The sequence below is a fragment of the Anastrepha ludens genome, chromosome 5 (assembly GCF_028408465.1).
Source record: "Anastrepha ludens isolate Willacy chromosome 5, idAnaLude1.1, whole genome shotgun sequence".
Classification (NCBI taxonomy): domain Eukaryota; kingdom Metazoa; phylum Arthropoda; class Insecta; order Diptera; family Tephritidae; genus Anastrepha; species Anastrepha ludens.
Window position 1 is genome coordinate 112,074,001 of NC_071501.1, and position 235,256 is coordinate 112,309,256.

Sequence of the window (235,256 nt, forward strand, 5' to 3'; positions counted from 1 at the left end):
AAGTGCCCATTGCTATCCGCCTTCTCCAAGCAAGACAGGCACATCGGGTCCGCAATGATCCCAATGGTGGCCATAAGCTGCCCCCTTGGGTTGTGTCCTGTAATAATACCGACCATCAACCGAACGGCTTTCCTTCAAAATTTTAGTAGAAAGTTTGACAGGTTTCTGTTCGGACTTGTCACAAAACACTTTGCAGTTCTGCAACGTTCTAGACCGAACCATTGCTCTTTATGTAAATTACATACATAGTCGCTGATCCAATTCATGATTCCTGCGGAATTGATGCCGATTATTGGTTCTTGAGGAGGAATCGGAATCTTTTATCCACTGTTGGCCAATTCATCGGCAATTTCGTTTCCTTGAACACCGTAACGGCCTGGAACCCATATAAGTACAAGCCTTTTCTGTCTTGTGACAGAATTAAGCTTCTTTTTACATTTTTTAATTATCTTTGAGGTTTACTTCGCGTTCTTCAGGGCTTTCAGTGCAGCCTGACTGTCACTAAAAACTCCAATCTATTTCCCGCTCCATCTCCTCTCGATTATCCATTCGGCTACTTTCAAAATGGCAAACATTTCCGTTTGGAAAACAGTTGCCATTTCCTCCATAGCATACTGATACTTATTACTATCGTTTAAGTACCATCCGGTTCCTAACAACTTAATATGAGAACGATTGCTCCTATTTTGCAACTATTTTTTCATCCAAATACATTTTTTCTTTTTTCTTTCTTCTCTTAATGTACCAAGAGCAATCGCAACATCCGCTTTTTTGTTTGGCTTTTAACAGTTCGACGATCGCAACGAAATGATGATTTATGGATTTGTGTACAGTGTGTCTGGTAGGGACTAGGCACAAATCGCTGCGAATTGTGCCCTCTATGTGAACAGCTTAAGCAAAGTTTGTTGTTGCAAATAGAAAACAAATTTTATATGGCATTTATTTTAGTTTACTACTATTCTACTCACTCATTACTGATAGCAATGCCAGCTGAAAGAGTCCCTTTACTTCACGCTCTCTCTCTCTCCAACTGAAAGGAGAGAGTATTTTCATTTTAGTGATAAGAAAATGTTCTTGCACACGATCTGTGATAACGGCAGCTGGTCAGCGCAGTAAATAAATAGATTACCCCCGGCGACTCAGAATTACTAGCAATTCAGTTCCAGATCAATACTCGAGCGGATTGGGTTAATTTAACGAAACGGATGGTGTGAAAATATTAAATTGAAAATACAAAATACGGGTGCAAACGAATTTCGAACAAAAAATGTATAATATAACTTTTGTTTCATAAGTGAAAGAGAAAAATGATTTAGAAAAAAATATAAAATATATTTATTGCATATAAAATATATATAATTTTCAAAACCGTGCATAAGTTTAGAAAAAAAATATATAAAAAAAATTCAATTATTTAGTGCAAAGTGTGTGATTGCAGTGATAATCACCCAAATTGGTGATGTGAAAAATGGAAAAGTAAAGTATTGCAAATTGCAATTAAATAGCAAATCACCTAACGGTGCTCGAAAATTTCTTAAATTTTACATTGATTTTTTTGTTTTAGAATACTGCATCAAGTGAAGTCGTTTTTCAAAGCGTTAATATGTTTCCTTATTGCCTGCTGCCTCTTGCCGATGGTGTTTTTGTCATTTGTATGTAAGTATGGTGATCATGTGGGCGATTAACTACCGGGCATGATCATCATTTACAATACTTGTAAATGGTAGCAAAATAAAAATACGAAAGAAAATAATTTATTACAAAAAAAAAAAAAAAATTTCATTAGTAAATAGTAAAAATACGAAATAAATAAAATAATTCATTAGTAGAAAACATTTTTATAAATAATTAGAACGTATGTATCGGGTGTTTTTAGCTGCATGAGAACTATCGATATCAATAACTATGGTCTGACACCTGAGAATGGCAAACTGCGTGACATTTCTGTTTGGCAAGTCTTCAAGAATTGTTTAACGCCAGAACAATGTTTGAAAATTAGGGAAGTTTGCTTTGGGAAAAAAAAATAAATCTTTTCGCGAAGTTCATAGAGCTCTTCGCCCATTTTACGTACGGCTTCCAAGCTGGCGTCTTCATAGACCCTTATTTCTGTCGAAATGAGGGAGGTAAATGGCGAGCGCTATCGAGCCATGCTGACTGAATGTTTGTTTCCGAAACTTAATCAGCTAAACACTGACGATATTTGGTTCCAACAATAACGCACAATTTGCCACACAGCGCGCTTAATAATCGGTTTATTGCAATATTCAAGCCACCACTGACGTCATACGGCCTGATTTATTAAAAACAGTAATCAAAAATTGGACTGATCGGTGCCATGATGTTATGATTTTATGAAATTATATACCGGATTATAATAAAACTAAGTCCCAACAGTATTTTTCATTTTATCATTTTAAGTTCTCAATCTCCTAAAAAAACACCCGATATATGTATGCATGTCTTTATATAGCTAAGTAGACTGCATTTCGAAGGTGCTTACTTATCAAATATATAACCACATACACACGTCTACACGTACATATGTATGCACGAGTGTGTGTGTGTATGTATGTATGTTAATGAAGTTGGCTTTCACAAAAAACGAACCAGAATTCCAGTTTTAGTATGTTCTACTATATACATACACACGAACATATGTACATGCACACTGTCATTAGGAATAAAAATGCATAACCGCATAAATAAAGGGTGGTCCAAATACAAGTATATTTCCCTTATAAAATAGAAGGCATACGTGACCTGGGCAGAAATAAGTTTAATATTCATTTTATTACATTTTCATGTTGTTGTTGTTGTAGCAGTATAAACATTCTCTCGTTTCTATATATACGCGGAATTTTTGGCCTGATATAAGTCCGGGTCGTTCCGATTATGTCGAACCGAATGTCGTGGGAGCGCGAATATTTTCATTATTATTGCGTAGTTTCATCTTTGTTTTCTTCTTCACCTTTGATTCTCATTTGTCGCCAGTTGACACTCTAACCAAAATATTTCCCTAGTTGCTTCTATCCACTTAGAAAGTACGCCAGTTCTTCAATCCCAAGCGCGGACAGCGCAAATTTTACTTCATCCTTCGATTGCGTTCGCATGTGCGCTAGCATTCGTTGTCCACCCGAAGCGTCACCCAGAGGGAACGCTCATTAGTATTGCTATACCGGTATAGCAATATACACGACTTGTAGCCTCAAAGCTACACCTACATACGTACAGCACACATCTCCATAATCTACCGCTCTCTCCGCGGTACTGCCAAAACAGGTATTACATCACAGGGTTGGTTAGCTCATAGGCTGGTAGTTATTACGTCTACGAACCTCCGCGCGCCTTAAATAATCGTCTTAAGTCATAGTGGATATGTTTTGCATGCGCGCAGATTCGCTTCCAATCGCTCACCTGATTTCAGCATAAATCTATACGATTTTCTCGGTTTAATATGTTTAAGATTTCGGGTGCATTGGAAGAAGCCCTCTCCGTGCAGATTGAACAGTTTGGGGAACTGTCGTGGCTGAATCTATCGAATTATTTTCGAAATTCACCGTGCCCTGAAAGTAATTGGGTTAGGTAGTCGTTTTTCCCCCATGGTTTCTTTCTTATCATGTCGCAAAGATGGGCATTAACTCATACGTCCCTCCACCCTCTGCCGTCGTGTTCAGATAGCCTGATACACCCTCTCCGGATTTCTTTTGCCAAAAAGTCTACCGGCACTAGTTTTGCAATAACGAAGGAAGCGTCATTCGAAATTGTACGGAAGCCGCAGATAGTACGCAAACCGTTTAGCCGATAAACGGCTATGACCGTGACAACACATCCACTTTGATACTAGCAAAGATCTTGGGCAATCAGGTTTTTGTATAGCATGCCCAAGCGAACGCAGCTCATACAGTTGAACACTTCAATTTCTGTGCCACCAACAAAGTTCTAGAATAAAATCTTTTCTCGAAGTTTCGTACCTTCTTCGCATTTTTGCTTGAACCCATGTGTCTGCGTTAGTTTTTAAATAAAACAAAGTAGCGAAGCCTATCAAGCCAATGCTCTAGTACTTTGTTGTTAGTATCTATGTCGATCTCATAAATAGTTCAAACGATTGTCGTTTTAATGTTCTGCATCATTTCTCGACTAAATTGCACTCACAACATGGCTCACTCTGGGCATATCACACAATAATTTGATTATAGACCGCGATCAAATTGCGCTCTATGATAGCCCATTAAATCACCAAAAAGACCGTCTAAGCTTATGCTCTCAACTTACAATCCTCATGAGCACAAAAATCTTAGTCTCACCATTAATTAAAATAGCTTTTTCAGCAGCATTCGAAAAATTAAAACGCCTCAAATTCTATGATACTTATCTGCGCACCAACTGGATATTCGACAGCCGCTTGCGGGTTTACCGATTCCCAGATATGGCCATTTTCTTTATTGCAATAGCATAGCCGACGAAATTAAATATGCCTTGCAAGTAAAGGCAATGTCATAGCCGAATGGGTTGGTGCGTGACTACCATTTCGGGAGTGCGTAGGTTCGAATCTCCGTGCATGAACATCAAGGAAAAGTTGAAAAAGTTTTCTCTAATAGCGGTCGCCCCTCGGCAGGCAATGGCAGGCCTCCGTGCGTATCTCTGTGATGAAAAAGCTGATCCTGCCGTTTGGCGTCAGCCTAAAACTGTAGGTCCCTCCATTTGTGGAGCAACATCAAGACGCACACCACATATAGGAGGAGGAGTTCGGCCAAACACCAAACAGAAGTGTACGCGCCAATTTTTTTATTTTTTTTGAGTAAAGAAACTAAAGATAATTTTCGGCTAAATTTTGCTTAGAATTCAAGCTGCTGTGAGGCCGCAAACTGAGATCAGACTGAAATGGGCGATGTAAGCAAAAAATTCAATATATTTATGGAAATTACGATCAGGCCAGTTTGTGAACAATTTAATGTTCATGGTGAGGCGATGTTCTTGGATGTAAGTATTTACAAATTTCCGCCAAACAGCAGTCACATTTTCGCTAGTACGCACTGTACGTTAACGTCGACGGCGAGTACTGATGTTTTTATTGTTTATTTATTCTTTATTCCATCAAATTTGCTTTTTTTTGACAAAAAAGCACTCACTTTAGAAAAAGGGTCACAATGTCTACCAAAATTATTCCAATGTAAAGCAAAACAATGCCATTATACGCCAATGCTGTTATGAGGGGAAATGCGATAAGCATCAATCAAACAATCTGTGATTGAAAAATGAACCTGTATTTTGTTCACGCCGTATATACCTATGTAGTATGAATCTTTGGGCGTTAAGAAGAAACTTTGCACCTTTGAAGATTAAAAAATGCCATTAGAAAAACTACAAACCCATGCAAATATCTATTAGATGTGTGCATGTATGTACAAGCACATACAAATGTATAAAAACATAAATTCTAATACATATGAAATATTAATTATACACACAGTAAATACGCAGCTATGTACAATGCAAACACACACACACACACACATACATAGACGCATTCGAAATTTCTAACAATTCTATGCATGAAACAGCATTCACTTAATCTTTAGTGCCTGCACATTTTCGTGGTTTTCTAATAACCTGATAACGTCGCACACAACAGTGCATACATATATACCTACATACCTATATACATACATACATGCATGCATGCAAACATGCAGACCTTATAAATAAATTTAAATCATTTTTATTGAGCATTGCGATTACAGTAGCACGCGGCTCCAGACAAGACTTGAACAGTTGCAATACAAATAAATTTCAGTTTGCTTTTTTTATTTTTAAGAACTTATGAAAATGAATTTCAGATTTTAAGTTCAAGGCCAACTGCAGGTAAATACAGTAAACATTCGCTCCCACAACAGTCGGTTTTACGTAACCGGAACGACCCGGATACAGGCCAACGAATGTCACTTCAGCAGCATTCCTCATAAATATATGGGGAATGTTTATGCTGGTACAACAACACAAAACAGTGATAGGCATCTAATAGCCTAGACAGCCGGCGCGTTAATCCGGATTATCGAGACATTTCATCTGATTAAAATTAAAGTGTGACAAACAGCTGGTAGGCGGATTAGTGAACAGCTGATTAGTTCATTGCATTGTTTAGTCAGTAAAAGGCAGGACCGCAGGCAACAAATACGGGTATTAGCTGCCCTAATACTAAAAAAATCATTTCTTATTAGGTCCGCAACTAAGTTCTCGCTGTTTTTTTATGAAAATACAACTTTATTCTGAAAAAATGGTTACAAGTGAATCATTGAAAGTATTGTCCATCGCTGGCTATTACTTTTCCCCATCTTTCTGGTAAATCTAGTATACCGTCGCTGTAAAACTGTTCATCTTTTGAGTCTATCCACGGATCAAGCCGGTTTTTGATGTCTTCATATGAATGGAACTGCTGGTCAGCTAGACCATGTGCCATCGATCGGAACAGATGATAATCGGACGGCGCAATACCTGAAGAATATGGCGGGTGGCGTAGAATTTCCCATTTCAGTGTTTCCAGGTAGGTTTTAACGGGTTTGGCAACGTGAGGCCGAGCGTTGTCATGCTGTAGAATCACTTTTTCATGCCTCTCCGCGTATTGCGACCGCTTCTCGCGCAGTGCTCGGCTCAATAGCATCTATTGAAGTCGAGGCGACGATGTAGAAGCATGACCTTTGGACTTTGGATTGCTGTAATGAATCCATTTCTCATCACCTGTCACGAGGCGATGAAGAAAACCCTTCCTTTTTTGCCGCTGGAGCAGTTGTTCATAGGCGAAAAAACGACGTTCAACATCCCTTGGTTTTAACTCATAAGGAACCCAAGTCCCCTGTTTCTGAATCATTCCCAAAGCATGTAATCGCTTTGAAATGGATTGGCGGGTAACTCCTAATACTGAAGCACACTCTTCTTGCGTTTGACACGGGTCCTCATTGAGCAATGCCACCAATTTAGCGTCTTCGAAGATTTTTGGGCTTCCTTCACGCGGACGGTCGTCAATATTAAAATCGCCGTCTTTGAAGCGACGGAACCAATCTCGGCACGTTGTTTCGCTTAAACCAGCATCTCCATAAATTTTTTGTAGCTCTCGAAGTGCTTCAGCCGCCATTTTTTCGAATGAAAGAGGAAAATCAATACTTCCCGCAAATGACTATTATTCGGCACAAAATCAGACATTTTCACAAAACCAAAAGTGTATGATACCAAAACAAAATCACTAATGTGTCGAAGCAGTTTGTTTACCATATGTCTAAGCTAGGTTAATGACGTTTAGGTTATGTTGAAACGACTAGCACACACTGCTGGCGGCATCTGTTGACAAACAGCGTGAACTTAGTTGCGCACCTAATAAAAAAAACACTTATTAAAAGGAAACATTTATTAAACAAAATTATTCCTTAAAAAAGTTTCAATTTCTCAAACTGCTCCGAAATATCAAAATAATTAATGTATTGGGTTGGAGGGAAAGTTCTGTCGTATTTTAAATAGGCAGGCAATTTTTCTTGTAAATAAATAAAAACCATCTGGCTAGTGAGTCATTGGGATTTTTTTTTTGTTTTTTTTACCTGCTGTATAATATAAAAGGAGTTCTTTCCTGTCAAAGATGGTTTAGCAAATTTCGATCCGGATATATATCCGATATACATATATCCGAGCCTCCAAGAAAGTTATCGTTCTGGACGACCATTCAAGTTCGAAAATGATGTTTTTCGATCCATGTCAGAAAATAATTCACATCTAACAAGTCGAGAAATTACAGAAGAGTTTGGCATTCAAACAACTGTTAGAGATCACATTAAATCTCTTGGGTTTGTGGACCGTTTCGGTTCCGCTTGAATTAAAATACGACAGAAGTGTTAGTGCAAACTAGCAGTGAATCCAGTCTTTCTTCTTCTTCTCTTTAAAAGTTTGATTATTTTTCATTCACAATAGATATTAACTATCATTTTTCGGCAATGTTGCCACCGAAAATTTTGCTAAGGCGCTAAAATTATGCGAATTAAGTATAGTTGACAATCCGCATTAGTTGCACTTAATTCCTGAGATAATTCAGAATTTATTCGTTAATCCCGATTAACGCCACCGTCTATGCTAAAACACAAATTTCTATAGTGGAGCCTAAAAAGTTCGGCAGCAAATGGTTGATGTGCGGTTTAAATTCGCAACATTTGTATTAGTTCGACTATAAAGGATCGGCTTATTTCGCTTTACAAATTCTATAAAAAATAAGAGTCTATATTTTTCCTATAATTTTTACTTTATTAGTAAGAGTAAGCCTAGCAAATAATTTTGGTATACAACTACAATCCAATATCTGCTTCTATATGTTTTCAGACTAGATGAGATAAGATACTTTTCTTTATTATGAAAATATACATAAATATCTTGAAAACTATTTATAAAAAAATATACAACAATGAAACACACAATTATGCTGACTGTGAAAACCAAATTTGTTACAAATAAGATGCGCAAAGCTTAATTATAACTGCCTATAATTTAAAGCACCAGTGACCAACCAACTAAACTATTCTATCCGCCTATACCAATTCCCTTCAATCAATTATTAACTTCATCTTGGCCTAACGTACCGACATCTGATTTGTTTCAAAATAGGGCACCTTCCTAAGAAGTATGTCATGTTTTCTAATTCGTTTAGCTTACAAAGAGAGCAGTTTAAATTTGTGTGACCTCTGAGGGAATTAAGATCGCATTTGGCTTTCAAAATTCAAGAGATTTTATAATTTTGAATGGTACCGTTGAAATAGCTTTTCTAATATTATCATCTAGGTCCTTGTAGTATGAGACCCAAATATATAACTTTTTCCGTTGGTATACAAGTTTTCCACGCTAGAGTTATAACACATGGACTGAAAAGTCCCGGACCTAACAAAGAAAACACGCTTTTTTTTGGCCAAAATTAGCTGCATTCAACAAAGTAATTTTCATCAAGATTAACGCAATCATTCCAGCTCTATCATTTGAATACCTTTTTTGTAGAACGATTTATCTTTGCCTCAAAATCCTCAAATGACTCAGTTTCAACGGTAACCTCTTCATTCATTCGAGCGAAATTGCTTACCGGCAGGCATTTTTTCAGGTTTGCGAATAGCCAGTAGTCGCTGGGAGCCAAATTTGGTGAATACAGTGAAGCGATTAGGTCAACTCATGTAGTTTTGCTATTGTTTTGATTGACTTGTGTCTGACTTGTTTTTGGCCAACAGTCAGCAAACGCGGCACCCGCATTAAACAGAGCTTTCTCGTAGTCAACTGCCATGCAATATAAAGCCAACTCTGTCTTTTGATATCTTTACGATGTCAGCTAACTCACGCAACTTCACTTTTCGTTTATTCAAAACGATTTTGTGATTTTTTTGATGTTTTCTGGTGTTACCGCCTCATTTAGACGTCCACTGCGTTGTGCATCATCGGTGTCTCTACAACCAAGTTGCAAGTCAGCAAACCATCGCTTTATTGTTGTTTCTGATGGAGCGAAGTCCCCATAACACTTTTCAAGCCATTGCTTCGCTTGAACGCTATTTTTTTCCTATCAAAAAGCAGTGTAAAATTAAAACACGAAATTCTTTTTGGTCTATTGTTTTGAAAATAACAAAAGTAGCGTCACTCTTAGCACAACAACTCACGCACTAATGAATAGAATATCATGAGATTTTAGCAGTTGTCTTTTTAAGATTAGTACTCACTGAAAAAGAGGTGAATGCAATAAAACTGGTGCCATCTATGTGTTAGACTCGGCACTTTTCAGCCCATGTGTTATGCATTTCCGATAGCGGATGCTTTATGTCTTCTGGTAAAAAGTCATGGAAAAAATAAATAAACAAATAAGTAATACACATTAACTGAATACGAAATAAGCTTCATACTCGTATCCATTTGTTAGTCACTAGCGTCATCAAGCACAAGCAGAAAAGTAAGTCACAGCGAACTTTGCCTCTTCCTATTACTTATTAATCAGCTTTTCTTTGTGATGATAAGCGATAAGCCGCACAAAACGAAAATTTGTAAGCAGGCACAATCGTACACAATTGTATACATATACATATGTATGTATGAATGTACTTGTATGTGTGTTGGCACTTAAGCGAATGCTTGGAATGGACTATTAATTCATTATAAAAAATATATAAATAAATAAATGAAAATATAAAACACATATGCATGTATATGTAAATACGTGTATTTGTAATATAGTAGGAAGTTTATTAGCGTTAGGCGGCCGCGGTAGCCGAATGCGTTGGTGCGTGGCTACCATTCGCAATTCACAGAGAGATCGTAGGTTCGAATCTCGATGAAACACCAAAATTAAGAAAAACACTTTTCTAATAGCGGTCGCCCCTCGGCAGGCAATGGCAAACCTCCGAGTGTATTTCTACCATGAAAAAGCTCCTCCATTTGCCGTTCGGAGTGCGCTTAAAACTGTAGGTACTTCTATTTGAGGAGAGCTCTGTCACACACCTAGCAGAAGTGTACTCGCCAATTATTTATTTTCCATTTTTTTATACATCAAGAAGCATTTTTATCAACTGACTAGATGACTAATATCGGGCAAAAAATATAAATTCAAATGTATATTATCTCACTGAAAATTTACACAGTGATAGTGAAAAAATTAGCATTAGTAGAGGTTTAGTGATAATACAAATTTTTTTTTACTATCACTAAACTTTTAAAAATAATGGATTTTTTTTAATTATCACTGAATAGGTAGTGATGCTAAATAGATTTCCCTACAGGGTTATATGTGAAATTTAGACGCTAAGGCGCTTACAGATAAACCCACACTTAAGTACGAATATATGTATGTACGAGTACATATATTTGAATATAACAAATTCGCATCTAAACTAAAATTCACTTATATTGCATTACTGATTAAGAGGGGATAAATTCATTAATTACTTATTTTGATACTCGCACTTATAGATTTATGTACATTCTTAACTTGAAACCCTTCTTAAATCACGTTTCAGGTGTCCACTACAGTGATGAGCTGGTTAATTATGTGCTTAGCATCAAATACCCAACGCTCACCATCTCCAAATCGAAAAAAATTCGTACTCTTATCGATACACCACGCAATGCGGGAGTATTTCACTTTCTTCTTCAAATTAAAGGTCAGTGTGACTTTGAACAAATAAAACGTTACTACGCAGACAATTTGACGGATGCGCGTGACAAAGCTGGGTATTTGTCTTTTCCCAAATTACGCCAGAAGCTGGTGACCTGTTGGGGTCACTATGCTTGGGTGAATGATAACAGGTGAGTAGAAATTTGTAAGTTTGCTTTCTGAAATACTGTGTTGAACTCAAGGCTAGAAACTAACAAGTTACTGAACAAATAAATAAAATGTAGGTATATGTCGATAAATGTGGAAGAAAACTTTTAACTGTTTTGTTTTTTGGGGCGGTCAAAACTTTAATCGTTCTTATGTAGTTTTAGGTATTTAGTATAAGAAATATCGAAAACAATTGGTTTATGAGGTTATAAATTTAGTTAAAGATCCGATTGGTTACAGTGGTTCAGGTTCCCAAAGCAATTTATGGATTTGTGGATGACGAACGGTGACTAATTTGCGGTTATGGTAGCCACTTCATGCTGCTGATGAAGTTCATCCAATTTTTGATCATATCAGCAGACGTAGGAAAGAAGTGAAAACCAAGAAGCTTAAATCTTAGTCCCGCGAGAGCGAGGCAGCTAAGGGCAAGAGTGAAACAAGTTACAATACTTTAGGTGTGAGCTCAAATTTCATGTTTAGGTGCTAAGATGATTCCATCTCATCTTCCATACATTAGATTAGATTAGATTCTGACGAGGTTCGCACTTGGAACTCATGGTATTGTGTACCCTCCACTCAACATGCAGTTCCCTTATTAAACTCAATATAAAGCTGGGTTGGATTGAGCGTATGTGCCTTTCTTCTGGCTACAGCTGGCCAAGATGTCTCAAACTTCTCCGCGCTATAGCGGTGCATTCCTGTAGAAGGAGTATTGGAGTCTCCTGGGACTGGTCGCAGAAACGACAGGAGTCAATAAACCATATCCCGATCATTTTCAGATGGCTTCGCACTCTGCAGTGGCCTGTGAGAATACCCGTGAGCAGAATTTCGCTGGGGTAGCCACATAGTTTGGTGCCTGCTAACCTCCCTTAACCTTAGCTCTTCACTCTACAACTTTTCCTTGATGGCGTGTTGTCCCATAGGAAGAATACAATCATTGTTAGGCTCGTGCACCTTCTCTAAGCCGAACTCTTTCCCCACCATCTGCTCCAATAATGCTAATTTTTCTGTCATTTGAAAACACAACTATTTCTCAATCAAATGATATCCGATTTGCCCTGTTTTTGCAGCATTCTATTCTTTTAAGGGGCTAGTAAAGTTTTTTGCAGGTCAACTTGACTCTACCTTCAATTCCGTTAGCCTCATTTGAATCAGAAAGATGTTGTCAATCACCGTCATTAAGAAATGTAAGTTTCAGATGGAACTCATCTTGCCCATTCAATAAGCGTAATTTTCCTGGTTATGTCCGGCCTATGATTCTTCTAGTAGTGCGGATTACTCCGTGCTGCCCAAACAATTAACGACCTCCCTTTCTTGTTATTTTTTACGCCATAGACAAAGCCGCAAAAACGAGAAGACTAATGAATGGACTTACCTTCAGAAAACTTTACTATTTTTGCTGTTAGTCAAGAAGCAAGGCACTGGCCTCTGCGCACATCAATTCAAGATGTGTTAAAGAAGGTCGCTCTCGCTTATCCAACAACACAACACCACACTTTGTTGGGTCTCCGGCCAGTCTGGAGTAGAGTGAAATTAAAGAACGGATGAGTGTGCAAGGAAAGGCTCTGAGCTTGACCTTCAGCAAGTGGTAGAGGACATAAGCATTCCTCTAAACGAACTGCATACTTCGATTGACTTCTGCGTGATCGCGGGAACCAGTAGAAGGTGGTATCTAACTACTAACTGCAGGGTCTCCAAAGCGCTCTGGCCAAAACTGAATCTTAAAAGGACAATATGTCTGCTTGGATTCAACTGATCAACTACCAGCATCCTCACAGGTGTACGGGTCACTGCACTTTTGGCACCCTAGTCAGTAGAATGGGTGTACCTCACAATAAGTGTACTTGCAGCAGCTGTGCAGATGAAGAAGAAATTGAGTCGGTACAACACCTCATCTGTGAATGTCCTGCACTTCAAAGAAGCCGTGCCAAATATCTTCGCTATTATTATTACAATTTGAAGACCTGGGAAATTTGCAAATTGTCTGACTACACGGACTAGTTACCTTCTTAAAAAGATCTTAATGGCTTAAGCAAGGGGATGGAAATCAAATGCAGATATCACAGTGGGTCTCATAGCCACTGAGTGTCTTGTCTTAGACAAGCAACCCAGCTAATCTTTTTTTTTTGCAGAGGAGGTTAAAATCGAAAATGTTAGAAACATCATCAAAGTTTCCGTCACACCAGTGGTATGTGGGGCTTTCTTCTTATCCATTCATCTAGTTTGGGGATCAACTTATGCGTCAATCGTCCTTTGGAGGAATGATCCCATCATTTTGGCACTTTGCTATCGTACGTTCGTGAGTGATACAGTCGCTTAAGTTGTTCTGCTCGTATATCGAGGGGAACTTTACTCCCTATAACGCAGATGGCATCATTAGATACTGTTCTGTATGCACATGCTACTCTGAGCGCGCTAAGTCTGTTAGCTTGCAGCACCTCCTTTGAACGTCTCGTTCGTCCTCCTGACCATCATACTGGGGCGGCGTAAAGGAGAATAGAGTTAGTAACCATTGAACGAATCTGTCTTCTACTTTCTTGGGGTCCTCCAACATTTGATAGCATACGCATGATTGCGTTATTCTCCCTCATTGCCTTGTTACTGGTTATTTTTTGATGCTCCTTGAATGTTAGCTTCTCATCGATGTGTACTCCAAGATACTTTACCCATGTTTGGGATGCAATGTCATGTTCTCTTACTCTTATAGAATCTAATGTGGTTTACCTTTTGCTTTATCATTTGGTCTTTCCAGCTCCTTTAATATTAACAATCACGTTGTACTCAGCGCACGCACTTATCGCGGACGTCCGGTCAACGATAGTAATATACAAGACTTCGTAAGCGAATTGGCTACCAAATATATACCATCCGACTTGCCACAATGGCAGGTGATCGTCATACCAACCGCATCAACTACTTCGAATGCAACAAATACACTACCAGAGGCTTTAACCGAAAATACATCACTGCCACAAACCATGGTTTTTTTTTTTTTAGTAGTTTTTTTTTTTTTTGTACTAATTTTCTCAATTCCCTAGGGTGATCACTACTATGTGTTGGTCAAGGTACATCATCTCATCATAGCCGAAGAGGACGATCTGCATATAAGCGAAATATTGATGTTGCAAGAAAATGGTCGCAAACCTGTAATCGATATTGATCGACTAGAGGGCGCCATGAAACCACAACCCCTATCCTATTTCGTGCGCGAACCCATACACATACGTCGGCTAATCAACCACATAGGCGCCCAGATAGTGAACTACTGGAATGCTTTCATCTATGAGTTTGAGTCACTAGAGACACCCGATGGTTATAGGCCGGTGCATATTACCAATATTACGCAACTGCTGTCGGTGCTGTTGATCGTCGCCGTCAATGTATGCCTCGATTATAGACGCACGATGCAAATGCGCCTAAAGTTGCGACGCCGCTACAATGTTCAAAAAGATAACTACGGACGTGTGAAGATATTCAGTATGCTGTTGTTGAAAGAAATTGATCGACGCAATCTCTCACTGCCCGCCGCTTGGATGGCCATTTGCACATCTTGGCATCCGGCGAATGTTGCAAAGACATGGACCAAATTCCTGTGGCGTGTCAACATCAACAATACAGTGTTGCTGCCCTATCGCATCTACTGTGAACTAATGGCGCTACGCGACATCGTCTTCAAAGGCCAAACACATCTGACGCATACGCACATCGGACGCATATCCATCTATTTGCCCATGATACTTTATGCGCAAATTGAGTTCTTTAAAATCGGCTATGAAATTTTCAAAGCACCAGTGAATATCTACGAAGAGCTTTTCGTCAATCCCTCCAAGGAAGCGAATATTTTACAAATGAAATCGTATTCCGGACGCAAAATTGTCTCCTTCTCCAAGTCCATTAATGCGACTGAACTACGACAACGGCTCAATTTTGGCGCGGAGGTACGAGAATCTGATTTCATACTATCCTGTCTGGCCGGTGCTTTGCGCGACTACTTCGCTATGCATAGTAACGTGGCACCAGTTCCGAAGGTGCTCAACACCACTTGTCGCACGATTGCGAAAGGTTACTTCACCGAAAAGGCGGGCAATAAAGCGCAAAATATCGGCGGCGTAGTCTTTTTACAATTACCCCTGCAGGCGCCGGGGCGTGAACATGCGCGTAAAATGCATACCATCGTTGAAAATATACGCTCCAGGCAGATTATGATCTATTTGGCGTCAATGGGTCAGACGCGCTTCGATCTTTTGACTGCATTAGTGCCGCGTGTTCTGACCAAAGTTTGCCTGAACTTCTTTTCGCACAACTTTCCCGTCACTATAACGGAGATACATGGCGCTTCGTCGGAGTTTCAAACAATCTGGGGACATGTGGTGGAAGATGTGCTACTCTTCAGACCGCCGCAATCAAAAACTTGTAGGATTTGAAATTTTATATTTTTGTGTAGAAAACATACAGAAAATGCATGGATTTATTTTCTTTTTGTGTTTACAGGTTTATCACTGAATATTCACCGTTTTGGCGATCGATATCGTTTGGCTATAATGGCCGACACGCAATTGGGGCCGGATCATGCCCAGATATCCCGTGCATTTGAGAATTATATAGAAACTGTGTCAATTTGAAATGGTTTTAATTTATTAATGAATTTCTGTGATTAAGTAATTTTGTAATAAATATAATTTGGCGAAGTGAAGAACTAAAAATTTCGAAATATAATTAAATTTTTTGAAAAAATGTTTAAGCGATTTTCGCCTGCCAACTTAAGTGAGTCTGTTATCGCTTTTTTGCATTCTGCTGGCACTCCCCAGCACATCCGTTAGATCGGAAATAAAAAAATCGAAAATAGAGTAAACTCGCATTTAAATAGATAAAAGATTTACTAAGTTGTTTATTTTTTAATAGAGGTACTTGCAGTAAGGAGGCGTCTGTGCTTTGTGGAAAGCTGTTAAGAATTGCATTGATAATTGAAGCAAGCCGAATTTTAGGAAAATTACTCAAGGTGAAAAGAACAAGCTTTTGGCACCAGTGAAAGAGTGTAAAATTCGGAAAATAGTAAAATTTGTTAAGTTCGCAGTCGGTAATTTCTTGAAGAATTTTTAGAGGAAAAGGTGTTTGAGGAAACGAGCTGACCTTGACCGTATTAGACAGAGCATTTTGAGTAAGGAACGCTCGAATTTTCTAAATATGCCTTTAAATTTAGAAAGGCCCAATTAAGTGAGATCATCTATCAAAACCTTAAAAAGCCTAGCATAACCAGAGTTTTTGTAAAGAGTGATGAAATAAAACGGCGGAAGTTCAAATTGATTGGGCAATCTTTTTTTTTAATTTTGTGTAGAACCCTTCATGGAATTTATTTCAAAGATTATCCCTTTCAAATGTCGGCCGCTACTGTGCCGTAATTCAGCCACCCCTAAACACCAGTTTTGAATGACTCGCTGGAGAACTTCGGTCTGAATAGCTTTAGTAATGATGGCGTCCAATGCCTCAATCGAAGCTGGCTTATCCACAAAGCATTTAGACTTTACATACAAAAGTGTGATATCACAGAATCCTGGTGGCTAATCCACTGCTCCGAGCCGAGAGACAAATAACTCACCGAAACGGCGACGTAGTAAATCCATTGTCTCATGGGGTGTATGACAAGTAGCGTCGTCTTGTTGGAACCAAATGTTGTGAAAATCTCGAAAGAATACTGCCATCCCGCAAATACATACAGATACTCCCACCTCTGCGACGACGAACCCGAAGCGAATGGCAATCAGTTCGGCTGTCTCTGAGAGCTGTAAGAAAGCCAGGGCAAATGGATCCACAGGAAACAAAAAACGACCCCCCGAGAAAACAGATGAAGTCTAGCAGACAGTTACTAAGAGGGGCAACCAAAAAAAGCCGAAGGATAGGCTAGCCGAGCCAAACAAAAGGAGCAAGCCGCGAACACAGCACGTAAAACCAGAAGCTTTTGTGATAAAACCCGCAGTAGACCATAGCTATGCAGATGTGCTGAAGGACTTGCGCACGAAGATTACGACTGATGAGTCAGTCAAAGTAAGCTCCGTCAAGAAAACGAAGGCTGGGGCCATACTTTTGGATTTTGGTAGGGGTGAGAAAGTCCCGCCAGAGTTCGTGCATCAGCTGAAAAGCACTGTGCAGGACACGGCTTCCATCGCCGGGTGAAAGCCAAGCACCACTATTGAGATATGAGATCTCGACTCCTTGACGGCCAAGGCGGAGGTAGAAACAGCAGTTCGGAAACTGCTCACCAACAAAGAGGAACAGATACAGACGAGGATAACGGCGCCGAATGCACGGGAGCAAGTACGTGTTTTCCTCACGCTATCTGCAGAAGGGGCCGCGAAGCTCATCGAGATCGGCAATATAAAAATCGGCTGCATCCGAGCAAAGATGCGACCATGCGAACAAATTAGGAGATGATATCGCTGCCTCATGATAGGGCACACACAAGCAAACTGCAGTGGCCCTGATAGAAAGGATACGTGCATCAGATGCGGGAAACGAGGTCCCAAAATAAAAGACTGCAAAGCAGCTCCCAAATGAATTCACTACGTAGGCGCGAAACGCGACCGCATTTACTACCTGCCCTCTAGCTAAGAAGTGATGAGAGTACTCCAGGCAATCTAATCACCCTTATAATACATACATACATTTTTTTTTTTTTTTCAGTTAAAAAATTATTTGTTAGTAATACAGATTTCGACAACGGACTAGTTTGGTTATAATGCCCAACTTCCAATATTATGAGAACCATTGGTATTTGAAATCGTTCAAAAAACTCGATTCTTGGGTCATTAAATAGCATCGACGGCAACTGATAAGCTCCCATGACAACAACAATATCATCACCATCCATCAGCATTACAGCTCGAGGTGAGCTTGAGCTTCCTCAATGATCCACTTCCATTTAATTCGATCAAGAGCTACCGGGCACATTTCAATAAAATTAATATGGGCTGGTTTTTTTTTTAATCAAACAGACTCGGATAATAAGAGTTATAAATAGCTTCCAACAGCAGCTAAATAGCTTCGGACAGACAGATATTTTGTATTAGCGCATAAAAAATGTTAAAATACCCGTTTTTATGTTGGAGTTAGAAAAGAGTGGTAAAGATTTCCAGTTTATTTGTCACCGCAGAAACGACACCAATTTTGAAAAATACCTTTGAAATATTCATAGACGTCGTCTACGTATTTTGAATGCCCAACCGGTTTCATACTGTCAAATCTGAATTTGGTAAGCCTGCAGAACTAATAGGCTGGAACAAAAACTAGGCACAGGTAGCTGCCACGGATGGATGCTAATGTAACGTAACGCTGAAATCTGCAAGCTATTCGGCACATCGGCCGAGTATGGGCAAATTTTCGGCACATACCCCCCGAGAGAAAACCGATTGGCGTGAAAAAAAATCATTTAAAACCATTTAGGCTGTCATTAAACCAAAAAATGCAGAAAAAATAAAGAATGACATCTGCGATAGGAAGTGAATTTCCAAATATAATACAAGGCCATTGGCATAGTTAAATTATTTGTATGATTGTAGATACAAAATGAAACTAGGAATTCTACTCTTCAGACAGTCTCCACTTTAAAAAAGAATATTCAGACGCACACTGCGAGCTATTACATAAACGGCTCGAAAACTGCAGGAATATGGAAGGCCGGATCCTGGATCCCAGAACAAAACTGTCAATGTGGAATATCTTTCGCGCCATAAATCTAATACAAAATCCTTATTAGTCCTTTCCAACGGTTAACGAATATGCTGGAATTCGACACTTTGTAGGCCTCTCTAAAAAAAAAATTGCGAATACTGACAGGAATCTGACATATGACAACAATGACTTCTGACATCTGACGTCCTAGGATTTCTGAGCAGTTGCTACTTTGTTGCGTGAACGAACGAAAATGTTTAATCAAAATCTTGATGCAAGGAATTCAGGTGTCGCCATGATCAGACCGTTAGCCGGCTCTCAGCGAATTTGAAAGAATCGCCTGATTGACTAACGTCATCGGTGTTGCGGCAGCATTTTGTTTACAAAAAACTGAGATTGTGTGGTTGGTTGGTTAGAGTGGTGATTCATCCATAATCCAACTAGCGCTTCCGCACCATTTTGTTGCCACACCCTCGTTACGAACTTGTTTAATAGTTACTTACAGCAATACTATATCCAGTCTGTTAGGAACCTTATTAGGCTGTTGACGTCTATGCCAGACAGTTGCTCGAAAAAATGTGAAACGCTTCACGATTTTGCGTGTCATCCTTCCGCAGGGCCATGCTAATCTTCTATGTATCGTTCCAATTTTAGTATATGTTCTGCCGAAGCACAATTTTATTTTTCATCATAGTTATTGGCCTAGTAATTTATCATCCTTGGCAGAATTCTGCTGTGAATCCCCGATAACGTGGCAGCCCATGGTGAAAAGATTTTAAAGATGGGTTCTTTAACATACCGTTATTCCGCTCTGAGCGAATTTGACAGAACCAGCTGATAGACTGACGTCACTTCAGGTGTGTTTACAAGAAAGCTGAGATAGTGTTGGTGATATACGAAAAAATCAACCTGTCTGAACGACTGATTGGATCCAGCACATGGCATATTCGATTTCTTAGTTAAAGATGGGCTTAGACAAAGAAATGTGTCTTATTTTTTGTCGCAATTTGTAGGTCAAAACAGTATTTATATATCTAAATAGTTATTAGTAAATTTTTAAAAATTCAAATGCAAGTACAAAACTCATTTTTTTGATTATCAAATCAAAAGGACATTGGCAGTAAAATAACAGCTTATAACTAAAATACAACTTTTCCTATACTTTACTTAACTTTTCATACTGTCTACTAACTTTAAATTTAAATATTAAATTCAATTTAATATTAACAATTTAAAGGCTATCAATTTCCACACAAGATTCACTTCACTCAAGTACTCATTCATATTGATCCAGGATATAGAGAATACAGAGGTGGTTCTATCGTTCTTGACATTAATCCAATCCAACTTTGTTTGCCCGATTCGACTGCTTTGCCGAAAATTGATATTTTTACATGAGATTCACAAGTCAAAAAGGACAGACATTTTTGAAAGTTAAAAAACAATTTCAAATATACATAAATTATATTTTTTTTTACACTTCGTTCCGTTTCGAATATATTTTGTAAAGCATTTTAAAATTTGCAACTTGCAATGGATGCTATAGACGAGGAGGATTATCGCTCGAAATTGCGAAACCATTTCATTGGTCAAATGAAAACTTCGAAATTACAAGTAAGTGCCAATAGTAAGTCAAGTGAAATGTAAGTTTTACAAATTGACTGACAGTTCGATATTTTCACAAATTCCAGCAATGTGCGACTCAGCACTATAAGGAACAAGTGCTTCGCTCACAAAAAATGCCCGATTACGAAAGCTGCCATCAGCAGCGTAGACAAGTATCGCGTTCCAGTGGTGGTGATGCGGACCGCGCGCTCTACGACGCGCATTGTGCTGGGCACAGCAGTCAAGCCGAAAGCTATCGTGGTAGCACCTATAACGAAAGCAGTAATTTCAATCGCCATTGTCAACCCAAGTCAAAGCCAATGCCGATGCTGCCATTGCCAAATAGTGTCAATCAACACAAATTCCATACCGATGACGCCAATGCTTTTATGTATGAAACTGACTCGAATATTGGCGGTGGTGGGCCGGGTTCGGAAGAAAGTAACAAATCCCTCAAGTCATCGAAAACAGTGGTGAGCAAGAAAAGCTCACAGGACTTGCGGAAAATGGTTAAGTCACAATGTAAATTGCACGAGATGATTGACGAGACTTTAAAAACAATGTGTTCCACGGAACCTGACCCAATATCTGAGGTTACCAATTGCCGCTCGAAAGATCAGAGCGCTCAAATGGGTTTACAGAAAATGCCGACTTCATGCAAACGTTGCACTGATAAGATATTTACGCGTTCAAGCCAAAGAGACGTGATGACTGAAATTCCCAAGGGTGACTTTCTTGAATGCCGCTCGGGTGAAACACTCACGATCTCTGTGGACGATGTTGTCAACTCAAAAGTAATCAATCCGATGATACGAAAACTACAACGCATGTATCTTAATAATTTGCGTGAGGAAATGTCTCTGATGGAAGATCTGGAACGTTTGCCGCATAAAGTAAACGAGGTATACAAAGCGACCATATTCAAGCAGAAAGAGTGAGCTTACCGGTTACACAGCTTTTCAGGAACTAGTTTAACAATAGTCTGCGTGATGTATACTCTCTACTCATTTATTCTTTGTAAAACCGTTACTGCGCCTCATTTTTTTCGATTAAAGGATATTAAATTTTTGAATTAAATGTACTTGCGGTCCTTAAATTATCGTCTTATAAGTTAAACTTAACATTTGACAAAAAAAAAATTAACCACTTCTATACAGTTCTTTGCAGTTGTTCAGGAATTCAACCATCATATTGTAGGCGTCCACATCGAGGCCGGGCTCATCTTCAGCAAACAAAATTGCCTAGAATTTATTAAATAAGCAGGGTGCTCAGAAAGAAATATGTCATAAGAGTTTTACCTCTTTAGCATCAATCGCATCACTGCCAACTGGTTTGCCAATGATCTCTACCCAGCTACCTTTGCGTCCACCTGTCGAATCTTGCATCTTCACGCGGATTTTGTGATTGTCTGTTGACATGGCTATAAGGTTCGTACCGGCTTCCTCTTCGATACGCAAAAATATGCTCACATATTGCCCATTAAATTTGCGCAACATACCGCCATTAACAAACGTACGTGATTCAAACGCTGGAGCCATTTTTAAGCTTATAAATTATAAACTATTGTGAAATGCAATCGAAAATTTGCGAATGCCGCCAAACAAGCGTATACCGGTGTGCAATAAAATCAGCTGTAGGCAGTGTTGTTTAGCAGTGTTAGTTTTGCAAAGGAAGTATTCGTAATGTCACGATTGCATTGCGTCAGAAGAAGAAATATAAGTTTTACAAAAAACACACCTGAAAGGCAAGAAATATCAAATTTCAAAGCATATATGCAAATAACGATTTAAAGATAAGAACTTTAGTAAATGTATTTTAAAATCTGGCAATGTTTGTGAATGAATTTTAGTGTAGTCCAAAAAATTGGCTTAATGTACCAATAATAAATAAGACTGATAATGGACAAATTATGTCAGTATGACTTTCTGTTGATATGTGTATCTCAATTCTGGCAGAAACATTCGTGTAGTGCATAACAGGGTAATGTAAGAAAGAGACTTTGCGGTTATTTTCGTAGGTCTGATTTGAAGTAACCACCGAAAGTCTTTATATTGAGCTTCTACTCCGAGGGCATTTAGCGGCGTCATCGTTAAAAGTCCGCAAGCGGTGCTAAGACATTTACTTATCGCCGTATGGGTATGGTCATAATATTTTCTTTTTTTCGACTACATTTTTACATCAACGAAAAGACAGCACATTCAAACAAATCTTTTATTACTTTTTAAAGTTATTTTGAAGTTGGGGTATTTTTGTTGTATTGCAAATTTATTTATGTTTTTAGTCAACACAACAACCACAGGTATGTTCATAATGAAAATATAATAATTTTTTTCACCAATACTTTTGAGAATCATGCCAAGAAAATTTAGGCTTAACAAGAGGAAAGCTTTTGCCAGAGCAGAAGAAACTGAATTACAGGGCACACAGCAAGCACAAGAAGATCGTATAAATTTGAATTGTGCTGCATTTAATTATGTACGTCAAGTGGATTATAGTTTAGCTAAATCAGTGGCCATTGGCCTTATGAAAAGTGTTTGATGAATATTAAGGCGCTCAAATTCAATCCTTAAACACTAGGAGTATACTGCGCAAATGGAAAAATCTAGTCCACCGGAATCATACATTCCTTGGTTTCTGGAATGCCACCAAGAATCAAAGCAATTCTTGAAAAGTATTGAAAAAATTTTAAATTTGCAAATATTTTCAGAGATAATTTCATGCCAAGTGTTGAAGTGTACTTTTCCTTTTACTTCTTCCCGTTGGCAGACTGAAAGCGAATAATGCAAAACATTTATGGTATATTGAAAATTATGGATAATTATTACAATTACAGTCTATGTAACTCAGAATTCTATAATTCATTTAAATAATGTAAAACATATTTCAGATAAAAATCATCCTCGCATATTCCCAACTGCTCCCCTATGGGTCGTAGGTAACAACCAGTTATGGAAGGTCACAATGCAGAAAAAACTCCTAATATAAAAGCAGAATTTAGAATTGAATAAGTTGGATGAAATTAAGAGAGCGAATAGGACCTCAGCCAAGTCTGGAGTTAACCGGAAGAGTTTTTGGAACTCCCCTGAAGCCAAACAGAAAGCATTCTCCACATGCCGGAGCAAACTTTGATGCACTCTTTGATGGATCAGCACCTCCTCTCCGCGCGATAAGTCATTAGGTAAAGACCTATTGTCGCTTTTTTAATAATTAGCCACACCAACATTTGTGTCGCTTAATTTGCGATTATAGATTAGCTGACTAAAGCAAGTGATTTGTTTATAGATTTTTGTTATGAAACGGGCTACCAAATAGCAAAGTTGTTAAAATTGTGGTGAGGGGGAAAAACATTCGAATATCGTTGAAATATGTTAGTGAATTCCACTACTTGCGCAATAAATTCATACGTTTCATTACTGTGGCAACGGTTTGCTATCAATCAGCAATTTATGCTATTCGAATAGCAACCCTGATACCGCAATTCAGTAGCGCGACAACCCGGTAGAAGGTACAAAAATCAATCGAGACAAATCAAATTCTGCTACTGCTGCCAAAAATTTCAATTTTGAAAAAATTCTAAATAAAAATTTCTTCACCAATTTAGCATATCTTTCAAATTAAATTCTTTGTAAAACATGTCAAAATTTTGCAGAATCAAGACGAGTTGTTAAATGAAAAATCGTATTAATTGAGCAGGACGAAAAACAGTTATAGAAAAAAGTGTGAAAAAACCGTCGTGTCGCGCTTATGTTCATTTTTTCACCGCCCTCCCACCAGCAGCAGTAGTAATTCACCTTGTTACAATTATTAAAATCGCCAATGCCTTTCTCTGCACAGACAACACAGAGCCAACGAAAAAACTGAAGAATTTAATTTTCTTCATACACACGCCGACAATTGATTTTTCGCAGTTGTTGCGGGAAAAACTGAAGGAATTTGCAACGCATCGAATAAGCAGCCGCTAAAATGAGTACGTTATTTTTTTTTAGCAAGGATCTTATACAATTTTTTTTTACTTTATTTCATTAATAACTCGATATGTGAAAGTGCTTACTTGGTATACAATTCTCTTTAAGCTTCAAGGACAAAAATGCGTGTCATCATGATGGTTAGGAACGATTTGTTTTGACTGTAGTCCTACTTGTTTTTAGGCCGTTTCCATTAATTTTTACCTATCCACCTCTGTCTGTGCAGCGATGTCGTCATCGCCGACAGAACCGCAGGCGCACAACAACAAAAGGGGGTGCATATATGAAAGCACGGTTGTATAAGTGTGTGGGGGTGATGAAGAGTAGTGCCGTTGAGCCGACTGTTTTATTTATAAAATTCTTATGCATATTTGAAAATATATTGATTGTAGCCGATTTGATTTATATTTACTCTTAACTGAACGTTTGATATCCTGCTATTCAGAAAACGGAGGTGATATTTTACTTAACGGGAAAATTTAATTTTCAAGCCATTATAAACAGGGGTGCAACTAGTGATAAAACCTTAAAAATTAGAATTCTTAATAAACAAATTTGTATGTTATTGTACTCTGTTTTAAATAATTTAGCCTCTATTTTGAAAAATAAGTTGGAAGAAATAAATTAAACGAAGTAATCGTTCTAGCGACAGTCGCGTTTCCGCCTACGGGTTTCCGGCTAATATCCGGTGGTATTGCACTAAAATTTATTGAGAATATTTTAGGCTGTTACAAGAAAAGAAAGAAAGATAACTATTAAGTATTAACAAAAACAACAAAAAAATTATTTACAAGTATATTCGTTTACTTGCAGGTGAAGAGGAGAACGATAAAACTACCTTAGATCTCTCGCGAAAGCAATTGAAAAAAGTGCCAAAACAAGAGGATGCACAAAATGTGCGTGTACTAAAACTAGACGAGAACGAGTTGCAGAAGATCGACAACATCGACTCTTACCTAAAAATTGAAGTGGTAAGTGTAAAGAAAAATACCGAAAAAAACTAAATACAGTAAAAACTGCTTCACATTTTTCAGCTATCGCTTAGCAAAAATCAGCTTCTTCGTATGTACGGTGTATGTCGTTTACACTGTCTGCGCGAACTGAATCTTTCATTCAATGGCATACTCTCAATTGAAGGGCTAAAGGATTGCATACATTTGCGGCACCTGAATTTGGAAGGCAACAACATTAAAACAATTGAGCATTTAAATAATAATATTAAATTAGAATATCTAAATTTGGCTGAGAATAGTATAGGCAGTATATCAGATATATCGTTTTTGAAGAACTTAAAGGTGAGAGTAGAAAAAACCTAAAACAAAGGTCAATAGCAAAAATAATCAAATTTGTACACTCCACAGGAACTATATTTGCACGGCAACCGCTTAACGCATCTTCGCCAATGTGACAAATATCTGCCATCCTCTTTGGAAGTTTTAACGCTGGCAAAGAATATCATTAACGATTTAAATGAGATTTGCACGCTCTTAAACTTGTCTAATTTACACAGTCTCACGCTGAGTGAAAACCCCTGCATCATGATGACAGGCAACGCAGAGTAATATCCGTGAAAAATGTAAATTGATGTCAGTTTAATTCGTATATTTTTTTTCAGTGGCTTTGACCATCGCCCCTTCGTTTTGAACTGGTGCATGAGCTTGAAAGTGATTGATGGATTTGTGGTTGATCCCATTGAAAGGTGCCTTTCTCACATACATTTGGTTGCGTATATTTATCAATTTACCTTGCCATTTTTATTTTTTTGCAGCCTCAAAGCAGAGTGGCTTTATAGTCAGGGACGTGGTCGACAATTTCGAATTGGCGAACAATCTGCGTTGGCTAAATACTTAAGTTCTGTTTGCCCACTAATTGGCAAAGCATTGGAGAATGAGAACGAACGCAAGCTGCGTTTAATATTGAGCAAAGCGCAACAGCATCAGCGGCAACTGCAAGAGGAAATTTCTGAGAACTCAAATGCGTCGAGCAATAATTCGCCCTCGACGGGTAGACGAAAGACCAGCAGTCGCATACAATCACCGAGATGTAAGAAAATATTTTTATAAGCACTGTTTTACAAATTTTTATGATGGTGAAATTTACTTTGTAATGCCCCATTTAGTTTCTCGCCTAAGTGGACGACAGGGTTCACCCGATTCAATGGTCAATAGCTATCACGGCAACACATCCAGCGACACAAGTAAGTATTTTGTGCCCAATTATTTATGTTGTTCTTTGTAATCAATAATTTCCACTCTTAGTTTCGAACAATGTAAATCACACTGCGCCGATGACTACATCTCTGATTGAGAATATCAAACATGATGCCTTGCTTATGTCACAAAGTTTTGATGGTTCGTCGACGGGCGTTGGTAGCACTATTAATACGCGCACGAATAATTCACAGGAATCAACACCTCGCACGATAACGCCTAACCCCTATAATGGTAAGATTGATGGGTGTGAAAATATTTCGCTAGTTAGCTTCGGTATGGACGTGAATAGTTGTTGCAACGAACCTATGGTTACCCTTCTAAAATAAATTGTCCTGGAACCAGAAAGGCGTAATTTCAGAGAGATAAACTAGATAACCTAAATTCAAATCGCGTGGGGGTTATGTTCTTGGATGCTCAGCTGATATTAGAGGTGGTTGTGGCGCAACCAACCTTCATCGTATCCTTTTTCGAACTCTAACTGTACACTCAGGATATGGTATGTTGAAACAACAACAAAAACGAACTCCTTGAAACTATCATTAAGAGCCAGTTTCATTTAATCCGAGCGATTCCGATTTATATCAACTTAAGGACTTTTAAATACAAATAAATAATTGGCACGCAATTTTCAGTCAGATGTTTGACCGAACTCCTCCTATTTGTGGCGTGCATCTTGATGCTGCTCCACAAAAGAAGCGACCTACAGTTTTAAGCCGATTCCGAACGACAAATAGTTTTCTATGAGTTTTTTCATGCCAGAAATACCCTCGGAGGCTTGCCATTGCCTGCCAAGCGGCGTCTGCTATTACAAAAAAATTTACAATTAAAATAGGTTTAAAAAACTCATAACTCCCCCAAGGATAAACTGAAAATGATCACGGTATTTTTCAAAGGCCACTGCGGACTGCAAAGCTCTCTGCACATGATCGGGATTCGGTCTACTGGCTCTTGTTGTTTTTGCGACCCATCTCAAGAGATTACAATGCACCTTCTCCGGGATTGCAGCGCTAAAGGGCGGATAAGTTTGCTACATCTTGGCCAACTGCAGTAAGAAGAAAGGCATATACGCTCAATCCAACCTAGCTCCATTCTGAGTTTAATAAGGGAACTTGGTCTGGATCGAGGTACTCTGATGCGTAGAGGGCACAAAAGGACATGAGGTCGAAGTGCAATCCTCATAAAGAATTTAATCTAATCTAGAAAAAAACTGTCCCGAATGGCAGTCACGCACCAACCCATCCATTCGGTTGCAGCAGCCGCTTTTTTTTTTAACCCCACCACGTACTTTTACTTCCTCATGTAAATGGCTAATATTTTATACAGTTCAAATAGATGCAACAATAATCAAATGTAAAACTCTGTAAGGAAGTCATTCACGTCATTCACATTTTATTTCGTGAAACTTGTTTTCGCCGGACGACTACTTAAGCTAGAATCTAATTATTCTATTTCATCTATCAAAAATTGTTTTCCACATTGCAGATCAAAACTTTCCAAATGTGCCCGTCAATGTCGGTGGACCCTTGGCGGCTGCCTCCAAAATGGTGCCCGTGCCCGAGGCGCTTATGAGTCCAGATGTTTGTCCCGCCGTTGTGGCACAACGTGTCACCGTAAACGCAATCAATACACAAATGCAAAATTCGAAAACTCACAAAAACAAAGGTGAGTTGCTCTTAAATGTCATTTTCTTTCATTTAACCTATTCGAAATTGTAGAGCATTGTAAAATTTGTTTTTCAAATCTCCTTTATTGTTTTTAAATATGCGAGTCATTGACATCGAAATCGAAATCGTTTTAGATAACAAACTGAATTCGCCGAAGATGCGCAGCCCCCACTTGAAACGCAATGCGGAACGTTGCAGTCCTAATATGAGTCCGAGGCGTGGCAGCAGCACGTCGAATATGATGCAACCGCATAACAATATTTCAAATTTAAATCGAGCTGTGGCCGCGCATGCGCAAGCGCAGGCCGATAACCAAATGAAATCGCGCTTAGCGGGCAATTCGATGCACGTCGTCGCGCCAGATAGCGGTTCGTGCGGCATCAGTTCAGACGATGACAGCGATCACATAAATATAGACAAGCTGAAGACGATACGAAACAAGGCGGCACAACGGTAAGCATCATCAATTCCTAGAGTTCCAAGTTGAAGCCCAGAGCCACAGCTTAGTCGTTTGTTTTTATTTCACAATTAAAATTAAATACATTTTCTTTGTGTATTCAACCACAGCTCACAACAACAACAAAAGGAGGCTATGATCGCTACGAATATTCAACTAGCACAAAATCTTGCCACCGAATCTTCGGCGGTAGTCATCCAAAAGATTTGGCGCGGCTATCGCACACGCAAGAAAACCAAGGACATTGCCGAAAAGCTGCTCAAGATACGCACACATGAATATATTGAGTAAGCCTGGAATTTGCACTTTATACATTGTGACTTCTTCTAATCAACGTTGTTTTTTGATTCGCAGCAAGCTTACCAAAGACATGGAGTTGACCAAAGCGCAGCTGGAGAACGAACGAAAAATACAGCAGCTGCAAATGCAGGCTATTAACGCGCTCTGGAAGAAGGTGTCGACCATGCAGGGTGGCGCAACGGCTATGAATGCAGCGAGTGGTGTGAGTGATGGCGGCGCTGCTGTTACGGAAGGGCATGCCAGTACGTCGGCGGACAGTGGACGCCCAATCTCACTGGATACCAGCTCGACTGCAGCCGTACATGACTTGGCTAAAACGTGCGCTATGCTAACCAATCAGGTAAAGTGGTTACCAGATTTCCAGAGTAGTTAAAATTATAAAAGTGCAATCTTCACCTTCTTCCACAACAGGTGCAACAGTTGCAAGGCTCTATGCGTGATATACTCAACTGCCTGACGTTGTTCTGCAATTTGCCACAAGAGAATGTCAAGAAACTGCTGTCAGCCGGTGTTGCCGATGCTCTGTCAAATGAGAAATGTGACTGCGCTGCAACACAAACCGAAATTATTGCCGTGCATACGCCACAAATTGAAAATCATACCAATTTCCCATTTTCCAAAATACGCCCATCATCGTTGCCGTTGGACAAGCAAAAGAGTAAAAGTCAGCAGCAATTAGTCAGCGCCACTGGCACGATATGTGCACTTGGCGATGCTGGTTGCGATGACAAAGCGCCAGCGCATGACCAGCAACATTACGCAAACTTACTACAGCAAGAGGGTATCGCTGAAGATTGCGAACAGGACGAACACTTCAACGAGAGCGGCATACAGCGTGTAGATGTATGCAGCTTGGAAAGAGCGACCGATTCGTTTGTTGAAAAATGCGATGGTGGCAAGGAGTAGTGGCAGTTATTTTAGTTTTTCATGTAACGTAATGAATAATGCGAACATTGCTAGACGGCAGTATGTTTCTGTGCGTTTGTGAAAGAAGTGGAAACTTTGTCACAAATCAATTTTGTGCTCGTATACATTATTTGCGCGGCGCACCCATACAAACATGCAACGGATGTTGTAAGGCGCGCAGCAAAAAGGATCTCATTTTATGAAATGTTATCTTCTATTTTCTAAGTGCTATGCTTAATTTAACTTTAGAGTCCACATGCAGAGAAGAGTGAAGTTTTTAAATTGAACTTTTTGGCTAATTTGTGATATTTATTTGGTTTAAGCGAAATTTCTTATTTTACGTACCTAATTTTTATGCCAGTAATTTGTTAAGAAATTTTCCGAAAATATGTCTAAATAATACAAAGAGAAAGTTATTTGTGAAAAAATGCGCTGTACTCTTTCCACAATTTGCTGTTTCGAAACTTTGAATGTTGGAACCATAAAATATGCTGGACTGTATGCGATTCGAGGCGGATAGGGGCTGCGTACCACGCGATTTCGAAATCGTAAAAAGGGGTATCTACTTTCCTCTGGCTTTTGCAATGGATAGCTGAAATTTTAATAGATATAAAAAATAATTGTTTCGTTTAAAGTAAAGCGCACGCACTTTTTGAATGCTTGGCATGCAAATTGAAAAACGTTGCAAGAATTTTATTTATGTAAAAAATTTCTAAAAGCAGTATTTTTTCTGCAAACAAATTAACACAATGAAGTGTTAGCTCAATAGTATTTGTTTTCCATTCTTTGCCTAGTTTAGTGGTCATTTGCATATTGTTTAAAGAGCTGAGCTTCAGTTTTATGCATTTCTGTTCATAAGTGCATTAATTTTATTCATTTACATTAAGTAAGCGAGTTAATTTTTATGTTTATATATACTTATTTTTAATAATTTTTTTTTTTATAATTTTTTTTATAATTTCTTTTTTTTTGTAATTTTTTTATATAATTTTTATTTGGAATTTGATTTTATAATTTGTTTTATTTTTTTTTATTTGTTTTTTGTTTTTATTATTTTTTTTATAATTAATTAATTTTTATATATTTAAAACAAACAATTTGAATTTTTTTTATAATTTCTTTTTTTTCAATTTTAAATAAAAACAAAAAAAAATAAAAAAAATCGTTTTTTTATATAATTTTTGTTTATTCTGTTTTTTAATAACTTTTTTTAAACATTTTTTTATAATTGTTTTTTGTAATTTATTTTTTATAATTTTTTTATATAATTTTGCTTTTTATAATTTGATTTTATAATTTTTTTTTATAATTTCTTTTTTTTTGTAATTTTTTTATATAATTTTTATTTGGAATTTGATTTTATAATTTGTTTTATTTTTTTTTATTTGTTTTTTGTTTTTATTATTTTTTTTATAATTAATTAATTTTTATATATTTAAAACAAACAATTTGAATTTTTTTTATAATTTCTTTTTTTTCAATTTTAAATAAAAACAAAAAAAAAATAAATAAAAATCTTTTTTTTATATCATTTTTGTTTATTCTGTTTTTTAATAACTTTTTTTAAACATTTTTTTATAATTGTTTTTTGTAATTTATTTTTTATAATTTTTTTATATAATTTTGCTTTTTATAATTTGATTTTATAATTTTTTTTTATAATTTCTTTTTTTTTGTAATTTTTTTATATAATTTTTATTTGGAATTTGATTTTATAATTTGTTTTATTTTTTTTTATTTGTTTTTTGTTTTTATTATTTTTTTTATAATTAATTAATTTTTATATATTTAAAACAAACAATTTGAATTTTTTTTATAATTTCTTTTTTTTTCAATTTTAAATAAAAACAAAAAAAAGAAAAAAAAATCTTTTTTTTATATCATTTTTGTTTATTCTGTTTTTTAATAACTTTTTTTAAACATTTTTTTATAATTGTTTTTTGTAATTTATTTTTTATAATTTATTTATATAATTTTGCTTTTTATAATTTGATTTTATAATTTTTTTTATAATTTCTTTTTTTTTGTAATTTTTTTATATAATTTTTATTTGGAATTTGTTTTTTATAATTTGTTTTATTTTTTTTTATTGGTTTTTTGTTTTTATTATTTTTTTTATAATTCATTAATTTTTATATTTTTATATATTTAAAAAAAACAATTTGAATTTTTTTTATAATTTCTTTTTTTTCAATTTTAAATAAAAACAAAAAAAAAAAGAAAAAAAAATCTTTTTTTTATATAATTTTTGTTTATTCTTTTTTTTTAATAATTTTTTTTAAACATTTTTTTATAATTTTTTTTTATAATTGTTTGTAATTTATTTTTTATAATTTTTTTATATAATTTTGCTTTTTATAATTTGATTTTATAATTTTTTTATAATCTCTTTTTTTTTTAATTTTTTTATATAATTTTTATTTGGAATTTGTTTTTTATAATTTGTTTTATTTCTTTTCTATTTTTTTTTTTAGTTTATGTTATTTTCTTTTTTATAATTTTTTGTAGTTTTTTAATTTTTATTTTATAATTTTTTGTAGTTTTTTTTTATTTTTGTTTTTTTTTTATAATTATAATTTTTTGTTTGTTTTTACAATTGTTTTTTATAATTTTTTTATAATTGGTTTTATGATTTCTTTTTATATTTTTTATAATTTTTTTATATAATTTTTGTTTTTATAATTTTTTATATAATTTTTTTTATAATTGTGTTTTACAATTTTGTTTTTATACAATTTTTATTTACTGTTTTTTTTTATATAATTTTTATTTATAATTTTTTGTTTATATTTTTGTTGTATATTTTGTATTTTTTTTTATTATTTTTTTTTGTAGTTTTTCTTTTATTTTTTTTTTGTAATTTTTTTATCATTTTTTTACAATTTCTTTTTATAACATTTTTTATATAGCTTTTGTTATTATAATTGTTTTTATACTTTCTTTTTTTTGTAATTTTTTTTATATATATATAGTTTTATTTATAATTTGTTTTTTATAATTTTTTTGTAGCGTTTTTTTATAATTGTTTTGCTTTTTTTTATAATTGTTTTTTATAATTTTTTTTTTTTTTTTCATAATTTTTAAGTATTAGTTCCTTATTGATTGTTTACATTCCTCCTCAATTAAGTTGCGTAGTTCATAAGAGCAAACACCAAAGTTTTAGCAGTTAAATAAGTCACGCTAGGCCAGCAGCAATACGAATAAACGTAGTTCAATTGGTTCGATGCCACACTGTGAGCTGCTTACGCCGACGCCCATTTAAGAGCACTTAAAATGCTTAATAATATTTAAGAATTACAACAAACAAAGAGAAGCTTTCATATAAAAAATACTCATTAAAACACAAAGTCAGTGCTATGCTTACGAAAATAAAACTATAAAAATAAAATAAAAAATGTATGTGAAATTTTGAGCTTTTGCACTTTTTACTCATTTTACACTCTAAGTATTTGCATTTTAAACATTGCAGTAAACTCAAAGAACACAGAATGCAAATAAAAGCGAAATTATGACAAAACCATGTTGATGAGTTTAAAATTTATTTGAGACAATGCCCTAGAAAGCAGATACATTTCTTGATTGGCATGATAGCTGCGCTCCGGTGAACGAAAGCCATCTACTGCTTCAAAATTACAACTTTTTATCTTCGGTTTAGAAAGGACCGAAATAATAGAGCGGTTTGATGCCAATCGATGGTTGTTGTTGTTACTGTAGTAGCAAAAATATTTCCCATACTTGTACGGGGAGTGCAAGTCGTGGAGTGACAGTTCTTGGCCGAATATATAGTAAATCCGGGTCGTTCCGATAACGTAGAACCGACTGTCGGGGGGAACGGCTTATCGATGGTCGAACTGTTTCCAGTAACAGAAGCAGAAAATTCGTTAGAGCAGAATATGTTGTCATGAATTTTAAAACATGTTTTCCATTACATCACATTATAGATTTCTATCCACGCAAGGAATAGGACTCGCACAGCATCGATCACACGACTGTCGGTTCTACGTAACCGGAGCGACCGGATTTATATGCGGCCAAGGACTGTCACTTCAGCAGCGTTTCCCGTATACTCGTATATATGTGCAAAGTTTATGCTGCTACAACAGTAACTCGCACAGCATTATCAATTCGTTAGAGAAATATTCTATACTATTAACCCAGGATATACAAATATCGCGCAAGATGACGATTTGTTTAAATAACTTTCACTTTCTCTTTTGAAATAACTAACCCAAATTGTGTTCGAAACTATTTTAATCTGATAGAATACATATGCAGATACGAAAAATCAAATTTTGAGCGGAACGTAATTAAGTATAAGTTGTTGTTGTTGTAGCAGTTCCTAGGCCCTGCCAGTGCAGCGCAGTCACCGATCGTCATCGAAGGGTAGTGCCAGTAGTTTCTTTTTACACTTTTTTCTGGAAACAATCATTTATTTATTTATTTTTAATGAAGTTATATTTCTAAGCCATTGCTTAACTTATCTTACAGCTAACATGAAACATCACATAACAATAAGTCTAAATACAAAAAGTTATACCTAAAATTAAAGATAAGGCTCATAATAAATAAGCATTTCTTGACAATGTGGAAATTTAGGAAAATTATGCCTACAATACTTAGTTAATTTTAAGCCGGCACAATTAAAATTGTGAACTTCTGAAACCGCAAGATGCTACCTGTCATTTCGGTTCCTGCCCATGCGTTGCCATCGATTGCCAGAATTAATTCTTATCACTTGCATCTTCGTCATCATCTTCCGTATCAATTGCAGTTTCGTCATCATCTTCCTCGTCATCAGTAGAATCATCCTCCGATAATGTTGGCCTATTGGGATTTCTCACTATTAATTCATCACCATTCGTTTCTCCATCACTTTCTATATCGAATTGGTCGGGTTCATGCTTTTTACTAAACTGTTCAGGCCATACACCAGCCCTACTGTATTCTTTTATATGCTGTGGAGTGAGGATTTTACATATTTCCACCTTTACTTTATTACCCTCTTCGATTGGTTCCACCAGCACATAGTCACCACGCCCGATCCATACATTCCGACGAAACTTATTTGGCATGGATGCCAAGATATTCTCAGAGTCCGGCGTTCCACGTTCAACTTCGTGCAGATTGTTCCCGCGACATTTAACCACACGCATTATTTGTTGTTTCTCTGTGGGCAAATCGAAATTGTCCTCCATCATTTCCTTCAGCACGTGCTTGCGGCGTAATTCGATTGACATTTTTGATTGATTGCTGGAAGGAGAGAAAATATTATTGTACACTAATCCGATGCAGTGCGGCCAAGAAGCCCTAATACCTTGTATTCAAAATTCCAACTTGATCCTATTTCTTGATTGTTGATTTTCTATGAAATGTTTTTCTTTTGCGTGTACTTTGGCGAAATCCAGCGAAAACTAAAGCATAAATAAAAGGCGAATTGAGTATTGGTTTTGACAGCTGATTTTGCGGGCGTTGCCACAGCAAGAAAAAAATCGTTGAGAAAAAAGGAAGATGCTAGAATACAAGGCTGTGCCTTCCGAATAGGGGAATTAATTTTTTATGAAGTGGAAGAACACGCGAAAATAATGGAAACAACCAAACACAAGAAATTTTACACACACACAACCATTTTCTTGCCACGGCGTTTTCCGCATAAAAAGGCAAACAAACTGCATTTGGAGGCTTTATATTAATTTTTACTTCACAATTTAATACATGGCATTTCGTTTTCATTATTTTGGTAAGTTAAAATCTCACAAAATCACAATATTACTAAGCCATTCACTGAATTTTCACAAACATGTAATTTTTCCTCATTTTTTTGCTTTGTATTGCAAAGGGAGCTGACGACAGACTTGTCAAAATCGCGAAAAGTAAAGTAACTATTTTGGCAAGACGCCACCTGTGGTACTCAATTCGCCTCGAACAAGGTTTTGCATAATGTTCAAAACAAAATTGCAGCGGACAGCGGGTTACGGTTTGACAGATGATGAGCAGCTGATTTAAGTCAGTCGGATAATTCGGTTGGTTAAACACAATTATGTCGGGACGGCTTACAGCTGACCAAAGCGCATTCATTAAATGTGGTGGTACTAGACCACCAACAATTTTTTTTTACGTTTGATTGCTAAAGAAAAGTATTGGCAATGTAGAAAACAAAGAATGAATTCGGCTGGTTTCATTCTGGGCTGACAGCACATGGACACGGCGAAAGAAACAAGAAATCAGCTTTATTTGTGAAGCAAAAATCGTGTGCTATATTTGTGAAGCAACTCGTTGAATCTTATTTTTAGCAAAAAAAAAAAAAAAAACAACTCCTTTTTTAAACTATTGATCATTTGCAGATTTTCTTTCACAAACCGCATATAGTTTTCATGTTATTTGCTTGTTAACAAATAAATATTCATCAAGTAATCAGAAAAGCAGCCTTGAGTCTTCAACTCGGCAGAGAAAATAGAAATTAATCTAACCGATGAACATGATTCAATAATAAAAGGTTTGCTCATAAGCAGCCAAGGTGGATTTAATAAGGTGACAGCATTCACCCAGCTGAATTTTTCGCCGTAGGTATGGCTTACGTCAAAATGATATGCTTTGTTTGTATGTATTGGTATGTTTACATTCGTATGTTTACATTTGCTTACTGATTTTGACATGATGCTTGCACCAAACGCAACAACAAATACATGTAGGGTTTTACTTATATGTGTTTGCTGTCACCTGTAATAAATTCGCCTTGTAAGCAGCTTTCTAGGTTCCTCTTGACAAATCGGCTCCCTTAGCAAGACACTGGGTTGCTAACTCTAGAAATTTAGAGTAAAAGTGGAGGAAAAGTAAAATATGTGCTTATGAGCAAGAACTTGCTCGGTATGTCCAGGACCAATATGGACCACGATATGGAGTACATCCGGAGATACCGCTTAAATCAGATTATCATAGAGGGGGCTATGAGTGTAAAAGATGAACATTTTGACAACCTGAGGCCGATGCCTTTCAAATATAGGCTGCGAAAGTACTCACTAGATTGTTTTAAGAATATAAAACTTACTAACAAGAGTTCATTTTATAATATAATATGTAATTACTCACAGCCTCCGAACGACATATGGTTTTCTATGAAGAACTTTTTCATGACAGAAATACACTCAGAGGTTTATTATTGCCTATCGAGGGGCGATAGCTAACAATAATTTTTATCATTTGGTAATTCGTGCCCGGGGTTTCAAATTCGTGCACCTCCGAATGAAATAATCATGACTTGGCGGTCAAGACTCCAAACTTGCGTGGGCAAAGCATATTGAAATAAGGCATAAAGTTTGTTTTTAGTCAACAAAATTTATGATAAATCCATTTCTTCCATGAAAGTATTCATTAGGGTCATAATGCTTAGGTAACAAATTAACGTCATCCGCGAACAGTTTTCAGTTTAAAAATTAATTCATAAAATATAATTCTGGGACTATTTTTATTTATAATTTTTACCAAAAAGGTATTTAATTTTTCCACTTTCTTCGCCGTTCTTAAATGCGACCTTTTGTAAGGGAGTGCCAGAATTCTAATGTCACAAGTGAGCAAACCTTTAATAATTGAATCATGCCGATGACGAGAGAACCGTCCCCGCCACCATAGATGACCCCGCCATAATTCTGCGCAACGTGTTAGAACTTTGACAGCGGGTGCAGGCAGCCAGTTACCCGTTGTCCATTGCTATTATGTTAAGCACATACGCGTTTTAAAAAGTTCTTTGCAGATATGCAATATTATTTTCTTATGTGCTACAATTTATATTTCGGATCATGGCCGTATCTAGAGCTTCAAGCATAAACTGCTTAGCAATCAAATTGTAAGGCAATTCCTATACTGCCTCCTGCACCAAAAGCTCTCATTAAACACCCATATATGTATGTTCGCAAAAGTCTTCCAAGCTATCTGTGAACGAAAATACTGAATAAATATTGATTCTCTATCGACACTCACTAAACAAGCATAACATTGCCGGACAAGAGGACCCAAGTTAGATGATTAAGGGAAAGCTCAGTTGAAATCGTAGCTTTCGCATACTGAGACGTGTGGTTGGCTAATCTGCTTCCCTCTGAATCTGATGCAGCTATGTCACAATAGCTCTTGATACGATGACTAAGTGCAGCGCGTATCATCAAAATGCTCCATCACGTCAGGATTTTTGGTAAATGAAGCCTAAAAGGTCAAAAAATGGCCATTTTAGCCATTTTTGATAATTTTTTTTGGGTTAGAAATTTTTTTTTTTCAATTTTCGACGAAAAGGTTGCGTAGTACAACTCTTTAGCTTTAAAACCCATTTTTTTAAATTATTGTACGATTTTAAAAAAAAAAGTTATGACATTTTGAAATTAACAGTTTCAGTTACGCCAATAGACGTTATACCCAACGTATACGTCCCATTATGTAAGGACAATTAACGCAGCCGATGCTTTACGTTAGATACACAACTTGAAAAACAATGAAACAGTCTCGAATCTGAAATTCCTCGGAACAGCTCAATATGCTAAGGATAGGTTAGCCTATTAAAATTAATTAATATTACATAATTAAATATACCCAATGTTTTCTCCATGCATACTTACAATACACATTAATTGTACACATACACAAAAACGTGTTTTGAATCCGCTATACAACCATACTTTATAGGGTTACACCCACATACAGTGAAAAATAAAAAGTAACACAGGTTGAATTTTAATGTACAGAATAAAATTCATTTAATTTTTATTTTATATTTTATTTACTTATAAATAACACTAATTATTTTATACTAATTACTTTTATACTAATTATTTTATATACTTGTAAAGCGTAACATGTAAATTTAGTCTATTTAAATGTTGATTTGAACAAGTCTATGTATGTCCATTTCTTTCACCAGGCATCCGATAAGGTACTGTGGCAATCACAATCACGACCCGTCTCCACAATGCTTTAATACGTTTATACTGCAAGTGTAGCGTACACTTTGCTGCCAACAACAAATCAACGTTCAGCTTGTAGTCTCACATTCGCTCGGTACTGCCACAATTGCCAGTCGGTTCGCAAAGTCTCGTGTTTGCCACAATATCTTTATAGTATTTATGCATGGCGAAATCTATCATCCTTGGTCCTTATGTAGGTAACTATTGTTCCGATCGTCTTTGCAGGTTTTTATGCTGGAAATGATGTTCCCGGTGCCAATTTTGTTTGTTTTGTTTAGAACGCGCATTCTCATTATATGTCCATGTTTCCCAGCTGCGCATTTAGCACATCCTCATCGTCAACGATAATATTGTCATATGTGGTCTGCGTACAAACGTCTTTTCGCACATCCTCATCCTCAGCGTCAACGGTAATGTTGTCATATGTGGTCTGCGTACAAACGTCTTTTCGCACATCCTCATCCTCAGCGTCAACGGTAATGTTGTCATATGTGGTCTGCGTACAAACGTCTTTTCGCACATCCTCATCCTCAGCGTCAACGGTAATGTTGTCATATGTGGTCTGCGACCAAACGTCAACCATCATAGGGTTTCCACTGTAGTTTTCCAGTCGGTCCTTCGCCAATTCATACCAAGCATTTAAATCGTAAGGGGTATTGTCGTCCAAGTCAAGAAAGTTTTTTGCATACTCGTATAGAGTCTGCGGATAGACTGATGCAATGGGCTAGGGAGTAGAGAGATGAATTATCAGTTAAAAATTAAATGTTGCACTCAGATTCTTATATTTATGCAGTTTTTTAGAATTCACTTGATCAGGTGTATGGGTATAACTTTATAACAAGAAGTTTTTCAGTAATCACAGTTTCTTAAATTTTATTCTTAAGTTAAGTACATTGAAAAACTATTTTTTTTCTAAACTTACCGTTTCATTATTATCCATTCTTTGAGGATGACTGCGTACTAGAGAAAATAAATTTTAAAATTGATATTGCGAGCCGGTTGCACTTCGTTTGCCCTGAGCGAACGTTCTGTCAGAAATAGATCTTGTTCAGCGGTTAATTTATATGTATTTGTAAGGATGTTTTTCGTACTCTTAAATAAGGGTAGGTAAAAATTAATATAATTCTAATGCGCTGCGACCTTCTCCTATTGCCACCGCATATGTATGCATATGCATACATACATACATAAATGTACGGATGTCGCCAAACCCTCTCTGAACATCAGCTGGATTATATGACTGAACAGCGTACGGTAAATGTACGTACGTATGTATGTAGAATGGATATGTAAATACATACTCAAAGGAAGGCAGCAACTCAAAATATCCTTCCTTGAGTTGGTATAACCGGTTTGAGTTGAGCCATTGAGTAAGTAGTAGTGTTGAAAATGAAAGACATCTACTATTGTGAATGGGAACTTGGGAAATGCAGCAACAAAGTACTCAAGGTGGATTTAATAAGGTGACAGCATTCACCCAGCTGAATTTTTCGCCGTAGGTATGGCTTACGTCAAAATGATATGCTTTGTTTGTATGTATTGGTATGTTTACATTCGTATGTTTACATTTGCTTGCTGATTTTGACATGATGCTTGCACCAAACGCAACAACAAATACATGTAGGGTTTTACTTATATGTGTTTGCTGTCACCTGTAATAAATTCGCCTTGAAAGTACTGTTTCGGACTCACAACAACCCTGCACTGTATTTGCAACTTCCGCAAATACCACTACAGGTAGGTAGGTAGCGTGGTTGTCATAAAGACACACTTAGACCTTTCGCAGGTCCATTGTGATACCACTGGAGCTTATCCTTACCCTACGTGTTCCTTTTCAAACCATCCGGTAGCTTTAATAAACGAGCAGAGCTTCGTTAGTTTTAGATGGGCTATGTCCGCTATATCGGTTAAAAATGCTGTATCAAGAGTGCGCAGCCTTCTCATAGCTAAGCCTTCACACTCACATAAAAGGTGTCTGACTGTTTCCTCTTCTTCTGCATTAAGACAGCTTCTACAGAAATCGAGGTACGGGAGTCCTAACCTTCTAGCGTGGCTGCCTATTCAACAATGACCAGTTAATACACCTATCATTTTTCTTATAGCTTCTCTGTTAAATCTTAGCAAGATCTTCGATCGACCGCTGTTCCAGTTCGGCCATGTCTGTCTGCTTAGTTCGCATGTTGTGAGGTTTTGCCAGATTGTATTTACCTTTTTGATGGTTTCCCTGTCTATAAGTAATTTACAAGTGGCTATAGGCATGGGTATCAGCGCCTTATCCGGTTCGAGATCGAGCGTTGTAACGGTTCGTGCAAGTTCATCCGCCTTGCAGTTTCCTGCTATATTCCTGTGGCCTGGCACCCAGATAAGGTGCACTTTGTAGCACTTAGATACGTCATTTAGTAGTTTAAAACATTCTAGAACTGTTTTTGACGAGCGCGTTTTTGATTCAAGCGGTTTTATTGCCGCTTGACTGTCCGAGTAAATGAAGACTTCATTTGTGGATAATACTCTCGTTTTTATTTCTGTAAGTCCCTCTTTTATGGCAGTGACTTCCGCCTGGAATACACTGCAATGGTCAGGTAGGCGAAATGATTGGCATACTCCGAGTTTATCGGAGTAAACCCCTTCACCTACTTTGTTGTCCAGTTTTTAGCCATCTGTGTAGATGTTTAAATTATTTTTCTTAACAATAAGCCCGTTATCCCATTCCTCTTTGGAAGGAAATACTGTGACAAAGCATTTATTTAAATTGATGTTCTTGGTCTCACAGAAATCCGTTGTGCCAGGAATGCAGGGGAGTTTTTCTAAAATTGAAGAGTGCCCTTTGATTCGTTCGGAGTAGGCCGATTTCTCTTAGTCTGAGAGCTGCTTTGGCAGCTGTTTGCTTACCGAATTGCTCTATTGGTAAAATATTAAGCATAATATTTAGTGCATCTGTGGGTGTGGTCCTAAGGGCAGATGCAAAGACTGGCCATTCTTTGTACATGTACCATGGTGCTTTTAATGTATGACTTATCTAAAGCCGGCCACCATACTAATATGCCGTATGTTAGGATTGGTCTGACAATTGCTGTGTAAAGCCAATGCACGATAGATGGAGAGAGACCCCAACTTAGTCCTATCAGCTGTTTACAAGAGTAGAGTGCTATTGTCGCCTTTTTTACTCTATCTTCGACATTTGCCTTCCAAGTTAGTTTTCGGTCTAGTATTAGACCTAAGTAGCGGGCCTCATCACTAAATGACAGTGCCGTTCCACCTAGAGTCGGGGGAGCTATATTTGGAATTTTATGTTTCCTGGTGAATAGGATGAGTTCAGTTTTATTGGGGTTGACGCTTAGCCCATTTGCTTTTGACCAGTTTTCAACCATGTTTAGTAAATCTTGCATGACTTCTCTAAGTGTATTGGGAAATTTCCTTCTTACTACCATTGCAACATCGTCCGCATATGCTACGACGTGTTGTCCTCTCCCCTCTAGGCTCTTTAGCAAGGAGTTTAGTGCCAGCACCCATAGGAGAGGGGACAGCACACCGCCTTGAGGTGTTCCTCTGCTAACTTTTTTCTTGATCTCTGAGGTCCCTAGGGTTGCGATCACAAATCTGCTCAAGATCATCATGATGAACTCAACCAGAGCGCCAGAGATCCCGAAATCCGTCAGTGCCTTTATTATGATATCCGGTAGGATGTTGTTGAACGCGCCCTCGATATCAAGGAAGGCTACCAGTGTGAATTCTTTATTATAAATTGAAATTGAAATTGAACAACAAGTGTTAATATATGTATGTATATGAGGGCAGACCAATTAGTTCTTGAAAAATATAACCAATTTTTTTATTTTTTTATTTTACGGGTAATTCGGAAAAAAGGTCCATGAAAGTAAAGCTCTAAAATGGAGTTCGAGCCTTCTTATTTTTCATTTTACAAACAATTGTTTCTTTTTTGCGATAATTATTTGGAAAAAAATAAGTAGACAATTCCGCCCCCGAAACTAATTCGCTTATATTTATTAAGAAAAAGTCCATCCGCCCTACTATACACTCATGATTGTTTTGTGTTTGTAATACTCATAAGCATTCATGTTCCGAAACTATTGTTCGCCTATGCTCACTCACTTCTATAGAATTACAAAAACCGTTTTTGAACAGATACAACACAGCAGTTGTTGTTGTAGCAGCATACACAATCCCGATACATATACTGGGAATGCTGCTGAAATGACAGTCCTTGGCCGGAATAAATACGGGTCGTTCCGGTTACGCAGACTGTCGTGGGAAGTCATAACTATTGCCATAGCTGTTGCCGTATCTGTATGAATTCTCTCGCTTTTGTGCTACAAGATGTCCACACATGTTGTTCAGGTCGAGTTCTTACTGCGTTGCTGCGATTTCAATGAAACATGTACAGGAGAACACACACATATACAAATTTCTTCAAAGAGCATGTTAACAACAAAGCGGCAACAAAAAAGCAGAGCACTTTGACAATCAAGGCGCACAATCGCAAAATCAGCTGCTCTGACACTGGTCTAGAGATGTGAAGCAGCAACCAAATACACGCCAATGTTGTTTTGACCTGCTATTCTATAGTATACCTGGTTATGTGGCTTGGGCCTTAACAATTCAGATTAAAGAGCGGGGCTATTATATTGAAAACACATGCAAGCCGTGATAGAGTCCCAGTCCTTTTTCAAATAAATTTTTCCACACTTCCTCCTCCTCCCTCATTCTTTGGAATTGAAAGAAATGGTACCTGTCCCAGCCACGGGTTTTTTGCAAAAGTAACAAAGTTTTCTGTGCGCTTTGCTTGGCTTTTGTTTTTAAATAAAATTGTTTTTGAAATATTGAGAGGTTTAATTTTCAGAGAGGGTAGACAAAAAAATTCACACCTTATCTTTTGTGCCAGGAACAAAATAGGCTGCCATGCGAGTCTGGCATTCTTTATAAATTCGCTTTAGTGAGGGGCTGGACAAGTCACTCAGTCAGTAGACCATTGTACTACACCCGGATAGATATCAGTAGAAAGAATAGAGATAGGAAAGATAAAAGGTGGATGGTAAAAACGGATAAATTAGTTTGAGGTCAGTCTTCCACAAATCTCTTGGATTCATTGATGAATTTTAAGAGTCCGGAAGAGGAAGAGTATTAACTCTGTCCATACTCAGTGTATCGCTACCCAATATCCTAAGTCTGATTCCGGAAAATGCAGGACAGCTACAGAGAAAATGCTCTGCAGTGTCGTCATTCTCAAGACAGGATAGGCATATCGGGCTGTCCACGATCCCCATGGTAGTCATATGCTGACCACAGACTTTGTGCCCTGTGATTACACCCACCAGTACTCTCAGGTCCTTCCTGCTGAGTTTTAGGGAAAGGTCGCTGTTTTCCTGTTTGGTTCTTTCACAAAGCACTTGGCTACTCTGCACGAGTTCAACTCAGACCAACGACCTCTGTGGGTAGACCTCATGAAGTCCTCAATCCATAGTTGAATCGATGCGGAATTGACACCTAGGCCTAGTGGCATACTTGCAGAGCCTTTATTTGCCAATTTATCAGTTAACTCGCTCCCTGCAATACCACAATGTCCAGGCACCCAAATAAGACTAACTTTGTTCTGCTTGCAACACTATTCAGTTTTGTCTTATATTCACCGACTAACTTCGAAGAGAAGCGTGGGTTAGCAAGGCTGTCAGTGCAGCTTGACTGTCACTATAAATTCCAATACTGTTGCCCCGCCACTTTTTCTCAATTTGCCAGTACGCCACATTCAAGATGGCATAGACTTCCGTAAGGAATACCGTGGCCATCTGTCCTATGGCATAGGAGTACTTAGTGTCTTCATCTAAGTACCATCCAGATCCGCTTCCTTCACTGGTTTTGTATCCGTCGGTGTAGAAAGTCTTCTGATATCCCGTTAATAGATTCTCTGGACTTAACCATTGATCTCTATCTGGGATCAAAACATCATACTTCCTACCGAAGCTAACGACAGGCACCTGATTGTCCACCGGCATTGAGAACAGTGTGCACCGCTCTCACAACTGGTGGTATATCTGACAGTGGCCAGTGCTTACTTCATTTTCCCATCCTCCGTTTAACTGTACGCCGCCTTCATTGCTTCCTTTCGAATTTGAAGGTCTAGAGATTGGCACTCATGGCACCTGTGATACCCAAGCACACACTTCTCTGTAGCCTGTTTAGAGGTTTTACTCTGGAATTAACCATTGTGGCTTTCCACCATACTACAGAGGCGTATGTGATAATGGGTCTAATCAGGGAGATGTATAGCCAGTGTACTATCTCTTACACTGCCAGAAGACTTTTAGTGTTCGAGAGACCTTCTGCTCGACGTGCTTCTTCCAGGTAAGCTTACTGTCTAGGATTACACCTAAATATTAAACCTCAGAAGACAGTTGCAGTGTTACCCCTTTGCGTTTCCTAGTGAAAAGCACTAAGATTCTTTTTGTAGGATTCAAAAAAAATCACGCACCAACCCATTCGGCTACGGCGGCCGCAGCACTACTCAATCTTATTTAGAGTTACCTGCATTTTAGCATATAACCGCTCACACACGGCACTCCCTTTATGCCTTTACATGCGTATGTTTCCACAGCTAAAATTCTAAACTTAGCGACTATAGAAACAAAATACAGTCATAGACGCAGTCGCAGCGGTCATGATTCTTTTAGTAGCGGCGGTACTGAACAGTTGCACATATTGTGTAGCACAACAAAAACAAATTCATTCTATATTCGAGCTCATATTTCTAGGAGCAAAGTACTTTCATTCATTACACAAACGCACTGGGTACGCTTGAGTCGCCCTTATGCCAATTTTTTTCAACAATGACAAAAATCTATGTACATACATATGTACAATACCCAATCCGAGTGATATTTTTTATTTGCTTATTTTATCATCTAAGGAATTTCTGAGGAATTCAATTCTACCCTATCCATTCTACAGATCCATAAGTTGGTTGTCAAAAAATGCCCGAACTGCATAATCTGATTCCAAGACGCTCTTTTATGTAACATTGTTGCATAAAAAATGATTAAATTTCATAGAAAACCATATCAAAAAGTCTAAGAAACTACATAAAAATACAGATATTTTTCAAAATATAAAGCAAAAGTATACTTAGTCCTGCCATAAGTTATGTTACAAGTTATAGATATAAAATTATAGTACTTTTTAATTTAATCGAGTAAATTAGAAAAGAAAAAATTTTAAATTTCATTTGAAATGATCATCATTTGCTTTTCCACAAGCCTTCAATTTATTAGGCCACTCAGCTACTGTAGCACTCACGGTTTCCATGGATATTGACGTAGCTGCTCGGACCAAAGATTGTTTGAGACTCTCCAAATCTCTGTGAGGTCTTCGCTAGCCCATGTTCTCAAACTCAGACCACAAACTGCAGTACAATGGATTCAGATTTACACTTCCAGTCGGCCAATCGTCTGCGGTTATGAGCCCTGGGATATTGCTTCACCATGCCTTCTAAGACATCCTTCTGGTACACTTTTTCCTCGGTCTTAACCACTTTTTCGCAGAAATGAAGATCTTCTACGCCTTTACAAGACGCTCCCCACCAAACCACTACGTACCAAACCATTGAACCCTTGGAACAAGATTTTTTGTGTCTTTAGAAGATAGATTTATAGATTTTGTCGTTTTGCTTATTAAAATCGCCTTCAACAGTGAAAGTTTTCTCATCTCTGAAAAGAATAATTTCATGACCATTGACCGCGTGCCACCGAAGAAGCTGCTTGCATCAGCCGAGTCTAATTTTCTTCGAGCGCGTTGTCAAAAGATGACCAGTTGCGCAACGAAAGGTTTTCATGTGGAGATCATCTCTAATTAGTCTTGACATGGATCTGACCGATACATTCAATTCCCTGGATATGATTTTCTGCTTTCTAAGACGTTTTCTGCGAATTTTTTTCAAACGGCTTTTGAGGATACACTGGTGCGAGCCACTCGTGGACGACCACTTCTTTTTCAGTCTGTCACTTCAGACGTTTGGGATAAACGATTGATCGTGCGGCAAACAAAGTAAGTTTTTTCAGCAATTCGTTAATTTCACTTGCACTTTTACCACACTTTTGTAATCCAATCACTGCAATGCGATTTTCCTTAGCTCCCCACTCCATTATTAACAAGCGAAATTTGCCTCGAAACTGAGTATAATTTATGAGTAGACAATGCATACGAACAAAAGCAAAAATAAAGGAACTTTTTTCTGTGACATTGTTCTCTCCGTACGCACTGAAAGATTTGTCACAGAATTTATGGTAAGATTAAGTCCAAATGTACTTTCTTAGCAAAAGTGTTATCATTTTTTGTGAGTGTTAATTTACCGAAATTAGGGTGGTTCGTTATTTTTGGCCAAAAAATTAAGTTCAAATTTAAAATTTTATTTTTCCGGCTAACTTCACTTTTATTTCTGGCCCTTTATTTTGCAAAAATTAGGCTGGTACGTTATTTTTTACAAACAAAAAAAATTAAAGTTAAAAAAAAAAATTAAAATTCTAATTTAATTTTTTAGTATTTTTTTTAATAAAAATTTTAACTTTTATTTTTCCGGTTAACTGAATTTTTATTTTAGGCTTTTTATTTTGCTGACATTAGGGTGGTAAGTTATTTTTGACCGAAAAAATTAAGTTGAAATTTGAAATTTTATTTTTCCGTTCAACTAAATTTTTATTTTGACCGCAAAATTTTAAATTCAAAATCAAATTTTAACTTTTATTTTTCCGGCCAACGTAACTTTTATTTTAATGGCATTAGGGTGGTACGTTACATTTGACCGAAAATTTGGTTAAAGTTTAATATTTAATTTTTCTGCTCAACTTAACTTTCATTTTAGGCTTTTTCTTTTGCTGGAATTAGGGTGGCGCGATATATTTGACCGACAATTAAGTTCAAATTTAAAAATTTAATTTTTCTTAACTTTTGTTTTTGACTGAAAAGAACTACGGAAAAGCTGACATTAGGGCGACGTGTTATTTTTGACAAAAAAAATTAAATTAACTTTATTTTCCTAGTTAACTTAGCTTTTATTTTTAACCGAAAAAATAACACTCAAATTTTAAATTTTTTTAGGCCTTTTGTTCACTGACATTATGGTGGTATGTTAAATTTAAATCTTATTTTTCCACTCAACTTAACTTTTATTTCGAAAATTTTAAATTCAAGATCATATTTTAAAATTTTAATAATTTTCCGGTCAACTTAACTTATACGAGTATTTTTGGCCTTTTATTTTACTGACATTAGGGCGGCACGTTACATGTGATCGAAAATTAGGTTAAAATTTAAGATTTTATTTTGCCGCTCAACTTAACTTTCGTTGTACGCTTTTTCTTTTGCTGACATTAGGGTGATACATTATTTTTTTTTTACCGAAAAAATAAAATTCAAGCTTTAACTTTTATTTTTCTGGTCAACTTAACTTTTATTTTTGACTGAAAAAACAACTGAAAAACTGACGTTAGGGTGTTATTTTTGGCAAAAAAACAAATCAAATTAACTCTTATTTTCCCGGTTAACTTAACATCTATTTTTGACCGATAAAATAACATTCAAATCTTAACTTTTATTTTTGGCCTTATACAAAAGATAAAATTTGAATTTTAATTTTTTATTGAAGAATATCGGTAAGAAAAAAGTTGATTGCTGACTTTTTTGAAAAAAGCCAAAAAATGCAAATCTTATAAGACAAATATGGTTCGGCCGAGCTCCTATTTCTATTTGTGGCGTGCGTATTGATGTTGTTGTTCCAGAAATGGAGGGACCTACAGTTTTAAGCCGACTCGAAGGGCAGATATTTTTTTATGAGGAGCTTATTCGTGGCAGAGCACTATTAGAAAAAACCTTTTCTATGATTTTCGTGTTTCATGCGCAGAGATTCGAACCTAAGCACTTCTGAATGGTAGTCACGCACCAACCGCCGTTCTATATAAAGGGTGGTTAAGTTTCAAGGGCCGGTGTTGATTTTGAATAAAATACAACTTTTTTTAGGAAATTATTGTCATTTCTCTTTATTATGATAATATTAGTATGGCTCAATTATATGGTATATGGAACAAAATATCGGCCAAATGGCTGCCCCGGCCTTGGCGGCACACCTCCATCCGATGGTCCAAATTTTCGATGACGCTGACGCATTATTGAGGTTCTATGCCGTTAATATGGCGAATTATCTTATCCTTTAGCTCTTGAATTGTTGCTGGCTTATCGACGTACACCTTTTCTTTCAAATAACCTCAAAGAAAGAAGTCCAACGGTGTCAAATCACATGATCTTGGCGGCCAATTGACATCGCCGTGACGTGAGATTATTCGGCCATCAAATTTTTCGCGCAAAAGAGCCATTGTTTCGTTAGCTGTGTGACAAGTGGCACCGTCCTGCTGAAACCACACATCGTACACATCCATATCTTCCAATTCGGGCCATAAAAAGTTCGTTATCATCTCACGATAGCGAACACTATTCAGAGTAACCGGCCTCATTTTGGAAAAAATTCGGCCCTATGATGCCGCCGGCCCATAAACCGCACCAAACAGTCACTCTTTGTGAGTGCATTGGTACGAGCTGTACGAGCATGCACTAACGTCTCCTACAGACCCGGTTTGTTCAAACTTTTGCACAATTTTTCCGATTGTACGCACATTTGGACGATTAAATTTACCGAAAAAAATACGAAGTGCGCGATATGCATTTTGGTTTGAACGGCCGTTTTCATAATAAGGCTGAATAACTTTAATGCGTTGCTCGATTGTGTATCTTTCCATGGTTCAAATTTAATTAGTCTGAAATTGAGAAATGTCAAATGAAATGCAAAAAAAACCTTGAAGTTTAGGTGTGGCTCACATTCAACATCGGCTCTTGAAATTTAATCACCCTTTACAAATGTTAAATAGGCAGATTCTCTCCCTCTGACTTTTTAAATTGAAATTTCTAATACTCGTATAACTATTATTTTAAATCCCTGTTCTAATGTAGTTCATAATTCGTTTGTGTTCTTTCTCCATAAAAATGATTTTGATTCGATTTAAATTTTTCAAATTTTTAATAATTTTTTAACTTGTTTATTTAACAATTTCAAATTAAATATAGTTGCAGTTTCTTTAAAAAAATTAAAATTAATAATGCTTCGTATACAAAATTAAATTAGTATAATCGCTAAATGTAATATAAGGCTACTTTCTATTGTATCTGTGTGTGTGTGTGTGTGTGTGTGTATATGTGCATATTTACGGGCATTCGCTTGTATTTGCAAATAATTTAATACTCAATTAGCTAGTCACTAAAGCAACAAATATAATGCCTAAAACATTTCCATCTACTTTCAAAATAATGCTTTAAGCTACATAATAAATATTACATTTATTTTAAATCTTTTTTGTCGATTAAAAATTTCACTGCTACGCGCATTTATTTTTTGCTCAATCGCAAGATACGTTCCTTAAGGCCACCTGGCTTCAGTTTTGTAGTTTTTACATTTTTTCGTGATTGTGTTTGAATTTGCTTGGACTTGCGTAACCTAAAAATTAAAAAACAAAAAAAACCCAATTTAAAAATCAAAATTTCATTCAGTCACTGGAATTTTTTGCGTTCTTTGCACTTACAAGTCGTCATACAACGTGGCAATCTCCTTTTTCCAAATATCCTTAAAGTCATTGGTGAAATTCGTCCAATACTCAAAGAACTGATCAGGTGTGCATTGCTCCAGCGCACGAGATTTGGGTGTGAAGTGATAGAAACGCATTGTTTCGATGAACGTCTCACGCGACTCATCCAAGTCTTTATAAAGCTTATCAATAGTTTTTGTTGCGCTCTCTATGAATTCTTCCATTTTCGATTTGAATGGCTCCAAACTGTCTGGAGTCGAGGCTAGCACCACACGCTCCGTTGTCTTTTTATTGGCTGCAATGAAATGAAAAATCCATACCAATTTTGATTACATTTAACTTCGATAGATCGCATGGAACCTAAGCTATCATCCTCGTTATTGTTCTTCTCGGAACTCACCTTTTAACTTCTTATGAAGTTCCATTACTTGGAGTTTGACCTCATCAAAATCCACTTGTGCTGCTCGCTCCACATCCGAGGGCTCTGGTATGGGCAATGCCATCTCCAGCAATTGTACTCCCTCTTTTCGTCGCCTACTAATATAGGTGCGTACGATAAAGTGCAGCAGCGTCGTCTGCGACTCTTTGGATTTGACATCTTTGAGTTTCCCTAAAATCTCTAGTGTAAAACCATCCGCTTGACCACGTTGTCGATTTCCGCCATTCATATAATTTCCCAGCGTGAGTATTATGGTGAACACCAGTTTCAGGTCTTCGCTCTCGATCAAGTACTGTGAAAGCTGTGTAACAACTTCCAGTTTTCGCGAAACTACCGTTGCGGCTTCCTCGAACTCGGCTTGAAAGACAATACAGGAAATACGTTCCGTAGACATTGAGATCTGTGAGATTTTTAGCAGAAATTGCTCTGGATAGTCGAGTGGTATGTCGCTTTGTGCCGCCTCCTTTATCAATTCCAGTTCCTCGTTTGTTGCTTTAATGTTAATTATTTGTTGTAATGTCTCTAAACTTACAACCGATGTGTCCACATGGTAGATAGCGTGTTTGATCTCACAAAAGTCGACGTGCAAACTACGCGAAACAATACCGACATTCTGGGAACGCTTGCTATCCAAAACTTTCATTGTCTTCACACGCACCTCCTTTTTCTCTTTTGGTTTGCTAACGGGAACGATAGCCTGTCTTGAGAAAAGCTCAGTGAATTCGTCGATGTTATCGAGATTTGTCTCTTCGATTTCCTGCCAGATTTCCTTTGGCGCAGCTGCGTCTGGAACGTCTTCTGGCGAGCTGCCACTGGAGTCTGTGTTCGATTGTGGAGGTGTAGGTCTAGGTGGTGGCGCAGTTGTAACTATGCGAGTCCAGTAAAGTGGTTTCATAGGCTTAGGCGGGTTAACGGCAGTCTTTCGAAGAGCTGATATAGAAAAACAAAATTTCATGTTAAATGAGGTGCTGACAGTTGTGGGCGCATTAATTTTATATCTAGCAAAATGAGGTTACTTACTATTTGTGGTATGAAACCACGCTCCCTCAGTTGGATTTGGCAGTGGCGCTGGTGTTGAGGATGAAGGTGGCTTTGGTGCTCCGGGTGGGGGAGGCGGCGGCACAGCTGAAGTATTGAGCGGAGGAAGCGCAGGTGGAGGAGGAGGTGGCACACCAGCTGTTGAGGAGAGCGGCGCTGGTGGTGGTGGTGGCGGTGGAGGTGCAGGCGCATTCATGCCAGGCGGTGGTGGTGGTGGTGGCGGTGCAGGTGCATTCATGCCAGGCGGAGGTGGTGGCGGTGGTGGTGCAGGCGGAGCTGGTGGAGGCGGTGGAGGTGGTGCTGTTATAGGAGTATTCGAAATGCTAGGATTATAAGGTGGTGGGGGCGGTGGAGGTGGCTTTGGCACACTAGTTGTCGCCTCAGCCTCCGTTTGTATGCCTTGATCACTGGTTTCTTTCATTTTTGGCAAGCATAACGGACACGTTGCTGTACCCGCCTCCAATGATATTTCTGTCTGTACACCTGTATCGAGTGCTTGTTGACTCCTCACTTCACCACTCGTTAAAGCTGATGTCGAGACAACCTTTTCATATTCGTAAACTGTTGCTTCGCTCGCATTTAGGAGTTCTGTTAATTCGATGCAACGCCTAGATGGGCGCCGTGTCATTTCGCTTGAAGTGAGCAACTCATTTACTACATTGTGTACTTCGGTTAGGTTGCCGCAGGCAAGCAAACGCTTGCGGAGATTCTGTTGAAATGCGATGTCTGCTGTGGTGTCCACTTGCACACCCTTCGGTATGCGCGACACTGTGCTAGGTGTGCTGCAATGCGGCCACACCGCTACTGTGTCTAGTCTGCCGGGTGTAAGCGGCACAGATGTGGTTGGCGCTTCCGTATGCGTCCATTGGTACATATAAAAGGGCTGGAGTGAAAAGGAGTAAGGGATTTAAAATAAGAATGTTGAAAGCTTTTGTAAACGTATTTGTGTATTATTGTAGTTAGGTTACAACAGGTAGGGGTGAGGTTTTTACGGTTTTAAACCGAGGTTGAGGATGTTTCTAGTCAAATGGCCTTTCTAGATGAAGGTACATGAATGACAGATACATCTTATTCAGGAAGCGCTATTTTATAAAAATAGAATAAAAACTAAATAGTAAACTTTCTTGAAAAGAAGTATTTTAGATGGGTCGCTGACTACTTAAATTTTTTTGTCGGGACAAACTAGCAAGTAAATCACTCAGTCAACATTAAGTCCATTGTACTGCACTCGGGTTCACTTTTCATTTAGTTGGCACGTCCTTTTTGTTCGGAGTTCATTATAATGGCTCTTTAAAAGAACACGCGTATATAAAGTGAAACCACACTTGTGCGGAGCCTCACCGTCAACCACCTTTTGTCCGCTCAAAAGAAGGTAATTTCTTCCGATACCTAAGAAAATTATATTTAGTAAGTGTAGGAAAAATGTACCGCCCAAGGGAAGTATCCGTCTAATGGAGGCCTCCGTTAGAAGAGCTTACACTGCATTTCGTGGGCCTACTTCAATACCCTTAGCTAGGCTTAAAACAACACACACAATTATGCTCTGAATTGTCTTCTCAGTGCAGCTAAGTTCATTTGCTTCCTCTGCCTAGGATACATTATTCTTCACCTAACACCATTTGAATGGAGCTTTGATATTGTCAGTAGTTGAGTCCTAGATGAGATGGCACAGTAATCGCGCAATCGGCTTCGTTCAAGTTTAACAAAGCGCGTCAGTCTCGTAAAAAAACACCAACTGAAGCCAAGCTATTCTCCACTTGGCCTTTCCTACTCATAGGCGTTTTCTTTCTCAGGCATAACAAAGAGGAGCGAAGTGTAACTCCAGATCTAACGAAATGAAGTCTCTCACCTATCACTACCAATCTCCCTAGTTTCGCCTTCACGTGGTGATGCTGCTAACCCCGACCGGAGAAAGAAAAAGAGAAACTTCAGTGGAAAGAAGGGGAACACAAGATACCAGGGTGAGAATTCCCGAAAGGGAGCTAGGCTTCAGGCTAGCAACCTCATCTCAGTATAAATACTGATTCTACGAATCCAACAACAATTAGGCTTTGGATAAACAACTGTAAAAGACCGGTCAATGAATTTAAGTATCTTGGAGTTATGCTGAGCGCACAGAAAGATACATCTATTGCCATACAGACAGGATAAAATCTGCAAATAAGTCTTACTTCGCATAGATATATAAAGTTGATGAAGTCGAGATTACTTTTTAGAAACCCGAAACTACGAGTATACAACACTGTTATAAGACCTACACTCACATATGGGTGCGAAGTCTGCGTGCTGAAATCCAAAGAAACTGAAAAGTTAAATTGTTTTGAAGGAAAGATTCTAAGAAAAATATATGGATATAAAATATACGACTTGAAGACGGTACTAACCACATTCGATACAACGACGAGTTAGACACATTTATCAGGGCTGCAAATGTTATCAGGGACGTCAAAGCACAAAAGATTAGATCTTAGAAAAGGATCTTCGAAACAAATCCACCAGGCGACAGAAGAAGAGGCCGGCCGAGAAAACGATGGACAGATGACGACGAAGGCGACTTTGGAGCAATGGGCATATCTGATATCAAATGAAAAACTGATGACCGAGTGACGTGCAGGCGTATTGTAATGAAAGCAATGGTTCACCCCGAACTTTGATGCTATGATGATCATGGTGATGAGGTGATTTTCTTTTCCTCGGCCACACAGCAGTTAGGTAAATAACATACCACTCTGGAGATCCTCAACGTCCCTGTTTATACGGCATATAATCCGACAGCTATGTTGAAAGTTGTAATTTTTGAAATTTATAAATTCCTCATCAAGAGCTAGCATAATGTCTCAATAGCCAAATCAATCCTAATTAGAACTTCTTGTCAAAAGAGACATTCTCCACTGAATTTTGAGGTAAATATTAATGGAAACAACGGCTCTAAATCGAGGCTGATAACATACATAAATATCGCTTTTAACAATTACACCTAAGCAATTCAGTTCTACGACTTGAACACTCTTTTAGCATCGGATCAAAGAAGTAGTGGCATCTAACGGCTCAGCGAGATATTTCCCAATTCTAACGAAGCTGGTGGTAGTATTCTTATTTCTCAACGTCACTTTACCCTGTCAACTTATTTGGACCAAATATGGTTTAAATATGCAGTCCTTGGAGTCTCAAAGGTGCGGAAAAAAGTTAGCAGAGGAATATCTTACGGTAGCGTGCTCTCCCCTCTTCTCTGGGTGCTGGCAATAAATGGTCTGGAGAAGAGTTGAGCGCGCAGCGTAACCTACGCGGATTGCTATTGGAAAGGAAAATTTCCTAATACGCTATGTGAAATTATGCACGGACTATTAAATTTGGTTGGAAAGTGGTCGAAAGCAAACCAGCTAAACGTCGACCCAAACAAAACTGAATTGGTTCGATTTACTGAGAAACAGAAAATTCCAGAACTAGTTCCTCCGGCTGAGCACTTTCTCTGTGAGTGTCTTGCCTTTGCTAGAGCAAGGCTACGAGTTAGGACTAACTACCTTTGTCTCTGTCTCTATTCTTTCCTATGTCTTTCTCTAATACTTTTCTCCTTTACTGCTTGACTATCTATTCTCTTTCCAGAGCTCTAAATACGATGGACTTTTTAGCCTGAGTGTTTCAGGAGCCACCAAATCTCTTGGTGCTCTTTTTGGGTCGACCTATTCAAATTTCAAATTTCAATTTTAGTTCCTTCGTCACTAAGGGGCACCGTATTCACGATTAGGGAGGAAATCCGCCACTTGGGATTTACACTAGACAGGTTAAGTAAGCTACTATAGCACTTTACTCCTATAGAAGATTAATCGGATCAACATGGGGGCTTTCCCCTTACACTGTCCATTAGCTTTGCACAGCTATTGCAATCCTAACTTACCGCGTACTGGTAATGTGGCCGGCTTTAGATACCCCCTATCTATCTCATCAATAAGACTATGGATCATATACAAAGGAGCCCTTAGAACTACACCTACAGGTGCATTAAGTATTACGCTAAACTTACTACCAATCGAACTATTTGGTGACAAGTAGCTGCTAAATCAGCTCTTAGAACTTAGCTCTTAAGAAATAAACTCATTCAGAACGACCCATAAGGAGTCATATTAGTGGTCGTTCAAAATGCTTGCTGAAACTCAACAGTGAGAATACAGGAATTTTGATAGATGTATTAACCGGCCATTACCTGCGAGTTCCATACTACGATTATTGTAGAAGCTGCTATAATACAGAAGATGAGGAAACTATAAGACACATTCTTTGTGAGTGTGAAGGATTACCTAGCAGAAGACTTTGCACGCTCTTTAGTGCATTTTTCACAGATGTAGTGGATATGACGTATCTTGAACTAGCGAAGTTAAACTCATTTATAAAAGCCGCAGGATGGTTTTAAAGGGATCCCATAGTGTAAGAAGAAGTTCCAGTGGTATCGCAATAGATCTTCGATAGGCCGAAGTGTGTCATATTGGCAGTCATCAGACCTACCTACCTACCTACCTACCAATGGTTTAAAGATAGCAGCAAGTCCATTGGGGAAAATGGTATCTGACGAGATGGCGAGATTTCAGCATTTAAGTATAGCCTACATTGACAGTATTTGAGTACAAATCTATACATTTTCTTCGTTGGTGTCTGATAAGATCCATGACATGAAAGCGACACTTAGTAGGTATTAGGGCTTCTTCTTCGCCTGCCAAGCTCATAGCATGCGAAACAGGAACGATGTACTTAGAAACTTAGAAAGAAGAGAATAAAAGGAGGTTTGCATTTCGATCTTAGAATCTTTGTGCTCTCTACTCATCATTTTATGATACTTCTTCATGCAAAACTATTTCCCTCAATAAGTCTAGGATGGAGCTGGGTTAAACTGGGCGTATGTGCCTGTCTTCTGGCCGTACTTTCTTGTCGCTATAGCATCGCATTCAAAAAGCCAGTATGTTTCCAGAGATGTAGAAAAAAACGACCGGAGTGCTTAGACCAAATTCCGGGCCTGTGGCGACTGCGCCGGTCTGCCATTAAGCATTCACAGTTTGACCGTAGAGAGGTTTATGAAATGCTTAAATCTTTTGATTTTACTCTCTCAGTAAGGACTTAGCCTGGCAGTTTGATGATTAATTAACTTTGATGGCCTGTTAAGAAGGCAACTACGACCAAATGACTTCGGAGTTCAGCCCTCTAAACGTTTGACAGCTGAGTTCTATGGGCAGCTGAGATCTATGGGTGCAAGCAGTACTTCCGCTGAAAATGGTCGTAATGTTTTGCGTTGTTAGCTATGAATGTTGCAAATTGCATCGATATAGCAAAAAAATCTCGCAAGCAAATTCTACGAAGCAAATAAAAATTTAATTTTCCAACTAAATAACTAATAAAACCACGATAAAGCAAACAGGGAATTCGCTGGAAAATCAATGATTTTTTTTACTCACTACAGTTATACAACATTTGGCACTTGTCAAAAAAGTGTAGAAGAATCTGTAATGTAAAAGCGTCAAGAGGAAAGGGCAAAGGTGGGGAGCAAAAAATTGTGAAAGAAAGAAGTAACGCCATAAAATTGCACAAAGAGCGCAACAAAGCAGCGAAACGAAATCAGAGGAAATGGAAGTTGCAGAAAAGGGGAGAACGGTAATGAAAGGGGATTGAGCGGCGTAGAGAAATTGCCAAGCCAAATTGTTCATGCCAGCGGGATTGAATATGCAATGGCAGAGGATATTGCGCGTTTAGGGATACATGGATGTAATGATGTTGGAAGCCTGTAGTGACGAGGTGAAGCATTCATATGCATATACAAATACACACACAGACATACATATATCCATACATACACACACACATCTATATGTGCGAACGTTTGCAAGTCGATGAAGTCATGAAATCTTTTACAAAGTTAAACATCAAATAGCGTTGATTGCCATAGCGAACTGGTGAAATGGCGAAGGGGATGCTTGCCTGATGAAAGGTGTAGTAACGGAAGGAAATTACTGTGGATTAAATAAGCTAATAGTTGCAGAGTTACAACGGTCCATATGCATGTAAATGCAAACGTTTGAGAAAGCGAATGCATGCAGGTGTGCTTCCCAATTATGAGTTTGCTAATAAAAATCACCATTTTCCTTTTCCTCCGAGCGGTGTGCAACCTTCCACATCTACATATATTTGTTTGTTTACCGTTTTTTGTGGCGCGATTTAGGTTTTGCAGGCGCTACAACACTTCGAATTGATATTTTTACACACATACACACACGCACACATGCATAAATAGCATGACTGCTGATATATGCGAATGTATGACCCTGCAGGGAAAAGCCAAACTAATCTGAAAACATTCTAGTAGAGATACTGGTATTTAATGGAAGAAATCATAGTAGTTCGTGGTTGACTACAATTATCCCTGTAGTAAAATTATTAATTTGTCTTCAACTTAGTTTTTTTTTGTAAATAGGAAAGTTTGAGACTCGTCTATGGAAGTACCAATGCATAGGGATGATTAGTGATGATCACATTCTCGCTGTCCAGTGGGAGTTTTTCGACAAATTTTGTTCACAAATTGGTAGAGTATCCAATTTTTCACCAATTTTAATGATTTTTCTAAATGCTTGTAAATGATTTTGAAAGAGATTATCTAAGCTTGAATGTGAATTATTTTTTTACAATATTATTCAAAATACATCCTTCAATGGAGGTATTTTCATGAAGAATTCAGAAAACCTCTAAAAAAAAAATTGTATTTATGTATTCAAATTCGGTTTGGTATTTTTTTATTGTAGTTGTAATCAACGGTAATACGCCACAGCAAGTAAACAAATTTCCACCCCCTTAAGGGAGAAATCATAAATAGCTAAAAGCATAAAAACTAAATTTTTCAAGGACAAACAAGAATATTAATCGCAAAAATTAAAAAAATTGAGATATACCTATGAAATGAGACTTTCCATAGATGTCGCCAGGAGTATTTTTAAACCTTCCCAAATGTCTTGTTTTTTTCGTCTGTCATCTGTCAACAATATTCAGTTCATTGTTTGTTACGTTTCATACAACAATGCATTTTTGTCGCTCTTAAAAATGTCGAATTTCGTGCCTTCAAACTACGATTTGCGGACATCGAAAAACCACTTGTGAAATGCTGCTCTCCCGGTTCAAAAGAAAGTCCTTTTTGCATCGAATCGTTACGGGTGGTGAAAAATGGGTGCATTTCTTCAATCCCAAGCGTAAACGATCGTGTGGTCCGCCCAGCCACAAGCCAAAAACAACAGCCAAACCAAATCCCTTCGGCCGCAAGGCAATGCTGTGTTTTCTGGTATCAGCGTGGTATGATTTGGTACGAGCTATTAAAAACAGGTGAAACAGTTGACGGTGCACGCTACCAACGACAATTGGCCGATTTTAACAGCGCTATACACCGAAAACGTCCAGAATATGCCGATCGGCGTCACAAAGTAATTTTTCTTGATGCCAGTGCACCGCCACATCGAACAAGAGCGACCCGGGAATCGGTGGAGACTTACGATTGGGAACCGCTGGTGCATTCGGCTTACTCACCAGGCTTATTATTATTTGTTTGCATCGATGGGCCACGCACTTTCCGAGCAGCGCTTCAATGCTCACGTAGAAGCCAAAAAATGGCTCGATGATTGGTTTGCGGCCAAAGACAGCCAATTTCTTTGGCGCGGCATCCACAAATTCCCTGAGCGATGGGAAAAATGTGTCGCTAGCGATCGCTATTATTTTGAAGATTAAATTTGTAACCATTTTTTGTTAATAAACGTTTGTAATTGAAAAAAAAAACTCAGTATATGTTTTTGGGGTTGCTGAGTCTGAATTCAGAAATTGCCTTCCTTGGGATTTCTGAACAAAATTTTTCGAAAAATTCCTAGCAAAAAATAATAACAGATTAAATCTTGTTTTCCTCTGAATCCTACAGAAGTTTAAATAATATGAAATAAAAGAGAGTGCCGTAAAACGGTGAGGGTATGTATCAGGTTTTACATTCTGTCTAAAAGGTACCGGGAATTGTTCAATAAAACGCAAAATAATGGTTTAATTATCAAACTTTTTTTTCGCCTTCAAAATAAGCTCCTTCGAAGCAATAAACATAAGCCAATGATTAGTCCAGTCACCAAAGCTCCTTTTAAACGCATTTGAAGAGATCTTCTTCACCTCCTTCAGCGAATTGTCCTCCTTAATGGCCTCTATCGACTCAAAGCGGCGTTCGCGGAGTGGCAATTCAAGTTTTGGGAAAAAGGCATAGGTGTCTAAATTCAGTGAATACAGTGGTTGTTCTATGATATTTGTTTAGTTTTTGGTCAAAAAAGTGTCCACAATATGAGCCTTGTGAGACGGTGCGTTATAATTGTGCAAGATCCATGAGTTTTACTTCCACGAATTGGGCCGTTTCCTACGCACATTCTCTCTCAAACGTCCCATAATTTTCTAATAATATTCTTTATTTACCGTATAATCATTTGGAATGAATTCCGAGTGCAAAACACCGTGATAATCAAAGAAAACGAGTAGCATGACTTTCACTTTTGACCGAGTTTAACGTGGTTTTTTGGGTTTCGGCGCATGTGAATAGCGCCATTCAGCCGCCTGTTGACTGGTTTGCACGTCAAACTCATATACCCACGTCTTATCACCTGTGATGATGCGCTGGATAAACTTTGGGTCCGAATTCACATGCTCAAGCTTGTCTTCAGCCACCTTCTTCCGATGAATGTTTTGAAAGAAATTCAACTCTCTTGGAACGAGTCGTGCAGTCACGCGTCTCACGCCTAATTGATGGTGTAATATGTTGCAAATTGAGCCGTGAGACACGCTAAGGTCACGAGCTACCTCCCTCAAACTTAAATGCTGGTTTTTCAGCACCATTTCCTTGACTTTGTCGACATTTTCATCCGTTGGTTGATGGGCGACCAGATCGGGACAAATCTTCCACGACTTTTCGGCCCTCTGCAAAAGTTTCATACTACCTGTAGACCTGTGTTTTTGATAAAGAACACTTGCCATAGGCCTTCGGCAACAGCGCATAAACGATTCGGCACGCGAAATGCCGTTCAAAACACAAAATTTAAGGCAAATTCTTTGTTCGATATTTTTATCCTTAGTGAAAATCGTAGAGCACACCTGCGGTTGACTGCTATTATTAAATGGCAAAAACAAGCTAATTGACAGATCGAGTTCAAACTTGTGCGACACTATAGAGGGCAGTTGTACCAACACTCCAGCAAAAAAAATTTAGACATACGCGCTTTTTAAATAAACATTTCCCCATATTTTTCTGACAAAATGTCTATAGCTTCCTTGTGCCAAGATTTTGTTTGAGGGAACACCTCGTGAAATTTTTGGGCAAATCAAAATGCCATTTTATTCGGACTGTTTAAAAAGGCTCCAAAACGACCCTCTCGCAAGAGAGCTAATAGGTTGAAATGTTCAAGTTGTAAAAAAACACTCGATACTATCTTCGATCACAAGAAAATACAGAGTGTGAAGTATTAAACTTATCGTTGATAGATTTCTGCAATATACATAGAATCTACTTCCGCATTCTAACAGCGAAAACCTTAAAAACGAGATCAACGGAAATAAGAGCCTCAAGCAAGATACACATTTCTATGAAGAAATCTTTGAATGAAAGAACTTTTTACTATTTTAATTAATGCATTTTGTTTCAGAATTTATCATAAGCTTTATCGGCGCCGTTGAATCAGAAATACAATTAAAAAAAGCACTTCAATTGAATAAAAAATGAATTTTCCAAAAATGGGCCAATGCAGAAAAATCTTCGCAGTAAACGGACACATAAAATAAGAATCGGAAATTCAGTTAGCATTAATTTTCGTTATGTTCTTATAGTGAATACCTTAAATTTTATTTCTTTATTATATTTTTATTATTTTAGGATTTAATTTTTCTAGGATTTACTTGCAGCGTGAGTTTGAATCAATTTTTGAATGCTTTACCAATTACTGCACCTGAAAGAAATTTTATTTCCTTTTAAGTAAAAACAAATTCTGTTAACATTTTTAATATAATATGAAATCGAATATTTTAAAACATAGTAATGAAATGAATGTTTTTCTTTTCCTATTTTAATTGGTTTAATACTGGTAAATTTAGAAATACATTGGACTAGGTTTTTTTCGGCTTGTATGAACTGGTATTTTAACTGCTATTTTGCTAATGCATTACCAGGCAATTCAAATTTCACAGGACATCGCCGTGTTAAAAACCCCACGGCAAGAAAATTCAACACGTTTTGGCTGAGCTGAAAAGTGAACTTTTAGTATTCTAAATCACAACCACTATTTTTCCCTGCAGGGTGCAAACGAGTGTACATACATACATATACACATATGCATGTGAGTGTGCTCTTGTTTGCAAAGTGCAAATTATCAGCAGTGTGTAAACACTCTTCAAAAATGGTGTGAAATGCGATTAAAGCTTCGTGTGATTTTTTCCATTCATACACTTTTTTCTCTACATACAAACATATTTACATGACCCTTTAAACTTGATTTGCATTTTTATGCGCGCCATTCACCAAATCTTTGGCCGTGTGGGTGTGCAAGTGTGTTTCAAAAGTGTTTAGCGGCTTTAAGTAGCTGAATGAAGAGTGTTTGCTGGAGTTATTGGAGGATGAGTAGTGGCTAACATATAAATACATTCATACACACAAGCATACTCCACTTGTACATGCAGCCACTTCTGTATCCTTCTGTAAATACATGCATGTTGAATGTATGTATGTATGTGCGTTTTCATGAGTGCAAAATTATATTCAAATGCTGTTAAAAATGTGGGTGTTTGATTCGTTGGAAAGTATGTACTTAAGAAAAATAGTTAATTAAAGTGTTGTTGCGGTAGGGATTTTAAGCTCGATTTACGCCTTTTCCTAGAAAAAAGTATCAATGTTTAATGATACCCAATTTTCTTCCGAAAGTTATAAAAAAATTTAAAAGAAAAAATGTGTAATAATAATGACTAACCCATATACATATTAAATACAATTTTACGGTCCTATCTTAAAGCTTGCCTATTTTTTGATGTTCAAAATCAGCGCCTGCCATATCTGTCTGGCTTTTGCAGACTTTTAGATTCGTTCTATAATCCAATATGCTTTGCATTTGTTTTTAGATGTTTCTTCTATAGCCTTCTTATCGGTAATACTTCACCGAATACTCTTAGTTGTTGTTGTCGTTGTTATTCTTGTAACTACAATACATAACAAATTTCGCGTACCTTTCTGAGAAATGATGCCGGTTATAAATCTGGCTCGTTCCAGTAACGTAGCACTTCTTCTTCCTCTTCTTAGCATCACGTCTTTGGTAAACCATTGCTTTATTCCCAACCTTCCGCTATCTGTCACCTCCACCGTAGCACATTTAGCTTTTTTAGATCAACTTCCACGTCTTCGAGCCATCTTTTTCTAAGGCGTCCTTTTCTTCGGTCTCCGACGTTGCACTGACTTTCGAGGACACTATTTCTACACTCTTGCCAACTCTGTGTTGCTCTTTTCATTTTTCTTTTGGATCGACCACTAACTTTAATTTACCTCGGACGAAATTCCTTATAAGTGGGTTTTTGACGTGATATACTGATATATATATATATGACGTCTTATAATTCGATTTAACAGGCTGCACGCATGAAAAAATTTGTCGTTACCTTGCTCATTAGTGTTACCTTGCTCATATGTCGTTACCTTGCTCATTTGTCGTTACCTTGCTCATTGCACTGAATGAACTGCAAGCGAAAGCGCGGAACGAACGACAAAGCAAACAAAGCAAACGAACGGCAACGTTCGACATCTTGCTCTCTCCTACTTAAGTGAGCGTATATACGTATGTATATGCGCATATGTACATATATAAATTCATGTATTTGTATTTGCATATGCCTTCTTATTGATTATTATTAATTTGATTCACTTGAAGAATTTAAAATAAAACCAAGTTTGTTAATAATACCTGTTGTTTTAATGTTATTATTATTAATTTTTTTATTATATATGAAGGAAAAAATGTATGGTAATATTTACCACATACCTTATAAGATATGTTGTATAGTAATATATGTATATAAACATGCATATGCATATACAATTTTGCGCAATTTTCAAAAAGAATAAACCTATATGTAAAGATGCATACAAATCATATGGACATATCAAATATACGAATCTATTCCGTAGGCAAGCAAATGTAAGCTAATGTGCTTGAACTGCAAGCGAGAGCGCGGAACGAACGACAAAGAGCACAATCGGCCCCCGCGTTCGGCAACGTTCGACATCTGGCTCTGTCCTACTTGAGTGAGCATATATATGTATGTATATGCGCATTTGTATATAAATTCACATACTTGTATTTGCATATGCCTTCCTCCTGTGTGCATGGTACTCGTAATGAACCATTTCTCTGTTGAGAATAAACGATGATAGGAAAAATAGGAAATGAAAGGGAGTGTTTCAAGTGTAATGTCTCTTGAGAAAGTCAAATCGATGATGGTGCCTCTTAGTGTTGTGGACTTATTAACGTCTGATGCACAATCGAAATTGAAGATATCTTTCATGAATTTGATAAATGTTTCGTCATTTTTCACGTTTGGGTAAATGTAACTTGACCTATTCCATTGCAATTCCATTTACCTCCTCCTCTATATCCATACAAAATATCTATCAAACAAATAAAATTAAAATTTTGTTTTGAAAATTGCAACCATTCCATCAACATTTTCTTAAGACGTTGTCACGTTAAACTATCGTCAGTAAACCGACTTTACAGACAACCTCTTTTTTATTTGTAAAATAGTTCGTCGTGACCTCCTCTCAGAAAAATGCAGCATTAAAGAAATATCGTTTGAATAGAGGGGAAGCAAGCAGTCTAACCATAGCAGCTCCAGATATTCTATTTTACTTCCTTTTAGTCAGATTAAAAATACTCTAGTAGGACAAAGGGTGACAGGCTTGCCTTTAGTTGACTTCCATGATGACATACATACATACTTTTTCTTGTATTCTTCGTGGGAAAATTTACCTCAGCCGCCTTTTGGATAGTTTTTGCTGCACCTTGTCAAGTGAGCTTAAATTTGATCAGGTTTTATGTTCTTGTTTCTCCGGCTCTCCTCTTCATTTCGTAATTCGACTCGTAGTTTCTTCAGCCAGCAGTGGTGAATAAAGTTTTGCTGTTTTTCTATTTCTGCTACGTGACGCTTAACGGTGATAAAACAAAAAGTCCGTTGAAAAGCTCATAGAACACGTTTTGGTAATTATTTTTGCAGATTCAATTGGCGTGAAGTCACCTGTCATTTGATTTATTAAGTTTATTGCATGACCACTCGATTAAGTTAGCGCAAAATGCGTTAAGAAGGCGGTAAGGCATTGAAAGAAAAACAATTTGTGTAGTTGTGGGAGTTGTAGAAGATTAGGAAAGTTTGAACTATGCATCTGAGTGAGAAATTTCTGATTTGCAACTAAATAAAATATGCTTTAATATGTAGTTGTTGACTTTTACTTGCGTAAGTAATTATGTGGACTCATCCTACTACTTATAAGTACTTTTGTAATTGAATTAATCTAACAATTAAGGATTTGTATTAGGGAATCACTTTTGTTATTGTTAAACTAGACTATTCACGCTCCATACGGAGACTTTTGATGAATTTAAGCATTACCTCAGGCTTCAAATGGATTAAAGGTCACCCCACCGGGGTGAATAAGTCTACGTTTAGCGGAAGCGGCGAAAAAACAAGGACTTAAGTACAGCAACGTCTAAAGAAGGTACACCTCACATATTGACAAGTTTCGACTATTTAGTTTTGAATTTCAATTACTTTCTTTATAAAAACACAGTTGATACTACAACAAAAATCATATAAAGTTAAGCTCAAACTTCGTATAAAATTTGTAAGAATTCGACAAAGTTTCAAAGTTTTTACTCAGAAAAAATTTCAAAGAACAAAAACCATATAAAGCAAAGTTTCAAACTTTGTACAAGGTTAGGTTAGGTTTGGCAGCCGCATCGCACATAGAGACAACGATGCCACTTAGACCATGGGCTCGTTTTGAGCCGCGGGGACTGAGCTACATTTCCCTCTCCATATTGAACCATCCTGAGCTTTTCACAAAGCGTAAAAGGTTGTTGATACCTAAAGTGTATAGATTATCTATATTCGTTAAGAAGTAGGATTTTAAAAATCGGTTCCTGCTTCTGGCTAGAGCTGGGCATGAGCAAAAAAGGTGTTGAATTGTTTCCAGCTCCTCCTCATTTCTGCAGCTACGACAGAAATCATGCGTGTAAACGCCTAATCTCATTGCATGAATTCGTATAAGACAATGTCCCGTGAGGGCCCCTACTAAGGCCCTGATTTGAAGTCTACTCAGTTTTATAATACTCTTGGCCAGACGTAAGTTTAGCCTTGGCCATGTTTGCCTAGCAATTTCACAGGTGTTAACGCTAATCCATCTTTGATTTGCAGAACTGATTAGTGCGTCCTTAATGAGAAGCTTACAAGTTGCGAGAGGTATCTCCATAAAATTACTTATGTCTGGCAAACAGGTACCTTCTCTTGCAAGTTGGTCTGCCCTACAGTTCCCTGGTATATCTCTGTGGCCTGGAACCCAGCATAAGATTATACGATATTGCTTGGCCATCTCATTTAGAGATTGGCGACAACGTAAGACACTCCTTGATGTTGTTTGGAATGCATCCAGGGCTCGTAGGGCAGTTTGGCTGTCCGATAGAAAGCAGATATCCGTTGATGATATTCTGTTTATCTTTAACCATTGTAAGGCTTCATGAATAGCATTTATTTCCGCTAGAAAAGTTTAAAGGATTCACTACTAGAAAGCTCTTCGCAAAATAACCCTGATCCTACACCGGTGACCATTTTAGATCCGTCCTTGTAGATCTTGACGGGTGTGTTGGGTGTTGGATCTTCTTCAAGCCATTCCAGTCTAGAAGGGATTTTCATTAGGAGATTCCTTTCGAAGCAAAGAATGGGAGGGTGATAAATATAGTCACTGGGTATATCCGTGTAGGAGTCTAAGATGGTTGAATGTCCATGTGTGACAGTCCTCCATTGTGAGCTCGTTTTGAGCCTTTAAGCGGAGCAGGCCGCTGAGTATTTGCAGAAGAGATCTAGGGGTGGCAGATGTGATATGATGTCCAAAGCCATGGATGGCAAGCTTTTCATGACCCCACATATTGCTAATTCCTAAAGCTGTCTTACAGGCATAAAAAGCTAGTTTAGCTTTCCTAACTCTTTCTAAGATGTTTGACTTTCAAGTCAGCTTCCTATGTATGTACTTGGTTTCTTCCGAAATCACAAGAGCTTCCCCTTTGAGCATAATTGGACTTAGTTGAGGGATTCTGTGTTTTCTCGTGTTTCCTCCTTTGTACAAAATTTATAAGAATTCTCCAAATTTCACATATTACTGTAAAGTGCAAGTTTTAAGTTTCAAAAGTCAAAGTCAAGTCACTGATTTTTGAGATTTTTTTCGGTCGCGGTCTTGTGCATTTTCTCCATCTACCGCCTACTCCACATTTTTTTATATGGAATGAAACAGCTCAGAAAAAAATTTCAAAAATCAACCGTATTTAGTAACTACTAGGAACTTGAACTTTTTTTACTTACTAAAATTGCATGGGCTATAAGACTGCGTACCAAACATGATTCTAAAAATCCTGATTAAAAAGTTTGAAATTTTTGTGAAAATTTACAGAATTTTCGTAATTTTTCTATACAGTTTGAAAAAATCGTTTTATATATTTTTGTTGTATTATGCGATCAGCTTTTATAAAAACTTAATACATTAAATAAACAAAAGTAAAATAGGCAAAAGCGGTCAAAGTGTCGTACACCTATTTTTATGTCCATAAGTGTACATGCCTTTAGCCCGTGCGCACGATAAATCGAGCTGAAGTTTATATTTTATATGCATTTTAATGAAATTTGGAATATAAGTTATTTCTTGTATGCCTGTCATTTAACGGTAATTTAAAAAAAAATAGTTGAAAAAAACTTTTCTAAACGAAGCAAAATTACTTCGATTTGGAGCAATTCATGAACACACGAAAAAAGAAATACGATGCCACGGCCACTTTTGTGAATATGAGTTTATATCGATAGCAAATTAATAAAACTCGTCTAAACTTTGCACACCTGTTGCTCTCCATATTATTTAGATTCGACATGGATATTATTGAGTTCGGATAGAAACAGCGCCCATTTCTTTATACGTTAAGACTAAATTTCCGTTTGTCCATCTGTTATAGCTGTTTACAAGCTTTAACGCCCATTGTTTGTTTGATTCAAATATCAACAGCCAGCCCAAATTAATTTTACTAAACTATGCGCGGGTATACATATAAAAGTTCGTTCCGAACCTAATTTACCTTTCTTTAATTGTTCAAATGCAAACGATATTACGTGGATTTGTCGATTTTTAAAGCTTGGGTAAACTGTAAAAGGTGATCAGATAGGAGGTACTTTTTCCAATAGGTTTTGTTTTTTGACAGATCACGCGTGACCACTGTTAAACTAAATACATAATTTTTTTCCAGTATTCATTGACACTTCATCATGGAAAGGCTCAAGTCTCATCAACAACGTTTAAAATGTTAAAAACGTGAAATTGTATTACGAAACCCGACGCTGTGTGAAAAGTGTTCATCGCGCGCACAAGCAAACTTATGATGTACAGCGATGAGGCCCATTTTTTGGCTTCAAATCGTCGTATTTGGGCTGAAGAGCAACCCGAAGCCATTCAAGAACAGCCATTACATCCATGCGGCCCATGGGGTAGAAGTATCATCGAAAAGCAACGCTGGCGCCAATGTAACAGCGAATGGCGAACGCTATCGTGCCATGATAAACGGCTTTCTAATGCCGGAAATTGAAGTCCGTGATCTCCACAACATTTGGTTCCGACAAGATGGCAACTCTCGTTTTGGACCGGTGAATTGGCCACCAAGATCGTGTGACTTGGATTTGGACTTTTATTTGTGAAGGTAGGTAAAGTCTAAATTCTTCGTGGCTGAATCAGCTTCGGTTGTGGCATTGGAAGCCAACATTACTTAAGTTATTCACGGGATACCGACCAAAGTGCTCCAGCGAGTCATTCAAAATTAGCGTTTACAGATGGCTGAATTACGAATTATGGTCAACATTTAAAAGGGCCACCGTAGCCGAATGAGTTGGTGCGTGACTACCATTCGGAGTTCAGAGAGAGGTTCGAATCTCGGTGAAAGACCAAAATAAAGAAAACGTGCTTTCTAATAGCTGTCGCCCCTCGGCAGGCAATGGCAAACCTCCGAGTGTATTTCTGCCATGAAAAAGTTCCTCATAAAAAAAAATATCTGCCGTTCGGAGTCGGCTTAAAGCTGTAAGTCCCTCCATTTGTGGAACAACAACAAGACGCACGCCACAAATAGGAGGAAGAGCTCAACCAAACATCCAAAAAGGGTGTATGCGCCAATTATAAAGAGTGGTTAAATTTCAAGGGCCGATGTTGAATGTTAACCAGACCTAAACGTGAAGCTTTTTTCTGCATTTCATTTGACATTTTTCAGTTTCAGACTAACTCAATTTGAACCATGGAAAGATACACAATCGAGCAACGCGTTAAAGTTATTCACGCTTATTATGAAAACGGGTGTTCAAATCAAAATGCATATCGCGCACTTCGTGAAGAAAATCATCTTCAGTGATGAGGCACATTTTCATCCCAGTGGATTCGTCAATAAGCAGAATTGCCGCATTTGGGCGAATGATAATTTAAGAGTGATTGCCGAAAAACCAATGCACCCACAAAGTGTGACTGTTTGGTGCGGTTTATGGGAAGGCGGCATCATTGGGCCGTATTTTTTCCAAAATGAAGCCGGTCAGGCAGTTACTGTGAACAGAGTTCGCTATCGTGAGATGATAACGAACTTTTTATTACCCGAATTGGAAGATATGGATGTGGACGATATGTGGTTTCAACAGAACGCTCCCACTTGTCACACAGCTAACGAAATAACGGCTCTTTTGAGCGAAAAATTTGATGGCCGAATAATCTCACGTCGCGGCGATGTCCATTGGCCGCCAAGATCATGTGATTTGACACCGTTGGACTTCTTACTTTGAGGTTATTTGAAAGAAAAGGTGTACGTCGATAAGCCAGCAACAATTCAAGAGCTAAAGGATGAGATAACTCGGCACATTAATGGCATAGAACCTCAATTATGCCTCAGCGTCATCGAAAATTTGGACCATCGGATGGAGGTGTGCCGCTGAGGCCGCGGCGGTCATTTGGCCGATATTTTGTTCCCTTCATAATTGAGCCATACCAATATTATCATAATCAAGAGAAATGATAATAATTTCCTAAAAAAATTGTACTTTATTCAAAATCAACACTGGCCCTTGAAACTTAACTACCCGTTACAATTTTTGCATTCGTGCCAAGTTTAAGTTCCCTGGGTTAATTGGTCTTATAGATACATTGGTTTTCACATTTTGGTCTCTATACCAGATGACACGCACCGTAGGTAGGTGGAAGTGGTAGTCGGCATTTAAACCACTCACTTAGACTCACTAAGGTCAACAGTATTATTCAAGAAGCCAAAGTATCTAAACCTAGAGGAATGCCTCGCGGCACAGCGACAAAGAAGATGCCTGACAGACTCTCCCTATCAAATATCTTTTGTAATGATTCAAGTAAATACTTTGGAGATAACAAATGCAAAAAAACAAGCCCCAAAAGCGTGAACTTTCCTAAACAAACACAGTCAACTTTAGAAACCAACAGCTGACGGCGTATCGCAAATACAAGCGAATGTCTGGCTTGAGTTAATTCTCTGCTAGTGGTTTTTCTCAAACTTAACAGAGTTTTTAATCACCGTTAGGCATACCGCGGTGATAAATCTTACCATTACTTTGAAAGTTTTCATTAAATTTCTATTTTTTTCTTTGATTTTTAAAGTGAATAAAGAGTAAACTGCGAGGTTTTTTCATAATTGCGCATTCATTCAGCTGTCGGCCTTTATTTACTGTCCAGTTCACAATTTGCACACTGTCTGGCAATGCACTTTACGAATTGCGTAAATTTGAAGAAATCATCAACGCATACCAGCACGCCGACATTGAGCAAAAATCTCCTTAGAAATGAAGATCTTGACAGAATAGAAATTACAACATTTTGCCGAAAGTCAGTACAGACTTGTGCAAGACAAGCCGCATAGAAATCTTTAACAAATATTTGGCGACGTAGCAGAACGAACTTCAAAACCACATTCAAGTTAGAAAGCATTGAATTTGATTACGTAGCGTTGCACTCAACGAATTTGCATGGCAAAATAGTCAAAAAGCGAAATAAAAAGATGCAAAGCAAAATAAATAGAAATAAAAAGAAAAAATTTAAAGCAGCATAAAAAACAGCAAAAGAAAGAAAAAAATTGACACTTGAAACTGGGCACAGTGGCTAATGACTCTTAATAACAACAACACCGGCAGCAACAACAACGGTGTCAACCACGTCAAGCCTTTCATATCCGTTTTGACTGCTTCCGTTTGCCGGGGCGATTCTTCAACCTAAAACCCATAAGTTTCTCTGCGCGCTTAGCTGTCACAATTCTGCTGCTGTGCACTACGACGGATACGTGCTGCACTGTTCTACGAATGGGCGGTTGGCATGGATTGAAGGCGCTGTGGGAAGTGCAAAACACTCGAAGGCAAGCAAGTTGGTTGGTGGCGGCGCGCCTTAACAACTCTAAAGTACTCAAAAAAGTTTAGTTGCATTTCTGCTTGAGCAAAGGAATTTCGTTTTGCTTTTTGTGTAACTCTTTTAGTCCACTCACCTTGGAGGAGTTCATAAGTTTTTTAATTTTTAAAAAGACATTTTTTTTCTTAAGTTTCCTGAGTGTGCAGTGGCAAAAGTCACTGAACGTTGGAATATCAATTTTTAATTTGTGGTAGGAAGTAATGGTTGTGTTTTTTTTCGCTACCATTTTCAACATTTTACTTGTAGTTATGGTGGGAGACTGGGATTGGACAGCAATTAATATGCACTAAAGTTTGCTACAGTTAGACTTTAAAGGAAGTCTAAGGATATTAACTTCTGCAACTCATTCAACACTCATTCCATTCGAATACTTACACTGAAGTTTTTGATATCCGTTTCCTCGGAAATCTGCTTTAACACACCCACATTTATCAAATTGTTACAATACTGCATTGTTAGGTTATTCAAGTCCTGTTCGTTGAGATTGTTGCCAGACTGTTGCAGAGATGAAATTAGCCATTTCATGAGCATTTGGCCTGTGAAAGGAGGAAAAAGAATTGATTACAAATTTGGTATTGAGTGACTTTGAGCGCGGGCATTGGCAGTTATGGAGGTGCGCTGCACTTACTTATTTTGTAGGAGCTATAGATTACGTGGAACATTTGTAGAATCGCTACCATATTGTGTAATGGTAGGTATATAATTTCTAAATATATATTTTCGTTCATTGACTGCTGACAAATTTGCTACGCTTTGAAGTGATTTCTTAAAATATTTGTTTTGGTTTTTTAATACAATTTCGAAAAATTTACTTTTCAGCTATGACAACAAAAGACTTACTCATTGGCAGAAACTGCAGGGTTGCTTGACATTGAAGAAAATTAACGTCAGAGCCAAGGCGAATCTGTTAAAGGTGGTGTCGGTAGACCAAGGCGCATTCATTAAAGGTGGTGGCGCTAGACCAACAACAATTTTTTGTACGTTTGATTGTCAAAGCAAAGTATTGGCAAAAGAGAAATCAAAGAATGAATTCGCTTTGTTTCATTCTGAGCTGACAGCCACATGGGCACGGCGAAAGAAAAAACAAATCAGCTGATTTAGCGATACCACCTTCAATAGATTCCCCTTGCGGTAGACCAACTTATTTGTTGTTTTCTGTGCATTCGGATGTCAGCATGAAATGAAATGACGAAATAAATATAAAATTATAAAGCGGGGAAATATTTTTCTGCTCTATCGGTCTCTAAAAAAGATATCATAGGAATATATTAAATGGTATTTTTACTGAAACGTTACGGACCGCGCAGTGTTGAAATTCGTGAACGCTAGTAAAGAGTATTGAAAAAAATGAATACTTGATTTTGAAGGGATCAGCTGATGGGCTGACGTAATCGACCTCATGACAGCGGTTTGTTTGCGAAAAAACTGAGAATGTGTCGGCGATATACGAAAAAAATAAACACAGTCCCCGCCCATGTTACTTTGTTGCCGTCTGAACAACAACGTCTGACTGCGGAAATGAGCGGACAGAATTCTGTTGCCTGCAAGCGTATGGAAGAAGATGGGATCTTCAACATACAGTGCCGGTCAATATAATAGCACCAGTTGCAATATTCTAATTCGAAAGATGTAAAAATTTCACCTATTTACTATATACCTATTTACTATATTAGTATACTCTATGGTTGTACAAGGCGGTTATATAACCAATTTTATTATACGGATCGGTAGTTTGGTGGAAAGCTCTTGGAAGAGATTACAACATCAAATTACGTGGCAGAATACTAGCAGTCTCTTTCAGACGGAAGTAGTGCCAATAGGGGCATAGTTCTCTTAAGATTAATATTGCTATTCTTTCGGATAGCCATCTGCAATCCAGGCACTGGATTCGGCTACAACAACCTCTAAACTGTGGCACAAAGTAGAAATAGCCTTACCTTTTTGAGCGTAAACCATAACGGTACTTTACTGACTCCCGGGACATCGGAACATTGAAGGAAACGTAAAAGCCGACGAACTGGCAAGGGAGGGGGATCTGCCATGAATAACGTTCTTGCAGAATTGGTATTCACAACACTGGATGCAATCCAGAATACAATTTCCTTACGGTACCTACGAAATGTAGATTGCAGAAAGAGGGATTAGACATAAATATGATGATAAATATGAAACGAAGGGATGCCTGCAGACTCACAGCAGTAATAATTGGATTCTGGCCCATAGGACGAAATGCAAACAGCCAAAATGGGTATTTGTACTGTCATAGTTGTAATCAACCGGAGAAGAAAGATTGTGTCTTCCACTTCCTCTGCGAATCCTCTGCCCAGAATGTTAATTCTTGGCAAACCGAGAGCTGGCTGGTACAGACATAAACAAACTTATGAGGTTTCTCAATCGCACAGACTGAATATAGTCGTGTATAAATAACCCGTATAACTTGTTGGTGACGAGGTGATGGCAACAAAATGACGCAGATGCGCTAATTACATAGATTCATTGTGAATCACCACGTTAAACCTACCAACCAACCCGATAAGTCGAAGTTACTCTCACAATTTTGTTGGCAATCCTGGTCAAATTTGGTCATCTATCATTCTTGGCACAGACTACTTAAAAGTCTCAGACTCTTTTTAGCGCTCTCTAAGATTTTTAAAAGATTGTATGAAGGTAGTGAAGTCCACAGATTACCACAACAATGTTATGTCACATCTCAATAGGATCCCGAAAGGGAAGATCTCTCTTTAAGCTTCTTCTTTTTGTTGATTGGTCCCACCTGCACCAATTGTTTTGAATGAGCTAAATATATAGGGAATTCTTTGTCTTCTTGGGAGAAAATCCGAGTGCATGTAAAGCTCATACAGTATTTTAAACGGCAGCGTAATCGCCATCGTTAACAGGCAAAGAGCCGCCACCTCTCTTGATGTCATCATCCATGCTCCTGCGCCGTCCAATATTAGGGGCACGTTGAGAGAGCAACCTCCGAATATCGTTTGTTGGGTGCTGATTTAACAGCTCACTTGACTACTTAGTCCGTGGTAGAACTTGTTGACACTTGTTAGATTTCAAGTTCGAAAATTAAGTGTTTCACACATCATAACTGATTATCTTATCAGACAAAGTTTTATAAAAGACGGACAATTGGTTTTACTTTGAAAATAAACAAAACTCTTTACTAGTTTTTTGTTATTATCTTCTGAGGAGTTGAAAAAAATTTTAATGAATTAATGACGTAAAATGATAAGAGGTTTTACCACAGTGTTTATCATAATTTCAACCTTGATAATGAACACTAAGAAGTACTAATATTCTTTGTCTAAATCTACTTGCGGCCTTCGCAAGGTTAGCTAAATATATTTTATGATGTTTACTCATTAATTATTTTCATAGGCGCATCATCGCTTATTTGAGTGGCTAAGTATAATAATAGTTGATTTTATTAACGACTATTGGACTTTCTATTAAATAGGTACATATATTCCCATTTATCTCATCGTGAAATTGAACTTTATATTTTGCATAGTATTTTGAGTGTCACATTCGCTTACCCAACTCTATTGTGATTTCATGTGTTCCTTATATGTAGCAGTTTACTAAAATTTCCTAAGCCTACACTAAAGTAGGATCATTTCTCCGATAGACGGTTCTAAGTTACCCGAACTACGAATGTGGAATGTTTCATTATCTTTCTTTTTTTGGTAATAGCAAATGAAAAATTTTGGAAAATCTGTTGAATATCTATCTCAAATAGCCCGTGAGGAGTTGCCTGAACTCCCAACAGGCGCGACTCAGGTGGTTTATAGGGAAGCCCTGGTATCTCACGAGTGACCTTCTTAGCTGGCTTAGGTTTCAACAAACGTGTGGTGACTCAAAGTTGGTATAGAATCAGGGTGTCATACGCGAATCAAACTGGCTAGGAAGGAGTCCCGAACTAAAACTGTCTGAAGGCAATGGCCAACAACAGGGTCATTGCTCCAGGTGGAACCAACACAAGTGGCAATCCGCCCGTTTCGCCGGCAGGGGTATAGAGTATGGAGGCTCCAGCCATTACCAAAGTCTGTCAATTATACGAGCGAGAGCGCATCCTGAAGGAGACGTGGGTTGCTGTTGCAATATCCTCTTCAGGGACGAAGAATCGTTTCCCAGTTTCGCAGGGTTTGCGTTGCAAAGTCACTGCGGGGCGGCACGACCCCAAGGAAGCCGGGAAATCGAAGAATGAGAGGGAAAGGAGAAAGCGGCTGGCAAGGCTCATGTGGGAGAAATCCTCGTGTTGCTCTGCCGAACCTTCTGCGTCTCTGTCTTCCTCAAATAGATGTCTGGAAATGTAAGCAAAACTTTTGGCGGTCTAAGAGAAAGACTTCAAGAGCATTAGCACCTTAAAAAAATAGAACACGAACGATTTTTGAATGAAGGTGTGCTGAGCTGTCATTCTTTGCTTCTTCAGTTCCACTGCACTTCATATTTAGTTTTATTACTTTCAAAAAAAAAGACACTACTTTTGTTGAAAATTAAGAAAAATGTGCATATGAAATTGTAAAAAAATGGGCATGGTTATTTCAAAAAGGCAGAGAAACTTTTGAAAACCGCCTGGTCGCACAGTAACGGTAGAAATCGAAGCAGAACAAATAAAAATTAGAAAAAAGGAATTAATATTTCACATGAATATTTTCGCTTGGAAAAATTGGTGCGCGTTGGGCGATTTCAGTAAAGGTGGTGACATTAAACCAATAGAAACACATTGCAGACTACATAGAATGTCACGTGAAAGCGGAAAACAAAGAATTGATTTATTTATTTAAAACAAATTCCGAACTTTCCCTTTATTTTAACTATTTATTAAAATCATTTTGAATCTGAGTTCATTATAAAATTTTAATTATCAAATTACAAATTTGAGTGTAAATAATATGTTACGTTATTTATGTTTTGTGCTGACATCCGTATGTACACGGCTAAAGAAGAAAAAAAAAAAACAGATCAACTGGTCTACTGGTTCTACCACCTTCAATAGATTCGCCTTGGCTCACGCCGCTCGGCAAGCAGCAGCGATTGGGGGGTTATAATGACAAAGGCGAATTCGTATAAGATGGTGGCACTAGAGCAGCAACAAAAACATTTACGCGTATTTTATTTTTTTACTTTTCGAATTTTGAATACTAAAATTTCAATCATAATGTAAATAAGCAAAGCAAAACCAAATAAGGAAGCTATTTTGACAATTAAACTACCAAAGCGCACGGAAATAAAAAAACAAACAACTCAGCTGCTCTAGTGATATCACCTTGTATTTATGAATGTGCTTTGGTTATAACCGGTGGGTTGCGAAGGATGCCTTAAAAACTAAAATGTGTTTTATTTATTTATTCATATAAAAATATTCGAGGATTCGTTATAGGGGAACAATGCATAAGACCGCCTGGAAAAAAAATGTCGAAAATAGCCGCGATTTTTGAGCTGCTATAAACTTTTACTTTATTACACTGAAATTCGACAGGCGGTAAAACTGCATGCCCGGTGTACTTCCAAAAATTATATTTAAGAGGTGTGAAATGTTGAAACAAATTTATTGATTTTTTTTTAATTTCCTTAAAGTGTGAAATTTGTATTTATATTGGTTTTGTAGGTGAATAAACTATATTTTCTTAAAAAAAATTTAATTTTTAAAATTTAAAAAATGTTAAATTACATAAAAAGCACATAAAATGTTAAAACTTTTAATAAATCCCAGGCTATAGTTATTTAATTCAGGTTAGTCTGCCGCCGCCGCAATTCACAGAGAGAACGTAGGTTCAAGTCTCGGTGAAACACCAAAATTAAAGAAAAACATTTTTCTAATAGCGGTCGCCCCTCAGCAGGCAATGGCAAACCTCCGAGTGTATTTCTGCCATGAAAAAACTCCTCATAAAAATATCTGCCGTTCGGAGTCGGCTTAAAACTGTATATGGAATAACATCAAGACGCACACCACAAATAGGAGGAGGAGCTCGGCCAAACTCCCAAAAAGAGTTTATATATATTATATATATAGTATGTAAAAATCGCTCAATTCAAAGACTTTATTAATGATAAACAATAGAACGCTTAGGCGGCCGCCGTAGCCGAATGGGTTGGTGCGTGATAACTATTCGGAATTCACAGAGAGATCGTTGGTTCGAATCTCAGTGAAAACTCCAAATTAAGAAAAACATTTTTCTAATAGCGGTCGCCCCTTGGCAGGCAATGGCAAACCTCCGAGTGTATTTCTGCCATGAAAAGCTAATTTTCAAATTTCTTGTTTTTTTTAATTTGCTTGTTTTAGGTATTGAACCCAACAAAGTGAACGCACCAATCTCTAATTTCCTGATTTTAAAACATTTACTTGAGGTTGCCATACACAAATAATATCTTATGAATTATTAAGCAAAAGTTGTTATTTTAAGTTCTCGAGTACTCAAAGAGACACAGGTAAATATTTGATATTTCTTTGGCAAACAGTTCAGATAAAACGAAAAGTCATATGTCAACATGAGCGGGAAATTATATATCAAAATAATCGAGCACAACGTCACACTGAAGTAGGCTATAATTTACGACTTCCAATGTGCACACATTTGTATAGGGTTTTCCAATAGGAACAGATCGATATTGGCAGGCTGTGGCTGTCAAGTTATTTTGGCGTTGTCTGTCAAATTTGTTGTTTATTATTTAGTCACTGATGCTAAACCATCAAGGCAAATAACATAATTCAGCAGCTCATGCGAGGGATCCAACTTTATTGTTCAAACGATTTGAGCTTATGGTTATAATGCTTGCGGAGATGGAGTGAAGTTACCACCGAGACTGTGTGATTTAACTCCGGTAGACTCTCTGTTATTGGGTCTTCTGAAGCCAGTACGCCGCAAACAACCGCAGCCTTTCGAGTCTCAAGATAATCCAGGTCTTTGATCAAATTCAATCAGATCTACACAGCAGAGGCATGAAAAATTGGATCCGTGCCTCTGTGCGAAGTCGCTATACAGAATGGCTTATGCGTATGTGTTTAAATAATAGTAGTGTGACGAATTACTAAGTTTTGAATTTTTTCGTATTACTTTTTTCTGATTTTATAAAAGAATTCTACAACAAAAACTATATAACTAAACGCTTCAAAGTTTGTGGAAAATGTACGAAAATTTAACAGATTTAAAAACAAAAAAAAAATCATTCATTAAGAATTTTTGGAAAAATTCTGGGTATGTGGTTTTATAGCCCATCAAATTTTAGTATAACAAAGTGCGGGTTTGAAGTCGCTCAAAAATCTAATTAATTTTTGACAATTTATTTTATACGATGTTGTGCATTTTTTCGATATAATGCAGATGTTCGGAAGTCTTTTATATAGAAGAAAATAAGCGAAAAAAATTGTCAAAAATCAACGATAATTTTAAACTATTTGAAACTTGCATCAACCCAGATTTTTCTAAAAATTCTGAATAAAAAATTGGATAATTTGAATTTTTTTTCAGTTGTTTAGAAATCTGTCCAATTTTTTTAAATTTTCTATATCCAGAAAAAAATTTTGAATAAGAAGTTGGAAATTTTGAAGTTTTTTTTTCTTTTTTTTCTTGAAATCTGTTCAATTTTTGTAAATTTTCTATATCCAGAAAAAAAATTTTGAATAAGAAGTTGGAAATTTTGATGTTTTTTTCTTCTTTTTTTTCTTGAAATCTGTTCAATTTTTGTAAATTTTTGTTTTCTAAAGAACTGTGCAATTTTTGTAAATTTTCTATACCCCGAAAAAAAATTCTGACTAAAAAGTTGAAAATTTTAAAGCTTGTGTTTTTTTTTGTTTTTGAAATCTGTTAAATTTTTGTACAATTTTTATAGCCAGAAAAAAAAATTCTGAATAAAAAGTTGGAAATTTTGATGTTTTTTCTTTTATTTTTCTTGAAATCTGTTCAATTTTTGTAAATTTTCTATACCCCGAAAAAAAATTCTGACTAAAAAGTTGAAAATTTTGATGCCTGTGTTTTTTTTGTTTTTGAAGTCTGTTAAATTTTTGTACAATTTTTATAGCCAGAAAAAAAAATTCTGAATAAAAAGTTGGAAATTTTGATGTTTTTTCTTTTATTTTTCTTCAAATCTGTTCAATTTTTGTAAATTTTCTATAACCAGAAAAAAAATTCTGACTAAAAAGTTGAAAATTTTGATGCCTGTGTTTTTTTTTGTTTTTGAAGTCTGTTAAATTTTTGTACAATTTTTATAGCCAGAAAAAAAAAAATTCTGATAAAAAGTTGGAAACTTTGATGTTTTTTCTTTTATTTTTCTTGAAATCTGTTCAATTTTTGTAAATTTTTTATACCCATAAAAAAAATTTCTGAATAAAGAGTTGGAAATTTTGATGTTTGTGGTTTGTTTCTTTTTTTCAAATCTGTTAAATTTTTGTACAATTTCTATACCCAGAAAAAAAACTCTGACTAAAAAGGTGGAAATTTTGATGCTTGCGTTTTTTGGTTTTTGTTTTTAAAATCTGTTCAATTTTTGGAAATTTTTTATACCCAGGAAAAAAATTCTGAATAAGAAGTTGGAAATTTTGATGTTTGTTTTTCTTCTTTTTTTGAAATGTATTCAATTTTTGTTTTTTTTAAATCTGTTCAATTTTTGTAAATTTTCTATACCCCGAAAAAAAATTCTGACTAAAAAGTTGAAAATTTTAATGTTGTTTTCTTCTTTTTTTTTTAAATCTGTTCAATTTTTGTAAATTTTCTATACCCCGAAAAAAAATTCTGACTAAAGAGTTGGAAATTTTGATGTTTGTGTTTTTTTTTAATCTGTTCAACTTTTGTAAATTTTCTTTACCCTTTTTTGTTTTTGCTTTGTTGTTCTAAAAATTCTGAATAAAAAATTAGGAATTTTGAAACTCATTAACTTTTAAAGAACTTAATAAATTTTTGTAAATTTTGTACCTAGTAGCTTTGAGTGATATGCTTTTATAAAAACATAAAAAATCTAATATAACAAAGATAACTTAAACTGGATAATTCGTCGCGCTTCTATTCTTTAAAATTAGTTCCATTACGATCCGCCCCATCGAATACCCTATATAGTAAATTTTCTTAAATTTTGTTAAAAGTTTGAGAATGCACTATAATGTAGAATGCACTATAAAAATACTTATAAAAATAAAAAAAGTTAAAACTGGATAATTCATCGCCCTACTATTACTTGGAAGTGCAAGTGCAAGTCTTTAAAATAACAAAAAAAATTCTATTATCTATTCTATTCTATTTTCTAAATCTATTTTGACACGCTCTTATTGGAAAACCCTATATATGCATTAGAACATGAGCTTATAAGTATGCCGCAGCATGAGTCAAGAAAACTTAATGACAAATACTATGCCGTATTTATCAATTGATTGTTATTGTTGAAGTAGTTATGATACTTTCCGATGATTGTTGTTATTGTTACTGTTGTTATTTTCTGTAATACTTTTATTCTAACTCCATTATTGACACACTTGGCTTGTCGCTTGATTGCTATTGATTAATTTATATTTATTGGAAACTTACATTTTGGTACGAATTTAGGTGATGAATAAGTCACTGGGTGCCGTTGCTGTATGGCTTTGTCATTAGACGCGCCCACGATGGCACAGGCGTTAACGGGTTGGTCGTGGGCTGATTTTTTATGCTCAACTATGATTAAACTACGTAAAGGCCGTTCAATATTCGCCAAATACATATCACAGCGGTATAAGGTAAGCAAGCTTTCAAATACGTGGGTGTCAATGGGAACTCTATATTCTTCACACACTCGCACATTGAGATCTTGCTTGACCTTGAAACTTAATTTTGCTAACTTTTCGCGTTGAGCTATTGCAGCTGGCTGCTTGCCGTACACGCCCGCTTGCAGGGCACAGCTTTGTAATGTTCTTGTGATTTGAAAAGATACTCTTGTGGTATCTGGAGCTGCTACTAAGGCGCTGTATGCTTCTTCGCCTTCTTCTGTTACTTCTGCCACTTCTGTCACTTTTGCCACTTCTGCTGCACCCAACATCAGGCGGCTCTGCCTTTGATGTGGTCTTATATCGATCTTATATTCATTTGTCTCAATACTGGCCAATTTGGCCAGCAAAGGACACCAACCGGCCGACAGTTGAATTTTCCTCTTACTACTTCTCCCACCTATGGGGGGCGTTAAGGGCCCTATTTTGAGATCTTTTTCCCATTCACAGTTGAAATTCATCAGCGTTAAATTGTCGGCTGGTTTCAGTTGTAGGCCAACGCTATAGCCTATATCATTGTGGTCCAGCATTTCGGCTGTGTTCAGTTCATCATAGAATCCCTGCAGATTTGGCGTTTTAAATATTTTTTCTACTACATCGCGCCGTTTCACACACTTATTCTTATTTGTTAGCGGCATTGTTTTTTATTTTTATTTTTACTTTAATTTGTTTTGAGATTTTTATTTTTACTTTTATTTGTTTTGAGTTTTTGTTTTTTGCTTTCTTCACTTTGTGAAAATTTCACATTTCTAGAAATTTGCTCTTAAATTTTGCACTTTCGCGCAGTTTTTGCATTCGAAGGCGTCAACTACTTTTGAGCAACTGGTGGTTTTGTTGATTTCTAAAATAATTGATTAGGTGTGTGCACTTATGCATGACTGTGAAGGCGTTTTCTGCTCTCTAAAAACACTTGAAAATGTTTCCAATGCTCGTCGAAAAGCTTATCAATTCTTGGGTGCTTGTCGCTGATAACCGCTGACAGCTGAGTTGAACGCAGCACTGCCAAGAAGTCTGCGAGTAATTGATATATTTTTGGTCAATATGAGTGAGTGTTGCTCGCGAAAGCGGTAACATTAGAGAGTTAGTGCCATGCGAGTGTATGTATGTATGTATATGTGGGTCTGGATAGTCTGCTGAGGTGTAATAAGTACAACAATTGCTTATTTCGTTATTTAGCTAAAAATTTCGCTGAGCGCGTGCAAAATTTATACTCACATATGTATGTACATACAAATACATATAAGTGCTATTCGATCATTTGTTTGCACAGAGCGAAGTGTTCTGTTCATGTATGTTCATGTATGTATGCGTGCGAGTGCTTAATTACACTGCTGTGTGAAGTTATTTGCAGTTACATGTATAATTTGATTGGTTTTAAAAGCTGGTTATCATAATAGTGAGAACAATTTGAAAATGTAAAAATTCACCTTGTAACGGGCGCTTTTTCAAATGTGAAAACTCGCCTTGTAACGGGTGCTTTTTGATATGTGAAAACTCGCCTTGCAACGGGTGTTTTTTCAAATGTGAAAATTCGCCTTGTAACGGGTGCTTTTTTCAATTGCGAAAATTCGTCTTGTAATGGGTGCTTTTTTAAATGTAAAAAATCGCCTTGTGACTGGTTTTTTTCAACTCTTTCGAATTTTATACTACAAAAGCTATTTTAGAAAATTTTGAGGCATTAAAAGTTCGCCTTGTAACGGGTGCTTTTTAAAATGTGAAAATTCGCCTTGTAACGTATGCGTTTTTCAATTGTGAAAATTCGCCTTGTAACGGGTGGTTTTTTCAAAATCTGAAAATTCGCCTTGTAATAGGTGCTTCTTCAACTCTTTCGAATTTTATACTACAAAAGCTATGTATTTAAGATGAGGCATTAAAACTTCAAACAATTTTTTTCTTGTGGATTTAGGTCAAGTGGGGGGCATGTGTAAGGGCTCATTCTCTCTCTTGGTGACATAAATGTATGTACACCTGCGTTTAATGCAATAGGAACGCAACGAGTCACCAAGTTTGAGGCATTAAAAGTTCGCCATGTAACGGATGCTTTTTAAAATGTGAAAATTTGCCTTGTAACGGGTGCTTTCTTCAAATGTGAAAACTCGCCTTGTGCTTTTTTCAACTCTTTCGAATTTTAGACTACAAAAGCTATTTAAGATAAGTTTGAAGCATTAGAAGTTCCCCTTGTAACGGGTCCTTTTTTAAATGTGACAATTCGCTTGTAACGGGTGATTTTTCTACTTTATCAAGTTTTAGGCTAAAAAAGCTTTATAAGAAAAAATTGAGGCATTAAAAGTTCAAACAATTTTTTCTTGTGGATGTAGGTCAAGTGGGGGGGCATGTGAAAGGGCTCATGATCTGAGTTCAAAATGATAGGAACGCAATGAATCACCAAGTTATAGCAATATTTTTTTGTTTTTATAAAACTATAAGCCTTCTAGCTACCATAGGAGCCATTGGCAACTCAATATGCCTATCCTGTCTTGAGAATGGGGACACTGCAGCACATTTTCTCTTAAGCTGTTCGGCGTTTTCTAGAATCAGACTTAGGCTGTTGGGTTGCTAGGTACTGAGTACGGATAAGGTTCACACTTTTCCTTTTTCGGATCTCTTATGTTTCATTAATGAATCCAAATAATTTGCCGAAGTGTAACCTCAAACCAAATTTTCCGCTTTACCATCCATTTAATATCTAACCCGTCTCTCTATTCTTTCTACTGTAATCTATCAGGGTGTTGTGCAATGGTCTTCCTGGCCGAGTGTTTGGACTTATCCAACCCCCCACAAATCTATTATAATATAAAGTATGTGCATTCTACGAACAAAACTATATAACGCAACGCGGCAAACTTTGCACAAAGTTCACAAAAAATTAACAAATTCAAAAAACAAGCCATCAAAACGTTCAACATTTTTACCTTAGAAAACTTTAAGGTATGCAGTCTAAGAACAGGAAGAAAAAGTGGATGCTTACGGAAGAGATGGTTAGATTATGTTAAGGAAATTAACGTACACAACTGGAGAGATGGTGATGAAGCCATGGAAAGAATAAAGTGGAGAAAAATTGTTGACGAAGCTATGGTCCACCACGGACTGTGAAACTAAGAGGTAAATCACATCTTTGGAAGTCTTTTATATGGCTGAAAATGCTCAACACCTCAGCGAAAAACATTTAAAAAAATTAACGGAATATTGAAGCCACGTGAGACTGACACTTTGTTATTTGTATACTAATATAAAATAATGGGCTATACAACTCAACATTTTTCTAAAAATTCTAAATAAAAAAATTGAATTTTTTTTTTAATTTCATAAATTTTTGTGAATTTTGTACAAAATTTGGTGCTTAAACACTTTTATAAAAACATAAAAAAAATATTAAGTTTAAGTTGAGTGTCCACTGTGAGGGCAAAGACCAGGTACACGCCATAAATGGGTGGTTAACAGTGTCGTGAGAAAAACCGTTAAATGATCTACAAAATTCTTGTTACCCAATGAATTATGTTTTTGTCGAAATTTAAGAAAAAAAGATCTGTCATGAAAAACATCAAGCGACTTGATTACAGAGTCGGCAATTGGTGTTACACTACTGAAATCCTATAGACTACACCTCGACAACCAGTTCTTTGAGCTATCAAGGCCAACTAATTAGCTGAAGTCTACGCTAACTTCTGTCACTGAATTTAACAAACGCTTTGGCGCACTAATTAAAAACGCTTACGCATCCTGATCCCACTTTCTGATGAAAATTCATTTATCCGCGAAACCTAATCATGCTTATTAAGCTCAGTGAAGGCCAATTGCTTAAGGAAGGTTAATGCCTATTTGCTTTTAATTTATTTTATATGCTTTTCCGCATTCCCCTATACGCTCAAGTATCCACATCTTGATATCTCTTCATGCGACAAACTTAATTTGCGCTACAATGAAAATTTATAGCATATTTTCGCACTAACAGTGCCTTGCGACTCACTTGTCTGCAGCACTACACTCCTCCCTTGCTGCACATTGTCTACTCCACTCGACAAAAATAATATGCCATTGGCGCAATTTGGACCGCGCGCCTTAGCTAATGAGACACAATTTTGATGCGTTATCGCGTTGCATTTCTGCATTTCCAGCATTTCTTCACACTGCACTCACACAGCGCGTGTCCTTCTGCCTTCTGAAGTGCTTGTTTGCTTTATGGAAACAAAGCTTAGATGATTATTACCACCATCAACGGCGCTTGGCAAAATAAACGCCGCACTACACATCCCAACCACTTCCAAACTCCACTCCAACTCCAACGCCGCAGCCGTCGCCACCATCATTTGTTGTTTGTGTGGGCGTTGCGAATTTTCGGTAAACAACGAAAACCTGATTTATACGCGACAGCAATAAAACTGACAGCAACAGGCAAAGTGTTGCAATGCTTCTTGCAGCAATACATTCCACTCGATGCACTTATTTCACGTTGGACGTTGATGGTTGACGTGAGATTTTGCTTCATGTCGGGATAAAAGTCTGAAGTAACTAAGGTGGTGGTGTTGGTGATGGGTACGAGCCGGAGAAGGATTGGCGTTGTGCAATGTATTGCAATAATGAAATGCGTTGGAGCAGCTGCATCTGCTCACGAAAATGTGCATGCACATAATTTTGCAACAATATTTGCACTATGATTACTCGCTATGCGGAGCTATTTTATGGCGTCTGTTTTGTTGTTGTCGTTAATTTTCTTCTTTACACGCGCGCTATGTGCAGCAGTTTGGTGGGTTTGTGGTTGTTGGAATAATTCATTCTCAGTTGACTGTTGCGGAGTGGAGCATAAAAGTTGTGCTTGGCGTGAAAGTCGCACTGGAAAGTGCAAATTAGAAAATCGTCTAAAATGGAAATTAATTTTCTACTCTACTCAAATATTTTTCTTGACAGTTAAATTTGATGTAATGTCAAAGAATGCGCCAGGTGATTTCTTATATTTGCAACTTTTCTTCGCAACTCCAACCTCTGCCAACAGCTGATCGTTTGGTAGTAGTAACGTCTGAGGATCTACTTGCCCTAACCCCGTTAATTCATTTCCACACGATTTCTTCACGGGGTGTATATGACTTTGTTGCAAAATTGTAAATATCAGAACTTTTTTTTTAATATAGTTTATGATACAACAAAAACCATATAACGAAAGTTTCAAACTTTGCATTCAACTTTTCAACCAGAATTTTTCGCATATTTTTTTTTAATAAAATTTCACACTTTTCAAACAAAGTGTTTAGAAAAGTTTCGCGTATGCAGTTTTATAGCCCATTGAATTTTAGTATAATAAAGTGCAAGTTTAAAGTAGCTCAAAAATTGCGTTGATTTTATATATGTTTTTTTGCTGGCATTTTTCCCTACAATGAACAGCCGAACATGAAAGAAAACACCTTTTAGCATTTAAAGCAGCCTTCGTAATGACGTTGTTTTTTATAATTTTTTTTTTTAGGCTGACGATGTTGGATGTTTTCTTTCGGGTAACGAATGCTCGTCATATAGTTTGAAATTTTTTCATTCCTCTTGAATAGAGACGTACGTTCACTCAATATACATACATATGTAGGTTCAGGTGTTTCATCTGCCTCAAAATAAAAATAACCTTTTGTATCAGGAAACAGACTTATTTGATTGAAGTTCCCCAAATAAAAAGTCCTTGTCTCAGATTTATTTGGTTGAAATTCCCCATTTAAAAAGTTCCTTTTGTCTCAGTAGGTAACAGGTGGCGCTAAAGTAATCCTCCTATCAGAAAATGCTATAAATTTTGCGATTGGCCCTTAATGTCAGTTCTGTTTTGACATTTGTGTAGTAAACATATGCGAAATACACGTTAATAAACAATGTTACGCTACACTGCTCCAGAACGCGGAATATTGCTGACTATTTATTTGACCAATAATCGGTCGGTGACTTTGGCACAACGTGAGTTTCGTCGCAGATTTCCTCGCCGCCCAACGCCTACTGGTGAAACACTGCGACGTTTAGCAGCTCGTCTCGAAGAGACTGGCACAACACGAGATGCTGCTAGGCGTGGCAGACCCCGGAGTAGCCGTTCTGCAGAGAATATTGCTGCTGTAGCCGAGGATGTCATGGAAGCGCCGTCGACATCGACCAGACGACGTGCCACTCAAATGGGTATCAGTCGACGGTCTTTACAGCGAATTTTGGTACAAAATTTGATGATGTTTCCGTACAAAGTCCCGACGGTGCATCAGCTGTAAGCTGCTGACCGCCAATCGCGTCTAACATACGCTCAAGCCATCCTTAATCACCACCAAGAGGAAGATGATTTTTCATCAAAAATAATCATGAGTGATGAGGCCCATTTCCATCTTAGCGGGTACATAAATAAGCAAAATTTACGCTTCTGGGGCACTAAAAATCCGCGTGTAACCCACGAAGAGCCATTACACCCGCTCAAAGTCACTGTATGGTGTGCTGTTTTCGCTGGAGAAGTCATCGGACCTTTTTTCTTCGAAGACGTCGCGTGCCAAACGATTACTGTGAATGGTGAGCACTACAGAGCAATGATCAACGAGTTATTTTTGCCGCAACTTGATGAATTGGGATTGGAAAACATGTGGTTCCAACAGGGCGGTGCAACGGCACACACTGCACGTGCCAAAACCGATATGCTGAAGGATGCATTTCCCGGGCGTCTAATCTCCCGTTTTGGCGATTTGCACTGGCCAGCAAGATCGCCTGATTTGACCGCTCCAGACTTCCTTTTGTGGGGCTTTTTGAAGTCGCGGGTTTATGACAACAAGCCGCAGACTCTTGCAGCTTTTAAAGACAATATCCGTTAAGAATGTGAGGACCTATCACCGGAAGTTTTGGCCAAAGTGATGGAAAATGCCATACAAAGGGCTCAAATGGCAATCAACTGTGGCGGCGGCCATTTACATGGCACCATATTCTCGACTTGATGTAAAAAAATTAAAAGACCAAATAAAAGTAATCCACAAGAAGAATCAAAGTTTTTCATTTTTAAAATTATTTTTAAAATTTTCATTTTTAAATTACAGCCAAAAAACATCGCAAGGTTACTTTTGCGCCACCTGTAAGAAACCTGCCCTGTCAGGATTCGTACATACGCTCTGGCTATTCATTTTGCGACTATTTCGTAGATGACGAATGGTTGTTACATCCCATTTCTAAAGGCAGTTGCTGTTGTTGTTGTTGACATAATTCTTGGGGCATGTTGCCGAATTGGCAGTCCTTGGCTGGATTTTTATTCATCCGGCAATGTAGAAAACGAAAGTTAATCGCTGACCTTGTTTCGTACCAAGCCGGAATAACGAGGTCCGCAAGCTCATTGTTTGCTCTAATATCGCACTGAAAAAAGTTTGTGGTCACATTTGAGCCAAAAAAAAAAAAAACAAAGTGGTTCTTCTAATTTAGGAATTAACTTCGGAATTGAATGTATTGCAAAGGCTACAACTCTCGATTGCATCCGAATACTTCGACATTAGGCTCATTTGGGTTCCAGGTCACAGCGGCATAGAGGGAAACTGCTGGGCTGATGAGCTGGCTAGACAGGAAACTTTGGACACGGTTTCGTCGCGAAATGAGAGGATTGAGGTTCCCTTAAGAACCTATGGTCTACTCCTGGAAAGATGGGCCGCGAGTCAACTCAGCGAGCGCTGTGATAGTGCGCCCGGTCGCGAGATCCATCTGGCTACGAGTAGATCGGGGACGCTCGAGGGAACTCCTAAGGCTAACAAAGCCCTCGAAATTGGTGGGTATCCTTACCGGGCATTGCCCGTTAGGTGTACATGCGGTGAGACTTGAGGACGAGGGGGAATCATTTCTGCTCTCGTCTGGTAAAGATTTCGTTATCTGGGCTCTCATTTTTTCGTTAAGCCTGCGGACATAACGGGTTTAAATATCACACATCTGGTGAAGTTCTTCAGTAGCTTGTTGCGGAAAATTACGAACGTAAATCAGCCACCGTCGGCGTCGTCGTAAATGCATGGTCATCTTCCTCTAATCCCAAGGCTCCTTCTTCCTTCCCTTCTCCTCTCTCCTTTCCCATGTATGGTATCACAACGGGTGAATTTTGAATATTTGTCCAAGCGGGCCCCAAGCTAGGGCAGCCATTTAACCTAACCGAAAGGCTACAACATTTTGTTTACAGTTTTGTGCGGAATAGTGGAAAAGGGAAAATTGATACATTCTTCATTACTAAAGGGTCATTCAAAGAACGCGCCTAGGTGTTGTTTTAAAATAAAATATGGAACAATTTTAATGTTTTTTTTTTTTTTAAGTAAAGTCTATGTGAATAAGTCAACAACGATTTCTGAGCTGAAATATAACATTGGGTTCGAGATTGCTGAACTCCACACCGTAATTTTTGAGCGAGTCTTTGAAAAGTTTAATTCTCGTATGACAGCCTGTAGACGTTGTTGTTGTTGTTGTCGAGGTGGTTGAGTATTTGTACTAAATACCTACTGTTTTTATGCGGTTTTGAAATAGTGCGGTTTTTTTTTAAATTACAAAATGCATGTCGACCTATCGGGAATTTTACATATAAACAAGATTCTAAACCAGCTAAGCAAAAACTCATCACAGATTACATCAGAAATGCTAACCCTACAAGTATGGAACCGCCTGCATAACTATCTAGATCAGACGTGTACATTTCCTCAAGTGACGAAAGTGATTTTACGCCAAATCCTAAACGAACGCGCAACATGTGGGTATTGTCTGATTCTATTTCTGACGTAAATTTATTTTTCGATTCTGACGTTTCTTAAATAAAGATATAATTTTCAAAAATACAATTTTTTGTTTATGCGATTTTATTTAATTATTTCAGATTCATGCGGTCTATGGAACGTATCTATAGTTATAATATGGGACTAGTACCCTTTTTTATGCGATTTTATTACATTATTTCAGATTTATGCGGTTTTAGCACTTTTGAAACGTATCTATAGTTTTACTATAGAACTAGTAGCTTTTTTTATGCTGTTTCTTGCGGAACGTATCTACCGCATAAAAACAGAATCTACTGTAGTCTTAATTAGCGACCAGCGTCGTTTTATCACCACTATTTTCGTGTTATGTCTTTTTTTATTTTAAGTCAGATCTATTTCGCAAGAAAGGAAAAGGAAAGGTTTACCGAACGAGCAAAGTCTTGTTCTGGCCAAACCCGGACATTCGCATAAATAGTGGAAAATACTTTGTTTCACACCCTCCGCTTGACAGCTTCTGCAAATGGGATTGAAAGGAATGTTGAGCCTGGCTGCATGATCCCCTACCTTCCAGTGACCTGTAATACGTGAACTGTTTGAGCGAGAGTATCCTAACAGGTAGTTCGTCCTCTGGGTGTTGTACGACGGCCATGCTTTTCTTGTTGTAGTGCATGCAGTTAATTGCTTCCACCTTCTTTCATTTAAAGCATAGCAGTGTGACGCAATGTATGTTTTTATTTGTAGTGAATGGGGTGGCGACTGCAACCGCCTCTGTTATGTCTAGTGTCGAACCTTTTCTTGCTAGCCCGTCTGCTTTCTAATTACCCTTTATATTTCTGTGCCTGGGAACCCATATCAGAGTAATTTGAAGCCAATGACCAAGCAGTTCAGTTTGGATGAAATGGAGTTCGAATCTAAGGCCTTGATAGCTGCTTGACTGTCTGAAAAGATAGCTACTCTTTCACGAATTTCTTAGTAGTGTTTCAGTGATTCGCAAGCTTCCCTGATTGCTAGCCTGTAGACCTACTCATGGTGGACATTTTATGAAAAATTATATAATTTAAAATATAATAATTAATTGATAAGCGTCGTATTTTGAATGAAATTTTTATATGTTTTATTTTTACATATCAATTAAACAACGTCTAGGCGTGTCTGCTGAAATACCCTTTATTACTATTAAAGTGACAGGTCGAAATAAACCGCCAAAAAATATTTGTACTATTTATGGATCCAATAGAGTAACGATTGAAACAGAAAAGCAGTGCTTCCAGCAATTCCATTTTGGTTGCATGGATGTCGAAGGTGAGGCATCATCGTGAGGAAAGCCATCGAAAATGTGTATAAAACCATGTCTGAGATACTGGGTGTGCAACTAAGTTTTAAAGGATTTAAAACATATAGTAATACTAGTGTCAAATTGTACTGAGTATTTGTGTAACGAGTTTCATGTGAAAGCGTCATCATTAAGTGTCGCTTCTTAGTTTGTGTCATTTCGTCGAAGTGTAAACAAAAAATTTTTTTATACAAAGACTATGTAAGCTTTTGTGCCTATAAAACTTCATTCGCGGGAAGCATTGCTATTTTGCTTCCATCTGAAGAAAAGTGCAGCGGAAAGTTATTGGATGCTGTGTGAGGCTTACGGTGAGAATGCTCCATCAATTTCAACCTGCGAGTACTGGTTCCGACGATTCAAAAGTGGTGACTTTGACACAGCCGACAAGGAGCGCGAAGGAAGGCCACCAACTTTTGAAGAAGCCGAATTGGAGACAATTTTGGACGAAGACCCGTGTCAAACCCAAGAAGAACTTGCGACACCGTCAAGCGTGACTCATCAAGCCATTTCATTTCCGATCAATTGCGGAAAAACGTCCGGAATTTGAAACCAGACATGAGACATTGATCTTTCATCATGACAATGCTCGGCCGCATGTCGCACAAGTGGTCAAAACCTATCTCGATGGTAGCTGATTTGAAGTTCTACCCCACCCGCCTTATAGCCCAGGTCTTGCACCATCAGATTACCATTTGTTCCGGTCGATGCAGAATGCCCTTACGGGAGTGCGTTTCACTTCGGTTGAAGGTATCCAAAATTGGCTTGATGAGTTCTTCGCCTCCAAAAGCGAGCAGTTTTATTGGGACGGAATCCATGCACTACCAGAGAAGTGGGGAAAAGTTATAGCTAGTGATGGACAGTATTTTGGATAAAATAGGTTGTACCAATTTTTAACAATAAATTTTTGAAATCGAAAAAAAAAACCTTTAAAACTTAGTTGCACACCTTTCAATTCGGTCTACTTAAGAAAACAAATTCTCACCTCATTCCGAAAGGCAGTAAAGGTTTGTCAATTTCATTGTCAAAAAGGGTTATCTCGGTCTCGTGAAAAATTATTGAGGACACTCCATATCAAATGTTTACTGGGCTTCTGCTAACACGCAATATTGTTTGAATTGATTTGAACAAAATAAATCAAGTTTGGGATGTCGACGAATACGACACAGTTGAGAGACTCCTACGGTTCTTTATTGAAAAACTAAATTTTTGCCACCAAATACTACAAATTAAATGATTTACATTGAAACAGATTTACTTCCGCAATATCTACATACACTGCGCGGACAAATGCACTTTGTCTTGCGGGGTTTTATCTTGCCGAATTACAGGCCTTCGCGCATCATTGCTGAGGAGATGTACTCGGCGGCGCTCATTGAGTAAAAATGCGGAAGGATATCTCGCTAATATTAAATATGGAACCTCTCAATGCTTTTACTTCTGAGTCCTTGTATGCATTTATACCTTCGTGATTGTCTAAGATCCTAAGAATAAAAAACATTTTCGGACTCTGCTGTTAACTAAGAATCACTCGATTTGTATGCTGACTTAGCACTTAGAGATATTCAATATTTCAGTGATGATTTTTCTGCCTACGCTATTAGCTTCATTTTTCGTGCTAGGGGAAGTCTTTTTAACCTAATTACGAGACTTTTTAAGAATGTACTTCCTATTGCTTATACAGTTTGTATCTTGGGTGCCCTGAAAAATTCTAACTCGCCATAGGCAACTGCCTTATTTAGAGCATTTTTATGAAAAGACATGAGATTTATTTAATATTATAAATATCTTAAATATGGGTGGGATTGCTGAGCTTTGGATAAATACGAGGCATGTTTTCAAAGTAAGTACCGTTTTGACATAAAAAACAACAAGTAAATGTTTTCCCAAAATAATTTATTCACTTGAAAGGCCATACTTCACTCTACTTTTCTACTTTTCTACATAATTCCCATCACTATTGAGGCATTTATCGTAACTTGGGACCAGCTTTTTATGCCATCGTCAAAGAAGATTGCTGCCTGATTAGACAACCAGTGCTTCACACTTTTTGTCTTTTGTTTTTGTGCTCATCAGTCAACATGTTTGGCTCCCAGTGTGAACACAATTTCCGATAATTTAAACGTTCGAACACAATTTCGTAAAGAACACTTCTTGATATAGCAGGAAACTTTTCAGCTAAGGACGAAATTCTGAATCGTCTGTTCTCCTTCACTTTACAGTGAACTTTTTGAATCACTTCATCGGTAATGACTGGAGGTCTCCCACTTCGTTCCTCATCATGAATGTTTGTGCGGCCATCTTTAAAGGCCCTAACCCATTTCCGCACCATTCCATCACTCATAATGTTTTCATCATACACTTCACTGATTTCGTGATGAATGTCAACTGATTTGAAGTCTTGAGGACAGAGAAACTGTATTACAGCACGCATTTCAAAATCGGCGGGATTCTCAATAGGTGGAGGCATTTTAAAATCACACAAACAGATGTTGACTCTATCCGATGGTTCCGTAATGGCGTCTGTGGCTTCCCAACAGATGTAGCTACCGACGCGCTGCGCTAAACGGCGACCGCAGCGCTGTGGCGGCGTAATTTAAAAACGGTACTTACTTTGAAAACACGCCTCGCATTTATCAAAAAATTACAAAAAAAAAAAAACACTTTCCAACTTTTTATTCAGAATTTTTAGAGAATATTGGGAATGCAGTTGTAAGCCCATTCAATATTAGATAGTGCAAGAAAGTGCGAGTTTCAAAGTTTCAAAATTCACTGAGATGCAAGACTTTGTACTTTATGGTGATGGTGCTGGTGGTCGAGGTGTTCTTTGAGTGACACAGCACAGATCCAATTAGCACTAAAGATGCTGTTTTGACACGCCACTTGTAGAACCTCTGCCTCAAATCTAGATGCTTTGATTATGAATCTGCCTATGGCGTCTATTTTCTTTTCTGTAATTTCGTTCAAGTTAATCAACGAGAACTCCCCCAGCATTCTATGTCGTAGAGCACACAGCCTTGGGGACAGATATTGAAAGACTGTTATTTCCTTAGATTCTTCTTGAAGGCAGCTTCTGCATCTATCGTTGTACAGCCACTCCATCTTCTTGCCATGGTCTCCAATAGGCCAATGGCCGGTTATTGCTGACGTAATTCTAAAGTTCTGAATTTGTTTAGATATTTTGCAGGTATCCGTGGTAGTTCATCTGCCGACGGCCTGCTTCTGGAATAGCGAGAAGATCTGCTTTTAGTGCACTTCATAGGGACATCCTTTTTCTACCGCTTCGGATTCGTTATAGGATGCCCCCTGCCTTGCCAGAGAAAGCTGGTGATTCTCATTTCCTTCTACGTTCCTATGGCCAGGTACCCAGATGAGAGCGATGCCGGTCGTGCGCGCTAAATATTAATATTCATCTTTTGCATTTTCTGATGATTTTTAATTATAGGTGACTTTGAAGATAAGTTGGTTGCTTGACTAACTGAAAAAATACATACTTTCGATAGTTGTTGTGGATGGTTTTTAATTATCCTGCCAGCTTCCCTTTTCCCGAGAACTTCTAATTTTGTGAGCGCAAGTTTATATGATGGCGCACCTCGAGACAGTGCAACAAAGCGAAGCCTCATAGACAGAGAAGATGAGCCCACAGTGGACCCAGACGTGCGTGAACAGAACCGGTCCCTTATGGATGCCCTTCTGAGCCCTCCCGAAGTAATGCAGAAAGCAGTTCCGAGATGGGAGTCTTCCCGAAAGAAGAGGAGGGTTGTTTTAGTGGTCACAGCACTCAATTACGAAGGCATTTTGAACCCCACCTCACACTCCAAAAAACGAAAAGAAAATGGCGCTCAACGTGTTAAATTGCCGCCTATTTAACTTTACACTTTTCTTTGTTCAAATTTCGCGCAATTACATCGTTCTGCACCGACAAAGGCTAATCGAAGGGTATTTGCCTCAAATATTATTACGAAATTCTACATTAAACATTCAGGCAGCATCAAATTTCCGCGAACAATTGTCAAGAAGGCGAGACGGAGGTGGCAATAACTTTATACTTGACTGCATCGCATGACTACAATTTCCGCTTACAATTCTCGTCAATATTTAGCAAGAAATTAAAAGAAGAAAAATTCAAATTAAAACTCAAAAATGAGAGAACAAAAAAAGAAAAAAGAAACGCCAAACGAAAGCGTAGATGCAAAAAGCAACAACTCTGGTGGAGTTAACAAAAGGAAAATACCAACGCATGAATAATAAAAACTTACACAAATTTACAAATTTGCGCATCAAATCACTCAAAAGTGTAGCGCACAAAGTCATTGCAGTATCTGTAGGAGGAGCTCTAGTTCCAACTAGACAACAACATCCTTTTTCAACCTTTCATACTCGCCGCTGATGCGACAAACTCGATGCGTTTCGGCGACTATCAACTAAAAGATGGCAGAGGAAAAACATGCACGTACTTACCTTCAAACTTTTCATACGCAGCGAAGCTTAACTTTTCAGGCACATAAGATAAACGCCGACAGCCGCTGATGTACTCCAAATGCCCAGCTACGCCTGCGGTGCTCGCACTTCCGTTGGCATTGGCGTTAATAGTGTTGGCTGCTGTTGCTGCTGCCTTCTCAGCCGTGAATGTAGCAACTTTTTTCAGCACATTATTGCTAAGCGTAGTTGCTGGTGTGGCGGGTGTCAAAGGTGTTGCTGCTGTAATGGCATTGGTGGCTGATTCCGGGGATAAAGTAGTGGGCGTTAATGCAGCAACTTCCGATGCCGATGCTGTCGTTGCCGTTGTTGTACTGGCGTGTGGGGTAGCGAGGGTGGAGGTTTCCCGTTTCAAATTCGTTGCTGGCGGAGGCGTGGAGGGAGGTGCTGGCGTTGGCTGTTGAGACTGAACAGGTGTTTGTGATGATTTAAACGAAATTATAACGGTTGATTGAGTTTCTGTTAAAGGCGGCGACTGTTTGCTGTTCAAGGTGCCGGCATCTGGCGAAGGTGGCGTGCAAAGAAACAGGAAAAAGGAAAAGAAGTATATTTATTTATTTTATTATTTTTTTTTAGTTTTTTTTTTTGGAACAAAATGAGACGAACTTATTTTCTTGTAATTGTTTGTGCTGCCTCCTACGGCAGGCGGCGATGAGCCGGAAAAAGGGAATTAAAGCAAAAAAAAAAAAATAATAATAATAATGGAATCCAGTAAAAAAGCAAGTAAAACGAAAAAGATGGATACGCAATGAAGCTCACCAATAAACACAATAAAAGGATAATAAAATAAATAACCTCGGCAAATACCGCCCAAATGCGTGCTATACATTTTTTTCTCTAACAGCTTTGCATTTTTTTTCACTCACTTATCAACCTGGCGCTCCTTGCGTGGCCATTGAGGGCTTGAAGCATTGGGTTTCTGCATGCATTTTTACTGGAAAATTTTGATGTTTTTTGTAATTTAATGTTTACTTTCATCATTAATTTTACAATTTTTTTCATATTTAACTAAAAGGCGCTTCCGCTCGAGCGTTGCTTATAAAATAACTTGATTTAATTAGAATTTAAAAAAATAATCTATTAAAATTAAAACAAAAGCAATAAACATTTTTAGAGCCAATAAATGAGCGGGTGTATTTTAGGAAAACGGCTTAAAATAATAGCTTGCGCAATAATGTTTGGTAAATTATCTGTTTATGAAGATGGTGGTGATGAAGGTGTAAAAAACACTCATTAAATTGCATACCTTTCTCGTTTGGGCTAAAAGGTCATAATGAGCGGACAAAGCTTTTGTTTGGAAAGTTCAAGAATTTTCATACAAATACATGCATACACACACATAAAGCGCCATTAATTGATACAGCGTCAACTTGTCTAAAAAAAGGATACATATCCCGTCAATTAAAATAGAAAATAGCTTTGTTGGCCGCTATAAAACCAACTCTTTTACACATTTTTTTTTATTTCTTGCAAAAATAACGGGCACAGGTGTTTTAAAAAATACTTTGCAAATACTTTTTAGCTTAATAAATACGAGCTTGATGGCGGTAGTAGCTTAACGGGCTTTGGGTGGTTTGAGTTTTGAAATATCTTTATAGCCGAATTAGAAAAAAAACGGAAAAACAAAGCCTTCAGGACTTTCGAATCAAGCAAATCTGAGATCGATCATTTATATTTTCTGAAGTTGAGAAGAGAATTTAATAGCTTTCACAACTTTTTGTTTAAACAGGACATGCTTTCGGTATAAACGAAACTAAAATATAGTCTCAAAAGTTTTTGGTATTTCATTAACTCCAGAAGAAAAACCAATGGTTTTCCAACCAGTTTGCGCACATGACTTACTTACAAGTTTCTTTCAGAAAGTGTCTGAAAAGTATGACTCCTAATCAGTTTCAGCCTTAACCTCTCCATCTTTAGAAACTATAAGAAGTTTTGAAATTTGCATGGCTGATGTGCAGCTTGCAATTCTAAAATATCGGTCAGTCCATAAGTTCGTGCGTTTTTTTAAAGTGGCTTTAAAATTGATAAAAAAGATGTTTAAGGTATTTATTAATCAATAATTTATTTTCGTTCATTATTTACAATGTCTTCCCAACATTTAAGCAAAGTTTTAATTCCCTGCTCAAAAAATTGTTTGTCCTTGGAGCCAAAATACGCTCCGACATCCCTTTTTATAGCTTATTTTGACGAGTAGTTCTTGTTACTCATATGGGATTGAAGTCCACGGAAAAGGTGATAATCACAAGGTGCAATATCCGGAAAGTATGGTGGATGCGGCATTAGCTCCCATCCGAGATCGTTCAGCTTGCCTAATGTTTGCCTTACGGTGTGAGGTCTTGCGTTTTCGTGGTGAAACAAAACTTTGCATCTATTCACTAAAGACGGCCGATTTTTGATAAGTGCCTCATTCCGGATTGATAGCTTTGGTTCCAGAAGTTCATAATTAACAATACCGCCCATATCCGACCAAATAGACAGGAGAATCTTCTTGGGCTGAAGGCCATCTCTAGGGGTCGGTTCTGGTATTTCATCTTTGTCTAACCATTGGTGTTTGCGAACAGGAATATTGTAAAGGACCCATTTTTCACCAGTAACGATACGGTTAAAAAAACTTTCATATTCAAGCCGTTGCAGCAGCTGAGAACACACATCCACTCTCTGCTGATGGTTGGCGACGGAAAGTCAATGCGGAACCCAGCTTCTTCCCTGCTTTGAAACCTTTCCCAACTGAACCAGGTGCCTGTGAACTGCTCCATGCGATGAATTTAACCTCTGAGCTATCATGTCGACTGTCAAATTTGACTCAGCTTCCACGAGTTCGAGTAAGGCGTCGGAGTTAAAGACTTCAGGACGACCAGCGCGCGGGGCCTCCTCCACGTCGCAGTCACCACATCGGAATTTTGAAAACCACTTTTGCGCAGTCCTTACACTCACGGTATTCTCTACGTGAATTTCTGCAGCAGCAGTTGTTGCATTTTTACCAGTTTTATAAAAAAAATACAAAATATGCCTCTTATACGCGTTCGAAGACTCCATTTTATTTTTTAACAACACGTACTTCTATCCGCGATTAAAATCGATTGTTGAATGCACAATATATCAAAGAAAATGTAAATGGTTCCGTTATATTCCGCGAATAATTTTTTGTATGCAAAAACCGTCCAAAAGTGAAATTATGGGTAAAATACGCACGAACTTATGGACTGACCTGATAAGTCCAGTACTAAAACAGAGAGTGAAGGCTTTTCTTCACAGATATTTAAGACTGGTTGTGATTCCGTTTCTCATCACTTGACTCTATCAATCCAGAAATGTGTACATAATGGGATTTTTATAGATTCGTGGAAACGCTGCTCGTTGGAACCTATCTACAAATCGGGTAACCGGACTGATGTCTGCAACTACGGACCTGTTGTTAAGCAATGTACTATAGCAAAAATATTCGATTAAATTATTCATGCAACTGCGAGATAGCACGGAAGCTTGGAATTGCACGTTCATTGGTTTCTCGTGCAATCAAACGATTTAAGGAGCTTGGTAATGAAGGTGACCGTCCTGGAAGCGGAAGAAAACGAACTGTTAACACTTCCAACAACCGAAAAATCATCACAAAAAAAGTTCAACGAAATTCTATGGTCTCGATGAGGAAAGTTGCTCGTGAGACAGGCATCAGTTCGCCTTATAGCAAAAAAAGAACTTGGACTTAAGCCTTATAAACTACAAAAATACCAGCTGCTGACGGATGAAAGCAAGAAAGTAAGACTCGAAAGATGTCGCTCGCTCCAACGTCGGGCTGGGAAAAAATCGTCTTTACGGATGAGAAGCTGTTTACCGTTGAACAAGCTCACAATCATCAAAACGACACAAATTGGTCTACAGAAGCCCCTGCACCTTCGTCCATTGTTGAACATTGCCAAAAACCAAACCCAAGAGTGGTGCAAAGCCAATTTCCCCTCTTTCATTACTTCCCAAGAATGACCACCCTACTCACCGGATCTGAATCCGGTAGATTACGGCGTATGGTTGATTTTGGAAGCAAGGGTCTGTGCAAAACGCCACAAAACTTTGGAGTCCCTGAAGCAAGCGTTGCATCGAGAGTGCGATCGCATAACGGTAGACGAACTACGGCCTATAGCTCAAAATTTTTTGAAACGTTTGAGCTTGAGCATTGTGTATTCGTGCTTAAGGTGGCCACTTCGAAACTGGCTGAATATAATATAATGTTACTCAAACATTGTCTATTAAAATTTCACAATTTGTTTTGAGTTACTATTAATGATAAATTTTTTTCATTAAAAAATGTTGCATACACTTATTTTTTGTCACCCTGTAATAAATGCATTTAATAACCATGTCCAGGTAGATGTTATATATACATACTTCACGAAGGCGTTTGCCAAATTGATCACTCAATTCTTTTGTAGAAGCTCAAACATTATGACATCAGGGGAATTCTCTTAGAATTCTTCTAAATAACAGAAAATTATTTGTAAAAGTCGGTTCTATTGTCTCTAAAACTTGAGTTAAGGCTTATTCGGGTATTCCGCAAGAAACACACAGTGGCCCATTGTTATTTATAAATGACTTACCGACTCATATAAAGTTTGCCAACTGCCTAATGTTTGTGGGTGATGAAAAACTTCTACCTGAACGCAAACGCAAACCATCTGACAGCAATAATTTGCAAATCAGATATATGTGTGTTCGAGTAGTGGTGTACAATAAACCATTTATATTGCAATGTAGAAAAATGTATTATGATAACATGGGGAAATCAAACGTTTATATATTTAATTACAAATTAAATCAAATTTTACTAAATCGCCGTTACGAAATGAAAGATTTAAGTGGTATTTTTGACGTTAACTTATCATTCTCCAATCGTATTCGGTTTCAATGTCTCCAAAGCATTCGCAGTGATCGGTTTTATTGAAAGAAACACTAATAATTACAAAGGCCCTCAGATGTTGAAGTCGCTTTATATTGCCTTAGGGAGAAGTCGCCTAGAATATTGCTCTTTAATATGGAAAGCCATTCTAAAAAAATTGAAAAAGCGCAACAAATTTTTGTCGAAGTAGCTTTGTAAATTGACTGTTCAAATGGACCTCCCCATCATATCAGGAGACGGAAATAGTTAGGCCTACAGTCATTGTCTGATAGAAGAATCTACTTCTCATTAATTTTTGTTTATACTGTTATCAATGGTATCATTAGTTGCCATATCATAGATTTTAATGTTAATATTAAGAAATTTAAAACTAAAATTTAATTAAGTATATTAGTCTGTAAGACATCGCTCTGTAGACTGAAATAAATAAATAGGAAGCAAATGATTTTTTCAATGTGATTTCTTTCATTTCAAAGTACAATCTGTTTGATTACTTATGGAACACTGCTTCATTCAAATAGCTTCCAAAGCTGGTATTGCCTTAGCCGATACGATGAACCTAATTTTTCAGCACATTTTTGTCGGTATGGGGCTGTGTTTGACAGATTGCTGCCCTAATTTCCTTTTTGAGAGTTCACAATCGTTGCTGTCTGATTCGTATAAAACTTATCTTTAACTCCCCGTTGGACACCTTTTTTAAAACCTTGGGTTGGGTACCCGGTCTGGCAGTTTTTTGTCATGTTCGAGGTTCCTTTCTAAAAGGTTATATCCATAAATCGATAGAAAATTAAATTTTAAGAAGCTATCTGTAAGCTCAAGTCGTTAGTTAAAAAATAAATATTTTAAATTCTCGTCCGTAGTCGAAAAAGGTTTGGCCAGACCCGAGTGCCCACCGGAGAATTAATCGTTTCACACAAATTGTATAGTTTACTAATCTAATAGCTTTGATGCGGGGTAGCGCGGTGGCCAATGCACAAATGCAGCCGCTTTTCTTCTAACGAGATTAGAAGGTAATCTTTTTGCAGTTTCAGAAGGTAATTCACCGTTTTGCAAGTAAATTTTTCATATTTCTCAGCGTTCTTCAAGCCTAAAGCGACCCATTTCGTTAACCGAAGATAGTTCAAATTTCAAAGATCAGATGGGCCACATTCTCTTTGGTAGCTAACGTAGATTTTGAAAGGTTTCCCATATTTGAACACTAACGGGTTCAAAATTGACTGCGGTGTTTAGGTAGATGTTTATTCCGAGGAACTTTACGTAAATCACTAAGTTTGGGAGACTACACGCGCCTCTTTTAAACACAAGTGTTTGATATTTTCGAAGCTTGTAGGATCTAATCAAATGAGGGCACGAACAATATTTGAGATCTATGTTTTGAGATCTAGAAATTATTTATTAGTAACATTCTCTGCTGTAACTCAATCATAGCTGGTAAATCTTTCAGTCATATAACTTAAGAACTCGTGAAATTTTTAATAATTGGTCGATGATAATTAGACATAAATATAAAATGCACAAAAATTAAAAAAAAATTATAAGGAAAATGAAAAAAAACATTCAAAAAAGAAGAGAACATAAAATGAAAGCAAAAGCTTCTCCAACTTAAAGGAAACTCTTAATTTGGTCAGGCTTCATAATTGTATATTAAATGATTAGTAAAATTTTAACATCTTATAAAAACTCAAGCAAACTTTCATATTTTGAAAAAAATAACTAAAAAAGGTAAATAGATAATTAAAAAATAAAGAATTAAAAAATGTAAAGAGATATGCAAATAAAAAAAGAAAAAAAAAAAAAATATATATAATAATAATAATAAAAAAATAAATAAATCAAAGAACCAAAAATATTAGAAAAAGTTAAATAAAAAATGAAAAAAAAGAAAACTTCTCTGTAAAGTTCGCGTGTAATCTTATTTCACATGTAAAGCAATGCCTCTTTAGTCAAAATTTAGCTTTATACAAAATATATCAACTTACTTATTTAATTTTATACAAACCACCTATCCGAAAATTTGATGGTAGCTTGACTACATAATAAAACAATGCATATGTAAGAGAACTGATCCTAAGAAGTCGCCAGGATACGACCTAATAACTGGAAAATTTTTAAGAGAACTCCCAGGGAAGGGGCTTATCTATATAAGGAACTTGTTCAATCAAATCTTGAACTTGAAATATTTCCCAAAAGTATGGAAAATTGCTCAAATAATCGCAATACCAAAACCATTCAAAGATCCTACGCAAGTAACTTCGTTCAGACCTATAAGTGTACTGCCAGTATTGTCAAAAATTTTTGAAAAGTTGCTTTTTGACAGAATCGATCCCATTATACAATACAAAAGGACAAAATAAAACCTTGTCACCAATTCGGATTCAGGCAAAAACATTTCACCATCCAACAATTTCACACGTTACAAACAAAATTTTTAAAGACATCGATAAAAAACGAACGTGCGAAGCAGTATATCTCGACGTAGCCAAAGCTTTTGACACAGTATGGCACGCAGGACTTTTACCAACAGACGACTACAAATTAATGAAAAGCTATATAACTGGAAGATAATTTTATGTAAAATTCGAAGATGAGTATTCTGATATACTAACAATAGAATCAGGTGTACCGCAAGGTTATGTCCTTGGGCCGCTTCTCTACCTTTTTTATACAGCTGATATCCCTACACCGGCAACGAAGAACTCTCTAATAGCAAAATTTGCAGACGACACTGTCTTGGTAGCATCAGACAAAGATCCAAGGACGGCGGCTTATAAACTTCAGAAATTACTTGACAACACCATTAATTAATTATTAAACTAATTAAATTCAAATAAACGAAGATAAAACCACCCACAAGAAAAAAAAAAAACAATACACTCCAATATTCATCACTACATATTATAAAACGAAGTCGCTTTTTCTGTCCCTATGTCCCCTTATACGCTTAAATCTTTAAAACTACGCAACGGATTTTGATGCGGTTTTTTTTTAAAGATAGATTGATTGAAGAGGAAGGTTTACATCTATATAATGTGAAGAAATATATAAAGGGGGCGTGGCAATCGGTCAAAATGTGGCAAAAAAACATAATTTTTTTGTTTTCACGGCCATAAATCATAAACGAATCAACCAATTAAAATGAAACTTTCTTGAAGTTTAACTTTGAAATATTTACTTTCGTTCTGCATCAAAAAAAGTAATTGATTTATTTGTTATTTAACCAAAATTGTTTAAACAAAAGCAGCTCTTTTTCCAAAAAAGCTGTTTGTGTGTGTGTTCGCTGTCAACCGAATGAAGCAACAGGCGTTAAGCGAGAATCTCACCACACCTCATTAATGTTGAATTACATCGTATGGTGACGTATGTATGTATGTATTTACGAATCGCTCGCATTCTTTCATTTCGGACATATGTACTTATGTATCTATGTATGTACTGAATTCCATGTAATTATATGTATATACATACAATTTTACAGCGAAATAAAACGCTATTTTCAGGTTCTATATTAGTAAATCGCACATAATTAAAATACAGTTTTTGAATAGTTTTTATTGATTCGGAGCGCGTTTAGTTTGCTATCGATTCCATACAATAACATTTTTTGTCATTTACTTTTTACGACAACTAATAGCTTATTTTCGAAGCGATTTCAACAAATGGGTACAACATTAATCCTTATCCAATTAAATACCTTAAATACATTGTTGTTTTCATATAGATCTATGTATATGGCTCTTTACAGCATATAATTAAAAACAATATTTTTCAAGATATTACAACAGTAATTAGTAATTGAGATCTACCGGAAAAATTGCGTTAGCTGTTGCGTCATCCGGCATTGCCGCTACTCTTTTGGAAAGAGTCTTTTGGAAAGAGGCCGAACCACACACTCTACAATGAAGCACCCGCTGAAAATCGCCACCGATGATGATAACAGCGTCTGTAGTGTTTCTAGACAGAGCAATACAGGAAAATTGATGCGTGACTGCTCATTAATAGTCTGGGACGAAGCTACCATGTCAAACAAGACGTCTGTGGAAGCACTGGATAGGACAATGCGCGATTTGCGCAACAAAAATGCACCTATGGGAGGATGTACAATTCTGTTCTCAGGAGATTTCCGTCAAATCCTACCAGTTGTGATTCGAGGAACACGTGCTGACGAAATAAATGCTTCGCTAAAAAGATCCCACCTTTAGTCGTATGTCAATAAATTAGAGCTTAAAACTAATATGAGGATTTCGTCATCTTCACGTGAGAACAGGCTATTTCCAGAGATGCTGCTAAAAGTTTGCAATGGAGAATTAACACAAAGTGAGGGAAGGATTAACCTAGAAAACCTTTGTGTTTTGATAGACAACATCCAAGAGTTAGTCAACAATGTCTATCCAGACATTGATAACATAAGTTATAAGACAATATCTTGGTTTAAAGAAAGAGCTATTCTGTCACCAACTAACGAACAAGTAGATAAAGTAAATAACTTGATTATTTCAAAGATTGATGCGCCGACGAAAATATACTACTCGGTCGATATTGTTCTCGATTTGGAAGAAGCTGTTCAATTTCCTACAGAATTTCTAAATTCTTTGAAACCGTCTGGACTCCCTCCTCACAAAATGGAGCTGAAAATAGGTTGTCCTGTTATTTTATTAAGAAACCTAAGTCCACCTAAACTTTGCAATGGCACGCGTTTGATTGTAAAATCACTGAAAACTTTCATAATAGAGTGCACAATACTCACAGGATGTGGTACCGGAGAAGATGTATTGATTCCCCGAATCCCTCTGATACCATCGGATCTACCATTCCAATTTAAACGCTTACAGTTTCCGGTAAAGACATCTTTTGCAATGACCATTAATAAATCTCAGGGTCAAACCTTCAACGTTGCAGGCTTAGATTTGAGTGTTGACTGTTTTTCACATGGCCAACTGTATGTCGCTCTTTCAAGAGTAACCTCTAGAGAAAACATGTTTGTATTGTCTAATGACAAGAAGGCTATGAACGTTGTATATAAAGACATTCTGTAATATAGTAATTGTTGTAAAAATAAAATAAACACATATGTAAAAATGCAAAAAGTTAATATGCAAAAATGTAGGGTATGAATTTAGATATCCCAAAAATACCAGGAAATCTTCATGCTATAAAGAAAGGGGAATTGGTTTACTCCAAATTTAACGCGTGCGGGCCACGGGCAATAATGAATAAGCCAAAACTACTGGATCGATTTTAATCATTTTTTCAGTGAGTGACATAGGGTATATATTTTATACCCGTGCGAAGCTGGGCGGGTTGCTAGTTAAGAATAAACAAATCCACCATGAAAGGCAAAATACTTGGGTATGATTATAGACAATAAACTTAACTGAAAGTTACACATTGGACAAAAACTACGCGAAATCAAGACTAGGTTTAAACAACTTTTTTGGCTTTTGGGAAAAAATTCAACGCTCTCACTAGAAAATAAGTTACTAATATACAAAGTAATTATAACACCAATATGGAAATATTGCTCAGAGCTTTGGGGAACTGCGATCAGTAGAAATATACAAATTATACAACTAACGCAAAATAAGATACTTCGTATAATATCAAAAACAGAATGGTATATACTAAATGATAATATCCATGTAGAACTTAAAGTAAAAACAATCCATGAAGAAATACGCAACAACAGCTTAAGATACACAAATCGACTACTAGAACATTCTAACAGGGGAATTCGGCAACTTCCATTAAAAGAGGAAACCGAGGCGAGGAGACTTAAGCGCCAACTGACCTGAGATTTAAATTGTCTCACAATTTTATGAATAAGAATGAATAAATAATTTTTTAAATCAATGTATATATGTAGTGGTATTGGCTTCTAAATGCTGTTGAAACCCAAAGAGAAAGAAAAAATTGTAAATATTTTAAGTTGAAATAGAAACAATAATAAAGGGTAAAAAAAATATTATTTACTTGCGCACTTCATATTCACAAAAAAAAAACAGATCGTTAGAATGACAAAAAAATTGTGAAGTAGGGTTACCATAATAATTGAAATATCTCACGTACACCTGTGCTCAAAAAAATAGACCCGCGACGAATTACCAAGTTTTAAATTTTTGTTTTTATTGTTTTTATTTAATTTTCTTCTGATATGTTTTTACTAAAGTGCAGTGTATTCCACAACAAAAACCATATAACTCAAAGCGCCAAATTAACAAATTAAAAAAAAAATACATCAAAATTTTCAACTTTTTATTCAGAGTTTTTAGAAAAAACTAACTTTCACATCTAAAGGCCTTTCACTATCAGCAACCGTCCGGTTGCCGAGGCAAATGGAGATAAAGGAAAGGATGATGCTGATGATGAGCGCAACTATAAAATATCAAATCAATTTAAAAAAAAAAAAAAAATCCGCTAGATGGTGCAGGAGTAGACATATCTACAAAAATCGTACTTATGGCCGGATTTAATTCGGAATTTCAGTTGGGTATTTAATAAATTATGTATTTGCACAATATTAACCTACTAAGTGGCATTGTCATATTAAAAATACTAAAATAAATATCTACATTCTGGAATTGAAGCACTACCGCTGCGATCGAGAGTGAGTTAATACAATTTTGTTTGGCTACGTATTAGGAAAGTGGGAATATACAGTCTGTGTCAGAAAACAGGAACCGCGATTATTCATGAAGCATAAAAGATATATAATAATTCTAATTTTTTTTTACATGAAAGCAAGCCGTTGTCGAATATAGCCTGGCATGCTTTTAACAAGCTTTTGCGTAGCTCGTCGACAAAGAGGGCCAAATTTTGCGAACTTGACGCACGAGTTGCTTGGAATTATGGACTGGCCTTCCAGCAAGATGCGTTGTCATAGTTACCCACACATTTTCAATGGGGTTAGCGTCTGAGAACTGGGAAGGCCAGTCCAATACTTTGACGCAATTTTCTTGTTTTGTTGTTTCTCAATGTGTTTTTTCTGAGAGCAGTGGTTTTGATGATGTGGGACGGTAGGATATATTTGCCTCCTTTCGTCGACGTTCGATGGTGTTGATACTCACATCTATTCCCTTTTTAGCAAGAACTGATCGTGTTTGGCGTAGTCCCAAAGAAGGGTCCCACTTAAAAGGTTGGACGATCACTTTATCCTGTTTTTTTGTTGTCACTCGCTTCAAGCCGCGCTTGGAAAAGTCATAAACATTTTTGTACAACTTATACCGCTGATTCCACATCACAACAAACTTTTTTGATTTTTAATTACTTTTGCAGCCGCGGCGTAAGATAATTTCGGTCCTTTCGAATGCGTGCATAAAAATACCGCCGCGAAACGCTTCGCATACTTTTCACTCATTTTTGTTCGGTTGCGTTTACGGGGAAGTCTCGAACGACACTAACCTGAGTTAGCGCTGGCGTCGTAGCTCTTGAGCGAGACTATTACGCAGCAAAAAGCAGAACGAAATATATGTATCTTGAAGTTACAAGAAAAAAACCGGTTCTTTTCTTCTGACGCAGACTGTAGAAGTAAATCAAAATATTCACGAAGAACTTTTCTCTAAAGCATTGGTTTTTTTTCACAGAATCTCAGCATAGTAGAAAACTTTAGTTTAATTAGTCAGTTATATGCCGACTGAAATTAAAAAAAAAAATTGCTATCCGGACCGTTTCCCTCTTAGTCATGGCTGAGCATCACCGGCACATGTAGAAGGTCACTGATTGCTCCTTTCTTCGACAGTCTGGGGCAGTCCGCCAACCTAAATCCCATCAATCTTCTCCATTATATCAACTCTTCTAATGGTTTGCTGTAGATATCTGCCCGTTGGAGGTCTCATAATAACATCAAGACGGCGCTTTAGCGCTGCTTGGGGGTGTGCCAGAGTGGTACTTGAACCACCAGCCTTTATTTAGTAGATCAATGAAAAGAGTATTTTTCCTCGTAATTTAATTTTTTCGACTTTAAATCCACTAAAATGAAGCTATTAACGAAAACTTTAAACTTTGATTAAGAAGTTGCGGCATCTGCAATAAGAAAACTGAATTACAGTTCAGTTGTCAGTCTGTCAGTTGTCAGAGTTCCCTAAGAAATTCCTACACTGCCAGCATTTAATGTTTGCAAAATTCTCAGAGGTGTAGACAAACATCTAAAATGCAAACACATGTGCCGGCATGCCCTACTGAGCTTCTAAAATAACTTGTTTTTGTTAGCTATTCTCTTAATTATTCCCATATCCCTTTACTTGTCTCCTCTCGTACAATACACAGCCGATAGCTAGCCGGCCTTTGGAGCTGTGTATTTATCTAGGTTTTGTTGGTAAATTGTTATTTAAGTAATTCCCAATTTGCGAAGGACATCGCTTCATATGTACGTAGTAGTCGCACTGTTGCTGCAGCAGACACGCACACACACATACGCATAACAGCTGATGCCGCTGTTAAACGCAATGCTTATTTAATATATTTGTACTTTACATCTACATACCCCCGTTTTTACGTGTGTGCCCGGTTGTATCGTTGGGCTTTCGTAATGTGTCTGCAAAATGAAAAGCATCGACTGAGGTCACATACTCACGTCCACTCTAAATGGAGGCTGGATTGAAATTGTTTTGTGAGTAGCACGCAACAAAAACGTGGGACTAAAGTAAATATTTTTGGCACATTTGTTTTCACTGGGTTAATGGGTAAGTAAATAGTAGCGGCGTGCGCCTAAAAGCCGATCGCATACGACATATAGTGTTGTATACGAGCACATATATACATATGTATACAGTGACTCACAGCTTATGTGATGCAGCAATATAAAAAAATTATTGAAATATCAAATATGGTATTTTCATTACAGAAAAAAATCTTATATTTTTTTTATTGTTTAATAACATGTTTTATTTAATAACAAAAAATAGCAAAAAATGTTTCTTCATAAAAAAGATATGGCAAATTAAAATAACTCAGTTACAGTTTTGAGGTCACAGCTTAAATGATGCACTAAATTAAAAGTATTCAAAAAACATAAACACATTAATATTTCGATTTTATGATTACGGCTAATATTTATTGTGGTTTCTTATTTTATTTTCCAGCACTGACCACAAATTCTCAATAAGTTGGGATCTGAACTCTGTGCAGGTGTCTGTACTACATGTGGGCAGTTCCAGATAAGCCAAGTTTTTACAATACCAAACGTATGCGTGGATCGTTGTCTTGGAAGAACCTAAACGAATCCCTAATGGAAATTTTACCCCCACTTTTTACTAAATTATCGTTTAGCAATACCATGTACATCTCTTTATTCATGTTTTCTTCGATAAATGTTAAGTTTCCGACGCCTGAATAGGGCATGCAACGCAAAATACATGGTTGAAGCGCGGTGTTCGGTTCTCTCCAAACGCAGAACTTCCCATCAGACCTGAAAAGGTTCAATTTGCTTTCACCTGCAAAAACAACGGACTTCCAGAACGAAATGTTTTCGTTCAAATGTTGTCTGCAAAACTCTATTCTTTCTTTTCTATTACGAGCATTAATCAACGGCTTATTTCGAGCAGTCCTTCCATCAACATTTTCTTTGGGCAGAACTCTACGAACAGTTTCAGGGTTGCAGATCTTGGCTAAGTACTTTTCGACTTCTTTCGTTAATTTTGGAGCGCTTAAATCGGGGTTTTCTTTAACTTTGCGAACAATCCTCTTCTTATCTGCATCATTAAATATTTTATTTGGAGCAAATCTGTCTTTATCTTCTATCCTGTTTTCGTGGCGAAACCTTTTTATAATGTGCTGGACGGTTGAGGCACTAATAGCAATAATTTATGCAATTTTTCGTTGGCTTTTGCGTATATTTTACAAAATTATAAGCATTAAATTTTAATTAGAACAGGCTAGAAAAATGTCATGTAGAAAAAACTAAAACTCCGAGACTAAATAACAAAAAAAATGCTAAAACAAGTTACGAAAATGGTAATCTGGCCAAACTGGAGCTAAAATCACGTAACTCGTTGTCAAATTCGCTGAGAGCAAAGTAACGGGACGACGATAGGCTCCATCTCATTATTCTTTCCATCATGATATTTATATAAAGGGGAAAAAGGGAAAATCAAAAATAAATAAATAGTTTGCAATATGTCGCACTGCTCTTATTATGAACCCAAGGGGATTTCTCCACTTACTCATTCTGTATATTTTTTTATTTTTATTTTTTTTTTTAATTTTTTTATATTTCTTTTTTTTAATTTCTTATTTTTTATTTTTATTCTTGGAGAAATTATACATTTAAAGCGCCTTCTCATTAATTGTAATTTTCTTTTAAGTGTTGCTATAATTTGTTTAAATTTCACTAGTAAATAATAAAAAAAAAGTGTTTCACTCACCCGCTTTCTCCTCTGTTGAAGTCACTGTTGTTGCGCTCGCTGCCGTTCCCAGCATCGACGATAAATTATGCAACTCAATCTTCTTTGTCTTCGCTATGTTACTGAAGAGGTCCGCGCCACCTACGCTGTTCGCTGCCGTTCCATCTTGCGGCGTCGCTGTCGCCGCACTGCCACTACTCCCACTACTACTCAGCACCTGCGCCAATTTCTTGCCCAATTGCAACGCCATTTGCTCATCCGGACTATCCGATTCGATTTCCGGACTTGTATCAGGCACCAATTCTAAGTAAGTTGTTTGTGAGACTGACAAATGCGCTACCTTATCGGCGCGATGTCTTCGTTGCAGCTCGTGCACAGCACGTGCTGTTGTCGGCGAGAGTATACCCGAAGTATCGGCTGATGTTATGCTGATCTCGCTAATCGGGCGTTCTTTGATAAGCGTGGGTAGATCGTTGAGGCCACGCGCTGCCAAACGATTGAATGGACGTGAAATTCTATCCACTTCATTGGCAGCTTCTGGGTGTAGTGGTTGTTGTTGTTGCTGCTGTTCGCCAATGCTGCGCGGTGAAATGGGGTCTGTAAAGAGTGAATCAGAACTTGTTGACATTTCCTTGAGTAGAATAATATCGTAGTTTTGTTGTTGTTGTTGTTGTGGCTGTTGCCGGTTGAACTGGCGACCGGAGACGAGCATGTTGTTGTACTCATCATAGACTTCTCCTTCGTCCAGTGCGTCTACAACAGTGCAGTAAAAAAGGCGATTTTGGAAAATTGTGCCACAGCAGCCAAAATGTGAGGTGATAAAAAGAATCAAATGTTAGAGAGAAATATTTCTTTCACTACTAAATACTTAGTATTGTGTCAAAGAGCGAAGTGTGGTGATGCAGCAGAATGGGAATGCGGATGCGTTGAGTTAAGGAATATCTGATAGGAAATGGCAGTTTCCAGTTTGGTTGGTAGTGAGTGAGAATTTTTTCAGAGTCTAAATAGTTTATGGAGAGTAAACACTTCTAGGAAATATTAGTAACAATAAGCTAAATGAGCAAATGAGCTATGATATTTCTAAACTAATCAATTTCAGATGAAACTTTTATCACCGGCATGAACCGTAGGTTGGAGTAAACGCTCGGATGATAAGCCAGAAGATCGTTTGAAAGATGAGATCATTCAGAAGCTTAGGTACACACATACACACATGGGATTCTAATCTTTTCACATAAAATAAATTTAATTAATTAAATTAAATGAAAAAGGCTACCCTTCCAAGTACAGAGTTTACCTTGCACAGCTTCACGATATTTTGCAATTATAGGGAAGCTTAGCTCATAATTTCGATATTCAGGTGCCATTTACTAAGATTTAGTTTTTAGTGAGCAGGCTTCGAATGGAAAGGATATGAAATCTCGGCAAGCAGTTATTAAAAAGTAAAAAAAAAAAAAATCGAGCTTCAGATAGACTATAACGTCAGCGTAGAAAGAGACGGAAATCTGGGGCAAAACATCCGGGGTATTCAAAACATATGGAAGGCATATATAGCTAGATAGATTCTTTATGAGGTTTGCACTTCGATCTCATGGCCTTTTGTGCCTTCTACTCATCACTGTACCTCATCCAGACACAGTTCCCTTATTAAACTCAAGATAGAGCTGGGTTAGATTGAGCGTAGAGCCAAGATATTTGGCACGGCTTCTATGAAGTACAGGGAATCCACGGAGGAGGTGTTGTTCCGACTCAATTTCTTCCCCATCTTCACAGCTCCGGCAGACGTTATTGTGAGGTACACTCATGCTACGAGCCAATCGTGCAGTTAGTTACATGTTATAACATCTGTAAGGTAGTTGATCTGTTGAATGCAACCAGACATTTTGTCCTTTTAAGCTTCAGTTTTGGCCAGAACGCTTTAGAGACCCTGCAGTTTGTTGCCAGAGCCCACCTTCTATTGGTTTCCGCGATTACGTTCAAGTCGATCGCTGTGTTTAGTTCGTTCAGAGGAAGGCTTATGCCCTGTACTACTCGCTCAAGGTCAAGCTCAGAGCTTTTCCTTACACACTCATCCGCTTTTTAATTTCTCTTCACTCCAGAGTGGATGTTGTTGGATAAGCGAGAGTGATCTCCTGCATTCTTTAACAGATCTCGAATTGATGCGCGTTGAGGCCAGTGATTCGATCGCTGCCTGATTATCAACAAAAATGCTAAGGATTGCCGGAGGTAAGTCCTTTAGTCTTATCGGTTTTGCTGCTTTGTCCATAGCGTAGATCTCAACTTGGAAGACGCTACACTGGTGTGGGAGTCTAAAGGAGCAATTTGATGATAAGTGTTCCGAGTACACTCTCGATCTAGTGTCATTGTCCATATGTAAGCCATAAATATGGTGACCACTTTCAATTGATATGGCTCTGGTATGACAATCCTTTCTGTCGGGTATTCGTATATTATAGTTTGTGTTCAAATCTATCTTGGGGGCCAGTTAGTCTGTTTTTGATGCATTTTGCAAGTGTTATGCGGTTGGCAGAATTGATGCAAGACCGTGCGTGTTTTTTGTGAGCATTTCTGCTGTTTTAATCCTAGAAACAGATTTCTCCGCCATCCCTTTAACATTAATATTAATGAGTGGAATATGCCACTTCCGAAGCCGCCTGAGGCGAAAGGAATACTCTTCAGCCATTTTGAACAAGTTTTGTTGTTCGAAGTAGCATAGGCAACCTTTCCATCGTTTTGAGATCAAAGGAGACTGCAAGCAATACAATATTCTTTTGATTTACAAAGCGGAGACAATTGGCATGGATGCGCAATTTCTACTAAAATCAAAAAATAATTTTAAGGAATCGTTAGGAGAACCCCAAAGATGCCATATATCAAACAAGAATGATTGATTACCAGGCTTCGCTTTCAGCTTTGATGAAAAACGACATTGAGCGAGTACGAGTAGCAGAACTCTGCCCACTCATGTGCCACGCTTTCACATAATCGTCTAATCAATCGTTGCTCACAGGGTAACGAATTAGCAAGAGTGTGGACTGTGTTCATGTTTTTTTTCGTATATCACCAAGGCAGTCTCAGTTTTTTCGTAAGCAAACCGTAGTCATGACCCCAGTTACTTCAGCTAATCAGCTGATTGTTTCAAATTTGCTGAGAACCGTTTAACGGTCTAATGCTGACCACACCTTCCGAATTTTATTTACCATGCATATCAATAAAACTTGGAGAGGTGGGCGTATTTACCTTGACTGGTATCTCGCCATGAGGAGAGTTGGAGTAGTAGCTCTGCTTTCGTTCAAACTTCACATTCCAAGTTTACCCCACTTCATATTGCAAGGCTGATACTCATGATTTATTTTTAGTCACCATTAGTTACGTCAATAAACCGAGCATTCCGTTCGCTAAAAAATACAGCTCGAAGTTTTTGAATACTTGCGCGTTCATAATCAATCTTCCCACCATCTGCTTGGCATAAACAATTAAAGTACAAAATTTATGACATCAAACTTTTAATAAGCAGCCAATTTATGGGTGCTTTTCTTGGCAAAGTCATACTTTACGTTCTGTAAATATTGTTTTTTTTTTTCTTTTTTATTGTCTTCCAGCACAGCCTACACATGACAATTAAAGGCTTTCAGAGTCAGACACAAAAAAAAAAAGCCAACAGTGGCTTTGTAAACAAAAGTCAGATGCCGGAAGATAATGCGAACCAAAGAATTTAAAAACTCACTTCCAGTGCTCTTTCGGGAGAAGACAAACCAGAGAGAGAGAGAGAGAGAGAGGGCAGAGAAGACTGGAAATATAATAATAAAGCAGCACAGGGAATGAAAGCAAGAAAAGGCCGTAGAAGTAAATTTAGCCCGTTAAGAACCAATGATTTAAAATTAAAATTAATCACACAAACAATTATTGTGAAATACTTAAATACATAAAATATAAATTGCATGATTTGAGAGAAAAATTCTAAAAAATGCAAAGCATCGAAAAATTACCGGAAGCATGTTAAGGTCGTAGGCTGGTAGGCGAAGGTCATGTGTAGAATTAAAGTAGGACTTTTTGTTGCTAAAAACGCTATATTTGTGGCAAAGTAGCTGCATTATATATTTCTTTGATTTCCATGCGCAAATACCGTAAAAAATGAGGTTGCGCCGCTTCATGCTGGTTCATTTTCTGCTTTGCTAGGTTAAGGGACACGCTCGAGCACTACATGCAAAACAATACCTACATACATACATATGTATGTATTTATGTATATATTAACATAGATATGTATGCATGCATAGGCGCGCTTGCAGACTGTTTGTGGCTACTCGCTTGGAACTGGAATTTGTACCGCGGAGCCGCTGAACTGTGAAGGAGGTTGCGTGCAACATGACATGGCAGCAAAATGACCAAATCGGAATTAGCGGCAACTAAACATTTAGACTAGTTGTTTGTATGTATGGTAGATAGGTATGTACAAATAATGCGTAGAAGGTGGAGTTGAAGGTTTTGGCAGAAGCTGAGTGCGGAAGGGGATTGTGATGAAGCATTGAAAAATAACTGAATGGAAAGTGGTCTGACAAGCGTGGCAAGTTTGCGTTCTGACTGGGCGATTGGGTGCAAAGTGATGTGGCTGATTTTCTTTCATTTATTTCGTTTTAGTTTTATTTCGAAATTTTCTTGGAGCAGAAATTTTATTTTTAAATAATTTAAAATTTATTTTAAATAAATTTAAAATTATGTTTTAAAAAAAATTATTTAAATAAATTTGATTAAATTTAAAATTATTTAATATTTAATTTAAATTATTCAAAATTTAATTTAAAATTATTTAAAATTTAATTTAAAATTATTTAAAATTTTATTTAAAATTATTTAAAATTTATTTCAAATTAAATAAATTAACACGAAATTTATTTTTACACAAATTTAAAATTAATTTCATATGGTTATATATATCATATATTTATTTTTTGATTTTGTATGAAGCTTCTTCTTGTTTTTATTTTGTTTAAATTTTATTTAGTTCTCAAGTCGTATTTCTTTATTCCACTTCGGTTTATCTTAATTATTTTTATAGATTTAGGGTCTTCTTCATTCACCCTGGATTGTACTTAATTTCGTTCTAAATTACATGCACGTACATATATAATTTAATTTTAGTTATTCTTATATGATTTCACAATTTCCAATACAATTCATTTTAACAATTCATTGTAATTAATTTATTACACACTTACGATGCTTAAATTTTTTTTTTAATTTTTAGTTTATTTTATTTTATATTTAATTTATTTTTTTAAATTAATTTTAATTTATTTTATTTCATATTAACTTTTTTTTATATATTTTATAAACTTTACTTTATTTTTGTTTGTAATTTACTTCACTTTACTTTATTTTATTATTATTTTTAATCACTTTATATAATTTTATATTTATTGCATGTTCACTATATTTTCTTTTATTTACTTTGCTTTACTTTAATTTATTTTACTTCACTTCGTTTTATTTTATTTTACTTAACTTTATTGCATTTTACTTATTTTATTGTATTTCCATATATCAGTTAATTTATAATCTTTTTTCATGTATTCGCTTAATTTCTTATTGAATATTATCTTAAAAAATGGGATGACAATTTGATCATAGTAGATCATAAGATGCACACACACGTACGCATACACACATCTATTCACTACCAGCTACTCACTGCTCAAGTACCGTTTCAAAAAAATCTATACATAGTACTCGTACATGTTTTAAAATATACAAATTCGGCTAATTAGTGAAAACTACAAATAGTTATAAAGTATTTCAACTGTTTGTTTCACTACCAGATTGTTTTTGTGTTTTCCTATTTTGCCCACCTGTGGCTTCTTTGCGTGCGACTGCACTATCCGCTTCCACCGTCTTTCTGTGCACACTTTCCTCTTGCTTTTTTCCTTGTTCTCGATATTGAACTTCAACACGTTTTATGGCATTCGCCGTTTTCCATGATTCTGTTTGCACGACCAACCTGCGCGAGCACAATGTCTTCTCATGCTTTGTAATTTGCTTGAATTTTTCAGATTTTTCACTGTCAACACACTGATCCGTTGGTTCATTAATTTCACCTTTTCTTTGTCTTTGATCTTTGATACTTTGTGGATTTGCTATGCCACAACCACAATCACCAGCAACAACAAGACTAATCGATTGCGCCCCTTCACAATCACTACTAATAACACTTTTTGACGTTTTAACTCGTTCTTCATTTGTCGGCGATGCGTTGCCTGTGAAATGTAAAGCATTACTAAAATCACACTGGAAATTGGTTTGTGTGATTTATAAATTGGTAGTAGAACTCTAGCTGGAGCTTCAGTTGGAGCTGTGTCTGCTTTGTTGCTGTCTTCCAGCAAAGAAAGCCAGCCAAACAAAACGAACGTTGAAAGCAATAGTGGTAGAAGAGTTGGAAGGCGCGGAGCGGCGTGACGCTTATATTGGCCGTCAGTGCTGTTCACTTGGTAGCTTTTGTATTTTGGAGAGTTGGGATTGAGGTGGTATGGAATCGGTGTTCCAAGGTGTGTTATATGTATTTAAACTTTAATGCATGTTAAACACTCATACATACCTACTAAGTAGTCGCGTGTTGAAGGTGTAAAACGGAAATTCATATGTACATATATATGAGCAGTAAAGGCTCTTGGGGGAAGCTAATCAAATTAATAAGCTCGCATACTCGTATATGTAAAGTAAATCACCTGAGGTCATGCAGGCATTCGAAGGCCAGTCGGTGGTCAATCTATTTATATACTATATGTGACCGAAAGCATACTAGACGTAAAGCGTGGCGACATATTTACACACAAGGATCAATTGACATAGAATTACCTAAATTTTAAGCTGTCTTCAAATTATACACTTTCCTAACCCTTAAACATCATCTGCGTTTCAGAAACTGTATCAATATTTCAGAATGTGGAATGAAGTTGAATTCTCTAACTTCCCCAAGTAAAAGTTGAATATAGGAGATCTGATATGTGCTGTAGCGAGGAAGATCACTTCTTCGGGCATTTAAAAAATAGGAATCAAAATATGTAAACTAAGGCACGGGTATGACCAAGTAAAACAGAAAAGATTTAAGCTCTTGAATTCCAAAAATTTAAAATAGTGTAATATTAAACATTTCAGAACCTTCCAAAGTCGGCATGAGATGATGAAAAATGCCTATGTTAGATGGTAAGTACTATGAAAGCAGCTAAATCTATCTAAATTCGGAGCAATTCTGAAATTTTTATCTTGTTTACAAAAATTTAACTCAAAATTTGTAACCGAATAAATTTGCTTTGAAAGAATACCGTCATCTGGAACAAGGCGCATAAGGAAGGTAAAACTTGAAACATTATCAAGCTTTATTGTTTAAACATTACATTGAGCCACATTATCAAGCTTTATTGTGTAAAGTTAATATGTCTTTGTTAAGCTCAAAAGTGGAATCATATCATAGCAAATTATATTATATGATAGATGAGTTCAGGGGAGTTTTCTTAAAGTGCTTCCACATTGGAGATGCATTAAGCAGAAACGGAAGGTTTTTTAGAAAAACATAATTTATTGGACCGCTTTAACTGAGAAGGGCAAAGCTTATAATGCATTACATTTATTTTGGATGATCATGAAATTAAGTTCAAGGTAACCCACAGTTCGTAGGTTTGAATTTCCGTACATGAAACACCAAAATGAAGAAAAAGCTTTTCTAATATCGGTCGCCACTCGTCAGGCACCTCTGAGTGTATTTCTGCCATAAAAAAGTTTCTCATAAAAAATATTTGCCATTCGGAGTTGGCTTAAAACTGTAGTACCCGCCATTTGTGAAACAATAACAAGGCGTATGCTACAAATTGGAGGAGGAGCTCGGCCAAACACCCAAAAAGGGTGTAAGCGCCAATTACATATATATAACCCACAGTATTATCTATAAAAACGATTGGAAAATCTTTTCTTGCACGCGATTTTTTTTTTAAACTTAAAATCTCCTAAAATATTAGTCATTTCCAACTGTCGACAAAGAAAAACACTCTTTCGAAGCCAATACATGATAACTCACTTTTTTTGTTTCTTTTTAATTAATATTCATTATGACGTCCTGTTCTCTATTTATTTTGAATTAATATTCTTTATGGCGCCCTCTTTCATTGGAATATTTTTGCTAACACTTTTATCAGTCCAGTGTAAACTCTACACCATCGCATTTGTTCAACACTGACGACAGTCTCTCCGTCCATTCTATCAGCACTGACTGAGCCTCTCTTTCACCGTACTTTGCACTCACAAAATCACGCTTTTGACGCTTCACCTTCCCCCCGACATAAATACAATGAGGTTTTTTATTATTACTCTACTACCAGTGGTTATGTGTGTGGATACTCTACCATTTCGCTTTGAGCTGACATTCCACTTAGTAGCGTCGTTATTGTCTATGGTTGTGCGAGACGCTGGAAGCTCTTGGAAACTTTCCACCACCGCGCTAGATCCAACTGTTGATTCTTCCAATTGTTTGTAGGCATGTTTTCGAGTTTGTTTTGCTTGCTTGCTTCTAAAATTCGTTCTCTGCTGTGCTGTACCATCATTGCCCCCGCTTTCTTCGTCGTCATAGTCTAACCAATCGCGCTCATCGTCCGTTGCGCTGCCTACATCGGCTGCTGTTGTGGTTTCAATTGCTTCGCTGCTGCTATTATTGGCGACCGCAGCGAAGAGATGCTCAATGAACTCACGGTGATCTTCATTATCTTGTTTTGCTGGTGTTTGCTCAACCTTTAGTGCGCTTGTTGTTGTGGGTGTTGTATGCTCAAAATCGTTTGATGGCTTTACTTTATTAGCTGTTGCAGTTATTTCGTCTGCCTTTTCATGCTGTGCCGTTATCACCACCTGTTGTGAGCGCGCTGTACTCTCTTTTGTAATATCGCTCAGAAGTTCTTTTGTCTCAGGTGGCTTTGGTGCAAGACGCTTTTGTTTGCTACCTGTACTCTTTTTGTAATCTTCTGTTGCTGCCGACTCTTCGGGCTCATAATCAACTTTTCTGCTGAAGAGTTTTGATATCTTTTTCTTTGCCGATTGTGGTTTTTGGGGTTTCCCTGCGCGTGTTAGTAATTTTAATAATTAAGATGTTCAAGAGATTAATTGTTAACAATGGCTGTGGGATTCATTAAAAATCTTAACAGAACTATTTCTTACATTTCGTAACATTAACTCCAAAACAAGTTTAAGAACTCCAAAACGGCATGCAAGGAATTTAGTTTGTATTTATGTAGATGCAGAATTATTTATTGTAGATAAGAGTATACATTTTATTAGAACACATTTGTAGAAAGAGATTTTGAAAGAAGCAACTACTTGGTACAACTACTTGGTTTTTCGAGATATGCAAATACATATTTATACAAACTTACATACATACACATAGAAATATGAATGATGGTTAGCTATTATGAGCTTACATACTTTTTTTTTTTTAAAGGCATTCAAATCGAGTTTATTTGTAAACTGCCATTGGCTTTGCCTCTATTAGATATAATATAAATATTACGAGTAAAATATATGAGTAAACTGTAAAATATTGCTTCGAGATATCGATGTTGAAGGTTGTTCAGCAACATTTTGCGTTGCAGCAGGAATATCCTCAACCTATCGACTAGTTTTTGGACTGAAAGTCCTTTTTCTATAATCGACAGAACCAGTCTCTTGAAATTTTTTCACTAACCTTTGAATTGCCGACTCATACGGACGACTACTTTCAACAATAAAAACACCTAGGCTATCTACCGCCTAGGAATTATTCACTACTGACATCTAGGGGTCGCTTTTGAAATACCCCTTTCAATAAGAAAGATGAACTATATTAAATCTCAGTTGTAAATTACAAACGATTGTTTATAAAAAACGGCTATATTTTAAGCAAAATTTACGAACTGTTATCTGCAACTTTCACCTGTCATGAAATGCTTATTAAGTTAGGTTAGGGTGATGCACAAAAAGTAACACATTTAGATGTATAAAAAGTCAGAGTCTGTCGTTATAACACTAAAAGTAGAGAGTAGAAAACAGAAAGTTGAAGTGCTGATAAACGGATAGCACGATAATTTGAACGATAATAAAATGAGGTCTATTAAAGAATTGCCGTATGTAATTGGTGACTAATATTCCTCTTTGAAAGGTACGCTAGAGTATCGATAAATTAATAACTAAGATATTTAAAGCTTGGACTTTCGACAAGAGAGCAGCTGAAGGGAAGATGCTGGGGCGATTCCTTCGAATGGAGCTCCTAACATGGAATTAATAGAGCTACAGTAAAGGCTCAATGTAATGTTGAGCCAAAGTTCCCGCATCCAACAAAAATACTCCTACAAGCATTGAGAGTTGCATATTGATTAGTCTGTCTTTATATTTTAATAAAACTCGAAATCGAATTCAATTAAGATCTTAATGTGTTCAAGCGAGTTGTGCTTATTACTGAAGTTGAATTATTTTAGAAAATAATTGAATAATTTTTAGATTTATTGAATGTTCAATATTTTGGTATAGAGTTTTTAAGGGGTTAGGGGTAGTCAGAGGCCCGAAAAAATGATGATTTTCAAAAAAATTTTTTGCTAGTCAATTGCTTTATTTTACAAAAATTAAAACATAGCATTAATGCATCATGTTTCGACTTGACTTTAGCTAAATTAAAAAAAAAAAAAATAGTTGTAAAAGTTATCGCTGTTTGTGTGGAGCCCGATGCCGCAGAATTCCCTGGCGTTGATCATCACAAGTCCTTGGAGATTCATCTAAACTCATTCAGACAAGAGAAATGAATTTTATTAATGTATCATCTTGCGCCTGGTCCAAGCGTTTTTTTCAAAATTAACAACATGGTGGCCTCAAGAAATATTTTTCAGATTTTCGAGAAAAAAACCGACAATTAATTGTTTAAAAAAAGGGAAATTTTTGAAAAATAAATCAAAATTTTTGAAAAAAGAAATCCTTCGTGCCTGAATGAGTTTTTTACGCTTTTCAAAAGCAGTATACATTTTATAGAAATCTACCAAGCTATTTTTAAGTTACAGTGATCACCAGTTCAAAAACATAGTTTTGAGAAAAACGCATTTAAAATTTTGCTGGAGCGCCCGAGCGCCCTTTGTTAATTGCTGAATAACCCGAAAAGTATTTGTCGGATTCACCTCAAATTTCCACACAATATTTTTAAGAAATTATACTTTAAGAAAATGCAAAAAAAAAAAATTAAATTTTTTGAAAATTATGTCTACCTCTAGCCACTTAAAGTGGAATATCTTCGGCTTCTTTGACAATTCTTTAAATTTTATTTTTGTTGTTGTTTTTTTGTTGTTTTTAGTTGTTCAGCATAAAATGTATTTTATTAAAAAATTTTTGAAGAAAAATTATAGAATATTTTTGAGTTCCAAATTTTCGGAAAATAAATTTTTCTTATAAATTTTGATGGCCAAGCTGCTTCGTGGCCTGCCTTTTTCAAATTTCAATTTTTTTGTTCTCATATCTCTAATTCTCTTATTAGACTTCTGAAATGCTTAGCTGGACTTGATGTGTGCTTACAGACAAATCGGCATACCTCTGAGCTCAATAAAAAAGCAATTAAAAGATAATTAACTCGCACACACTTTCAACTCTGTGCCTCTTCTCTATCTCAGCCTACATTTTCCTTAACCGGTCCCGGTGGTCTAGAGCTCGAAAATTTAGGGTATTCGAGGAATTTTTTTTTACAATAAAAAAATGGAAATCGATATTAAAATATTTTAGGCTTTTTATTTAACTTCTTTTAATAGTTTTAAAAATGGTGCTGAAGTTGACCATCCCAAAAAAGTGGACCTGGAGGGTGTAGCCCATTTTGGCTCTTCTATTTATCTGAAGCACAAAAACTAAAAAAATTATTTATCAGTATGACTGTAGCTAAATATGTCCCGCTACTAGGAAAACAAAAATTGACAAAATTGCACGGTTTCGAATTTGACACTCTAAAAATCGGTTTTTTTTTTAATTTTTTAATAAAAAAAATACAAAATAATTGAAATAATAAAATGATTCTAGTACGGGCGATGGCCATTGATGTTGTGAACAACATATAAAAACTTCAGACGATTCGGTTGTAGTGTTTTATTTTTTTACAACATCAGGCCGAAAAAAGTCGTTTCGAGATGAATGCGTTTAAAGTTTGAGGTATAGGAGCGCGCGGACCGCTCTCTACCTACATAGTTAATGGGCTGTAGAAGCTATAATATTGGGAATTTCCGCATCAAAGTTTCACAGTATATTCTTAAGATTCTATACTTTCGAAATATCGAAAAAACAAAAAATCGATTTTTTGAAATTTCTAGACCACCGGGTCTAGCCCTTAAGCTAATCCAAATCAAATGAATGTAAATATTTCGAGCCGAGCACACAAACACACCGACATGCAGAGCAAAATTGACGATCTGTCCTCAACCTCATTGAATGCAGGGCTAAAAATAAATCACGAGAAAACAAAAGCCATACAAATTTGATCGACTAGCAGCCGCCCGTTCCTCTTAAATGGTGATCAAATTGAAAACGTTGACACCTTTACCTACTTGGGTAGTATCATTGCCGCTGAAGACAGTGCGAAACTAGACGTTATCACCAAAATAAATAAAGCAAACGGCGCGTATGCACAGCTCTAGTCTTGGAGCATCCTCAGCATACATATAAAATTACGGATCTTAAAGACAAATGTACTATCAGTACTCTTGTATGGATCGGAGACCTGGCTCACAAATAATTGGATCGAAAACAAAATTCAAAGCCGTGTGAACAGATGTTTACGCAGGATATTGAAGATCTGGTGGCCCAACACCATAAGTAACGGCGATCTATACGAGAGGTGCAAAATCCAGCCGGTAGCTAACATGATAAAACTGCGAATGTGGAGGTGGTTAGGGCATACGATCGCAAGGACTCAAATGAAAACTGTAGTCAAGCACTGGATTGGAATCCACAAGGTGCTCGCGAGGTTGGCCGTCTAAAAATATTTTGGAGGAGAACTGTCCAGAAGGAAGTTGAAACGTCTGGAAAAACTTGGATCGGATGCAAGCTCCTTGCAAAAAATATCACCAGATGGAGGTGTTTTACTGAGGCCCTATGCACCAGTGTGAGAAACAGGATGATGCCACAAATTTATTCTTCTCAAATGTGAAAAATTCAATTCTTTGTAATTGAAATTCGGTTATTCAAAATACAACTCGCTTATTTTCATCCCTAAGTTTTTAATTCGAAAAAGCGATCTATCTCTTCCCAAATTTCCCGAAAGGCTTTTCGTTCTCATAACTGGATATTTGAATATGAAGAATTTTGGTATTTTGCCGTGTTAAATCGCATTTCGCAGACTTTATTTTCAAAACGCGCACATACCAAAGCGCCTACAGCGCCATTTGAGAGTTGTCAATGAGCGAAACAAGCATTAATCGGCATTCGTGGGTGCGAGCATGTACATACATATATGTGAGAAAGTATCCGTGTAGGTGTGCAAGTGTGCGTGTTTTGGGGATTTGTGATGCACTGCTGGTGAGCGTGGCAATGCAACGACATAATTCGGTAGTTACGTTGAGTTCTATGAACGATATACTAACCCGTAAATGTATATTCAATTATATGTACGCGCACACGCACACACATACTTATACATAAAAACATACACCGCACCGCATGCGCTAGGTGGAATATTACGTTGCAAACTTAATTGACCACGTTTCAGTAACAAAACTCCCCAGAGCGCAACGCACCTCTCAACTCGTTCACATCACCGCATCACCGCAGCAAAGAATTAAGCTCGAGTGGAATAGCAGCGCATTGCCAGTGGGCAGTCATACACATACACCTACACACTCCTACATATCTATGCATTCACATAAAAGTGATGAAAAAAAAAAAAAAATTGGGAATCTATGGAAAAATTGAGTAAAAATATTTGAAGCGTACGAAATTTGATTTCGAATTCTGACTTTTGGCCGCGTGACGAGCAACGCCCAGGCGTTATCAAATGGCAAGCTCTGCGAATGTGTGCATGCCACACTGAATGAGTGTTGCAATACAAGTCATCAAGCGTTCGCGTATTTCAACCAAATGCTGCCAGATTTGTTGCGTAAGCCACAGCGGTGTTGATGTGCAGCTTGTGGGTGCAGGGATCGGTGAGGCTGTTAAGTTTAGATAACTCCGTATGCTGGACTGTAGAGCAGAGGTGAGCAAAGTAAAGCGCAGTTGGTCGTCAATGAAAGGCTTATGCCTTTGCTGTGAATGGGTTATGCACATACAGGGTGGTCCATATAGTGGTTTCTTTTTAAAAATTCGAAAAAAAATTAACAAAAATCAATTTTTTTTCGATATGTAACAGGATGCAATAATAGAAGGAGATTCAATAATAAAAGATTTGCTCAGTAAGCAACTTTCTCGCTCTCTCTTGACAAAGCGGCTCCCTTAGCAAGATACTGGGTTGCTAGCCCTAAAAATTTTGCACAAAAGTGAAGGAAAAGTAAAATTTGTAGAAAAACATTCCATTTTCAAAATTATCTGCTTACGAGCAGAACTCTCCCAAAAGTTCGTATCGGTATGTTCAGGACTAGCATGACATGGAATACATCCTGATATTCCGCTTAAATCAGGACATGATAGAGTAACTGCGGCAATCCGTGATCGATTCGTTAATGGAGAATTTAAAAAGCTTTATTTCTTATGATGTGAAGTGTTTGAGAGAATTCAGGTTTTGCAAAGACTAGCATTTCAACAGGCAGCATAACTGAATAGTCCCGACGCGAACGATAACGTTGCAGGCTTCATTATAAGAAAGTTTGGATTTCCAATGAGCCGACCTTCACATGGGTGGATGGAGTGTCAAGAGAAGGAGAAACAAAGCACAGTATCAGCTTTCTGAGTATTGATAAAAAATTCAAGGTAGTATTCAAAAGTTTTAACGGTACAACTGAAGTAAGAAATACTTTTTTACTAACATTTTTACCGAAAAACATTTAATGTTCTTCACCTTCTTAAATCTTCTTGTAAAGGAGTGCCCGAAATCTAATGTCACAAGTGAGCAAACCTTTAACACCCATTATTTATTAATGGAATTACAGGAAAAAGCAAACATTGCTTCACAGTAGCAAACGGCTTGTTTCGCAGTAGCGTATCCTGTTAGCTCAGTTTGCCAAGACCTTAGTGAGAGCTTCTGGTTTCTCTACCTTACGAATGGCTTATTCGATATTCGCCTCAAGGGTCTGAGTCGTCAATTAATCGTTCGCATAACTTTATTCCTTCAAAGAATCCCACAAAAAAGACTAACGATGTGAAATCACATCCCCACAATGGCCAAATGACATCGCCGAGACGGCTGATGACACGATTACCGAACTTGACGTACAAGAGATCGTTTGTGACATGGGCTGCGTGGCATGTCGCGCCAAGGTGCTGAAACCAAACATCGTCCAAGTCTATGTCTTCAATTGCCGGCCACAAACAGTTGCTGATCATGCCTTCGTAGCGCTCACCGTTTACCCAAATGGCGTTTCCAGCCGCATATTCAAAGAAAAATGATGCCACCGCTTCAAAATTTGCGCCAAACTATCACTCACTGAGGATGCATTGGTTTCTAGATTATTGAGCTTTCTTACAGGTCACTGCAGATTGCGTAGCCATCTGCACATCCCTGTCCTGTTCACGGTCCACTGACTTCTGTCGTTTCTGTGGCCAGTCCCCGGTGACTCCAGCACACCTTCTTTCCGAATGTGACGCTATAGCGCGAAGAAAGTTGAGATATCTCGGCCAGATGCGTCTGGAAGGAAACACATACGCTCAGCCCAATCCAGCTCTATGCCAAGTTTATTAAGGGAACTGAGCTTGGATGGGGTATTGTAATAAGCAGAGGGCACAAAAGACTAGAGGCCGAAGGGCAAACCTTATTTTCATTCATTCATTCAAGTGCCAACTGAGAAGCGATATTGCGAGCCGGATTGTCGTGGGCCTTCAATTGCTCCTCGGATCTTGTAAGCGAATATTAATGCCAAGTCTGTGTGCAAAATTCGTACCAGTCTGGTGCATGAAATGATGGGGTGTTGCGATCGATGCTCCAGGACTGAGTCCCACGCTCACGGCTATATGCTCATGAAATGATGGGGTGTTGCGTTCGATGCTCCAGGACTGAGTCCCACGCTCACGGCTATATGCTCATTAGTGCTTACCACACGATGTCGGGAGCCGCGCGTGTTCTTCACTTGGGCGCCGAATTTAGGTACAGCAGGCAGACATTTATTTTCAATAAACGCTATATTTGAATCACACAACCTTGACTTTGGAGCTAAGTTTGTGATATTTCCCCATTGGTTTTGAAGCGAAAATAGATTCATTTGGTTCCGCGGATAAGTTGATACTTTCTGAGGCTTTCTGTTAAGATTTTCAGCGGTAACGAGCAGTCACTGTCATAATCAATTATGATTGAAAAAAAAAACACTACATGGGTCACCCTGTACACATGCATACATATGTAACTGTTTGGTTTGAGGTGGCTTTGGTTGCATGCACGAACGCCTAAAAGTACACATCTTGCGCCCTGTGAAAGGCTTCAAAAATATTCAATTTTACTCATCGTATTGCTTATGAATTATGAATTTCGCTGTGCTGTGCGGAGATAAATATATGTAGGTATGTATGTATGTATGCACGTGCATGTATGTGCGAAAGTGCAAATGTCTTTCGAAATATAGTTTTATGCATATTAATTCTGCTTCAAAAGAATGTAAATTCAAAAGCAGGAGTTTGTGGGGTACTGCGCAGCAGCAACTCCTTTGTTGATGGTGAATAGAACTCAGATTTGATGCTGTACATATTTAGTGTATTTATACATAAGTGCTTGCACACATATCTACATACATGTGCACGTTTGTTTTTGTCTTTATAGAATTTGTTCAACCATATTTGTGGAATTATAAATGACATAAACGCGATTGAGTAACGGATTTTATGCGGAAATGAGACGCGAGAGCTGTATGAGAAATGATGCCTCCCTATTTGAATATCTTTTCATATAAGAAATAAATATTTAATGAAGTTTAGATATAATACATGCACTAGAAAAGATCAAAGCCCGCATAAGAGCGCATAAGGCGGCTGTGCCTGTGCGTGCTGTGAGACTGACGGGAAGTGTTCAGAGCTTATTGCGACCGACTCTAAAGATGGTCGTTGAATAATGTTTTTTTTGTTAATGAGAAAGAGAAGTTTTCGTTAAAATAAGAAGAGGTGGTAAGAAAATTTGATTGCAGTCTTTTTAATTAGTACCTAATTTCATTACATTAAGGGGAGAGACTGCTTTAGAGGCTTCAAAAAATCGATTTTTTTTTTGCATAAATGTCTTCCCAAACTATGCAAGAATGTGTTCTCAAAATTTCAGAAGCAAATTCAAAATATTTGCGGAGTTACAGAAGAAATTGTGAGCAAGCGTCGAGCAGGTATACGAGCGGCCAGATCGCTCGAAGTGCCCGCGCTCCACCCCTCGATCTATTGTATGTATTGTACCTACATCATTATTGCTCTAAAGATGGATTACCTCGCCACGACAAATGCCCAAAAGGCGTTGAAAGCTGGTGAGAGTGGCGTAAAGCTGAAGCGACAAACACCCTGCCTGCTTTTAAGCATCCACTATGTCTAATTGACGAACATGTCGAGAAGCACATTCGTCCTGTGTACGAGGAATTATCTAAGGACGATCTGCTAACGTGGTGTTTAGGTAGGCACACACAAAATGCGAACGAGTCGCTCAATTCCACTGTGTGGCATATCGCACCGAAACACCTTAACTCAGGCTTTAAAATCATCGAGATTGCTGCTCACATCGCTGGAAGAATATTCAATGAAGGCTACAGTGCAGTATTTAAAACCATGCAGTTACTTGATTTAAAAATTGGACAGTAATGCAACAATTTCGCCAAGGAAGTCGACAAGGAGCGCGTCAGTCGACAAAACGCGCGGGAATCATTGTCAAGTAAGGAGGCCAGAACAGCCCGCAAACTCGAATATCGGGGCGAAAACCAGTTTTTTGAAGTGACTGAAGGGCAACTCTATGAACCAGGAATCGCTGATTAGCATATTATTGCCGTAAGTTCAAGAAAATTACGATTTTTAATATACAAAAACGTCGACGCGCGATTTCCTGGTTTTTTATTTTTACAATTTTTCCTAATTGGCGGGAAAAATAGGGGTAAAGTTAAACGTCCTATCGAAACGAGATAACATTGATTGTATTCGGAATTAAATTCTCTTCTAGTTGAACCTAAAAAACCTTAAGAAAGTTATGTATAACCCACTTGTTAAACAATCTAAAGTGAATTTGTTTTTCCAAAAAAATGAATTTTTTTTTAATTAGCGAAAAATTGTTGAATTTCTCACTTTTTGTTTAATTCTCTTAGTTTAACTAGAAGCTATACTATACTTAAATAAAATTGTTTCTGGACTTTTGGTTTCATATGGAAATTACGACCTGCATCTTTCCCGCCGCACGACACATGCACACTCGAGGCGCCTCGGCAAAATACTTGTACCAGGCATAATATGACATATATTTTAATGGAAAAATTTGAAAAGACAGTTGAAATATAAAACAATAAAACCTGAAAAATTCGTTTCAATCGAATAATTCTTTCCTTCCCAAAAAAATCCACGAAAAAATCGATTTTTTGAAGCCTCTAAAGCAGGCTCCCCCCTTAAATATAGGAACTGATATTGAACAAAAGATGAGCCTCTGACTTACGTTATGTATTCCTGGATATGTATTCGGCTCATGCGTAAAGTCCGTATTGTTGTACGGAAGCGAAACATAGCTGGTGTCTAACACCACCACACAGAGGCTACAATCTTTCGTCAACAAATGCCTCCGCACCATCTGCAGAATATTCTGGCCAAACACCATCAGTAACGACGCACTGCGGAGATTAACGAATGTGGAACCATTCCTTAGGCAAACTAAGTGCAGAAAGTGGTGACGGATAGGTCGGTAGGTAAAATGGCAAAAGTGCCACAGGCACACTTCAAGTAGCAATTACGTGCCGTTTTGATACCCTAATGTGGACCATTACCTGTGCAAAGAAAAATTTTTGGGAAGAGAAAACCAAAAAAAGAAAAACTACAGCCATGGATAGGTCACACATTGAGAAAACCACCAGATAGCATCACGAGAATGCCACTGAACTGGAACCCGCAAGGGAGCAGACCAAAAAACACTAGCGAAGGTCGATGTTATGCAGACATAACATGAGACTGTGCAAAAGCAACAGCACAGAACCGGGTACGATGTAAGAGTCTTGTCGAGGCCTCATACTCCGGAGAGGAGTAAAGAAGGAAAAAAAAAATTTTGCAAGCAGCGCAATCAGTTTCTTAGGGTGCTTCTTCAGCACGTTAAATAAGGCAGATCTTCTCAGAGATGCCTGGTCCCGATGGCAAAATACCTGCCCAATTGCCGAAATCTGCGGAAGTATCATGCCGTTGGTTGATCCTTACCTATGCGAGCTGCATAGCCAGTGACTATATACGAAAATTGTGGAGAACGGTGAGGTTTATTTTCATACCCAAGGCAAACAGGAGCTTACATGCCTCCCCTATGGAGACCAGCAGGTCGAGAAGCCTTTCACCCTTCTTGTTAAAAACCCTAGAGTGACTCATTGACTTGCACCTAAGAAACGAAATTCCTTGGATACGTTTGTCGCACACCCAGGCATATCGGTAGAATCTGCCCTGCATACAATTGTTAAAGATATGGAGGAGTCCCTACTACCAGAGAGAGTTTGCAGTGGGTGCCTTCTTCGACGTGAGGACACTTTTAATAACATCCCACAGGCAATCACTAGGTTAGGTTAGGCAATCACTAAGTCTCTGGACTGTTTTCACGAATAGACGAACTCAAACACACGCGTCGAGGACGAGCAGCTTTGCGATGCCCATTGGTCACAAAGCAATGGAGGCTATCGATAGCATATAACTAAGCTATTAGGAGAGGAACGTGGACGTAGGTATGCCCAGTGTGTCTAAAAGGCATAACCACGGTTGCACTTTGATTAAATGTTTTTAGCAATCCCAGGGTGGAATTAGCTGAGAGGGAAGGAATGTTATAGAGCTAGTGAGAGTATGCTGATGTTTCTGACCTTTTCGTTTTTCCACCCCCTCGGGGAAAAAATAAGTCTCTGGATAAACTAAGGGTCGAAGCCGACCTTACCAGATTAATCAACAGAATGCTTAGCGATAGAATGGCCGCAGCAGGCGGTGCATCCATACACTGGCAGGGCTACTCCGCAAGGCGGTGTTCCCGCACCATTTCTCTGTGTTGTCATTGTCAACTATTTGCTGAAGGAGCTGGTGAGAAGAGACCGCAGGGTGATTGCTTGCGCGGACGTCGTGACACTAGTTACTAGAATAAAGTTTGTAGGTACTCCGCATGACTTGATGCAGCGACAACAGCACGCAGTTGCTAGTTAAGCGGCGGAATGCGGCCTATCGGTGAATCCTCTCAAAACGGAGCTTGTCCTATTTACGAGGAACGTAAATAGTTATTTCACTTAACTGGCACCTTTTCAAAAGCAGAAGTTGGAGACATGTCTTCGTGTGACATATGTCTCGAAGGCGAAAGAACTGTATTCCATTACGCATACGAATGCCCAATCCTTTAGTTAGGTTAGGCTCTTGTGATCATCAACTCAACCTAGCCCTTGTGATATCAACCTGATAAGTTTCTTATCATGTAACTCTCCGCCATTTAGTGGAACTCCAGAGCACTTGGGAACCATGTGGTTTGGCTGTGTAAGACATATGGCAGCTCAACACTTGTCTGCATTCTCTAATCCTGGATAGTCTTAAGTAGGTAGGTTAGATGGGTACTCTTGTCAAGTGTGCACTACAAGTAGCACTAGAGTGCCTTTTTGATACCATAATTTAGATCACTAACTGCGAAAAACTGTAAAAATTAAATGAAGAAAACTCATCTACAGCCATCCATGTTGTTGATGTAGTGAAGCAGAGAAAAGGGAACAGTGAGGAACCTCAAGTGCTCAGCCGCCAAACCCGAACATTTCCAAAGAAGGTGTTTACCTGTCTCTTTCTCGGCAGAATTCCCACAGCTTCTGCAAGGTGGTTCGTACGGAAGCCCTAATTTATCTGCATGAGTTCCGATCGACCAATGACCGGTGAACACCGCTATGAGTTTGGAAATTTCATAGCGGAGAATCCCCAGCTCTTCAAGCGTCCTACTTCTATCGTACTGACACCAAAGTGTTTCTAAGATAGCGCGGTCAAGGGGACACCGGCCAAGGAGACACCGATGTCTGAGATGGGAACAACTGACATCGGTGCTGTTGACCCCTTCTTGACAGGCTCATCGGCAATTTCAATGTTCCTATGACCTGGAACCCAGATAAGAAAACTCCCTTACAGGAGTTCATCAGAAGCGAGCTGCATTATGGCGACGGCATTCTGTATGGCTGCGGGATCGCGAAGACTTCTGCTTAAAAAAAAAAACGACTAGGCAGTTTAAAGGAGACTTGGAAGTTTAAAGGAGACTAAAATATTGACTGATTTAGAGAAAACCCCCGCTCGAACTTCAGCTTCCATTTTGGATTCGTCGGTGAAAATATAGGTACCTCTAACCGTGCAGACTCTTCCCTCCTTCCAATCCAGTATGCTTGGAAAGATAGCTTTAGCACTACCCTTAATGCTCAGTGTGGGTACGGAAAGATCTGTACGAAGTGCAGAGAAGGAAGGAAAAATCTTTCTCAAAATGCTACCATGTCCTATAAGAGATTACCTCCAGAGGCCAACCTCCTTCAACCTAATAGCACTCTGAGCGGCAATGGGTTGAACTTGAAGATCAACGGAAAGTAAGTGCAGAATGACGTTAGGGGCGGCATTGAAGTACTTCCTTTACGCCGAAGTGGCCAGGCCCGTATCCCAATACGGTCATTCTAAGAAAAAGACAACCACTCTCATGCTACAAAAGGTACAGAGAATGGCAATAGTTTTCATCAGCGAACGACGCACATAGGTAGATTTAAGCTATTTAGGCGGCCATAATTGGATTTCAGAAAGTTGTCACAACTACAAAAAAAGCACTCTCACAACTTGAAATAATTCAACCTCCTACGGTCAATCCCATACTTTGCATTAGCTGTCAGTTAATCAAAACATAGCTATTTCTGAAACGCACGTTATCGTTTTTGTTTAACCGCTGTAAAATCGTATGTTTTGACGTGAATATTTACGGATTTAAGTTACCAAGCTGAGTAATCGTGATGGATTATGATATTTCAGGTGAATATTATCATTTGTTAATGGTGTTTGTGATTTTAATAGTTATAAATGGATAAGTGGTGCCTATTTCATTTAGGGTATAATTTATTTTTGTTGTTTTGTATTTTTTGGTTTTGAAAACCCGGTTTGGTATATTTCCAAGTCCGTCCAAGTGAAAGTTAGTGTTGAACATGATACCTGGTGCAATTAGTTCGCCACGTGCATAAAAGTTAGCTGCAGATACTTGCAGATAGAGGGTCATATAAAGGGTTTGATACACGCTTGTCTAAAGTCAATATAAAAATTATTGCATTTGTTTTGATTTCTAAGCCAATTTTGCTTATCTTAGGTATTGCCAGCTCATCAGGCACTAGACAAGTAACTCGTCAATATCTCTACAATCAAATGCAAGGGCAGAATTTGACATCTTTGGCGGAAAAATTGGATTTCTTAGAAGATAACCTGCTGTCTTGTCATACATATTCAGCTGAATATGTGCAAACATTTAACAAAAGCTTTTCTTATTTTAAAGCACAGCTTAAGGAAAAGTAGACTAAAGCCAGAAGAAAGGAGGACGCTTTTCTAAAAGCTAACCTCTTCTTCTTAATTGGCGCTATAACCGCTTACGCGATTTTGGTCGAGTTTAACAAAGCGCGCCAGTCGTTTCTTTCTCGTGCTAACCGGCGCCAGTTGGACACACCAAGTCCTTCTCCACCTGATCTTTCCAACGCAGAGGAGGCCGCCCTCTTCCTCTGCTACCACCAGCTGGTACCGCATCGAATACTTTCAAAGCCGGAGCGTTTGTATCCATTCGGACGACATGACCCAGCCAACGTAGCCGCTGGATCTTTATTCGCTGCGCTATGTCTATGTCGTCGTAAAGCTCATACAGCTCATCGTTCCATCGTCTGCGATATTCGCTGTTGCCAACGTGCAAAGGTCCAAAAATCTTACGCAGAATCTTTCTCTCGAACACTCCAAGCGTCGCTTCATCGGATGTTGTCATCGTCCAAGCTTCTGCGCCATACGTTAGGACGGGCATGATGAGAGTCTTGTAGAGTGTTAGTTTTGTTCGTCGAGAGAGGACTTTACTACTCAATTGCCTACTTAGTCCAAAGTAGCACTTGTTGGCAAGAGAGATTCTACGTTGGATTTCAAGGCTGACATTGTTATCGGTGTTAATGCTGGTTCCTAAATAGACGAAGTCTTTTACAACCTAAAAGCTAACCAGTCTTGGTTAAATGGAACAATCGAAATTCCAAATAAGTCACATTTTCGCCCTGGCCGTCCATTCAAATCATTCGAAAAGTGTAGTGAGCGAAGTAAACGTAGGAAAACGGAAGAAGTCCGTTCCATGGTAGAAAATACAGTTATTATACATGCTGCGCAATCCACTCTAATAGCAAAAGGGCAGAGGGACGCCTCGCGAATTCTGAAAGAAATCGCAGAATCTCCATCACGTGCAGAAAAATACAAAAGTGCATACAAAGAATCAACAAGCCCGGGGAGAGGTAATATATTGACACCACATGCAGCCTTAGCTATGTTTGTAGAAGCAGACTTAACAGGAGAGCAATATGAAATAATTCGTAATACAAACCCTTATCTTTATCCCTGTTACGATCGCTTATTAGAAGCTAAAAATGAATGTTACCAAACGCAAATACGGGTAATTAGTTCTTACGCAGAAACTGACTTGCAAAGCCTCATCGATAAGACAATTATGCGCTTATCAATGTATTTAAAGGAGGTGCTCCTCACTCTAAGTGAGGACGAAGAAATTCTCTTACAATGATATGCAAGTGGGGATGCGATGGTTCCCAGCAAGCTAAATATAAACAAAAAATTGAGGATACTTCTGATTCGGATGCCAACATTTTTCTTAGCTCTTTTGTGCCACTACAAATCACCTGTGGAAACGAAAACAGAAAAATTGTTGGGCAAAACCCTTCTCCGTCATCTCCTAAATTCTGTAGACCGATAAGATTTAGGTTTATCAAAGAAAGTATAGACGTCACGAAAGAAGAAACAAATTTTGTTGAATCCTCAGTAAACAACTTAGTTGCTTCTGAAATAGAGCTGCAAGGAAATAAATTTGTTTTCCGGCATATTTTTAATATGACGATGATTGATGGTAAGGTTTGCAATGCTGCCACCGATACCAGATCCACTAGCCAATGTTATTTGTGTAAAGCAACATCGAAAGACTTTAACGATCTAGACAAAAAGAATGAAGTTAGCCTAGATTCCCTTGATTTTGGACTATCCGTTCTGCACGCTAGAATAAGGTTATTCGAAAGTATTTTGCATTTGGCTTACAAATTGCCAGTGAAAAAGTATAGAGCAAAGAGAATAGCTGAGGAAGAACTGTTGGAAAAAACCACAAAAGAAACCATTCAAAAAAGATTTCGGGTACTTTTTCCCCCGGGCCCGGAGTTTTCAGAGGGGCCCGGACTCGAGAGTAATTCGAATTATAAGAATTAGACATAATTTGAAGGGGCCCGTATCTCAAGTTTCACCCGGGGCCCGAATACTCTCTCCACGGTCCTGCACCCACAATGCACAAGATACTAGTCCATGGCGCTGCTATAATTGAAAACTCATTATTACCAATAGGACAACTGTCAGAGGAGGCTCAAGAGGCGCGCAACAAGCACTTCCGGATGTATCGAGAAAATTATGCACGGAAGTTTTCTCGTGAAGAGTGCAATCGCGACATATACCATCGATTGTTGTTAAGCTCGGACCCCTTTTTGAGCAGTATTTCAGTTCATCGCAGAAGAAAGAAAAAAACATCAAAGTCGTTTAGCCCAGACACAATTAAGCTGCTCGTACCCTTTAAATATGTGGACAAAGATGTGACAGAACACCTTAATTCAGAAGGCGAAAACTAATAAATTAATCAATTTCTGTATATACATATCTATTGTGCTTTTGGTGTATTTTTAACAAATATATCTCTAAATATTTTTCTATTACATATAAAACAATTTTTTCAAAATCGATTAAGGTAACTTTTATGCAAATACTAGTGAAATATGGGCTCTATTTTTACTTTGGGAAAGGTCAAGATTTGTTGTATAAAGTCAATGTGTAGCCCACAATAAGATACAAACAAGTGATGACAGTTCTTGTCATACTACAAGAAAAGGAGCTTTACTGCTAAGGTATTTTTCAGTGTTACACAGTGTAATACATATACTTTTTTAATTTAACCGATTAGTAAAACAAATTATTATAAATTTCTAATTATTAAACAGTTTTAAGACGATATGTGCAGCCAAATATTTTTGGCCGCCTAAATCTTCAAAATCTACCTATGTGCGACGTTTACTGCTTCAATGAAGAAATTGTCTTCAAGAAATAGTAAACATCCTACTCTAAGGCAAGAAGTGCTAAGAAATGAATGGTTCCAGCAAAAAACTCAGAGGGCGGAGACGAAATCCTCTAGGAATAACAATGATATTCCGTTTACTTGAGCTTTTATGGGGGTTTTCTAACAGAGCTAGTCGCAAAACAAAAAACTTTCGACACTGAAACTGAACTGCCTCCTAAACTTGTTAATCTGGTATAGATCCAGTAACAAAAATAACATACCAGTTAAAGAGAAGGCAAGAAATCATTCTTCCATATCATTTTCACTGGCCTGTAAGAGGTTCGCATACCTGAAAAGCTTAGATATCGAACATCTGCGGATCTCCTTTAGTTTTCGGGTGATGATGGCATTAATAAAAGCCATGACACTGCTACAATGTGATGCGATACCTGCTGATGGTATCTTCTTTTTCATTGATAGCCAGGTGGCGATAAAATCCCTCACAAAGTAATCAACAATCTCCAAGGTAGCTATGAAATGCCGCATATCTCTTAACGAGATGGCTTGGTCATTTAATCTAAAGGTAGCATGGATTCCTGGGCATTATGATATCGAAGGTAACTGAAGGGCCGATGCCCTAGCGAGACTTGGCACCAAGAGGTCTGATGAGTACACAGACAATGACATAGGCATATCCGTACAGACACGTAGGTTACTGCTCTTTGAGAAAATTGTAAGAGCAGCGAACGAAATATGGAGTAATGAAACCAGTTCTAGAATCGCTCGACTCTGTGACCGACTTTCGATACTAAGCGCACAGATTCTCTGCTAAGCCAAAATAAGCATAGTTTTTTCACTCTGATTTCCGTTACAACGAAGCACTGCCTATTAAGGCAGACACGGCCAGAGGATGATCATGCAAACACATGACTTCTGCAGAAGTCCACTTCTAAGGAAGAGGAAGAGACAATCTCGCACTTCCTATGACATTGTCCTGCTCCTATCTAGACGTATGTATATTTACCATTTCTTTTTCAGATAGACACTTTTTTAGTGAATTCGAAGGTCTGTGTACTGTGGAAGTCAGAGAGCTTCTGGAAAGTACAGACTGGCTTGGGCAAGCGTCTAAGCCACTATGGCCTCAAAGTACCCAATTAATCCATGCCAAAAAAAAGTTTAATGAAAGTTTCTAATTAATTATTAACTAAACCGTTTCCCCCACGCAATTCTGATATAAAATCGAAGATATGAAAATCTATCAAATCGAAATGTTTGGCCAATTTCAGTTTATTTCTTCACTACGCGGAAACCACAACATTTTATGGGAATGGGAAATTGGCAAAAAAGTTGAAAATAAATTAAATAAGCTTTCAACTTTTCAAAAGGCAATCAAAGGATCTAGAAAGTAGCACAAAAGTTAGCAGCAAATGATGAAAAAAGAAGAATGAACAATAAATAGCAATTATAAAAAGAATTTCCAGTAAATCAGCAAACTGCCAAATTCAGTAAATATTTAGTGCTGTAAATTTTAATTCCTTTTAATTCAAAATACACATCTCGATATATTAATAGGATTCACAAATTCTAGGCAAGTACAGAAACAACAAACGTAACAAGCAGTAACAATTAAGAGAACAAGAACAACAATGTAACTGTACTATATGTGTAGTAGTAGTAGTAGTAGTAGTAGTAGTAGTAGTGGTATTTTATATTCTGAGTAGGAGGATTAAAGTAGGAACTTTTTAATATGTACACCAACAACAAGAAGCAAATTCGAAAATAAACTGAAAAATAAAATCAAAAAAATGGAATGAAACCACAAACTTACGGAAATCCATTTGCTCATCTTCCAACTGCCTTATCACAGCCGCATGACTTTGGCGTAGCAATAGTTCCTCCTCGATCGAATCATCGTAAGCGGAAGTCGAAGTGGGTGTGGCAATGATGGCCTCCTTTGACGCGGACGCGCACGTTGGCGGCAACACAGACAGCTGCGATTGTTTCCTTTGGCCGAAACGTGCAAAAACTTTCACCCGACTGCCGCGCCGACTTTTCAACGTACCACTCCCTCCACCACCACCACCACCTGCGCCATTAGTTGGCGTTTGAGGGTCGTGTGTTGTGGTGTGGTTTGTTTGCGTATTACCCATTCTCTTGGCTGGTGGAGATGTTGCGCTTGAGCGAGTCTACAATTTTGTGCGTGCAATTGGAAGAGAAGAAAATCAAAAAGAATTTAAGTCAATTACAACATTGTTTAATCGCATTAATTTTCTACTTAAGTTCGAAGTTAAGTGATATCGGAAGGAGTTTCGTAAATGCGTTATTGTTTAATGAAAGATTCTTATGTATTTTAATTCGCGTATTGCTTGCAATGGCTCAGCTCATAAAATAAGTTCGAAATACCTGATTTTGAGCAGATAATTTAAGTCTTAGAATGTAAATATTTTATTTTATTGCTTCAATTAGGAATTTTTGTATATATTTTTAAACTCATAACTGCGGAATTTTGGTAAAAGTTTCGAGAAAAGAGTTGTTTTTGACTTATTTTATTTGATTTGAAAAAAAAAAAAAAAATTACTGCTAAAAGTTGGATTTTGTTTTTTCACTCAAAAAATGACCGTTTAAAGGTGACATCGGTTTTTTCTGATACAAATCTAATTTTAGTAAAAAGGTATTTTCAAAAGTCCGCCATTTTGTTATTTTTCAAAAAAAATTCCCATTGTAGCACCTGCCAGAATGACAAGCCTACAGAATAATAATCAGTTTAACTTTTTCGTGAAGAGCCAAAATCCTGTTGACAAGCCACCTATGAGGCTTATTTTGATTCCACACTACTACAAAAAATATGTCAAAAAAAAAAATATTGTTTTTGTATACTATTTGATGTCAATAATAACATACTATAAAATCAAAATGATCGCATTTTATTTTCTTATAAAAAATTGCTAAAAAATATCTATAAAAAATGTGTATTTGGCCAGAGTACTACTTTAATATTTAGATTTAAAAAATATAAAACTTGACGAGTCACTCTGACCCAAAGGCTAGTTTTCTTCTAATATACTTTTTCTTGATTGGCGCGATTATCGCTTAACCGGCGCCAAGCTGACACATAATTGAAGCTAAGACCTTCTCCACCTGATCTTCTCAAGGACTTTCCTCCTCCTTTGCTACCACCAGCTGGTACCGCATGGAATACTTTCTGAGCCGGAGCGTTTGTATTCATTCGGACGACATGACCCAGCCAACGTAACCGCTGAGAGCCGCTGGCTACGCTGGCTCGCTGCGCTATGTCTATGGCGTCGCAAAGCTCAAAAGGCTCATCGTTGCATAGCCTGCTATATTCGCCATCGCTAACATGCAAAGGACCATAAAATCTTCGCAGAATCTCTCTCTCACGAGCACCTTATCAAATATTCTCATCGTCCAAGCTTCTGCGCCAAGGCGAATTTATTACAGGTGACAGCAAACACATATAAGTAAAACACTACATGTATTTGTTGTTGCGTTTGGTGCAAGCATCATGTCAAAATCAGCAAGCAAATGTAAACATACGAATGTAGACATACCAATACATACAAACAAAGCATATCACTTTGACGTAAGCCATATCTACGGCGAAAAATTCAGCTGGGTGAATGCTGTCACCTTATTAAATCCACCTTGCTTCTGCGCCATACGTTAGGACGGGCATGATGAGAGCCTAATAAAGTATTACGTTTTGTTCGTCGAGAGAGGACTTTACTACTCAATTGGCTACTTAGTCCAAAGTTATTTGGGTGCCTGGATATTGTGGTATTACAGGGAACGAGTTAGCTGATAAATTGGCTAATGAAGGCTCTGCAAGTATGCCACTAGACTCTGAACTCTGAACAGGAAAATAGCGACCTTTCTTCTAAAACTCAGCAGAAAGCACTTGAGAGTACTGGCGAGTGTAATCACAGGGCACAACGTCTGTGGTAAGCATATGGTTGCCATGGAGGTCGTAGACTGCCCGATATGCCTATCCTGTCTTGAGAATGACGACATTCCACAGCATTTTCTCTGTAGCTGTCCGGCGTTTTCCAGAATCAGATTTAGGATATTGGGTTGCGATATACTGAGAATGAATAAAGTTCATACTCTTCCTCTTCCGGATCTCTTAAGAGTCATCAATGAATCCAAGAGATTTGTGGAGGAGTGACCTCAATCTAATTTATCCGTCTTACCACCCACTTTTTATATTTCCTATCACTATTGTTTCTCCTGAATTCTATCCGGTTGTAGTACAATGGTCTCCTGACTGAGTGCTTGGACTTGTCCAACCCCCCACATATCTAAACTAGTCTAAAGTAGCACTTGTTGGCAAGAGAGAGAGAGAGAGGAAGAGAGAGAGAGAGAAAGCGTGTTTCTACCCTTCTATTTTCTAACACCTGGCAAACACCCATACCTGCCCCATCTTCCTCAGAGCGGCGAGGTGATGGGCACTTTCGACCCCATAATCGTAATCCGCCCACAAAAATACATTTGTCACAGAAGGATCTGAAAGCGGTAAATCTTCAAACCCAGTATGTCCCGAATGACAGAAAACAACTAAGAGTTGCCCCAACTCAAAAAATGATTTTTTTCACATCACGAGGTACTTTTTCAACAGAAGCTATAGGAAAGTAATCAAGAAATAGATAAAACAATATTTTATCGAAGTATCACAACTTCCCGAAACCAAAATCTTTCTTTTTGGTCTTTTTCAAATAAGTCATAGAGGACTACGACTTAACTCAAGAAATGTAGAGACATCTAATTTTCCAACAACCTAACTTTCTTAAGTGCACCTGCCCACTCCTTCATAAGGTTCACCGTGAATTGGAAGCATCAAGCGGCGATGCAGTGCCTGTTGCTTCTTCTTTGGTCTTGCCTTATCCTATTTCGGGTTGGCTCTTCTTGTCCTGACTTGTATCTTCACTCACGCTTTGCATCACCTGTCGTTTTTTAAAGTATTTTTCCATGTTTTTGGTGGTCTGCCTGGTCCTCCTTTTAACTCCTCCATCTGCAACACTTGCCGCACTGCCTGGTCCTCTGGTCTTCTCATAACATGGCCGTACTAGTACCGATCTGTAGAATATACTCAACAAGTTCAAAAAATCATTGACGGGGACCCTTCGAAATCAATGAGGGTCCTTGCGGAGGAACATAACATTACTGAGGGTTTCATTCGTCGATTTGTCTACGAAGATTTCCGGCATAAGTCCTACATTATGTGCAGAAGATAGTTTGTGTCGGAGCAAACACGAGAACAGCGAGAGCAAATTAAACACACTGAAGCGCCGAGATGTCGTGGTTTTTTTTGCGTCAAAAACATTTAGATAAAGATAAAAAGACAAACCGCAGAAATGACAGGCCGCTAAGTTCTAATCCTGGAGAGGTTCCTGTTGTCATGCACACAAAGTTTGCAGCCACTGATATAGTTTTACGCGTTGTGAGCAACAAAGGATATGCCATGCCCCCGCACTTCTTTACTTTTGTGTGAATTCCGCTGCATAAATAGAGCTTCTAGATATTTTTTCTTTTTGATGGGTGAGGTCGAGTTCAAAATGCTTTCGCACTTACAGCGACAACTGCGCCGAGTAGTGTGGCCACTAAAACAATTCCTCCTCTCCTTCTGGGACTACTTTCTGCATTACTTTGGGAAGGTTCTAGAGACAGTAGTGATTGAATTCACAGTGTACGCGGTGACAGCTCATACATCTTTCAGCAAGACTCTGCTCCTTCACACAAAAAGCGATGACCACAGAAAATTGGATGGCTGAAAATTTCCATCAGCACTTAACACCGAACTTACGGCCGCCTAAGAGCCCAGACCTTAATCCCCAGGATTACTACGTATAGGACGTAGTTGAGCGTGAAAATAAGAAGCGTCCTCATTACACCATTGCTTCTCTGAAGGCCGTTACGGTCAATATGAGTAAGAAGCATTCGATTCGGACATCGTTTCCGGACCCAGATCGAGAAGGTTATTGTTGCTAACGGAAATTTTATTGAACGATTTTATAGATATACATATAATAACTTAACTAATACTAAGTTAAGACCAATATAGATATTTCTATTTTTTCTTGAGATACATATGTAGGTATATATATAAGTGCACAAGGCTTAAGAAATTTAAGTTCCGCCTCCAATTTGTAATGTTTCCCCAAGCTTTGGTTCTACCGCTCCCGAAGGGCAGAGGGTTTTTATGAGAAATTTGCATAGTGGGCATCGAGCCTCAAACCAACGAAATGGTATTCACGCTCAAGCTCACAAGCCCTGTGAGATTTTGATTAGATAAGATTTGTGGGGGGTTGAACAAGTCCAAGCACTCAGTCAAGAAGACCATTGTACAACATTCGGATAGATTAAAGTAGAAAGAATAGAGAGACAGGATATATAGATGTGACCGCCGTAACCGAATTGGTTGGAGCGTGACTAACATTCGGAATCAAGAGAGAACGTCGGTTGGAATCTCGGTGAAAGATCAAAATTAATATAAGAAAAAGTTTTTTCTAATAGCGGTCGCCCCTCGGCAGGCAATGGCAAAACTCCGAGTGCATTTCTGCTATGAAACAGCTCCTCATAAAAAAAAGATCTGCCGTTCGGAGTCGTCTTGAAACTGTAGGTCCCTCCATTTAAGACGCACACCATAAATAGAAGGAGGAGCTCGGCCAAACATCCAAAAAGGGTGTAAGCGCCAATTATATATAACGGGTATTCTAATAACAGGTGTTATGAATGAATAGATTGCGCTATCGAGAGATGATTAACGATTTTTTATGGCCGGAATTGGATGGTATTGATCTGGACAACGTTTATTTTCAACAAGATGGCACTACGTGCTCCTCAAGCAACGAAACCATTGATCTTTCATGGGGAAAAGCTTCCAGACCGTGTTATCTCTCGAAGAGGTGATCACAATTGGCCACCGAGATCTTGTGTTTTAACACCTAGTGGCTTTTTTTTTAGATCCACGTGAAAGAGAAGGTCTACGACAACAGACCAGGGTCGATTCAAGATCTCAAAGATGAAATTAGTGAGGCTATCGAGGACATAGGGCAGCCACTTTGCAATTCGGTTAAGGAAAATTTCATGAAAAGGATATTGTCCTGTAAGCGTGGTCGCGGTGGTCATTATATATATAACGGAAAAATTGGTTTGAGGTCATTCTTCCGCCAATCTCTTGGATGCATTGATGAATGTTAAGAGGTCCGGAAGAGGAATAGTGGAAAATTTATTCATGCACTCCAATAGCTTAAGGCTGATTTTAGAAAACCCCAAATAGCTACAGAGAAAGTGCTCCGCAGTGTCCTCATTCTCACGACAGGATAGGCATACTAGGTCGTCAATGAATCCTGACAACAGGCATTGTGCCCACCAGTACTATCAGGTCCTTTCTACTAAGTTTTAAGAGAAAGGTTGCTAATTTCCTGTTTGCTTCTTTCACACAGCACTTTACTACTCTGCAGGAGTCCAACTCAGGCCAACGCCATCCATGGGTAGACCTCATGAAGTCGTCAATTCATAGTTGAAGTGATCCAGAAAAGACTTCAGGGTCTAGTGGTATGCTGACAAAGCCTTCATTAGCCAGTTTGTCAGCCAACTCGTCCCTTGCAATATCACAATGTCCAGGCACACAAATAAGACTAACTTTGTTGTGTTTCACAATACTGTTCAGTATGGTTTTACATTCACCTACTAACTTCGAAAAGCAGCGTGGGTTAGCAAGGCTCTCAGTGCAGCTTGACTGTCACTACAAATTCCAATACTGCTGCCCCACCGAAGTATTTAGTGTCTTCATCTAAGTACCATCCAAATCCGCTATTAACCATAGTAGACCTTTAATCAGGGTGATATACAACCAGTGTATTATCGCCGGTCCTAGACGCCATGCTTTGCCAAAGATTCTCTTACACTGCCAGAAGACGTTTAATGCTCGAGAGACCTTCTGCTCGACGTGCGTTTTCCAGGTCAGCTTATTGTCTATGATTACCCCTAAGGATTTGACCTCAGCAGATAGTTGCAGTGATACTTCTTTCAATGTGGGTAGTAACAGGCCTTCCATATTGCGTTTCCTAGTGAAAAGTACCAGAGTACTTTCTATAGGATTCACTGAAAGACCATGCAACTCTCACCAATGCCCAAACTTGTTTAGAGCTTTGGGTATTTTATTGCATATGGCTTCTAATGACCGTGAGATAATGCTTTTTTGGCAGTTCCGCGGTGAATGGTAGATTGTGGAGCGGTATTTAGTACGTAGGTATAGCAGTAGGTAGGTAGGTCAAATGGTTGAAGTACCAATTTGGCATTCCTTATGAGACCTCCAGAGCTGTTGATATAATGGAGAAGATTGATGGGACTTAACTTGGCGCACTGCCCCAGGCCATGGAAGAAAAGGGCACCTAGCTGCCAAACCCAGACTTTTACGGAGAAAGTGTGCTCAACAGTCTGCTTCTCTGAAAGGTTCCCATAGCTTCTGCAATGGGGGTTAAATGGTAATCGTAGCTTTTCCTCGTGTGTGCCAATCGTCCAGTGACCGGTAAATACAGCTACGAGTTTGGAAATTGAATGGCGAGGAGTCCAAAAAACTTTCTGAGTCCTCCGTATATTTTAATGGGGCCAAAGGGTTTTCGAAATAGCACATGAAGAAATGGAGCTCCATCTTTTCTGCTCTTTCCTGGGAAATAATTTCTGCAGTTTCCCTTTAACAACTATCAAGGGGATGCCGATGACCGGGTAGGAGGTCTCTGAGGCCAATTCAGTCCCCTCACTGGCGAGCTCATCAGCAATTTCATTTCCCTCTATGTTTCTATGTCCTGGAACCCAGATCAGAGAAATACTACTTGCAAGAGATTTGATCTCCTCCTTACAGGAGTTTACTAATTTGGTTCTGCACCATGGCGTCGTCAGAGCCTTGATCGCGGCTTGACTATCGAATGAAATGTTAATATCTTCCTTGCTCCTGCGTTCTCTAAGCATTTTGCATGCCTGCAGGATCGCAAAGACTTCTGCTTGAAAAACACTAGCAGTATTCGGCAGTTTAAAGGAGATAGATAAATTGGCTGATTTAGAGAAAACCCCTGTTCCGACTCCCGATTCCATCTAGGAATCGTCAGTGAAGCAGTACTCATGAGAGTTTCCCCTTCACGGGCGTCATCCCAGACAAAACAAAGCTATGGCGACACATTCCATTTGTATTGGGCACCGCAAGGTAAACTCATTCATTTCCCACTGTAAATACCTTATGATTGTAGTAAAGTGCCGCACATTTTCTTAATAATGATGACTAATAAATAAGTAACGCATTCAGCGGTCGCGTACAAAAAAAGCCCCGAAAAGTAATTATAAATAATTATTACAAAACTTGCAATTAATATTTGCAATCAAGGCGTCTGTGACTCATGAAAGGTAAGTACAGAAAATACAAAAATTTGCAAAAAGTGTAAGTTGGGATAAGTCGAGGTGGTTGCTGGTAATTCGGTCAACATTCACGAGCCTGCGTCTTATGCGGTAACCCGTGTATCGAAAACCCCTACTCCTCTTTGTCCCTGAAGCAAATAAAATGACGCATTTTCAACTCTGCTGTTAAGATTGGGTCTTTTAAAAATTCTATAGCCTAATGGCCTATACCTCATTTTCAGCCATTTACCGATTAAGATTGGATCAAGAGCTTATGAAGATATTGAGAATACCGTCTTAGGGTTCCTTTGGAGATATGCATGCCTCAAATTATGTTTTCAAAAACCTTTACTTAAAAAGTGGTGAAATAATTCACGGCCGAATGGATTGGTGCGTGACTATCATTCGAAATTCAGAGAGAATGTAGGTTCGAATCGCGGTGAAAGACCAAAATGAAGCAAACGTTTTTCTAATTGCGGTCGCCCCTCGGTAGGCAATGGCAAACCTCCGAGTGTATGTCTGCCATGAAAAAGCTCCTCATAAAAAACAACTAGTTGCCGTTCGGAGTCGGCTTGGAACTTGGAACCGAACACTCAAAATGTATATAGCTCACGATAGATATTCATAATCCATCGGTATAATAAACCTCCGAAAGAGATTTGGAGCTGCGGATAATGTTGGGGAGGCTCATTTCCAGCCATTTACCTATTAAGATTGGATCGGAGCCTAATCAGGCATTGAGTATTTGGGGCTTAGGATTCTTTCGAAGAAATGTTTGTATGCCTCAAATTTCTATGCCACTTCGATCCATTCTGTGAAATGTATTTGAACTTCCTATCTTAGATAGGATCTTTTGAAATACTAATTGTAAAAATATAATGGTATGGAAATTGCAATGATCGCTGGTTTTTTTGTTTGTTTTTTGTGTTTTTTTTTTTAATTTGGAGTTCTTCATTTTACTTACGCGTAATTTTGATTTCGGCTAATTTGAATGAAAGGAAGTTATTTGGAAGTGCAAGAATTTCACGAATTCTACCGTGTCTTTTAATGGGTGCGCAAGTAAGCACACGTAGATGTGAGTTTGTTGTTGTTGTGCTTATTTTTGATTCCAGTTTTTGTTTGCTTTTGTGGTTTTTGTGTGTTGCGCTAAATTTTGTTAATTTGAGTTTGACTATTTTTTTGTTGTGCTACTTTTTAATCACAGTAGGTATAGTGTAGGTGATTGTTGTTGTTGTTGGAGTTTTCTAGAATTTTTGTTGTCTTTGCTAGTTTGGCTTATATGTAGTTGTTATTTCTCTTGCGCTTCTTCGATGTTTGCTTATAATTCTTTAATTTGTTCTTTTTTATGTTGTTGTTATTGTTTTTGTGCTCTCTGTTTGTGTGATTGCGTTATTTATTAATAAAATGTTTTTTTGTTTTGGAAATTTAAAAATAATTTTTTTTATTCTTATTTTATTCTGCTTATAATTATTATTTTTTTATTTAATTTTTTTGAAATATTTCTTTTAAATTTTATTTTGTTTTTTTATATTTTTTTGCTTATTATCAAATATTTTTTTATTTTATTTTGCATTTTTTTGTATTACTCTGCTTATTATTATCTATTTACTTTATTTTTTTAAATATTCACTTTTTTAAATATTTATTTTATTTTATTTTCCTTTTATACTGCTATTATTATTGATTTCCATATTTTTTTTATTTTACTTTCCTGTATTTTTTTGCTTTTTATTATTTATTTATTTTATTTTTCTCAAATATTTTTAATTTATTTTGCTTTTTTATATTATTTTGCTTATTATCGAATATTAACTAATTTTTTTTTATATTATTTTGCTTATTATTATCATTTACTCAATTTTTTTATTTTATTTTGCGTTATTTTGCTTTTAATTATTAATTTATTTCTCAAATATTTTTTATTTTATGTTTCGTTTTGTATTATTTTGCTTATTATTATTTATTTATTTCATTTATCTTAAATATTTTTTATTTTATTTTGCTCTTTTATATTATTTTGCTTATTATTCAAATATTTTTTTATATTTTTTTGCGTTTTTGCGTTATTTTGCTTATTATTATTTATTTACTTAATTTTTCTTTCACATATTTTGTATTTTATTCTTCTTTTTTGTATTATTTTGCTTTTTATTATTATTTATTTCATTTTTCTCAAATACTTTTTATATTATTTTGCTTATTATCAAATATGAACTTAATTGTGTTTCTTCAAACTATTTTGCTTATTATTATTTATTTACTTAATTCTTTTTTAATATTTTTTAATTTTATTTTGGTGTTTTTTGCTATTCTGCTTTTTATTATTTATTTATTTAATTTTTATCAAATATCTTTTTATTTTATTTCCTTTTTTTGTATTATTTTGCTTTTAATTATCAATTGATTTCATTTAATTTTCCTTTTGTTTTCTTATATTATTTTGCTTATTATTATTTATTTATTTAATTTTTTTATATTATATTGCTTATTATCAAATATTTGCTCAATTTTTTAATATTTTTTTAATTTATTTTGTTTTTTGTGTTATTCTGCTTATTTATTTCATTAATATCTTCTATAAATTTTGTTTCTGTTTTTATATATTTTAAAATTTGTCTTCTCTTGTGCTGTTTTTTTAAACTTATCCACTTAATTTATTTGCAATTTCATCCAATCCGCTTTGTTATCTGTGTGCAATTTTATTAATTTATTTCTTTATTTACTTTTGCATTTTCATATCTTTTGCCTAAATTTTGGGTGCGGCATTTCATTTTATCTCGCACGCTTATTTGTTTTGTTGTTTTTGTTGTCGTTTGTGAATTTGTTGCGGTTTGTGTTGTTCTGAGCGAGTCTGATTTGACTGCCGTTGTTGCTGTTGTTGCCGTTGCCGTTGCTGTTGCTTTTTGCCTTTGCGTGGTCATTTCACTTGCAAATGCGTGGCTCTCGTGACTTTTTCAATTAACTTTAATTTGGTTTTCATTGAATTATTGAAACTACTAAAGCAAGTGCGAGTATTTATTTTTTAGCCCCCCTGCCCTTTTCATTCAACTCCTACATTCAACTTTCTACACTCCCTCAGCGGTTGCTATTGGTTTTATTTATTGGTGCGCCTTGTCGGCCCCCCGCCACCAACGCCTTGCGGTTGCTAATGGCTGCAAATGACACATCCGTTCCAAATCGCTTGCACTTATTCGGTTGTGATTTTTTTCTTGTGACATATGTTTACATTATTGTTGTTGTTTTTGCACAGCCTGATGGCACGTTAATGGGTCGAGCCGTAAGTCATTCACACGCACAATCACAATCACAATCACTAAACTTTTTCCACAATTTCCTTTTGCTAAATTTTTGGTTTTCACATTTTTTTCCTTTTTGCTTCGCGTCGCGGACGCCAAGCCGCTGCCCAGACACACCAGTTACTCGTATATTGGCACTTACTTCCTACTTCTTTTCCGGCGAAATGTCAGATTTTCACGAAACCGTTCAATAATTACAACGGCAACACTAACCTACAGCAACACGCCATACAAATACGTCGCATACAGACATCAACACGCAAATCCACCACCAACAACAACGAATATGTCCCTTACATGAAAGTCACACTTTGTAGCTGCACTGCCAGTGCAGTGCTTAGTAAGTCAGACCTATTGTAAACAAACAACAAATGACAGCTGTTTCACTCAGCACTCTCTTTCACATCTCTTGTTTGCGCTCTTTTCAACTGCAGCTTTGACATTTCAACTGACATTTAGCTCTTGAAATTAATACAGCAGGCACGAGTTTGCGCGCTTCTCGAATTTCGTATTCTTTATGGGGAAAATCGATAAAAAGCGTCAGCGCTGTGCCGCACTCGGCTTATGACTGGTGGTCTGGTGGCTGAGTAATGTCGTCGATGTAGCACAGCGTTGGGTGTGTGTGGGTCGAGCACGACCAGCGCGCTGAATAGGTACCCGCGACGGACAGCAGCATTAAAGTTAAACGATAACAATAAGAATAACAAAGAAAAAGGCACAAACAAAAGCAACCACACTGTAATGATAGCGCGCAATGAGTGATCCTATGTATAGGGTGGAGTAAATAGCAGCTTCTTTTCGAATCAGCAGTTATATGAGGAACTGCATTTCGGTCAATGAAAAACGCACAGAATGTTTGTGGGCTGAAATTAAAGGGAATCGATTTTATAAACGCCAAGGTTGTTGAGCATTTTTTTGGAACCTTTCTAGCAAAGTCTGCTTTTCAAATTGAAGCTAGGACTTAATTCCATTAGAGTTTTGTTTTTGGCTGGAGGGATTCAGACATGTGCAGTAAACGGAATGCCCGTTTTTTCTAATAAGTGTAGAATTGAAATTTAAATAGCAAAAATTTATTGAACTAATTTCTGATCATTTTAGAATACTTTGTTTTTATTTAAATTAATTTTATTTATTTTTTATCCACCAGGCACAGCCAAGAGTTCCCGAAGATGACTTCTTATTGAGTTTGAAATAAATGAGGATCAATAAAAAATAGCAAAAACTTAATCTGTTATTTTATTGTTAAATCGTCCTTGAGCTCACAAAATAAAAATACGAAAACTAAATATTCGGAGGCCAATTAACCCTTTACCGTATGTGAGCCCACATGTGGTATTGCAGTTTTGATTAAATTTTATTTCCAAATTATATATTACAATATAAAATAGTTCAAATTATTTTAATTCATCAAAAATATATTTAGCAATAACACTGTGCGACAGTGATATTATACTTTTATGGAGACCTAGTACAACTTATAGGAATAGTAAAACTAAGAAAAGTGGTATAGGAGAAATTTCCAATACACCCCCAAAATCTCATTTTATGGCCATAAAACCGTTTTGTGTATTGACAATTTTTCTGAAATGACAACTGACGAGACTGTAGACGGAAGTATTTGGAATTTTTTTATTTTTTCTCTATTTTTTCAACTTTGACATAATTTTTACGATATTATCCGATATTGAGGATTGTTTTTAGTACACTACTGTTACATTAAATTTAATTTTGCGTCGAATGAGCTATACTTGACTGTAATTGAATTAAAATTAATAGAGTTGTGTGAGTTTTAAGATTTTATTTTCGCGCGTTTCGAAGCATGATAAGGCTCCGTTTTACAAAAATAACAATCATCTGGTTTATAATAAAACGCCAAAAAATGTTCTATGATTTTTTGACATTTCGAAATAACCGCACTTTTGTGCTAGTGGGCGAAAAAGCAGAATTTAAGTGCGAGTAATTAATTTGCAAAAAACCCAAGGCGCATTCATTAAAGGTGGTGGCACTAGACTATCAACAATGTTTTGTACGTTTAATTGTCAAAGCGAAGTATTGGAAAAATAGAAAACAAAAAATGAATTCGTTTTGTCTCAGTCTGGGCTGACAGCCACATGGACACGGCGAAAGAAAAAAAAAACAAATCAGCTGATGTTCCGATAGCACTTTTAATAGATTCGCCTTGAAAATTCCATAACGCAACTATTTTCTATAGTTTGCAACTAGTTTTTATGTATGGTTCCGTAAATAAAAACTAAATATAAAACTTTTTATTGTTTTTCTGATAATTAAATAAAAATACTTCCGCCGAGAAATAATTTTTTTTCAACGCTTTATTAATTCATTTTTTAGTTTCTTTTTTAATGTTATTCTGTTTTTTACTTAAATTTTTGCTAATTTCATTTATATTTGAATATTTTGTATTATTTTATTTTGTTATTTATTTAAATTTATTTTATGTAACTTTATTTCATTTAATTTATTGATATTTTTTAAGATAATTTAATTAAATTTGTTTATGTTTTAAACTAAATTACATTTTTTTTATTTTAATATTTTTACTTTATTATTTTAAGGACGTACCATTGTTATTTATTTAAGGACGTACCTGGTCAAATACTCATTTTTTATAACAATTTTTTAGGATTTTTTTTTTAAAGAAAATAAAATACGATCGTTTTTGAGTTTATTATATTTATTATTGACATCAAATAGTATGGTAAACGAAAAACAATTTGTAAAAACGAAGTAAGCGTCTTAAAAAAAAAGATGTGAAGTTAAAAAAGGTATGTTTTCAAAAGTCGTCCATTTTGTTATTTTCCAAAAAAATTTTTCAGAATGACAAGCCTACACAATAATAATCAGTTTAACCTTTTCGTTTCAAATGCCCTGAAGAGCCAAAATCCTGTTGACAAGCCACCTATCTTAAGTTGAACTAAAAATACGTTCGTGATCACTCGTATCAATTTTGTGCTCTGCATATGGAGTCGGTTCGTCGATTTTCCCAAACGCTTCTGCGTGATTATGAAGTACGCCGTCGAGCTGTCTTTTCTGCTCCTTATTCAAGTCCTTACCATCAGTTGATTTTAGTATTTTGAAGTCTATGGAATAAAGCCTCATAAAATCGTTGTCATCATAGTTTGCGATATTGTAAATTAGACCATTAAATAGTGATGGCTGCAGTTTTGTGTCTGGAGTTACAGCATCGGCTGGCAAAGCATCTTTAAATATTGTTTGTATTGAGTGTGGTGAATAATTATTATTTGGAATTTCCGGACCATAAGACTCGAAATCAGATATTTAAATTTTCGGTCTATCTATTACTCGCTCAGGCACTACTTCTGCCGTTATTTTCGGTCGCGTGCTCGACACTTCCACAGTCTCTATCAGATTCAAAATGCTTCATGGCATCGCTCTCGAAATACCAATACTTCTGGCCCATATTAAGAACTATACCAGCCTGTTCAAGAGAGTCCGTGCCGATCAAAGTCCGATTAGTGGTAGCGTTAGGTAACACCATGAACTCAATGTTGAGACATCGACCTCCAATAATTATTTTACACACAGTGGACAAGCATTCTTGCGTAGAAGTACTACCATCAGCTAACGTAATTTCACACTTCACATTTCGGTATTTACGGCCTTTAAAGTCCATGACAGACTTTAGATTAGCGCTCGCTACGCTAGTAGGCGCACCACAATATAAAACTGCTTGACCTGGTACACCGAAAAGTTGTACATTGACCATAGGTATGCCTCTTCCAATACCAATCGCAGTTATTGAATTAAAATTCACGAAACCTTCAGAGAGTGGATTTTTATTTCGACATGTTGCACAATTTGCGCGAGTAACACCTGAGGTATTACAACCATAGCAAGCAAGTTTAAGCTTATCAGTTACTGCCTGTGCAATTGCCACTGACTGAGCTTCCGCAGCATCGGCCTTTTGTTTTTTGAAAGAGTTTTCCGGCGTGTGACCTTTCTTTCGACAAAAATTGCAACGCATGCCACTTCACTGTTAACACTCTTAGCAGCTTGATCAGAGTTTCCACTCCTAAGGTCATTTAAAAAAAGTTCGGCTTCTCGAGCCTCACTGAGCAAATCTTCATAAGATGAAATCTTCGGAATGTGTTCTTTCCAAGAGCGCGCAGGCTTTTTATAGGCAAAAGCAATCCTATTAGAAAAGTCAAATTTAGAGTTTGAAAAAAGACATCTAGTAGTTATTACAATTTTAGGGCATTGTCATATAAGTATGTAAGAAAAACTTTAAATTAAATCTTAACAAGTAGAAGGAAATAGAAATAAATACATTAATACTTATAAAAGAACGGGTAATTTTTTAGCTATTATCTTTTTAAATAGTTTTCGAGTTTTCTTTCACTGTCAAACATCTTCAGTTTGGTCTATAATTTAACCATGAATCGTCTTACAAACGAACAACGCTTGCAAATCATTGAATTTTATTATAAAAATGCGTGTTTTGTTAAGAAAGTTTAATATCCACTTTTTTATCGAAAAATTGTGTTCAGCGACGAATCTCATTTTTGGATCAATGGGTACGTAAATAAGCAGAATTGTCGATTTTGGAGTGAAGATCAGCCAGAAGAATTGCAAAAACTACCAATGTATACAGAAAAGGTCACAGTTTGGAGCGGTTTATGGGCCGGAGGTATCATTGGACCGTACTTCTTCAAAGATGCTGCAAATCGTTAAGTAACTGTGAATGCTGAGCGCTACTTTGAAATGATGTCCAACTTTTTTTTGCCCAAAATGCAAGAGCTTGACTTGCATGACACGCCATGACATGCCACACAGCACGCGTAACAATGGACTTGTTGAGAGGCGAGTTCGGTGAACATTTTATTTCACGTTCGGGACCTGTCAATTGGCCACCCAGATCGTGCGATATAACGCCTTTAGATTATTTTTTGTGGGGCTATGTTAAAGCTCATGTCTATTCAGGCAAGCCTGCTTCAATTGACGCATTGGAAGACAACACTAAAGCATTTATATGTGAGATACCGGCCGAAACATTGCCGAAAGAGTATGCCAAAATTGGACTAAGCGGATGGACCATTTGAAGCGCAGTCGTGGTCAACATTTGCATGAAATAATCTTCAAATATTAAATTATATGGACTGTACTATCGATTTAAATAAAAATTGTATGCATTTTTCGGAATTTTACGTGTGTTTGTTTGAAAAACTTTCTCATAGCTCTTAAAAAATCACACGTTATAAGTATGCTACAACTTTATTTTATTTCATATATTTTTTACTTTATTTCAATTCATTTTATTTTATTTCATCTAATTTTTGTGTTATTTTTTAATATAAATTTTTTAAATTTTAATTCATTAAATTTAATTTAAGTTATTTTTTTTTTAATTTATTTATTATATTTTATGTGGCTTAATTTTATAAAATGTTTTTTGATTTTTTTTAAATGTTTTGTTTTTCGGCCGCCGTAGCCGAATGGGTTGGTGCGTGACTACCATTCGGAATTCACAGAGAGAACATAGGTTCGAATCTCGGTGAAACACCAAATTAAGAAAAACATTTTTCTAATTGCGGTCGCCACTCGGCAGGCAGTGGCAAACTTCCGAGTGTATTTCTGCTATGAAAAAGCTCCTCATAAAAATATCTGCCGTTCGGAGTCGGCTTGAAACTGCACGTTCCCCCATTTGCGGAACAACATCAGGACGCACACCACAAATAGGAGGAGGAGCTCGGCCAAACACCCAAAAAGGGTGTACGCGCCAATTATATGTGCATATATCGCTCATTTGCTGCAACGTCGTCATAACTCAAAAATCGCAAAATTTTAGTTAACATCACTAATATTTCGGAAATAATATGTTTGATCAACTGACAAAGTGTTATATCCGAAGTTTTAACATTTCACGCAGCATCGCGATAGATGCCTTTCGCTCTAATTACATATCCTATTGCGTCGTAGGTATATGCAACAACGTATTATCTCAGTTGTGCGTCGGCTTTTGTGTGGTTAACATCGTGAAGTTCTCTAGAGAAGTGTCATATTTCGTTTTGTGACAATATTAATAAAAGGTAAGTTCACTTTTATATCTCTTTCTCTATCGTGTATATTGCATTAAGATATGAAGTTGTGCATGTAAAAATTTTAGTGAATTCCTGTAGTGTTTTTGAGTGTTATGACGTTTTTGCAGAAAATAATAGTTTTTTTTTCAGTACTATTTTGTCTTGAAACACTATTACAAATAAAATGTATTAGTGAAGCAATAGTGTATTAAGGGGTTAGGTGGGTTTGAAAATTTCAAAAAATCGATTTTTTTGTTTGTCTTATTAAATAGTATAATATGTTTAAAATACTCTCCTTAAATTTTAAGTGAATCCGAGTAAAATTCTAAGAGATAGACCCTTCAGAAGTTCCGCCCATTAGGCCACGTCAGTTGAGCGCTTCGCAGGTATACGTGTTTATCTCAAAACTCGATTTTTTAAGTCGGTGGACACGATTTCTCGAAAAGTTATGAAGCGATTTTGTTCAAATTTTGCACACATCTTTGGAATAACATTATCAAGTTATTGAACGAAGGATTTTTTTTGTTTTTTATTACAACTAATTTTTTCGAGTCAACACATGACGAAAATTTGACCAAAAAATGTGTTTTTTTGTTCAAAGTCTGTCAAAAATTCAAATTAAATTTTTTTTTTTCCTTCGTCCAGTAACGAGATTTATCCATGTACTAACGAAATATTTTTGGTTTTTCGATTTTAGATGAACCAATAATGAGTTATGCTGTCCACGGCAAGAGCATTTTTTTGTGAGACGTTAAGGGAGATGAGGTACCAACGGCTGAGTTTTCGGAATTTTTAAATAAAAATTTCACAAAATACTGTTTAAATATGTATCTTTGATATGCTGAATTGTTTAAATAAAATATATGATTGTATATATTAAAAAAAAATAGTAAAAATACCTTTTTTTTGAACCTCTGTAACCCACCTAACCCCTTAAAGAACTATTCACTGTTATGACATTCTTGCACTAAATATTTTTTAAGTATAAATTATTTGCTATGAATCATTTCCATTTATGTCAGTATTGTTATTTTCCGTCAAAAAATAATGGAAACTAATTCTCGATCCGCCAAAATGGTGGGAATGGCTTTAAAAAAACAAGATGGAAAGGGTAAAGAATGCCAGATAAAAAGTACATCAACAGTGAATTTTGTTGAAATGAAATCAGACTCGTTAAGCTCGAGCTCTTTTTCTGAGGATGATGATGATTCCGTACGTGATACCACATACATTCCACCCGATATTGTCAGTAAGAGTAACAGTCACTGCGAACCAAATTCAACATCAGACAGTTCTGAGGCTAACACAACCGGTATCGAAACTCCGATGATTTTAACGAGTCCACTAAAAAAAGGAGTAAAGCGTAAACGAAATGAGAGTAATTGGGTAAGAAATGTGAACAAAAAGTTGAGAAATAGTGGAAAAGAATACAAAATGAGGTCTACGTGTCAAAAAGTTCGAAAAGAGGAAAAAATTGAACCTCCATGTACAGAGAAGTGTAAGCGAAAATGTTTTGAAAAATTTACAGAAGAGGAACGGATGGTAATTTTTAGATCATACTGGGATTTGGCTATGTACGAAAAACAACGACTATTTATTCAGAATAGAATGGAGCTCATTCAGTTTAAATTTCGTTATGTGCGTGAAGGTGGTACGAGAAAGAAAAGGCTTCTATTTCCATCTCAATGGGCAGAAAGTTCGAGTATGCAAACTGTTTTTTAAAAATACTTTGAATATTAATGATCGCCCAATAAGAACTGTGCAGGAGGATTGTCGAGGAAAACATTGAAAACAAAGAAAAATTGAAATTATTTAAAATGAATATTATTTTTTACGTGAATTTATGTTTCTTTATTTTTGTACCTGAAGTAATATGTTAGTTTTTATGTTACAGTAAAATATGCAATGAATGCAATAAATTTTATTTAATATCCATATTTTTTTCTCTTATAATGTTTAGTAAGGTGCAAATATAATACAGTCACAAGTCAGAATTTGCAATAGGTTTTCAGCTATAAAACTTTTTGTTATTTGCAGTAACGTCACAATTTTAATTATGTCAGACCATAAAACCTATTTTTGCAGCAACAACGTCATAAGAAAAACTCGGAGTACTTTTGAAGCTACAGAAAAAAGTCCATTATACATTTCAACCTTTAATTTACATATACGTCTTCACCAGATGCTATTCCACAAATTTTACCATAATCTTCTTTTCATATGCAATTTTAATATATATAAAACAATTTAAAAACTGAAAAATGCGTCTCCTGTAAGATCTTAATTTTTGAGTTATGACGACGTTGCAGCAAATGAGCGATATATATATGCTATATATATATATATATAATATATAATATTTCTTTAATTTAATTTATTTTATTGTGTTTTGTTTTGTTTTGTTTTATTTTATTTTACTCAATGCCATTTAATTTATTTAATTAAACTTAACTTTAATTATTTTAATTTTATTGCTTGTTTTATTTTTTAATTTTTTTTTTTTAATTTTATTCTACTTATCATACCTTGGATTCATTTGATACTTTTCAATTTTAATTTATTCCACATTCTTTAGTTTTCAAATAAACTGCTATTTGGCCCACCCTTTGAGTCAGTATGTAATCACCGTCAGCGACAGTTCGGAATTCAAATGGGATTAGACTCTTACATACACACATACATGAAGCACGTATTTATGTACATTTGCACCGTACATTACTTATTTTTCTGATAAAGCGATTAGCAGCCAGCTAATTGTTTGCTACGTCCATTACTCGCTGCCCATCATCGTTCATTTTTGTATATGGTGCCATCATCGGCGTATTTTTTCATTTTTATTTATGCTAAATATTTATTTCACAGCTTATGGCACAAGTGAAAATGGGACAAGTGAAATTAATCTAAAATGCCACAGCGCTGTGAGCTAATAGATACAAAATTCTCGAATAGAATAGCAGAAAGTAAGTGAAAACAAAAGAGAGTGGTGTAAACCTTAACAGAAGTCATTTAAATTCCCATAGGCAGGCACAAATTGGGCCGATCATATTCCAAATATTTAGGTTTATGGGCTCAACTGGCCACCCGTTTGCTATAGGCACTTGATTGCTGTTTATCTACTCTTCTGTTACTCATATTTCTTTATTTAGGCGACTAACTCAACCATCGATTTGTGACTGATGGAACGGAGTCTTTATTTCCTCTGAAGTTTTCAATGCAGTTACTATTCCAGAGGGCAGAGAAGTATCATCACTACATATAATTAAAGCTTCGTTTAACTCTATTTCTTTTATTTCAGCTGCAGTGTCACATTCCTCGTCACATCAGCTGCTTTCTCAGGTGCATTGAAAACTGCACTTTCTTTTTCTTTGATGGGAAGTGAAAAATCTGATCGCTCATCGTTTTTTGTACTGTACTCACTGAGACCAGCCTCAGTTCGGAAGAGGAAGATTCGCTAAGGAGGCTTAATTTTTCAAGTGTATGACTCAATATATTTCCTGTGCTTAACCTGGCCTTGCAGTTGCTAAGAATGTTTTTTTTTGTTAGCACTAGAAGTGATATGTTTTCGCTGAATAATTTTCTTTCATTAAAATGTTGTCGCAATTGGCTAAGATGTAGAAGAATATCGCTTTGATATACATAGTTTTTTGTCGAGATGCTTATGCACTGGAATGCATGATAGGGATTTGTGGCGCCAAGACAAACATTCCGCTCCTACTGGAACGCAGCAGACGCTCTTTGCTCTCTAAGCTGAGAACGAAGGAACGACCCCACCAGGTTTCGGCTTCTCACCTTTGCTTTGCCTCCAAACAGATACTTGGCTGAAGTTGGCAGTTGTGAGCTGATCCACTTATAAATGAAAATTTTCTCCATTGGCTTGTACTCTGGCATATGGAATGGTGTGTACTTATTTCAAATAGTTGTAGTCTTATTTTTAAAAAGTTCTTTCCACTTTGTATTTCGTGTTAATATTTAATTTGAATTTTGTCTACGCTATCGAAAATATTAAATAATACAAACTATGGCACAGGGACTTATTGGCAAGCTTCGACAACTTATTTGTTTCGCATTTAATGTTAAAAAGTTTTTTCTTTATAAAAATACAGCTCATTTTCCTACAAAAACAATACAAATTCATGCTTTAAATTTTGTGCAAATTAGCAAAAAACTTAATAAATTTTCATCAAAACCTCATACTAATAAATTTTTTTTTTTAATTTTTTAATAAAAATTTTTGTAGAAATTTCGAGTATGCAGCTTTATAGTCCATTAAATTTTGCTATGAAGTGAAAGTTTCAAGTGGTTCAAAAATAGTGTTAATGTTTTAGAATTTTTTTGCTGCCGGAGTTGGATGTTTCTTTTCATATAAAAAAAATGTCAACCATTCGTTTTGGTATTCGAAAAAATTAAAAAAATATCTAAAACCAAAGCGATTTTTGGGCCTCTTGAAAGTTGCGCTTTGTACTCGAAATTTTGCTAAAAATTCTAATTAAAGAGTTTAAAATTATTCAAACAATCTTTTGAATTTTTTTTTAGATTTGGGAAGTGTTTGCAACTTGAATTTATATGACTTTTATGGGAGTATGAACCACGTTTTCACAAAAGAAAGTTATGAAAACCACATAAGAAACAAATAAATAGTAAAAAACCTGCTAATAAAACTTAGTACCTGCCTTAAGACTAGCGCAGTGTAGCTTATGGGTGGTACATTAAGAATGGACACGAAAAAAAATAGTCGATTGAGTTTACGCATGACTTGCGTAAAATTAACTGCAAATAAAAAATAAGTAGACATAGTCATAGTTCGGCGTATTATTATTATTTATTTCGCGTATTCACTTTTTCGAAATTTTTTTCACTTTTTGTAACCTCAAAATGTGTGCGGTTCAGTGCGAGCTTATGGAGAAAATTGTGCGCAAAAAGCAAGAAAATGGTCATTTGTCGCGCAGCGGAATAGCAGAAGCTTTAAATTTTCCGAAAAGTGCGGTAACTTATGTGTTAAAAGCGTCTAATAAAGCCTTGTTGGTGGAGCGAAAGTCTGGCAGAGGAAGACAGAAAGGGTTTGTGTCGCAGTCAAAAGCCAAAGAAGTGGTGTTATTATTTCGAAAAACCTTGCCTTTCACTCCGAGATGCTGCAAAGCAGGTCCATATGTCGAAAGGTTACGACTCCGAAAAGTGCGCAAAGGCGAAGGTTAACGATAAAAAAATTTTGTAGTACCCAATCGAAATGATTAACAAAACAAGAGTGCTAAAATGGGAGCGCGAAACTTTTTTCCATAAATGTGGCTGTGCTGTTGTAGATGATGAAACATACGTCAAAGTAAGCTTTAAACAAATTCAGGGCGCTGAGTTTTATATTGCAACGAGGAAAGGCGGCGTTTCAGGTGCCTTTAAGCTAAAAATATCGGAGAAATGCCCTAAAAAGTGTATAGCTTGGCAGACCATCTGTTAGTGTAGTATGAAAAATAAAACGAGCAATAAAAATCAAAAAAACATAACAACATAAAGACTCAGTTCCGTTTCAGCCCGATTTAGCAACATGCCGTTATAGACTTGTTGCCATGAACTAAATATTATGCAAAAGGACTACAACCCTCCAAACCAGTCGTTTCTTTTTCGTGCTAACCGGCGCCAGTCAGACACACCAAGTGAAGCCAAGTCCTTCTCCACCTGATTTTCCAATGCAGAGGAGGCCTTCCTCTTCCTCTGCTACCACCAAGTAGTACCGCATCGAATAGTTTCAGAGCCGGAACGTTTGTATCCATTCGGACGGCATGACCCAGCCTGTGTAGCCGCTGGATCTTTATTCGCTGCGCTATGTCTATGTCGTCGTAAAGCTCATACAGCTGATCGTTGCATCGCCTGTGATATTCAAAGGTCCAAAAAGGTCCAAAAATCTTACGCACAATCTTTCTCTCAAATATTCCAAGGGACGCCTTATGGGATGTTGTCATCGTCCAAACTTCTGCGGCATACAACAGGACGGCCTTGATGAGTTAGTTTTGTTCGTTGAGAGAGGACTTTACTACTCATTTACCTACTTAGTTCAAAGTAGCACTTATTGGCAAGAGAGATTCTACGTTGGACTTGAGGATGGTGTCGAGTGTAGAAATTGACACAAGCCCCTGATTGTCATTCTCTTGGGATTCTTCTGCATACGGTGCAAGCAACTCACAACTTCCGGCCTTCGCACAAGTATCCTCTGGATAGCTCCCAAACATCCCTTGAGATGGAGCTAATTTGAGAAGGCGAAGCATCCCAGGATATCTGGTTGTGCGCTGGATTTGGGACCCGTCACGTAAAAATCCTTCCCAAATGCAAATGATTCAAAGCCGCGGTTCACAATGGGGATCCATTGGAAAATATTGGTAATGGTTAAAAGAAAATTGAAAGGAGTAAAATCTAAATTGTGCCATTTTTTGTTTAAAACAAAATAATTGATATGAGTTTTTTGTTGAACATAGTACGCTTAATAAGGAAGAAATAGAGAAGAAAATAAAATAAATAGTTGCTTTGATACTTAAAGTATATAAATTTGATGTTATAACGAATTTCGCCCAACCAATATTTTTCGTGACCATTCTTTATATTGAGAACTACCGGCACCCTTCATGTGACGCCCTGCCGGTAGTGATAAAAAGAAGAACAAAAAAATGAATAAAAAAACGTAACAAAAAAAAAAAATAAGTGAATTAAATAAAGAAATAAATAAGTAAAAACAATAAAAAAAAATAAATAAAAAAAATAAAGAAACAAAAAAGTGCGTGTAGCGTAGTACACATAACAGAAGTGAAACTTTCAAGGCAGACAAAGAAAGAGGCAGAGACCCGAGAGAGAATGAGAGAGAGAGAGAGAGATTCACAACATTTGCAGAGAATGCAAATAGACAAAATTTACAAAAAACGGAGAAGGGTCGACCGGTGTAGGTAAACGCCGGACACGAACCGTGGCAACAACGCGCACTACTCCGAGCGTTTATCACCAGCACAAGCGCAGCGATTCCAGTATCGCAGCAATGCACAGTGCGGCCGATTCCCGAAAAGCTGGTCAAAACTCAAAAAATTAAGTAATTGACTCCAAATTTCTTACTCGGGGGTTGTCGGGGTCGCTGATTACGAATTTGATCTTAAAATTTTGAAAATCCACCCCCTTCCACCCCTATTGGCCACCCCCTCACGTGAAATAGCGTATATTCTAGAACATAATCAAGATGCATGTTAATTTATATGTTTTCGGGGTCGCTGATTACGAATTTGGTCTTAAAATTTTGAAGATCCACCCCCTTCCACCCCTATTGGCCACCCCCTCACGTGAAATTGCAAAAAATGTATCTACGTATTGCTGCAACTAAAAATTTTGTGTCGAGGTATTGATATGTGCTAAAGATTTCTCGTATTTTACTAACCTTCCGAAGATGATTCCATTTGGTTTTGTTCAATTTACTCCATTACAAAATCTTTCAAATGTGTACAACTTTCACTATTCATCGACAGTAATACGATGCTCAAACGAAGGCCACGTTGCGACTGAAAATACAGAGGATACCTTGGGTACAGGACGTTGCTATGAACGGTTTTCACTACTCAAGGCATTACTGTAGCCAACCCAAAGACAAAAAAACTCTATCTAGAAACTTTTTTTTTCGACTTTTGGCCAGCTTTTTGGGAATCGGCCGCACTTTGCAACGGCACAAATTACCGCAAGGCAATACCAATAAATCCGACGCCGGAATGGGTAGTACTTTATAGTACGCACAAGCACTAGCCAGGAAACGGAAATAAAAAAAACGCCAACAGAATTGGGACCAAAAAACGCCCCCAACAGTAGGCACCAAGGAAATATAACGCCAAAAGTAGGCACCAAAACTATATTTCGTACAAGTTTGCACCAACAAATATGCGCCAAAAAGTAGGTAGTGTTATTTCTCAGTAGAAATTAGCAACCACAAGGAAAAACTCAGGAAAAAAAGCCTAAAGTGTATCTAAGATATATATAAGGTATAGCTCTCCCTCTCTCTCTCCTTTTCCTCTACGTTATATCGTTTTTCTTTCTCGCAGAACGAAAATGTCCAAAACGTTGCATGGCCTTGGAATTTTACTCTCCGTTCTTCAAGCAGCGCTGAGAAATTTTTAAATTTTTTCGGAACAAAGCGTTACTCTCAAACTCTTTGTTATTTTCGCGCCCAGCACAAATGACTAACTGCCGTATTACTGAATGCTTTTTCGCATCAACGTGAAAATTTTATCACCTAGCAGCTGTAGCGAAGCAGTAATAAACCAAGCAGCTCCGCCGGGCTGACTACTCACTTATTATTCATTTAATTTCATTTTATTTTCATTTGACTCATACAAATTTTTTAGTTTGCAAAATCAATTGCGGCTTAGCCAGTGTTGTTGTTCCATTGTTTCATTTGGCGCGCGTATTCGTGTATGTGTAAATGTATGCATTCATATGTAAGCAAATTTATGTGCACGTGTGTAATTTTCACACATCATTTGCTTGAGGTAGTTTTGTACCCCTCTTTGTACTTTGTACCTCTCTACATAGTTTTGCAAGTGTGGCAGTAGGCCAGTAGCGCCGCAGTGCAATTATTGAATTTGCTTAAGATTCTGCAATATTTTCAAGAATGGATGTTGCCAAATAGAAGTGGGTAGATCGATATTGGAAGATAGATCTAGAACTAAAGAAAGAAACAAAAACCCTTTTTTGAAGAAAATTATTTCCAAGTACTCATTAAGTACGCAATAAAGTGACTTACGTTGAAAGATTGGAAAGCGCGCAAAGGCGCGCGCAGAAATATTTGTAACCAGCGCTATGAGCAACAACTCCAACAGCGGCAATAGAAAGAATTCTCAACTGGCATCTACTCAAACCAGTAGTAGGAAGCTCAGCCAAAATATCTGCTGTAAGACTGAAGATGTCAGGACAATTCTCAAAGAGGCTTTCTGGTCACAGCAACATTCTCAATTCAGACGGAAAGTCAGGCTACGTGATCATCGTCATTATAGAGCAAAATAGATGGCAAAAAGAGCTAGAATCCACATAATATACTATTCATATAATTTCCTTGCGGATAGGTCCAGAAGGGCGGAAAGAGTAGGAGCGGCTGTCTTTTGTCAGCAATTTGATCTCCAAAAGTCCTTCATACTCTCTAATTACTGTATTATATTTCATGCTGAAATCTGCACGCAACAAAAGCAGCTGAATTAGCTCTGGAATTAACCCCTTTTAATACTCGGACTAATATTTTCATTGATAGACAACCGACTATTAGAGTACCTAAATAATTATGGCTCCTTGTACTAACTCGAAATGTGTTCAGAGAAACGAAATGGATGAACTCTGCGGAAATGAGCAGGTCACTATCTATTGGATACTGGGTCACAATGGAATAGAAGGAACTGAGAGCGCCGATGAGCTCGCTAAGGCAGACATTCGCTTGTCGAGATTGAGCACATCAGACATATGTATACCCATAATATTCCTTTTTGAAGACGGAACTAAATGAGGAACTAGCTCAGATAGCGCAGTCGATATGGGAACACTCAACCTCGTACAAAATTGCCCAAAACTGTGCTAAAAACTTGGAATACGAAAACTGCAAACTTTATTTTATCATTGACTAGAAAAGACTACAAAACATTGTTTGGAGTATTGACGGGACACTGCCTCACCCAACCTTACAACCAAAATGGGATTACTCCAGAGCTGTCCACGCGACGAAACGAAAGCTGGGGATATTTCGAAACACCTATTCTACCACTGCCCTGCGCTTTGTAGGACTCGACAAATGTGCCTAAGATCAGCATAGTTTTCAACCTTGAAAGATATTGCTGACAAAAGCCTGAATAGCTTGTTAAAACTCGCGAAGACGTGCACTAAGAATTTCATAAAATAATATCTTTGACTTCAAATACTTAACATTGGTAACGAAATGGAGCCTAGAGATCTAAGTCAGATCTTTTGACAGATCAGCCAAAACCACCAACCAAACTCACTAAACATATTTTTTTGTGTGAAAAAACTATCACAATCGATTGAGAGTCAATTAACCTTCTTACACTCTCGGCCCCATGAATGCCGCTGTCGAAGGCCAACCAAGACCCATCATAGATAGAGAATTTGCGTTGCCTTGTGACACTGGCGTAATACTCATATAACTAAATTATCTATATTATAGCAGAAAACCATTACTGACATTGGATGGACTTCGATACCCCAAGCGCTAGTGCAATATAGGGCTCAACCAACCACGAGATCGAAGTGCAAACCTCGAAGAAATCTATCTAGTCCAATATGTGAGGAACTCTCGCGCATTCATCAATCACCTCTTCACATGCGCACTTAAACCCTAATCTAATACCCGTTTCCTATATTTCCTAAAGTTCGGCTCCATCGAAACAGCACGTATCTTGAGTCAATCTTTAGATAACCTTACTGACGATCCATAATTAGTGGAATATCTACCCAGACAAGTAATGCCATTGCAATCGTCTTCTCGAAGAAGAGCGGTCGAATCCCGCAGTTAACTCAAAATAGGCAACAGCCAGGGACTTGAAATGCAAGTACTGAACATTGAAGGATCACACATAGCTCTTGAGCTCCCTAAATGGAACATTTCTGTTTATTACGCTTGGTTAGGTTACTGTAGTGGCCACTCCTCATGAGCATATTGCGAGACCGACTAAGGTTTGGAGGCCCATTGTGTTAGCAGTTGTTTGGGCACAAGCCTCCCCTGCTATTTGTTGAGATGAAACCATTTTGTTTCTCACATAAACAATGAAATGCTGTACATGGTTGCATACCCCAAGTATGCCAGTTGTCCAAAGAAGTAAGAGCTTAGACACCGATGCTCCGTTTGCAAGAACAACACTCTCTACTTCCTCCTCGTCTCCGCAGCTCGGACCGGGCAGTACGTGGTGATAATATCAATCACTGTATTTACGGAAGGAGAAAGCAGATGGAGAAGGCCTTGGCTTCACTTAGTGTGTCCGACTGGTGCTGGTTAGCAGGAGAAAGAAACGTGACTGGCGCGTTTTGTTAACTCGTCCAAAATCGCGTAAGCAGTTAGCGCGCCAACCAAGAGAAGAAGTACTTATGGAAGATCGGTCTAGACTGGTAATGGACCCACGTCCGTGGGTTCTTCATTTCTTCTAGACCACACCCGTCTGGTTACCACGCAGGTGGGCTCCGTGATCCATTTACCCTTGACCTGCGTGATGTAGATCGATCTTATCCAGAACTTGCTTTGTTTTTATCTGAGCCATCAAGAGTCAAATATGTCTAGCCAGAGATGATGATTTTTTTCGATGTTACACCAGAATTGTGTTGTTTTTGTAAGATTGGAACTGTGAACGTGCGAGCAGCACATCACATGTTCGGCGGATCCCAAACTCAATCTTGTAAGCATTAAAATATAGATCTTCAAGTGAAATTTGCTTTGAACTGCATCTGGAAAGTCTCAACTGATGAGAACTACGACGGACCGGTCGCCTCTCGGCAGGCAATGGCCAACTTCCGAGTGAGTTTCTATCATGAAAAACGCTCCATATAAAAAACTATTTACCGTTCGGAGTCGGCTTAAAACTGTAGACCCCTCCATTTGTGAAACAACATCAAGACGAGCGTCACAAATACGAGGAGGAACTCGGCCAAACACCGAACAGAAGTGTACGCGCCAATTATTTATTTACTAATTACTAATTTATTTACTAAATACTATGACGAATCGTGATGACAGAATTTTGGTCTCCACACTGTCCTATGCTGCAGTGTTTTCTTCAGGGCCAAGAAGCATGAAATTTAGCCTAATAGATTTCCTCTGGCCTTGAACAGACACACATCACCGACTCAAATTGCTCGACTAATCGTACCAAGCGAGCAGGGGCATTATGATGGCCACACAAGTGACGCACCTCCTGCACCACTTCAGTAGCGGATTTCCCAAGTTTTCTGTACTGTTTCTGTATAATCCTTTAAAATAAACCTCATAATCTTCACACATAAAAGTTCTGAAAAAATGCCGAAACAGGCTGTCCTGGTGGAACTCTGAACAACATTAAAATAATTAGAATATTTCGTAGCTTCGCACTTTACTGTGAATTGCAGCTTCCTGATCAAAAACAAGAAGAAAGGAAAACTTAAGTCGGCGAAGCAATTGCGCGTCTTACACTTAAGTAAAAGTAAGCGCTTTCCCGAATCTGTGCGTGCAACTGTTGACAGTGCCCGTAATCCTGCCCTGCATCAAGCCGTAAACACTGGGCGAACAACAATGTCTACAAATACTCAAAGTACTCTACCAACCAACCTCTCACCCACTCCGTTGCTGTTCCATTGTTGCCTTGCCTCTACTTAAGCTACTTGCCGTCGTTGCCGTCCAAGCAAAATCGCTTGCTGCATAATCCTTTATGCCAATACAACGAATGGTGGCGATTGCTAGTTGCGCTCCAACCAAAATGCAAGAAGGAACGTGGGGGCGTATGAATGAACGAACGAAAACAATACTTATGCGCACACATACACACACATACACCAATACAGGCGCGCATCCTGACTAAAGCAGCAATAAAAGCGATAACAATTGCAGCTGCAATTTCCCAGCAACATCGTCCGGCATTATTGCTGGCTTGTTGCAATTTGTCAAAAAATGTACCAACTGCAGTAAGGAAGCACGCAAGTAGAGAAGGGAGTCCTCTGCGAGCAAGCGTACGTAAAGAAGGTGGAAGATGAAAGATGCGCCGCTTGCTGACTTTTTCTTTAAATTAATTAAATGGCATTCTGCGGTGCGTGTGTGTACAGAGGTCTGTGTGGAGATATGTACAGTTATACTATATATGCACATTTATGTATATGCACCTATGTGTGTTCTTCCCACGCGTGCAAGCCTCCGAACGGCTTCTTTGGTGCGTGTGCGCGTATGCCCCCCAAGCGTGTGTGTGCGTGTGCCTGCTTGTGCAGATATGTTGCAGCGCTTTGGTGTGCGTGCGCATCCTTCACTTTATTTTATACACCTTCCAGCTGCAGTTCGCTGCGCACTATGTCGTTCTTATCGCACGTCGCGCAAAATTTTCCTTCACTTTCTTTGCCCTAGCAACTTTGTGGCTCCTCGCGGCAGACACATTTTTTGCCGTTACAGTTCCTGCTGCTCTTCTTCCTGTGACACTGTTGCCGTGTTGACAAAAGTATACTTTCAACTTCAATAAAAGCGAGGCGCAGTTTGCTTAGCGACATACATACTTAGTATGTACTGTTGTGCGGAAAATAATAGTAGCGTGCTTAATTAAAAATTAAAATAATTTAATTAAAATAAAAGAAAAAAATGTTTAGTTCTGTAAATTAAAAAAAGAGCAGAATAACAAAAAAAAAAAATAAAGAAAATTTATATTTTCACTATTTAATATATATTTTTACAGCTTCTTTTTTTGTTCGCCAAGCTCGATAATGGCTGTAATGATCTGGATGAACTTCTCATTATCTAAGCCAAAAAAAAAAATGTTTACAGGTTTCTTCAAGCTATAACTCTGGCACTTGAAAATCCTATAACATCATACACTAACATACACGCCCATATAACAGCGATGCTCATCTGCAAATCAAAAGTGAGAGCGCGCTACTGCTGTTAATGCATATCGAATACACCACAAAGTAAGAGTTGTGTATGTGAGTATGCATCCGATTATAAGTGCTGATGCTAATGTTAGTGTTAATTTTTATGTTAAATAATTAATGTCAGAGAATGTTCATTAACAGAGAAGGTTCATTAAGAGAGAAGGTTCATTAATACTCTCAGAGAATGTTTATTAACATTCTCAAGTAATATGTGCGTACAGGTACTGGAAAAAGAATATAGGGAATTATGTTGAGTTGCTTATGTTACCGCAAATGAATATTTACATACCACAACTCTCACTGCTACTACTATTATCGTGAAGTCGTCTGCGTACCCTACAATTTCTACGCCCTGGCTTAGGTACGCGGAACACACCATCGTACATGATTGCTCCCAGCAGAGAGCCCTATTGGACGTCTGCAGTGACGTTGAAATGCGTTGGAGCTATGTCTGTGTCATATATGAGCCTCCTATTTTTGAAGTAGCGTCCTATTTTTGAAGTATTATAATCTCTACTAAATATTCAGGAACATTGAAACCAGTCCGCCGAGCTAAAAACATTCCTCACGTCAGGCGTAATAATTTCGCAATATTTCTTTTAGCCGCCAGTCCATCTGCCCTGCGCTGTAGTGCTGCTCTAGCAGCTATCTGGATTGCATCAAGCGTACTTCTCTTTGCCCTTAAGCCGTACTGAAACTAGGAAAGACGCCTTATCGATTTAGTAAATTTCTCCATATGCAAATGATTTTTTTCGAGTACTTTGCCTGTGATGTCAAGCTGCTCTGTATGCTGCGGGCATCTGTGTGGGGTTGCAATTTTTTGGGATGAGCAGTAATCTACGTATGTCTATCCAACAGTTTGGGGAAAACTTCTTGACACAAGCAGGCACTACTCCTAGCTTCGCTTGTATAGCCACCTGCAACAACACATTGGAAATCCAATCCAGCGTTGGTGCTTTATGAGGTTTTATCCCTTTCGGAGCTTCTTTTTTATAATTTCTGTGAGTCCACAGGGATCACACCTTAGTGGTCGTACTATTTTTAATTTTCCTCTAGATGAAAACAACTCGGTAACAATTTTCGCTATGGTACTGATGCATGTTGAGGCTTTTCCTGAAAATGCTTTCATTTTTCACATGACAATTTCACATGACATTCCCCCAGGGCTTGGCGTCGACATCTTCTATAAGTGTCCGGAAAGCTATGGGTTTGCATCTCGATATTGCTTTGCTAAGGAGTACACGTTGCCGTCTGAATTCCTGAGCCCTTTGATTGTAGCCATCGTTGATGTCTCCTTCTCGCTACGATGTACTCCACACGTTGTTGTGCAACTTCTTCGTTCCTGCAAACGACTGGTTTCCTGCCATTAGTTTTACTTCGTTGTGGCATTGAGGCATCGCAAACTTTTCTCAGGGCTTCCATTATTAGTCGACATTTATTTAGAGCTTCACCTGGGGGTGCCTCTATTTACGCGATCATAACATCCATCCCTACCGTATCAAGCATATTTTCCATGCTTTTTGCTAGACGATTAGGCGATTTGGCGAATTGGAATCTCTCGGTGTCCTCGATTTCTATTATGATGGCGCGGTGGTCACTATGAGTGTGTCCTTCAGCGACTCTTCACGAACAGTGCTTCACAAGGGACTTGGTAGCAAATGCTAAATCTATGACTGACGTGCCTCTGACATTTTCAAATGTGCTAGCCCCGTTGTTGAGTAAAGCGAGGTATAGTTCCGCAAATCCTTCTGTCAACGCTTGAGGTGTATCGGCTCTCCCATTCGACGGACCATGCGCTGAAGTCTTCGGCGATAATTACAGGGCTCTCGTGTCGTACCGCAATAACCAATCTGTTCAGGAAGCCCTCGTATGCAGCGTTTGGTGTTGCATAGCAGCTGAAGAAGTTCATCTCTATTATTTTTGCGGTGGCGAAACCATCCTCCTTGCCAACATCTTCGCGCAGCCACTTACCAGATTTACTTAAGTTAATCCTCAATCCAGCCAGTTTTAGCACTGAAGTAGCATTAACTAATGAGAACATTCTCTTCTCTGTTTTGTTCGTTCTGCCGCTTATCTTTTAATTCAGTCGAATTGCGTGGTTATATAAAGACCGTATATTTTAAGAAAATCACTATTACAAGAAAACCACTATTAAAAAGAGGAACTCAGTGTATGCGGCAATGCGCACAGACTCAAAAATACTTTTCCCAAGCATTTCAAAAGCCGTACCAAAGTCGTTGGTGCCAGTTGGACATCTCGAGTGAAGACAGGTCCCACAGCACTTGGGCTTTCCAACGGAGGTCCTTCCTTTTGGGGGTACCGTGTCGTAAATTCGCCTTACTGCAGTGTCTTTTTTCATACGGGTGACATGGCGCAGCCACCGTAACCGCTGTATTTTTATACGCTTAACTATGCCAATGTCCCTATATAGTTCATACAACTCGCTGTTTCAGCGTACGTGATACTCCTCACTACAGGCCCCAAGGTAAACAAAGTCCTTCACAGCTTCGAATTGTTGGTTGCCAACACTGACATATTGCGCAAGACGCGAAGACTTCCTGTGAGGTACTTTGTTTTACCCTCATTCACCGCAAGTCCCACATTGCTCACCTCTCTCTTTAAGCTGGAGTATGCCGAGCATACAGTGCGATTGGTTTCGCCGATAATGTCGATGTCGTCGGCAATATGCTAGTAGCATGGCACTCTTATGAAAGATAGTACTAGTGCGGTTCCGCTAGGCAACGTGAAAGATTTTTCCAGCAAGAGGTTGAAAAAGTCACAAGATAAAGAATGGCCTTGTTTGAAACTTCGCTTGGTATCGAACGGGGGGTCTACATAGAAGTAGAAAGGGGGTCTAGGAAGCAGAAATACAAAGTAAAGTGCGTGATTACAACTTAAAATGGCAAATGTCACAATCGATCTTCGCCCCCCTTTCTCGTTTCAAGGTGACACACTGCCTCCACGCGGTGTCCCCTGGATAAACTACGGACATCCGTTCGTAGTGAACTAATGTGAGCAGCGAGCCTCTAAGCTTTAAGGGTTTGGGATCCACAATTTAAAAAAATCGCTCCAATGAAAGATCCAAATAAGCCTCGGATAAGGACTCTCTCTTTTTAATGGTGTTAATGCTGATTCCTAAATAAACGAAGTTCTGTACTTCCACATTTGAAATGCTCTTCAGAGAAACACAAAATTTTTATTCCATTATTTTGATCGCAACTGCATGTAAGTTTATATGTTTGTGGGTGCGTAAAAATTAGGGATATCAATCCCGAGATCCCGGGATTATTTGCAAACAATCGCGGAACTGCGGTATTTGTAATTCCTTACGAGGAATATGAAATGAAGGCAGAAAAATTACTTTTTTTAGCAAAAAGATCAACTGTGACGTAACTTTTTAGCGAATATGGACACGTTGGAACGTTTTTGTTTGTGTTTTGTTTTTTGTTCAATATTGACGCAATTTTTTCGAGTTAAGTTGTTGCAAAATAATCAACACCTAAATCCCGAATCTAATCCCGCAATATCGGTATTGAATTAACTATATCCCGAAGATCTCGGGTTTATAGAATTCGCAAGGTGTGACATTCCAAATAAATATGTGCCCCGACAAGTTTATTATGAGTACTTTTGTGCCCCTGCGTTGCATCGCCGACTTTGCGTCACTTGTGCCACAGCAGTTGGCCCTAAAGTGCACGCGTACTCCATTTCAACTACCCCAACGTACACGCATTCGTATGTTTGCGTATGTATTTGTGTGTTTTTTGCATGTTAAATTAATTAAAATTAATCTGATTACCTTTGTGTGCATTTTCTTTTTGAATTTTCCACTTTGTTGCAAAACTTAAACACCATTCCGTTGTGAGCGTAGAAATTTTTCGCTTTCACATCTCCTACACAAATACTCGCATGCACACAAACTGCATCCATACAAAAAAGAGAATTGTGTGTGTGTGCGTATTTACATAAGACTTACATTTAAGTGAATTAAGAAATTTGGTCAGAGTTCACAAATGAAAATCTGCGTCTCTGTGTGGAATCATCTAGAAGTTATGGCGTAAAAAAAGGAGGATTTTTAATCAAGCGTAGTTTTTCTAAGGACTATAAAACTGTGTTTGCACGAATGTTAATTAGATTTGATTGCTTGTTTGCCGCTTTGATTCAGCTTTGTGGAAAAGTTAAGTTTTTTCTGCTGGTGCAAAATGATAAAAATGGTTCAAAAATGTGAAAAAATATAAAAAGATGTAAAATAAAATTAAAAAACAACGCAAGCCTTACTGGGCTTGTGTACAATTCGTTATCAATAAGAAGCAACTTAGGAGTTGCGGTACTGAGTTGATAAGTTCCAGGATCTTCTTATGGAGTACTGGCATTAACTTGCCTTGTGCGCTTTGTATGTGTTGTTGTTGTTAAGGTGGTTGAGTATTGCCACTGAAATAATCCTAATTAGTGGCCAGCACCGTTTTATTACCACCGTCCTCATATAATGATGTTTTTTTTGTTTTTTTTTGTTGCTCTAAGTCAAATCCTTTTAGTGAGGCCCAAGTATAGCAGTAAATTCTTTACCTCGATGTCTGAGATCTCATTAATTTGTTGTAGGAAAGGCTTACCAAAGGGGCGGAGTCGTGCCCTACCTAGCCCTGGATATTCACAGGGCTTGACAGCTCCTGCAGATACGATTGAAGGGTAGATTGAGTATAGCTGCATGATCCCCTACTTTCTAATGACCTGTAAGGGTTGCAGTGATGCGTGCAATGTTTGGCCGAGAACATCCTAACAAGTCATTCGTCTTTTGAATTTTGTATGACGGTCATGTGTTTTTTGTTGTAGTACAAGTAGTTAGTTGCTTCCATCTTCTTTCGGCTAAAGCATGATAGTGTGAAGCACTGGATGCTTTTAATGTGTTGAATGGGGTGGAAACTGTCACCGCCTCTGCTATTTCTAGTGTCGAGCCTTTTCTTGCTAGCTCATCTGCTAACTCATAACCCCGTATATTCCTATGACCGGGATTGCATACCAGAGTGATTTCAAGCCAATGACTAAGAATTTCCAGCTCTTCTCTACACTGTAAGACTAGTTTGGATGAAATGGAGTTGGAGTCCAAGGCCTTTATAGCTGCTTGACTGTCTGAGAAGATAGCTACTCTTGCACCAACTTCCTTGTAGAGTTTTAGTGATTTGCATGCTTCTCTGATCGATAACAGTTTTGCCTGGAACACGCTGGCATAGTCAGGAAAACGAATTGACTGAGATAGGTTGAGTGGCTCCGAATGGAAGCCAGCTCCCACACCACAGTTCATCTTAGAACCGTCGGTATAGATTTCGATATCGCATCTTCCAATCACCTTCCCTTTGCTCCATTCGGCTCTCGGTGGAAAACGTACCGTAAAGCCTTTCTTGAAGTTAAGGTCGGGGACTGTGTAGTCTGATCTGTTTGTTAGCAGCGAGGGTCCCTGTAGGAGGATCTTACTGTGCCCGTACGACCTTGTTGTCCAGCTTCCTATGTCTCTGAGTCTCACCGCGCTGCAAGTAGCTATTGTTTTAATGTGTAAATCTAATGGCAATAGATGTGTTAGTACTTCGGGCGCTTCAGTAGGACTGGTGCTAAGCGCTCCGGTAGTTAAGATGCACGCTCTTCTTTGTATTTTGTTCAGCTTAATTTTGTTGTATTTCTTTTCTGTTGCAGGCCACCAAACTAGTGCCGCATATGTTAGTATAGGCCTTACAATGGCTGTATAGGACCAATTGGATAGTTTTGATAGTTTTGGTTGGATACTCCATTTTTTACCCAACATTCCCTTACACATGTAAAGTGTTATATTCGCTTTCTTTACCCTGAACTCTACGTTGGACTTCTAGCAGAGCTGGGGGTCTAGGATAACACCTAGGTTCAAGGTCCTAGGTTGTATGTGTACTAGGACGGTACCAAAAAAAAAAAAATTATTTTCCTCATGCTCCCTCCTAAACTAATTTTTAATTGCTTTTTTTTTATTTTTTATTTATTTTTTAATTTGAAAATAACAACTGAACTCTCAAGGGAAAAATGTACTTTTCCGTAATTTTGCTAAAATGTTTACAGATCGATAATATTTAGTGTCTTCTTTTAAATTCCTTACGGAAATGTTCAAAAAGTAATACCCACTTACTACAAAAAACAAAACAATTTGAACTATTTTTTATAGAAACCCTAAAAACCTCCCAAAATTTAAATGTCCAATAAATAAAAAAATTAAAAAAATTAATGGAACTATTTTTTACAGAGACCCTAAAACCCCTCAAAATTAAAAATGAGCAATAAAAAAATAAAAAAAAATTTTGGAACTTTTCTTTATAGAGACCCTAAAACCCCTCAAAATTAAAACTGACCAATAAGTAAAAAAATAAAAAAACAATTATTAGAATTATTTTTTATAAATACCCTTAAACCTCCAAAAATAAAAAAATGACCAGCAGTAAAAAAATGAAATAAAATTATTCGAACTTTTCTTTACAAAGACCCTTAAACCCCTCAAAATTAAAAATGACCAATAAGTAAAAAAATAAAATAAAAATTAGAATAATTTTTTATAGAGACCCTTAAAACCTCCCAAACCAAAAAATGCCCAATAAGAACTACTTTTTACAGAGACCCCTAAAATCCCTCAAAATTAAAAATGACCAATAGGTAAAAATATAAAAAAAAGTATTAGAATTATTTTTTATGAAGACCCTTAAACCCTTGAATTTAAATTTGAACAGGTCGAGCCAAGGAGCACCAGGAGATTTGGTGGCTCCTAAAACACTCAGGCTAAAAAGCCCATTGTATTTAAAGCTCTGGAAAGGGGGTAGATAGTTAAGGAGGGAGGGAGAAAAGTATCAGAGAAAGAGATAGGAAAGAATAGAGACAGAGATAGAGATAGTTAGTCCTGTGAGAATTTTCCAGATTCTTTGGCGAATCTGTAAATATCCTCCAGTTTTAGAGAACGAATATTACTCATTCCCATGACATCGGAACCCAATACATGTAGTCGCGCTCTAGCAAAGGCAGGACACTCACAGAGAAAGTGCTCAGTGCTATCCGCCTCCTCCAAGCAGGACAGGCATACCGGGTCCTCGATGATTCCAATGGTGGTCATATGCTGACCCCATGGGTTGTGTCCTGTAATGATGCCGACCATCAACCGAATGTCTTTCCTTCTAAGTTTTAGTAGAAAGTTTGACAGTTTTCTGTTCGGACTTGTCACAAAACACTTTGCAGTTCTGCAGCGTTCTAGACCGGACCATCGCTCTTTATGTAGATTGCCTACATAATCGTTGATCCAATTCTTGATTCCTGCGGGACTGATTCCGATTATTGGCTCTGGCCCTTGTGGGGGCACCGCTGATCCACGGTTGGCCAATTTGTCGGCAATTTCGTTTCCTTGAACACCGGAGTGTCCCGGAACCCATATAAGTACAAGCCTGTTTTGTCTTGCGACAGAGTTAAGCTTCTTCTTACATTCTTGAACAATCTTTGAGGTTTGCTTTGCGTTCCCCAGGGCCTTCAGTGCAGCCTGACTGTCACTGAAGACTCCAATCTGTTTCCCGCTCCATCTCCTCTCGATTATCCATTCGGCTACTTTTAGGATGGCAAAAACTTCCGTTTGAAAAACAGTTGCCATTCCCCGCATAGCATAGTGATACTTATTACTATCGTTTAAGTACCATCCGGCTCTAGACCCTATTTCAGTCTTGGACCCATCGGTAAAGAAAATATCCGTCAAACCTTCCTGCATGCATTCTGGATTGCTCCATTGCTCACGCAATGGAAATCTGACATCAAATTTCCTTCCGAACGAAACTGTGGGTATCAGGTCATCTTTAGGTGCCAAAAACAGTGGATACTGCTCCGACAGCAACTTAAAGATTTCTCTGTGTCCCGAAGTTCCATCTTCGTGCCAGAAACCATATTTATGGAGTCTATTGCTTCCTGTTGTATCTTAAGATCCAGGGGGAGCAAATTAAGCATTTAGGGCATCACCAGAGGTTGTACTCATGGCACCCGTGATGCATAAACATACACTTCTTTGCAGCCTGTATAGTTCCCGGATTGTGGACTTAACCATGCTCCGTCGCCACCAGACCACAGAAGCGTAAGTGATGATTGGTCTGATAAGTGCCGTGTATATCCATAGGACCACAGCAGGTTTCAGACCCCAAGTTTTGCCAAAGGCTCTACGGCATTGCTGAAAAATCTTCAATGCACGATTCACCTTCAGTGAAACGTGTGTCTCCCAGGTCAGCTTCTTATCCAAGATTACTCCTAGATATTTAACTTCGTTGGAAAGACCAAGTGTCACACCTTTCAGTGTTGGAAGACTGAGTCCATCCAATTTCCGTTTTCTCGTAAACAAGACTATGGTTGTTTTGTTCGGATTAACGGAAAGACCTTGTCTCATGCACCAATCATCGATTTTGTCAAGGATACTCTGCACTTTCGTGCAAAACCTCCTTAAGGATTTATCCGATGTTAGCGCACAGACGTCGTCCGCATATGCTTGGACGTGAAAGCCGAGTTCCTGCATCTCCGCTAATAGGGAGTCTACGACGAAGCACCACAGCAGCGGAGAAATAACACCCCCTTGGGGACATCCTTGCTTGGCCCTGACTGTGATTTGCTCGTCGTCGCTCCCACCAGCGGTTAACAGCCTCTCAGAGAGCATGGAGTATATCCATTTTATAATGGCTTGATTAACTCCGTGTCGTTCGGCAGAAGAACATATCGAGCCGAAAGTGGCATTATCAAAAGCCCCCTCAATGTCCACGAATACGCCCATTGTGTATTCGTCAGCTTCCAGCCCAGCTTCAATCTTGCTAACAAGATCGTGTAAGGCTGATTCACATGATTTTCCACTCTGGTAAGCGTGTTGATCCCTTGGGGGAGCCTGTTATCCCTAGAGGGCGCGTCCCCAGGTGGTGGATAGGGGAACACCTCCCAGATATGGAAGGTAGGAGAGTAGGTCTCCCGCGAACCACACAGGCCGAAGACGTAAACTTCGTTAAAAAAAACTCCCTCAACCCAAGGTGTAACGCGACCCGTGCCTGTTGGGTGGGTTTGGCAGCCGGGGGATAAAATTAGGCTGTCTCCTAACGGAGCCCTCCTGATATCAGGCCGCCTCAGGTTGTAACGGTGGCCTTACCATGGTATGGGGCGCTGCCATGGCGGACCGTTTATTTCCCCTCTATCCTCATTGGTCACCGCACATGGCGACATGGGCAGCTCTTTGGAAGGGCAGGTGACCGTAAGAAACAGACAAATGAACAAACAACAAAAAAACAAAAAATCGGATAACGCTACCAAATGGACAGACAAACAGACGGACAAACGGACTGACACAAAGACAAAACGAACCGACAGTCGGACAGACAAGCGGACGGACCCAATGACAAAACGGACAGACAAACGAACGGACACAATCGAGCTAAGGAAGTTGGGAACTCCCTCAGAGGACGAGCTCTTGGCTTCCAGTCAAGAGACAGTTGATGACAAAGCTGTGGGCCACAGCACGCCATCAACTATAAATCAACCGATCACATCCGCTGATGCCAAGGGGCAAAAGCGTCAATACCCAAAAAAAGGCCCGTCTAGATATAAGCTTTACCAGCGGTCTCTAGCTATTCTCGGCAGAATAAGCAAAAATGAGGCCGAAGGTAAAACTCATCCCAAAGATGCGGCCGATAAGGCAAGGTGCCAAAAGGTGGTCGATGAGTACCTGGCGTTCCAGGCCACCCAGAAGGCAGAAGCCGTTAAACGCAATCGTTCGCAGGACGAAGGCTGTAAAACTGCGAAAAAGCACAAGACGTCTCACACTGCTCTGACGCCCAAACCAGCCAAACGCGCGTTTAACGAGGTGGCACGGGATCACCTGCAAACGGCGTTGGTGGACGAGTTAACGAACCGCGGTAAACCTGCGTTAGAAAGGTGGTCCGAAATCGAGGCACGGCTGTCTCGCATTGTCGTTGATCACGTCATGGCAAGCCCGGAGGGTCAAGTGCCAGGTTATGATTCAATGGAGGTGGTCCGTGGATACAGGGTGATCAAATGCGACGATCAGTTCTCTGTTGATTTCCTTCAAAACGCTATTAGCAAAATCCAGAGCGACTGGGAAGGTTTGAGGCTCAAACTAATCCCAGCCAGTGAGATCCCAAGACGACCAAGGGCTCGTATCTGGATACCGAACATGGAGTTCGAAGCTAAGCAGTTAATACCATACCTGCAAGCACACAACCGCACTGTTCCAATGGATGACTGGAGTATCATCAAAGCGGAGGCTCCGCAAATGAACAGTGTGTCCTTCCTTCTCCAAATCTCGGAGGAGAGTATTGAGCCACTGGGAAAAGTGGACAACAAACTTCGGTTTGGCGTGAGGAAAGCGCATCTGAAGTTATTCCGTTCTGCAAATCTGGAGGATGAGCAGGACGAGGTTGACGACGCTAATGAGTTGCTCATGGGCATGCAACTGGAAGAAGCCGGGTCCACCCAAAACAATGGCGCTAATGAGCAGCATACGGGCATGCAGCTTGACGCCCCCAAAAACGACCAGTAAGTATGGGTCTCAAGGTTGTCCAGATCAATCTGCAGCACTCCAGGACTGCAACGGACAACCTAGCCGTTCTCCTATCGGAGGAGGACGTAGACATCGCACTGATACAGGAACCCAGAGTGCGGAGTACTGAGGTAAGCGGATTCTCTCTCAAAAACTACAACTTGTACTATAAGCGGACCCAGGGTAACCCCAGGGCATGTATTGTAGCAAAAAAACATCTAAATATATTTTTAATCCCATCCTACAGCTCATCGGATGTGACGGTCATCGAAATGGAGGCTACTGACGGCGTCAGGATCAAAATTGCCTCCATCTACATGGCACACGACCAACCAGCACCACCTGACGAGGCTCGTAGGCTTGTGCTTGACTGCAAAAACAGTATCCTGCTACTAGGATGCGACGCCAATGCGAGGCATTCCCTATGGGGGAGTACCGAAACGAATGATCGAGGTGAGTCCCTATATGAATTTATCATCAATACTAACCTAACAGTATGTAACAGGGGTAATACCCCGACTTTCACCTTTCCAAGCACGGAAAGCTTTAGAGGATGGGCGGAAGTAATAGATGTTACATTACTGTCTGAAAATACTTCAGTGAGGGTAGAAAATTGGAGAGTCTCAAGCAAAAAGTCCTTTTCGGACCACAGCTGGATCCTCTACCACCTGGATCTTGAGGTAGATCCACCCTTACCATATCGAAACCCACTTAGAACAAATTGGAAACGGTTCAAAAATGTAGTAGGGAATAGGATAGGAAGGATTCCGATCCATCAAATCACTCTCGCAGAAAACATTGAGAGTAGGGTCACAACATTGGAAAAGACATTCAGTAGGGCCTACAAAACGTCATGTCCAATTAAATATAGCAAAAAATCCTATCCTCCTTGGTGGAGCAATGAGCTCTCAAAATTAAGGGAAGAAGCCAGATCAAATTTCAATCTCAGCTACTCAACAGGTAATTGGCAGTTGTATAGAGAAAGTCGGAGACAATACAAGAAGGCAATCAGGGCCGCCAAGAAAGAGAGCTGGAGAGATTTCTGTTCTTCTATCGAATCTACCAGAGATTCTGCGAGACTTAGCCGTATTCTGTCCAAGGACCATTCAATGGCTTCTTGGGTCAAGAGGCCGGATGGCACTTGGACCTCTACGGCGGAAGAGTCTCTAGAACTTCTTTTAGATACACATTTTCCGGGATGTAGCACCCATGACAGTGATGCTGGGAGAATCCGGCGGAGCCGATATGACCCACAGCATCTTGTCGATGTAATAGTTACGAAAGAGAAGGTTGCATGGGCAATCAAATCATTCTCACCTTTCAAATCTCCAGGCCCTGATGGGATCTTTCCTAAGATGTTACAGGAAACTCTTGATAGTATTCTACCATGGCTAATGGAAATTTTCAAAGCGTGTCTAAATCTAGGTTATATTCCAAACAGCTGGAAACTTGTTAGGGTCGTCTTCATACCAAAGGTAGGCAGAAGAGGACATGAATCAGCGAAGGACTTTAGGCCGATCAGTTTGTCGTCCTTCCTTGTTAAAACTTTGGAACGGCTTTTAGATATGCACATTAGAAGTTCGCTGGAGAGCTTTAGCATATCAACTGCACAACATGCTTACCTCAAAGGCAAATCGACGGAGACAGCGCTTCACGAGGTAATCCGAACAATAGAGGGGTCTCTAGTAAACAAACAGTATACGATGGCAGCTTTTCTTGACATAGAGGGCGCATTTAATAACGTTAGCACGAATGCTATCCAACGGGCGTTAATAGACTTAGGGGTGGAAAATTGTATCACCAATTGGATCATCTCTATGCTAGAAACCAGGATCATTAGAGCTAATATGGGTAACATCAACATAACTAAGAGAGTCCACAGGGGTACTCCACAGGGGGGAGTACTATCTCCACTTCTTTGGTTATGTGTGATTAGCAAAATCCTAATAAAACTTAATAGAGGAGGGATAAAAGCGGTGGCGTACGCTGATGATGTGGTGCTAATGGCGTCAGGACTGTGTCCTAATACGATCAGTGGGATCATTCAAAGGGCGTTAGGCGAGCTTAATTCTTGGGCAACAGGCTGTGGCTTAAGTTTAAACCCGCGTAAAACAGAACTCATGCTCTTTACCACCAGATACAAGGTACCAAGCTTTACCCTACCAAATATTAATGGGCAAACCCTCTCACTTTCACCCAGTGCAAAGTACTTAGGGGTAATTTTGGACTCCAAACTTAGCTGGAAATTAAACGTCGAAGAACGGGTAAGGAAAGCTGAAATTGCTCTATATGCCTGTAAACGTATGCTTGGAAGAAGATGGGGTCTTCAACCTAAGCATACATTATGGTTGTACAAGGCGGTTATACGACCAATTTTATCGTATGGTTCGGTAGTTTGGTGGAAAGCTCTAGGGAGAGATTACAACATCAAATTACTCGGCAGAATACAAAGATCAGCCTGTGCAATAACGGTCGGCGCAATCAGATCATGTCCTAGGGAGGCTCTGAACGCACTGACACACGTTATTCCAATAGACCTACATATTAAGAAGACGGCAACCATGAGTGCGTTTAGGTTAAACGAAGCGGGCCGCTGGAAAGAAAACACTTATGGTCATGCCAGTCTACTATTGCGGCAAACTCAGTTAACCTCGGTGAGGACTGACTACATCGTCCCGACGGTAACATTCAATAGGAATTTTGCCACTCTCTTTCCATCTAAGGAAGAGTGGAATAAGGGATTCTCATTAAACAACTTCGACACTACAGTCTATACAGATGGTTCTAAAATGGATTGTGGTGTTGGAGCTGGTATATATTCTCATAGACTTAAAATTGAAAAATCTGTGCGCCTCCCCAATACCTGCAGTGTCTTCCAGGCGGAAGTACTGGCAATTGGGGAAGCTTGTAGGCTACTAATCACAGACTTCTCTTTTAAGAGCAATATCGCTATTCTCTCGGATAGCCAAGCTGCAATCCAGGCACTGGATTCAGCGACTACAACCTCAATTGTGGTGGAACAAAGTAGGAATAGTCTTTCCACCTTGAGCGAAAAACATAATGTTACCTTAATCTGGGTCCCAGGACATCGGAATATTGAAGGTAACGAAAAAGCAGATGAACTGGCAAGAGGGGGATCTGCCATGAATAACGCTCTTGCAGAACCGGTATTCACACCATTAGGCGCAGTCAAGAGTACAATTTCCCTAAAATACCTCCGAATGGCGGAGTGTAGATGGAGGGGCCAGACGAAATGCAAAATCAGCAGAACGTTATGGCCCACCTACAACCTTAAACAATCATCAATATTGTTAAACATGAAACGACGGGATGCCTGGAGACTAACGGCAGTCATAACTGGCTTTTGGTCTGTCGGAGAACAGGCAGCCAAAATGGGCATCCCTCACAACACATACTGTCACAGTTGCAAACAACCGGAGAAAAAGGAAACAATCTTCCATTTCCTCTGTGAATGCCCTGCCCTATGGAAGGACAGAATGTTAACCCTGGGCAAACCGCTGTTCGAGGAGCTCGAACAACTGTCTGGCTTAGATGTCAACAACCTAATAAGGTTCCTGAACCGCACAGACTGGGTATAGTCATGCCGTAAATAACAAGTTGGTAAAGAGGATGTGGCAACAAAATGGTGCGGAAGCGCTAGTTGGATTCAGGATGAATCTCCACTCTAACCAACCAACCAACCAAGCGTGTTGATTTCTACTAAGTGGACTTCTCGGCAATACCCCCACTCAAATATGTTTCTCCACCACTCGTTCCAGACTTTTCAACATGAACGATGTCAAACTGATGGGTCTGAAACTTTTTGCTAGGGAATAGTCATCTTTTCCTGGTTTTGGAATAAATACTACTCTTACGCGTCGCCATTGGGATGGTATATAACCAAATGCAAGACAGGCTGTGAAGATCCTTTTCAGGGCCTCAATCAGCCTGTCTCCTCCTTTTTTAAGCATTACTGGATATATTCCGTCAGGTCCAGGGGACTTAAAGTTGTCAAAGGAAGATAAGGAAAACCTTATCGATTCCCTTGTCACTATCCCACTAGCAATATACCAGCTGTACCTAGAGGTTCCACCGTTGCCACCGTCATTGTTCATGCCACTCTCAGCTTCGGAGAGAGTTCTACTACCCGGAAAATGGGTTTCGAGTAGAGCATTAAACGTTTCCGATTTGGAAATGGTGTATGAACCATCAGGTTTTCGAATGGAATCCAGCCTTACTGAGCGGTCTAAATGAAGGACCTTACAAAGCCTCGCTGTTTCCCTCATTTCTTCGACGTTACTGCAGAAATTTCTATAGGATTCAAGTTTGGCTTGCCGTACTTTTTTCTTATATTCTCTCTGTGTAAGTCGATGATTGGCCCAGTCCTCTTCTGTTTTGGTCTTCAAGGCCTTATTAAGAAGTTTCCTGGACCGTACACGAAGCTTCGACAGTTCAGGGTTCCACCAAGGAACCGCTTTCCCCTGTCTGCTTTGCCTGAGTGGACACAGTTCCTCAAAGCAGTTGATTAAAGTACCTTCTAATTTCTTAGTAGCATCTTCAATCATTTCTGCTGATTTGAGTTTTTTCAGGTTTGGTAATCGCTCTGTTTCAAGCTCACCATACCTGTCCCAGTCCACATTTCGAGGATTCCTACCGGAAGGTATTGATATTGTGTCAATTCCCAGTCGGAATTCGATAAGACGATGATCAGAAAGAGAGTCCTCTTCCAAAACTCGCCATAGGTTGATTTGATTTCCAACTGACCTATTGGTAAGTGTTAAATCAATCATCTCTTGTCTCCTTCTGGTCACAAAAGTTGGTTTGTTACCAGTGTTTTGGATGACCAAATCGGATGACAGGATAAAATCCAGTAACTTGAGACCTCTGGGGTTGCATTTGCTGCTTCCCCACACAATGTTCTGTGAATTTGCGTCACAGCCCACTATTAGCCCCAGATTATTGGATTCTGCGTACTTGACCACTTCTCTTAGCTCCCTCGAAGGAGGTGGCTGTACAGAGTCATAGGGTAGGTAGGCCGAAACTATAATAGCTTCGACACTGTTCCCACTTTTCCAGTACTTTATTTTTGCAGCAACGATATCTCCAGAGCATAGCTCTTTTAACATCGTGTGTTCGATCAACCTCGGCATGATAATACATGCTCGCGGTCTCACATTCCCTTCACAATGAAGTATTTGTCCCCACGACATAGCACTTAGACCACAGATACGCTTGTGACATACCCATGATTCTTGTATAAGTATTATGTGTGGGTTTGTTTGCAGTTTTGCATGCCTACGGCACAAGAGAGCCGTAGACGCTTTGCTATGCTGCAGATTAATCTGTGTAGATATTACTTCAGTCATGAGACTGAGTATATTTACGCTTTGTCCTCCACCTTATCCTGGACGCGGAACTGGATCCGCCCCAGATGTAGGTGAGGACGGCAACCGTACTTCGACTTAAGCACCTTGAGGGACCCAAGATCGATACCCAGTACCAGGTGGGAACCCGCCTCCGAAGTGGTAGCGGATTTCTGCCTGGTGCACGAGTATACTCTCCAGAGAGTCGTGTCAAGATCCTTATTCTGAACACGGATGCGTTTGAGGAGTTCTGCTGAATTACAGGAAGGACCCGGAATCCAGACACTCGCTCGTACCAGCCTTTCTTTGCTACTCTCAACAAGAATAAACTTGCTGTTTTCGCAGGCTGGAATCTTTGCTATAACTTTTTCTAGCCATTCTCGGGAAAAAGCATTGGAACAGTGCACCTTTACGATGCCGTCTACCACGCTTTTCCCCTCGAACGTCGGCGCGTCTTTCGACTCACCGATAGCTTTCCAAAGATAGCTGTCAAGATAGTCTTGTTGCCCTTTGGACAGTTAAACCCTTAAAAATTAAAAATTACCAATAAGTAAAAAAATGAAAAAAAAATATTGGAGCTGTTTTTTACAGAGGCCCTTAAAACCCCCCAAAATTAAAAATGACCAACAGTAAAAGAATAAAAAAAATTAGAACTAGTTTTTACAGAGACCCTTAAAACCTCCCAAAACTAAAAATGCCCAATAAAAAAAATTAAATTATTGGAACTTTTCTTTACGGAGACCCTTAAAATCCCCCAAAATTTAAATGTCCAATAAATTAAAAAAAAATTAAAAAAATTATTAGAACTATTTTTTACAGAGACCCTTAAAAGCCCCCTAAAATTAAAAAAAAAAATTTTAAGTTAAAAAACCGAAATATTTGTCTGTTTTTTAATTTTGGTATTTTTCTTATATTTCCCGAAAATCGAATTGAAACTGTTACATCGAACTGTAAGTTTCTCAATTGCCGCCCAATGCCCTTAAATCTGCAGTTTTCTGTCGACTCCAAATTCTGAATGCCTTTTATGGAAATTTTAAATATTTATTTCTGGGCTCACAGCCATGATTTCCTAACAGAAATTTCAAAGCCTCTTATCTTTTGCCGCCCGCCACACCGTCGTTTAAGTTTGTTAAGATTTGCTGATTTTTCGATTGCCACACCCATTTATGGGCGGTCGGGACCCAAGAAAATATCTCACACTTTCCATTTTCTATCCAATTTTTTCTAAATTATTTTACTGCCGTACATTGTTCGTTGTAAAAATTCCTGGACGATTTCCATACACCAAACCTTTATTCAAACCAAGTTGTTGTTGTTGATGCAACAGCATATACATTCTTCATACCTTCCCGAGAAATGGTACTGGAGTGACAAGTCCTTGGCCCGATAAAAATCCGGTCATTCCAGCAACCGACTGTCGTGGTTGACGTTTCGTTCATCATGTAAATTGCCCCCCATTAACAAACCTTTGTTAAAGATTAAATTTTGTACACGAAAAAAAAAATTAACCCTTTCGACCCCAACTTTTTTCCTGTGGAACGAAAATTTTTTTTTTAATTTTAATCCTTTTGTATTTGTTTAAGAAGCAGTTGCCCAAAATTTTGAGTCGTCACGCCCCACGGTTTGAGCGCTACCGAAAGTTGCTTGTGAGCAACTTTGGGCAATGGTGGTATACAAAATAAACAAATTTTTCCTTTCGAACAACTTTTAATGATTTTTATTTATTTTGAAAAATTAGGTATGATATGACAAAAAACAGTTTTTATTGTTATTACAGCAAAGGTGGACTTTGCATTTAAGGCATTTGGACATTGGGGTTCCTGTCTTGCACAATCTGCAACGTCCCTTTTGACTAAAGACTACCCAATGTTCCATTTTATCGTAACGCTGTGAGACTGAAGGATTCGGTTGGAACCTGTACTTTTTGGACTGTTGGGAAGATACGCTGCTTGATGGGGAGCTCAGGGATACTATCGAGGTAGCTTTTTCAACATTCGATGGTCTGCCTTTCCTTTTTCCGAGCGAAGTAGTGGCAGTAAGCAACTCATGAGCAATTTCTAGTTGAAATTTTATTAGAGGAATATGCTTTTGTCTCGGGTTTATCAAGTTTAAATGCTTTCTATACAATAGCCATGCGTTTGTTACGGATGTTCCGAGGCACCAATAGAAGATTCGTATGTACCACTTATTTGAACGGTGGTTGACCTTGTAGAGCTCCATGAGCATGTCAGCCAAATCTACTCCTCCCATACCCTTATTGTAAGAAGCAACAATCGCAGGTCTTGCAACATCAATATAAGCTTTTTCCTTTGGATTCCAACGTTTGCATATACCAACAGGTTCATTGCTTTCACACGAAGATATAAGTTGAACTGGCTTATTGTCAAACCACTTGACGTATGTAATATTATTGTTGATTTCACATTTCATATCGAAAGATCCCCTTCCACGCTTTTTTAACTCAGCATCTGAAAGTAGTTGGCAATTGCTTATGCGGTTTTTACGTACAGTTCCTGTTGCAAATATGCCCATTTCTTTCAACGAGATCAGAAGGCTTACTGACGTAAACCAATTATCGAAATAAAGCTTAAAATGTTTGTCCTTAGGAAGACCTTTAGCCAAATATAAAACTATATCCGAAGATAGGCCCAATCCATAAGCAGGACAGGTACCTTCACCAACATACAACGTAAAGTCGTACACTAATCCAGAGGTTCCAGCACGCGTAAACTTTTTCAGACCCCACTTATGAGGCTTAGCAGGGTTGTATTGTTTAAATGACGATCGACCTGTAACAAAAATTTAAACTAAAATGTTCATTATGACGTTTATGAATGTATACCTTTGAACGCAATGATTTGTTCATCAATGCTTTGATGTTCTTCCTGGGGTAGCTTTCCAAAATTTTCTTTGAGACTGTCTAGTAAAGGACGTATTTTGTACAACTTGTCATAGTTCAAATCGCCTTTTTTGGATTGTTTAGTGTTATCGTTGAAATGTAAACATTGTTTTATTTTTTCAAACTTTCCGCGCGGCATTGAATCTGTTATAGCGGTAAGATTTAAATCTTTTGACCATGCCATTTTGAGTTGAGGCAATTTTAAAACACCCATGTACAACAAAATACCAATATAGCGTTTAATATCTTCAACAGTGCATTTGAGCTCAATGCCGTGTTCTTGCAGCGCATATAAATCTGTTTGTTGTGTCATCAAATCAAAAACTTGGTTATTAAAAAAAGTGCAGAAATATTCTACTGGCATCATCACATCGTCGACCTTCAAAGTATTTTCTTCCCCACTTCGAAAATTTCAGAGTAAATGGTTAATATGTTAAATTTGTATAAAACGCAGACTACTAAAAAAATGGTAATAGTAATAATGCACGTAGCAATAATTACAAAAGAACACAGCAACACTCGCCACGGCGTATGAGTGATTATTTTGTTTTCTAGCGGCATCTGAAGAGTATTTTGATGGACTGCAGTGATTCGCTATAGCCTCTGACACGAATGTCACGAAAGCCACGCATTTGTAATTATAATTATATTTAGCTCCAACAAAATGTAACTAAATATTGTGCAATAAGAGAAAATGCCTTTGTGGTTGAAAACCTCAACCGGACCAACTATACAAAATTACATCGACTATATTTTAATTATACGAACTCATTTTCGCCACGCTGGAAATCTGTGCTTTCGAAGTGCATGAAATTAGTAAATTTCATTACATAACTAACAGTTTTTGCTTATGATGCCACATTTGTTGTACGTTTCCTTTTTGGTTTTGTGTAATTTGTTTATAATTTATGACAGCGACATTTGTGTCGGCTGTTGAAGTAGTCTAAGCATTCTAACGGTGTTTGTTTGCTTTGGTTTCCCGGCTGGTTGGTTGCTTGATTTAGTTCTGTGATTTGATATGCTAGGTTGTTGTTGTTGTCGCATTTGCCCGCTGACAAGCCAGCTGCTTGATGTTGCCGGCACCACTGACATGAGTTCTCAGCTGTGAAGCGGTTTTTGGGGTCTGCGGTTATTTTGGTCGCCGGTTTTGCCCGAAATATGCGTGTGAGTTCATATGAAAAATTGAAATTTGCGGCTACCATAGTCAGAGATACGCCACAACCCAGGTAGGCGACAAGCATGACGAAACGAGGTGTGACTGTAAGTGTGGGTGTTGGCTCAACCGCAAAATTTTAACTAAGTTGTAAGCCAAATTTAAGAGAGAGCTGTATTTGGCAAATTTATGTACGAGTATTCATGAAACGTCGAGTATTGGAAGCGACATCCACCATTTGCTTGACGATTTATTTGTCCATGTTAAAGCCATTTTGGTGATTAGTCAAATAGAAAATGTTAAGTTAACAGCTGCAGACGTACAAACAAATGTATGGTGATTGATTAACTTAAAATCATTACAAAAAAGGAGAATAATCCTATCTTTCCTTTAAATTTTGATCTGATCAGTGCTGCTGTTGACTGCCCGGCGCTTTTTGGGAGCGGATTTGCTTTAATATTTCGGCCAGAGGCCTTCGTAGTTGGGAGCTCTTTTATGTTGGCTTTTCAAAATCTCCTTATGCTCCAAATCCTCCTATTACTAGAGCCTTAACTAAATTTAATAAAATCCCTTAATTTGTTGTGATAGATTTTTTATCTTCAAAAGATCGCCTATTGAAATTTTTGAACATTTATTATAAATAGTTTAATTGTGCTTCCCTTTTTTAATGTCTAAGCGCAGAAGCGTGGACGATGACAAAATCCGATGAAGCGTCGCTTGGAGTGTTTGAGAGAAAGATTCCGCGAAAGATTTTTGGACCTTTGCACGCTGGCAACGGCGAATATCGCAGGCGATGGAATGATGAGCTGTATGAGTTTTACGTTGATATAGCCATAGTCAAGCGAATAAAGATCCAGCGGCTACGTTGGCTGGGTCATGTCGTCCGAATGGATACAAACGTTCCGGCTCTGAAAGTATTCGATGCGGTACTACTTGGTGGTAGCAGAGGAAGAGGAAGGCCCCCTCTGCGATGGAAAAATCAGGTGGAGAAGGACTTGGCTTCACTTGGTGTGACCAACTGGCACCGGGGTTAGCACAAGAAATAAGCGACTGGCGCGCTTTGTTAAACTCGGTCAAAATCGACTAAGCGGTTATTGCGCCGATTAGGATGAAGAAGAAGAACCGTAAACTATGTCAACTTAGACTATAAGAATCTACATATTATCTTTTTTATTTATCATTGTCGTAATAAATAAATAAATTAATTAATTAATTAATACTCATAAAAGGTAATTCCATTATTATTCCATATTATTTTTGCCTTTATCTTTATTTTAATTTTAATTTTATTTTTAATTTTAATTTCAATTTTAATTTTAATTTTAATTTTAATTTTAGTTTTAATTTTAATTTTAATTTTAATTTTAATTTTAATTTTAATTTTAGTTTTAATTTTAATTTTAATTTTAATTTTAATTTTAATTTTAATTTTAATTTTAGTTTTAATTTTAATTTTAATTTTAATTTTAATTTTAATTTCAATTTTAATTTCAATTTTAATTTTAATTTTAATTTTAATTTTAATTTTAATTTTAATTTTAATTTTAATTTTAGTTTTAGTTTTAATTTTAATTTTAATTTTAATTTTAATTTTAATTTTAGTTTTAATTTTAATTTTAATTTTAGTTTTAATTTTAGTTTAAATTTTAGTTTTAATTTTAATTTTAATTTTAATTTTAATTTTAATTTTAATTTTAATTTTAATTTTAATTTTAATTTTAATTTTAATTTTAATTTTAGTTTTAATTTTAATTTTAATTTTAATTTTAATTTTAATATAATTTTAATTTTATCTTTGATGTTTAATAATTAATCATTAGCCATTAATCAAACCATTAATCTTTAATCTCCTTTAAACTTTAATTTTAAATCATTAATCTTTTATCATTAAATTTTAATCTTTAATCTGCTTTAAACTTTAATCTTTAAACTTTAGTCTTTAATATTTAATCATTAATCTTTAATTTTTAATTTTAAATCTTTAATCCTTAGTCTTTAATCTTAAATCTTGTATTTTAGTATTTAATCTTTAATCTTTTATCTGTAATTTTTAATCTTTAATTCTAAATCTTTAATCTGTAATCTTTAAATTTTAATCTTTAATCTTTAATCTCCTTTAAACTTTAATCCTTATCTTTAATCTTTACCTTCATTCATTTAAATTATTATCAGTTCGATTTTGATTGAAATACCACAAGTAATTAATTTGCTTTCTAACGACTAGCGCCGTGGTAACTACAAGTAATTGCACAAATTCCCAGAGGTTTCGAGTGTATTTTTACCACCTCGCTAAAACTCCACGTACGTATGTAGGTATCTGCATAGCCAATCACCTTTTCATGTGTATGGGTATTGTTGAAGTGCTGCTGATGAACGGAAGACATAATTCCACTGCACCTAACACCAACGGAGATTTAGTTTTGTTGTAGTTCTTATTGCTATCGGGATTGTTTGGAGGCTGCTTCTTTCATGTATGCCAGTATCTAGTAAAAAACCTTGTGGTAGTGCTATTCGTAGTTCGTAGATAAATAAGAATCATAGAATACTATGGAGACACAAATCCAATAACTGAAAGTTTAATTACTTTAGCGGTTTGGAGCGTTAATCAATTCAAACGAAAATGAAGTTCAAAAGCACAAATGCAGACAATAAACTAAATCAAAGCGAAAGCTCGAGTACATAGAAATTAGATTGCCGGATAATCACAACAATTCATTCTTTCTCTTAGCCAAGACAGTAGTTGTGCATTTGCTTTTGATTTGCACGCCATACACTCAAGAGAGTAATGAAAATGAACCAATTTATCTGCATATTTATATTAAAATCAAAATACGTATTTTCTTACGTATTTTATGGGCTTGTATGAGTGCTTATCCTACACCTTCAATTTACCTCAACTATTAATGTGAATTGGCAAGTGCTTTCCTTATTTTTTCTAAAAATTTATAATTTAAATTCGCCCAAATCACTAAATACATTTGCCGTAGTGTTAATTTTGTAGGCGTACGCATTTAAGCTTTAAGCATTCCGTGTAGATTACACAACTTTCGCTGCTGTTGACCAGACCTGACTGCCCTGCCGAAATGATTAACGCAACGTGCGTGTGCAGGCATTTAACTCTCGGTATTACCTTTGACTAAACTCCTCCTTAAGTAGTTATTGTTGTACTTCAAACGAGCTGTGTGCGCGCGGCGGTCTCTACACTGAATAGTGTGAATGCGCTGTATTGTCTAAGGGGCTGGTAACAACACAAACCGTGGTTTAGAGCAGACATTTAACCAATACAATACCGGAAAATAAACCATCGACTTCTAATAACTAAAAGAAGGGTATTGGATGTCATTGCCGGGTATGAATGGCAGTGTACACTGACTTCTATAAGCATAATTTGACGTTAAATAAGAAAGTAGGGGTTTTCTGATGCTCAATGGGCGAAAAAAGAACTTTGATTTTGCCTGAGATGTAAGAGGTATTTGCTTTTGACCGGCCGCCATAACCGAATAGGATGGTGCGTGACTACCATTCGGCAGTAAGCCCGAATCTCTGTGCATGAAACACTAAATGAAAGCAAACATTTTTCGAATAGCGGTTTTCGGTTGAACGACTAACCAAATTTTTTAAATGGTCAGGCTGCCATATTGACGCAGGTGTCTCTCACAAGCAAATCAAGATTGGCGAAATAATGCGGAGTTCTGTTGAATATTTACTTTGGATCCCTGGTTATACATATATTTTCGGTAGCTGAGGTAGCCCTAGGGTAGGTAGGTAGGTAGGTGAAATGGTTGAAGTGCCGATCTGGCATTCCTAGCACTAAAGAGCCGTTTTGATACTATTATGAGACCTCCAACAGGCAGATATCTGCAGCCAGCCAGAGCTGTTGATATAACGGAGGAGATTGATTGGATTTAGGTTGGCGCACTGCCCCAGCCTGTCGAAGAAAGAAAGAAAGGAGCACCCAGTGACCTTATTCGATCGTCCAGTGACCGGTAAACCCAGCTACGAGGAAATTGAATGGCGAGGAGTCCAAAGGACTTCCTGAGTCCTTCGTATATCGTATTGGGGCTAAAGCGTTTATTCAGTTCCCCTTTAAGAACTGTCAGGGGGATCCGATGTCCGGGTATGAGGTCTCTGAGGCCAATTCAGTTCCCTTACTGGCAAGCTCATCAGCAATTTCATTTCCCTCTATGTTCTTATGTGCTGGAACCCAGATCAGAGAAATGTTACCTGCACACCCAAGAGATTTGATCTCCTCTTTACAGGATTTTACCGATTTCGTTCTGCAGCATGGCATCGTCAGAGCCTTAATCGCGGCTTGACTATCGAAGAAAATGTTAATATCTCCCTCGCTTCTTCTGCTTGAAAAACACTAGCAGCGCTTAAAGGTGATAGATAAATTGGCTGATTTAGAGAAAACCTCTGCTCCGACTCCCGATTCCATCTTGGAACCGTCAGTGAAGATAGAGGTGCAAGCTTTGGTACAGATTTTCCCCTCGATCCAATCTTGCCTATTTGGAAAGATTGCCCTAGCACGACCCTCAAACTCTAGTTTGCGGATAGAGAGATCTTTTTGGGGAAATACGGTGTTAACTGGCCGAAAATGCTACCATGTTCCTTGAGAGATTGGCTCCAGAGGCAAATCTTCTTTAACCTGATTGCACTTTGAGCTGCGATGGAAATGACGGAAAAGTCGATGGGAAGTAAGTGCAAGGACATTCAGCGCAGCACTGGGGCAAGTTTTACATGCTCCGGTGATGCCAATGCTTGCAGTCACTTGCACCTTCCACAAGTTTAGTGAGTCCCGTAGAGCTTTCCACTAAACCAGGCATCCATACGTTAAAATTGGCAAAACCACTGCGTTGTACATCCACAGCACGACCTGTGGCTTGAGTCCACATTTTTCACCGAACATAGATTTGCAGGAGTAGAAGGCTATACTGGTCTTCTTTACCTGATTTTCAATGTGTAGCTTCCAATGGAGCTTGGAGTCAAGTATCACTCCAAGATACCTAACTTCCGATAAGAGCGGGAGAACGCGGTTATTTAATTGGCGATGTCGAAAGGGTGGAAGTTTATATTTTCTGGTAAATAGTATTAGCTCTGATTTGTCAAAGTTGACTTGGAGGCTGCAAGTGGCAGCCCAGCAATTGAGTACAGCCAGTACCTTTCCAAAATCTCAGCCATGACTGAGGGAAATTGTCCCGATACCATCAGGACCAAGTCATCGGCGTATGCTAATACTTAGGGTGCTCTTTGAGTATTTTAAGTGAGAATTAAACACGATCCCAAAAGTATTATGCAAAATTAACTTTTAGATCGTGACTCGTATGTGAGCTCAACAGAACATCCGATCTATTAACGAACGCCAGGGCTCTACGTTTAGAGGTTCGTCACCGTTTTGTTGAACGTTTTTGTTGTCTAACGCTTTTACGCTCTGCGATCAGATTGATCTGTTCTGCGCCCCTAAGTGCTTAATTTTAACTACTTAGTATTTCGAGGAATCGAACCAGCTTCTTAGGAGGGAGCATTTGTAAGTCTTCATCCTGGAGTCGGTACGAACCCAGGACTCTGTGTCGCCTGTGACCTTATGCTTCACGATTGGTGACTGGTTGTTTCATGGACTCCGCTTCACCACAGCAGAACCTGCATAAACTAGTGCTATACTCAGGGCCGTAGAGAGCATATCCGGGCCCCGGGGGGAAACTGCAAATGCGGGCCCTTTCCAATTACCTTCTGCTCAAATATGAACGAGACGTTATCAATAAAACGGTCCGCGAATGACATATGGCAAAAATAAATTTTTTGTTTTTTGGTAGGACTGTTATAAGCTTACATGGCAAATTTCAGCGTGATATGTCACATAGTTTGTTTTCTGTGCTACTGTAAACAAGTCAAGCTCGAGTGTGTTCTTCGAATTCTCTTTTATGACTTCAATTGTCTAAAAATGTTTTCCACGGAGCGGCAACTTGAGCTTGGGAAACAGGAAAAAGTCACATGGAGCCATATCAGGCGAATACGGTGCTTGCGGAACGATATCCATGCCAGCAGTTGGAATAGTTCTCATAGCTCCTGTTATGCTTAGGCACGCCAGCCTTTGTAGTCTACATAGTTTTGATATGGCTGTAATTTGATTGCTTTTTATCCACCATACTCATGCCCCATAGTAGGTCAGTAGGACCTTACCATTTGGGTCTAGATCCAGAGGGTAATTTTAGAGCTCAGGGTCCAGGATTTTCCCAAAAGTTGTTTTATTGCTCAAAGGTTTTTCCTTGCCTTTTTTGCATTACTGAGTTGAGGTGGACCTCCCTAGCGATTTTTTATCCAGGATAATTCCTATAAATTTAATCTCTTCCTTTACAGGCACCCCTATTCCATTTATTTCCAGAGTGGGTATATTCAAAAGCTTTTTCCTGGTAAAGGGGACAATAATGGTTTTGGAAGGGTTTGTTGATAATCCGTTTTTCCTACACCATTCCCAGGTTGTTTTTAAGGCGTCATGCCTCAAGTTCTTCATGGTCTTTCTTGGTCAAGGATGTCATCTGCATATCTTATTGTTTGGTATCCTTTATTATTAACGGCTTCTGCTAGGTTGTTAGTTAGGATAGACCAAAGTAGGGGCAATAATACAACCAATAGTTTTCAACATGAAAGCTGTAAGACTGATTGGCCTATAGGATTTGGGAGACTCAGGACATTTATTGCCCCCATATGGTAGGAATGATCGTCATCTTAACTAAATTGAATATCCATTTGAAATCTCAAGCTCAATATGACACTTCCATACATTTCCAAAACCTAATACAAAATCTCTACTTCTACCATTTCTTCGCGCTTCGACATAGACTAAGTTCCATGTGCTTCTCACACTTCCGACGACTCGAAAAATTTTTAATTTCAAATTCTAGTAAATATGTCTTTCCAACACTGTACCACAAATGCATGGCATGACATGCGTCCCAATTATTTCGACGTCACGTTGTGATGCGCATCGCGGCGCTACAGCGCGACGTGTCAATTTGCAGTGCACCCAAAGGAGCAGCGGCGGTAGAAGCAAACGCTTTAGGCCGTCCTAGAATTGCGTTAAAATTATGCAAACCCAAAACTTGCCATGGACGCAGCTAACTATCTAACGTAATAGCCTGGGGTAACCGTTAGGTATATACGCATGCCCATATTTCATGTACAAATGTATGTGCGTATGAGCTTAGGCTTGTAAATGAGTGTGACAGGGCACGTGGTACACAACCCCAGGGATGGGACTATGATCAAAGCGATATGCGTGGAGGTGCTGCACACACGCACTGGTGTACACCTTACACCTCGCGCCTCATTGAGACTTCCAAGTGAGCGCGACATGAGGCTGGTGGGATACTCAGCTTTGCCGAGTGCTGAGAGATTTTAATGCTTGCAGCAGGTTTTTGGAAATTAAACACACACACACACACAAACATATATAATATTCAACGTCGCCGAGACTACAAAGTGGCAATCAAATTGATTTATTCTAGTTGTTTACGTGAAAGCAGCGACAAAAGTTTACAGTTATTTACATTAAATATAGCTACGCCTAAGTCCGTATACGCGTTTGTGCTCAGGGGCTATTGACAAGGTTTGTGCTGGACGCTTGCGCTTGAGTGCTTACGTAAGCACAAATCAAGCACACAGACGAAGTTCGGTAGTCCCTGTAGAGAAATAAATTAGTTTGCTGTTATTTCTTTTCTACTCGGCACGGAAATTTATTAGTAGCGTCTTTGCTTGATTTAATAAGCATCGAAGTAATTTAAAGTTGGTTGTGATTAGACATCGAGCGAACTCGATGCCTCCTGTTTGTGGCATAGGCCTTGATAATGTTTCACAAATGAAGAAGCCTACAGCTTAAGCCAGCTCCGAATGCCAAATGATTTTTTATGAGAAGCTTTTCCATGGCAGAAATACACTCGGAGGTTTGCCATTGCCTGCTGAGGGGCGACCGCTATCAGAAAAGTGTAATATTTACATTACAACATAAAATAATTCAATACCGGACAAAAAAACTGGTTTGCAATAAAGAAATTCTTTGGCTTCGGTAGAATATAGTACGTCGAATTCGAGGGCAGTCTCCGAAATTGTATACCCTATCACAAGTAAAAAAAAATCTGTAAAACATTTTTAATTAATAGTGGAAAAGACAATTTAGAGCAATTTTTCATCATAAATATCTTAAAGCATATCATAAATATCATACATATTTTCTTACGATTAAAAAAGAATAAAAAAGTCCTTTAAATTTTCAATTTTTTTTTTTAATTTATGCAAATATTTTGCTTAGCTGCCTTTATTCAGTTATAATTTGTTCACAAGTCCTAGCAGAGAATGTTAATGCAAATTTCTGATGTTACAGCACCATAAGCATTTTACAGAAAACGTTAACATACAGCTGTAAACTTACATGTAATGCGATCGAACGACATGAGCCGGCTATGGCGATAGAACTACGGCAGAAAAGATGAACATAGAGAGCAGGATAGAAATAGAGAAAACGATAAGGATAGAGGGATTACAGATATAGACCAAAGGACAAAGATAAAGAGAGAACTGGTTGCATTTCAACGTCAAACGTGGCTAATCCCTGTAATGCACAAAACAAAAATTGATTATGTTGCACAGTGTATTTTTTTTATAATAACAAATCCAACTATTGCCCTCTACCCACTCGAAGAACGCAGCCCGCATGACGTGCAGATCAGTCTTCTTTTGGCGCTGGTTTAAGGAGGGCAGGACTTTGTCAGTCGCCTGATCAGCTACAGAAAAACTTTTCAACTTAGAGATATATTAATCGAACTATATCTCTACAAATTATATCTCTACGACTTAATGAATGATATTAAAAGTGCGGGTATGAAAGTTGAAATCTTGCCATAAGCATAGAAATGGTTTGTTGAAGGCGTAATTTCTTTTATTGTACAATACATGGATTAAAAAGGGCTTAGAGTTCCATGATACTCGCGAGAGAGAACATTGAAGTTGACTTACTTAAAAAAAAATGAGTTAAAAATGGACGCTGTGAGCTGTTGGACTTTAAATGTCATTCTAAGCGAGTCCCAGCGAAATTCACTAAACTATCAAATATTAAAAATTGTTTTTGCAAAAACAGTATAGTAGTTACAAATGTTTGTTTTTAAAAATATTTTCTGTGAAGTTTCTACAATTTTATCAGAAAACTGTCAAACTTTTTACTAAAACTTAGAAGGAAAGACATTCGGTTGATGGGCGGTAATATTACAGGACACAACCCATGGGGTCAGCATATGACCATTATTGGAATCATTGAGGACCCAGTATGCGTGTCGTGCTTAGAGGAGGCGGATAGCACTGAGCACTTTCTCTGTTAGTGTACTGGCTTTGCTAGAGCACGGCTACGAGTTTTGGGTGCCGATGTCATGAGAATGAGTAATATTTGTTCTCCAAAACTGGAGGATACTTACAGATTTGCCAAAGAATCTGGAAAATTCTCACAGGACTAACTATCTCTATCTCTGTCTCTATTCTTTCGTATCTCTTTCTCTGATACTTTTCTCCTTCCCTCCTTGACTATCTACCCTATTTCCAGAGCTTTAAATACAATGGGCTTTTTAGCCTGAGTGTTTTAGGAGCCACCAAATCTCCTGGTGCCCCTTGGCTCGACCTTTTCAAATTTCAATTTCAAGATAAGGATTTGTGTTTGCTCAAATAGTTTATTTTTTTTGATACTTTCTTTGTTCAGAAAATTTATATTTTTATTTTAACCCAAATTTTATGTGTTAAGTTCTTGCCTACAAATTCTTAATGAAAAAAATCTAACTAAATTCACTTTAAAAAAATCTAAACAATTAAAGTGAAATATGGTAAGTTAATTAAATAACTGAGTAAAAAAAAAATATATACAATATATATTAATATTTTTTAAGAACCCACAGTATTATAGCTTTGCTCCTTGTTTTACTAATAACAACTGCATTTTTTAAATTTATTTTCCATTTTGTGCAGCCTTTGAAATGTTCGATTCAGAATAGTTGAATGGTTAAATAGTTAAAACGGGCCGTTATTGTTGTTGTAGCAGCATAAAAATTCGCCATAGATATACGGAGAAGGCTGCTGGAGCATCAGTGCTTGGCAGTTTATAAATCTGGGTTTCTTCGGTAACGTTGAATAGACTGTCGTGGGAACGTAGGTTAATTCGATTAGGCTGCGGCTTCAAAAAGTGATGCTCAGACATTCGTTAGTTCAGTTTAAGTACGCACATTGTTGTTGCATTGCACTTAAAAAAAAATTAAATATAATTAGAAGACCATAACTTTTTATCTACAAAGTTTAAGCCCATCTGGAAGGTAAACTTGTTTCTAGGGATATATTTGTTGGATGGCCATAAATTGGATACTAAAATCGCAGATCCCTACAAGGCCTGGGTTGTGAATGTGTATGTAGTTATATAATCCTTATGCATACACCCCACCTTGATCAAGAAGTTCCCGGAATAACCGCCAGCTGACGCTCTAAGTCAACTGATTTCAGTTCTGTTGCTTTTGTTAAGCTGCCATAATATCTGTGACTAATATTCCTATCAAAATTTTGTCGCCAATGCTTGGCATTTGTAAAACGTACGACGCCCTTGAGTAAATCTACCTCTGCACGTGTTTTCGATTTTTTTATAGTTTTAAAAATTAATTTGAATTTGTAGTTTGAAGTTTGTATTGAATTTTGCGTTGCAAATGGATTGAATGTTGTGAGAATCCTATAAATGTTGGGAAACTGCTTCGGTAATTATCCTCTAAAGAAACCATCCGTTTACGAGTGGCATGAACGCTTCAGAAGAGATCGTGAGTCCATCCAGCATGACAAACGTAGTGGCAGATCGCCGACAATGAAAACTGATAAAAACATCAATATGTTAAGTGAAAGAAAAGTTGATCATGAAATTTAGCCATTAGAGAGCTGGCAGAGGTTGCTTATAGACCCGTTTAGGATTGCAGTGGATTCAGGACATTAATTTGGGTTTACGCTATGTTGCTGCAAAGTTGGTCCCAGAGGATTTGAGTTTCATATAAAAAAGGGACCACATTGCTATCGTCAAAGACCTGATTTCCAAGGTTGAATCCGACACAAGATTCATCAAACCCATCATTAGTGGAGGCGAGATGTGGGTTTATGAGTACGATACGCAATGCAGACATCAGGCGAATGAGTGGAGAGCTCCGAATGAACCAAGAACAAAAAAAATTTACGTCGTTTTCAGCCAAAAAAGAAAGCGATGATCACGTTTTTTAGGCATTACAATGGTATTCTATGTACACGACGAATTTTTGCGAGAAGTTGAAGGAAATAGGTGAGGTTAGGTTAATTAGATTAACTCGGCTGGCATAAAACCATTCATAGACCTTCTGGTCCCTAGCGAGACTAGATGGAGACTTAGTTTTATTAAGATTTAAAGCAGATATCTCGTAGGATGTCAACGTCTTTAGTAAACCTAAGCAGCACAGGTGGATCTATTTTTGAGATATCCTAGCGACCCTTAAACTGTGTGCCCTTCCAAGCATTTCGAGCGCGCTTGTGACATTGCCGGACCAAGACACAAAAGATGAAACTCTGTAGTTCCCTCTATATCCTCTCTGCACTTCCTGTATTTATCATTGCTAGCAATCCCTATTTTGTATGCATGTGACCTGTCTGCATAGCTATGCTAGATCTCCAGTCTCTTTCCGAGAGCGTAAGTACGAATTGAGTCCGTTTTTTGCCGTTATTTCTAAACATGACTTTTGTAGTTTTGCATGTGGTCAGATATGTTCACCTAACTTCCGCTTGCTTTTTCATGCAGTCGTCCATTTCATTGTAAAGGGTGGTTAAGTTTCAAGAGCCGGTGTTGATTTTGAATAAAATTCAATTTTTTTAAGAAATTATTGTCATTTCTCTTTACTATGATAATATTGATATGGCTCAATTACGCATGGAACAAAATATCGGACAAATGGCCGCCGCGGCCTTGGCGGCACACCTCCATCCGATGATCCAAATTTTCGATGGTGCTGAGGCATAATTGAGGTTCTATGCCGTTAATGTGCCGAATTATCTTATCCTTTAGCTCTTGAATTGTTGCTGGCTTATCGACGTACACCTTTTCTTTCAAATAACCCCAATGAAAGAAGTCCAACGGTGTCAAATCACATGATCTGGGCGGCCGATTGACATCGCCGCGACGTGAGATTATCCGGCCATCAAATTTTTCGCGCAAAAGAGCCATTGTTTCGTTAGCAGTGTGACAAGTGCCACCGTCCTGTTGAAACCACATATCGTCCACATCTATATCTTCCAATTCGGGCCATAAAAAGTTTGTTATCATCTCACGATAGCGAAAACTATTCACAGTAACTGCCTGACCGGCCTCATTTTGGAAAAAATACGGCCCAATGATCTGAAATTGAAAAATTTCAAATGAAATGTAGAATAAAACTTGTCGTTTAGGTGTGGTTCATATTCAACATCGGCCATTGAAATTTAACCACCCTATTATTACTTTTAGTGTTTTTTGAATGTCGTTCGCTGGTTCAAGAGGTAGGTTAACACTACTTTGAGCTATCTCATCTACTATTTCGTTTCCGGTGATGCCTTCCTATGAGCCGGGACTCAATAGATTTGCAACCTTCTGTTTGCGGCTAGCCTTTCTATGGCTTCTCGGCTTCATTGGACATTTTTTCCGCTTAGAAAATACTGTTCTGGTCCAGCAACTTGATTGGCTGCCTTATCGTTAGTTTCGAACAGTAAATACCCGCTCCCACTCCATCTAAAGTTTTAGAACGGTCTGTGTAAATATGAAAAGTCCTGCGACCAGGCTTCATGCCTTTGTGCCATCCATCCACTTCAATTGCAGTATGAAACCTTCTCTCGCAACTCAAGCGCCAACAAATACTACATTAGTTGCAACCTGTACGCCCCATTTGTATTGAGCGATGACCGAAGATTCTGTAAGTGAGTACTGGTCACTAATCTTCTTGCGGATTTTGCCGCAACATTTTCTGCCTATTGACCTTTTAGATGGTGTGCTAAGTATCATTTCTAGTGCCGCCCTAGGAGTGGTTATCATTGCTCCTGTTATACACAGGGCAGCGAGTCGCTGAATCCTTTGCAATGCCATTAAATATGCCAACTTCCTTGCTGCAGTCCACCATACCAAGACCCTATAGCGCAATATTGGTCTGACTATTGCCGTGTAGCACCAGTTCATCAGTGGGAGCGTTAGACCCCAAGTAACGCCCAGCATTCTTTTGCATGTATACAGCGCATTACAAGCCTTTATCACCCTTTCTTCCACATTGTGCTGCCATTTACTTTCCAGTATTACTCCAAGGTACTTCTTTGAGATGCAGTTTGTTGTTGCCTAGCTTCGCGTGGTTCCACGTCGGATACTTTCTAGTAAAAGACAGGTCAGACAGTTAAAAGGACTATTATTTGGGCGTTATGAGGAGTTTATGTGATGCAATTCGTCAACAAAGTAAAGATTTGTGGGAAAACAACTCATGGATTTTGCGCCATTATAATGCAGCGTCGCACAGTGCCATTAGTATCTGTGAATTCTTGTCCAAGAACAAAACGAATGCCATCGATTTCACCTGATATGGCTCCTTGCCATGGCTTTTCTGTTTGAGTCGAGTCAGAAAACAACTACGGGGAACGCGTTTTAACAGCCGACAGGATGTAATAGAAAAATCGAAGACGGCTCTGATCGCGGCATCGAAAATGGAGTTCCAGAAATGCATTGCAGTTGATGGGGAGTACTTTGAGAGCGCTAATACCACTTTTGCGGAATAAACTCGTATATTGAATTTTCTGAAAATATTCCGGGAACTTTTTGCTAAAGTTGGTATGTTTGTATGTCCGTGCAACTACTTGTATTTATGTTCCCATGCTGTCCATCTTTTGTAAATAAGGTTTGCATCGGCTGAACCCGCAGCATGTTGCCCTCTGCTGGGCTGCCACAAGAGCGATGGATGCCGGTGAACTAGAAACAATAGGATTTAATACAATCTTGCCAAGCTATTGGCGCTGCAGCCGCAAGCAACTAAAAAGATAACAACAAACTAGTAAAGTGCAGGGCACAGAGTGAGCAGATAAAATCAGAAAGTAAAGTGATGGCTGCGAGTTGAGGAGAGCGAAGAGTTATGGCTGGACGGTAGAAAACCAAACAGGCTTTGATTACATTGGCTAGTGTTAAATTTGTGAAATTTATATGCATATATATATGTTAGTGTATGTATGTATGTCTGGAAAATATGATGAAGTTGAGTATTAGGAAAATGTAATAAATAAAACTGGCTTAATGGCAAGAACAACTCAAAAAACAATAACTGCGTGTAATAAGTTGAGGAAGCTGCGAAGCCAAGGCACTTCATACAAAGTAATTGTTTACAAGTTGTAATAGTTTGTTTTTGTTTGTTGTTGTTGTTTTGTTAACGCAATTCTGTTGTTCTTAAAAATGTTTTGTTTTGCTCGCCAGCGCATCCGAAGTGGAATCAAGCTTCCTGTTTGTTAACTTGTGGTGGGAAATTTTTGAGTGTAGCTTACGAGAATTTCAGCATCTACAAGGCACCACCGACGCTGTTAAGCACAAGTAATGTGCGGTAGAGGGAGTGGAAAATTTGTATGTATAGTTTTATTTCAGATTTGTGCAGATGCAGAGATTATCTTTAAATTACTTCCTAACGTCTCATGAATGCCGTGTAAAATATAATAGAAAAAAAAAAAACATGGCGCGTACACTTCTGTGAGCTGTGAGGCCGAGCTCCGCCTCCTATTTGTGCCTGCCCAGAGCTCAGCTCCCCTCGATGGGGGGCGCTCCGTTGGTGTGTGCTGACCGAAGTCAAATCCTTTATAGTAAGCTAACGTGGAAGCCCAACATTCAGGAGAGAGTAAGGAAGTCAACAATCGCCTTGTATGGATGCAAGGGCGCAATTGGCAAAAGATGGGGCCTCTCGCCTAGAATTGTATTTTGGCTCTATAATACCATAATAAAGTCAATCTTGTTATATGGATGCGTTGCTTGGTGCAACTCACTGGAGAGGTTGACATCAGTTAAAAAACTAGAGAAAGAGTTCAAAGGTCTGCACTCATTGGAATCAGTGAGGCGCTTCGAACTACTCCTACTCTAGCGGTTAATGTAATGCCAATGTGCTGGATAGACATCGCAGGCAGAATTGCCGCTGCACGTACCGCAATCAGACTGAGGGGCTTGGGCTATAAGCTCAATCTCACATATGGTCACTCAAGCATCCTCAGAAACTTTGAGTTCATCCCCCCGTCGACGGATCAGTGTGTGCCCTCATTTAGTCCAAGTGGAACTTTCTCCTCCCATATTTCATCAAAGAAGGAGTGGACCGTGGGCAACACTTGGGAGCAGGGCCTGGTTAACCTTTTCACGGATGGCTCGAAGTTGGACGGTAGGGTTGGAGGAGGAGTATTCTGCAAAGAGCTCCCCATCAAACTCAAGTTCAGGCTACCGGATCACTGCAGTGTGTTCCCAGCAGAGGTGGCCGCAATCAAAGAAGCAGCTGATTGGCTACTTACTTCCGCAATAACTGTTAAGAAGGTAAATATTTACTCCGATAGTAAAGCGGCAATTAGGGCCCTACGCTCTATTATTGTGCATTCGAAACTGGTCAGGGAATGCTTGGTCTCTCTCTTGATTGCATCAGAATTCTTCGACATAAGTATAATTTGGGCACCTGGTCATAGTGATATTGCTGGAAACTGCGAAGCTGATGAGCTGGCCAGACAAGGGACCTGTGAGGTAGTGTGCCCGTGAAAGGAGATGATCGGAATCCCCTTGACAACCTGGAAGGATGGGCTTTGCACCAACTCAGCGAGCGCTCGGCAAGTACACGAACGTGTTAGGTCGCGAAGCCCTTCTGGCCACGTTTGGATAGAAGATGTTCGAGGGATATTCTGAGGATGACAAAATCTTATCTCTCAAATTTCGTGGTCATCCTCACAGGACACTATCCGCGGGGTATACATGCTCGGAATTACTTAGAGTCCTTTTTGCGTCATCTGTATGGAGGATGAGGTGGAATCATCTTAACACCTGCTCCTTGGCTGCCCAGCTCTCGCGGAACTAATATTCAAGCATCTTGGTTCTCACTTCTTTTCTGCGCCTGCTGCAATAGCAGGTCTTGACATCAAAAATCTGATGAACTTCATCAGCATCTAAAGAGGCTAACACAACCGCATATTAGTCACCGTTCATAGTCCACAAATACTCAACCCTCCCACACCTCTCCTTTCTTTTCGTCCTCTTTTTCCTCCTCTTGCAATGGTATCACAAAGAATGAACCAAACTTCTTTCGTCCAAGTGGTCTCAGTCTCTGGGCAACCATTACTACCTAACCTAGCCTTGTTGTTGTTCCACAAATGGAGGGACCTACAGTTTTAACCCGACTTCGAGTGGCAGATATTTTTTATGAGCAGCTTTTTCATGGCAGAAATATACTCGGAGGTTTGCCATTGCCTGTCAACGGGCGACTGCTATTAGAAAAAACGTTTTTGTTCTTTTGGTGTACTCCGAATGGTAGTCACGCACCAACCCATTCGACTACGGCGGCCGCCAAAGAATGTCATGTAGCGGTACATAATCGCTACTTTCGACTCACCACATCTCTGCTCGCTAAGCGAAAAATTTGTGTGTAAAAGCAACAACAATTTAGCCGCTTAGCTCACAAGCGACATGCTTAGCCCAGTGCTTCCAAGTTAAGGTATGATATCTGAGAAGAGCAGATTTATCTACTCTTTTTGGATCTCTAACCTGGATTCCATCTAAGGCTGACAGATTGTCAGTTTTTGGTCAATCAGCTAGGGTGAAAAACCAAATTGTGCGAGCGACTTCGGCTGCCATACTATCGGGTATTCGACAGTCGAATTCCGCCCGCTCATTTCACACGTATTCACATACTCGTCCGATGACTTGTGTCGACCTGTTTTCGTACATCACTAACACAATCTTAGTTTTTTCATAAACAAACCGAGTACAGTTCTTTTAGGACACAAAGCAAAAATTTCAAAATTCTGCAAATAATTACAAGGTCCGGCACTAGAAGCATAACCAATTAAAAATACCATAAATTTAGTTTTAAATAAAAAAAAAAAAAAAAATGTGTGAAAATAATTCAAAATTAACAATCAATTTACTTTGGCTCGATATGACCACCTTTTGCCTTGAGATGGCCCAGAAATGAATCGCAAGCTGCCCGAATGTGACTTGCAGGTATTTTGGCCCACTCGCGGACAATGGCCATTTTCAGCTTCTCGAGACTGGTGAATCGTTTAGTTCAGACTTTGCTCTCTAAAATGGCTCAAAGAGAATAATCCATCGGATTTCCATCTGGTGAATTTGAGAGCCATTGTGTGGATGTTACGAAGTTCGGAACGTTGTTTTTTACCCATTCTTGGTTCACTCGAGCTTTGTGAGACGGTGCCGAGTCCTGTTGAAATATCCATGGTCTGCGACTGAAATGTTTGTCTGGCCACGGCTTCAAAGCAACCTCCAGAATAATTTCCCGATAATATTTCGCATTTGCCTTGACGCCAGGCTCGATGAAAACGATTGGAGAGATTGGTGACGGGTGCTACCTCCTGGTGGCCAATCGATGCATTAAATTCTCGTATGAACGGTCGGTCAAATAAACCCTACCGTTTTGGTAGTTAAAGAATTGCTCAATTTGAAAAATTTTCTCCTCAGAAAACACAATTTTCGGAAATTGACGGCTTTCGGCCAAGCGAAACAACTCCTTCGCTCACTCAAGTCTGACTTGCTGCTGCTTTGGTGTGAGATCATGTGCCTTTTGGATTTTGTAAGGCTTGGCTTTGAGATCATTTTTCAGTATGCGGCAGATGCTACGGTCAGATATTTTCAGATCCTTCGCCATTCGATTTCTCGGGGACTTCGCTCAAGTCTCTTCTTCACTTTTTGAACCATTTCACGTGACATTGCAGTCTTTTGATGCCCGTGCATCAGCTGCGCGAGCTGTCTGAAGTTGGTTACACTTCGAATGCCGGCCCCTGTAATTGAGCGATATTAAGTTTACCTGCCGGAAAAACTTAAATGTATGCCGCGCGCCTTTAAACGGCAAAGGCCACAATAGCATAAGGACATTCAACTAAGGACCTTATGGGTAATCTAACAGCAGACGAGGGGAATATCGCAACTCTTACCCTGACGCGCGCACTCTCTGCCCATTGTTGCATATAGCAATTTTCTGTCTGAATTTGCAAATTTTATTTTTTGCGCGGAAAAATGTTGTGGTTTGCATTGGATTTGTTGTACATTTTTTTATCTACTACTTTATTGCAAGTATAATACATTTTTTGTTGGTGTGTGGCGTGGAAAGTTAACGGAAATTTGTGGAAAGCTACGCATAGAAAGTAAATAAATACCAGAACTAAAAAAACAAAAAGAACAACTGGCAAATAACTTTGAAGCCACTTTAAAGATACTCAAAACGATGTGCTGCCGCTACATTGCGTACTTTTAAGCGCGCCATGAACTTTAAGCACCCGAAATAATGGCGCTGAAAACCAACGTAACTTCTGCTGTTGGCAGCTTTCCGCCATAGTGAATAGTATAATAACTTTTGGTTAATTTTTTATTTATTATTATTGTTTTTATATTATTATTCTTGTTGACGACAGGCACGGGGAATTTCTGGCTGTTATTCACACATTTGAATGGTGAAAATGTGGATGTGTATGTGTGTGTGAGCTCTGCAAACGACATCGCAATCTGTTTAACAACATTGCACGTAAAATATAGGGCCATTTGTGAAAATTTGATGTTTATCACAAATTCGTGTTTTTTTGTTTTTGTTTTATTCTTAATTCACAAGCGCGTGGCAATCGCTGAATGCTTAATGCGCGTAGCAGCGACAGTAGTATAGCATTGCATGCATAAAAAACAATTGAGGTAAATGTTTAATATTAGCATTAATGGTAATGGTAATTACTGCGCCGATAAGTATGCAGTTTAATTGAAGGTACTTGCACTGCTGCGATGGTGAGAAAATCGTTGCGATGTGGCGGAAGTTCAAGGGTAAAATGGCGCAGGCGATTACAAAAACAACAATCACATTGAGAAGAAGGCAGTGCGTAACGTTTGGGTCTTACTTCCTCTAAGACGAATGTGTTCGTGTTGCGCTATGTGTTTTAAAATATGTTTGGTAATGTTTTATTATTTGGAGCGTACAAGAGACGACGATGTAAAAATTAAGAAAAAATTCTAAATTTATTAGGAACATTTTTTTCATAAATATATTAGCAGCCTTTTTAGAAATACATTATTTTCTCGGTCGATGGCTGGAGTGTTCGATATGTCGTTAAGTATCGATCAAGCAATTTAAGGCTTTTGCTCGTTGGCAAGGTGACATTTCACAGGGAAAAAATGCTTGTGCTGTTTTTCGTTTGTTCCATTCAGTTGTGAGTTACAGGGTGTTAGCAATAAAAAATTCGGTACATTTTACAGTTTTTCTTTGATAAAGGTGAAAATGTTAGCTAGGCCGCTGAAATTGTGAATGGTGTTTATGGCGCCGAGACTGTAACAGTTAATTAGGGGCAATTTCGGTTTCGTCGATTTGATGTTAAGGGGTATATACAGCTAGAACTTTCAAAAACTAGATTTTTTTTAGTTTTATTTTCTTAAAACTTAAAAAAAAATTTTTCTTAAAAATAAAAAAAAAAACCAAGCATCTTTTCAATAAATCGTCGGACGCTAAGGTCTCGTACACTGGTTTTTTGAGATTTATAACTTGTTCGTCAAACATTACTGGGTGTTCATAAGTGCTCTCTTGATTTTCCGCTTTGAGCTGTTGATACTTGCACCAAGAATCTGATCAGTAAGAGTGCTGAGGGTTTTCGTTTGTTGATGTCATGTGGTAGAATGTAGCCCACACGGCTTTCTTCATTTCTTCGAGAGAATGACAGTTTCTGGTGATTGCCAACCCGTAGTACGTAGACATTTTCAACATAATCTTATTAGTCAATTGCAACGGTTAAGGGTTTGGTAGCGCAGCGCTGGTCGACGAGTCTCTCTTTGTCCTACGCTTTTTCGGAGCACTTTCCTCGGTGATCTTCACTTTTACGGCCATCTTTGTGTTCTTAGCTGCCTCCAATTGTTTTTTCACTTTTGCGTACTCGGTAAGAGTTTTTTTTACACCTTGAAGTGCTCGGTACATTCTTTTCTTCACATGCAATACACATTCTTGCTTTGAACTTCTGGATCGCCACCGTAAGGTTTATCATCTATCAAATTTTTATGGGTTTTACATAACATCATAACGCTGCAGAGAACGCTTGAACATTTCCGAAATCCCGTTGACATCCATTTTACCACTACTGCCTTCGAGGTTTGCTGTGCATTCATCTCGGCTTCGATGGGATCTTTCGTTGCTAAATACTGGCATCCTTTACATATGCTTGACTTAAATGTGACGTCAACAATTTTATTAGAAAATTTTCCTATCAATGACACAATGCCCAAGAGAGAGGAAAAACCTCTCTTAGCCCACGAACCATCTCCTGAAACAGTCAAGTGATTTTCTGGGAAACCTTCTGCCACGTTCTTTTCGTTTTCTTCCTTTATTGCTTTTTTAAGCACAACATCAGTAACAGATTTGACAGCGACACTTATTTGCTGTATCACTTGATAATAGAGAGACTTATGAAAAATATTTAAATCCATCATCGAGCAAAAAAGATTAATTCTAGCGTGACCGATGCCAAGCAATCTCATTACATAAGTGAATCGTCGGTTAATTTCATACGCATTTTTTATCAGTGGACACGAATCAATCAGATATTCTCGGCACGAATACTTCACACAGTCTGTGGTGGACCATCAGGAGCTTCATCAACAATTCCCCTCCAATTCAGTATCTCTCTTGTCTCATTTCTTCAATTATGAACGTTCATCGCTTTTAAGTCTGCAGCGACATCATCAAGCCATCTCTTTCTTGGTCGACCTCTCTTTGGACGCAAAGTAAACACCCTTATTTGGATTCTTTCGATGGGCATTCCTATGATGTGGCCACCAATATATTTTCACGACCAATCAGGGTTTCAATTTCGTTGTCGCAACGGATGCGATACGTGTCGTTTTCAAGCCGAATTAGATCGTAGCTCTGGGTTATTTATGTCTTGTAAATTTTGCGGCTCGCTGACTACATCATGCAATTCGCGATTTCGGACAACTTTAAGCTTTTGTACTTGCTTGGATGGATACTACACCCAGTTGTGCAATTCACATCAAATTCTCTTATTAAAAGCTTGTGGATTTAAATTCGGGTATTTTGAGTTTGGGGATTCCGTGTTTCGGAATAGTTTTCAAGCTGAGGATTTTGTGTGTGGGGATTACATTTCTGGGGATTTTAAGTCTCTCCCGTAAGCTACGAGCACTGAAAGGACTAACCTTGGATTAAAAGCCGCAGGGGCTACCTGTGGTTACAATAGGCATCATCGATAATCTCCTGTGTACTTCTATTTTGGCGGACAAGGATAGTACAGATCAGTTTCTCTGCCGCTGTTCGGCTTTCGTTACACTTCGGTGGTACATTTTTGGCTTGCATGTGTTGAGAATGGAACAGTTACATTTTCTTTCTCACGACAAACAGTTAAATTAAAAAAAAAATGCGTCAAATTTGCAGATAAGTAATGAACTCCCACTTTACCTGTAACTCCCTATGCTCTAAATTCGTTGTCTTGGCCTAGTGCAATAAGAAATATTGGAGAAATTGGAAATATTGAAGAAAATGTTCGGCCATCCAAAACTCCATTCCTCTACTTGCCATGCTACTTTTCTGGCTATTTTTAGCTCACCCGAATTCGATAGGTTTAGCCAAATTTGTGTTTCCCGCAAGTCGCGTTTTGAGGCAGTTTCTTTTCTATTTAGGTATATTACAAGATACCCAAAATGGCCGAGTTGGCTACTGAAAAGGTCCAACCTGCTCGTAGGCAAGTGCAGGGATTGGTTTTAGAAAGCAGGGAATGTCGAATACTTCTAAAATTTTGATGGATATTTCGGTTAAGTGCCCGATAAAAGTGAAAATAAATGCTAAGTTGGCTCACTCAAGCGGAATTTTCTTTATGGGAGACCTTTTTGGTAAGAAAAAATGTATTTCATAATATTATATTACTAGGTATTCTAGCTGCATCACATTTCTCTTTAAATTCCAATTCAAAGTGGTGTATAAAAACCAGCTTTGCCTAGCATTTAAGCGATTACGGTGCCAGAAAATTTATTTGAAAGTATATATAATGCACATGTATGTGATAATCATGCGATTTATGAAATTTTCACACGTACACACACCCACTTTGATGCATTACACCTCGAATTTGCCTTAAATGAAATTAAAAATTAAATACAAAAACCATTCAGCAGCTGACAGCTGACAATAAAAAGTATTCAAACTAAAATAAATACTTTGCGGTCAATTAAATGCGCAACCGAGCATTACTTTTGCACTGCACTCCATGCCGAGCCAACTCCACTTCAACTCACCACCGCATCGTCATCGTCATCACATCAAAGCAATCCAAAATGGATTAATTTGATTCGTGCGGCTTTTTGCTGATGTGTGGATTGCATTTGTTGGCGCTTTTCTTGTTGTTAGCTTTGTTATTACATTCGCGTTTGTATGTGTTTGTTAATTAAAATTTTACAAAAAATTCGTCGAAAAAATGCCACACTCATATCATCCACCAGATTGACTTACCTGCAATACGCTACGCCTCTTCGCTGCGCTCTCGCATGCATCGAGTGCTCTGCTATAGGCTTCATTGTGTGTTTTTGGTAGGCTTTCGCTACTTTTGCTTTTGTAAGGTTTGTTTATCTTATTGTTGTGGCTGGTGCTCTCCTTGCTGTTGACTTTTCTGTTGATTTTATTGCTGTTATTGCTGCACTCTGCTGCCTTCGATTCTGCATATTGAGTTGTTGTTATTGCAAATATCAGTAGTATTTCGAACCAACAAGTTAAAATGAAATTGCAGAAAACACTCAGCGTTCGACGAACGTTATTCAATACGCCGTTGGCCATTTTGTTGGTATGTTGAGAGCGCTGAGTTTTTGGCCCCACTTCTCTCGAAATTTCTCTCACATCAAATGGGTCAATTCGTTCAATTTTGTTTTTTAGCTATTTTTCATTTGTAAATTTTGTTTTAAATAGCGAATTTTTTTTTGTATTTAAGAATTTTGATGACATTTTTTTTCGGGAAAAATGAAAATGAAAGAAAAGAGTAGTAAAAATATCACATTTAAAATTCTATGATGCCATATATTCGTATGTTGAATATTCATGTCGCATAGTTTTTCTTGTCTGAACATCAAAAAAAACAATCGCTGGGAAAATATTTGTGCATTTATTTTTTTGGAAGTTTGCCGAAAAAAAACAATAAATAAAAAAAAGCCAAGCTGATAAAATCACTCGAGATATACAGCTGCTTGTCAAATAAGTGAGGACAAGGTATATTTTTTATTTTGTAGAGGTTTTATACTGTAATTACTCCAGAGGTAAACTTAATTTAAGTTACGTAAGAACTTTGAGATGATTACTCAAGCTGCCAAATGGGCTTACGTATACAGCCTCATGCCAAATAAATAAGAGCACACAGTTTTTACATGTATTTTTTCAAATATATATATTTTTTTTTGGGTGTTTGGCCGAGCTCCTGCTTTTATTTCTAGTGTGCGTCTTGATTTTGTTCCACAAATAGCGCAACCTACAGTGTTAAGACGATTCCGAACGAATGATGCTTTTTGTTTTTGTTTTGGTTTTTACGTGGAGATAAAGGCAGACATACACTCAAGGGTTTGTCATTGCCTGCCGAGGGGTGACCGCACTTAGAAATTGTGAAAAAATAAGTTTCTATCATTTAGTGTTTCCAACGTGTGCACTACCGAATGATCACGTACCAACTCAGCACAGCTCGTTAAAGACTCCTAACTAAAAATAACCCCTACCTCCAATAAATCTTAACTCTAAACCTAGTATTCGGCTCTTGCCCAACTGAATAGTACCTTTAAAAGATACACAAACATCACATTTTTTACATCTCGGCAACTACTCTTTATGTCCTCCCTGGCAGAATTTATACGACTAATGTATCTGGGCTTTCATCCTTTAAAAGTTATGTAAAAGGTGCGTATCTTTGTTTTCTGCGCTTTTTTCGCAAACTTTATTTATTGTAAAAATTTATTGCATACTATTTATTTTTATTTATTTACGCAGCGAACTACCATCCGACGTTTGCCCCTACCTTTTCGCAAACTTAAGGTAACGCACAAAATCTGCAGCGGAAATGCTTCTCGTCTTTTGAGGTGATCCATTTTCGACTCGTTCCGTCAATCGGAACTAGCGATAGCTGGCAGCAGCTTCATATGGAGAGCGCGGCGGGTGAAGTACTTAAGACGTCCCATTTCAATGCTTCCAAGTATGCCTCTACTTCTCCTTTTGTGATATGAGACCGAGCTTTACAATGCTGGAGGATAATTTCATCACGTCTCTCCTGATACTGTGGCCGTTTTTCCTTCAATGCTTGGCTATAAAATATTAATTGCTTTCAATACCGACCGCGGTTTGACACGGATTTAATTGACACTAAATACAAACAGCTTCGTTGGTCTGCGAACGCTCTTGAAGCCTTCTTGCCACTCACGATACGTGATTCCGCTAATTACAGTTTCACCTTTAAAAACATTCGAACTGCCTTACATAGTAATTAGCCGGCCGTACGCTCGTTGTAGTCCCTTTAGGCGCGTAATCGAAAGATAGAATGTCCTCGCATGCGAAATAATAAGAGCACAACTAAAAATTGTATTATTATAAAGTAGAATGCGATATATGTTAGCCCAATAAAGATCGAATTTGCGCGGACTATCGGAAAAGAAATGTTCCAATGAAAATCAACTTTCGAAGCAACGAAGAATCTCTTAACTAAATTCAAACTTTAAATGGCGTACGACACTTGACACACTGACAGCTCGCACAGATAAAAATGGTCTATCTAATTTTAGTTGCATGCCGTTGTACTACAAAATATGGCGACTGTTACTTCGGTTGATGTGCGATCGTCAAGAATGATAGAATAAGAGCTGGCGCCTTTCGAATTCGCTGTGACGTCAGGCTACGAGAATATACAAACAAAGGGAAGAGGAATTACTTGTTTGTGAAGAGGAAGAGTAGGCGAAAGCAATATAAACTACAGAAAACAAGAAATTACATACACACACACATTCTTGCCACAGCGTCATATGTACTAAAACGAAAAAAAACTACTTTTGAAGGCTTTATATGATAAAGGGGTTTCCAATAACAGGTGTTATTTTGGAGAGGATTTCGCTATCGAGAGATCGAGGATGATTAACGATTTTTATGGCCGAAATTGGTATTGATATGGACAATGTTTATTTTAAACAAGAACGCATTACGTGCCACACAAGTAACGAAACCATTGATTTTTTACGGGAAAAGCTTCCGGTCCGTGTTATCTCTCGAAGAGGTGATCATAATTGGCCACCGAGATCTTGTGATTTAACACCTTGTGACTTTTTTCTTTAGGGCCACGTGAAAGAGAAGGTCTACGACAACAGCCAGGCTCGATGCAAGACCTCAAAGATGGAATTCGTGAGGCTATCGAGGACCTAGCCACTTTGCAATTTGGTTATGGAAAATTTCATGAAAAGGATATTGTCCTGTAAGCGTGGTCGTGGTGGTCATTTGCCTGATGTTATTTTCCACTATTAACGGCATACCTTCCTCTTTATAATGAAATAAGCATCCGATTATTTAAATTAAAAAATAGCATTTTTCTTTGAATGTCAAAATAACACCTCTTATTGGAACACGCTTTATTAATTTGGCTTTAATAATTTTACACACGGCACTTCGTTTTCATTCGTTTTTTTTTTTAGTTTAAATCTCACAAATTCTTTATTTTCTTTGTATTTACGGACATTGTGCCAAAGAAAACAGCAAACTATTAAATGCTCCTTACGATGCGGCATCTAGAAAGAGTATCCGCGCGTTTCCAACAATACCAACAAAAGCTGTTCTTGCAGAAGCCGGATTACCGGATATACCACACAGAGTCGACCGCAACACAATAATGCTCCTACCCAAGCTTCTTCACTGCAGAAATAAAATATTACTTGGACTGGTAAACTCAGTGAAGCAACAATATAAAAACAGCCGCAACCCGTCCACCATACAACGTTGTGTTGAACTAATGAACAAATTGAATGTCACATCGATGCGATTTTGCCACCAATCTCAGTTTTCCCACCAGGCTTGAATCCAAAAATTATTTTTATCACGGATTTGCTAAAATTCCCCAAAGAGTCCACCTCCTCTAATGAATGCGTCCAACATTTCAATGAAATCGTTGCTACTTTAAGAAACGAATGGGAGCTCGTTTATACCGATGGATCTGAAACAGACACCAGTACATCGTTTGCAGTCACAAACCAGCTTGGTGTCACAATCTCAGTCGGGGCTTTACCTTCCTACTGCTCAGTATACACAGCGGAAGCAGTTGTATTGCTTGAACCGTTCTAACGAAACTCCAATAATCACTGAAATCCGAAATAACATCGTATCAAATAAAAATTCCATAAGGATCATGTGGGTTCCGGGTCATGCCGGAATACAAGGCAACGAGTGCGCTGATACTAGAGCCAATGAAGCTGCCCAAGAACCCCTTCATTTCAGTGCACATTTTACTACCAAAGATATTCGGAAAATTATACTAAAATCTCTTCAGGATGCGTACAATGGTTTAATAATCAACACCACTACAAAAAGTACAACCCTACTGGTATCAAGTCCATATATCCTACACACATGTCTTCCAAGAACCTCAAGATATTTACACGCCTTCAAATCGGTCACACTATAGCCACCCATGTTAACATCCTAAACGGCACAGTCAAACCAGCCTGCCCTTTGTGCAACTCAGACGATTACACGACTTCACACCTCCTCGATACCTACCCAGGATTGAAATGTACTAGAAATGCAATTCATCCTCACCTTGAACTTTCGAAGCTACTCAACAACACAGATGACAATAGCATTAACTTAATTTGTAAATTTGTTAAACTAACTAAATTAAAACTTTAACTCCAGACTAAACTAAAACTAGATATACATAATAGGACTATGAATAAGTTCGTGCGGTTTTTTTTCGAAATTTGAAACTTTATTGACGTAAAATGGTTACAAATTTAATATTCAAAATATTGTCCATCGCTTACTACTACTTTTTCCCATCTTTCTGGCAATTCACGGATTCCCTTTGTGAAAAATTCGGTCGGTTTTGCCGCAATCCACGAATCGATCCATTTTTTGACTTCATCGTAATTACGGAAGTGCTGGTCAGCCAGGCCATGTTGCATCGATCGGAAGAGATAGTAATCGGATGGCGCAAGGTCTGGACTATACGGCGGGTGGGGTAGGACATCCCATTTGAGCGTTTCTAAGTATGTTTTGACCACTTGTGCAACATGTGGCCGAGCATTGTCATGTTGCAAAATAACTTTGTCGTGTCTATCGGCGTATTGCGGCCGTTTTTCTCGCAGTGCTCGGCTCAAACGCATCAATTGTCGTCGGTAGACATCCCCCGTAATCGTTTCATTCGGTTTCAGTAGCTCATAATACACAACACCCAGCTGGTCCCACCAGATACACAGCATAACCTTCAGGCCATGAATATTCTGCGCCGACGTCGATGTTGAAGCATGGCCAGGGTATCCATACGTTGCCCGACGTTTTGGATTGTCGTAATGGACCCACTTTTCATCGCCAGTCACAATTCGATGCAAAAAACCCTTTCTTTTGTGCCGTTGAAGCAGTTGTTCGCATGCCATAAAACGGCGTTCAACGTCTCTTGGCTTCAATTCATACGGCACCCAATGGCCTACCTTTCGGATCATTCCCATGGCTTTTAAACGTTTGGAAATGGTTGATTGATCAACTCCCAAAGTTTTTGCAACCTCTTCTTGCGTTTGAGCCGGATCTTGATCGAGCAATTCCTCCAATTCGGTATCCATGAACTTTGGCGGCGCACCCTCGCGTTCTTCGTCTTCCAAGCCAAAATCACCACTTTTAAAGCGTGCAAACCACTTCTGGCACGTTCGCTCAGATAGAGCATGCTCACCATAAACTTCCACCAAGATACGATGACTTTCGGCTGCTTTTTTCTTCATATTAAAATAATGAAGAAGAATTCCCCGCAAAAACACATTATTTGGCACGAAATTCGACATTTTCAAGTGTGGTAAAAATATTGTTGTTTACGCTTCAAATAAAAAACTTATACTGACGTTTGTGCCTTACGACAGTAGCTCTCCAATGAATGTTTGGAAATGTGGATCGATGGAATAATAATCAAGTTACGCCATCTGTTATATAAAATTATACTCCGCTCAAACTCACACTACCCACTAATCTTCTAATACTCCCTCAACTGCTCTCTCCCATCCTCTTCTTTTGTTACTTACCTATATTATTACTCTAGTTAAGATACCATAAGCCGAATGCCCTGGCAGCCAGTGCTTATTTCGTAAGTGGAATAGTTATTAATAACTGTTACTCTTTTAAATAAATAAATAAAATATTTTGTTTGTTGGTTTTGTATTGCGACGGGAGCTGACGTCAGATATGTCAAAATCGCGAAAAATAAAGTAGATAACTCTTTTAAGAAGATGCCACCTCCAATTCGCCTTGGGTTGTATTAGCGAATCAGTTGCTTCTTTCAAATTCGCTGAGAGCCCATTAACGGTCTGATGTTCTACACAAATTTTTCTCACCATGGCCACATCTCTGAAATCTTTTCGCAATGCAAATTTTGCTAAATTACACTGGACGGAAATTGTTAGGCTTTCGCACACGTTGATGAGTTTCTTTGTGATTCAAGAGGTGCGTAGCCTAGTCGACCATCGTACTACGGGTTTTTTGTATGGCTCGCTACTCCTCTCTATTGAGGTGATTGTAAGAACTTGAGCTTTCTCAGAGCAGTTTTTGACGCAGTATAACGAATATGACTGTACAAAAAGAAAAAAAAAAAAAACACATGAAATTTGCATTTTTACTTACCTGTTTTCGTTACGTACGCAAATGAAGTAAACATTTTTTCCATTTAATATTTGTTTTTATCATTTCTTTTATTATTCCGCTTCATAATTTTATTCCATTCCTTTTTGTATATCATTCCGCATTTATATTGATTTAAATTTCAATTGAATATTTTTAGTCTTAGTGTGTATGTATGTATTTGCAATACGCAATACTAAATATAAGTAATTTTCGGTTCCGTTTTGCTGGTACTAAATTTTAAAAGAAAATCTAACGGCTACTTATGGATTAAGAAGTACAAGTAGATGTACATACATACATACATACAAGTAAAACTATTTTCATTTATTTTGCTAATCATAAACTTCACTTATCTATAATGCATACGAGAGTATATTTCCTTAATGCATGTCCATACATGTATATATGTAGGTGTGTATGTATGCACGTAGGCTCGTATTTATGTATATCGGTGCTATTAAAGATTGTGTTTGTGTAAGTGCAGTGCGTTTATGCTTACCATGGCAGGGATTTGCGTATTATACTAGAAATTTTCCACTTTATTTTTAATTTTAAATTTTTTTTTTTTGTTTTTTGTTTTAATTTTTGCTCTTAATGTACTTACAATGGAGAAAATGTATATAAAATATAATAAATAAATCCAATATTTTTTTTTTAATTTTCTTTGGTTGTTTTTGTAGTCATTAATATTAATTTATGATATACAGTTATTGAGTAATGTAAAAGTTGTATATTATTTACAGTATTAAATACGTTTTTAGGGAACTTAAAATTATTTACTTGCTTTAAACTTAAGTTTCTTAAAGTATTTTTAAATATAAATTTAAATTTTTAGTTACGAAGCTCCTTAATTTAGAAGAATTAGCGCTGTTTTGCTTTTCATATCTCTAAATTTTTTTTTTGTAATTTATTTTATTTTTGTAATTTTTTTAGTCTCATTTTGCTACTATTTTTAATTTAAGATTACGAAAAATTTATTATTTTTTTTGTTTTTTTTGGAAATTTTTTCTTTGAAATATATCGATTTTTTTTAATAATTTGTCAATTATAATTTTTTTTTCTAAAATTTGGTCTGTGCATGTATACTACGATACTTTGTATATTAAGTGCAATATGGAAATGCATACTTTGGTTTTTATTTTTAATCTTTTGGAATATCACCAGTGCAAAAACATCATTACAACCCATTAGACAATTTTTTTTGCGTCATCCTTCAATTCTAAAAGTATGCGCGTATATACAGATATATTCAACTGCTCAACTGTTGAAAATATTGACGAATAAGTGAAACGTGTAAAAATGTTATATAAAAAAAATTTTAAAATCAAAAATTTGGTATGAAAAAATTTTAAATTTTTAAATATAAAAAAAGTTTTAATTTAAAAATTTCATATATAAACATTTTTTAATTAAGAATTTCATTTAAAGAATTTCAATTTCAATTTTTTGGCTTAAAAATTTAGAGAAATTCGCAAATATAAAATGGCCACATCAAGTTCGCGCAAAAGTGCAACGTTTATACCCAACGCACAATTTGGAAATACCGCATTTGTTAACACTTCAAAAAAGCCCGTATCTGGAGTTGATCCAGCTGCACTATTTCTATCAGTATTCTTTTCTGTGTTTTTTTTTTGTTTTTTTTAGATGCGAAAACCTCTATAGCAAAATGATAGCAGCTGGATATTTCTTGTAAAGGGTGGTTTCAAGGGCCTATGTTGAATGTGAACCACACCTAAATTTCAAGGTTTTTTCTGCATTTAATTTGACATTTTTCAATTTCAGACTAACTTAATTTGAACCACGGAAAGATACATATTCGAGCAGGGCGTTAAAGTTATTCAGGCTTTTTATCAGAACGTTCGTTCAAATCAAAATGCATATCGCGCACTTCGTGATTTTTTCGGTCAATTGAATCATCCAAATGTGCGTACAATCGGAAAAATTGTGCAAAAGTTTGAGCAAACCGGGTCTGTAGGAGATGTGAAAACACTAACTAGTGCATGCTCGTACAGCTCGTACTGCAGAAAATATTGCTGCTGTTCGCGATAGTGTGGTTGAAGAGTCGTCCTCACCAACCTCAACTCGTCGTCGTGCCCAACAATTGCCCCTCTCACGCTCGTCGTTGCTGAAGATTGTGCATAAAGACTTTACACGTTTACAAGGTGCAACTGACTCAAGAACGAAAGCCTCTTGACCATTTCAAGCATCGTCAATGGTCAAAATGGTGGCAGGAAATGGCAACAGTGAATGACCAATTTTCGAAGAAAATCATCTTCAGTGTGAGGCACATTTTCACCTCAATGGAGAATTGCCGCATTTGGGCGAATGATAATCCAAGAGTGATTGCCGAAAACCAATGCACTCACAAAGAGTGACTGCTTGGTGCGGTTTATGAGCCGGCGGCATCATTTGGCTGTATTTTTTCCAAAATGAGGCCGGTCAGGTAATTACTGTGAATAGTGTTCGCTATCGTGGGGTGATAACGAACTTTTCATGGCCTGAATCGGAAGATATGGATGAGGATGATATGTGGTTTCAACAGGACGGTGCCACTTGTCACACAACTAACGAATCAATGGCTCTTTTGCGCGAAAAATTTGATGGCCGGATAATCTCACGTCGCGGCGATGTCAATCGGCCGCCAAAATCATGTGATTTGACACCGTTGGACTTCTTCCTTTGGAGTTGTTTGAAAGAAAAGGTGTACATCGATAAGCCAGCAAGAATTCAAGAGCTAAAGGATGAGATAATTCGGCACATTAGCGGCATAGAACCTCAATTACGCCTAAGCGTCATCGAAAATTTGTACCATCGGATGGAGGTGTGGCGGCGAGGCCGCGGCGGCCATTTGGCCGATATTTTGTTCCATGCATAATTGATCCATATCAATATTATCATAGTAAAGGGAAATGACAATATTTTCCTAAAAGAATTGTATTTTATTCAACATCAACACCGGCCCTTGAAACTTAACCACCCTTTATTACAAAAAGCTGCCAGATTTCGATCGTTAAAAATTACGTGCCTAATAATGCGTCAGCAACGCTTAGAAGATGCTCTTATGAGTTCCTCGAGCAGTTTTCGTTTTAGAATCTTGACTCAGATCTGATCTGAAAAGGCTCCCCTACAAGATTTGGATGAAGGAAAGTAATATGTACAGCATTGTTTTTACTAATTCACATTCACAAATGCTTGCAATATTTTTGCTTTGTATATAAACTAGCGCAAAAGAGACCTTTTTTATATTCAGTAAGTTTTTGTAAATTTCTGAATACATTTGACTTTCCCTGGTGGAACATATATTAATTTCAATTAATAAAAAACAAAAAAAGAAAAACAAAAAACGTTTGTGTCATTCCCAAGTGTGATTTATATGTACAGTGATATATCGTTCAAAAAGCTATTAATGCATTTATTTGAAGAACAAGAAAAGCCTAATATTTAGTTACATATTTGTTAGTTTTGTTTGCCTTTTGTCTATTTGTACATTTACTCGTAATGTTATTTATAAATATTTCATTATTTACATTTAAATAACTTTATTTTAAATTAACATTCCCATAAGTTGCAGTTTGCCCCAGTTTAATACTATTCAATTTCCTGTTATTTGCGTGTGTGTGTAGTGAGATTTTTGTTAAGTTCTTCCACTTGACTCTCTTAAATCCGCTCTACTCATCTGCGCATTCGGTATACCGTACATAAGTAGATGAGAGATAATTCTAAATGCATGCATTCTCCTCGGTTGCATAATCTGCTTTTAATCAAATAACATCAATTAAACATAACTATTCTTTCAAGCACACACACACACACACACACAGTGTCATTATTTGCGGTTTTATCTTTAAATGGTATATAATTTGCTTAATTCCACACTTGTTTACATCAAATTTTCTTCACCATAAAATTATTATTTAATTAACGATACTTTGGCTCGCCTTTGTTGGTATTCGCACCGACATTTGAACTGCCAGTTAGAGCATTTCGTTGACAGTGAGTTTTCATGAAATGCTCAAGTATGCTCTTTACCGACTATTACTCGTGCGCCAGTGAGTAGGCAAATAAATAGAATTCCATCATTGGAGTGCTTTGAAGTGTTGACGAATAGTTATGTAGAGTTTATGTAGGTTTATTTGCGTTTGTAAGACTTGTAAGCACAACTATTCCACAAGTGATTAGAAGAAAGCTGATTAATTTGTTTTTGGGTGGATTAATATTACAACTTCAGCTGGAAACTATCACAAATTTAAAATACTGCGGGAGAACAGTAACATTTTTATTTTTTAATTTCTAAATAAAACGAAAAAAAAGTTTCTTACTCTAGTCTTTAAAGTTTTCTATGAGTAACCAAATAACTTTTGCTAAACAAAAAAAGTTTAGATAAAGCGAGTTTAGGAGCGTAGCGTAGCGCTGCTTAAATATAATGTTAGTTTGGGTGAAAAATACGTTATTTTCTCGGTAAAGCGCTGACGTGATCGATATTTCGTAAAGTATCGATCAAACAATTTAAGGTTTATGCTCGTTGTCAAGGTGACATTTCACACTAAAAAATTCCTTTGCTGTTTTTTGTTTTTTCCATAAATTTTTTACAGTTTTTCTTTGATAAAGGCGCAAATGCAATTCAGGCCGCTGAAATTGTGAATGGTGTTTATGGCGCCGATGCTGCAACAGCTAATTACGTGCAATTTTGGTTTCGCCGATTTCGTTCAGGCATTTTTGATATGGACACAATGGGAGTGTCTATAGGCCCGCAAGCAGAAGAATTGGCCAACAAATGCGATACAGGCGCGTAGCTCAAGCTGACGTTAGTGCCTCGTAATACGCAAAAGAGGTAAGTATGGCCAAAAAAGAAGCCAACGATGCTGAAAATGAGGCATTCGAGATAGCTGAGGGAATATTATATCAAGCTGGAATCCGAGTCGTCCCGCTGCGACCTTCTTGGAAGAATTGAGTGTACATCCGCCATTTTAAATGATTAAAAAAAAAAAATTATATTATTTTAATGTATAAATAAACTGTATGCCAATTTAAAAAAAATATATATTGACTTCTTCATTTTAAATAATTTTTATGAAAATCAGGGAGAATATGGCCGTTTACTGGTATTTAACCCCTTAAACAATATGCTAAGACACTTGAAAAACTCATTGAAGTGCGCTGCGTTTCGTTTCGGCAATTCCTCGTTTTTAACTTGAAATTCTTATATACACAAAATTTCGGAATTTAGCAAAACGAATAAAAAAGAACTAGAAATTGTAAATTTTGAAATTAGTTCATCTAATAAAAACATCGGTCACTTAAATTTGATACTCGAATTCTACTCAACTCCAATGCCCTAATGCATAAATTGCAAACTATCAGCTAGGAATAAATGCATTGCCATGCGCGATATTTCATGGTTTTATGATTTTAATTCTGACAAATAAATAATTCTTCGAAATATAATAAACGTTTATTTAGCAAATAATTCTCAATTATATTTATTACCGAGTATTTGTGAACTAATTCGCCACATAAAGTGGATTTTCGCACACCCACCACCACGCCTCATGCTCTCCCCAGCTCACGGTCACTCCCTCTCTCTCACTCTCTCTCGCTCCCGCTCTCCCTCTCCCCTTGCCCTGTATAACATTACGTAATATGCGCCACACTGATTTTTGAAATATTTAAATGCAAATGGCGCAAATAGTAAACTTTGATTTACTAATTTTCACTAATTCAATAATTAAAATCACAGCGAAAAATATGCGCCTAAAAGCAAACACCAAATTAAATGAATTTTCGTTGGTTTATTGGGGGCGAGAGAAAGAGGCGAACGGAAAAAATTGTTTAGGAGCTCAGCGCGGATAGTATTTATTACATTCTGTGCCTAAAACTATGCTAAGCAAATATTCAATTTTATTAGAGGCAGCAGATAATGTAAACGAAGCGGGTCATTATGAGTGTAAATATTGGAGGGCTTAAATTTTGCCGAAATCTAATTTGCTACGAAACCTGTTTACACGATAGCGCATATGGATGCAAAAGCGCTATGCAGGAAAAAATTGAGCTGGTGAAAAAAACAATTGGGGGCAAAATTTCAAAGTCAATATTAGTACCGCTCATATAGCGAATAGAGACACCTGTCTTCACAGTGAGTGGCAACGACGTAGACGAAACCACAGTAAACACAAAAAATCAAGCCTCAGGCCGTGTGCTGATTAGGGACTTCTGATGTCGTAAGCTAACGGTTCGAGTTATGCTTGAAGCTGATGTGGGGGTTTGCCGAACTCATCAAAGGCTATTGGATTTTATTAATAAAATTTTCTGATTGGAAACGGAGTTTTTTTATGCACAAAACTTTGACTAACTTTCTCTCAAACATTTTTGTGAGTTTGAGTGCAAAATTTTGCCTTTGAGATGGAGCTCACATCTTGGCAAAGCACTGCCGAGTTAAGCAAATTTTTATGCATACAAATCGTGCCTTTTAGCTGGATAACTGGGTAGCAGCTATTAAGTCTGGCCTTTGGTGTAACATACGAATTTTAATAGAATTTAATTTATCAAGTTTTAGAGACTTTACGTTGGTGTCATGACAGCTTCGCCTGAGAAGACTTCTGGTGAAATTTCCTGGACATCAATTTTCTAGAACATTTGTACTCTTAAATGACATGGAAACTTTATTGTTTGAGCGTTTCTTAGAAGTTAAGGTCAAAATGACCCTCTTGGGTCAGAGCCAGAGGGTTAAGAAGTTCTACGGAAATATTTACCGGGAAATTTTACTCTAAATGTTCAAATCTTTCATTTCGCTCGAAAATATATTTGAATGAATTTTTCCACTTTTTTGAAAAAAACGGTCGTACATTTTTTTTTAATTTGTTACAAATCCATCCAGTGTTTTAGTATAGTGGATAGGTACACTTTCAGGAAATATGAGCAAAACTTCGGCTCAATTCAGTTGCTGTAATTTAAGAGCACAGATTTAAGTTTAAAAAATAGAAACAACTGTCGAGTTGCTTGTGCCCTTTCCAACAATCAAATTTAGGACCATCTAAAGAGAATGCCTGTGTTCTTCTACCCACTCGACTAGTGGGAAAATTTACGCTTCCAAGATCAGAAATAAAAGAAAAAAGAATAGGATAAGAAAATAAATAATTAAAAAAGTAAAGAAACGTATAAAAATGCTCACGATTAGATGCCACTTTCCAGGGACCGATGCGGCTTGACACCACCGCGAGACAAAATACTTCAGGATAGCAGTCGAGAATTGGTAACTTGAAATGATAGGAATTTTATTCAAGTCACCCTCGTAAAAGGAAAAGAGGAGACAGCACCCTAGTAATAGAAAAAAAAATTTTTGTACAAACAAAAAATTTTGTTAAAATAAAATTTGAACTTTTTTTAAATTTATTTATTGCAAAATTTTGTAAAACTAAAAATTGAACTTTTTAAATTTATCTATTTTGTAAAAATAAAATTTGAACTTTTTTTTAAATTTATGTATTGCAAAATTTTCTAAAAATAAAATTTGAACTTTTTTAAATTTATTTATTGGAAAATTTTGTAAAAATAAAATTTGAACTTTTTTTAAGTTTTTTTATTGCAAAATTTTCTAAAAATAAAATTTGAACTTTTTTTTAATTTATTTATTGCAAAATTTTCTAAAAATAAAATTTGAACTTTTTTTAAAAATTATTTATTGCAAAATTTTGTAAAAATCAAATTTGAACTTTTTTTTAATTTATTTATTTCAAAATTTTGTAAAAATAAAATTTGAACTTTTTTTAAATTTTTTTATTCCAAAATTTGGTAAAAATAAAATTTGAACTTTTTTTAAATTTATTTATTGCAAAATTTTGTAAAAATCAAATTTGAACTTTTTTTTAATTTATTTATTCCAAAATTTTGTAAAAATCAAATTTAAACTTTTTTTAAATTTATTTATTGCAAAATTTTGTAAAAATAAAATTTTAACTTTTTTTATGTTTTTTTGCAAAATTTTGTTAAACAAAATGTTACCTTTTTTACAATTTATTTTTTGCAAAATTTTCTAAAAAATTAAATTTTGTAAAAATAAAATTTGAATTTTTTTTAAACTTATTTTTGCAATTTCCTTAAAAATAAAATTTGAACTTTTTTTAAATTTATTTATTACAAAATTTTGTAAAAATAAAATTTGAAGTTTTTTTATTGCAAAATTTTGTAAAAATAAAATTTGAACTTTTTTAAATTTATTTATTGCAAAATTTTGTAAAAATCAAATTTGAACTTTTTTTTAATTTTTTATTCCAAAATTTTGTAAAAATAAAATTTGAACTTTTTTTAAATTTATTTATTGCAAAATTTTGTAAAAATCAAATTTGAACTTTTTTTTAATTTATTTATTCCAAAATTTTGTAAAAATAAAATTTAAACTTTTTTTAAATTTATTTATTGCAAAATTTTGTAAAAATAAAATTTTAACTTTTTTTAAACTTATTTATTGCAAAATTTTATAAAAAATAAAATTTTAAGTTTTTTTTATGTATTTATTGCAAAATTTTCTTAAAAAATAAAATTTTGTAAAAATAAAATTTGAACTTTTTTTAAACTTATTTTTGCAATTTCTGTAAAAATAAAATTGAACTTTTTTTAAATTTATTTATTACAAAATTTTGTAAAAATAAAATTTGAACTTTTTTTAAGCTTATTTATTCCACTATCAATTACTAGTCACTTGTAACGAGTGCCCACTGTAATACATTTACTGCTTTAAAATTATGTCTCTTTTTCACATTGATATTCGGTCATGTGTGTATGCAAATGATGTTCAAATACCACCCTTTGTGGCGTTAATACAGCTAAGCGCCTAATAATAGGCAACAATAATTACGGCTATTATGTGTATTAAGCGAAAATCTCGACTAAATGAAATTAAAACGGATTAGGTGCATATTTTGGACCCATAGCAATGCGCTCTGAGTGCATACATGTTTGTGTGTGTGCATGGATGTGTGTATTCTGTGGAGTGGGTGCAGAAATTAGAAAGCAATCATGTGAATTCTACGCTCATTTGAAGCGTGTATGCTGACATTTAAAATATAAATGCAAGTTGAGCATTTTTTGCGGTATTCGGTGTTTTTTTTTTTTTTTTTCAAATATAGGGTGATCCATTTAGACTGTCACGCACAAAATTTTGAAAAAAACACATTTTTAATTTGCAGAAATTGAATTTTTTATATAGGTTGAATGCAGGGAAGCCAAACTTCAAATCGCAACAAACACTATTGAAGAATAGACGAAGACTTGGCGCATAAAATTGAACAATGCCAAGTCAATTCATATAAACTTCACCAACAAAAAAAGTGAATCAGTACCCAATAATACTGCTAGGTACAGCAATTCCTCATGCAAACACTGCAAAATACCTCGGCATAACGCTCGATATAAAACTTAAACGGCATGAAATCCACCTGAAGGTAATTCAAATTGCTAATTGTACGATGATCAAAGCTATCCATATATAACAAAATATCTGTATACAAGCAAATTATAAATTCTGTGTGGTCCTATGGCGCGCAACTATGGGGTTGCGCCAGTCAAAATAATATAAATATATTTCAACGACTCCAGAATAAAATCCTTCGAGATATTCTCAACTCACCTTGGTTCGTTCGCAATAAAGAAAATGCCACTTTTGACAGAATGTGTAGCTCTGCTAGTGGGCACGGCGTAGACCGGGTGCTAGTGAATTGGATTCGTTCGATGCTGGCCCAAAGAATCGTCTCGGTGCGAGCAGAGGAAGATCTGCTGGTGTCAGCCGGCGTTAATAGAGGTTGCCCCCCAAGGCGGTAAGCTGTCTCCATTGCTCTGGTGCATGGTAATCGATCCTCTACTCACCACCTTAAGCGATTCGGGAGTATACGCACAAGCATATGCGTACGATGTTGCTTGTTTGGTAACAGACCTTTCGCTTATGAAAATATGCAGGAAAGTGCAGAAAACTCTGGATCTGATTGACACTTGGTGCTGTGCGAATGGGCTATCGGCAAATCCCACCAAGACTGGTATTGCCCTCTTTACCAGAAGGAGAAAGCTTGATGGACTCGTTCTGCCTAAGCTAAAAGGAGTCACAATTCAGCTATCCAAGGAAATTAAATATCTTGGAGTAATCCTCTATAGCAAGCTCCTCAGGAAATCACACGTTGAAACAAAGGCATCCAAAGCACTGACAACTTTCGGGCAGTGCAAGGGTGTCTTTGGGAAAACGTGGGGTCTTTCTCCTAACAAGGCCCTATAGATCTACACGGCTATGGCAAGACCTATTTTCACCTTTGCATCAGTGGTCTGGATGAGTAGACTCTCTTTCGTGGGAGTCAGGAAGACCTTATCGTGACTAAAACGCACTGTGGACATCTGTTGCACCGGAACTTTTCCGACTATTTCAGGCCCGGCATTAGATGCTCTGATTGGTTTGCCACCACTTGATGCTTTCATCCAACGAGAGGCCTTGAAGGCCATCTGCAGGCTGAAACGCAATGGGAACTGGTACGGCCCCTATACGGCATTGGAAAACGGAGAAGGCATGGACGTCGATCCAATGACACTCTCCATGCCCCTTGACTCCATGACATCAAGAGTCGTACTTGAAAAGAGATACAATCTAGTGCTGTCAGAGGCTCAGTTGTGATTAAACTCAGAAAATGAGCCTGGCAAACACTGTTTTCGCAATTTTACGGATGGCTCCAGGACCGAGCATGGCTCCGGCTCTGGGGTCTACGTGGAATCCAGCGGGACTGCACTTTGCTTTTGGAATGCATGCATCTGCGTTTCAAGCGGAGGTGTATGCAGTTCAAGAAGCGATGAACTTTGTTGTGGAAAACCGATGGAGAGGCAGATCGATATGTGTCTGCAGCGACAGCTAAGCTGCGCTTATGGCCTTAGACAGCCCTCCAACCATATCAGGGGTAGTCGAGTCCTGTAAATCCAGGCTTAGCTCAGATGGGCCCTGAGGCCAACTTTTTGGTCCGGAGCCCGTTCGATCACTCCCTTCTGCGGCCATCAAAGCCACGGAAAGCAAATGGGTAACTATCACCCAAAAGCGAGCTTGGCAGGCTGAGAGAGGCTGCAGATGGACTAAACTGATGATCAGGATGAGACGGCGTCTGTCCTGCCTTGGCTCGAATCAGGTTTGAGGCCTTTGGCACTGATGTGTTAAGAAGCGACCATCTTGGCTCCTTGGCACCACAAGATCTACTCAGATTTCTTCGGAGGTCGGGTAGATTTAAAGAAAAAAAGGGAATCCAAATGTAGTACAATGGACTTAATTAATGTCTGAGTGCTGTACTTGCTAGTTGTCCCGACAAAAAAAAAAATGAATAAAGATATTCATCGTGACCTCAAGATTCCTACAGTCGCTAAAGAAATTAAAAAACAATGAAGCCCACTCACTCAGGCTTCCAAAGCACGTAAATGAGGAAGCTAAAAAACTCCTCAACACCTCAGGCCTAACCCGACGACTCCATCGAATCAAACCACAGGATCTGGCATGATGGCTGCTCTCTCTTCTTAAAATTCTCTTTATGTTAATAAAATTGTGCTGCTCGTTAGTTTATTTGTATCTAGTTACCGTGTCAACAAACAGTGTTATGTATTTTATATTGTATCTACCTATGTTTGTATAAAAAGACGCGGAATCTTGCCTTTCAGCGCGAAAATTATGCGTGTATTATGGAAAGAAAAATAGCGGCGTCATGTTGCATCAATTTTGTGGACCATATATGTGTAAAACGTGAACAAAACTCAAATGTTTTTTTTATACATTTATTTATTTTTATTTATAATCAAAATATTTTTTTTTGTTATTTATTAAAAAAATGATTGAAAAACCAAATTGAATGATTAATTTTGTGGCACCTTGTACTTCTGTCATGGAAGGAAATTTTTGCTAGGAAAACTTTAGAGAATTTGACCACGTGTATAAAGAGTAACTTGAATATTGAACAATGCCAATTAAACGTTTTAATTACATTTTGCCAAAAATGGACGGCGTGCGATAAAATGACTTACGCTAAAAGATTGGAAAGCGTGCAAAGGATATGTGTAACCGACGCTATGAGCAACAACTCCAACAGAGGCAAGAGAAATAATTCTCAAATGGCATCTACTCAAACTAGTCGTAGGAAGCTCTGCCAAAAGATCTGCTCTAAGGCTGAAGATATCAAGACAATTCTCACAGAGGCTTTTTGTTTGCAGCAAGATTCTGGATTCAAACGGAAGGTCAGACTACGTGATTCCACAAGTTCGATTAGGCAAAAAGCTTCGGACCATTATAGAGCAAAATGGATGGCAGAAAGCTCTAGAATCCACATATCATTCAGACAATTTCATTATAGATGGGTCCGAAAGGGTGGAGATGGTAGAAACGGCTGCCTTTGTCCGCAATTTGATCTCCAAAAGTCTCAGTTATATCCCTAGTTACTATATTATATTTCAAGCTGAAATCTATGCCACAACAAAAGCAGCTGAATTGGCTCTGGAATTAACTCCTCTTAATAGTCGGACAAACCTTTTCATTTATAGCCAAGTGACTATTAAAGCGATTATGGCTCGAAATGTGTTGAACAGCGTAGAACCAAAATGGATGAACTCTGCGAAAATGGGGAGGCCAGTTATTTACTGCATACTGTCACAAAAACGAATAGAATGGAAAAAGAGAGCCGTTTATCCCGCTAGGGCTGGTATTCCAACTGTGGAGGCGCAGTCGGTTTGGGAACACTCAACCTCGTACAAAACTACCAAGAGTATGCTGAGGACTTGGAATACCAGAGCTGCATTGTATGACTGCCTAAGAAACACTGCAAAATAATGGTTGGAGTACTGGCGGAACACTGTTTCACCCCACAGCACTGCCCCGCTCTTTGTAGGACTCGACAAATGTGCCTAGGATCAACATATTCCTCATCCTTGAAGGATGTTACTGAGAGAAGTTCTGACGGCATTTTAAAAGTCGCAAAGTCGTCCATTAAGCATTACATAATACATTTCTTCGACTCCAAATATGTAAATTGCACTGACAACACCATCAATCCTAGAGGTCGAAGCGAGATCTTTTTACAGATCAGCTAGCCGAACCTAACCGCTGGATTTTGGTTGTGATTATGTTAGGAAACTGCCGAGTGGAGAAATAGGTCCATTTATTTCATAAAAACAGAAGTTGATAAGTTAAGCAAGTAAACATAGCTGCTGTGATGGCTACACTGAGCAACCGATGGAATTTGCAACATGGCAACGCAGTCTTCTTGAGTAGCGTTGATAGCTTATTGAGTCATCAATTCACATACATAAATGCTAATTCACTCCTATACACCTACATACATATATAGCTTATATATATGTTGTAAAAGCCGCTCTGTAGTTATGGACATTTCCAACATTTCTGTTGCAATTCAAAAGGATTCTGACCGCATGTGAATCAACAACGGCCGAGATAGTCACAATGCTTCGTACTTGAATTGGGAAATGCGAAAATCTAGTTTTTTCCCCACATTTCGTCATTCCCGTTAAAAAATGTGTATTGAAAAAAAAAAAAAAAACACATTCCAATACATTTTCTCCAGCCTGTAATTTTTAATGTATCGCCATTTACTCCGAAACTGGGCACATTTCAATCGCTCTATTTACAATTTTTGTAATTTTTTTGCAATTTATTCAGCTCGTTTTGTGTTTGCCAAATTACCGCTAAAATTACTAAACTCAACAACAACAACAACAATATTGGGCAATTGCAGCTAGAATATGGAATCGTAAACAGCCATCGCCAAATAGGCACTTTAACATTTCAAAAATTGGAACTAATCACGCGTGCACTTTACTTGTGCTGCACAATTTACGATGATCACCGCAAATGCAGTTGTTGCGCTATTGTTGTTGTTATTTATGTAAGAGTACAACAACACTATGATTGTTTCAGCTGCATAAACTATTGAAATTTGCGCATTTGTTTTGTTGTTGCTATGCTATTGTGAAATTTGTACAATGTGGCACACTCACATACACACACGCACATACATATTGTTGTGAATATGTTTATGCTGGGCATGTACATTTTTTCGATTTTTATAATTCCGGGATGTTCGGGATCTCGTTAATATGATACCGAAATTTCGCGACTAGTTTCGGGATTTTGATGTTCATTATTATATATCTTCTTCTTCTTCTTGATTGGTGCTATAACCGCTTACGCGATTTTGGCCGAGTTTAACAAAGCGCGCAAGTCGTTTCTTTCTCGTGCTAACCGCCGCCAGTCGGACACACCAAGTGAAGCCAAGTCTTTCCAACGCAGAGGAGGCCTTCCTCTTTCTCTGCTACCACCAGCTGGTACCGAATCGAATACTTTCAGAGCCCGAGCGTTTGTATCCATTCGGACGACAATACCCAGCCAACGTAGCCGCTGGATCTTTATTCGCTGCGCTATGTCTATGTCGTCGTAAAGCTCACACAGCTCATCGTTCCATCGAGAGAGAGCAAGAGAGATTCTACGTTGGATTTCAAGGCTGACATTGTTATCGGTGTTAATGCTGGTTCCTAAATAGACGAAGTCTTTTACAACCTTGAAATTATAACTGTCAACAGTGACGTGGGTGCCGATACGCGAGTACGCCGACTGTTTATTTGAAGAAAGGAGGTACTTCGTTTTGTCCTCGTTCACCATCAAACCCATTCGCTTTGCCTCTTTATCCAGTTTGGGGAAGGCAGAACTAACAGCGCGGTTGTTAAGGCCGATGATGTCAATATCATCGGCATACGCCAACAATTGTACGCTCTTATAAAATATTGTGCCTGAGCGATTAAGTTATGCAGCTCGCACGACGCTTTCCAACATCAGGTTAAAGAAGTCACACGACAGCGAGTCACCCTGTCTGAAACCTCGATTGGTATCAAACGGCTCGGAGAGGTCCTTCCCAATTCTGACGGCGCTGTTGGTGTTGAGCAACATCATCTTGCGCAGCCGTATTAGTTTTGCGGTGTACCAAATTCAGACATCGCGGTATACAGAAAACTCCTTTTCGTATGCAGCTTTGAAGTTGAAGAAAAGACGGTGTATATCGATTCTCCTCTCATGGGTCTTTTCCAAGATTTGGCGTGTTGTGAATATTTGGTCGATGGTAGACTTTCCAGGTCTGAAGCCACACTGATAAGGTCCAATCAGTTGGTTGACGGTGGGCTTCAGCCTTTCACACAATACGCTCGCTAGAACCTTATAGGCGATATTTAGAAGACTAATCCCGCGGTAATTGGCACAGATTGCAGGATCGCCCTTCTTATGGATTGAACAAAGAACACTTAAATTCCAATCGGTAGGGAAAAAATACCGTACGAGCAAAGCAATGACTTGAAAAGTGTTATTGGCGCTCCGCTCCAGAAACAACAATAAAACGTTAGTTTACTGACTTCAAACGTGGTCGTAGAGACACCGATAAAGCACAACGCAATAGACGCCCAAATGAGACTGAACAACTCCAGAAAACATCAAAAAAAAAAATCCTCAAAATAGTTTTGAATTATCGAAGCGTGAAATTGCTTGAGTTAGCTGACATCGTAAAGATATCGAAATTTGACTATGAGAAAGCTCTGTTCAAAGTGGTTCCGCGTTTTCTCACTGTTGACCAAAAACAAGAAGTTACAAGTCAATCAAAACAATGGCAAAACTACATGAATTGAACTTCGAACTGCTCCCACATCCAATGTATTCGCTAGATTTGGTTCCCAGTGACTGCTGGCTGTTCGCAGACCTAAAAAATGCTCGCCGGTAAGAAATTGCGCTCGCATGAAGAGATTATCACTGATTGATTGGTTTAGTTGGCTGTAGAGGTGATTCGTCCAGAATCCAACTAGAGCTTCCGCATCATTTTGTTGCCACAACCTTTTTAGGTTGTTGACATCTAAGCCAGACAGTTGTTCGAGACTCTTGAAACAGAGGCCTCTTTTGAAACAAAAGTAGCATTGAAATGTTAGAACGGCGCTGGAATGATTGCGTTGTACTTTGTATGCATTGATTTTTATATAGAAAATAGCGTAACAACAACAACGTTGAAGCATAAAAAATATCGACATCTCGGGAATGACATATCTAATTTATACGCTGCAGGAAAGTCCGTTAGCATCGAACTGGCGCCTTTTTAGTGAATTTATGACAACGATTACTTTAAGTTCCTGACCTGTTTCTTGCGAATCTAAGCAAATGGTGCATCTTACTCGACATTGCTTTAGAAATTGGCGATTGCCCACTGTTGCATAACTTTTCCATTGTTATCTAGTGTCAAATAAGTGTCAAACGGAGCAGATGAGATGTAGTATGTTGAGTATTATTTTTGCGTTAGCTTCGTATTACTGTTAAATTAGTCTCACTGTTAGTCTTTCTCGCACTCATTCCTTAGTCACAATAGCTCTTGGTTCTCTTATGGGGATGTTCCGAAGCTCCTAAACCGACTGTAGCGAAATTTCAGTGAGTTGTTGTGAGTATGCCCTCAAATCTATGTAAGTCACTTTGGCTCCGCTAGGTGGCGCTGGAGTCGAAATTCTACTAAAAATCGTACTTAAACTGCAATTTCGCTCATATTTAGAATATATTTTTTAGTGTGAAATGTCTCCTTGACAGCATAAACTTTACTTATAAATTCTTTGATCGATACTTTCCAAGATAGCGATCACAACTGTCACCTACCGAGAAAATAATGGACCAACCTAATACTATTGGTTATAAGAGAAGAAAGTTACTTTCAAAAAGTATACCCTTTCGATGATGCTGGGCTCGA

At 37.8% G+C, this 235,256-nt stretch overlaps 7 protein-coding genes, 1 long non-coding RNA gene and 1 other non-coding gene across 16 annotated transcripts; 4 read left to right on the forward strand and 5 right to left on the reverse strand.

Moving 5' to 3' along the window:
- The first annotated feature begins 1,152 nt into the window (after window positions 1–1,152).
- Window positions 1,153–16,081, forward strand: LOC128863572 (uncharacterized). 2 transcript variants are annotated; one of them, XM_054102796.1, is made up of 6 exons: window positions 1,153–1,476; window positions 1,565–1,656; window positions 11,013–11,301; window positions 14,070–14,298; window positions 14,356–15,730; window positions 15,809–16,081. In XM_054102796.1, exons 1-6 carry the CDS (start codon window positions 1,469–1,471, stop codon window positions 15,937–15,939), a joined length of 2,124 nt encoding a protein of 707 aa, XP_053958771.1. In that variant the 5' UTR covers window positions 1,153–1,468; the 3' UTR covers window positions 15,940–16,081. The 2 variants fall into 2 exon arrangements, with proteins under 2 accessions (XP_053958771.1, XP_053958772.1); XM_054102797.1 differs by having other exon boundaries at window positions 1,565–1,652.
- A 3,473-nt stretch (window positions 16,082–19,554) lies between these two features.
- On the reverse strand, window positions 19,555–19,656 carry LOC128865500 (U6 spliceosomal RNA). The gene has a single exon (XR_008454831.1). It is a non-coding gene; the product is annotated as a U6 spliceosomal RNA (small nuclear RNA).
- An 840-nt stretch (window positions 19,657–20,496) lies between these two features.
- Window positions 20,497–21,765, forward strand: LOC128862949 (uncharacterized). Its single transcript, XM_054101796.1, has 2 exons — window positions 20,497–20,596; window positions 20,674–21,765. The coding sequence occupies exons 1-2, from the start codon at window positions 20,516–20,518 to the stop codon at window positions 21,523–21,525; spliced, it is 933 nt and encodes a 310-aa protein (XP_053957771.1). The 5' UTR covers window positions 20,497–20,515; the 3' UTR covers window positions 21,526–21,765.
- Window positions 21,575–22,240, reverse strand: LOC128862950 (uncharacterized). The gene is made up of 2 exons (XM_054101797.1): window positions 21,886–22,240; window positions 21,575–21,828 (listed from the first exon to the last, which is right to left on the reverse strand). Exons 1-2 carry the CDS (start codon window positions 22,123–22,125, stop codon window positions 21,727–21,729), a joined length of 342 nt encoding a protein of 113 aa, XP_053957772.1. The 5' UTR covers window positions 22,126–22,240; the 3' UTR covers window positions 21,575–21,726.
- Window positions 22,241–24,065: 1,825 nt separating this feature from the next.
- LOC128863738 (centrosomal protein of 97 kDa) lies at window positions 24,066–31,005 on the forward strand. Its single transcript, XM_054103048.1, has 13 exons — window positions 24,066–24,554; window positions 25,366–25,523; window positions 25,587–25,847; window positions 25,914–26,110; window positions 26,168–26,251; window positions 26,321–26,595; window positions 26,672–26,749; window positions 26,811–26,996; window positions 28,248–28,427; window positions 28,564–28,882; window positions 28,997–29,173; window positions 29,241–29,526; window positions 29,598–31,005. Exons 1-13 carry the CDS (start codon window positions 24,551–24,553, stop codon window positions 30,090–30,092), a joined length of 2,700 nt encoding a protein of 899 aa, XP_053959023.1. The 5' UTR covers window positions 24,066–24,550; the 3' UTR covers window positions 30,093–31,005.
- A 3,763-nt stretch (window positions 31,006–34,768) lies between these two features.
- Window positions 34,769–35,498, reverse strand: LOC128863162 (probable RNA-binding protein EIF1AD). The gene is made up of 2 exons (XM_054102156.1): window positions 35,407–35,498; window positions 34,769–35,342 (listed from the first exon to the last, which is right to left on the reverse strand). The coding sequence occupies exon 2, from the start codon at window positions 35,327–35,329 to the stop codon at window positions 34,814–34,816; it is 516 nt and encodes a 171-aa protein (XP_053958131.1). The 5' UTR covers window positions 35,330–35,342; window positions 35,407–35,498; the 3' UTR covers window positions 34,769–34,813.
- Window positions 35,499–38,883: 3,385 nt separating this feature from the next.
- On the reverse strand, window positions 38,884–40,081 carry LOC128864257 (uncharacterized). The gene is made up of 2 exons (XM_054103831.1): window positions 39,960–40,081; window positions 38,884–39,761 (listed from the first exon to the last, which is right to left on the reverse strand). Exons 1-2 carry the CDS (start codon window positions 39,975–39,977, stop codon window positions 39,330–39,332), a joined length of 450 nt encoding a protein of 149 aa, XP_053959806.1. The 5' UTR covers window positions 39,978–40,081; the 3' UTR covers window positions 38,884–39,329.
- Window positions 40,082–50,095: 10,014 nt separating this feature from the next.
- On the reverse strand, window positions 50,096–212,442 carry LOC128865155 (protein cappuccino). 7 transcript variants are annotated; one of them, XM_054105214.1, is made up of 12 exons: window positions 150,007–150,271; window positions 147,378–147,785; window positions 138,834–139,191; window positions 119,787–120,488; window positions 117,243–117,647; window positions 111,415–112,146; window positions 96,154–96,672; window positions 72,294–72,454; window positions 52,130–53,030; window positions 51,071–52,039; window positions 50,668–50,965; window positions 50,096–50,582 (listed from the first exon to the last, which is right to left on the reverse strand). In XM_054105214.1, exons 3-12 carry the CDS (start codon window positions 139,153–139,155, stop codon window positions 50,474–50,476), a joined length of 5,118 nt encoding a protein of 1,705 aa, XP_053961189.1. In that variant the 5' UTR covers window positions 139,156–139,191; window positions 147,378–147,785; window positions 150,007–150,271; the 3' UTR covers window positions 50,096–50,473. The 7 variants fall into 7 exon arrangements, with proteins under 7 accessions (XP_053961189.1, XP_053961193.1, XP_053961191.1 ...); XM_054105218.1 differs by having other exon boundaries at window positions 150,163–150,265; XM_054105216.1 differs by lacking the exon at window positions 150,007–150,271 and adding an exon at window positions 149,137–149,646.
- On the forward strand, window positions 158,594–159,692 carry LOC128865156 (uncharacterized). Its single transcript, XR_008454759.1, has 3 exons — window positions 158,594–158,725; window positions 158,912–159,005; window positions 159,061–159,692. It is a non-coding gene; the product is annotated as an uncharacterized LOC128865156 (long non-coding RNA).
- Window positions 212,443–235,256: the final 22,814 nt, after the last annotated feature.

Coding starts and splice junctions, on each gene's coding strand:
- LOC128863572 (XM_054102796.1), top strand. Junction 1,657..11,012: donor GGTGTTTTTGTCATTTGTAT/GTAAGTATGGTG, acceptor ATCACGTTTCAG/GTGTCCACTACAGTGATGAG. Junction 14,299..14,355: donor CATCACTGCCACAAACCATG/GTTTTTTTTTTT, acceptor TCAATTCCCTAG/GGTGATCACTACTATGTGTT.
- LOC128862949 (XM_054101796.1), top strand. CDS start 20,516: ATGGATGCTATAGACGAGGAGGATTATCGCTCGAAATTGCGAAACCAT. Junction 20,597..20,673: donor TGAAAACTTCGAAATTACAA/GTAAGTGCCAAT, acceptor CACAAATTCCAG/CAATGTGCGACTCAGCACTA.
- LOC128862950 (XM_054101797.1), bottom strand. CDS start 22,125: ATGGCTCCAGCGTTTGAATCACGTACGTTTGTTAATGGCGGTATGTTG. Junction 21,829..21,885: donor ATGCGATTGATGCTAAAGAG/GTAAAACTCTTA, acceptor AATAAATTCTAG/GCAATTTTGTTTGCTGAAGA.
- LOC128863738 (XM_054103048.1), top strand. Junction 28,883..28,996: donor CGAAACAAGGCGGCACAACG/GTAAGCATCATC, acceptor ATTCAACCACAG/CTCACAACAACAACAAAAGG. Junction 29,527..29,597: donor GCGCTATGCTAACCAATCAG/GTAAAGTGGTTA, acceptor CTTCCACAACAG/GTGCAACAGTTGCAAGGCTC.
- LOC128863162 (XM_054102156.1), bottom strand. CDS start 35,329: ATGTCAATCGAATTACGCCGCAAGCACGTGCTGAAGGAAATGATGGAG.
- LOC128865155 (XM_054105212.1), bottom strand. CDS start 212,427: ATGGCCAACGGCGTATTGAATAACGTTCGTCGAACGCTGAGTGTTTTC. Junction 53,031..72,293: donor CGGATATCAAAAACTTCAGT/GTAAGTATTCGA, acceptor TTTTCACTCCAG/CCCTTTTATATGTACCAATG. Junction 50,583..50,667: donor GCCACGTTGTATGACGACTT/GTAAGTGCAAAG, acceptor TTTAATTTTTAG/GTTACGCAAGTCCAAGCAAA.